The 262,646-nt window shown below is 41.6% G+C and overlaps 2 long non-coding RNA genes and 1 gene segment (V, D, J or C); 2 read left to right on the forward strand and 1 right to left on the reverse strand.

Annotated features, from left to right (window-relative positions):
• The first annotated feature begins 84,739 nt into the window (after positions 1-84,739).
• Positions 84,740-239,308, forward strand: LOC147365089 (T cell receptor delta constant-like). The segment is given in 5 exon segments: positions 84,740-84,921; positions 235,516-235,794; positions 236,384-236,458; positions 236,866-236,979; positions 238,390-239,308. Coding segments are annotated over 4 exon segments (513 nt in total).
• On the reverse strand, positions 86,849-123,174 carry LOC147365090 (uncharacterized). Of its 2 annotated transcripts, none has more exons than XR_015135135.1 (2): positions 123,088-123,172; positions 86,849-87,064 (listed from the first exon to the last, which is right to left on the reverse strand). It is a non-coding gene; the product is annotated as an uncharacterized LOC147365090 (long non-coding RNA). The 2 variants fall into 2 exon arrangements; XR_015135134.1 differs by lacking the exon at positions 86,849-87,064 and adding an exon at positions 113,079-113,476 and having other exon boundaries at positions 123,088-123,174.
• Positions 111,624-112,318, forward strand: LOC147365091 (uncharacterized). Its single transcript, XR_015135133.1, has 2 exons — positions 111,624-111,743; positions 111,886-112,318. It is a non-coding gene; the product is annotated as an uncharacterized LOC147365091 (long non-coding RNA).
• Positions 239,309-262,646: the final 23,338 nt, after the last annotated feature.

The following is a 262,646-nucleotide window of genomic DNA, read 5'->3' on the forward strand; positions in this document are numbered from 1 at the left end:
GTCTAGGGCTCTGGAATCCACATTTTTTAAGCCTTCCTATTTATTCTAATGTGCACCCACACTTGAGAACTATGAGGCTGGAAAGTACAAATGTTAGTCGCTCGGTGGTGTCCAACTCTTTGAGACCCAATGGATCTGCTAGGCTTCTCTGTCCAGGGGATGCTCCAGGCAAGAATACTGCAGTGGATAGCTATTTCCTTCTTCAGGGAATCTTCCCAAACCAGGGATGGAACCTGGTTCTCCTGCATCGCAGGCAGATTCTTTATCAGCTGAGCCACCAGGGGAGCCCGAGAACTATGAGGCTAGAATGTTTTTAAAAGGCTGCTTCTCCATGTGGCCTCCAGGGGACAATCTTGCCCATTAACACGATTCTGAAAACAATGAGACCATGCTAACACTACATGGGGACTGATGAGAGGCCTGAACTTGGGAGAGTAAAGGATACCATTGATAATTAGACACTTGAACATTGTTGAGGTCCTTGGCAGCAGATTTTTCTTTAAAATTCTTTGGAACTTCAGGAAACTTTGGGACCACATGTTTCCTACTATACGTGCAATTTTCCCAAGCCCTGTCTTATTCCTTAATCCAGACTTGAAAGGAAGTCTGAGGACTTTCCCATTCCATGATCATTTCTTTGGATAGGATTTCCTTTATAACAGATTTACCCTTTGTAACAAACCACTGTCCAAAAAATGATTTGGCCAGAACGAATTCCTTTTTCTAAACAGGTCTCTCGAGCCTTTATGTGTACCTTTCATTACTCATGTCATTATCACTTCTGGAATGACAATTTCAGCAGCCAGGATCTCAATGGTGAGTTCTGGAGTAGAAATGAACCAGAAACATGGTTAGTTCAAGGAGCTCAGTATAGTAAATATTATATAATATTTATATACTACGAATATATAATACATATTCAGCTGCATATCTATCTGGTTAAGACACAGTAGTGAACTCCGGGACAAGGTCTTTTGTAAACAAACCTGTTTAATAGCCTTAAAAATAAAATATCATTACAAAGAAATTAGAGAAAAATTACACCAATTTAAAAAAATAGATATGAACAAATAATTTTCAACTAAGAAACCAACAACAAAAATATGAAAAGAATTCAACCTCAGTGACAAACAAAAGCACGTCAAATAAAACATTTTTTTCTCTATGAATTGTTTATTTTTTTAATATTAGACTCTCTGGTGCTTCTAAGGATGTCACGAAACAAAAACTTGTAGTAATGTTGCAGAAATTTCCATGTGTAAACTCATTCTAAGGGTAATTTGTTAACATATATATAACTAATCCACTCAACAGTTCTCCATCCAGCAATTTGCCCTTAAAAAATATTCAGAAAAGTTGAGCACAAATTGACCAAAGCAAGTAGTAAAGAATCAATATCACACAGGTTATATTCTTTTGCTACCATAAACAAAGTTAGATCTGTCAATTAAAAGTCAATGTTAAAGGCAAAAAGAAATGCACTTCTGAATAAAGTCAGAGATAGACAAATATCATATGATATTACTTTAATGTAGAATCTTTACAAAATTATACAAATGAAATTATTTACAAAACAGAAACAGACTCACAGACTACAAAAACAAACATATGGTTACCAAAGGGGAAGGAGAGGGGATAAATTAAATATTTGATATTAACATGTACACACTACTATATATAAAATAGATAAGCAAAAAGGACCTACTGTTCAGCACAGGGAACTCTATTCTGTAGTAAATTTCAGTGGGAGAATTTGAAAAACGTATATATAAATGTATAACTGAATTACATCGCTGTGTACCTGAAACTAATACAACATTCTAAATCAACTATATTCCAATATAAAGTGAAACTTAAAAAAGAAAAAAATGCACTTCTAAATAATTTGTGAACCAAAGATATAATGAAATTGTTAAAGTATTTACAACTGAACTATAATGAAAGGTCTATATTTTAGCACTTCAGAGATAAACCTAAAGCGATAGAGAGTAACTTTACAGCCTTAAAAATATATTAAAAACAAAAAACTGAACATGATGAGCTAAACATTCAATCAAAAAGTCTTAAGACACAATAAGAGTAAACAACAAAGATAGGATAAAGAAAATAGTAAGTTGAGAGCCAAAATTAAGGAAATAGAGAGAAACAAACAATGAAAAGGATCAATTTAAAATGGTCCTTTGCAGCAAAAGAGACACTGATGTATAGAACAGTCTTATGGACTCTGTGGGAGAGGGAGAGGGTGGGGAGATCTGGGAGAATGGCATTGAAACATGTAAAATATCATGTATGAAACGAGATGCCAGTCCAGCTTCAATGCACGATACTGGATGCTTGGGGCTAGTGCACTGGGACGACCCAGAGGGATGGTATGGGGAGGGAGGAGGGAGGAGGGTTCAGGATGGGGAGCACATGTATACCTGTGATGGATTCATTTTGATATTTGGCAAAACTAATACAATTATATACAGTTTAAAAACAAAATAAAATTTAAAATTTGAAATTTAAAAAAATAAATAAATAAATAAAATAGTCCTTCGAAAAGAATTACAAAATGGACAAATCCCTAGTAAATTTTCTCAAGGAAATTAAGACACAAAAATATTGTGTAAAATAAGATTATAGCTACAGGCACAGTAAAAATTTAAATAATTACAAGAAAATGCAGAGGTAGATTCATACAAATAAATTTGAAAACTTGGACAAAATATAAAACTTTCTAAAAATTGTAATAGAGCAAAACTGATAAGAAAATTAGAAATTTTGAATTTACATATAAATTTAAAACACTATACATACATATGGTTTTTTAGGCAAGTTATTTCAAACCCAAGACCAATAATTTCCATATAATACAAACCATATCTGAGTACTGAGAATAATAAAAAACAGGAAGCAAGTCAACGCCTTATTCTGAGCCTAAGAGAGAACCATAATGACAAAAACAAGAATAGATTACAAACAAAAATTATAGACCAACAGTATTTATAAAAAGCAATGACAACTCTTAAAAATATTATCCATCTAGTACTGAATATTTAAAATAATATTGGTACACTTATAAGTATGTGTGTGGTGTTAGTCACTGAGACCCCATGGACTGTAGCCCGCCAGGCTCTTCTGTCCATGGAATTCTCCAGACAAGAATACTGGAGTGGGTTGCCATTCCCGTCTCCAGGAGATCTTCCCAATTCTGGGACTGAACCTGGGTCTCCCATACTGCAAACAGATTCTTTACTGTCTGGGCCACCAAGAAGACCCAGAAGTATGAGGAAGGCTTGATATTTGAACAACACACCACCTAAATATATTAATTATAAAATTCTCTCACTAAATGCTGAAAGTAACTTGGTCAAATTTAATATTAGTATGTATTTTTAACTAATCTCTTAGCTATAAAATCTCTTAGTAAACTAGGAAGTAAAGGGAACTTCCTTAACCTGACAAATGGAGTCTTAATTTGTTTTTAAAGTGAAATGTTAAAAACATTCCCTTAAAAACACAAGACTTCCAGTATTATCCTTTCTACTCTACATTAACGGTCTTGGGAATCTTCCCAATCCAGGGATGGAACCCAGGTCTCCTGCATTGCAAGCAGATTCTTTACATCTGAGCCACCAGGGAAGCCCAAGAACACTGGAGTGGGTAGTGTACCCTTTCTCCAGGGGAATTCCCAACCCAGTAATTGAACTGGGGTTTCTGCATTGCAAGCAGATTCTTTACCAGCTGAGCTACCAGAGAAGCCTATCTTAACCAGTAGAGTAAAATAATAAAAACATTAGGACTAAAAAGGAAAAACCACAATTATCATTAATCATAGATGGCCGATTCTATTTTGCAGGGAGGAAATGTACAAAATAAGTTTAGAAGACCTTGTCATCCCGGAAAACTAGGAAGTTATCAATGACTACAGAGTCCATGTTAAAAGACTTGAGAGCAAACCTGAAAAGATTTTCACTGGCTAAAGATTCAATGATTCTCAAATCAATAATAAAATGAATCCAATGGATTACAACACATCAAGTATATTTAAATTCATGGGGTCACAAAAACATCCTCCTCAGTTCCTTTTGGGGATTTGTCCTGATTTGCACCAGGTTTGCCTGGGACTGTTCAGGTGTGACACAAAAACCCTCATGTCCTGAGAAACACCTTCATCTCTGGCAAACAGGGATGACTATTCATGTTACAGGGAATCAACTCATTATCTAAAGACTGATAAATAATCATACACTTGATCTCAGAGAGTAATTGAAATATTGACAAGGAAAATATCTTTATAGAAATATTATAAAGATATAATATATAGCAATAACAATAAGTGTATATAGAAATATCATAAAGTTAATACGTGAAGTAGAAATTATATAATTAGAATATCATTTTGCCAACCAAGTCCCAGCCAAACAATGCTGTGCTTAGTTACTCAGTCGTGTCCGACTCTTTGCGACCCCATGGACTGTAGCCTGCCAGGATCCTCTATCCATGGGGATTCTCCAGGCAAGAGTGGGTTACCATGCTCTCCTCCATGGGATCTTGCCAACCCAGGGATCAAACCCAGGTCTCCCACATTGCAAGGGGATTTTTACCATCTGAGCTACCAGGATAGCCCAAGAATACTGGAGTGGGTTGTTGTTGCTGTTCAATAGCCCAGTCGTGTCCAACTCTTTGCAACCTCATGGACTGCAGCACACCAGGCCTCCCTGTCCCTCACCATCTCCCGGAGTTTGCCCAAGTTCCTGTTCATTGCATCAGTGATGCTGTCCAGCTAATTCATCCTGTGAAGCCCTCTTCTCCTTCTGCCCTCAGTCTTTCCCAGCATCAGGGACTTTCCAAGTGAGTCATCTGTTCACATCAGATGACCAAACTACTGGAGCTTCAGCTTCAGCATCAATCCTTCCAGTGAATATTCAAGGTTGATCTCCCTTAAGATTGACTGGTTTGAAGTGGGTAGCCTATCCTTTCTCCGGGGCATAGCCGAAGAATAGATCTTATCATTGCTTATTAAAGTCACTAGCAACACATACACAGTCAAGCTGACATTATGTATCTGCCCAGGAAAGTACACAATACCATGATGTCTGGCATTTACTTTAAATTAATCAGAATTGGGGAAGGTACATAGATATGTAGGATGATGGGCAAGCAGATTAGTTAACTGGCCATGAGTCGATAATTGTGGAAGCAAGGTAATGGACATAGGCTGTTTTATCACACTATTCTCTCTTCTTTTGTAGATGTTTGAATTCTCCATAATAAAATACTTCAAAAAAAAAACCTGGTTAACATAAAAACAAGTCATCAGAAATGCATAGACTCATATTTACAACGTTCACTACATTGTATTTAAATGGTATGGGGAGGTTGGGAAGGAGGAGGGTTCAGGATGGGGAGCATGTGATTTTTTTTTTTAAAATAAAATTAAAAAAAAAAAAAAAAGAAAAAATAGGTACTTAAGATTTCATATAGATGAGTCCACAATGTATTTAAAATGTTTTTATTGGTGGACATTTATATTGTCTCCTGGCTTTTGCTTTACAAATAATGCTACCATTAAATCTACCATTTAAATCATATTTCACTCTTGCCTTGTAACTGGTAATGCTTTCTTACACATAAAATTTATAAAAAGCTTAAGGTTGTGCAGGCTGTTAAAGCAGTCATTCTTGTTATTTGCTCCCTGTGCTTGTTAATATGCATTGATTACCTGTTTTTGCTTCAAGATGTCTTATTACCAAACACATTATCTATGTTAATAAATTCATTTCATTGTGGAAAAAAAAAATAAAATAAAATAAATTAAGCAAAACAAATATACAATATACAATATAATATACATACAATATAATGATACCAATGATATTTAAACAAACTAAAGTACACTTACACAACAGAGTAGTACAAAGCTATAAAAATCACATTTTAACGTACAATTGAATGACGTGATGGTATATTCATAAACAAAATGATAAACAAATGAGGGTTTCAACATGATCTCAGTTCCTTTAAAGTATGCACATTTGCAAAGACACTAAAGAAATATAATGAAATGTTAACAATATATATCCCTGCGAAGTGAAATTATAGTTGAATTTTATTATCTCTGTTACACTTTTTATACTTGTTGGTTCTGTCTATGTTGATCTTTTTCCTTATAACAAAAAATATACTATATGTTATATATTTATTAAAGAAAAGTAGCAAGCCTGGAGGAAGACAGGTGGGAGGGTAAGCTCAGACAGCAGGTGACATGACTAAGCCTGCACAGGCAGAAACCCCATTTCCGGCTCTGCAGCAGCAAGGCCACAGGACCGCCCAGCTCCAGTGACACTGACAGGGCCTGGCAGGTGGCAGGCAGAATAAGAGCCACTTCACTAGTGCGAAGAACCCCAAGGATGCAGTCTGGACCGCCTGCTGTCCTGTGCGCAGTCGTGGCCCTCATCTGCCTTGGTAGGGAGCTCCCCAACCCTGCAACTGGGGCTTGAGGAAGGAGATTTGGGAAAGAAGTTAGAATAGAATCCTACAATGCTTTTCTCCGCTTTATTTCCTGGGTCAAAACTTGGCTACTGTGGCAGCTTTCTTGTGAGCATCACCAACAAATAAGTCATTTTTCCCTTCTTTTCCACAGGTTCCAACAATGTTGAGAGCGCCGATGTACCTACAGTGTATAAAAAAGAGGGGGAATCCGTGACCGTGGAATGCAAGTTCTCAGTCAGCTATACTTACTATATGATGTACTGGTATCGACAGCCTTCCAGCGGAGAGATGATTTACATGATTAATATTGATTCTCAAAACAAGCACTCAAGGGAAGGACGATATTCTGTGGAATTTTACAAACCCAACCAAATGCTGAAACTCACCATCTCAGCCTTGACGCTGAGTGACTCGGCCGCCTATTTCTGTGCTGTCAGAGAGTTCCACGGTGAGCGTAGTGACAGGAAGCGCCTTACAAAAACCCCCAGGGCTCAGCACGAGACAGCCACCTGCTCCAGGAGAAGACAACCCACAGAACAGGAAGAGGGAACACACAGGCACGATGGGTGGTTCTGCTGGATCTAGCGAGAGGCTAATGAATGTTCTCAAAACAACCTTCCCACATTTGGTATCAGAGAAAGAGTCGTGGTTACAAGACCCCAGCCTCCAGAGCATTTTGATCTCTGTGTCTAGTGTCTAACTATAGCCCATCAAGGTATGCCTCTGTCATTTCTGCTTGCCCAACATCCACACCCCTTTTCTGGTGACAGCACCTTGATCTTCTCTGGATAAACAAGCTTCCCCTCCTCCTAGGCCTCCCAGCTGGTGTAGTGGTTAAGAATCCGCCTACCAGTGCAGGAGTCACTAGAGATGTGGGTTGGATCCCTGGGTCGGGAAGATCTTCTGGAGCAGGAAATGGCAACCCATGCCAGTATTCTTGCCTGGAAAATCCCATGGACAGAGGAGCCCTGTGAGCTACAGTCCACGAGGCCACAAAGAGTCAGACACAACTGAACACAAGCAAACACACACCCCTCCTTCTACCCCATGTGTGGGTTTGGATGAAGCTGACCACATCTTTGGATGCCCTGACCAATTAGCACAGTTCATCTCATTGACCACAATGATTGGTTCAAGGATGCATACAGGATCCAAGCCCACATCCCAAATTTAATACGGAACCTTTGGGAATGCTGCTGGAGATTAAGAGGTTAGGATGTTGTTAAAAAGCAATAACAAGCCCCAAGTGGAATCATTTGCCCCATCTCCCACAAAAGCAAATCAAGACTCAATTGTAGTTTCCACCTATTCCAGAAACATGACCTTTAAAACAGTCAATCTGAAATGTCCTGATTAACACCAGTGAGGTTATCTGTGATAAAACCCTGCTATTCCCTTTCCCCTTGAGAAAATGGTCCTGGCCTGGAACCATCTTTTTTTTTTTTTTTTCCTTTTGCTAATACCTTCTTGTCCTTCCTTCTTTCTGCCAATAAAACCTTTTACTTTGTACAACCCCATGTTTTGCTACATGGGATGCTTCCTGATTCATGAACCATTGAAAAAAGCCGATTAGATCTTCAGATTTATCCAGGTGAATTTTTTTTTTTAACAATGTAAACGTAGAGCTGCCAGCAACACTCTTGCCATCACAAGAGAAGAGCATGATTTTGAAAAGAGTGAAACTGAGCTACTAGAATATTGTTTGAGGCCCTGGACTCTGCTGTGATGAGAGCAGATCTACCTGGAATTTTCAGTTGAACAATTCAGCTACCTGAGCTTGGGTTCCACCAGAAGCAGACAAGGATTCAAGTGCAAGTAGTTTAGTTAGGATGTGATCCCAGGATGCATGGCAAGAGCTCTAGGGAGGGTGACAGGAAGGGAGGGAGCCAATAAAGAGTGTGTGTTGTCAGGCCATCTGCCATTGGGCACCAGATGTTTAACCTTGCCAGGGAATCTCCTGGGAACCAGCGCAAAGCACTATCTCCACTTATCTCAACTGGGGCCAAAGGAGCTAGGATACTGATACCCCAATCCTGTGTGTCTTTGACAGAGGACAGCTCCAGCGGATGAGGGTGTTAACTCCCCAGCACCGAGATTTGCCAAACTCAAGTGCTGGCAGAAGGAAGTGGGCAGTGTGCACTTTGAAACAATAAACATGAGGGAGTGAAGGTGGGATGTCAACAATGTGACACAATTAATCTCTTTTTTTTTTTGTAAGCTATTATGAGTTGAGTTGGATGCAATCTCAAAAACAACAAAATGATCTCTATTCATTTCCAAGGCAAACCATTCAGTATCACAGTAATCCGAGTCTATGCCCCAACCAGTAACGCTGAAGAAGCTGAAGTTGAACGGTTCTATGAAGACCTACAAGACCTTTTAGAACTAACACCCAAAAAAAGATGTTCTTTTCATTATAGGGGACTGGAATGCAAAAGTAGGAATTCAAGAAACACCTGGAGTAACAGGCAAATTTGGCCTTGGAATACAGAATGAAGCAGGGCAAAGACTAATAGAGTTTTGCCAAGAAAATGCACTGGTCATAACAAACACCCTCTTCCAACAACACAAGAGAAGAATCTATACATGGACATCACCAGATGGTCAACACCAAAATCAGATTGATTATATTCTTTGCAGCCAAAGATGGAGAAGCTCTATACAGTCCCCAAAAACAAGACCAAGAGCTGACTGTGGCTCACCCATGAACTCCTTATTGCCAAATTCAGACTTAAATTGAAGAAAGGAGGGAAAACCACTAGACCATTCAGGTATGACCTAAATCAAATCCCTTATGATTCTACATTGGAAGTAGGAAATAGATTTAAGGGCCTAGATCTGATAGATAGAGTGCCTTATGAACTATGGAATGAGGTTCGTGACATTGTACAGGAGACAGGGATCAAGACCACTCCCATAGAAAAGAAATGCAAAAAAGCCAAATGGCTGTCTGGGGAGGTCTTACAAATAGCTGTGAAAAGAAGAGAAGTGAAAAGCAAAGGAGAAAAGGAAAGATATAAACATCTGAATGCAGAGTTCCAAAGAATAGCAAGAAGAGATAAGAAAGCCTTCTTCAGCGATCAATGCAAAGAAATAGAGGAAAACAACAGAATGGGAAAGACTAGGGATCTCTTCAAGAAAATCAGAGATACCAAAGGAACATTTCATGCAAAGATGAGCTCGATAAAGGACAGAAATGGTATGGACCTAACAGAAGCAGAAGATATTAAGAAGAGATGGCAAGAATACACAGAAGAACTATACAAAAAACATCTTCACGACCCAGATAATCACGATGGTGTGATCACTGACCTAGAGCCAGACATCCTGGAATGTGAAGTCAAGTGGGCCTTAGAAAGCATCACTACGAACAAAGCTAGTGGAGGTGATGGAATTCCAGTTGAGCTATTTCAAATCTTGAAAGATGATGCTGTGAAAGTGCTGCACTCAATATGCCAGCAATTTTGGAAAACTCAGCAGTGGCCACAGGACTGGAAAAGGTCAGTTTTCATTCCAATCCAAAGAAAGGCAATGCCAAAGAATGCTCAAACTACCGCACAATTGCACTCATCTCACACGCTAGTAAAGTAATGCTCAAAATTCTCCAAGCCAGGCTTCAGCAGTATGTGAACCGTGAACTTCCAGATGTTCAAGCTGGTTTTAGAAAAGGCAGAGGAACCAGAGGTCAAATTGCCAACATCTGCTGGATCATGGAAAAAGCAAGAGAGTTCCAGAAAAACATCTATTTCTGCTTTATTGACTATGCCAAAGCCTTTGACTGTGTGGATCACAAGAAACTGTGGAAAATTCTGAAAGAGATGGAAATACCAGACCACCTGATCTGCCTCTTGAGAAGTTTGTATGCAGGTCAAGAAGCAACAGTTAGAACTGGACATGGAACAACAGACTGGTTCCAAATAGGAAAAGGAGTTCGTCAAGGCTGTATATTGTCACCCTGTTTATTTAACTTATATGCAGAGTACATCATGAGAAACGCTGGACTGGAAGAAACACAAGCTGGAATCAAGATTGCTGGGAGAAATATCAATAACCTCAGATATGCAGATGACACCACCCTTATGGTAGAAAGTGAAGAGGAACTGAAAAGCCTCTTGATGAAAGTGAAAGTGGAGTGTGAAAAAGTTGGCTTAAAGCTCAGCATTCAGAAAATGAAGATCATGGCATCCGGTGCCACCACTTCATGGGAAATAGATGGGGAAACAGTGTCAGACTTTATTTTTCTGGGCTCCAAAATCACAGCAGATGGTGACTGCAGCCGTGAAATTAAAAGACGCTTACTCCTTGGAAGGAAAGTTATGACCAACCTAGATAGCCTATTCAAAAGCAGAGACATTACTTTGCCAACAAAGTTTCATCTAGTCAAGGGTATGGTTTTTCCTATGGTCATGTATGGATGTGAGAGTTGGACTGTGAAGAAGGCTGAGCGCCGAAGAATTGATGCTTTTGAACTGTGGTGTTGGAGAAGACTCTTGAGAGTCCCTTGGACTGCAAGGAGATTCAATCAGTCCATTCTGAAGGAGATCAGCCCTGGGATTTCTTTGGAAGGAATGATGCTAAAGCTGAAACTCCAGTACTTTGGCCCTCATGCGAAGAGTTGACTCATTGGAAAAGACTCTGATGCTGGGAGGGATGGGAGGCAGGAGGAGAAGGGGACGACAGAGGACGAGATGGCTGGATGGCATCACCGACTCTATGGACCTGAGTCTGAGTGAACTCTGGGAGTTGGTGATGGACAGGGAGGCCTGATGTGCTGCGATTCATGGGGTCGCAAAGAGTCCGACACGACTGAGCAACTGATCTGATCTGATCTGATGAGGTGAGTTTTCCATTATTAATATTTTCAACCAAAAGAGACAACGAAAAACACTAATAAAGACAGTCATGAGGTAAAATGAACTAAGCATCAAAATACTTCAAAATAACTTTTTTAAACTTTTGATGTGCTGCAGTTCAGAAAGGATTCTGTCAAGGAGTGGAAATTTCCCCCTCTACCCTCCTTGAGTTCCTATGATTGAAGTAGTAACAAAATTGACGCAAGAAAAACTAACAGGAAAAAAAAAAGAAATATATTTTAATTTGTGCATACAGAGTTCTCATGGAAAGGGTACCTAAGAAGTGGCCAAAACAGGCAGTTTTATACTTTTCATTCAGTTCAGTCACTCAGTCGTATCCGACTCATTGCAACCCCATGAATCGCAGCACGCCAGGCCTCCCTATCAATCACCAACTCCCAGAGTTCACTCAGACTCATGTCCATCAAGTCAGTGATACCAGCCAGCCATCTCATCTTCTGTCGTCCCCTTCTCCTCCTGCCCCCAATCCCTCCCAGCATCAGAGTCTTTTCCAATGAGTCAACTCTGCCCATGAGGTAGCCAAAGTACTGGAGTTTCAGCCTCAGTATCAGTCCTTCCAAAGAAATCCCAGGGCTGGTCTCCTTCAGAATGGACTGGTTGGATTTCCTTGTAGTCCAAGGGACTCTCAAGAATCTTCTCCAACACCACACTTCAAAAGCATCAATTCTTCGGCACTCAGCTTTCTTCACAGTCCAGCTCTCACATCCATACATGACCACTGGAAAAACCATAGCCTTGACTGGTAATTGTCAAATGCTCAATTAGTGAAGAATCTAAACAGAGTCTGGGCATGGGGTAGTGAGGTAAAGAAGTAACAAGCTTTGTTTATACAGATTTTTCTTCCAGATTCCTTATCTCTGGTGATAAGATGCAGGAAGGACACTTTTCACATAGAGGTTTATTTCCTACTTTCAGGGAGACAGAGGAGGGTCAGAATTTCCTTATTGCACCAGCTATTTCTCAAACAGCTTCAATTCAAAAGAATCAGGATGCCACTACAGCATACTTTGGGGCAGCAGCCATGAGCCCCAACTCTTCAGATCTTCAAACTGTTCCAATTAGATGGGTTGGACATCAACTGACATCACCCAGGGTGCTAAGGAAGAGGGACAGACTTAACACCTGTACCTGCATTACTACACTGTACACTTGATTGTTCTCTCACCTCCAGATCCTTTCTGTGCAGGGTCACCTTGCTTAGCGCTGCTCCATTCATCTCCCTACAGCATCCCTCCCAAGAATCCTGCCTGCTCAAAGAGCTTGGATCCCCTGTAAGACTGTGCTTTCCCCAGCTCCCAAATTCTGTCCATGCTGTTTGCTTTCCCAACAATACACTTCCTCCCCATTTCTACCTTTTGAGGATCACCATCCTTCAAAACCGAATTCACATCTCTTCTCTGACATTCTTGAAAATGCTCCAGTACCAAGGAGCAGGCCTGAATCCCATATCTTGCTTTCAAATATCATTTGTAATAAAAGGAATCAGAGTTCCTTGGAGAAATGTCTAAGTCTGAGGCTGGAGCACGGAATATGCAGGGTAATCCTGGAGTATGCCATCATGCTAAACACATACTCAAACCACAAAAACCAATGCTAAGGCAATGTCAAAAGGACATAAGAGCCAACTGAAGAATATCCCAGTGCCCAAAGCTGGGCACTCTGCATAGCTGAGGTTATTGATATTTCTACCACCAATCTTCATTCCAGCTTGTGCTTCTTCCAGGCCAGCGTTTCTCATGATGTACTCTGCATAGAAGTTTCCTATTTGGAACCAGTTTGTTGTTCCATGTCCAGTTCTAACTGTTGCTTTCTGACATGCATACAAATTTCTCAAGAGGCAGATCAGGTGGTCTGGTATTCCCATCTCTTAAAGAATTTTCCACAGTTTCTTGTGATCCACACAGTCAAAGGCTTTGGCATAGTCAATAAAGCAGAAATAGATGTTTTTCTGGAACTCTCTTGCTTTTTTGATGATCCAGTGGATGTTGGAAATTTGATCTCTGGTTCCTCTGCCTTTTCTAAAACCAGCTTGAATATCAGGAAGTTCACCGTTCACATATTGCTGAAGCCTGGTTTGGAGAATTTTGAGCATTACTTTACTAGCGTGTGAGATGAGTGCAATTGTGCGGTAGTTTGAGCATTCTTTGGCATTGCCTTTCTTTGGATTGGAATGAAAACTGACCTTTTCCAGTCCTGTGGCCACTGCTGAGTTTTCCAAAATTGCTGGCATATTGAGTGCAGCACTTTCACAGCATCATCTTTCAAGATTTGAAATAGCTCAACTGGAATTCCATCACCTCCACTAGCTTTGTTCGTAGTGATGCTTTCTAAGGCCCACTTGACTTCACATTCCAGGATGTCTGGCTCTAGGTCAGTGATCACACCATCGTGATTATCTGGGTCGTGAAGATGTTTTTTGTATAGTTCTTCTGTGTATTCTTGCCATCTCTTCTTAATATCTTCTGCTTCTGTTAGATCCATACCATTTCTGTCCTTTATTGAGCCCATCTTTGCATGAAATGTTCCTTTGGTATCTCTAATTTTCTTGAAGAGATATCTAGTCTTTCCCATTCTGTTGTTTTAAGCAAATAAAAAGCTTTAAAATGGGAGAAATCCTGGTATTTTCCAGGACTAGGAATGAGGTGAGCAGAGTGAATGAGAAAGAAGTTGGTGCGAGATGTTTCCTTGAGGTGTCACATAGATGCTTACAAAAGCCATGGTGAGTAAGACTGGGATATCTACTAATAAGTATAATGTGAAGCTGCTGGAAAATGTAAATAGGCCAGTAACTTGGTTTCATTTACCTTCTTCATAAACATTACTTGGTTCTGGTATGGAAAGTAGATAAAGAGAGGCAGGGAGGCAGAAGTAGCAGAGGGTAGGGGGGAGGAGACCATTTAGTAGACTGTTGAAATATTGAAATAATCCTTGTAAAAAGATAGTGATTTGGACTAGGATGAAAAAAAAGGAGATGAAAAGAAATATGCAAATATGAGACATATTTGACAGTGAAATTAACAGAACTAATTTATGGTTTAAGTGAGTGAGAAGGCAAAGAAAAAGGAGGAGAACTAAGAATGATTACTTGATGTGTGTCCTAAGCAATCAGGTACATTTTGATGTGACCTCCAGACATAGGTAAGACTCAGTTCAGTTCAGTTCAGTTGCTCAGTCATGTCCAATTCTTTGCAAATCCATGGAATGCAGCACACCAGGCCTCCCTGTCCATCACCAATTCCCAGAGTTTACTCAAACTCATGTCCATTGAGTCAGTGATGCCATCCAAACACCTCATCCTCTGTCGTCCCCTTCTTTTCCCGCCTTCAATCTTTCCCAGCCTCAGGGTCTTTTCCAGTGAGTCAGCTTTTCAAATCAGGTGGCCAAAGTATTGGAGTTTCAGCTTCAACATCAGTCCTTACAATGAATATTCAGGACGATTTCCTTTAGGATGGACTGCTTGGATCTCCTTGCAGTCCAAGGGACTCTCAAGAGTCTTCACCAACACCACAGTTTAAAAGCATCAGTTCTTCAGTGCTCAGCTTTCTTTTTAGTCCAACTTTCACATCCATACATGACTACTGGAAAAACCATAGCCTTGAATAGACAGACCTTTGTTGGCAAAGTAATGTCTCTTCTTTTTAACATGTTGTCTAGGTTGGTCATAACTTTTCTTCCAAGGAGCAAGTGTCTTTTAGTTTCATGGCTGCAGTAACCATCTGCAGTGGTTTTGGAGCCCAAAAAACTGGAACAGGTTTGAAGGGAAATTACGATTTATATTTTAGCCATACTGGGTTTATGATACCCATTAGAAATCTAAATGAAGATGCCATAGAGAATGTTCAATAAATGAGTCTGGAACTTAAAAAGAGATCAGGGATAGATCTAAAACTTCAGCTGTCATTGACATGTAGACAGCATGTAAAGCCAAGGGACATGGGGAGATAGATTTTCTGGGAATAAATAGAGTTACTGAAGAGATGAGAACTTGAATCAGATTTGGGTACTATGACACAAAGGTGAGCAGAAAAGGGAAAAAACGCAGCAAAGAGGACCAAGAGGTAGTGACCATATGGCAGGGGAAAATCAAAAGAGCCAAGAGAGGGACGTGTATAACTGAAAGAGGGGACTGCCGAGAGGTTGAGCAAGATAATAACAAAGGTGACCACTGGATTTGCAGCAAGGGAGTTCTAGTGCATTCGGCAGAAACAGTATCCCGAGTTGGGAGGATGGACAATGAATTGAAATTGGTTAAACAAAAATAATGTGGCACAATTGGTAAAGAATCCACCTGCCGATGCAGGAGACACCAGAAACACAGGTTCAATCCCTGGGTCAGGAAGATCTCCTGGAGTAAGAAATGGCAACCCACTCTGGTATTCTTACCTGGAAACTTCCATGGACAGAGGAACCTGGTGGGCTACAGTTCATGGGGTCGCAAAGAGTCGGACACAGCTGAGTACACAAGAAATAAGGAGTTAATGGGAAGTAAAGCTATAGAAGCAGAGAAGATAGTTCATTTGAGAAATTGTGTTGGGAAAGAAAGCAGGTAAGTGATAGTTGAGAACGAAACAGGTGAGGGAGCAGTTTGTTGTTCTTTTGGTTGGTTTGTTCGTAGAACAGTAGACAACAGGGAACATTTTCAAAAGGGAAAACTGTTTTAAGGTGTTCCTTTACTGTTACTATTGATAGAAACTCATATCTAATTTATAAAACTAAAGATGTTCATGGATTAAATCACTAAATAAATGTAAATGATTCACTTGCAAAAGAGTGACCTCTGGGGGATTGCCTACATTCTTACTTGTAATTTAACTGTGTTTTCTGCATTAGCCCTGAAGTTTGAGTAGCTCAAGTTTACATTTTTTTAGCTGAATTAGCGTATGTCTTGGTTACATACCTTAAGGCAACACCTAAATCTCTCCTAGTGCAACAAATGTTTGAAAAATTAATGATGACTATGGGAAGACTAACATTGTATCAGCCAAAGTGAAGTTCTGGGCGAAAGGAGACATTTTCAGTCATTCTCCAATAAAGGTCATGAAGTTTCTCTTTTTCTAAATAAATTCAAGGTAGCACTTCAGAATTATATTTACCCTCATTGAAGTCACTGCAGTTGAAAGGAAAGATGCAAAAGAAGTATAGACCAAGCAATCACTGCTCCCCCAGTGTCTGTCACACAGGATGAGACAAGAACCCCAGAGACCCCAGGCCCCACAAGCAGTGCCTGCCCATGGCACTACTCCAGAGAGCGCCAATAATATTTTATTCTGTGTCATGGCAGCTTCTGGAATTTTGCAACAGAAAGGCCAAGTCATCCAGACACTGTTGACCCTAAGACTGTAGCCCACAATCCTAGAAAAGACCTTAAAATCCACAGCTGCTGTGTACTCACTCGTTGCAGCTTGTGTCTTTCTTCCCACTGACTCCTGTCCAGGTTTGGATTCACTACTGCTGAACTAGATGTTTCTTTTCTTTGAAGTATTATTTCAGAGCAGAGCTTTGTGATGACTTGAAGTGTGTCTGTGTACGTGTGTGTAACCTTCATTAATATTTCATAACGAATTCCCACTCTATTCTGACTTTTTTTAAAAGGTTCAGATCAGGAAATAGATTTTATGAATTAAATATCTTTGTTTTGTCTTTCTGCTAGAAGTCACAGTGTACTCTTGGACAGAAAGATCAGACTATCAGAGGATATAAAAATTTACCTATCAGATTGCCTTATCAGTCTGGAGAAGGAAATGGCAACCCACTCCAGTATTCTTGCCCAGAGAATCCTGTGGACAGGGGAGCCTGGTGGGCTGCTGTCCATGGGTTTGTACAGAGTCGGACACGACTCAAGCAACTTAGCATGCAACATGCATAGCATATCACTATAATGCTTAGAAACACCACTGATTAGAAGTCCATTCTAAAGGAGGTCAGCCCTGGGTGTTCTTTGGAAGGAATGATGCTAAAGCTGAAACTCCAGTACTTTGGCCACCTCATGCGAAGGGTTGACTCACTGGAAAAGACTCTGATGCTGGGAGGGATTGGGGAGGAGAAGGGGACGATAGAGGAAGAAATGGCTGGATGGCATCACTGACTCGATGGACATGAGTTTGAGTGAACTCTGGGAGATGGCGATGGACAGGGAGGCCTGGCGTGCTCTGATTCATGGGGTCGCAAAGAGTCAGACACGACTGAGCAACTGAACTGAACTGAACTGAGAAGCTACATAATGGACAGCATGACTTAAATTTGTCTGGTAGTCATGAGTCAGACACTTCATACATCACACATGCACTCCAACAGTACAGTCTGTAATACAGAGGGAAATTCTAGATGATCCCTAACAACCTCGCCCAGCCTGAGAGATCTACATTTGGCCTCAAGCGTTAGCTATTTGAAAATAAATCAAGGATTCTGTGGCCACTGAATTTTGGGATAAAAATCAAAGCACATTTGAGGAAGCAATGTTTTTCATTTAGGCAAGGAAGATTATAACATTTGTAAAAACATAGATTGTTTGGGTCTCTTTTTTAAAAAAATGTCATTTGCTCAAGATATACAGTCAGGAGACAAGGAAAAAGAATGAACAAGTGTTGAAAGTCCATTTATTCAGACTATACTTCAGATAAATGGGTCCTGTCAGATAGTAAATAAAAGCATCTTGCAAAGAGGTGTAGGATATTGGAATAAAGTCGCAGGACACTATTTCATACTAGCCTCCTGGATATCACAGTCATATTCTGCTATTAGGGAAGACAATATATATTTTCTTAGTTGTGTGTTCTTTTCTTTGTGGAGGCCTTATTAACCAAACTGATCTTTCCAAGCACACGACTCAGTGAAGGAAGACAGAAACAGTCAGCCAGAGCCAGCAGGACCAGCTAAAAGATACTCCCTTCCATCAGGCCGAAGAATTGTATGACTCTGTGTGTCCCTGACTCTCCCTTGGTTGCTCTGAACTCAAATATGAGAGCTTGAAACCTTTATGTTTCAAGGGATTGGATGCTGAGGGAATTAGAGGCTAAATTACATTGACTGCATCCCAGTTCCATCCACAGGCACACGCTAATCCAGCTGAGCTGGATGCTCAGCTCAAAGGTTTCATTCTGCCTCACCTACCACTTAGAGAGGCCATATGATTTCTAGCCATTATATTATTTTCATGCTTCTGCGAATCATTTTAGCTATTTATCCTTTCTACTCTGGCACATTAAATTATGTTCTTTGGCTCTCCACTTCCTCTTCAAACTTCCTATGTTTTCTCAAGTCCTGAAACATTGCTCCCTTCTCCAGTTAAAGAAAGGGGTTGGACTCCTAAACCCCATTTCCACGTCAAGGACAGACACTCATCAGTCATTCATCAGTCTTTTTCATTTCATTTGTTGAAGTCTTCCAACATTTCAGCTATTAACAAAAGTTTAAATCTCTTCATTGAAGTCCTAAGATAATGAATCTTATCAATACATGAATTTCTTCTGATGAAGAGCCAATTTTAGAGCAAGTTGTTCACACACAAAGCAGTAAGGCACAAAGCCAGCCCTGAGACCATGCTCTATGGATTCCGTCTAGGGGAAAGACGCAGAAGAGGATCAACTCTAAATACGCCAATGACTTCCATAACAGGATCACAGTGGGAGTGAGAGGGTCAGTGGTGACCGGGAATTAACAAAGGCCAATGACCACCCACCAGCACACCTCCATAACCTTTTCTCTCTTTCTTGTCTTTTTCTTGTCTCTTCTGTTTGTCCTTGAGACCCAACAGAGTTCTCCAAAAACCTAACAACCTCTGCTAACCTCAGACATGGTTCTGTTTCCAAAGCCTTATCAAGTCAATTCTAATTTCAAGCCCCATTTCCAGATGAGAAACCAGTGTTGAAATTTCACAAAGTATAAATGAACTTTTAGAATATCTTTCATTTTATGGACAGTTGGAATGACAGCAAGCAGAAGCAGTAAGATGTAGCCAATGATGTCTTGGTGGGAGGATAATCCTAGCTCAGGCTGGAGTTGAAGCTGAAGATGAAGCTGTCTCTGTGGGTTTTTTCTGTGTCAAAAATGGTTCTGAAACCTAAGCTGTAAGAAAACAAATAACAACTAGGGCCTATGATTTGGGGCCAAATAGAAGCAACCACTTTTGAAAAAGGGGGAAAGACCAAAAATGTTAAGAATCAAGAAGGAGAAACCGGAATGTCTACCAATAGAGAAAGTGATTTTTAAAATGTTGGCTCATCTGTACAATGGATACAACCACTACAAATCGTATGATCTGGAATTCTGCTTCCAGCCAACATAGAAAAAAGAAGACCAGATTACCCTTCATCTGAAACAACCAAAAAAAAAAACAATTCCCTAGACAAATTACATAAAACAACAGTGTCCAAGTCATGGTACACAGGGCAACAGATGACAGCTATCCCTGAGAGATGGGAAACAAATGAGGGGAGCCCAAACATTGCCCCCAGATTCTCACCCTGAGAGGGTATCCAGTCTATGGCACAGGGAGGGGAAACTGAGTGAGAACCCCGTCACTTTCCTGAGTCAAGGAGACAGGAGCTGAGATTGGAGGAGCTAGAGCCCACAGGACAGAATACTAGACAAAAGAGAAGTACACAAAGAGAGAACCCTGGAGATCTGCGGCAAATACCCTCAAATACTCAGCAGAATGAGTCTCAGCCAAGTGTAAACGGCAGGCCATGGAAAGATCCATCCAGAAGGATTAGAGGAAACAGTGTTTCTTCAAGTGTACCTAGAATTTAAAAGGAGTTCATTGCTTGATCATACATTCCTTAATTCTTTAATAATTTCATACATTTCATTTTTTAAATTCTCATCACTAGCTCCCATCACTAAACAAAAAATTGCTTCATATAAATATTTAAGAAACAATTGCATCTGATGGAGTTAAATAGTAAGGACAAAAATAAACATCACCCATCTATAGCACCAGGAAACAGTTACTAATAAACCTAATTTGTTTCTGATATCAATCATACAATTTTCTTTAAAATTACTTTTTATCTCTTACCTTTAATTTATGCATAATGTTGAGTTGAGATAAACTCAAACCATGCAGACACTTGTAGAAATGTGGCTTTGTATGATTTAAAGTTTTTATACTTAAATCAACCTCAAAACTCAGTTTTACTCGTGATAATGATTGAGTTCATTACACTATATATTGTGACATCTATAATTATTAAATACTTTCCATATTTCCCCTCATGCTTCATCTTCTTAGATTGAGGATCTATAATTCTTTGGACTCTGCCAGTTATTCTTCCAATCATCTTTGCTGTTGTATTTCTCTGGGCATTATTTTTTACTTTAAAGAACAACCATCATTAACGGCTTCTGAGAAGTATTAGACATGATGTCCACACTGACAGTTTCTCATGCTGTGAACCTTGCCTTCCCAAGGTAGGAAAACTTTTTAACCTACTTCCCAGACTCCATTGCCTTAAATTGGGAGGTGAAGCACATAAAGAGGAGTCTAGACAAGGACATTACTTTCCTTGCTGGGAGACAGCAGAGGTTGCATTGTTCTCAGGTTGGCAGCAACAGCATCATCTTCATTGCTTCAGGAGCAGTAACTTCCTGGTTGGGCCAGCCTGGCTTCAGGTTCTGTGGCTGGTGGCACTGGAGGCCACTTCCAGTCCAAAAGATTCACCACCATGAAGTGGTCCTGTGACTGGCACAGAGACAGCCACCTCCTTACTAGGCCAGTTGAATGGGTGGCTCTGGTCTTTGCTCTTAGAAGTCAGGCCCAGAGTCTGTTTCTCTAGACTGACTAATGATTCTTCTAGTCATCTAATACTGCTTCCAAAATTCCTATCTGCTTAGACCAAGTAATGCTGATTACTCTTTCTTTCTTGTTATGTATCACACTGACATTTCACAGTGTTTACTCTGAAGCCCACCTTGGCTTTCATTTCAATATACTTTAAGCTGGGTATTAGTGCTGCCTAACCTTTTCATCGCAGCACATTGATTCGTCTTAACAAAGAATACTAGTGATGTTTTACTATGATTTCTGGTTCATTGGCTGGGGAAAACAGTGGAAACAGTGTCAGACTTTATGTTTTGGCGCCAAAATCACTGCAGATAGTGACTGCAGCCATGAAATTAAAAGATGCTTACTCCTTGGAAGAAAAGTTATGACCAACCTAGATAGCATATTCAAAAGCAGAGACATTACTTTGCCAACAAAGGTCTGTCTAGTCAAGGCTATGGTTTTTCCTGTGGTCATGTATGGATGTGAGAGTTGGACTGTGAAGAAAGCTGAGCGCCGAAGAATTGATGCTTTTGAACTGTGGTGTTGGAGAAGACTCTTGAGAGTCCCTTGGACTGCAAGGAGATCCAACCAGTCCATTCTGAAGGATATCAGCCCTGGGATTTCTTTGGAAGGAATGATGCTAAAGCTGAAACTCCAGTACTTTGGCCACCTCATGTGAAGAGTTGACTCATTGGAAAAGACTCTGATGCTGGGAAGGATTGGGGGCAGGAGAAGAAGGGGATGACAGAGGATGAGATGGCTGGATGGTATCACTGACTCGATGGATGTGAGTGTGAGTGAACTCCGGGAGTTGGTGTTGGACAGGGGGGCCTGGCGTGCTGCGATTCATGGGTCGCAAAGAGTCGGACATGACTGAGCAACTGAATTGAACTGAACTGAACTTGCCTGCCAAAACAGTAACTACGAAAAAGAACAAAGTCTATTCTGATTACCAGCCCAAGATATATCACGGAATGAAAGCACAGTGAATCTCATAAGCTAGATTCCATTAGCATAACCTCCTGAAAGATTTTTTAAAAGCTTTCAATTGTTATGCACATGGGAATGAGACAACCTGAAAACTTTCCAAAGGCTCCTCCTCTTGGAATGTTTTCACAACTTCACTAATTATCTTCACTAGATTTCTTTTTGACTCCAGAGCCAGTTAGAGCCTTAAATACAAAGGCCTTTGACTTTCAAGTTTCATTAAAGATTATTTTCCTCATTTTGCGGGGGTGGGGAGACAATACAAAGACTAAATTTAGGGCTTACATCAATGCCATTCTTACCATCTCATAGCAAATGAGAGTTCCAGTCACTAAGCTAAGCCTTATCCATTCTTTAAATGTGCAGTTAAATGTCACTTCCTCAATGAACAATTTCCTGCCCCCCCTCCACATCTAAATTTTCTTCTCTGTATTATTGTTTCAAAGAAACCTATAATTTTTTTTTGAAACAGTAAAACAAGTTTTGCTTTGTTGACTTTATCACAATTGCTATGCATTTTTCAGTACAATAAATATCTGCCTTTCCCATTAACCTCTAAGCATCACTGAATATGCTGTGTTCAGAATAGTGCCTGGCACAGAAAAAAGATGTGATAAATAGTTGATAAATGAATGAATCTCAGCCATCAGGCATCTATCTTACTTTGCGTTGGACTGTTCCTTCATGTGAATGCTTCCAGTGACACATCCATTAACTCAAATTTTGATGGAAGAGAATTAGAAGCACAGGAAGCAGTGTCGCAGGAGTGAGGCTGTAGCTCAATACGAGTGGAGACAAAAAATAAAGACCTTAAAGAGAATTCACACAAAGGCAGGTCCTATCATGGAAAACTGCAGAGAATATGTTTGTATGCAGAGTAGACACAGAAACAATGTTAGACTGATCATCTCCTAAATTGAATGATCTGAGGTGAGAGATTGTAGTGAGCTGGACCCTAAGAGTAAGGGGAAATTTTTGATTATGGGTAATAAAATTTGCTTATTCTATTAATGTATGGTAAGGAATTTAGCCTTGACCAAAGACAGGCCTTTGTCCCAGCTCCTGGAAGGGAATCTCTAAGTCTTTGGATGCTCCAGAATCATAGGAGCATCCTTGTTAAAGACAGTGGACCCCTTGGATCACATTTGACAGTTGCTGTTAACAAGATGACTCAGCTTGAGCCTGGCCTCACCTGATAGTATTAGCATCGGGGGCTGGTCATGCCAGAAAGACCAACCATATCAATTGTGGTGGGGACTTGGGGTTACACGATATTGATCAAACCTGAGACTAAATTCAACCTCGTGGGCAATTAATCAATTGTGTCTACATAATGAAGTCCCAAGAAAAACTCTGGACACCAAAGCACAGGTGTGCTTCCTGAGCTGACATTACTCTGTGAGTATTGTCACACATTGATGCTGAGAAGATAAGCCATCTCTGAGGACAATGGGAGCTTCAAGTTTGGAATCTTCCCAACTCTTCTAGGCATCTCTTACATTGGCTGATTTTAATGTATTCTTTTCCTATAATAAATATAGCTATGAGTATAATAGGTTTCAAAGAGTTCTTCGAGTCTTTCTAGCATATAACGAAACCTAAGGGTGGTTTCTGAAATCCCCTAAATTTGAAGTTGTCAGAAGTAAGGACATTGTTGTGTAGACTCTTCCCTTTAACTTTGTTCAGTTCAGTTCAGTTCAGAGACTTAGTCGTGCCTGACTCTTTGTGACCCCATGAATCTCAGCATGCCAGGCTTCCCTGTCCATCACCAACTCCCAGAGTTCACTCAGACTCACGTCCATAGAGTCAGTGATTCCATCCAGCCATCTCATCCTCTGTCGTCCCCTTCTTCTCCTGCCCCCAATCCCTCCCAGCATCAGAGTCTTTTCCAATGAGTCAACTCTTCCATGAGGTGGCCAAAGTACTAGAGTTTCAGCTTTAGCATCATTCCTTCCAAAGAAATCCCAGGGCTGATCTCCTTCAGAATGGACTGGTTGGATCTCCTTGCAGTCCAAGGGACTCTCAAGAGTATTCTCCAACACCACACTTCAAAAGCATCAATTTTTAGGTGCTCAGTCTTCTTCACAGTCCAACTCTCACATCCATACATAACCACAGGAAAAACCATAGCCTTGACTAGACGGACCTTTGTTGGCAAGTAATGTCTCTGATTTTGAATATGCTATCTAGGTTGGTCATAACTTTCCTTCCAAGGAGTAAGCGTCTTTTAATTTCATGGCTGCAGTCACCATCTGCAGTTATTTTGGAGCTCAAAAAAATAAAGTCTGACACTGTTTCCACTGTTAACTTTGTAGTTGGCTCCTAATCCTTGAAACTGGGGTCCTAAGTTTTGGATAGACTTGGCAGTCTGGAGGACTATGCCCTTAACCTCATAGTTTGACCAATTCTGGTAGGTACATTTTGTATTGAGCAAGTCCATGTGGATAAAAAAGTTTTATCAGTGCAAACTAATCAGTTTTATGAAGAGAGCGAAAAAAAAAGTTAAAAGTAGATAACATGGGCAAAACAACTGGAAAGGGAACAAAATATCTAAATTTGGATGCTATGTGCATTATTTGGAACATGTATATATGAGACAATCACTTTTAAATGCTTTCAGCACATAAGCTGGCAATATCTAATAACGATATTTGTTAAGTGCTTACTGTTGAACAGTTTCTGTTCTGAGTATTGTACATTATTAACTTACTTAATTCTTATAACAACTCCAGTTATTTGCCCAGTTATAGAAACCAGGCACGAGGAGTTTAAATAATGTACTCTGTGTTACACACTCCCAGGATTTGAATCCAAATCATCTGACTCCATGGTTAATGCACTTATCCAGTTTCTTATATGATATCTCAGAAGGTAATCACTTATATTTTCTCTGATATCATAAAAAGGTGTTATTAATAGTAACCTGGTTATCTTAATACCCAATCCCAATCATCTCAGTGACAAAGAACCATTTTTATATAGGCAGATGTGTATTTTATTTCATTCTGTCATCCTTCTCACATTAGGCAGGAAGTCCTGATTTCCTGTATTGGAGGAGGAAGAGCACAAATAACATAGAAGAAAAAATAAATAAATATAAATATATAAATAAAAAGTAACTAAAATTAAAAAATAAATTCTTTGCTTTCAAGCTTCAAAATAAATTTAGACACTTTCTCGAGAATCAATAAAAGAAAAAGTGTTTGAGCTTGGGTTATAATCTTTGAGTTTAAAAAAAAAACCTATGCCTTACTAAAAGATCTCTGAGAATATGGGTTGACACAAACTCTAGATGTAATACAAATTTCGAGGTCTGTGGGAACTCCTAGGGGTGATGGAAACGAAAGCAGCACAGGTAAGACATTGAAGAAGACCTCCGTGCCCAACCTTCATACCCCTTCCCACCAGTGGAGCCCAAACAGGTGTGTAGGAATCTGAGACTAGGAGACTTACCCAATCCCTATCAGAAAGACAATAGACTTGCAAGTTTCCACCAGGGCAGAGATAGCTGTGCTGTAGTCAGAGTGGGCCCAGAGAGCCCAAGACAGCCCCATTCTATCCATTCTGTATAAGTGATGTTAGAGCAGCTGAGTTGTCACAGACACACCAAACAACATGGAAATGTATTGAGAGAGCTTTAGTGAATCTGGACAGATTTCAATTTCAAGGGACACGGAACATGCACATCAACAACTAGAAACCCAGAGGGACTCAGACATCTAGAGACACAGAAACAGGAAATGTGGCAGGCCAGACCCAAAGCACTGCAGCCCAGCAGGTGCCAACAGGGGCCAGGTGCCCCCCAACCAGCATCAGGACACACTAAGGCCTCTAGAGCTCAGACATCAACCCAAGGATGGAGCGAGGGAAACCCGAACGGTCAGAGGAAATCCTGAATTGACTTTAAAAATTATGGTTTAACTAAGAAAACCCTATATTTGCTTAAAATAAGTTTTCTGATACCAGATGAAATGGTTACTGGAGTTAGAAATTAAGTTGTTACAGACAATAAAGCTGTTGTGGTGTGTACATCTGAGTAAACTCCGAAATGTTTACCTGCTAGGTTTCTAGTCTCCGGATCAGCCATGATCAATGTCTTCCTGCTCCTACAAAAACGACAAATCACTTTCACACGTATCACATGCCCCCTCAGGCCAGCCAAGGGTATGTGCTATTTCAAAAATTAGGAAACCAAAACACCCAGTTGAAAACCACTACCTGGATAATTATAGTATGAAATTTGGGGTAACCCTGAAAGACGGAATTTGTTACTAGAGGCACCAGAGGAACACATAGTCTCTGTTAGGAGACCCTGCCGACCCTGGGTCAGAATGAAAGCTGGGACGGGCAAACAGTGCTTTCAAACAGGCACATACCCAAGCATCGAGACACAGTAAACACATAAGATAATTCATCTGGACACTTTTATATGCAGCATGTATAGGATTTAAAATAACATTCCCATGTTAAACTGAAAACATTACCATGTAAATGCTTCAACTAAGCTGCATGAAAGAGTAAATACCAGCCTTGCAAATTGGCCTCCCTTAAGGGCACTCAAAGGCATAGGACTGCATGCTGTTCTCTAAAGAAATGTCCTCCTCTCTATCAATCTCTTCTATTTTGACAGCAAACCCATTGACCAGCATATGTTTCAGAATTTCTGAACAATTGACATTCAAGGCCTAACAGACATTTGTTCTCTACCTTCTCAGAAACCTCATAGGAGTCACTGTTGCCAATAAAATATACCATAAATCTAACCCCCAAGCGCCATCGCTTCAGGAGGAGAATGGACACCCCCATTCTCCACACTGTTTGTGTACATCTGTGTCAGTTCTCTCCCTGAATCGGCCACGCCAGCGGGAGGTCATCAGTCAGCAGGTGACAGCAAGCACACGTTCAGAATGGCTTAAGAGAAAATGGAGTCTTTTTTTATTCCCTATTGTCACCTCCTAAAATGTAAGTTGCTTGTTGATCTCATCACATTGAGTTATGTTTGTGTGAAGTGTTGAAAAGACCCAGCCTGCACATATTCTTGAAGTCTTGAAATAATGGCTCAGTGAACAGATGTATACTTTCACCCAGTAGCTCTTTGTGGAAACGAATTTTTAGGAGCCTCAAATATCCACGATTCGACCCTGATGAAAAGTCAAGTTAAAACTAAATGCTATTATTTTGGAGAGGAATTTTAAGTAACTGATACAAGGACTTTTGAGACTGAAAAACACTGGGTTAATAATGAGCCTTTGTTTAGTGAAACAAATTAAGAGTACAAGACAGAGATTAAAAGCACAGGCTCTATTGTAAACCAATCATCAATCAATTAAAAATAAATAAATAAATATTTTTTTAAAAAAAAGTGCACAGGCTCCAGGTACAGACTGCCTACATGCAGATCCTTCAGATTTTAGCTCCGTGACTTAAAATTACTTCATTTCTCCACTCTTCAGTCTTTTTGAAAATTTGCGATAGTTAATTACATACACCTCATAGAGAGGCCAGTGCCTGACACATGATAATTGTTCAATTAATGCTTGTTTTAACTCCATATAGGTAGTTAAGAGAAGCAGTGAATGCATAATTACATGCCATGGAAAAGACTCTGATGCTGGGAGGGATTGGGGGCAAGAGGAGAACGGGACAACAGAGGATGAGATGGCTGGATGGCATCACTGACTCGATGGACGTGAGTCTGAGTGAACTCCGGGAGTTGGTGATGGACAGGGAGGCCTGGCGTGCTGCGATTCATGGGGTCGCAAAGAGTCAGACATGACTGAGCAACTGATCTGATCTGATCTGACTATAAAAATAAGCTAAATCATGTTTCCTATCTTATAACTATATAAAGTTTCTGCTTATCTCTGTTAACTAAAAAGAGCAAGGACTTTTCTTATAATAATGAAAATACTAGCCTATTGGTTCCAAGAACTGTTAACTAGGAATGCTTGTTACAGAAACTTCACTTGTTGGATATTTGTTAATGAACACTAATTACTGTGCTTATAAGCTGTGCCTACCGTGAGGCCTGCTCTGACTCACCAACCTTTTGATTAGTAAACAGCTAAATGGCTTCCCTGGTGGCTCAGATGGTAAAGAATCTGCAGGAGCCCTGGGTTCAGTCTCTGGGTGGAGAAGATTCCCCAGAGAAGAGAATGGCTAACCTCTCCAGTATTCTTGCCTGGAGAATTCCATGGACAGAGGAGCCTAGTGAGCTATACAGTCCATGGGGTTGTAAAGAGTCAGACACTTTTAGTTAATTGAGAGACTAACAGTCACTCAAATGTAGCACTGCCCATTTAGGTCTAATTTATTCAATCAATATAAAAGGACCATGCAGATTCTCCTAGACTGAGAGGAAAGGCATTCTTCATTGTGAAAATGAATTTTTTAAAAATGAGATGATTCTAACATTTACTTTACATAGCAATGCAATATCTCTAATTGAAACAATATCTTCTGTCTGATGACATAGCATTCAACTGTCTTTCAGATTTGTTCAGTGTTTTCTCAATTTTGAAAGCACTTGAAAATCCATAAGGGGACAGGATGTCCTTCTTCATTTTCAACATTTACATCAGGGATATTTTTCAGATGTCTTTCATATTTATCATATCTTCAACAGGTAACTCTTATAGCACTCTTACAACAAGTTCAAACTGACCCTATCCTGTTTCTAACCAGACACTGAGGTGTTTTTCAGAAAAAAAAAAAAAAAAAAAAAGGCAAGTCATGCAGCTAAGACATGTGCAAAAGAAAAAATTTTGACTTCAAATAACACCAGGTACAGAATGTCCCCCTCCTAACCTCCTCGCAAGGGACCAAAGGACTGGGACGTGACAAGCAGAAGATACTGACTTTTCCTTTACCCATCTCTGTATTACTTGATCATGACAGTCAGCATGAACAATATTTTTTATTTAGAGATATAGGTTTTTAAGAAAAGTTATAATGACAATGCCCAAGTAAAGAGCTAAGGAATGCTTTGAAATCCCTGAAAGCTTCTAACTGAAGACAAGTTCTAGTGGTGGAAAAAACATATACTTTGGATTCTGAGCTTTGCTACCATAGGGAGGTAGGGAGAGAGAGTAAGAGAGAGAAAGAGATAGAAAGTTTATATGAGCTTCCCCATTAATTTAATCCCTACTAATTTAATTCATAGGAAATAACCATAAACATGCATATATAATTCTATAGAAGTACAGTGTTTCATTGTAATACTTTTTATTATGTCAAAATTGGGAGAAATATAAATGTCTACCAGTAGTAGAATAGTTAGATAAATCATGACAATGTCTATACAAATGCAGCCATTATAACTATACTAATGATCTAGAAATACTCTTGCTGTTAAGGGAAATAAATAAATAAATAAAACTGAATATACCACATTGTTACACTTTTGTAAACATATATATATAAAGCTAAAATGCTAAGCTGTTAACAAAGCTTCTCTGCATAATTGATTTTAAAGGTGATCTTTATTTTCTTCTTCACATTTTGTTTTCCCATTATATGTGATTAATGTCCATCCCTTTGAAATTAGAATTTTTCAAAATAGAATTTTTTCCTATAAATATTGTAAAGAAATCCCAGGAGAGGGAGAGAGGCACATAGCAGAGAAATCAGTGGGCAAATACAAGAAAACCCACACTTCCCTTCCTCCCCGTGATGCTGAAATTAAAATTGCCGAGCAAGGGGTATTTTATCAGGGGCATGAGACAGCATACAGGATAGTATAGAATATTTATACACAGTGACTGAAATGATCCAGCCAAGAGATAGACACTGATAATGCAGAGAACAGAACCTAGCAATACGAATAATTTTCCTTATTTTCTGCCTGATTTTCCTTATTCTCACCTCCATCTGCAAGGCCATGAAATATTCCATATTCAGGAAACATTTTCTAAACACTCGTAATGATTATCTAATCCTTTTTTAAAAAAATGAAGAAATGAGGGGGGTGGTTAGAACAAGAGCTCCTGGCCATAATGAGCTTAGATAACACTTCTGGGAAGGCTTCTGTGGAAGAGATCTTCTCATGTGACTATCTACTTATCATACCAGATTTAAGCTATGTGAGATATTTAAGCCTCTCATTTATAGTGTTACCAAACCAAACTTGGGTCCACTCACCCAGTGCATAATGAAGCCAATCTACTGACACCAGGTTGCGGTGAAGGAAAGTACAGTGTTTATTGTAAGGTAGCAAGCCAGGAGAAAGTGTAGTTGATGCTCAAAAGACCCGAATTTCCCAAAGGCTTTTAGAAGCGTTTTGAAAGACAGTGTGAGGGACAGGGTCTCAGGGTGGTTGATCAGCTCGTGCACAATTCTTCTGATTCGTTGGTAGTGAGGTAACCAGGTGATGTTTTGGGAATCTATCATCAGCCTTCTGGTTCCAATCCATCTGGGTTCTACTTGCTTGTAGTTAGCACATGGTTAACTTTTTCCACCTTATTATTTTGCGTAACCAGAAATCAACAAATGGATGCTATTCAGAGAACTTCTAAGAAGAGGCTAAATTAATTGGTCTCATCAGCTCACAATGACAGTCAGGAATCTGTGTCATTGTGTTCTCAGAACACATGGCAATGATGGCAGAAGAAGAAAGAAAAAGGAGTCTGCCAAAAACACCCCAGGCTGCAGAAGCCTGCGTATACACACACACACTCAGAAAGACACTGGGAAACAGGAATTGTGAGTGATCCTCTGGGGTCCTGGAAGGAAACTGCTGATTGTTTTTGGAAAAACATTCGCACCCACCCCTGGGCTCAGAGAATAGAAAAATGGTATCCAGACCTCCTTCTCAGAAACATTCCCCTCCCTGAATCTAGTACCTGAGGAATTTGAGCAGCAGATAAAAATAGCATTTGCTCAAAACAAAGCAAATAATTTTTAACTAGCTTGCTGCCTGAACTTTGTCTCCTAGAGATCTCAGACATCAGGCCAACTCCTCTACCTGTACACACTGGTATCTGTCTCATATGGAACATTTCTGACTTCTTCCCTCCTCTTCCCACTTCAGGCAGTAAGGAAGCCATAGGTGGGCCAGGACCAGGATCGAAGACAGCTGTTCCCACAGATGGTTTTACCACAATGCCCCAGGCCCCTAACACCCACCCACAGGCTCTGACTGCCTATGCTGATCCGCACTGCCGAGTGCAGCCAGACCAGCCTTCCACTGTCTCTCTCCCACAGAGAACCTTCTCAGATTCCTCTTGAGACAATGCTTTCCATGAAAACACAGCATGCTTCACCACTTCACAGTCTTGTTCAGGCCATTCCACTTGCCTAGAAGACTCTCTAATCCTCATTTTCAGTACTGAAATCCTGCCCTCGATTCACACTTAGCTGTAGCATTCGCCCTCACCCTTGGCAACTGTAAAACTTTATAGCAGTAAAAGACAAATATTATAGGCTGTCACTTGAATGTGGACTCTAAAAAAATAATACAAATGAACAAATGAATCTATTTACAAAACAGAAACAGAGACACAGACACACAAAACAAAATTATGGCTACTAAAGGGGAACAGGATCGGAGGGAGAGAAAAATTCAGAGTTGGGATTAACAGATACACACTACTATATATAAACTAGATCAGCAATAAGGATTTCCTGTATAACACAGGGAACAAAATTCAATATCTTAAAATAACCTAGAGTGGAAAACAATCTGGAAAATAAATATATATATATAACTGAATCACTTTGCTGTATACCTGGAACTAACACAATAGTGTAATTCAACTATACTCCCATCAATCAATCAATAATAAAATCTTACACTATATGGGAAAAGAATCTGAAAAAGAATGGATATATGTATATGCATAACTGAATCACTTTGCTATACATCTGAGACTAGCATAAAGTTGTAAATCAACTATACACAAAATAAAATAAAAATTAAATTTAAAAAAATTTTAAGAAACTTTATAGCAGTCATGTTGCTTTAGATCTCATTTATTTGTGGGTAGGTCACAGACACTGTGTTAGATGCCAAAGATATGATGCTGAAGAAAAATATGCCCAACAACAGATTCCTTAATATCTAATGAGAAAGATAGGATAAACAGATATATAAACAATATACAAGCAAATTAGGATGCATGTTATAGAAGCAATAAATACAAGGCTGAGAGAGAGATTGAAGGGTACAATTTAACAGGGTGGTCAAGAAATGCTTTTCCCTCCTCTAGGAGAAGTGACTGAGGGGGCAGAGAGAGTCAAAATTGTTACACTACATTCTACTCCTTGGAAACAGGGAGATTCTACCCAACAGAGATGTATAAACACATTGATCACCTTCAGCCTTGCTGATGCTGCTTCACGGGGACTTTAATTTGGATTTGCACTAATATGGGTCTCCCATGGATTCAATGAAGTTTGTGTCTTTAGAAAAAGACACAGCCACAAATCTTTTCCACATAACCTCTATTTCGGCCCCTGCTCAGTTGGCGGACAAACCATATTCTCAAGCTTCCTACGGGTCCTTTGGTTTGATTGAGAGGATATATAAGGCTTATCTTAATCTCTAGAAAGAACCGTTTGTGTGATTGAATACTCCCAACATTGATTTTTTCTGATGTTTTAATGAAAAGTTGTACAGTCTCACTCAGAGTTTTCTCTATGCTGCACTGTCTTAATTTTAGTATCTTTTCAAATTGAGGATTTTCAGATTTATACAGTCCTGGTTCCTTTTTGTTTAACAATTCTTTCCTCAGTTTACCTCTTTCCCCTTGCATTTCACTATAAGCAGCAAGAAGAAACCCAGTGGTACATGCATGCTTTGCTTAGAAATCTCCTTAGCTCTGCAACCAAGTTCAGCCTTCCGCATAACCACCAGAAAACAATTGCACAGTTTCTGCCACTACCGAACAAGGGTTCCCCTTCCTTCAGTTCTCCGTAACAGTTCCTTAATTCCTTCTGCAGCTTCCCTAGTAGTGTCCTTAAAGTCCAGACTTCTATTAAAACTAACAATCTGTTCAAAGGAATTTAGATTTTTTTCTATCATACTTCTCAAACTTCCTTCAGCCTTTTTAGATATTTGGTACAAAAGCACCCACTATGAGGTGCCAAAATCTGTATTCATTTTCTATGGCCACAAGACAACTTACCACAAACTCGTGGCTTAGCACAGCACACACTTGTATCTCACGGCTTCTGCAGGAAAGTATGCTCTAGAGACTCTCTGAAGAAGTAAGCAGTCATGTTAGAGAAATCCATATGTAAAGGAAGAGCAGGTGGCAATTCTCTCCCTCCTTACTGACACAGGAAAATATAGAAGTCATGAAGACTGACAATATCGCTGAGAAGTAACACTGACTGATAACCTAATAGCAGAATCTGAGAGCCATCTCCCCTCAACAGAAAGCAGATAGAGCTTTATTTAGAAACACATTGCCAGGTTTCCCTTCCAACCCACCAGGTTTTATCTCAGGAAGCCAGAACCACCCAGAAAGTCACTTTATAAACTTAGAGACTGGCTGATGGGAATTCCACCTCCACATCCATCATGTTTCTACACCCAGAAATGAAAACTAGAGAAAGTCACCTACAGAAAAGTTGGTAGAAACCACCTAGAGAAAGTCAGTAGGACCACTAGCAGTGCTTGGCCTCTTTTAGGTAGAGACGGTGCAAGGAAAAGTTCACATATGTACATGGCTTCTTTGTACCCTATCAGGTACCCTATGAGGCACCTGGGATAGAGAAGAAGATATTGAAATGGTAACTATCTTTTATGTTTGTTTGATTCTCAAAATTAACATGACTTTTTCATATTTTTATAAGGAGGAAGTTAGTCTGGGTAGCTTCAAAAAGCCCTTCAGTTTGAATTATTTTGTGATTCTATGACTCCAGATGAAATTTTTAATTAATGTTGGTTTAGGAGTTTAAATCTCAAAATGCTAGTCTTGACCCTGATGCCAAGTCCTGGATGAGGTTCTAGAGTTGCTGACCCCTGGTAATACTGCAGCCACCCAGAGCCCAGTGAAAGCTGAGTGAAGAGCAAAGGTTTGAGAACTAGGAGTACAAACTTAGATAATCAGCAGTGAGCTTATATACACAAAAATGAGAACCTTCATGGGACCATCACAGATATACACTCCAAAACTGGCCCATTCAAATTTCAAGTCTTAATGTTTTGTAAAACTGGCTCCCTCCCAAAGTGGGAAACCTGCAGATAAAGTGTCTCCTTTTTTCCTCTCTCAATATCTTCTTTAGTTCATCTTCCTGCTATTAGTAATTCTGGTTCTGTTCATGTTTAGGTTTATTGCAGAGCAGTAGCTTTCATTTCTATCTTATTTTTTTACTTAAGTATAAACTTTAATAGGTGATTCTGGAGTGTGTCCCCACATTGGTCTAGGGCTCTGGAATCCACATTTTTTAAGCCTTCCTATTTATTCTAATGTGCACCCACACTTGAGAACTATGAGGCTGGAAAGTACAAATGTTAGTCGCTCGGTGGTGTCCAACTCTTTGAGACCCAATGGATCTGCTAGGCTTCTCTGTCCAGGGGATGCTCCAGGCAAGAATACTGCAGTGGATAGCTATTTCCTTCTTCAGGGAATCTTCCCAAACCAGGGATGGAACCTGGTTCTCCTGCATCGCAGGCAGATTCTTTATCAGCTGAGCCACCAGGGGAGCCCGAGAACTATGAGGCTAGAATGTTTTTAAAAGGCTGCTTCTCCATGTGGCCTCCAGGGGACAATCTTGCCCATTAACAAGATTCTGAAAACAATGAGACCATGCTAACTCTACATGGAGACTGATGAGAGGCCTGAACTTGGGAAAGTAAAGGATACCATTGATAATGAGACACTTGAACATTGTTGAGGTCCTTGGCAGCAGATTTTTCTTTAAAATTCTTTGGAACTTCAGGAAACTTTGGGACCACCTATTTCCTTCTATACGTGCAATTTTCCCAAGCCCTGTCTTATTCCTTAATCCAGGCTTGTAAGGAAGTCTGAGGACTTTCCCATTCCATGATCATTTCTTTGGATAGGATTTCCTTTATAACAGATTTACCCTTTATAACAAACCACTGTCCAAAAAATGATTTGGCCAGAAGGTATTCCTTTTTCTAAACAGGTCTCTCGAGCCTATGTGTACCTTTCATTACTCATGTCATTATCACTTCTGGAATGACAATTTCAGCAGCCAGGATCGCAATGGTGAGTTCTGGGGTAGAAATGAACCAGAAACATGGTTAGTTCAAGGAGCTCAGTATAGTAAATATTATATAATATTTATATACTATGAATATATAATACATATTCAGCTGCATATCTATCTGGTTAAGAAACAGTAGTGAACTCCGGGACAAGGTCTTTTGTAAACAAGCCTGTTTAATAGCCTTAAAAATAAAATATCATTACAAAGAAATTAGAGAAAAATTACACCAATTTAAAAAAATAGATATGAACAAATAATTTTCAACTAAGAAACCAACAACAAAAATATGAAAAGAATTCAACCTCAGTGACAAACAAAAGCACGTCAAATAAAACATTGTTTCTCTATGAATTGTTAATTTTTTTAATATTAGACTCTCTGGTGCTTCTAAGGATGTCACGAAACAAAAACTTGTAGTAATGTTGTAGAAATTTCCATATGTAAACTCATTCTAAGGGTAATTTGTTAATATATATATAACTAATCCACTCAACAGTTCTCCATCCAGCAATTTGCCCTTAAAAAATATTCAGAAAAGTTGAGCACAAATTGACCAAAGCAAGTAGTAAAGAATCAATATCATACAGGTTATATTCTTTTGCTACCAAAAACAAAGTTAGATCTGTCAAATAAAAGTCAACATTAAAGGCAAAAAGAAATGCACTTCTGAACTAAGTCAGAGATAGACAAATATCATATGATATTACTTTTATGTAGAATCTTTACAAAATTATACAAACGAAATTATTTACAAAACAGAAACAGACTCACAGACTACAAAAAAAAAAATATGGTTACCAAAAGGGAAGGAGAGGGAATAAATTAAATGTTTGGTATTAACATGTACACACTACTGTATATAAAATAGATAAGCAAAAAGGACCTACGGTTCAGCACAGGGAACTCTATTCTATAGTAATTTCAGTGGGAGAATTTGAAAAACATATATATAAATGTATAACTGAATCACATCGCTGTGTACCTGAAACTAATCTAAATCAACTATTTCCAATATAAAATAAAAATTAAAAAAAGAAAAAATGCACTTTCAAATAATTTGTGAACCAAAGACATAATGAAATTGTTAAAATATTTACAACTGAACTATAATGAAATGTTTATATTTTAACACTTCAGAGATAAACCTAAAGCAATACAGAGTAACTTTACAGCCTTAAAAATATATTAAAAACAAAAAACTGAACATGATGAGCTAAACATTCAATCAAAAAGTCTTAAGACACAATAAGAGTAAACAACAAAGATAGGATAAAGAAAATAGTAAGAATGAGAGCTAAAATTAAGGAAATAGAAACAAACAATGAAAAGGATCAATTTAAAATGGTCCTTTGAGCGTGTTCTACATAACTTCTTAATTTCTATATTCCCTCCCTTACTCTTCTTCAGAGATTTCCTTTCAGTGAGCAACTTTTCCATCCTCTTAATGTATTCCTTTTTAGTAGGAATCCAGAAGTATTAGATTGAATGGAAAAGCATTCAACATTTTGGGGCTGGGGTAATCACAGATTAAATGCTTCCTGTATCATATGTGATGGAGGTCTTGTGTATCTGTGACAACAGGGAGTTTCCTTATTCACTCTTCCCAATAAAAACTCACTTACACCTCCTGCCTTTGTAGTTCTGGTATTCACTTTACTATGTAATAGAAGTAGCATGTTGCTGCCAGAATACAACCATTGCTTTTAGCAAATTAAAGTGCATGTCATTTCTTAATACACTGGAAAGGGGGGGGAAAGCACACAGTCCAGTCTAAAACATTAGTACTTTTCCATGCAGATTTGTGCACATGTGAGAGGGTGTCCAGTTTGTCTAGTGATTGTTATTTAGAGAGTTGGACCACTATTGTATGTTGCTAATCATTGACTGTAGTCCCAAAAAAGCCTTGTGAAAATGTTATGCCCTATGTAACAGCAGAGTAACATAAAATAAACTTACATTTTATAAACCAAAAAATAAAATAAAATAAAATGGTCCTTTGAAAAGAATTACAAAATGGACAAATCCCTAATAAATTTTCTCAAGGACATTAAGACACAAAAATATTGTGTAAAATAAGATTATAGCTATAGGCACAGTAAAAATTCAAATAATTACAAGAAAATGCAGAGGTAGATTCATACAAATAAATTTGAAAACTTGGACAAAATATAAAACTTTCTAAAAATTATAGTAGAGCAAAACTGATAAGAAAATTAGAAATTTTGAATTTACATATAAATTTAAAACACTACACATACATATGGTTTTTTAGGCAAGTTATTTCAAACCCAAGACCAATGATTTCCACATAATACAAACCATATCTGAGTACTGAGAATAATAAAAAACAGGAAGCTAGTCAATGCATTATTCTGAGCCTAAGAGAGAACCATAATGACAAAAACAAGAATAGATTACAAACAAAAATTATAGACCAACAGTATTTATAAAAAGCAATGACAACTCCTAAAAATATTATCCATCTAGTACTGAATATTTAAAATAATACTGGTACACCCAGAAGTATGTGTGTGGTGTTAGTCACTCAGTCATGTCCAACTCTTTGAGACCCCATGGACTGTAGCCCGCCAGGCTCCTCTGTCCATGGAATTCTCCAGACAAGAATACTGGAGTGGGTTGCCATTCCTGTCTCCAGGAGATCTTCCCAATTCTGGGACTGAACCTGGGTCTCCCATACTGCAAACAGATTCTTTACTGTCTGGGCCACCAAGAAGACCCAGAAGTATGAGGAAGGCTTGATATTTGAACAACACACCACCTAAATATATTAATTATAAAATTCTCTCACTAAATGCTGAAAGTAACTTGGTCAAATTTAATATTAGTATGTATTTTTAACTAATCTCTTAACTATAAAATCTCTTAGTAAACTAGGAAATAAAGGGAACTTCCTTAACCTGACAAATGGAGTCTTAATTTACTTTTAAAGTGAAATGTTAAAAACATTCCCTTAAAAACACAAGACTTCCAGTATTATCCTTTCTACTCTACATTAACAGTCTTGGAAATCTTCCCAGTCCAGGGAGCAAACCCAGGTCTCCTGCACTGCAAGCAGATTCTTTATATCTGAGCCACCAGGGAAGCCCAAGAACACTGGAGTGGGTAATGTAACCCTTCTCCAGGGGAACTTCCCAACCCAGTAATTGAACTGGGGTCTCCTGAATTGCAAGCAGATTCTTTACCAGCTGAGCTACCAGAGAAGCCTATCTTAACCAGTGCAGGAAAATAATAAAAACATTAGGATTAAAAAGGAAAAAACACAATTATCATTAATCATAGATGGCCGATTCTATTTTGCAGGGAGGAAATGTACAAAATAAGCTTAGAAGACCTTGTCATCCCAGAAAACTAGGAAGTTATCAATGACTACAGAGTCCATGTTAAAAGACTTGAGAGCAAACCTGAAAAGATTTTCACTGGCTAAAGATTCAATGATTCTTGAATCAATAATAAAATGAATCCAGTGGATTACAACACATCAAGTATATTTAAATTCATGGGGTCACAAAAACATCCTCCTCAGTTCCTTTTGGGGATTTGTCCTGATTTGCACCAGGTTTGCCTGGGACTGTTCAGGTTTGACACAAAAAGCCTCATGGCCTGAGAAACACCTTCATCTCAGTCAAACAGGGATGACTGGTCACGTTACAGGGAATCAACTCATTATCCTAAAGACTGATAAATAATCATACACTTGATCTCAGAGAGTAATTGAAATATTGACAAGGAAAATATCTTTATAGAAATATTATAAAGATATAATATATAGCAATAACAATAAGTGTATATAGAAATATCATAAAGTTAATACGTGAAGTAGAAATTATATAATTAGAATATCATTTTGCCAACCAAGTCCCAGCCAGACAATGCTGTGCTTAGTTACTCAGTCGTGTCTGACTCTTTGCGACCCCATGGACTGTAGCCTGCCAGGATCCTCTATCCATGGGGATTCTCCAGGCAAGAGTGGGTTACCATGCTCTCCTCCATGGGATCTTGCCAACCCAGGGATCAAACCCAGGTCTCCCACATTGCAAGGGGATTTTTACCATCTGAGCTACCAGGATAGCCCAAGAGTACTGGAGTGGGTTGTTGTTGCTGTTCAATAGCCCAGTCGTGTCCAACTCTTTGCAACCTCATGGACTGCAGCACACCAGGCCTCCCTGTCCCTCACCATCTCCTGGAGTTTGCCCAAGTTCCTGTTCATTGCATCAGTGATACTGTCCAGCCATTTCATCCTGTGAAGCCCTCTTCTCCTTCTGCCCTCAGCCTTTCCCAGCATCAGGGACTTTCCCAATGAGTCATCTGTTCACATCAGATGACCAAACTACTGGAGCTTCAGCTTCAGCATCAATCCTTCCAGTGAATATTCAAGGTTGATCTCCCTTAAGATTGACTGGTTTGAAGTGGGTAGCCTATCCTTTCTCTGGGGCATAGCCGAAGAATAGATCTTATCATCGCTTATTAAAGTCACTAGCAACACATACACAGTCAAGCTGACAGTATGTATCTGCCCAGGAAAGTACACAATACCATGATGTCTGGCATTTACTTTAAATTAATCAGAATTGGGGAAGGTACATAGATATGTAGGATGATGGGCAAGCAGATTAGTTAACTGGCCATGAGTCGATAATTGTGGAAGCAAGGTAATGGACATAGGCTGCTTTATCACACTATTCTCTCTTCTTTTGTAGATGTTTGAATTCTCCATAATAAAATACTTCAAAAAAAACCTGGTTAACATAAAAACAAGTCATCAGAAATGCATAGACTCATATTTACAATGTTCACTACATTGTATTTAAATTAGGCAAAACAAATATAATGATATAATATAATGATACCAATGATATTTAAACAAACTAAAGTACACTTACACAACAGAGTAGTACAAAGCTATACAAATCACATTTTGACGTATAATTGAATGACATGATGGTATATTCATAAACACAATGATAAACAAGTGAGGCTTTCAACATGATCTCAGTTCCTTTAAAGTATGCACATTTGCAAAGACACTAAAGAAATATAATGAAATGTTAACAATATATATCCCTGCGAAGTGAAATTATAGTTGAATTTTATTATCTCTGTTACACTTTTTATACTTGTTGGTTCTGTCTATGTTGATCTTTTTCCTTATAACAAAAAATATACTATATGTTATATATTTATTAAAGAAAAGTAGCAAGCCTGGAGGAAGACAGGTGGGAGGGTAAGCTCAGACAGCAGGTGACATGACTAAGCCTGCACAGGCAGAAACCCCATTTCCGGCTCTGCAGCAGCAAGGCCACAGGACCGCCCAGCTCCAGTGACACTGACAGGGCCTGGCAGGTGGCAGGCAGAATAAGAGCCACTTCACTAGTGCGAAGAACCCCAAGGATGCAGTCTGGACCGCCTGCTCTCCTGTGCGCAGTCGTGGCCCTCATCTGCCTTGGTAGGGAGCTCCCCAACCCTGCAGCTGGGACCTGAGGAAAGAGATTTGGGAAAGGAGTTAGAGTAGAATGCTTTTTGCCACTTTATTTTCTGGTGAAATCTTGGCCACTGTGGCAGCTTTCTTGTGAGCATCACCAACAAATAAGTCATTTTTCCTTTCTTTTCCACAGGTTCCAACAATGTTGAGAGCGCCGATGTACCTACAGTGTTTAAAAAAGAGGGGGAATCCGTGACCGTGGAATGCAAGTTCTCAGTCAGCTATACTTACTATATGATGTACTGGTATCGACAGCCTTCCAGCGGAGAGATGATTTACATGATTAATATTTATTCTCAAAATAAGCATTCAAGGGAAGGACGATATTCTGTGGAATTTAACAAACCCAACCAAATGCTGAAACTCACCATCTCAGCCTTGACGCTGAATGACTCGGCCGTCTATTTCTGTGCTGTCAGAGAGTTCCACGGTGAGGGTAGTGAAAGGAAGCGCCTTACAAAAACCCCCAGGGCTCAGCACGAGACAGCCACCTGCTCCAGGAGAAGACAACCCACAGAACAGGAAGAGGGAACACACAGGCACGATGGGTGGTTCTGCTGGATCTAGCGAGAGGCTAATGAATGTTCTCAAAACAACCTTCCCACATTTGGTATCAGAGAAAGAGCTATGGTTACGAGACCCCAGCCTCCAGAGCATTTTGATCTCTGTGTCTGGTGTCTAAGTATAGCCCATCAAGGTATGCCTCTGTCATTTCTGCTTGCCCAACATCCACACCCCTTTTCTGGTGACAGCACCTTCATCTTCTCTGGATAAACAAGCTTCCCCTCCTCCTAGGCCTCCCAGCTGGTGTAGTGGTTAAGAATCCGCCTGCCAATGCAGGAGTCACAAGAGATGCAATTTGGATCCCTGGGTCGGGAAGATCTTCTGGAGCAGGAAATGGCAACCCATGCCAGTATTCTTGCCTGGAAAATCCCATGGACAGAGGAGCCCTGTGAGCTACAGTCCATGGGGCCACAAAGAGTCAGACACAGCGGAACACAAGCAAACACACACCCCTCCTTCTACCCCGTGTGTGGGTTTGGATGAAGCTGACCCCATCCTTGGATGCCCTGACCAATTAGCATAGTTCATCTCGTTGACCACAATGATTGATTCAAGGATGCATACATGATCCAAGCCCACATCCCAAATTTAATATGGAACTTTTGGGAATGCTGCTGGAGATTAAGAGGTTAGGATGTTGTTAAAAAGCAATAACAAGCCCCAAGTGGAATCATTTGCCCCATCTCCCACAAAAGCAAATCAAGACTCAATTGTAGTTTCCACCTATTCCAGAAACATGACCTTTAAAACAGTCAATCTGAAATTTCCTGATTAACACCAGTGAGGTTATCTGTGATAAAACCCTGCTATTCCCTTTCCCCTTGAGAAAATGGTCCTGGCCTGAAACCATCTTTTTTTTTTTTTTTTTCCTTTTGCTAATACCTTCTTGTCCCTCCTTCCTTCTGCCTATAAAAACCTTTTACTTTGTACAACCCCATGTTTTGCTACATGGGATGCTGCCTGATTCATGAATCATTGAAAAAAGCCAATTAGATCTTCAGATTTACCCAGGTGAACTTTTCTTTTTTTTGACAATGTAAAAGTAGAGCTGCCAGCAACACTCTTGCCATCACAAGAGAAGACCATGATTTTGAAAAGAGTGAAACTGAGCTACTAGAACATTGTTTGAGGCTCTGGACTGTGCTGTGATGAGAGAAGATCTACCTGGAATTTTCAGTTGAACAATTCAGCTACCTGAGCTTGGGTTCCACAGAAGCGGACAAGGATTCAAGTGCAAGTGGTTTAGTTGGGAAGTGATCCCAGGATGCATGGCAAGAGCTCTAGGGAGGGTGACAGGAAGGGAGTGAGCCAGTGAAGAGTGTGTGTTGTCAGGCCATCTGCCATTGGGTACCACATGTTCAATCTTGCCAAGGAATCTTCTGGGAACCAGCACAAGGCACTGTCTCCACTTATCTCAACTGGGGCCAAAGGAGCTAGGATACTGATACCCCAATCCTGTGTGTCTTTGACAGAGGACAGCTCCAGCGGATGAGGGTGTTAACTCCCCAGCACTGAGGTCTGCCAAACTCAAGTGTTGGCAGAAGGAAGTGGGCACTGTGCACTTCGAAATGATAAACATGAGGAAGTGAAGGTGGGATGTCAACAATGTGACACAATTAATCTTTTTTTTTGTAAGCTATTATGAGTTGAGTTTTCCATTATTAATATTTTTAACCAAAAGAGACAATGAAAAACACTAATAAAGACAGTCATGAGCTAAAATGAACTAAGCAATCAAAATACTTCAAAATAACTTTTTAAAACTTTTGATGTGCTACAGTTCAAAAAGGATCCTATCAAGGAGGAGAAATTTACCCCTCTACCCTCCTTGAGTTCCTATGGTTGGACTAGTAACAAAATTGACACAAGAAAGACTAACAGGGAAAAAAAAAGAAATATATTTTAATTTGTGCATACAGAGTTCTCATGGAAAGGGTACCTAAGAAGTGGCCAAAGCAGGCAGTTTTATACTTTTCATTCAGTTCAGTTCATTCAGTCGCTCAGTTGTGTCCGACTCTTTTAGACCCCATGAATCGCAGCACGCCAGGCCTCCCTGTCCATCACCAACTCCCGGAGTTCACTCAGACTCACGTCCATCGATTTGGTGATATCATCCAGCCATCTCATCCTCTGTCGTCCCCTTCTCCTCCTGCCCTCAATCCCTCCCAGCATCAGAATCTTTTCCAATGAGTTAACTCTTCGCATGAGGTGGCCAAAGTACTGGAGTTTCAGCTTTAGCATCATTCCTTCCAAAGAATTCCCAGGGCTGATCCCCTTTAGAATGGACTGGTTGGATCTCCTTGCAGTCCCAGGAACTCTCAAGAGTCTTCTCCAATACCACAGTTCAAAAGCATCAATTCTTCGGCATTCAGCTTTCTTCACAGTCCAGCTCTCACATCCATACATGACCACTGGAAAAACCATAGCCTTGACTGGTAATTGTCAAATGCTCAATTAGTGAAGAATCTAAACAGAGTCTGGTCTTGGGGTAGTGAGGTAAAGAAGTAGCAAGGTTTGTTTATACAGATTTTTCTTCCAGATTCCTTATCTCTGGTGATAAGATGCAGGAAGGACACTTTCCACATAGACGTTTATTTCCTACTTTCAGGGGGCAGAGGAGGGTCAGAATTTCCTTATTGCATCAGCTATTTCTCAAACAGCTTCAATTCAAAGAATCAGGATGCCACTACAGGATATGGTGGGGCAGCAGCCATGAGCCCCAACACTTCAGTTCTTCAAACTGTTTCAATTAGATGGGTTGGACATCAACTGACATCACCCAGGGTGCTAAGGAAGAGGGACAGACTTAACACCTGTACCTGCATTACTACACTGTACACTTGATTGTTCTCTCACCTCCGGATCTTTTCTGTGCAGGGTCACCTTGCTTAGCGCTGCTCCATTCATCTCCCTACAGCATCCCTCCCAAGAATCCTGCCTGCTCAAAGAGCTTGGATCCCCTGTAAGACTGTGCTTTCCCCAGCTCCCAAATTCTGCCCCTGCTGTTTGCTTTCCCAACAATACACTTCCTCCCCATTTCTACCTTTTGAGGATCACCATCCTTCAAAACCAACTTCACATCTCTTCTCTGACATTCTTGAAAATGCTCCAGTACCAAGGAGCAGGCCTGGATCCTATATCTTGCTTTCAAATATCATTTCTAATAAAAAGAATCAGAGATCCTTGGAGAAATGTCTAATTCTGAGGCTGGAGCAGGGAATATGCAGGGTAATCCTGGAGTATGCCATCATGCTAAACACATACTCAAATCACAAAAACCAGTGCTAAGGCAACGTCAAAAGGACATAAGAGCCAACTGAAGAATCTCCCTGTGCCCATTGCTGGAACACTTCGAGCAATGAAATAAATTAAGCAGTATTAAGTAGCAACCTAAAATAGAAAATAAATATCTAGAGTCATTGATATAAATAAATTATTTCAAAAGTAAATGAGGGAAAATAGACCAATATCCCAAGCTGAAGAATTTCAAATGGTTTATGTAGACACTCCACACTCCAGAAAGTGGAGCATAACTCCCCATTCCTTACGTGTGAGCTGCACACAGTGACTTCCCTCCAAAGAGGACAGTAGAAAAGGCAGGAAAAGAGTAACTGTGTAGACGAGAAAACTTGACAAACACTATGTCAGCCAGGTAATCATGTTCAACATCAACAGAAAGAAGTCATGACCACAGCAGGTCCCCTTGATATGAAATGATAAGAAGTGGCATTTACCTCTGTGGTCTTCCTTCCCAAAACCCATAACCCCAGTCTAATCATGAGGAAATTATCAAAGAACTCCTAAGTGAGGTAATTCTATGCAATACCTGGTTAATACTCCTCAAAACTCTTGTTGTTGCTGTTCAGTCATTAAGTCATGTCTGCTCTTTGCAATCCCATGGACTGCAGCACACCAGGCTTCCTTGTCCTCCACTAAAAACTCAAAACTACCCAGGACATCAAAAATAAGAAAAGTCTGGGAAATTGTCACAAACAAGATGAACCTGAGGAGATATGATGACTAAATGTAATGTGGCAGCCTCGATGGGATTTTGCAAACAGAAAAAGGACATTAGGTATAATCTAAGTGAATCTGATAAAGTATGAACTTAACAAAGTCAGCATTGGTTTATTATTTACAATACAGTTACCATTGGAAGATGTTATTGAGAAGGGAGGGTGTGGACTGTGTGGAAACTGTGTGTACTATCTCTACAACTTTTCTGTAAATCCAAACTCCTCTAAAATTTAAACTTCACTTTGCTGCTACTGCTAAGTCACTTCAGTCGTGTCTGACTCTGTGCAACCCCATAGACGGCAGCCCACCCGGCTCCCCTGTGCCTGGGATTCTCCAGGCAAGAACACTGGAGTGGGTTGCCATTTCCTTCTCCAATGCACAAAATTGAAAAGTGAAAGTGAAGTCGCTCAGTCATGTCCGACTCTTAGTGACCCCATGGACCGCAGCCCACCAGGCTCCTCTGTCCATGGGATTTTCCAGGCGAGAGTACTGGAGTGGGTTGCCATTGGCTTCTCCGAAAGTTCACTTTAAAAACCTATAAAACTGTAGGTTTCATTTGACCTGATTTTTGTGGAGGGAAAATTATAATTTCATGTATAGTTGCATCATTATATATACATCAAAAAGTCTTGAAGTGGACTGTTGAGTACATATCCACCACCTACATGTGGCTGTGGAACACTTGGATTATAGCTAGTTCAAACTGAGATGTGCTGTAAATGTGAAATATACAGCAGGCTTCAAAGATTTAGTATGAAAAAAAAATCAGTGATTTTTTTTTACATTGACTCCTTATCGAAATGATATTTTGGATTTACTGGGTTAAATAAAATATATTATCAAAATTAATTTTATTTCTTCATGCTCTCTTTTAATATGGCTACTAAAACATTTTAAGCTGTGTGCGTGGCTCACATTGCATTTCTGCTGATAGCAGTGGTCTAAAAGGATAGACATGAAATGTTAACAACAGTTACTCCTGGTAATAAGATTAAAAGTAACTTTCTTAGCTTTCCTTTTTTCTAAATTTTTCTTCAATAAATATGCATTCTTTGTATAATAAAAATAGTGATAAAATGAAAAGATATGAAGAACTACTACACTGAAATGTCACACTAAATGATGGAAGCACCAACTAGAAATGTCAAACCATAGAGTCCTTCCATTAATTAATTATTCATTCATTCATTTAAATGTACATATATTAAGTATATATGTGCAAGGCGCTGGGACAGTTGGAATAGAAGCACAGAAAAGATGAGCTATAATTATTTCCTTCAAGGAGTTCACAGTCTACTTGGGAAGTTAGGCTCATAAATATTTAAAATATAGCAACATAATGTGGTCAGTGATACACCTATGATGATTTCTATAGAGTCAACTCTCCTCTCCTTCCTGCTTTAAATGCCACTATTTTTCTGGTTCCAACATTAGTTTACTTCTCTGCCCACCCCATGATTGTAACTAATACTTATATACTTGTGACTAATATACCTCTGACCTTGATGAAGCCATAGGTACAAGCTGAAAAAAAAAAATGACTAGTGTATCAGAATTGGGATCCATAAAAATCTGAGCCACTTGCTAATGCGATTTACCTGTACCTTCAAGAAATGCTCAAGCCCAATCTATGTATACCACTCTCACTCCTATGCATGCCCAACTTTTTGGTTTTGTGGGTCAAACTTTATAGTTTTGTGTGTCTTGTGGGATAAGGAGGCAATCAATTCTCTGTGGAATAGAGTCAGAATGGGTTGGAGAGTTGATATATTTCTGAGGTGAAACATTGAAAATATATTGCTGGCCCTCCCATATTTAAAGACTTATAAGATAAAATTAAATTAAATTACATTTGAAAGCTTCAGGCAGGTGGGTATAGAGAGAGAAAAAATAATTTTTCGTTGTTTTTCAGTCGCTAAGTCATGTCCTCCTCATTGCAAACCTATGGACTGCAGCATGCCTGGCTTCCCTGTCCTTCACTAGCTCCTGGAGTTTGCTCAAACTCATGTCCATTAAGTCAGTGATGCTATCTAACCATCTCATCCTCTGTCACGCCCTTTTCCTCCTGCCCTCAATCTTTTCCAGCATCAGGGTATTTTCCAGTGAGTCGACTCTTCACGTCAGGTGGCCAAACTATTGGAGCTTCAGCTTCAGCATCAGTCCTTCCAATGAACATTCAGGGTTTATTTCCTTTAGGATTGACTGGTTTGATCTCCTTGCTGTCCAAATCAGATATCAAGGGATTTGTTGATTTACTCCACCAATGAAACCACATTTGGAACAGCAGCTACAGTTGTATTCACCATCTGATAAAATTTACAGTAATCCTTTGTCATTCTTCAAGAGTCATTTATCTTCTGCTCAGGCCAGTTAGTTGAGTTGAATGGAAATGTGATGGAAATTATCAACCCTGAATCTTTTAAGTCCTTTATAGAGGCACTAATTTTTGTAGTTTCTCCAGGAATGCAGGATTACTTTGGATTTACTAGCTGGGAATTTAGAGGCAGTTCTAGCATCTTCTAAGTTGTCCTCACTTATCAAATAACCAATACAGTGACTCTGCCATTTGCTGAATGTGTCTTTTTCAATCAGACATTTTAGAACTTGGGAAGTAATCATGGGGTGAGTTCAGAGCCCAGCTACCTAGACTGTGAGATGGACCTGAACCAAAAGACCATAACCATTCAACCTCAATAAAATCCTACTCTGACAAGCAGAAAAGAGTGGCAGATTGGGTTTTCAAGATTTAGTGTCGTTTCAGAGCCAGTGTCTAGGTATCCCCAAAAGTCTGGTTATTTCCCTGCTCCAATGCACTATAACCTTGGCAAATGGTTGCAAGTCTTTGATGGGAAAGGAAAGAGAAAAAACTTGCAGTATAAACTTCTGGTCATGTAAATATCAATTGGAAAAACTATAATTCTTTATACATGTATGATATCTCATTATGTTGTACCTGTCAAATCTTGAATCTAGTTACAGGTATAGAAGCAATGAAAGGTGCTGAAGGTGAGTCTTGAGGAGTTTCAGCATTTCCCCACAGGAGAGGAAGGTCATCATAGGTTCTCCAAGCAAAGGGGTACCAAACTCCTCGCACAGGGGAGGAAAGTCTGCTTCCTCTAGCAAAGGAGATTGAGGACTTCCCAGGGCCTTGGTTTGATCAGAATCTGCCCACATGTTGCCATCTCAATACTCAGGGTCCTATCTCTATGCCAATCAAGGCCCTAATTTTAACTATAGTAAGAGGCCCCTACATGCGAACCTTCAAGTTGTAAACTTTCAAAGATATGAACATGCCTTCGCATATCCAATCATGTAAGTTAGTTCCTGTCTGGCATACACTGTCACGTGCCTACATCCTCTACAAGTGGTTGTGCTTTTGTGTACTTTACTGTACAGTACTGTACAGAGTACTGTATTTCAAGCTCAGGATATATGGGAGCAAGCGTAAAAGCAGAGGTGATGTAACTGGTACTACCAGACTTTTCAAGGTACTCTACTGTTATATTAAAATGTTTATTTCTGTGTTTGTTTATGTATTTTTTGTGTGCAAAGTATTATAAACCTATAACAATACAGTTACAGTCAATTACGTTACTTGGGTACCTAGGCTAACTTTGCTGGACTCATGAGCTAATTAGACTTATGAGCATGCTCTCAGAATGGAGCATGTTTGTATGTAGGGGGCTTACTGTATAAGAGACTTTGAGTTAACTTGGTACTGTAATCCACCTGCTTATGACATTAGTCTTGAGTTTGGTTTCCAGAAATGTCAGACACTACAATAGCAAGAAATAAGGATTTCTTTCACAGCAGTCACAGAAACTTGCTAGTTCTTTGCCTAGACCTTAGGCTGAAATGTGTTGATATTACCCCAAATTCATTATTTTCTTTCTCAAATTTCTTTATGGCACCTAGAAGCAACTCACATTCCTTACACTCTTTATTTCTGCTAAAGTGTTCAGTGAAAGCAGCTACCTGGTAACTCGGCACTTCCTTCTGTAAGCACCTGATGGCAGGGATACTAGCATCCCATTTACCAGTGGCAGTGGGATCACCCACCTAGCAAAGTCAGAGAATCGATACCAACTCCCCATCTGGAAGGTTCTATTTAACAGAATCAGTTTCAGACCAGTAACTGTACCATTTAGGGTCAGCCAGGTTATGATACAGAATATAGGAGTAAGGATTCATTATAGACCTTACAAACACAGGAGGAGCTGGAGAAGGGAAGGTCTGGAAAAAGGGAGTCAGAGGATCAAAAAGGGGTCATTAAGTTACTTGCATGAAGCAGTAGGACAAAGGCATGGGCTGGGGCTTGAAAGAAAATCTAAGGACCTAAGCACTTTCAAAGGAAATCAGTCCTGAATATTCATTGGAAGGACTGATGCTGACACTGAAGCTCCAACACTTTGGCCACCTGATGCGAAGAAGTGACTCATTGGAAAAGACCCAGATGCTGGGAAAGATTGAAGGCACGAGGATAAGAGGATGACCGAGGATGAGATGGTTGGATGGCATTACCAACTTGATAGACATGAGTTTGAGCAAGCTCTGGGAGTTGGTGATGGACAGGAAAGTCTGGTGCACTGCAGTCCATGGAGTCACAAAGAGTCGGTCATGACTGAGCAACTGAACTGACTGAAGCACTTTCAGCCACCAAAATGGGACTGTGAAGAGGAACTCATTGAGAGGTGTACAGTAAGCTGCTATCTCTTGGGTGGATCCACAGTCAGGCATCTGGTGATGGGCCTGGGGTAACTGTTGGTAGGCAGAGCCAAGAGTCAGAAACATTAGCTGGCATAGAATGGAGGAGAAGAAGGACAAAGTGGGACCCACCTAGCGCCCCGGCATCTGTCCCTGTACCTGACCACAGTGACCTTCTAAGAGTGTAATAGGGAAGAACAAACCTGACTCCTTACTGTTTTTCACTGGATCTTTTACATTCTATTGTTTTTGCCACAAGTTAAAAATGTTGCCTATAACCTAAAACATACAGGATGGCCCATTCTCAAGTCTCTGACCTTTAAAGTGTAACACTTTTCCATTCAAAAAAAAAGATAAAAATCTGTAGAACTCAGAATAACGTTTGTCTTGTTGGAGGCTTATAGGAACATTGTGACTGGACATCTGTGGACACTTACAAGAACAAAGGACTCTGCCATGAAGAAGCTTGCAGGAACCAACCACACCACCACCACCACCACCACCCCTTTAGTATAAATGAAGCCCAAACTCTAACGTGGGGAAGGTGTTTCTTTGGGACACAAGTCCACCATCTTTGAAGCCTGCTGGCTTTCTGAATAAAGTCACTATTACTTGCCCCAACAAATTATCTCTTGATTTACTGGCCTGTCATGTGGTGAGCAGTATGAGCTTGGACTCAGTAACAAGAGGAATTGTCACGGCTTCCCTTCTGCCTTCCAAATCTCATGCAACTTCGTCATACGCCCATCTCTAATGCAGAACTCCACACAGAAGAGGATTCTGGGAAACACAGTTGTAAGAGTAGTTGTCCAGTACAAACCTGCACTCCTTATCTCAGATATCAGAAGACAGTCAGTATGGGCAGAAAGAAACATAGAGAAGCCCCTGGGAGCTCTTTGGTGACCTTGTGACTGTGGATCACCTGTGATTTGGGAAATTCCTGAAGATCGCAGTCCAGGCCCCACAGAGAACTTTCCTCTCAGAGATGCAAATGTCAGTGTGGATATACTGGGAGTCCTTCTGAAGACAGTGAAACTAAAAGAAACACTATAAGATATGATGAACAAAAGGCTCATTTCCTCTATGTGACCTGGTCTTCCAGAAAGGGGATGAACATAAAAGGAGAATGAACACAATTCCAGGGCCCTATAAATTCTAAAATGCAGAGAACTTTATTCTGAATTATTTATACAAACAGTGCTTGCCTTTTATCAATTCAGGCTGGATCTCTGCAAATGAGAGAGTAAGAGATGGAGTAGAAGATTCATAATGCAGCTCAATGAAGATGCTTTCTTCCTTTTGCACATCCTGGTTCCCCTCTCAAAGTTCCAGCTGCCCACAGTTACACAACAGTCACACAGCAATCCCCCCATCACCTGCCTCCTGTACCTACATTCTATGACCCGGACTCCACCTCACTACCTGCCATGGACACTGGCCACAGTAGTAGAACCAGAGAACAGACACACAAAAAAATATGCAAAAGGAAACAGAGTTTCCAACATCATGGCAATGTTCCTCAACTAGAGTCCATCAGTTCAGTTTAGTCGCTCAGTCGAGTCCGACTCTTTGTGACCCCATGAACTACAGCACACCAGGCCTCCCTGTCCATCACCAACTCCTGGAGGTCACTCAGACTCATGTCCATCAAGTCGATGATGCCATCCAGCCATGTCACCCTCTGTCGTCCCCTTCTCCTCCTGCCCCCAATCCCTCCCAGCATCAGAGTCTTTTCCAATGAGTCAACTCTTCATATGAGGTGGCCAAAGTATTGGAGTTTCAGCTTTAGCATCAGTCCTTCCAAAGAACACCCAGAACTGATCTCCTTTAGAATGGACTGGTTGGATCTCCTTGCAGTCCAAGGGACTCTCAAGAGTCTTCTCCAACACCACAGTTCAAAAGCATCAATTCTTCGGCGCTCAGCTTTCTTCACAGTCTAACTTTCACATCCATACATGACCACTGGAAAAACCATAGCCTTGACTAGATGGACCTTTGTTGGCAAAGTAATGTCTCTGCTTTTGAATATGCTATCTAGGTTGGTCATAACTTTCCTTCCAAGGAGTAAGCGTCTTTTAATTTCATGGCTGAAATCACCATCTGTGATGGGACCAGATGCCATGATCTTGGTTTTCTGAATGTTGAGCTTTAAGCCAACTTTTTTACCCTCCTCTTTCACTTTCATCAAGAGGCTTTTTAGTTCCTCTTCACTTTCTGCCATAATGTTCTTTAAACATGTAGAAAAATAAACTGGTATTTAAACTCCATGTGCTTATTATTGCTCTTATACCAACTACAAAAAATGCAAGTTAAACATGCACAAAATTTTAAAACCAGTAAAACTTTAGTGATTTTAAATTATGATGTTTTGCTAAAACTAAATAATCAATTTGGAGCTGTATATACATATATATATATATAAATCCCTGGAGGAGAGCATGACACCCCACTCCAGTACTCTTGCCTGGAGAATCCCACGGACAAAGGAGCCTGGCAGGTTACAGTCCATAGGGTCGCACAGAGTCAAACATGACTGAAGTGACATATAAACCCCTGGAGGAGGGCATGGCAACCCAATGCAATAGTCTTTCTTAGAAAATCCCAAGGACAGAGGAGTCTGGCAGGCTATAGTCCATAGGGTAGCAAAGAGTCAGATACAACAAGTGACTTAGCATGTGTGCGCGTACACACACACACACACACACACACACACGTGTGTGTTGGATTTTACTTATCAGTTTGATTCTTCTCATTTTCAGCACTGTTATTTTTCCTTTATTCAAAATTAAATTCATGGACTCCCTGGTCCAGTGGTTAAGAATCTGCCTTGCAATGCAGGGGGATATCAGTTTGATCTCTGGTCCGGGAAGATGCCACATGCCATGGGGCAACTAAGCCCATGTGCCACACACAACCACTGAGGCCACGCACTGCAACTACTGAAGCCCACATGCCCAAAAGTCTGGGCTCTGCAACAAGAGAAGCCACCACAGCCAGCAGCCCACACACCACAACTAGACAGTAGCCCTCATGCAGCAACAACGACCCAGCGCAGCCTAAATAAATAAATCCATATTGAATTGTTAATCTTCACTTGATGGGTTGATGAATTACTGTGCACCAACAGTACAATTCATGGCAAATAGATGGGGAAACAGTGGAAACAGTGGCTGACTTTATTTGAGGGGGCTCCAAAATGACTGCAGATGGTGATTACAGTCATGAAATTAAAAGACACTTACTCCTTGGAAGGAAAGTTATGAACAACCTAGACAGCCTAGACAGACATATTCGGAGAAGGCAACGGCACCCTATGTCTACGAACAACCTAGACAGACATATTCGGAGAAGGCAACGGCACCCCACTCCAGTACTCTTACCTGGAAAATCCCACGGACAGAGGAGCCTAGAAGGCAGTCCATGGGGTCTCTGAGGGTCGGACACAACTGAGCGACTTCACTTTTACTTTTCACTTTCATGCATTGGAGAAGGAAATGGCAACCCACTCCAGTGTTCTTGCCTGGAGAATCCCAGGGACGGGGGAGCCTGGTGGGCTGCCGTCTATGGGGTCGCACAGAGTCAGACATGACTGAAGTGAAAGCAGAGACATTACTTTGCCAACAAAGGTCTGTCTAGTCAAAGCTATGGTTTTTCCAGTAGTCATGTATGAACGTGAGAGTTGGACTATAAAGAAAGCTGAGCACCGAAGAATTGATGCTTTTGAACTGTGGTGTTGGAGAAGACTGTTGAGAGTCCCTTGGACTGCAAGGAGATCCAACCAGTCCATTCTAAAGGAGATCAGTCTGGGTGTTCATTGGAAGGACTGATGTTGAAGCTGAAACTCCAATACTTTGGCCACCTGATGTAAACAGCTGACTCATTTGAAAAGACCCTGATGCTGGGAAAGATTGAGGGCAGGAGGAGAGGGGACGACAGAGGATGAGATGGTTGGATGGCATCACCAACACAATGGACATGGGTTTGAGTGGACTCCAGGAGTTGGTGATGGACAGGGAGGCCTGGTGTGCTGTGGTTCACAGGGTTGCAAAGAGTTGGACACGACTGAGCGACTGAAATGAACTGAACTGAACAGTACAATATTGAAAAGAATGTTTTCAACTTTTAATGAAACATTCTTTACTACATGACTAGCCATCTATGGGGTCGCACAGCGTCGGACACGACTGAAGTGACTTAGCAGCAGCAGTAGCAGCAGCATACCTATTACTGAGCAACTGTAGCTAAATTGTTTATATAAAAGATGAACTCTACACAATATAGTCATGCAAATGGTGAATATGGAACCAATCATACATTGAGTTTTACATGTTTATAGCATTCAACTTGTGATAATTCCATTTCCATAACTGTTTTCTATTCAAATTACCTGACATCACTTGCCCTTCATTTAGTGCTAACATTACTGAAAAAACAAAAGAGGGCTTTGGAGTCTTGAGGCAGTATTTGCTTGTACTATCACCGTAAGATAAGGCCCAATATGATTCAGTTGCATTTTATAAGAAATATGTATTTCTTACAATCTTGCATATAATTCAAGGCTGATTTTCCCACAAGAAAAAAAATGGGGAATTAATTTATAAAACTAATATATCTACAACTTTGTAACATACTTCTGTTTTGATGATGCTCTTTATTTCCTTAGTACTATATATAATATTTAGCAATTACTCTTCTTTAAATTAATGATAAAGTATACTAAGGCATTGTTGGGCTTTCTTAATGGCACCAAATTACAGCTAACATCTGTCTAAAACATATGCATTTTCAACATGAGTTTTCACACCAGCATGAGTTTTTGTACCAACTCTTAGTGAATGCTAATATAAAAGGACATAAAACAATTTAAAAATTTTAGTGACTGTTAAAAATAGTAACATTAAAGAAGCCAATATCTCTTCCAGCTATTTCATGAAGCAAAAAGTAGAACATAACATGCTGTTAATAACAGTGACTGTCTGGTTACTTCCCTTATAATCTAAAGTGGCGCCACCATGTGGCAGGAGTAAAAAAAAAAAGCTTAAACTGTTTTAGTTCAACTGAAAGTTACACAAATCTTAATTTATGTTTAGTGAGAACTACAATATTATAAGTTTTGCTCATAGTATATATTGGTTAATTAATTTTTATATCACACCACTTAAATTTCACATAGTTTATGAAGCCCAAATGCGTGTTTTAGACTATCATTCTGTTGAAACACATTTTTAATTCTCATAAAAATATGAAGACCCATAAAAATTCCAGAGATACATGTATTTCAAATATGATAAATAAAAAGTATAAATAAATGTTTAAAGCAATTTTTAAATAATCCCTGTTACTATCACAATTTCCATACAGATCTTGGAAATGTCTTAAAATCAATAATTTTGTCTCTGTACAAAGAACATTATTCAAAAAAAGGACAATAACTTAATAAAATGTGGAATACTATTTTTGTCACTACCATATAAAATTGATAAGTTATTTTCTTCCTAAATTTTTCAATCAGGAATTTAGATAGTCTAAATGTTTGCTGTATTTAAGATATAATTTATTGCTTTGTTCATTTCTTTGCTAAACCAGCATAATGTAACCTGATTGTCACATTAGTTGTTCCTGGTTAGTCACTCAGTCATGTCTGACTCTTTGCGACCGCATGGACTGTAGCCCACCAAGCTCCTCTGTCTGTGAGATTTTTCAGTCTATGAGAATATTAGAGTGGGTTGCCAGTTCCTTCTCCAGGGGATCTTTCTGACCCAGGAATCGAACTGGGGTCTCCTGTATTGCAGGCAGATTCTTTACCAGCTGAGCTACCAGGGAAGCTCCCCCCAAATTAGTTGTTAACCATATTATAATTTTTTTAAATTCCATAGGAAATAATCTCATTATTAAGTACTCAATATCACAGCTCATAGGAATAGGGTGATTATTGTTTTCCTTCAACTCTTTTGTATTTTACAAATTTTCCATATAAGAAATATGCTAATTTTATGATAAAAATTGAAACTTCTAAAAGAATAAATGTTCATGTTAGAAAAGAAATAACAAAATTAGTTATTTAGAGTATAACATACAATAAAGAAAAATTGACATACTATTTTACCCCGGTAGTGAGAAGAATAGGAGAGGCTGAGGTATCTTTCCTACCACAACACAAAAGCCTGTGTTGATAAATATTAATACTGGAAATGAACATATTCTGTGACTCAGCAACTACTGGGTCCCAGTCTTAGTATTACCCTCATTGCAAAAGACAGCATGTACAAGACTGCAGCAATTTGGGGTCATAAGAAGCTGCAAATAACATAATCATATGGCAACAACAATATAATAAATTATGTTGTCTAATTTATTGTGTTGTCTAATTTACTCCATACAGTTAAAAAGAATAAAGTGAGTCTATACAAAATAGCAGCTTCATTACTACTGAGTGGGAACAGCAAGTTGTAGAACAATGTATAGAGATTGATGCCATTTATGTTAGTAAAAATACTTGTACAATATAAACCCTGAATATCTCACAGTAAAAGGACAAAGTACACGACAAATTCCCTATTAATAGCAACCTTGGGAATGGAAATTACACTTGAGGGAGGGAGACAGTCAATGAACATTTGGGGTTTCATTGCAATGCTTTAATTTTTATAACAAGAATATTTGAGGAGATTCCCTGATGGTCCAGTGGTTAAGACTCTGTGCTCCCAGTGTAGGGGCCTGGGTTAGATTCCTAATTGGGGAACAAATATAATTAGCAGATATAATCACATGTTGCAACTAAAACCTGGCACAGTTAAATAAATAAAATAATTTTTTAAAAGAATATTTTAGTATATTACTTGAATCATCACATTTAAATTTTTAGAGTTTTCTTCTCTGTCTCCATAGATGAACATTTCTATCCCTGCTGCGGCTGCTGCTGCTAAGTCGCTTCAATCGTGTCTGACTCTGTGCGACCCCAGAGACGGCAGCCCACCAGGCTCCTCTGTCCCTGGGATTCTCCAGGCAAGAACACTGGAGTGGGTTGCCATTTCCTTCTCCAATGCATGAAAGTGAAAAGTGAAAGTGGAGTCTCTCAGTCGTGCCCGACTCTTAGCGACCCCATGGACCACAGCCCACAAGGTTCCTCTGTCCATGGGATTTTCCAAGCAAGAGTACTGGAGTGGGGTGCCATTGCCTTCTCCGACATTTCTATACATAGCAAATAAAATCTACCTTTATTAGTGATTTTTAATGTGACTGACACTTTGCTAAACATTTTACATGCTTTACATTTAAACTTATCATTAACCTTATGATGCCAATTTTATTACGATAAATAAACATGATAAATATGATAAAACCAAGCCTCAAAGGGAATAGGTAAATTGTCCAAATTCACCAAATCCATAAGTGTTACAATCAGAATTTGAACTCATGTACCTGGCTCAGCGGAGAAAGCAATGGCAACCCACTCCAGTACTCTGGCCTGGAAAATCCCATGGACAGAGGAGCCTGGAAGGCTGCAGTCCATGGGGTCGTGAAGAGTCGGACACGACTGAATGACATCACTTTCACTTTTCACATTCATGCATTGGAGAAGGAAATGGCAACCCACTCCAGTGTTCTTGCCTGGAGAATCCCAGGGACGGGGGAACCTGGTGGGTTGCCATCTCTGGGGTCGCACAGAGTCGGACACGACTGAAGCGACTTAGCAGCAGCAGCAGCAGCAGCTGGCTCAGAGCTATAGTCTTAATGAAATTGCTGTTTTGCACTTACTTGTAGAAGTGAGTATACACATATGCATGTGCAAACACGCACAATACATACACACCTCTGCTATCCAGCTTCTTCTATATCTAGCTCTCTGAAATGCACAGGTCATTAGCATTTTCTCTCTATAACTTTCCACAGAAATGTCCTTGCTCAAGCGTTGAGTTGAGGTGATAACCTTGCAACATTGGTTGTTTCATATTTTGTTTTCCTGGTTACACTTCTCCCTTTAAAGTTTGCAAGGTAGCACCAGATTTATTTCTTCCCTAACTGCTCCATTTGTTGTCTTCATTAGGATGAGCATATTCTACTCAATCTTTTACCAATTTATTAAAATATTTTCCCTTCGCTTAAAAAGTTACAGAAAACATGTGTTTTCCAGGTGTCTTTGGGTAGCAGTAGGTTTGCTGATGGCTAGAGGAAGCTCGAAGTTGAGTCACTGGTTCTCTATAGAACCAAGCAAGTGCATGCTCTTCATGAACCCAGAGGTGATCAGCACATCAGTGTCAAGCTTAAAATATCTAAACTGGGATGAGATTTAGACTTAAAACCAAATGCCAGTGTATTTACTCTTTTAGTCCCTGTCCAAGGCACTTCTTCTCTTGCTTATTATCATACTTTGGAAGCCAAATTATTGATAATAAACTTGTTTGCTGTAAATACGGGAAGTTAAACAGCTTGGGAGGGGGTTATTATATTTCTCCTTGTTGTTGTTTAGTCGTTAAGTGGTGTCTGACTCTTAGCGACCCCGTGGGCTGTAGCCTGCCAGGTTCCTCTGTCCATGGGATTTCCCAGAGAATACTGGAGTGGGTTGCCATTTCCTTCTTCAAGGAATCTTCCCGATTCAGGTATAGAACCCATGTGTCCGGCATTGGCAAGTGGATTCTTTACTGCAGAACCACCAGGGAAGCCCTGTATTTCCTTTCAGCTCTAACAACACACCATGAAGAATGTACCTCCCAACAAAAACACCTGGCAACTGGGTTTTATATGCATTCAGAGTTTTAACATCTCTTCCACAGGATAGTGCTGGCTACTGTCCTCCTGTCGATTATTATTTCCTTAGGGACATAATGCTAGAGTCAGTTTGGAACCTAAATCATTTTTCCTGTGGCACTGGGAAGCATTGTGTCACCTCCCTTTATACATTAATTTAATTAGACAAATTTTCAGTCTCTCACTATCAGCCTACAGTCCATCTACCTTCTCAACCCTGTGATAAGCCTTATCACACTAAGAAAAAATGGTACCATATGTTATATCCAGAGCTCCTACAGCACGTTAGCAGTGAGGAGACACCTGACTTGCAAAGCTGCTAATAAAACCAACCCTAGTCCAAGCCCCAAATCAAGTCTTCTTCCCAACATAGAACTATTCCTCCTATATACAAATTGTGCCCGCTCCCTCTGAAACAGGAAAGAAAAGAAATTTCTTTTTTTTTAATTTAAATTTGTTTATTTTAATTAGAGGCTAATTACAATATTGTATTGGTTTTGCCATAAAATTTTCTTATGTAAAGGCAGTAAGCAAAACTATCAGGGATACGCACAAATTCATAAATTTGAGTATATAAAGTGAAGAGATTTCTAAATATCCAAAATGCTTTTAAAGATTGATAATACATTCATAAAAAAGATCAACAATAAATATATTCATATGAGTTGTATAAGTTAAATTTTAATGCACTTAATGTATAAAGAGTTCATATAAATGAATAAGAAGAACACTGGCTTGATTGATATATAGGCAAAAATGAGATACAAAAATAATACATAAATTGCTAATGAATATTTGAAAAACCCTAACATACTTAAATGGCACCCCACTCCAGTACTCTTGCCTGGAAAACCCCATGGATGAAGGAGCCTGGGAGGCTGCAGTCCATGGGGTCGCTAAGAGTCGGACATGACTGAGCGACTTCACTTTCACTTTTCACTTTCACGCATTGGGGAAGGAAATGGCAACCCACTCCAGTGTTCTTGCCTGGAGAATCCCAGGGACGGGGAGCCTGGTGGGCTGCCATCTATGGGGTCACACACAGTCGGATGCGACTGAATCGACTTAGCAGCAGCAACATACTTAAAATTTTTAAATGCAAATGAAAACAACTATTACTCATAGAAAAGCTTATCGATTTTAAAAAGAAGCAATCACAACTCAATGTTGATGAAATTCAGCACATTAAGAGCACTTACATTTATTGCTGCTATGACTACAAACTGAATCCATGTAACAGTAGCTTATCACAGTATTAGGTATCAAGACCTTTTAAAATGGTCATCCCTCTTGTCTGAATAATTGGTAATCTATCTTTAAAAGAGTTATCTGAGCAGACTTTTAATAAGCCACGATGTCCATTTAATGTTACTCATGGTCCAAATAATTGCAAATAACCTAAAAATCCAACATCAGACGAATGTTTAAGCAAATTAAGAAACATCTGCCCAATAAAATACTATGCCTCCATCAAAAATTGGATTTTTAAGAGTTTTCAATCACACAGGGAAAAACGTATCACTCTAATATAAATGAAAAACAGAAAATTGAAAATATAATGTGGCTTCAACATGTAAGAAAATAAACTGAAGGGTAAAGACTAAAGGGAAAGATGACAAAATTAGAGTTACTGTCTCTGGTAGTGAGATTATGGATGATGTCCCTTTTCTTCTTCCTTATAATTATATGTAATTTACAATTTTCCCTTCAGTGAACACATTTAGTGATAAAAAGCATCTAATAAAAGCATCTGCTAAATACTAGGTTATATGTCTTTAAAATATTTGTAGTTTCCCTTAAAGTGAGTTGCCTAGCCTCTAGATCCTGATCTCTCTAGAACTCACATTCCTATATTCCAGCCCAAATTTCTAAAATTTACTCCCTCTATGTAAATTAGAATGGTCTTTTTTTTTTTCTGAACTTAACTATTTCAAACTTCAAGTAAAGCTCTCTATAGTTTTTGTTCAACAATACAAGCAATAAACATACTCTGATGAACCATTTTTATTCCCAACTAAAAATAAGGCTTTCTTTCTAAACAAAAGGCAAGGGGAAGAGGACGTCTAACACTGGCAGTCAGTGAGCAATCTAAACTCAAAGAATCACTATTTGGCCACTGTTCTCAAAATACTGAACTAAATGCAGTCATTCTGAATGCTTCTCTATACCAAGCACTCTACTAGGTTGTGAGGATTTGGGGAGTTGAAAATGAGCAAGACTTAGAGTCATAAACACTCATCCTGGGTTCCTGACCCTGGGGGAAAAAAAAAAAAGACCAATAAAAAAAGGTTGCTTTACCAATAATTTCAGAACAAAATGGAATGACTGCAGACATTTCCAGAAGCAAACATCCACTGGAAAAAATTTACTGGTAGTAAACACTATATATACCTTAAAATCAGGAAAAACAGGAACAGATCATCCTAAAAACTTTAAAAAAAAAAAACAAACCCTCCTGCTCTGATAGTCCAGGAATCACTGTCCTTTCCCTAAGCAAGAGGGAGAAAGAGAGGAAGACCAGACTGGCGAGCAGCAAACTGGGGTTCTAATCATGACCCACCGAGCTAATGATGAGGTCTCGGTTTCCCACACATGAAATGAGGGGTTGGACTAAAAGACTAAGGTTGCCCAGCTTTAACATCCTCTGAGCCTGGGAGGAGTTCCCTCCTGGCAGGCCCCTGGAGACACTCAGAAATGTTTGTTTTAGGAAACCCAGGGATCTCAGCACTGAATGAGAACATAGCTCCTCCATGTACAATTTCGGATAATCTGCAAGCATTTGGGGTCTTTAACATAATTAGTTGGCCCCTGAGCTCTTTAAACTTTAATATTTACACTATGATAATTGGAAAGTTCTCATTAGTGTTTGAGCCAAAGCAATTCTAGTCTCTTTATTCATTCCAATGAGCTTCTTCTCCATTAGCAAGAGAGGTAAAGGCCCAGAGGTTATCTGCCTAGCCAAAGTGGTTCTCAGGTGGAAATAAATTTGAAAAGCATTAATGTGGACACTGTGAGAAATTTGTTCTTACAGCTAATGTCCAGAGGGCAAGGTCCAAATAAATAACTTCTGACAAGCCCTCCCCTGGCTCAGCCCAGAGCTTCCCTCAACTCCCAGGGGTGCCCAGTCAACTCATTCTCCAAATGCCAGAAAAAGAGAATGGGGAGTGACAGGAGAAAAGGTGGGGTGAACAACAGCAGCAAAGATCTGCCTCAAATTCTACATCCTCAAAAGTTCATTTCAGGACCTCCCTGACTGTCCAGTGGTTACAGCTTCACCTTCCACTGTAGAGGGTGTAGGTTTGATCCCTGATTGGGAAGCTAAAATCCCACATGCCTCACAGCCAAATAAATCAGAAGGTAAAACAGAAGCAATATGGTAGCCAATTCAATAAAGACTTTAAAAACAGTCCACATCAAAAAAAAAAAAAAAAATCTTAGAAAAGTCCAAGTCTACCTTAAGACTGCACTTTCTTAGCTACTTTCTAACTGTGATGAGTGTCCCCAAAAGGAATACCCAACCTCTCATGCAAGCTTGTGATATTTTCCAGTTCCTTCCCAGTAAAGTTTGTCAAGGTTCCACACAGAATTCACCCAGGCTGGTGTGAGCTCTCACCTCCCTGCATCCGCTGTGATCCTAAGGAGGGCTGGGGGCACACTGAGCTGCTGAGCTTGACATAAGTTCTGTCACCAAAAGGGGCATCTTCATGTATTGGGGGGAGGGAGGTTTCATCTCTCCTGCATGTTCTATCCGAGGCCTCAGGCACCTTCTGAAATATATGCCAGGGAACAAGCTGGTAAAGTCCAGCAAAGATTTCTGAGGGTTCATTCATTCTATAAGAAGGTCTTACATGGAAGGGAATTCTGCTGTGTACGCTGAGCTCTGCCACAGAGCTATCACCAGGGCCTACAGTGGAGTGCTCACCAGCACCCTGAGATGAGGGGGAAGTTGCTCCTCTGAAATCCCCAGAAATGGCCAGACGGACAGCACAGCTGGTCCTCTTTGACATTTTCGCTAACATCAAAAACTGAGCATGAGTTGCATTTGCAATTTTCCAGAATTCCTCATTTTAGGTTAAGACTGGCCTTACCTATAGATTTGTCACTTACATGGTAGGATTTGACACACACAGAAAACTTCTCCACTAAAAGGATTATATCCCCACTAACCTTCTGTGATTCTGCAGTCTATCCATTAGTCACCCTCTGGAGTTCAGCTACTGACAGTGCAGGTTAAATACAAATTTGTTACTTGGAGAAAAGGCATATGAAGGCGTCCTCAACTATTAATGCCCCAACACTGCTGGAATGTCAGACTAAGACATGTGCGTTAAAATCAACATACCAATAAGTGAAGACTGACTTTATGTAATGTATGTTTAATTTATGAAAATGGTAACACTATTTTGGATCAATAAACGCATGACAGATCCTTGATATTCTATTAACGAAAATTAGTCTGAGGCTATAGTTTAACCTTTGAGATTAGTGTCAGGAGAGAGGGTTATCTCCCTGCTGCCCTTGTTAGCAGCAGCACATTAGCACAGATTCCACATGGATCAGATTCAGTTTGTAATTCAGTATAAACGGTATGTGTGGTCGAGAGAGCAGAAAGCTCTGGCTTTGACTCTGTCTCTGTTACAAGATGCATGACCTGGATAAAACCATGATAAGTAATGTGAGCCTCAGTTTCCTCTGCATAAACTTGGGATATGGAAAAGAAACCTTGCTGTAAAATTCTGATTCAGTGATTCTCTATTAAACAATCTTTCTCTTTCTGCTACTCATACTCACAAGAAGAAGAAGAGGCTGACGGTGCTGGCCCAGCACCCTCAACAGACCTACACCTGAGCCACTGTGAGCCCTGAATTTGGGGCAGGCATGTCACTTCTGGGTCTAATTGCTGCTTGCCTGTCTGCAGGTGCTTACTCACAGTATCAATGATGTAATTACTTCCTGGGTAGAAAGGAATAAATCTCTGATGCTTTTGCACTGGTCCTTATGTCTGTCTGCTTTCAGTAGAAGAACCATCTTGATTCAGACTGGACGCTTCGAGAGAGCAATTGCTTTCCATTCAATTGCCTGAAGATGGTGCCTAATAGAGAATCATACTCAAATGGATATGGGCTAAATCATCAATATCATGATTGCAATGCCATGGTATTAAAGGAAAATTCTCAGAAAAGAGACACATCCCTCTCTCACTGACTCACTAACTCCCATGTCCTATAAACACAAAACCAAACTGCAAACATCACCACAAAGGAGCGTGAGCACAGGGGACTGGTGACTAAATCCCACTTGTCAGTCGGGATGATAATACCAGTGGCCTTTGGAACCAGGAATTTCCAATCCTGTGCTTGTGGGGAAATTTCTGGCTCCAAAGGCTCCTGTGATTGTAGGGATTCCTACAACAGCAAGAACCAGCTCAGAGAAGCCCACTTGAGGCTGGCCTGGAACAAGTGGGACCACCCGGCCCATGCGGGAAAGTAAAGGGAAGAAGGGCCTGGTAGGGGTCCCTCTGCGGTAGATTTTCCTCACCCAGGTCCCGCCTGTCAGAGTCAAGGGCAGCCATAGGTCTGGGTATCTGGTTCTCCCCCATCGTCCTCCTCCAGAGTTTAGTGGTCCCCAGGACAGAGACCAGTTAAGGAATGACTGTGATACTGGCTGGTTCTGACCTCAGGACACTCACAGAGACAGCTGGCTTCTGAGGACTGGAATAGTGATTCTGTTATTCCCGCACTCCATCCTGCCCAGGGTGCAGCCCCAGGCCCCAGGTCCCAGTGCCTATGGAATGTGAAACTGTCAACCTGTGGTGGAGGTCCTGGGGTCTTGGGAGCAGGGCTCTAGGGCCAGGGGACACACCTGAGGCATCATTCACCTCCAAACAGTTCCTCAGCTGTTCAGAAAAGACAGAGGTGAGTAGAGGGGGAGGGAGGCTCAGCCTACCGTTTCCTCTTCTGTGTGTGGTCATCAAAATCGCCAGGACTTAGACCTAGATGCAAATTCTGTCTCTGGCACTTATTAGTGCTAAAGATTTGAGAAAGTTATTTAACCTCTGAGGGCCTGCTCGCTCACAAAAGACTATGATGCATGCCTCAGCGAACTGTGAAATCCAAGTGAGTGGGCTTTCAAGTAGACTCTCAGTGACCACGAAGTTCCCTTCCCTTTGGCTGATTGGCGAGACTGGGGTTCAACTCACTGAATCCCAGAGAAGGTGTGATGGGGACGAAGGGAGGAGGCTGTTGTGGTTCCCACAGCTCCGCATCAGGCTTCAGAGGACGTGACACCTCACAACCACATAAAACTCAGCCAAACTTTCTCGTCTGTGATATTTTCAGAGATGAAAAGAGGCTCCACTGTAGTTCCAAGACCAGGAGCTGATGGAATTAGGAGGGTTGTTTTTGCAGACAGTGTGGATAACACCAAGGTGGCCTGGCCAAGCGGAGAAGGCAATGGCACCCCACTCCAGTACTCTGGCCTGGAAAATCCCATGGATGGAGAAGTCTGGTGGGCTGTAGTCCATGGGGTCGCTAAGAGTTGGACACGACTGAGCGACTTCCCTTTCACTTTTCACTTTCATGCATTGGAGAAGGAAATGGCAACCCACTCCTGTGTTCTTGCCTGGAGAATCCCAGGGACGGGGGAGCCTGGTGGGCTGCCGTCTCTGGGGTCGCACAGAGTCGGACATGACTGAAGCGACTTAGCAGCAGCAGCAGCCTGGCCAAGAGCAGCTGGGTCTGGGTCTCAGTACCTATGGAAATACATACATTACCTGGCACCTAGGTTTCCTAGAAACCTCTGTCTCCAGAATATAAAACCCCAACCCATAGACCTGGCGAAGAAATGAGGCCCAGAAGGCATCTCCTGCAACGCTTTATTTCATGTGGTTTATTGAAAGAAAAGCAGAGACAACACCAAAAGAAATACAGAGAAGGTGATGAGTTAAAGTAATCAAAGCGTTGTGTGTTTACTTACAACTCAACTAAACAAATTCTAGTTCTTACACAAATATTCTGAGGATTAAATGAGCAATACAATACTTTTTTGAGCTCTTTGTGATCAAATGCTTTGCTGTTAGAAGTTATATTCCTGGGGAGTCAATATCAGAGATGCTTGTTCCTTGTCAGTAAACTTAAGAAGACGCCAAAGCTGTGTACGTTTAAATCACACAAAACCTTCCCCTGAGCTGTCTAGTCTCTTGACAGCCCCCTTTCACTGAGCTCCATGGTCATGGAATATAAATATCTTTATCTTATCAGCACAGGCTTTTGAAAATTTGACATAATAGGATTTCTTCCTCACAGGACATATCAAACATCATTGCAAACTAAGTCTATTTTACTTTTAATCAAGACTGAATCAAAGGGTCTTTTCTTCAGTCTTTTAGACTTTCTATTTCCACTTGATCTCTCTGACCATCCTGCCAACCGGAAGCCCTGAGAACTGGTCCAGTTACTCCAAAACGCAGCATCTCTCTCTGAAGTGTTCTTGGAGGAAAGGTGAGAGGACCATGTGGACAGATAAAGCAATTAAAAATTAACAGATACTTAACAAGTGAAGGGACTGAAATGGAGACAAAAGTGACAGTAATGCTATTAGTAGTTTGTTCTATGAAGCTCTAGTTCAATGTCAAGCTAGCGTGAAAGCTTCTCCATTTTTGTGGTTTTCTCTCTCGATCCCCAGTGCTAGAACAGTATGCTTCTTGAATGAGTAAATGAATGACACATTAATTCATGAATGAACAGTAATATTGAGAAGGGGAAGAAATCTATTATAGTCAATAAATGGGCCCTGGAAGACACCCCTTTGCCTCCTGACCCAGGGAGTGTAGCCCACAGTTGAAGCAGAGTCCTTAGGCCATGGGTACCTGGGGTGGCCACACATCTTAGAAGGCATTTCAGCATCAACAGCAATTCCTTCGGCAGCTTGAATCATTTGCTTCCATAATATGCTACTCAGCTGTTGTGATCTCTGGGGATGCTTTCTTCTTAGAATCTCTGCTTCCTACGTCAGCTGTTCTTCTCATTTGGAGAATTAACCCACATTGTCTTGACCGTCGGGTTCATCCTTACTTCCTTCTCTAGATAACAAGATCCTCAAAGGTTGAGACTGTGTTGTATGCTGATTTTTGTGTCTAGTTCACTGTATATTCTACAGCTGAGTACATAAGAGAACAACGACTCAATTAATGAAATTGATGAACATGTACCAAGGCTTGAAGAGAAGGACATGAGTTGCTGGGTTGGATGACAAAAGCCACATCACTCTGTTTTTCAAGCCCTAGCCCAGAGGTGCAGAGGCCCGCCTCCCTCCAGTGTCGGGGCCCACAGCAGTACGCAGGCACCTGCAGCCCCATCCTAAACCCTGCAGTCGCTGTGCTCTGTCTGCTCTGCTTTCACTGCTCTCGTTAGCTCTAAGGACAAGCTGGCTTGTGTTGCATTAGGTCTTCCATCCTGGGAAGTGTTTCACAGCTTTGCACACATCCCCAGGCCCCAGGCTAATGAGTAAGGGTTGAAAATACATTCAGGTGTCATCATGGGCAATGGAGCAGGTGTCAAACACGGTCTGCAGGTCAGGCTGGAGCAAGCTTCCACTTGCTTGCTCTGTACGGATATAGGTGGGCGGTTGGCTGAAGACACCAACGAATTTCCCTTTGGCTCTGTGTTTTCTCCATCTCTGCCTCTGGGGATTCTTGAAGATATAGTGGGAAATGTCAGCATGAGATGCAGGACTCTATCTCTCTCCAGGATTCACCTGAGATTTTGGCAAGACATGCCAGGTCTCCACGGTTTACTTTTAGAGTCTGAAAGGTGGATAGATTTGTAAGAAAGTGGACAGACAATCTCTCTCCAGAAGAGAAAGGGCCCTCTCGGGCTCCAAGATGCAGTCCCAGCGTTGCTCAGGCAGATGTCAGGAGATGGGTCCTGACCCTCCGTTGCGACAAGGACTCTGAGGAAAGCCATGACTGTGTGTTTCTGTACCCGTCTTCCTCCTGCTTCACGGGTGCTGAGACTTCAGCCCTGTTAGGAAAAGGACAACGCAGAGGAGGAAAGTGGCCACTAGATGGCAGCAGAGGGTAAGAAAAGGGAGTTGAAGGCAGCACAGGGAGAGGCTTGCCGCCCCTCCATTTTGCTTTACATCTTTAATGAGATATGTGAAGAAAATGAGTCCCTTACATGCCACACACAGATGCTACAACATATGGAGAGATGCCGCACAGCAATATTTCTCTGGTTATTAAACAGGAGGCACCTAACCAGTCATTCACGGCATCATCATGCCGAGCTGTCCTTTGTGCCCTGGATACTGCTGTTGACAAGGTAATAACAGGAGAAAGCAGTTGAGAAGACTGATGTGCAGACCCGGGCCTCTGGGCTTGCAGCTTCGCCAAGCCAGACTGCTGGCTGGATTGCCAGGAAGCAGGAGCTGCCCAGCCCAGTAGGGGCTACCTTGCCAAGGGGCAGAAGCCATATGGCTTCTGCTGCGACTCAGCCCAGGCAGGGCACAGACTGCTCTCTGGTCTCCCTGGCAGTCCCTGAGGGCTCGTTTATTAAGAACCTGATTACCACGAGACAGCTCTTGAGGCTGACCTTCCAACCACAAACCCCAAGAGGGAACGGGTGCTCTAGACATTTTAAAGAGCAAGACATGCTTTTCTGGCAGCTCTGAAGGCATACAGGGTAATGAAAATGCATTCAGGGGCTTCCATGGTCGCACAGACGCTAAGACGCCACACTCCCAATGCAAGGGGCCCAGGTTCAATCCCTGGCCAGGGAACTAGATCCCACATGCCACAACTAAGACTCGGAGCAGCCAAACAGATTTTAAAAAAGAAAAATGCATTCAACTGCACACAGATGGGGAGTCCATTTCCCATGCCTCCCCAAGCAAAGGTCAGGAATCTGGTCCTAGTAACCAAGAATGTTTTCCCTTGGCAGGCACATCTCACAAATTCTCCTGGGAGACTGCTACACAGGGCTGGGGGCAGGCAGGTATTGCTGTATTTTTTTTTTACTATATCCCACCCCCATACCAACTCCCATGTCCTATGTCCAACCACCCGGGCTGGTCATTTCACACTAATTTCCCCACTCTCCCAAACCCAGGGGCTCCTTGAAGCCTCAGTGGTGACTGAGGAACTGAGAACAGGTGAGTCAGCCCAGGCAAGCAGAACTCCACTCCAGAGCCCAAAAAGAGACTTGTCATCCACCCCAAAGTCCAAGCTCCCAGGACTTCTCAGAGTCACTCATGAAGCCCCTCAACAGTCCTGAAATGAAGGTAAATAATACATTCATTTTTCATACAGAGAAACTGAGATGCACAGCTGAGGCATGGCTTTGGCTCTTCTAGTTCCCATCCCTTTCCTATAGGTCTGAGCCTCTGAAGCTGACCTCCAATGGGAATGTAATAGCAAGGCTTACACTGCCACGATTCTCCTCCATCTTTCAGAAAAAGATTCTATGTGCTAGAAATCCTCACAGGTCTGTGTGACCTTACACAAGTCACTTAACCTCTCTGTGCCTCAATTTGCTCATCTGTAATTTGAAGGGCTAGCACTGGATGGGGACTAGGGCCTCTTCCGGCTCTGCGATCCTGGGGCTTCAATTTCTCCAGTCTCAGCCAGCCCTTTCCAACAATAGCCAGACTCCACAGGAGGGAGCAGAATTCCTCCTCCAGCTGACAAGAAATGTGGTCATGGTTGGAGTCTTGTCGACCTCCTTTGTCCTCAGCACGAAGGAGACAGGGAGGTTTCAGATGTTATTGACACTAACAGCGGGGCCTGGAGGCGACCACACTCTTAGGGAAGGACCACACAGAGTTGTCCCCGTGGGTGGTGCAGATCCAGAGTCAAGACCCCAGGATGTTTTAATAACTATTTCTCAGTGGAAAAAAAAAAAGACTCATTTTATTCTGCACAAGGGTCTAGGGACAAGTCCAAGTCTCCCAGGAGGCAACTCCTCTCGCCTATAATGGGGGGATTGGCTTCGGCTCAGCTGCACTGACAAAGGCTGAATACAGCATGCAGCAGTGCGGGCGGCTCCCTGTAGTTCCATGTGAACATGACTCACAGCGGTTATGAATATCAAACCTCCTTTGATGTGTTCCCGGACATGAGGAGCAGCCACAGCGGGGAGGAGGTGGACCCTGGATGCCGGCTCTGCGGGGCGGTGTGCGGAGGGCCTGGACACGTCTGGCAGCATCCTGAAGCTCCAGGAGACCTTGGAGCGGGTAATTACCCTAGGACTCCCTGGGACAGCAGCACTGCCTTCCATCCGTCTCTCTCCCTCTCTCTCCCGCTCTTCTTCTTCCTGTCTCCAGCTACAGAAGAATGAGATCCTCCAAGAATTATGACCTGTTTTTATACCTTCACCCTTCCCAGGGGGGATAACAATTCACTTCCCTGAATAAAACTGGTTTTATTGAGCACAAAATGAAAGCACCCCCTCACTCAACATCTGCGCCAATTGCTTTAAAGCCACAGTCCTGGCCCCAGTCAGCCAAGCAGGATTTTCCTCTGTTATGGCCCTTTCTAGACACTCAGCCTTTCCAGTGGCTGCATGGTACCTTGTTCTCCTAGTAGGCTCCCAGTGATGACTGAACACCAAGCTTCCCAGTCTCTCTCGTTTTGGTAGCTCCCGAGACTGGGTCAGTTACGACCATCCAGAGCAAGAGACTGAGCCCAGCCAACTACAAGGTGAATGCCCAGACTGGATCAAGAAGAAAGGATCAACCACCTCGTGTCTGTTTCCGCTGAAAGCTTTTCCACGTGTGGACGATGCTCCCATTTCTAGACAGGGTTCAAGAACAGGTTTGGTCCCTGGAAATTTGGACAAAGACCTTACAGTTATAGAAGGAGGTGGCAAAGGGTAAACAGGAAAGGAATCTGTTCATCTCCATGCCTGCATGCTTTTGGTTTTCTGAAATGGGGCTGATTTATTTTGCAGCTAAGTTGGACTTTGAAAAATTCTCATGTGCCCAGAGATCTCATGCATATATACACATGGAAATAATAAAATAACTACTCTTTACTGAACACTGACCTCGTGCCATCCACAATGCTCAGGGCTGCACAGGCACCAGCTCTCCAAATCTTCACAGATGCTCTGCCTGGGAGCAGAGAGTGGGGAGCAGGTATTACTATCCCTGTTTTACAGCACCAAGCCTCCGAGAGGCTAGGAATTTTTCCCAAAATTGAAAAATTAAAGTAAAAGGGCTTGGAATCCAAAGCATCATCTCTTAACCACTGTGCTATGGCGCGATATGCTTATCACCAAGTGCCCTGCATTATGAAGGAGGGCAGGGAAGGCACAGTTCTTGACTTTAGAAAGCTTCCGTTTAACTACATGGCAGTGCACACAGAGCTACACACATGCACAGAGTTACTACGACTCATCTTGTCTTCTAAGAGCCCTGTAACTAAAATATTCATGTTCCATCTTCATTATCTTGCTCTCAGACTCCTGCCCTGGATTCACAGATTGAACCTTGTTCTTATAGTAAAGACCGGAGTCTTCTGCAGTAGGGCTGTGGATACTCGGGTTCTAGAGGCAACAGTGTGAGCAATCCGACCACCAAGATGCATTATGCTACAGTTACTCAGCTCCTGAGCTGTAACTGTTTGTCTGGTATTGCCTTTTCCATTTGATCAGGAAGTTTCTCTAACCCGTTTCTCTCTTCAGGGGAGCAGGCGAAGATACCAACACGGGCAGGGGCAGGGAAGATTTCAGGCTTGAAGATTCAGGAAGCCAAGTCATAGATCAACTAGAAGAAATAAAGCAGGGGGAGATTCAGGGCACAGTGAAATTCCATTGCTTCCACGACCTTGAAAGGTAAGCGATGATATCTCTAGAGGACACCGTGTGCTAAGATGTGCGAACATAAAAGGAAGGAAACCGTGCACCAGTTGCAGACTTTGCCAAGCACACACTGGCTGCCAAGACTACTTCAGCCTTGACTCTTAGATCCGTGATCTGGGACACAGGACAGTGTTCTACTGTGCTGGACATCTTCCAGTGACATTGACCCAACTGAGGGCTGGGAGGAAGACTTCTTGCTTCTAAGAGACAGAAATTCCCCTCCAAAGTAGAGTTATTGAACTGCCCATATGTAGGATGTGGGGAGACTGAGAATGCTTGAGTCCCAGGAGAAATGCTGAGAACAGATTTGTCTCCCTGTGGGCTAGATCCCTTTGTAAATCTAATGTTTGGAGAATTTGCCTCTGATTTCATTTCAGGAGATTTGTGCTTGTTCCCTGACTGCCCATCAACCTGAAAAATAACAATTCTTGATCAAAGCCTTCTGAGAACCTACACCAGGGAGGATTGAGAGGACTGGGGTTGCGTCTCTGGGTGATCACTGCCCCTCCAGTATCACAGCACTTTCTACACCCCAAGGCAGCCTGGTCATCTTGTCAGCCAAAATTCAAATTGGGAGACTGACATAGTTTTGTTTCTAGTTCTCTCTACATATACATCTCCAGGTGCCTGCTTATTAATCAGTCTTAATTCTCGCTTTAATTTCTCAACTGTGGCTTCCAATTCCTGCTTCCCCAACCTCCTCCAAAGGAGTCATTCCTCGTCCCCTGATGAATGGGCAGGAACCTCAGAACCTCGCTCTAGGAATCCGTGGTTCCCGCACTCCTCCATTTGACCACTGGAGGGCAGTGCTGGACCGCCCAAATCTCTAGGTGCTCTGCTCCGTCTTCGGCCCCACCTGGGCCGTCATTGTAGGCTATAGCCTCTGGTTGGAAGCCAAAACCAAGGACCACTTGGAGCACCCTGAGAGTACAGCACGGTCAAGCCTATTACAGCAGCTCCTCCAAACCTGGGTCATAGAAATAAAAGGCAGTTCACCAGAAAGCAGATTTGGCTCCAATCCCCTGGGAAAGATTGAGACGACAATCTGCCTCATGGTGTCATTAATCAGGAACCATCTGTCTCTCTGAATGGGGATGCAGAGTGCTACCTATCTCTACCCACTCAGGTGTAAGCTCCTTGAGGGTAATGTCTTAATAAGCTCTATATTCCTGGCAGTAAACACAGTGTTTGACAATAAATGTTTGTTCAATGAATGGGTAGATGAAGCACACATACATATATATGCATAAATTGGAATTGGCCGTTTTCAGATTTGTTGCTATTTTCCAGCTCTTATAACACCTAAACTTTAAGCCATCAATTAGTTGCTGCGCATTTTTAGTCCTGAAGACAGCCAAGGATAATTAGGTTATTAATTAAAGCAGTGGTTGTCATTGTACAAACGTTATTTCAAACACCACTTCAAGAGTTTCAGATCTCTTACTTTCAGAAGTCCTTCGTTATATCACCCGTGTGTCCTCAGATCTCATCAGCCTGTGGATTACAAAATACTGACATCGTTTCATGAATATTCAGTTTATAACTAGCAGGCTCTATCATGGTAATGTGGAGCATCCATTCTGTCCCCAGGGGACTTAGGGTCATTTCATCCCACCATGGGTCCCCATGGGGCTCCGCAACCTCACTGAACCAGAGCTTTCCTTCAGGCCCCCTTCTGTCATCCCACAAGACCCTTCTCCAGGCTGCTGTCCCCTCTGCCTACTGCCAATGGATTCCACCTGGCGATGGACACAGCCTGCTCTCTTCATCATTCAAAGCACAGCTTACTGCTAGAGGAGAGAAGGAAATGCACGTTTTAAGATCCCAAACCCAACCTCTTCCTGTCTCCCTGCAGACTTCCACATAGCAGGGACCAGTCAGTGCCCCCAGTAAAAATCTGCAGGCCTCCCACATATCCATGTGCAGAGTCCAAAACCAGCTCTTTTGCTGCCCTGGGATAACTGACAGTGAGACAAACTACTCCTTCCAGGGAAGCTCTTCACCAACCCTCCACCATCTCAGGTAGAGGCTGTTCTTCATGGCCCAAGAAGGCAAAAACTGTGTTACTAGGTCTTAAAATATGATGTATGAGACACCAAGAGCTTCGACTATATTCATATTTAGGGGGAAATATGCCCTCCACTTCTAACTAAAGATACAAATTAATTTTTCTTAACAGAATACTTTCTTTTTTTAAATTGATTTATTTTTAATTGAAGGATAATTGCCTTAGGGAATTTTGTTGGTTTCTGCCAAAGAACAGAATATTTTCTATCTTAGTGTACATCTGAATTCAGTTGTATGAGGACTTCATAATTTTCCCCAACGAGTGGATATTTGTTTTAGATGTGAATAAGCTCATTCTCAGCCTTACTCTAGTTCTCTCAACAACAGTGCTGTAAGTTCATCTAGCGTCTCTAATCTACCAACAAAACCCTCTCAGCCTCAACAATCTTCAAGGATCAGTTCTATTGAAAGAAAAGAAAACATAGAAAGGAAGGAAGAAAGAAGGAACACATCACTATAAAGCAGTTATCCTCTGGTTTTAAAAAAAAATGCAAAATGAAAGAAAGAAGAGAAAAAAGGAATGAAGGAGTAAAGAAAAGAAATACCCCTTTATAAAAACACCTAACTTAAATTTCTCCCTACGGTTCAAATTTAGGTCTTGAGGGTCTTCATTGTTCTCATAAAAATGTTGTAAATCAAAGCAAACTTTCCTTAGAGCAATTGGGGGGAAAAAATTCTTTCTAAAATAACATTTTCCTGTAACTGTTCATGGGAGTTGAGTTCATCATATGTTAAGCATGTCCCATGCTATGTTATTTTTCAAGATGTCTTCAATAGGATCAAGGGACAGGCCTCTAGGGCATCATCTCTGTTCTATACCTGGAAAAAACAATGTACAGAAATTTCCATAAGAGAGATTGACAGTCAATACATAAGACTCAAGAGGCAAGGAAAGCCCGTAGGGTTAATGCACTGCATTCAAATACAGACCTGCCTCGGGGCTCTGAATATCCAGGTCCAGATCTTTGTAGGGTGGATAATGCCTGAGGCTTGATACCAGGTCTGATGTCCAGGTTTGACATCTATGGCAGACCTTACACCCTCCTGCCTTGTGATTTTGAAAAACTCGAAATCTCTCCTGAGTCCTCACCTACTAACACTGTGACCCACATGAGAAGTGTCTGAGATTATTTTCCTTGAAACTATAATTCCTTCTGACAACTCCAACACCAGGCAACCCTGGTTACTAACTGGTGGATTTAATTTTTCACACTGTGGCAGCAGTGTAGGAAATCTTAATCAGTCCCTCCAAACCGCACACACTGGCTTACTCCCTGAAAAAGACAGTGACACTATAGGAACTTGTTGAACACAGAGGACCTCAAAAAGGACCATGGACCCCAAATGTTGCCAGTGTCAGAGCCAATCCTTCAGTACATTCACCAAAAGTGATCCAGCTGGAATTGTTCTTTCAAGTTCCCATTAGAAACTAGCAGATTGCCTTCCTGGCAGACATTGTTGCATAACAGCTGTACTTCGGACAGAGCACACTGGTGGCCCTGGGAAAACCCATTGGAAATCTACCTTTTTCCTCAAGCATATGGACCTTCCTGAAACCTGTAAGAGAATGGGGTAGGGTAGGGTGTGTTTTCCATAGGAGACACAGACCCTCCTAGCACTCATTTCTAACATCAGAACATGATAAATGTTGGCCAGAGTACAATGCACAGTTGTCCAGAGGAGGGAGAGATTAGTTTGGTTAAGGAGGATGGGGAAAGTCTCCCCGGTGGAAGTTATAGTTGAACTGACTTAAAGGATGAAGGATCTTGACCAATGGAGGGATTGGAGAAAGACATGACAAGAAGAGGGTCAGCAGCTTAGGCAATTCAGGAAGGTGGATGGGACTGTGTTTGGAGAAGAGCATCCACTCTGCGGGAATGAGTCAGCACTGGCGGCCAGGTCAGAGCAGTGGCTGCCATGGTGTGGTGTGGCCTGATGGGGTAAGGTCTTGCAAACCAGGAAAAAGGATTTGGATTTTTGTCTTGTGAGAAGTCATAAGAAATCAGAGATACATAAGAGGCAGTGTGCTTGAAAAGTGTTTTGGAAAGATCACTGTGGATGAGAGGATTGGTTTGGAGACCCAAAGCAGTGAGCTCAGATATAAAGTTTGTGTGAAAGCTGAGATGGACAATGCAAAGGTCAGGAATAAGCACCTGGAAAGAGAAAACAGATTCAAGAGACGTCAAAAGCAGATGAATGATAAGTGGGAGTGAAGGGGGAGAGAGATGGCCTCTTAATGGCATCCTGCTTGTATGCTGAAAGACTCTCAAGTTTGTATGTTTCAAGACTTTGTCGTCAGAAATTAATTCTTTCTATTTTTACTGTATTAAGACTTAAAGTGTTGATCTTCCTAAGAATACTTTTATTATGTTTCTATGGTCCAAACGACTAATCTCCAATGACAGAATTTCAGAATTTGAGGGTAGGGAGTTTCTGGGCCCTCAAAACTCATTCTATAATTGGCTGCCCACCCTTCTTATTTATGAATTCAGCATGTGAAGGAGCACCCAGCTACTGGACTGAAATCACTTGATTACTGTTATCTTTTCTTCTCTCTATTCAGTTTGGTGTAAGGAGAGCTAGATCCAGAGAAAGTCTGTCATAAGTTCTTGGCCTCCCCGGCCAGTCAATCAAAGCCCTCTTCCTAATAAAATGGTTTGGCTATTACATACCTCCCAGCACCAGGGGCAATCTTCCCCAGGAGTCTTTGATGAGTCAGTCTAGGGCCATCATACTACTCACATGCATCTTCTCAACGAGCTTCACTGTCCCAAATATCATCAGCACCGCTGTGGTCAGGCCTCTGGAGGATGCCTGGCCACCCTGTCACACCACCTGTTTTGCTGCAGGCACAGGCACAGCCACACCACCAGCCTTCCACCTCTGCGTGTCTGTGGCATGGCACTTCTGTGTAACCTTAAGACCAGGCAGCCTGGGATGACTCTCCCCTTATTTCGTTGTGCATTCTCCTATAATCCCTTTAAAATTCTTCAAAAGAGTATCTTGCAGAAAGAGGAATAGTCTTAGGAAAGAGAGAGGGAAAGAGATGAGGGAAGACAGAAGCAAAGATATGAGTCAAGGCTTTGAGGAAAGCAATAAAAGAGAAAGAATCCATGACTTCCATTAGCCCTGGCTCTCAAATAAAGATTGGCCCCAAATTAAAATTTCCTAGCTCTGCAGTCACTGTATACACAGTGAAAAGAAAACCATCACACAAAAGATGCCGTTATCCTCACAGCAGGAACAATTGCAACCAAGATGATTCTACTCCAAGAATAGAAAGATAACAGTGCAAAGACAGGAACTTCAAAACTGTGAATTGTCAACAAACAGAACTGTTTCTTGAAGGAAGAATGGTTATAAAGGAAGGTAGACAGAAAAGGAACCCTCCAGCTCTAAGATGGGGCATGAATTGCCAGGGAAATTTCTAGTTTATGTTCCTCCAGGGTGAACCTACAAGCAGCTGTATTGACTGGGAACAAACCCTGCCTGGATCTGTGCAGACCCCAGAAGCCCCTCACCCACCCCTGCCCAGCTTCGTGTATATTTCTGAAGTTAAACATCACCACCAGACTTTAAACTCGATGGTGGCAGAAATTTCAACTGGTTTTCATTTCCACCACATCCTCAGCACTCAGCAGAAAGCTTGTATACAGCTGGCATTCAATATATATTTATTGAATAGATGGTTACCTGATGAATGGATTCCTTTAAAATGAACAAATTACTTCTTCCCTATCTGGCTTCTAAAAAGCAAGTCCCAGAACCAGAACCAGTCAGGTGGGCAGTGCTGCCATCCTTGCTTCAGGAAAAGGACTGTTCCTACCTTTCCTCCTCTTCAGGTTCCTGAAGCTCAGAAACAAGGACCCCAGGGATCACGACCCACTGAATGTCTTTCAACAAAAGATTCTCTCCCGGGTTGTTTCCTTTCAGAGAATGAGCCCCCTGGGGGCTGATAAGGAAATGACCCCATATGCGAAAACACAGGCCCCTAGTGGCAGAGGGGCACCGAGCCTCCTCCAAAGGGGCCCATTGGATGGTTGCCTTTGAACAAATCTCAGTGTGTCTTTCGATAGCACACGCACCAACCACCCCTGAGGACCTCTTTCCTTTATGGCTGCAGCAACGAAGCAGCCACATGGTTGTTACAGATAAGGTGGCCTGAGTGCCTGGTGCGTGCAAAGTAGGCTTCATGGTAAACAGCACTGGGAGGAACTGCAGCCCTGCCACGTACCGGCTGCTCTGCGTTGTGCCGCCCTTCCTCTGTAACTGGCTCCCAGGTAAACGGCTGCAATCTCCCACCACTTCTCAATTCTCATTTGCTATCCTTTTTCTCTTTGCCAGCTGGTTCCTATGGGACCTGAAATTACACAACTTCCAACAGAGCTGCCATGATTGGGAGGCATGTGACGTGCCAATGCCTATATAATATTCCTGGTGGGAAATATAACTCTGATATCTGCTGAGACTAACAAAGGCTCACTCATACCTACCATGCCTTTCAAGGCACCCTGGAATTGGAGCCTTACCAGCTGTTTGTGGACAGAGAGCTATCCTCCAGGACCTTAACCGTTAGGCACGAGGAGCCAAGAGACAAAGCCATTTACTGCCCGCACTACAGGCACCATGAGACATGCTTAACATCACACAGGACAAGGCTGTATGCCTCAAGCAAGCTCAACGCAGAAAATTCAGAGGGCATCCACCAGGACAGAGGGTGTTCAGTGTCATCTTAAACTCCCTCCACTCGTTCATCGGTTCATTCATTCAAAACCAAAGGACCCTCATGGTTTAGAAATCAATATCCTAAGTGCTATGGGAATACTAAGATACAAAACAAGCACTTCTCAAATAATAAAATGTATTCAGCAGTTAACACTTCCTCACGTTTATCTTGCTACATCAGCAGTGAAAATTAAATCCTGTTGAATTACTTGCATCTTTGACCTGACCCATAAAAGCACAGTCCCTGATACCCAGAGCGACAAACGAATTGGACGCACTGAAAAAAATCAAACCCAGGAATTAACATCTTCATCACAGACCCGTGCAAACCTAACATTTCTAACAGCCTGAAAGATTTTAAGCACCTACATATACATATGTAAAATACTAGTAAATTAAATAAATAATCAATAGATAATAGATAGATAGATACGTGTGAAAAGTAGGTAGCACAGTAGCAATGATTGAGCTCCCCTTCAGACTTGGAAGCCAGACTTGTTGAATTTTGGATCCCAATCTTCCACTTAGTGAGTCACTAGCTATATGACCTTGGGCAAGTTACTTTATGCCTTGCTTCTCTCAGTTATAAAACAATTATAATAATAATACTTACCTTAGAGGACTGTTGCAAGAGTTAAGTGAATTATTACATGTAATGCACTTACAGTGTCACTTGGCACAGAGGAAACACAGGAAGTTTTAGCTGCTGTTGCTGTGGATGGTGATGAGATCATGATGGGTGATTATCACTACATATCTGCATCCCTGTATTGGGCTGGCCTAGGCCCTTAGCAACTTGATAAAGAATAAGTCAATCTCTTGGACAATTAAGCATTTTTTTAAATATTAGTGTCTCATCTAGTAAGAGCTAAATATCAATGGGAATTCACAGAAATACAATTCAAAAGACTTTCAGGACCTTTGTTGCTGGATGCTGATAAATTATTACAGGCTTCCTACATAGAAAAAAGTAAAATCAGTGGAAAATAAGACATTATGAGATATTCAAATAAAACAGTAGCCTGACCCATTAAATGGATAGTGGAATAATTTATACATGTAGAACCAGAAAAAAAGTTAAAGTTGTTTATGAACATAATCATAAATAAGGAATTAGTTCTTTCAACATCGTAAGGCATACTACATTACCTGAAAATTTTCCTATGTCCAAAGAAATTATAAATTAAGTCAAAGTACACCTGACTTTATGGCATCCTAAAAAAAACTGTCAAGTGAAGATCATACCATGATTCCAGAAGTGCATAATCTCTACAAAGACACTCGCACATTGGCCTCTGTTTATTCATGGAACCACCCATGAAAACTCCTGGGTGTGAACTGCTGAGCTGAGAACTCGAAATAAGCAGGCCTGTCTTCTCTATTTTCTTTTCTGAAGATGCAGGATCTCCTGCGGCTTCAGATCTTGCTTTTATTCATCAGTGGAAACACTAATCCCCTGCTGTTTTGCTGGCTTTCTCATTTGCAGCCAGCATATGGGCTCATCAGCACTAGTGCCCCCGAGAGCAGTCCTCCAAGTGCACAGAATCGCACAAAACAAGAGGCTTTTCTTGGGATAAAAGAACTAGAGAAGGACCCTTTGCAAAGTTTGGCTGTGGAAATCTGATTTCAAAGTCTTAACCCTGATGGGACAGGCCCAGACTGACACAGTGGTGAGCGAGTGAGTCACTTTCTTTCCAGGTTTTCTCTTCCCTAGGGATACCTTGGGGTTATTTTTAACACAGCCCCCAAATTGCTGAATGCTTACTCAGAAAACTCTGGTTTCCCAAAGGACACTGACAACTCTAGGAAACCTCCTGTATTTTCAAACAGTAAAAATCAGTTCAGTCAACCCTCCCTGGAGCAACCAAAATGCAAAGGCCAATGCCACATCACATGCAATGATGAAACAGATTCTTTGTGACTCTGTCACCCAGATCTCTGATTCTACCATGCTAACAGTCTCAGTAAGAGAAATAATCGTTCCTTTTCCACTACCATCAGAGGGAGAGGAAGTTTGGATAAAGTAGAAGAAAGTTATTAGAGAACAAGGCATTGACTGGAGAACACTGCCCAAGACTGGGTTTCCTGGTCACTTCCTGTAGGGACCAAATGAAGACTGTGACGGAGATGATGATATACTTGGGAGCATCTGTCCCAACCAGCTCATCATCTCACTGGAAGCCCTCTAATCTCCCTATTTGATCCTGGAAGAAAAGGTGAACAAGAAGATTAAAGCCATTTAATAAATGCTCATCAAGTATCCATAAGTCTCAGACTATAGAATTGGAAAGGTTCATTTTTTTTTATTCAACAATATATATCGAGAGTCTACTCAATATGCCAGACGCCATCTCAAGAGCTGAGGATACCAAGGCAGGTAACATAAGCTTTCTACCATTCTGGAGTTCACGCTGCAGTGGGGCTTGTAACCTAACAGAGGAACGGAGTCAGACGCATGTGAAAATAAGACAAGTACCTGGTTGTGATGATTATGGGAGGGTTCCAGAAGGAAGGCACAGACTGGAATTAAGACCTCTAGATTTCAGGATGAGCTGGGTGATGGGAGCCTGGAAAACATCTTAAAGGAGCTGAGCTGAGACTAGATACGGAAAAGTTTATTTATTTACACCACAAGGTCCCAAGTCAGCGACAGAAGCAGAATTAAAACTCTAAAACGTCCCCACTTGCCTCCATGCTGTTTTGCTTCACAGCTGCTTCATTCAGTGCCATGCAGCTGGGTAACTGAGTCGCAGATGGAATACTGGCAGCCAAAATTTTTTTAGAGACAAATGACACTGTGATTTTCCTTGACACCCATTGAAATTCCTCACTAATTTCCAAAAATATCTTATGTTTGCTTTAAAACAACTAGTGGGGCCCAGACATTTCAGGAAAAACAAATCCGAGAAACAGAGTAATTCCAGCCATCTGAGCATTCTGAGCCCAGATCAGTCAGACGGGCGAAAGCCACTTAACTTACTGAAGGCTGTCCTGAGATACCAGGCAGCTGAGATCCAAACTAAGAGAGAGAAATGCAGCTTCCACTCCCTTCATTCACCTCCATTTCTATTCTTCGGTTGCTTGTCCAACCACCCTAAGCCAGAGCAGAGAAACAGCAGCCAGAAACTGGGCAAATAGCAGTTAATTGCCATACCTAGATGAAGACAAATCGTGGGCAAACATCAGAGTCTGACTTCACTGTTAAAAATGCTTAACATGAGATGTCTGAGACTAATGAGAAAGAGGAAGAAAAGGGATTTCCTTCACTAAACTTATCTCCTTTTTAACCCAAAGAACTCAAAGCGGGTGAGAGTAGATGAGTTCTCAAATCAAAGGTAAAGTAGGTCTTAAAACTTCCAATTATAGAGAAAATCAGAAGTTCTGGCACTCTCCCACTGATATTCAAGTGACCCAGTGGATATTTGATACTGAAGACTCAGAGGGGCAGATACCATCAGAGAGAATGGTGCTAGTAGCCAGTATGGGTAGATTTGATCTGACCCTGGGGTCTTTTTGCTTCTTCAGTCCGCCTATTGTTTCTTCATCCCAACTGGACGAAGAAAAATGGGACTCTACCTCATATGTGGCTTCCATCCTTAGCTGCAAGAGATGATCCTTTGCCTACGGACACAGAAGTTATTGATTGTGCTCCTTCAATTCTGTGTGTGTTAGTTGCTCAGTCGTGTCTAATTCTTTGCGATTTCATGGACTGAAGTTCACCAGGCTCCTCTGTCCATGGCATTTTCCAGGCAAGAATACTGGAGTGGGCTGCCATTCCTTTCTCCAGGGTATCTTCCCAACCCAGGGATTGAACCTGGGTCTCCTGCATTGCAGACAGATTCTTTACCATCTGAGCCACCTGAGAAACCTTCAACTCTGATGTACTGCAACTCTGATGTGGCTCTATTCATTTCATCCATTTAACCTGTTCAACTTACCTGATCACAGACCTAAGGGCATAGCTCAGCTTCCCTCCTTCTCCCACAGGAATATTCTGTCAGGCTTGGAATGAGAAGCTCTATATCTCTCCTGGTGACTGTGACTCAGGAAAGGAGCTCTGACTACATCACTAACCCAACCATGACAAAGCAGAAGAGATGAGGCAAAGAAACCAACATCTGTGGTGGCCTACCAATGTGTGCCAGGTGTGGGAATGAGTGTCTCATGTGTGTTCTCTCATTCCAACCTACAACATCCCTCCAAGCTAGTTACTCTACTTGCAGATGATGAAATCAAGATTTAGAGATGTAGCTTGTCCACCTACTGACAAGTTGCAAAGCAAGACTCAAAACTCAGGTCTCTAAGACCTGCCAAGCTAGTGCTCTTTTTATGGGTAATGATATCACCTAAGCACCAATGGTGATGTCAGAATATTCAGTTCAATTCAGTTCAGTCGCTCAGTCGTGTCCGACTCTTTGCGACCTCATGAATCACAGCACGCTAGGCCTCCCTGTCCATCACCAACTCCTGGAGTTCACTCAAACTCATGTCTATCGAGTCGGTGATGCCATCCAGCCATTTCATCCTCTGTCGTCCCCTTCTCCTCCTGCCCCCAATCCCTCCCAGCATCAGAGTCTTTCCCATTGAGTCAACTCTTCGCATGAGGTGGACAAAGTACTGGAGTTTCAGCTTTAGCATTAGTCCTTCGTAAGAACACCCAGGACGATCTCCTTCAGAATGGACTGGTTGGATCTCCTTGCAGTCCAAGGGACTCTCAAGAGTCTTCTCCAACACCACAGTTCAAAAGCATCCATTCTTCGGCGCTCAGCTTTCTTCACAGTCCAACTCTCACATCCATACATGACCACTGGAAAAACCATAGCCTTGACTAGATGAACCTTTGTTGGCAAAGTAATGTCTCTGCTTTTGAATATGCTATCTAGATTGGTCATAACTTTCCTTCCAAGGAGAAAGCATTTTTTAATTTCATGGCTGCAATCACCATCTGCAGTGATTTTAGAGCCCAAAAAATAAATCCGACACTTTTTCCACTGTTTCCACATCTATTTCCCATGAAGTGATGGGACCAGATGCCATGATGTTAGCCACAAGCAATTCCAAGGAGACTCTAGTTGATAGGAGCTATCCTGCTGCTGCAGAGTACCCTGCTACTCCCCTCACCTACAACATGGGCAGAAGACATAGCTTCCCCAGCTTTGGGCTTGGGTTGTTGGCAAATCCTTTCCTGATCTCAGACATCACTAGATGAGCAACCCACCAGTCTCCTTGAGAGAGGAGGACCCACAGAGAATCTCTGATTGGATCAGCAGGTATGTTAAGTTTCTCATATTGATAAGCTCTCTGCTGGACACTGAGAATGCAAATACAAAGATGCTATCTTTGTCCAAAAGAATCTTAAAGTCCAATGCAGAAAACAAATTATCAGATAGTTATAATAAAGGTAATAAGTGCCATGACCCAAGAAGTTCAAGGAGCCCTGGGGAACACCTACCCTGGGTGAAATGGGAGTGGACAAGAAGGAAGGTACAGTTTTTTCAGGAAGAAAGAGCAGCCACTGCAAAAACTGGGCATATGAGGACTATAATACATTTTCAAACCTGCAAGTCCTTTTTGTCAGCAGAAGTACAGAGTTCAAGTGGACGAGTGGTCAAAAGTGAGACTGGAGAGAGATTAGGAGATCATGTGGCGATGACATTCCCCTAAAAGCCAAGGGCAGTGAATAGGAGTTTCAGCAGAGGTGTGACCTGGTCCCCTTTGGTCTGAACAAAAAATGAGTGTGAAGCCTGCATGGAGAATGGATGAAACAGGAAGCAGGAAGGCCTTTTGGATAGTAGAGTAATTGCTGGCAACCAGGGAAGAAAGCTCCACCTGAGGCAGGGGTGGCTGTGAGCAGAGGGGAAATTGGGAGCTGCACAGATTCTGAGTGCAGGCAGAAGGACAACTGGCTGGCCGGCTAGCTCCTGCCTGCCCCACCCTTTCCCCCTACAGCTCCTGGAAATGCTCTCCTGACAGAGCCTCCTCCCAACTCTCCAGGCTCAGTTCACAGTTACCCCTTCTGAGTATCCCAAGCAGAAGCAGCTCTTTTTCTGTGCTCCTGGAGTGCTTTGGATCTACCTTTAAAAAAAAAAAAAAAGCATTTCACACTCTTTTGCAATTGCTCTGTGTCTGTCTCCCCAAAAAGCTGAGCGCTCTCAAGGCAGAACTTTACATCCTATGTCAGAAGTTTCCTCTTACGTCTCCCAAATAGCACCTGACCTGTGATGTCATTAGCCCATGTTTGTTGAATAAACAGCCTAATCTGTGGCCTTGCAAGCCTGTCGCTCTCTCTCTGAGGAAGTGGCTAACCCCCAGCCACCCTTACAACGGACAAAACGTCCCATGGCTAGACAGCAGCTAATCTGGGCAGGGACAGGCAGGAGACCAGCACACCGCAGAGTCATCCCCATAAAGCCATGCTGTGGACCTGTGCCCTCTTCCACCTGGCCATCTGCTGGGCAGGTAAGGACAAGCTGATGGGCCTTTTACTCTTCAGGAAAGTCAGGAACAGTTTGCTGGGGTCAAAGGGAGCGCATTGCTGAGTATGGCTCTGACACTCCTCCCCGTGGGACGGAGGAACTTCTCTGAGGCCTCTCTAACTTGGGGCTTTCCCTTTCAGGGGTCTCTTTGGATGTAATTTTGGAATCAGAGACCAAAACTCTAACTGTCCTCCTTGGGGAGCCTGCCACCTTCCGTTGCAACGTAACTGGAGGGAACTGGAAGAACTATCAGATGAGTTGGTATAAGAGGAATGAGAATAATGTCTTAACTTTGGTATACAGACTAAGCAATAATTCTAATGAAAATGTAAGGGGTGGTTTCAAAGGGAAAATTGATACTTCAAAAAATCAATACGTACTCAACATTCAAAAAACAACAATAAAAGATGTTGGAACTTACTACTGTGGATCCGACACCCACAGTGCTACAGTCCTGATTCTGATCGCCTCAAATCTCCCTGAGTCAAACCAAGGCAGCAGATCCAACAAGAGACCATCTTTGCTAAAATAAGTACCACCCCTGAGGTGAGACCACTTTTTAACCTCAACAGGAACATCTGATAAGAGAGTCAGGAGTTGAGTTGGGGCCTTATCTTTGTAGTTGGTGGAGAGGGACTTTCTTTATCAGCCAAAGTGGTCAGAAAGGTCTGTTAGGGTTTGTACAGGGAGACCAAGGGGACCCTGCTTCTCTCTCACAGACTCCTGAGAAAAGACTAGGGGGAAAAAAACAGCTTTCAATACTGAGAAGTTCCTCTCATTGTGGAGAGGCTGAGATGAACATATTTCTACTCTAGGGAGTGCTTGCTGTAGCTCATCCCAGAGTCTTTATCATGAAAGCCTTTGTGTGCATAAACCAGATAAAGCAGTGATGGTTTTCCATTACCATCCTAATCAAAATTTCCAAAGCTATTAGAGATAGCTTTAACTCCTAGTCTGTGATGAAGGATGACTACAGTCATTTTCTGAGATGCTCCCTAACTATTTCAGGTATTGAATGTTTTATATCTTCCCTTAGCAACAGAGGAGCCCAGGGGACTCATGGGGAATTCAGGGAGGGATAACACATGGCCTTCTGTTATGTGGGTTGCCAAGAGAGATTTTGGAGACAAATATTTGTGGCAATGTGGGATTTCTGAGGTGGTCATAAATCAACTGAATTAAAAAAAAAAAAAAAAATAGACCCCTGAGTCACAAGTTGAAATGGAGGAGACTGAAGTATCTGGAACTAGAGGAAGTCAAGGCCTGGAGGCACCACTGAGCAAACTGAAGGGCAGGAGGGATTAAAGACACAAACATTTCATAATCATCAAGGGAGTGCTTTCATCCTATTGGCCTTAATAGCCATCTCTTTGTTTTTCTGCTCAAGTATCTATCTGTCTGGAATCCTCTGTATACATAAGGTTAAAAGTTAGGCATTAGGATACAGAGTAGATGTGAATGTGAAAACTACAGCTTTCCTCATGCCTTCTTCCCAATATTCTTTCCAATGTTATCTTCATCGCACATTTAGTTACAGGGCACTTACTGTGTTTATAATATTGGTATAGGTCATGGGAATAGAAAGAGTTCTGTGTTAACTTCTATTTTAAATTGTATTCTCATTAATGGATTTATAATTTATTTTAGAAGACAGAGCATTAGAAATTACAACTAGAGATATGAATAAATGATTAAAAAAATACTAGCAAGTACAATCTAACAGTGAGTGCTGTGACTTCACATGCAGTGTTCCAGGAGTTCATGAAAGGACAATCAGTATGAGGAAAGTTTCCTAGGATAGCTAAGGTTTGCAAAAGTTGGGACTTGGATAAGTGGGAAGGAAGAAGAAGGATATTTCAAGGTGAGTGTACTAGGTATCTATCTTTATATAATGAATTACCACAACACGGAAAGGTTCAAAGCATTTAATATCTCACAGATTCTATGGGTCCAGAATCCAGGCGTGTCTTAGCTGGGTCCTCCAGGGTCTCCCATCAGGCTGCAGTCATCTCAAGCATCTGCTGGATGAGAATCGACTTTCAAGTTCACTCATGTGGATGTTGGCAGAATTTGAGTCCTCACGTAGACTTCTCCACAGGTTCCATCATAGCATGGTACTTACTTCCCTACAGCAAAGGAGAGAGAGCATCCAAGGTGGAAGGCACAGTCTTTTGGAAACAATCTTAGCCGCGACATTCCATTGCATCTGCCACATACCACTTCGTAGAAATGAGTCAGTAAGTGCAGCCCATACTCGAAGGAAGGAGATTATATGAGAGCATGAATGAATACCAGGAGGTAGGGCTCATTGAGGGCCGCATCAGAGGCTTCCTACCACCAGGGATTAATGCAGCAGAGCAGGGAAAGAGAGAGCAAAAGCTCTGCTTGAGACCAAATTGTTTAAACCCTCCTGGCTACACGACCAATACTAAGAGAGATTGTTTCCAATCCAATTATGAACCCAGTCTACAAAGATTCTAATTCGGCATATCTGGGGGCAGGCCTAGGTACATGTATTTATAACAAGGACCCTGGGTGATTATGATGCAGGTAGTCCAAGGACATGTCTGAGAAATTCTGCTATAAGCAGAAAAAGAACTGTTGGATATATCCAAGTTCTTCTGCCCCGATGACAGAGAAATGGGCATTAGATATGATCAAAGAATCTCTTGAACAATGGTTTTTAATTCCAACTGCATATTTGACTTACTTGGGAAACTCTTTGAATATACCAATGTCTGGAATGTATCTGGAGATTTTGATTGCACTGGTGTGGGCATAGAGCTCTAGCTTCCAGGTACTTCGGCCTCCCCTCCCTGTCCCCTTCTCTTCCCCTTTCTGGTCTAAGACCTCCTGTTCCAAATGTGGTCTCTGACTAACATCATCACATCACCTAGAGGTGTCAGAATGTAGAATCTCAGGTCCATCCTAGGTCTACTGAATCAGAATCTGCATTTTCTCAAGATTCCCTAGATGAATTATATGCATATTAAGGTTTGAGAACCACTGGTCTAAGGACCCCCTCTTTATTGAAAAATTTCATGGAGACATGTAAATCAATTTTTCACAAATGTCACCCAAGAATCTATTTTTGTAAAAAGTTCCTGAAGGGACTCTGATGTGCAGCCAGGTGTGAGACTCACAATAAGCAATCAGTCATCCTCAAATCAGGTTACAGATTATATGTGTTACTAATATAATAAATGGTCTCATTGAGGTGCTATTGTGTCCTTGTATGCTCCTTGGAAGAAGGCATTACATAAATTCTATGTATGACCATTTCTCATTTATCCACAAGCAGATTAGAAAATGAATTAATATTTATTGAGTCAGTGTACTCTTTAACACACCATGTGACCTTCCTGGATTATCTATTGCAACCCGGGACCTTGTGTTACGCACCTTCACCTCAAAATCTAATCAGAAAAATAAATAAATTTAAAAAAAAACATGAATCATTAGTGTCTGATTAAGTCTGATGGGGAAGAAAAGGGATGGAAGATAAGACCATGTGTCTCTAGTTGTCCGTTCCTCTTGCAGGATGGATGAAAACATGAAGTTCTGGCCCATATTGGGCTGAGACAACTCAGAACCTGAGACGGGAATGGGGTGAGCATGAAAAACAGAGCCTGGAGCCAAGGAAAAGGGACATTTGAGGGGAAAGCAAGCAGACTGCCCAGTAACAATCTGAGAGAGTCTGGGCACAAAACAATGAAAAAAGAAACCAGACAAGAATTGAAAGTAAAGACCTAGAGAAATCCCTGAACTTACCAGGAGGCAGATAAGAAAGGCTTTTACATAATACTTTAAGCCTCGGACGTGGTGGAGATCGGGCCACCAAAAGCTCTAGTATAGTATGAGCATGACCAAGTGTTTCTGCAGAAATCCAAGAGCCAAATGAGTGATATGAATGTCAGCAAATATTTTTGTATTGTCCTAGTTCTTCCCTACTGCACTGGTAGAGGTGATTGAGGGTTGAATAAATTTATTTTATTGTTATCCCTATTATCCTGCTTTCTGTGATTTTTATCTAGCATGAAAATGGATCACTTGAAAGAGTTCAGAACAGTAAAGAGAAATCCCAGAGTGTCTGAAAAAGTCTCTGAAGTCAACTGTCAGGGAATGACAATAAGCATGCCACTTCCACCAGGCTCCCAAGCAAAAGAGTCCCTGGGTATCCATCCTGTGTGGCTAGAAATGAAGGATATGATGGTTCAAAAGGTGCAAGAAGTTACCATGTAAAAAAGAGAAAAAATAAAAAAATTAAAAAAAGAAGGTACCTTATGTCCAAGAACAGTGGCATCCATTGGCTGCACTTACAAAAACAAGTCATTCAATATCTGGAAACCACAGTGTGGAGTAAGAGGCAAAAGGGAAAAAAAGAGAGAAATCAGAGTACACTTCTTCCTCTGCATCAAACCAAGGAAGAAAATGTCATTTCAATCATGAGGTGTCACAACCTTAAAGAAATGACTCATTACAGAATCCTGAAAGTGCCCAGGGAAGATACAGAAAGGGGCTGAGTGAGGAAATGGACTCATGGAAATCCAAGCTGTGACCTTCAGCCTAAACAATTAAGAGTTTAAACAGAAAATTAGAATCGTTGAATTTGAAAGCCGGAAGGGATCTTAAAGGTCAAGTAGGAATCTCTCCATTCAATTTACATGTTCATTAAATATTGATTGAGTAAATGATCATTCAGTCTCAAGTATTTTCGATGATAGTCCTTACATTAAAAAATCCCTTCTTATTGCAGATCAAAGTCTGCCTCCCTGTAACTTTATTATGTTGGTCTTTGTTACACATTGTGAACCATAACACACTAAGTTCAACCCTCATATTTTCAATTATTTGAAGACAGCTATCATATCCAACCTCCAAATCCTCATTTCTTGATACCAAATTCTCAACCATTCCTCCTTACTCTCTCATACATTTTGAACTCTTTCAAGGAAAGAATACAAGTTCAATATATTTTTCTTTTCCATACAATTCTCAATACAATGACTACCATATAGTGGGTAGTTAATAAATATGACTTGACTATGAATAGATGAAGTATGTATTCACCTGGTATGTATTCATTCGATGTATCCTGGTTGTTTAGCATATCCATGTAGATGCTTCAAAATTCCCTCAGCAGAACTCCAAGGCTTAAGTCAAGAACTTTGCTTTAAACATGATCCTTTCCCAAGGTTTCCTACCTTACATCTCATCTCAAATCCATGCACTTCTCTTCATCCTCCACCACTAACACCTGGATCCAAACTACCATTTTCTCATGAAATGTTTCATCAGCCTTTTGAACAAGCTACCTGGTCTCTGGGACCTTTCCATATATCCTCCCTACAGTAGCCAATGTGATCCATTCAAAATACAATCACAGTCATGTCAGATCCCTGATTTAAAATCTTGTAAATTACTTCCCATTGCTTATAAGCAAAATACCAAAATCCTTAAAGAAACCTCTAATACTCTGCACAATTTGACCTCTTCTCACCTCCACTTCCAGTACCTCTCACCTTCTCTCCTTCCATTTTCCATGCTCCTGTTAAACAGGTCTCCTCCAGTTACTTAAATGCACCAGGTATCCTTCCACCCCAGGACCTTTGCACATAGTGTTCCCTCCCTATGGAATGCATCTTCTGTTTCTTCATCACTTATTTAACTCCTATTTATCTTTTGGATCAAAGTTTACACATCAGTTCTTCATATGTGTCAAGATATCCCAGCAAGTTCAGATTTGGGGTTCTAAATATGCATTCATATTTCTGTCTGTAATATATTTCACTAATAGAATTAATGTTTAGTTTCTCATTAGTTTGAAAGCTCTGAGACACCCAGGAATCTGTCTGCTCTTGCTTATCTTAAACCTGATAAATTGCAAAAATAAATTTCTATGAATAATTAGATGACTGTCCTAGATTCCAGAATTTCCCAGAATTTGGTGATTATCACTGACTCTGGGCTGCAGGCAGGTCCCCAAGCCTTGCTATATTCTCACTTTGCAGTGGTCTTGAAGTCTCCAGAGTCACCCTGTGCTACAGACCAATTGTTCTCAGAGACCAGTGATTTCCATCCTTTCTCTAGTTGTCTGATATACTCAAGAGCCTATTTCAGGGTACACTGGACAACTGAGATGGTCATAGGATCTACCCTCTGTAGATTTGAGCCAGTTCCCACACAGGGACCTGGGACAGGGAAGCAAAACCTGCCCAGAGAAACTGGCCAGCTATAAGAAATCAGAAGGGCCAATATGATGATACTCTTCTCAGTGACTCCTGACTGGGCTTCTGATGAGCCTTTTTGGTGTTTTGGATTTGGGATGGGTATTTTCAGTAGCTATATTATTAAAATGCACAAGTCTGTAATTATGGGGATGGATACCCTCATCCCTCAAATATGTACTGAGCACGCACAATATTCCTGGTGCTGTGCCACATGCTGAGCCATAGAAACTGTCAAGGCTCAATTCCTGTCCTCAAGGTGCTCTTCCTAGTGGGAGAAACAGACAAGAAATTAAAGACATTAACAGAGGAAGGAGCACACAGTTGTGAGAACATAGAGCGGGAAGTGATGGCCTAGAGCTGGGGATGGCTTCTCATAGGAAGTGAGGTGAGCTCCTAACAGAGAAAACACTACTTCCTTGAAGAAATATATGCTTGGAAGATGACCAAGATGACCCGAAGATGACCCAGGAAGGAAGATGAAAACCCTTGATAGCTAAGTATATACATGCGCATGCACACACACACACACACACCTTTAAACTGATATCTACAGTTTAAACAAACAAACATACTCAAAACAGATGGAAATTTACTGAACTTAGGCTAGACACAGTCTCTTTTTGTGGGGAAGCTAATGTCTATCAGAGTTTTCACAGGGGCTCTTTAACCACAGATGCAGCAAATTCCCTGCCAAGCAAAGCTTAGAGATTTCCAAAGTACCACTGCTGTGCACAGCACAAAACAGACCAGCTAGATGGGAATGGCATGGATTGAGGAGATAAAGATTTAAGAAAAGCAAACAGGAAAGGGGGAGGGAAAGAACATTTCCTTGGATAATGGTCACTCCTTCCAACTTTTTGTTCTTATTGAAGAGCCTTCCCAAACCTCAGAGATTTCCCAGAATTTAGTGACATGGGGCACACCCATCCCGCTAATGGGAACTATGAGGAAATGTGGAGAGACTATTAGGAAAGCAATGTAGAAGCTTGATATTACTTCTGGATTTACATGGATGTAGTAAATAAAATTGTCCTTATTATTAGTTCAGTTTCGGTTATTTCAACTTTGAACCAGTTTTTGTAAATTAGTGAAATGCTAAGAATAATAAATTTGTGCACTTTTGCTTTGCATATCCACCTGATTTTATTTAATTTATAATAATTTAATGCAAAACTATCAATTATCTTTATTCACCTTAACAATGTAATTGAAATGTCAAAGGAAAAAAAGAAAGTAGCTGAGACACCAGGGAAGCCCAGCGCACTCTACAGGGAGGCAGGCAGTGCCAGTGGGACTAGTTATGAGCGTTCGCTTCTGTGTGTCCTTTGACTTCCTTCATTCAGTTTGAAATATTGAGATTTCCTCTCAGATATGTCAGCATCTGTAGTCTACACTAAGTCTACAAATCTCTATCTAAGCTGATGGAGTCGTCTCATTTTATAGAGTTGTTTCTCGCCAGAGCAAAGGTCTAACTTTTCTCCAGTGAAGTATAAAAAAATTCAGCTACAAACTGAGCCACTGTGTTTTCTGCTTCTTCCCCAGGATTGTCTCTCTTTTGGGAGCTCTGGAAAGAAACTCATATTTATAGCAGCCTTCCATATTTCCCTCTTTGTATTTGTCAACTCTGCTGCTGTAACAAACAGCACCAATACGTCAATAGCTTAAACATTTTTTTGTTGTTATTCCTACTTTTACTACAAGTTGGTGGCTTCAAGGTGCCTGCTAAGCTCTGCTCCCTGCATCTTCTTATTCCAGCATCCAAACTGAAAGATGGCTCACTATTTGGGACACACTGTTTTCATGACAGAGGAAGAAGAACAAAAGAGTCACTGGCAGAAACTCAGAGTGCTCCTCAGAGCATCTGCTTGGACATGACATACATTATGTCCACCCATGTTCATTGACCAAAGCCTTTGGGCCACACTCAAACTCAGCTGGGCGGAACTCATACCCCTCCCTCAGAAGGTGCCATAGGAAATGAAGCAACGCAGGGATTGATCATCTTTTTCAAATAAAAGGGAGGATCAAATACTTGTGAATATAATTGAATATAATAATAATGATACAACCTACCACACCCTTTGACTCCATTCATGTCATTTGTATCCAACATGCAGAATTTTTCCCCACATCAATTAAAAAGGAATTTGGCATATATATACCTATGGCTGATTCATGTTGATGTTTGGCAGTAACCAACAAAATTCTGTAAAGCAATTATCCTTCAATTAAAAAATAATTTTTTAAATGAATTTGATATTTTTTTTCTTCTTAGAAAAACTCGGAGACCACACTTGCCAAATTGTTCTTCAGAATGTCACTATCCTTCAAGATGTTAATGGTTATTAAGCAATTAAAAAGGATCCCATAGTCAAATAAGTTTGGCAAATGCTCTACCTTAATAGATCTCTATTAGCATTCACAATTCTTTCTTAGCATATTATGTGCTCTGAGAACTCCTACTGTAAAGATGCCTACTTAGCCAGAACCAGATTCAGAGAATCCTTTCTATTAATGGCATAACCATTAATATCTCATGAGATTCTAGTGGGCTTCCTGATAGCTCATTTGGTAAAGAATCTGCCTGCAATGCAGGAGACCCCGGTTCATCTCCTAGGATGGGAACATCAGCTGGAGAAGGGATAGGCTACCCACTCCAGTACTCTTGGGCTTCCCTTGTGGTTCAACTGGTAAAGAATCTGCCTGCAATGCGGGAGACCTGGGTTTGATCCCTGGGTTGGGAAGATCACCTGGAGAAGGGAAAGGCTAGTGGCTACACTGCTCTCAAGGATTATGAGAGAATCGCCCAGTGGATTCTTACTGTTTTCTTATTCCTGGGCATCCAGGTTGAAGGACTAATGATGATGAGAGGGGTTATGCCTGAAGTCAGTGGGTCTGTACAGGCCTCCAAAAGGAGGCCTGCATTCTTGTTAAAATCTTACTCGATGTTAGGAATATGAAGATGCTATTCGGATACTATTTTTTTGCCTGCTTAAGCACACACACCTTGGACTGGCTTTAATTCTTCCTTTATGCATCAAATATATCTTGAGTCCTTTCTGTGCCAAATGCCACACCAGATATGTTTGAGTACATGTTTGAGCTAAACAGAGGCCTTGCCCTCCTTAAGATAAGAGGAGACAGACATAAAGCAGATCCGTTGGATTTTCCAGGTAAGAATTGCCATTTCCTTGGGTTGCCAAGGATTGCCATTTCCTTCTCCAGAAGATCTTCCCGACCCAGGGATTGAACCCAGGTCTCCCACATCGTAGGCAGATGCTTTACTGTCTGAGCCACCAGGGAAGTCAGGAATAAATAGCCAACAACTATACAACCTCTCAACTATGTACTTTACCACCGGCCATCCATTTTTCCTTTTTTATTTTTATTGGAATATAATTGCTTTACAATGTTGTGTTAGTTTCCGCTGTACAAAGGAGTCAACCATACATATATTCCCTCCTTCTTGGACCTCCCTCCCACCACCACCCCCATCCCTCATCTAGGTCATCACAGAGCACTAAACTGAGCTCCCTGTCTTATAGGGTAGCTTTCCACTAGTATTCACACATGGCAGTGAATATATGTCAGTACTACTCTCTCAGTTCATCCCTCCCTTCCCTTCCCTCCCCTTATCCATAAGTCTGTTCTGTCTGCGTCTCTATTCTTGAGCTGCAGTGCTTTCCATGCTTAGCTTCTGAGATGTTGTACTTTGCTGATTTTCCTCTATATCACTGGCCTCTCCTTCTCAGTCCCCTTGCTGACTCTTCTTTTACCCAGCTTATGAATATGGAGCACCAGGGGCCCTTGTCTAGGTCCCTCTTCCTTTCTGTATCTTCCCCTAGGTGATCTCATTCACACTCACAGAGTTGAATTCCACAGACGTGGTCAAGGCTCCCAAATTAATATCTCCAATGCAAAACTCCCCTCTGAGGATAAGATCTCCCCCCAGTTGAACCACCTTAGCACTTAACACCTCTCTCTCTTTTTTAAATTCATTTTTTTTCTCTGCACCTAACTCTCTTGAGTCATTTCATGTTTTCTCTCTTTTTCCATGATTGTTTAGAAACTTCCTTTATGCTCCTCCTAATTTATAAACCCCTTGAGGGTAGGAATTCTTAGTCTGTTTCATCTCCAGTTTCTACGGGGTGTTGCATACTAAGTGTTTAATATATGATTATTGAATTTAATGTGTGAGCTGAATTTCTGCTTTAGGGATCTCTGACACACAGCCAGTAATGAAAAGGAATATTTTATTTAAAGAAATAATGCCTCATCCTTTCTGTATTTCCAAATGAACAACCTCAGATGAGAGAACACAGCTACATACTTTGACATGAGGTGAATACTTAAATTTAAAAATGCTAAATGCAGCCAATATCATCCCTTGTGGTCACCGGAGCTGCCACAAAGGTTTTATATTAATAAACTGCCTATATGCCACAGCCCATCTGGCAAGGCTGGTGTGTCAGTGCCCATTCGTATCTGCTCCCTCCTTTGAAATGAAAAGATAAAAGAAAAGGACAAGGGTTTGCCTAAAACTCTCCTATCCAACTAGAGCAAGGGTTCAACCACATAATGCTGATTCCTTGATTTAGATTCAGAACCAGAGGAGGACAAAAGAGGCAGACCCCCTGGATTCCAGGAAGATGCTTCACCAGCTGCTCTAATAGCTTGTGGCAACTGCACCTCTGCTCCTTCATCTGAATTTTGATCCTGTTCTTTTCCAAGCTCTCCCCAAGGCCTCTTCCACCCATCAAAATCAGCTCATCTCATATGCCTTTAGAAGAAAAGAGGACTGATGGAAGCTAAGGGTTGTCTAGAGAAAATCCAAGAGCCTGTGTGCACTTGATGATCTGCTAAAGTAGGTTGGGGGTCAGGATGACCATACAGAGAGGCCCTGATTATAATGTAGACATGACCCCACAGCGCCTTGGTATGTGTACACAGAAGCTGTTTTTACTAATTGTGGTTGCCCTGAAAAAATTTGTCCTTGGCCTCCACATGCTTGAAGCTTAGGGTTTAGTCTTTCAAAATGAGAGGAAAATCGTCTGGATTACCTTTCTTCCATAAAAATAAATATTTTTCAACTACCGTGGCATTTTAAACTCTATTTTCTTTTCTTGCTAGTTTCCTTTCCCTATCACACTTCCCTGAATAAACACAGATTGTGCTGTAATATTTATTAACAAAGGGTTCTCTGGGCCGACAGTGGTTTTAGGAATTCTACCGGGCATTCAGTATGCTGTCCAGCTGAGTCCCCAGCCACGTGGTAAGTCAACACAAACACAGCAGATTGTGAGCAGAGGCAACAGTTCTCCTCCGAGCACACCGCAGTCTCTGGGTCACCAATCTGGAACTTGAGCTGGCATGTCTAAAAATAAGGTCTTCTGACAGAGACAGACGATTGTCTGTCAGTTGAGTCTTGCAAAAACATCCCCTTTCCCTGTGCTCTTCCAGCCCATCTTCTTGGCGTGCGCCCTTCCCTCTGCATCTTTTGTTTTCCTGTATCCCTGGTTTCTCCCTGCAGCCTGGACACTGAGGTCGGTTTAGATTGATGTTGTGTGCTCTGTCACGGGCCGCGATTTCACTCACAGTTCTGCTTCCGTCTGACGGATGCTGAGGTTCTTCCTCACGCGGGACTGTCTCACTGCATGGTTCTTCCTTCACTCTCCTTTGGTAACATCCCAGTCCACAGTCACTTCTCAGTCACACATGTGTGCAAACTCTCAGACTCCCCGGCAATTAAAGCCCTGCCAACTTGAGTAGCTTGTATTTCTATTCAGTATTCTTTTCATTCACTCATACCAAGTGTTCATTATGCAGCTCAGTGTTAACAGCCCTTTAACTTGTCACTTCCATGATTAATATAACAGCACTTGCATTCTAAACTAGACTTGAACACAGCGACACCGTGGTCGTCATTAAACAACCACTTGTAACTATTGTGTCCCCAGCCGTGGTGAATATGATATATGGGTAACAGTGTATTTACCCCAGTCCTTGGCCCTATACCCACGCCCACTTTCTCCCAGAGACTCGTCACAAACCCCACATAACCAACGAGAATGTTAGAGTTACAGAGGGTATGGCAACAGGGCAGAAGCAAATGCAGAGTGGGTGCCGTTCCTGGGACATGGCAAGCGTTATGGTAACCCAAGCTCCTATCAGACCAACATCCACTCACATACTAACTTTCCCACTTCATTGGTTTCAGAGTCTCTTTTTCCAGCCCCCAGAGCTACCTCCTGGCCACTTGTTTTAATCTACCCAGCTACCTTCCCCAAAGCACCTCAGAGTGTCAGGTTTTCCTTCCATTGTTTCCTCAGCTCTGTATCTTTAGAGCTGACAGCGTGTTTGAGCATTCTTTCAGACTCATTCCCTTTTCCCATCCAACCTGTGATAAAACTAAGCAAAAGATGCATTAGTTCAGAGCCCAAGAGGTAGGAGATACCCTGGAGCTGTTTTGGGGCTGGAAGAGCAATCAGAAAAAGCATGGATGACACAAGCGTTTGCTGGTGGCTGTGGGAGCCACAGGCTGTTCTGGCAGCTGGGCCACCACACCCTTCTCCCAAGGAAGAGAAAGTGAGGCCTCTCCATCTTGGCATTTCGCCTCCTCTGGCAGCACAGCCCCAACCCAGAGAAGAGGGGCATCTCAGTGTCTCTTGCTTGAAGTAGAGTGGGAAGCGTTCACCCTCAGGGGAGGCCTCAGCTATTTCCTCTCCCTTTGACTGGAGGATAAAGGGTTTGGTTTGCTTCCCTGTGGAAGGTAAGGCAGGGATTTCCCTGGGGTTCTGGGAGCGCCCAGTACTGTCACCGCCCTCTGCCTTGGGTCCCTTGGCAGGTTAGAGGATGTAAGATGTATAAGACCTTAATTCTACATGGCACCCAAGTTACAGAATTTGAGCTCCTTAAAGGCATGGAAACACAGACATTCTACTCATAAGCTCTCATCTCCAAAGGAGAAAAAAAAAATGTATCTTCTCCCTCTCTCTGACTTGTTCCCCAGTTCTACTGCCAAATAAGAACCTTGAGCAAAATATTTTTCTCCCTTTTAGGGGAGGAGAGTCGGGGTGCTTTTTCTTATGTGCAGAGAAATATTGCAGAGGGGAGGGCTTCTATTCCAAGCCTGTAAAACAAATAACCTCTGGGCCCAATCCAGGTTTTTCCAGCTTTTTCCTCTCTATTGGATATTGTTGGATGGAAGTACAAAATTACCATTGTTTTGGGTTTGCTATTTTATAAATAGACAAAGGCATAGGATTAGCCTCTTATCAGCATGAACAGCTCTGTTCTGGCCTCTCCATGTTCCACCTGAGGACCACCAGACCCCCACGGTGATCCAGCAGGCAGGGGAAAAGAAAGAGGAGTTCCAGAGACAGCAATAAATTTACATTCTACCCACAGCTCTCGCTGTGGCAGCAATCTTCACTGTGAAATCAGCAGTTTCAGGAGAGCAGAAGGTAATTCACCCCCTCCAAAACCACGTGGCCACTTCAGGGCACTGCACACATTTTCACTCTTTATGGCAGGTCTCCTTGGATGACTGTGCTCTGTTGTGAGCCTGGGAATTACAGGACAGAATCAAGGAAAGAAAGAGGGAGGGAGAGTGGGAGGAAGAAAGGGAAGAAAAAGAGAACACACAATGAAACACATCAAGAACCCATTACCCTGTGGGTCTGGTGAGCTGCGGGCTGCGTTCCACCTCAAACACACAGAGATGTGCTGTCCGCAGCCAGCACACTCTCCTGGCTGAATTCATTCTCTCAGGAGGAGGTCAAGTAGGGTATAATTCAGATCTTGACAGTCAGGGCAGAATTAAGAGGAAGAACCAAGAATCATAGACTTCGCTCATTTTAATCGGCAGAGAAGGACCCAGAAGGACACGGACAAAAGCGCTTAACAACTGTTTACTAAACACCTACTTAGTGCCCAGCACTGCTGTAAGGGTTCAGGGCAACCGGGAGACAGCTGAAGCTGACCTCAACAGGCCCTCATGCCCTCTGATTCATAGGAGGTGGGCAGTGAGCCATCACCAGAGAGGAGAGTTATTGAGGGCCCTCTCTTGGTCCTGGAGAAAAGGATAAGACTGACAGACTGTCCCAGTCATAGGTGACATATGGCCACAGGTTTTGGCTTGTCCCTGAGGCCAACACTATAATAAGCCTTCACTGCACTATAAGGTCTATTCTTTGTTTTACTAAATGATCCTCTAACACAGTGGTTTTCAACCCTAGCTGTACATCAGAATTAACTAGGGAGTTTTCTTTACATCCTGATGCCTGGACCTCATCCCAAACCAATTAAATCTGACTCTCTGTGGGTAGCACCCAGGCTTCAGTATTTTTCAGAACTTCCCAGAGGATGCCAATGTGAGGCCAAGATGGAGAACCACTCATCAAGGTGGAGGTGATTGTGCTACTTACCTTTCCAGTTTTCCTCTGCCTCTATACTCCTCTTGTCTAAGCTGTTATATTTCCTCTTTATTTTTAGTTTGTTCTACTTTGTCCTTTCAATAGCTAATTCTACAATACCCCATTAAACCTTTTTTCATGCTTTAACTTTGCTTTCTCTCATTTAATTTTCATTGCCTGCTCCACTTACTCCATCTTCCCATTATGCTTATTTTGTGCTGTGCTGTCTCTAGTATAGCATAGCATCGACACTTACAGGGCCCTTGACATGAGCAGAATACTACAGGAGACACTTAACTGCTACTAGAAATTAAATCCAATGCAATCATATTTTCCATTAAATCCTGTGTGACAGTTATGGGCCCTGGTCCTGCGGAAGATGGGCATTTTGGCAAAGTCTATCTCCCTTTCTAGGAAGCAGCTCCCCGGGTACATAAATAAAAGATCCAAAATAAATATACTGCAACAAAAAATAAAAGGAACATCCACAACTAGGGGCGAAGGAAGATTAAAAGCTGTCTGAATCTAAACAGTACATGTGGCCTGCCAAAATATTGGCCTCACTCTACGAGGGAGATGCTGCCATTTGCAGCAGAAAGAAAAAGCCCCCAGATTGTCTGTAAAACTGGTGAAGCTGTTCTCTGGGGGAAGAACATCTGCTGATTCGAGCTCATTTGTTCGTTGTCCATAGGCAAGCCCAAGAGCACACAGGCGAGTGGCAGAGGCACTGAGGGCGAGATGAGGAAGAAAGGGCAGGGAGACAGTCCCAGAAGCAGACTCTTCAGAACTCAGGGGAAGCCACGCAGCACATCTCCTGCCACTCGGGTAGGAGCCACCTTGGAGCCTCAGGACTGCAGAACCTGCAGCTTCTTCTTGGGCCAGGTGAGCCCTGAAAAGCCCGAAATGTTGTCACCCTCAAGGAGCCTAGCCTGGCACTGAGCCCACCATAGAAGCCAGTGGATGTTTGCCCAATAAGTGGGTGAATGGAAAAATGACTTCCCTGATGAAATGACTCCTGGGAGAGACGATGAGAAGACGAAACTGGAAGGTGGCTCTGTCATCCCACTCAGATACTTCAGTCCCTTGATGCTCTGCTGGGGCTCCTCTCTCTTCTTTTCCTTTGATTTTGTTTTTCAAGAATCAAGTCAGATGTCTTGTTGGAGCAAGAAGAGATGTTTGTTTCTTTTAGAGAAAGCGATGTTTTGCACTGCCAAATGACAGGGGCAGGGAAATTAATAATTTCATGATATACTGGTGTCAGAGGAACCAAGATGCTCCCTGAACTTTATATACCAATGAGGAGACTTCTATGGCCCCAGTATCCAGAACAACTTTACTTGCAGAGGCCAGTTCTCCATGGAGATTCTTGAAACTACAGTGAGAGAGGAGGGACTTACTATTGGATGCCCTCCTCACGGTGCAACTCCTCTGGCTCTGCATGTGTGAGTGCGTGTTAGGTCACTTCAGTCAGTCAGTCAGTTCAGTCACTCAGTTGTGTCCAACTCTTTGCGACCCCATGAATCGCAGCATGCCAGGCCTCCCTGTCCATCACCAACTCCCGGAGTTCACTCAGACTCACATCCATCAAGTCAGTGATGCCATCCAGCCATCTCATCCTCTGTCGTCCCCTTCTCCTCCTGCCCCCAATCCCTCCCAGCATCAGGGTCTTTGCCAATGAGTCAACTCTTCACATGAGGTGGCCAAAGTATTGGAGTTTCAGCTTTAGCATCATTCCTTCCAAAGAAATCCCAGGACTGATCTCCTTCAGAATGGACTGGTTGGATCTCCTTGCAGTCCAAGGGACTCTCAAGAGTCTTCTCCAGCACCACAGTTCAAAAGCATCAATTCTTTGGCGCTCAGCCTTCTTCACAGTCCAACTCTCACATCCATACATGACCACAGGAAAAACCATAGCCTGGACCAGACGGACCTTTGTTGGCAAAGTAATGTCTCTGTTTTTTAATATGCTATCTAAGTTGGTCATAACTTTCCTTCCAAGGAGTAAGCGTTTTTTAATTTCATGGCTGCAGTCACCATCTGCAGTGATTTTGGAGCCCCAAAAAATTAAGTCTGACACTGTTTCCACTGTTTCCCCATCTATTTCCCATGAAGTGATGGGACCAGATGCCATGATCTTCATTTTCTGAATGTTGAGCTTTAAGCCAACTTTTTCACTCTCCACTTTCACTTTCATCAAGAGGCTTTTTAGTTCCTCTTCACTTTCTGCCATAAGTCACTTCAGTTGTGTCCAATTCTGTGCAGCCCTATGGACTGTAATCTGCCAGGATCTTTTGTCCGTGGGATTCTCCAGGCAAGAATACTGGAGTGAGTTGCCACGCTCTCCTCCAGGGGATCTTCCCAGCCCAGGGATAAAACCTTCGCCTCTTACGTCTCCTGCATTGGCAGGTGGGTTCTTTACCACTAGGACCACCTGGGAAGCCCCTGGCTCCGCACAGGTTACAGCAAAGCCTACTCTTCCCATCTTCCACAATGATCTAAGGGTAGGTCTCCCTGTAGATCAGTCACAAGGTGTACCCATGCATATTATTTTAAGACTGAATGAGGCAGCATTATCCCCATTTTACTGTCTAGAAAACTGAGGCTTAGCAAAGTTAAGTGACTTACAAGTAAGTGGTGATGTCAGGAGCAAACCCAGATTCTCCAAGTCTAAATCCAGTGGTCTCTCCACTACAGAACAACTGCCCCTTGAGACTAGAGCAGGCTGTGGAAAACAAGGGCTCCCAAGGACCCTGCCCAGCCTGCTGTGTAGATGGTGTTTGGTCTGAGGGTCGTACGAGCAAAGGTAGGCTTACCCAGCTGCTTGCTCACAGCAGTCTGTGCAAATTCAAAGAAATGAAGTATGAGTTTAAAGAACTCAACTTGAAGAACAGGAAAAGCAGCTCTCTGCTTGAGGTTATGGGGAAGGGAAGGCTGAAATGTGATGAGAAGGCTTGCAAAGGTCCCTACTCATTACCCTCAAGTCTTTCCTTCTTCCTTCTATTTTCACTGAGGCCAATAAACAGATCTTTCTCCATTGCTATGTCATCTGTGTTCATTTGCTTGGGACTCCTCAGGCAGCACTCTGGCCCTGAAAATATTTAATGAAATATTGACTACCTCAGCCTCACAGCACTCTCCAGCCTCTGTGCACTAAAGGAAAAGCCAGAAGCACAGTTTGTGTATTAAGGTCAGTAGTGCCTTTCTTAACCTTCCTCTGTCTGGTAAGTCTGAAGGAAGCAGATTTTTCTGTAATGATATGGCTTATCTTTAGAGCCACAATGCCAAGGCCTGAGATCCTTCCTGTGGCCATGATCTTGAGAATGTTCTCTTTACTAATGTTCCTGTGTGCCCCTGGTGTGTTGTAGACAGCGACTCACTTTCAAGTCAGACATCCTGTGAACAGAAGAAATCATTTCATTTCAGTCAGCATTTTTGAGGACCAGTGTGGGTTCCACTGTTTCCATTATTTCCCCATCTATTTGCCATGAAGTAATGGGACTGATGCCATAATCTTAGTTTTCTGAATGTTCAGTTTTCGGCCAACTTTTTCATTCTCCTCTCACTTTCATCAAGAGGCTTTTTAGTTCTTTGCTTTCTGCAAGGCTTTCATCAAGAGGCTTTCAAGAGGCTTTTTAGTTCTTTGTTTTCTGGGTGGTGTCACCTGCGTATCTGAGGTTATTGATATTTGTCCCAGCAATCTTGACTCTAGCTTGTGCTTCATCCAGCCTAGCATTTCTCATGATGTACTCTGCATATAAGTTTAATAAGCAGGGTGACAATATAGCCTTGATGTATATTCATAAAACTAAGATCATGGCATCCAGTCTGATCATTTCATGGAAATAGATGGGGAAATAATGGAAACAGTGACAGACTTTATTTTGGGGTACTCCAAAATCACTGAAAATGGTAACTGCAGCCATAAAATTAAAAGATGCTTGCTCCTTGGAAGAAAAGCTATGACAAACCTAGGCAGCATATTAAAAAGCAGAGACATTACTTTGCCAACAAAGGTCCATCTAGTCAAAGCTATGGTTTTTCCAGTAGTCATGTATGAATGTGAGAGTTGGACTATAAAGAAAGCTGAGGGCAAAGAACTGATGCTTTTGAACCATGGTCTTGGAGAAGACTCTTGAGAGTCTCCTGGACTGCAAGGAGAGCAAACCAGTCAATCCGAAAAGAAGTCAGCCCTGAATATTCATTGGAAGTACTGATGCTGAAGCCGAAACTCCAATACTTTGGCCACCTGATGCAAAAAACTGACTCACTGGAAAAGACCCTCATGCTGGGAAAGATTGAAGGCAGGGGAAGAAGGGGTCAATGGAGGAAGAGATGGTTGGATGGCATCATCGACTCAATGGACACAAGTTTGAGCAGGCTCCAGGAGTTGGTGATGGGCAGGAAGCCTGTCATGTTGCAGTCCGTGGGATCACAAAGAGTTGGACATGACTGAGTGTGAACTGAACTGATGGGTCCCACAGGTGTTTTGGAGGGATTACATGGGAGATAAAGACCAGACTAAGCAAGAATGAGGCCACACTTATACATCGTAAAGAACTGCGCATGCCTGCATGCAAAGTCCCTTCAGTCATGTCCAACTCTTTGTGACCCTGTGAACTGTAGCCCACCAGCCTCCTCTGTCCATGGGATTCTCCAGGCAAGAATACTGGAGTGGGTTGCCATGCCCTCCTCCAGGGGATCTTCCCGACCCAGGGATCAAAACTGCGTCTCTTAGGTCTCCTGCATTGGCAGGTGAGTTCTTTACCACTAGCGCCACCCAAAGTACTGTATACAAAGGCAAAAATGTGGGGCTGAGGGGCTGTGATCTGGTAGAAAGATGCCTCAGGAGTGTGCCTTGAAGTGGTGTTTTCATAGCACATAAGACTGAGAAAGATGGTAAGGATGGGGGGCCGATGGAGATTATGGGGAAGAATGGATAAAGCATCCCATCATAGTCTTGTCTCTCCTACTAACTGTCCAAGTCTCAGATGTCCTGGTTTTTATATAAATGTCAAAAAAGAAGGAAACTAACAAATAGCCAAGCAATGAGCCAAGTGTTCGCAAATATAATTTCATTTATTCCTCACAGATTGTGAAGAAACATAAGTTCTTCCTGAGAGCTCTCTCCTGTCACATGAATGGCCAGACATCCCCCAGGGACTGGAAAGTTGTGAACTAATTGCTGAGCAGGAGACAGAAAGAATGACTGAGCACCAGAAACAGAGCCTGCTCAAAGCCTGAGGAAGGGGGCATCCAAGGGTGGGGCCATGGCACACTTTTCTACCTTCTACCTAGGCAACCTGCATAAGCTGTTTCTGCTTAAGTTCCATCCTGCTCCCGCCATGGGCCCAGGCCAAGCTGCTGTAGCAGATCCTGACTCTTCCTGACCAAGTAGTCTCCTAGCCACCCTGCCCCATTTTCTTTCTCCAGGGGATCTTCCTGACCCAGGGATCAAACCAGGGTCTCCTGCATTTGGGGCAGATTCTTTACAGTCTCAGTTCAGTTCAGTCACTCAGTCGAGTCCGACTCTTTGCGACCCCATGAATAGCAGCACGCCAGGTCTCCCTGTCCATCACCAACTCCCGGAGTTCACTCAGACTCACGTCCATCGAGTCAGTGATGCCATCCAGCCATCTCATCCTCTGTCGTCCCCTTCTCCTCCTGCCCCCAATCCCTCCCAGCATCAGAGTCTTTGCCAATGAGTCAACTCTTCGCATGAGGTGGCCAAAGTATTGGAGTTTCAGTTTTAGCATCAGTCCTTCCAAAGAACACCCAGGACTGATCTCCTTTAGGATGGACTGGTTGGATCTCCTTGCAGTCCAAGGGACTCTCAAGAGTCTTCTGCAACACCACAGTTCAAAAGCATCAATTCTTCAGCACCCAGCTTTCTTCACAGTCCAACTCTCACATGCATACATGACCACAGGAAAAACCATAGCCTTGACTAGACGGACCTTTGTTGGCAAAGTAATGTCTCTGCTTTTCAATATGCTGTCTAGGTTGGTCATAACTTTCCTTCCAAGGAGTAAGCGTCTTTTAATTTCATGGCTGCAGTCACCATCTGCAGTGATTTTGGAGCCCAGAAAAATAAAGTCTGACACTGTTTCCACTGTTTCCCCATCTATTTCCCATGAAGTGATGGGACCAGATGCCATGATCTTCATTTTCTGAATGTTGAGCTTTAAGCCAACTTTTTCACTCTCCACTTTCACTTTCATCAAGAGGCTTTTGAGTTCCTCTTCACTTTCTGCCATAAGGGTGGTATCATCTGCATATCTGAGGTTATTGATATTTCTCCTGGCAATCTTGATTCCAGCTTGTGCTTCTTCCAGCCCAGTATTTCTCATAATGTACTCTGCATATAAGCTGAATAAGCAGGGTGACAATATACAGCCTTGACATACTTCTTTTCCTATTTGGAACCAGTCTGTTGTTCTATGTCCAGTCTGTTGTTCCATGTCCAGTTGCTTCCTGATCTGCATATAGGTTTCTCAAGAGGCAAGTCAGGTGGTCTGGTATTCCCATCTCTTTCAGAATTTTCCACAGTTTATTGTGATCCATACAGTCAAAGGCTTTGGCATAGTCAATAAAGCAGAAATAGATGTTTTTCTGGAACTCTTTTGCTTTTTCCATGATCCAGTGGATGTTGGCAATTTGATCTCTGGTTCCTCTGCCTTTTCTAAAACCAGCTTGAACATCTGGAAGTTCACGGTTCACGTATTGCTAAAGCCTGGTTTGGAGAATTTTGAGCATTACTTCACTAGTGTGTGAGATGAGTGCAATTGTGCAATAGTTTGAGCATTCTTTGGCAATGCCTTTCTTTGGGACTGGAATGAAAACTGACCTTTTCCAGTCCTGTGGCCACTGCTGAGTTTTCCAAATTTGCTGGCATACTGAGTGCAGCACTTTCACAGCATCATCTTTCAGGATTTGAAATAGCTCAACTGGAATTCCATCACCTCCACTAGCTTTGTTCGTAGTAATGCTTTCTAAGGCCCACTTGACTTCACATTCCAGGATGTCTGGCTCTAGGTGAGTGATCACACCACCATGATTATCTTGGTAGTAAAGATCTTTTTTGTACAGTTCTCCCATGTGTTCTTGCCACCTCTTCTTAATATCTTCTGCTTCTGTTAGGTCCATATCATTTCTGTCCTTTATCGAGCCCATCTTTGCATGGAATATTCCCTTGGTATCTCTGATTTTCTTGAAGAGATCTCTAGTCTTTCCCATTCTGTTGTTTTCCTCTATATCTTTGCATTGATCACTGAGGAAGGCTTTCTTATCTCTTCTTGCTATTCTTTGGAACTCTGCATTCAGATGCTTATGTCTTTCCTTTTCTCCTTTGCTTTTCACTTCTCTTCTTTTCACAGCTATTTGTAAGGCCTCCCCAGACAGCCATTTTGCTTTTTTGCATTTCTTTTCCATGGGGATGGTCTTGATCCCTGTCTCCTGTACAATGTCACGAACCTCATTCCATAGTTCATCAGGCACTCTATCTATCAGATCTAGTCTCTTAAATCTATTTCTCACTTTCACTGCATAATCATAAAGAATTTGATTTAGGTCTTACCTGAATGGTCTAGTGGTTTTCCCCACTTTCTTCAATTTAAGTCTGAATTTGGCAAAAAGGAGTTTATGATCGGAGCCACAGTCAGCTCCCAGTCTTGTTTTTGCTGACTGTATAGAGCTTCTCCATCTTTGGCTGCAAAGAATATAATCAATCTGATTTCAGTGTTGACTATGTGATGATGTCCATGTGTAGAGTCTTCTTTTTTTTTTTTTTTTTTTTTAATTTTTTTTTCTGCGCGGAGATGGGGCCCCACCAAGGGGGACCAAACCCCGCCCTTCCACTCCGGCCAGTGACGTACTCAGGGAATCCCTCTAGAGTCTTCTCTTGTGTTGTTGGAAGAGGGTGTTTGCTATGACCAGTGCGTTCTCTTGGCAAAACTCTATTAGCCTTTGCCCTGCTTCATTCCATATTCCAAGGCCAACCAGGAAAGCCCCTACACTCTGCCCCAACTCCCACAAAACCTGCTCCGTCCCCACTGCTGTCTTCTACCTCTGGCTTTGATTTATTGTTCAGGCAGACTCTATCTTCATCAGGCCCAGAAGAAGGTTGTCTTTGTCCATCAGCATAAAACTCTTAAAATTACCTCTAACCTGTGGCAGATAGAAATCACAGTCATAAACATAAGCACTATCTTGGAATTGTTCAGAATGACTTCCTGAATGATTTGGGAGAATTCAACAATAATTATCTAAGAAGATAGGCTTATTTGAGTCCTGCTAACTGTTCTTTTGATGTTAATACAACTTTAAGCCTACAGCACTTCCTCCTGCCTCAGGGCCTTTTAAAAATATGTCCTTTTCCTACAGAAAGTTCTTCCCCTTCACAGGCCCCCTGTACTTGGTGTATCAAGCAGAGTCCCAGCAGGAGAGAGAGGGCACTGTCAAAGTGGTGATTAGGGAGACTCTAATGAAAAGGACATTTGTGGGCCGGTGTTAAGAATGGAATTGTGTCCCTCAACAAAAATATGTTCAAGTCCTAACCCCCAATAGCATAGAAAGTGACCTTATATGGAAATAGCATTTTTGCAACTGATGTAATTAGTTAAGATGAGGTCAGACTGGAGTAGGGTGGGCCTCTAATCCAACATGACTGATGAATTTGTAAGAAAGCCCTGTAAAGACAGAGACGCTAAGCAAACACCACACGACAGCAAAGGCCAGCCAAGCCAAAGAACACCCAGGACTGCCAGCAAACCAGAAGCCTCTAGGAAGAAGCAAGGAAGGATCCTGCTAAAAGTTTCAGAGTGGGCATGGCCCTGCTAAAACCTTGATTCAGACTTCTAGCCCCAAGAACTGTGAGACAATAAACCTGCTGTTTTAAGCCACCCAGTTTGTGGTACTTTGTTAAGACAGCCATAAGAGATTAATACTGCTGGGTTATGGGAAACCCAGAAAAGATAGTGAAACATCTGGGTTTGGCGACAGAAAAACAACTGCCACCCTAGGCCTAAAGTATGAAGCACAAGAGCCTTTACCAAAACCTGCAGCCTCCGGTGGAGGAAAGCAGAGACTAGCAAGGCACAGCCAACAGGAAGTAGCCTGGAGTAAAAACACCCCACCTCACCTTTCTCCTTCTCTCCAATCTCCTGATGGTGCCTCCCATTGGCCAAAATGAACAAGATGTCAGCGAGCAAGGGACCCAGGTGGATGTTTCCATTGAGGTCAGCCTCCTGGAGCAATGGTCCCCAAACTTTTTTGCACCAGGGTCCGGTTTTGTGGAAGACGATTTTTCCATGGACCCGGAGGTGGGGCATGGTGTCAGGATGATTCAAGCACATTCTATCTATTGTGCCCTTTATTTCTAATCTAAAGCTGCAGCTGATCTGACAGGAGGTACTGGTCTGCAGCCTGGAGGTTGGGGGCCTCTGTCCTAAGGGAGGACATAGAGTGATCTGGAGGGACAAACAGACACTATCCAGCACTCCTGGGTAACTTCTGCTTTTGAGTCTCAACTGCAAAGTCACTTCTTCAAGAAAGCCTTCCCTGACCTCCTGACCAGATCCTGGCCCCTGTAACATGCTCTCAAAACCCTGCATCTGCAAGGTCCTTGTCAGTCTGCAGCACTGGAGAAATTCATTATGCAAATCAGTAAGCAGTGACTGGCACTCATGCTAGAAACTAAACTCCATGAGGGAAGAGACCATATCTGTTGTTCATCACTGAATCCTCAAGGTCTGGCTCATAGTAACAATGACTAGATTTATAGGATGTGCCAAGAGCCAAGCAACCTGATATAAAAAGATCAGGTATGTAAGCCCAGAAAGTTGCCCTTGGCAACAAACTGTAGAGAACACGTACACATCCTATGGGTACAGATATTGCCGTTTGTAGTGTCAGAGAACGTGACCACCTTGAGTACTTGCTCATGGTCCTCTAGAAATGCTGGGTGAGATGGGCTGTTGGATAAATGAGATGACAAGAGGAAGAAGAGCAACTGCCATGAGGTCAAGCAAATTTGAGCTTGCTTCCACCTGAATCCTCAGGGCAATCTGGTCCCAGTTACACTGGGGAAAACAAGAAACCTCAGGTGGGTCTCTGCTCCACTTGCACCCATCCTCAGATATTAGACACCTTTTTGTAGACCAAGTGATCCTCTTCCCAGATTCAGCTGCACTTTCTAGTTTCCATTACTAATTTGCCTGTTTAATTTCAATATCTCATAGATTCAGTTCAGTTCAGTTGAGTTCAGTCGCTCAGTCGTGTCCGACTCTTTGCGACCCCATGAATCGCAGCACACCAGGCCTCCCTGTCCATCACCAACTCCCGGAGTTCACTCAGACTCACGTCCATCGAGTCAGTGATGCCATCCAGCCATCTCATCCTTTGTCGTCCCTTTCTCCTCCTGCCCCCAATCCCTCTCAGCATCAGAGTCTTTTCCAATGAGTCAACTCTTCACATGAGGTGGCCAAACTATTGGAGTTTCAGCTTTAGCATCATTCCTTCCAAAGAAATCCCAGGGCTGATCTCCTTCAGAATGGACTGGTTGGATCTCCTTGCAGTCCAAGGGACTCTCAAGGCTCTTCTGCAACACCACAGTTCAAAAGCATCAATTCTTCGGCGCTCAGCTTTCTTCACAGTCCAATTTTCACATCCATACATGACCACTGGAAAAAACATAGCCTTGACTAGATGGACCTTTGTTGGCAAAGTAATGTCTCTGCTTTTGAATATGCTATCTAGGTTGGTCATGACTTTTCTTCCAAGGAGTAAGCGTTTTTTAATTTCACGGCTGCAGTCACCATCTGCAGTGATTTTGGAGCCCCAAAAAATGAAGTCTGACACTGTTTCCACTGTTTCCCCATCTATTTCCCATGAAGTGATGGGACCAGATGCCATGATCTTCGTTTTCTGAATGTTGAGCTTTAAACCAACTTTTTCACTTTCCACTTTCACTTTCATCAAGAGGCTTTTGAGTTCCTCTTCACTTTCTGCCATAAGGGTGGTGTCATCTGCATATCTGAGGTTATTGATATTTCTCCCGGCAATCTTGATTCCAGCTTGTGTTTCTTCCAGTCCAGTGTTTCTCATGATGTACTCTGTATATAAGTTAAATAAGCAGGGTGACAATATACAGCCTTGACGTACTCCTTTTCCTATTTGGAACTAGTCTGTTGTTCCATGTCCAGTTCTAACTGTTGCTTCCTGACCTGCATACAGGTTTCTCAAGAGGCAAGTCAGGTGGTCTGGTATTCCCATCTCTTTCAGAATTTTCCACAGTTTACTGTGATCCATACAGTCAAAGGCTTTGGCATAGTCAATAAAGCAGAAATAGATATTTTTCTGGAACTCTCTTGCTTTTTCCATGATCCAGCAGATGTTAGCAATTTGATCTCTGGTTCCTCTGCCTTTTCTAAAACCAGCTTGAACATCTGGAAGTTCACGGTTCACGTATTGCTGAAGCCTGGCTTGGAGAATTTTGAGCATTACTTTACTAGCGTGTGAGATGAGCGGTAGTTAGAGCATTAACCTTGAAACCCAAAGTGCAGGTCCCAAGCATTCAAATACACCTCTCTTCTGAAGTACATCTAAATTTAGCTGTCATAAACAGGGAGGTAGTGGTGGTTTCTAAGTTTTTTAGATTGGATTGCTCTTTTATACTTGGGTGAGTCACCCTTATCCAACTTTGCCTGGAGGGAGTTGGCAGTAAACACAACAATCATTACAACACCCACAGTCCTTGTGAACACACTATCAACCTCCTTATTTGATAGTTCTTATGATTATGACTGTACATGTCAATAATTCTTATTGCTCCTAACTCTTAGCAGCACCACAGAGCACACAACATACACCTCTAACATGAAAATGGAGCGACAACGTCAAACTTAATTTCTAGGGTGGGTAGCGTTGAAGGGCATTGTCATCTCATTAACAGGCAGCAGGCTCCACATGCTTTCTGTGATTGGCAAAATCTCTCTTACGTAACAGAACAGCTGCCAGGGGCTGGTTTCCTCAGGCAGAAACGTGTCACAGAGAAGGTGTTGACTCAGAGGAGGGACCAGGCAAGGACGAGTCAGGAGGCAGAGCTGTCCCCAAGCGAGACATGCAGAGGGTCTGCTCCTTCATCCACCTCACCCTCTTCTGGGCAGGTAAGGCAGATCCTGGAAACTTAACTGAGCAAGACTCAGTGAGGCATCAAGGCTGCCAGGGCCAGGCCCTCGAACATATCACCCCTTACTCAATGATCTTAGCCCCAGTCTTCACTGAGCCTATCTTGTGTCTTTTCTCCAGGAGTCATGTCAGCTGTCGTGTTGGTGCCTCAAGACCAAGAAAAGACTGTGGTTGTGGGGAAATCTGCCACCCTCAGCTGCTCCATGAAAGGAGCAGCTTTCATCAGTAAATACTATATTTTCTGGTACAGAAAGACCCTGGGTAACACAATGACTTTCATATACCAAGAACGGGGTGTATATGGCCCCGGGTTTGAGGACAACTTCCGAGGTAAAATTGTTAATTTAACCAACCAGGCTGTGCTGGAGGTCCTGAAGGCATCAGAGAGAGATGAAGGATTTTACTACTGTGCCACTGATTACCACCCTGCTGCAGGCTCACTTCTAAGCAACTCAAAAAACACAGAGATCTAAGTGGAACAGCATCTTCAACAAGATCATGACTTTCTCTTGAAGAAATAGATTAATAAACGGAGGCCAGAGAAGGCTGACATCCATGCCTTTCCTTCAGGTTCAGTGGGTCATATCCTGCCCACGAGCTCCCGTGGTGCTCAGACAGGCAATCCCTAGTAGGGTGTGGAGGAGGAAATAGCAACCCATTCCAGTGTTCTTGCCTGGAGAATCCCAGGGACGGGGGAGCCTGATGGGCTGCCGTCTTTGGGGTCACACAGAGTCAGACACGACTGAAGCAACTTAGCAGCAGCAGCAGCAGCAGTGATAAAGAACCTGCCTGCCAATGCAGGAAACATAAGTGACATGGGTTCAATCCCTGGGTCAGGACGATCCCCTGTAGGAGAACTTGGCAATCCACTCCAGTGTTCTTGCCTGGAGCATCCCATGGACAGAGGAGCCTGGCAGGCTGCAGTCCATGGGATCGCAAAGAGTAGGACACAACTGAGTGACTGAGCACACACACACACACACACATATACATACATATACACACACACACTCACACATATATTATACATGTACATATATAGAGATGACATTTGGAAGCTAGTTATGTAGATATTGTCAAAGTTTGAGAGCGATGGTTTTATAAGACCTGCAAGATGTATTTCTATCAAGAGAACCAGTGGGTCCTTCTGAAAGAGACTGGAAGAATGTGTTTGATGAGAAGGAGGAAAGAAAATATGTGTACAAATTTGTAGAACTGTGTGTTCTCTGTGATAATGATTAATATCTATTCTGTGCTTACTGTACTGTTCCAAACACTTTACATGAGTTACGTGAGTTAATTCTCTCAACAATCCTATGATGCATTTTCTATTATTATCCCCGTTTCACCAATGAGGACACTAAGGCACAGAATAGCTAAAACACTTGCTCAGGATACTCCTGCCAGTAAGGAAGGGTGACAATTTCAGGCTCTGGAGCTGGAGGACACAGTACGTGATTCTGGAGGTTGGGAGGAGGTAGTCCATGGAGGATGCCGCCCCCAGGATGTGTCAGAAATAAGGAACAACAGGGCTGTGCCCTTGCCACCAGACCCGTTCCAACCAACGCTTCGTGACCATCTGTCAAGAAACTAGGACAACGCAGCAGGGGTCCCAGATGACTTCTCAATGTTTTCTAACTCTGAGGTTTTGTGATCCTGACACAAGCTTCAATGTCTTCTAAAATCGTCTGTACCTCTTCATCTTTGAAACCTAGTAAGAAAAGTCACATTTTCAGAAATTATGAGTTCCATCTTCACAGTGTTATAAAAAACAAATAATAAGAAGTAAATTGCATTGAATGTTAGTAGTTATTCCCTAAATTTACTTAACATAAGAAAAAAGGCTTCCCTGGTGACCCAGACAGCACAGACTCTGCCTGCAATGTGGGAGACCTGTATTCGATCCCTGAGTCAGGAAGATCCCCTGGAGAAGGGAATCACACACTCTTGTATTCTTGCCTGGAGAATTCCATGGACAGAGGAGCCTGACGGGATATAGTTTATGGGGTCACAAAGAGTTGGACACGACTGAGCGACTAACATAAGAAAGCCCCAACGATAAAGTGGAATAACTGAGAAGAAATAAACTAAATTATGGAGTGCCAAGATGCAACCACTTTCAAGTGTGAACTCACTTAATCCTTATAACAGCCCCACAGGTCTTTATTGTCAGCTTTGTGTCACAGATGGAGATACTGATCCTCAGAGAGCCTGGGTAGCTTACCTAAGTTTCCTGAAGCAGAGCAGGGATCTGGGTCCGAGTAAAGGCAAGTGGCCCAGGCACTAGGCTAGGAGCCACGGGATACACTAAAGAAATCCATCACCTATAATACAGTCTGAATTAGAGAACAACTGGGAACAAGTGTGTGAAGTCTAGTCATCTGTGTGATGCAGAGGTTGTCCTTGACTCCTTGGCCAGTCCTGGGGAGAGGGCATGGAAGTGGGCTCCTTCTCCTTCCTCCTCCTGACTCCTTCCTCCTCCACTTTTCCCTCCCTTGCTTGAAAACACCAGTTGCAATTTCAGCTTCCACATTGTTCTCACAAAATGCCTCACTCCCGTGACTGAGAGGACAACTGCTACCCAGCCCCCTCCCACTTTCACTCCTGAGCCCACCCCTAGGTCAACAGCTTGTTTCCCAGGCCACAGCATGGAAAACAGACCCACATTTTCCTCCTTTCTGATGCCTAGCAGCGGCAGTGTCTTATAGAATTCCCTGAGAGTCAAATTCCCTGAGAACTGAGCGCTGAAGAATTGATGCTTTTGAACTGTGGTCTTGGAAAAGACTCTTGAGAGTCCTTTGAAGTACAAGGAGATCAAGCCAGTCAATCCTAAATGAAATCAGTCCTGAATATTCATTGGAAGGACTGATGCTGAAGCTGAAACTCCAATACTTTGGCCACCTGATGAGAAGAACTGACTCACTGGAAAACACCCTGATGCTGGGAAAGATTGAAGGCAGTAGAAGGGGACGACAGAGGATGAGATGGTTGGATGGCATAACCAACTCTATGGACATGAGTTTGAGCAAGCTCCGGTAGTTGGTGATGGACAGGGAGGCCTGGCATGCTGCAGTCCATGGGATCACAAAGAGTCAGACACAACTGAGCGGCTGAACTAAACTGAGAGTCTCTCCGGTGCTGATGCATTCACTGCCTTCTCCTTGCCTTCAAAGAGACTGTCTGGTATGGCAGCTACAGGAGTCTAGGGCCAATGTGATGAGAGCTAGAGAAATTCTGTGGGTCCCTGGCAGATCGATAGACTTGTTAACTTTACCATCCATGTACATCTGCACCCTGAGACAGAGTGTCTGAGTTCATCTCTTCCATTTTCACTGACTTATTGTCACTTACATAGCAGTAGCAAAAGGGCTCAAGATCTATCATCCACAACTCCCTGCATTCAAAATGAGCAAACTGACACCAGAAAGCGCTGCAGTGAATTAAGGTGAGGGAGCCACCGTGCAAAGAAGAGAACTGAGTTCAAACCAAACTTCACTCTAGGTAGGGTCTTAGCCCCCTGCAGCACCTCAGACAGAAAGTGCTGACTAATAAACTCTCCATATCAACAAGGTGAAAGAAACTGGAATTGAGGCTGCTTTCCTACTTCTCAATTCAACATCTTGCCTCCAAGTATAAATTGAAATCATGGGGTAATAACATCTCTAATATTTTGGGGTCAGAGTGCTTTATTCTTCCTCTAGCAAATACCGTCTCTCCTCTCTGCCTAATTTTTCTCCATAGTATTTATTACTATTTGATGTGCTGTATATTTTACTTGCTTATTTATTTGTTGTTTAGCTCTACGCTGGAACACAGGGATTTTGCCTGTTTTGCTCACTGTGTCTAGCACTTGGAATAAATCTGGCACGAAATGGGCATGCAGTACATGTGTTGAATGAATGAGTGAGTGAAATATGCAATGAATGAGCAGCGTGTATCCTGCACTGCTGCATGTTGGGAATGCAATAGTGCACAAGACTGGTGATAACTTTGCCCTCAGAAATGCTTTATCCAACCCTCATCTATCTGCTAACAAGATTTTCTAAAGAGTAGATAATAGAGCACTCTAGAACACCAAATAACTGACTCTTGGAGAGCAGACATCAATGCTCCTACATTCCTTGAACATCCCACCATGATCTGAATCAAATGGGAGGGTGAGGACAGGGAATGGCAGGCTTTCTCCTTTCACCATGTTTTCTCTCTTTTTAGTCCTAAGGCCCCAAGCCCCAAGTCTTGAACTGCTGGGGAGAAGCTTGAACATTTCTACATTATTTCCCAGAGGAATTTTGCAGACTTTCTCTCTAAACAGACTGCTGGAGCATGCCACCTCTGAACCAAAAGACACTGGAAAGAACAACTCCTAACTCCCTCTCCCCCTACCACCACCACCATCAAATGATTTTGGAATTCTTCAGGAATGCAGAATCCCTCAGGGTCTGTGTTTTTTGCAACTCACACATGCACAGACGCATACACTATGAGTGGTAACAGTGCACGACTGTGTAGATCAGACACTGGAGAAACTCTCTGAAGGCAGGTAGCCTGGATGCTTGAGGCCCCCAGGCGCAGCTGGTCTGGAGCAGTGCTCCACCCAGCATCCAGGCTCCATAGGAAGAGGACCTGCTAAAGGAAGTCAAGCCACCATGCGAGAGCTCCTATTCATTTCAATAGGGCAGGCTCTCCAACTCTGTGTTTAAATAAGAAATCTAGAGACTTCCCCAGTAGCCCAGTGTTTAAGAACACACCTTGCAGTGCAGAGGACGCAGTTTCGATCCCTGATCAGAGAACTAAGATCCCACATGGGCAACTAAACCCAAGTGCCACAACTAGAGAGCCTGTGCACCACAAACCCGGTGCAGCCAAATAAATAAATAAATAAAAAAACTAGTAGCTGTAAGCTTTCCATTGCCTGCATACATGTGAGAGAATAGGGAAGCTTTAATGATCATTTTCTGGCTTAAGGACAAAGCCCCAGGAGAATTTATAACTTTCAGAAAAAGAACTGTCAGTATAAATACATTACTAGGACAACAAATTATTAAGAAAGGAAACCAGTCCAAAGTGTAGACTTTTGGAGATTAAAGCTATTTTCATAAAATGTAACATTATTTATTCAACAAATATTTATTAAGTAGCTACTATATGCTAGGTACTTTTCTAGACACACTGGGAATACAGAAGGTTGGGAGTTTATTTTAGTGAAAATAAATACAAAATAAGTAAAATATGTGTTAAATTGTGATGATTACCATGGAGAAGACTTGCAGGGAGGTAGAGAGAGTAGGAAATCAGGGGTCTGATGGAGGCAAATTTTTTAAATCAGCTGATCAAGAAAGGCTACAAGAAGAAGCTTACATTTCAGCAAAGGTCTGGGATGAGCAGTAAGATATATTTAGAGTCTGGGTGTTTTCCAGAATTTTCTGTTAGAAATAACATTTTAACGGCCAGTTTTATGATGCATAATAGTACCAGTTTTTCTGTAACTTGGAGGAACAGGCAACAGTTTTTTGGGTTTTGTTTGTTTGTTTGTTTTTTCTTCTCTTGCTGTAAGCTCTGTCACCAAGCATTCAGACTTCCATTTTTTAAAACCAATGTGCTGTATTTCCATGAATTAGTACCAGTGGGGAGGAAGCTGTGCTGAAAGGTCAAAACATAGAATACGAAAAGCAAGATGATAGAATTGCATTATTAACAAATGGAATCTGGAGCAGGTAATATTTTTCCCCCTCCTTAGGTGACCTAAGAAATGGAGAAATTGACTTTCTCTACAGCCCACAGCCAGCTGGTAGAAAAGTCAAAAGACAGCAGGGCTTCCAACCCCTGATCATGAACGCCTCCCACCACTCCCTTACCTGGTTGTCACAGGAAAGCACCCTATCACCACTGTATTTTCAGCCCACATCCCTGCTATGCTATTCTCCACTCTGGTCAGCTGGAAAATCTCCTCCTAGCCAAGTTGATCTGGAAGAATAAGATGTCTCATGGGTGTTGTGGGAGTCCAGAGCCTCAAAGAACTCCAGAGGGTCCACTACACTTCCACTCTCACTTTCTACCCCTTTCTAAAGAGACTCCATGAAATCTCAAACGCTGTCCTAGGCATTTTGCATTCCTTGGGGAGCTTAGTGCCATTCCAAGTTCATAACATGTATTCAGTATAAATATGAAAGGCTGGTCTCCCACTCTATCTTCTCCGCCTAAGTAAACCCCACTCATCAGGGACCCTTCTCCTCACTTCCTGATCTTTGTCCCCACGGCAGTGCCTCTGATCCTGTCTACTGAGGAATGGGTGGATCAATGGCCTGAGCCCGCCTTCCATTCAGAGACAAAAATTTCCCCTTCTTTCTTTTTCAAAACAAACACAAGTCCACCATAAGACAATGCTGTTAAGAAAAAGAAAGCTAATGAGGTGCTATAAGATTATAAGAATGGCAGTGTTATTATACTCAGCAGTGATCAGCTCTTCTCACAGGTCACTGGCCTGACAGGTTTCTGAATTAGCCTGACTGCTGGGAGAAATATCAATAACCTCAGATATGCAGATGACAACACTCTTATGGCAGAAAGTGAAGAAGAACTAAAAAGCCTCTTGATGAAAGTGAAAGTGGAGAGTGAAAAAGTTGGCTTAAAGCTCAACATTCAGAAAACGAAGATCATGGCATCCGGTCCCATCACTTCATGGGAAATAGATGGGGAAACAGTGGAAACAGTGGCAGACTTTATTTTTCTGGGCTCCAAAATCACTGCAGATGGTGACTGCAGCCATGAAATTAAAAGACGCTTACTCCTTGGAAGAAAAGTCATGACCAACCTAGATAGCATATTGAAAAGCAGAGACATTACTTTGCCAACAAAGGTCCATCTAGTCAAGGCTATGGTTTTTCCAGTGGTCATGTATGGATGTGAGAATTGGACTGTGAAGAAAGCTGAGTACTGAAGAATTGATGCTTTTGAACTGTGGTGTTGCAGAAGACTCTTGAGAGTCCCTTGGACTGCAAGGAGATCCAACCAGTCCATTCTGAAGGAGATCAGCCTTGGGATTTCTTTGGAAGGAATGATGCTAAGGCTGAAACTCCAATACTTTGGCTACCTCATGTGAAGAGTTGACTCATTGGAAAAGACCCTGATGCTGGGAGGGATTGGGGGCAGGAGGAGAAGGGGATGGCAGAGGATGAGATGGCTGGATGGCATCACTGACTCAATGGACGTGAGTCTGAGTGAACTCCGGGAATTGGTGATGGACAGGGAGGCCTGGCATGCTGCGATTCATGGGGTCACAAAGAGTCGGACACGACTGAGCAACTGAACTGAACTGAAGTCTTGGAGAAATTAAACAGCATTGAATTGAAGCCTTTGAAGAGTTATTACACAATGGAAAAGAAACCCACCAGAGTGGAATGTGTGTTCAAAGTCTACTTTTGCCCTGTGAGAACCTACACCCGTCCCCAGGCTCATGCACAAGGCAAGGAAGCCGGAACGGAGACAACCTGAGGTCCCTTCCCCTTCTCACCCTCTATGCTGCTGTGATCAGTCTTCCTATGAGCCAAGAAAAAGAGAAAACATTTGGAAATTTCAGCAAAAAGAAGTTAAAAAAGAAAAATCTCCTTAAAATGAAAATCATCAATAGTTGTAAAGAGGTACCAATAACAATATTCATTGATGGCCTACAGTCAAGGAGTACTTTTCTATGTGTAAGTAGGGGAAAACATGGAAGCAAGGCCAGAGTAAGGCATTGCCCAACATCAGCTGGTGAGTGGCTGAGCTTGGACGCAAGCCCAAGTAGCTGCCTCCAAAGATATTGTGCCATGCAACCCAAGAGGCTCCATTTTCTGGAGCTTATTAAACCTTTTAAATCATGTCTGTGGGCAAAAGCGTGGGTCCAATCCCTTCCCAAAGTCGTTTCTGACTGTATTAGGCTCTATTCTATAAAAGGAAGCTGTGCAAGGAGGGAAGAACTATTTCCTTTGGGTTCCCCATGATACTATCCTTACATTCTGCAACCAAGAAGACTGATAGCCTCAGTGGTATGTTTGAAAGCACTTTTCCACCCTCAGTTTCCAGCATGTGGTATCTATCTGGACTGACCCTCTTTGTGATATTCCGCCATGATAATGCATGAATCATCCTTTTGCAGAGAGTATCACGTCTGTCTCTCACAATTCTTATCAGGGTTCCCTCGTTTCCAGAGGTCCAGTCACTGAATCATCTGCGGGGACCAAAAGAAGCGCTGGGGACTCCCTAAGGACCGTCCGCAATGCCTCTGGATTGAACTTCCCAGTAGGTCACTCACAGCAGTTCACTCTTCTGGGTGAACTACTACCATCAAGTTCTAGAAAGACTGCATGAATTTTCTTTCTAAAATTAGTCCCTCCGGACTAAGGTTAAGCATTTCAAATTTTCCATGGAGGGAAGATTTATTCTCACTAGGAATAACATCAACAATCATTTATATATACAAATGAAAAAACTGAAACCAGAGGCTGAGTATTATTGTGCTTTCACCACTACGAACCACAGAGAAACTGAAGGGGGTTGAAATCTCTCTTGTAAGCAGAATAAAAGGAGAATCTGCATCTAAGATCAGTGATCTTTCTCCAGCTAGCTCTCACTGTCCCAGACCTACACCTCCATCTTAATCATACTTGGTCCTCTGTTATTTCATTTGAAATGGTTTCTTTGCTTTGCTATTTTGAACTTTCCCAATCTTTTCATCTTCCAACTTACTGCATCCAGAGGTGGCTGGGCCAAAGTGTGAGAAGAGATGTGTTGGTACCCTAAGGAACCAGCCCTGAATGACCCTTTCAGAAGTCCTGTTGGCCAGAGGGCTGTTCTGAATGGTGACAGGTGGCCAGAAAGTTAAATTCATATCTGCCTCTCACGTGAAGCTGACCATGCGGCATGGCTGCTTTTATTAGCCCTTGACTTCTAGAACATTGGAGGAAAGAGACAGAAAGAGCAAAACATATAATTATACCAAAGGGAAAGAAAGATGAGAGTGGGATTTTCTGAGTTTCAGATAAACACATTCTATAATCCTTCCCACATTTCAGATCTGTGAAAACATCCTTATCGTGTTAACAGAAAGTTTCCTGGCACAGTTTAAGTAGGCGTATTTTCCTCTCTTAAATAGGTGGCAATATAGTGCAGATAACAAAAGTGATTATACAAGAATAAATATGCTCATCGTTCACAAAAATATTAAAATGTGTTGAACTTAAAAGCAATCACCTGAAAATGGTCCCTCACGTTGCTAAGGTCTTTTTACCTATCTTGATATGACCAAGTTTAAATATTTGGTCTAAAAAATTTAGTCTATAAGCTGCATATGTGTTTTTATACATGAGTTCTTTGAATTGTAAAAAGAGCATGGATGGTGGAATCAGACAAAAGTAAGGAAGAATCATAGCTCCTCATTTACTGTGGGACCTTGAACAAGGTTGCCCAACTTCTTAAACCTCTGTTTCCTCACAGATAAAACAGAGATAATAATACCTATTTCACAGAGTTATTACAAAGATTAAATAAAATAATTGCTAGAAGTCACCTGGCACTCCTGGGTGATTAGCACATCAAATGTGCTCAATTATGCTAATATTCTATACCCTTGACTCCTATTCTCTCTCTTTTTTTTAATGTGGACCATTTTTAAAGTTTTTGTTGAATTTGTGACAATATTGCTTCTGTTTTATGTTTTGGTTTTTTGGTCACAAGGCATGTGGGATCTTACCTCCCCCACCCGGGATTGAATCCGCATCCCCTGCGTTGAAGGGCAAGGTCTTAACCACTGAACCACCAGGGAAGTCCCAATACCCTCCGCTCTTAGTGGTCTGAAGGAGGGTGGTTTTTACTCAGAAGAGAGAATAAAGATCTAAAATGGGAAGAAACGTTGATAATAATCAGTAAGACTTTTTCAAACCAAAAAGTCCAAAGGTGCTGCCAGCGTGTTTTTCATAAAAATATCTCATCGGGAATGTTCTTTCCACACAACCTCTACATTCTTGCACTGATGAACACTGTCATCACTGATGATAGTGAAAGTCTCAAAGATGAGTCCTGTACTGGAAGGTCTAGGTTCCCAGTAACATACTGTGTCTTCATTGCCCTCTGTCTGAACCAGATGAAGGTGGCCCAGGCCAGTCCCAGATTTAGCAAAAGTAACAAGGAGAATGAATTTTTGATGTCAAACTCTTCCAATAGACATGGTTCACATGTCTAGGAAAATAGCTGGACCAGGGAATCTCAACTTTCAGAAAGCTCAGCCTTCGAGCTTTGAGGATATTTCCTGCAGGGCCTTCCCAGTCTTAGGATATTTGATTGACGTACCTTATTTGGAATGCAGAGATCTTTCTTCATCCTTATAAAAGAACCTGTTACGTTTAGTTACTAACCTGTGAGGGGTGACATTTGTCCATCCTCATGTTACTCATGCCTTCTTCCTAGGCTTAGTTCACCATAGCACTTGGCCAAGAAACTCAAGTTCCCTAAATAAATCCCATAGGTAAATCCCAAAGGAAAATCCTCATTTCAGTACTTTGGCTTTGTCCATTTAAAAAAAAAAAAACCTAGAGACCTTATGCAGGCGAATTAGGAAGAAAAGTCAGGGAATCAGAGCTACTGTTTTGCCAGAAATGCTTGTTCTGTGGGTAGAAGACAGTGAAGGGTATTATCTGTGCCAAATCCCTTGAGGGAAAGAAGCTGAGATCTGAGGAAACTTCCACCTGCTAAGAGGAACTGGCAGCCTGTTGACAAAAGTATGGGAGAGGGGGAGTCAGAACTTCACTTCTTATTCTGTGACTTGACATAAGTCACTCAAACTCTTTGAGTCTTAGATTGTCATCTGTACAATAGGTTATATTAGCTGATCGCTACGCTTCCTTAGGGTTTCCCTGGTGGCTCAGAGGTAAAGAATCCACCTGCCAGTGCAGGAGACTCGAGTTCGATCCCTAGGTTGGGAAGATTCCCCGGAGAAGAAATAGCTACCCACTCCAGAATTCTTGCCTGGAGAATTCCATGGACAAAGGAGCCTGGCAGGCTGCAGTACAAAGGGTCACAAAGAGTCAGACACGACTTCGCGACCAAACAACAACATGCCTGCTTCAGCACTAACAAGCTGTGGGTCTCAGTCCAACAAGAAAGAGAAGGAAGCAGCTGTGGGACAAAGGGAATCACATTTCATAGATTCCCAAGATTGTGATGCCCAGATTCCTGCCTGGCTGATTCCTTTATATGACTCGATAAGGATAAAATCAGAAAAAGAACTAAACAAAATACACTCATGGTTAATCAAAGGGGATTGAAAGTCAGTGCTAACCTCAGACCTACCTTACTTTGCCTCCAGCTCACCTCCCTTGGGACACTCCTCCTCCTCTTTAATGCCTCATCGGGATTTTTCAAAAACTGTGATCACTCAAGGTTGAAGCTTTTAATCTCCCATGTATAAAAGGATATGCAAATAGAGTTCAGTTTCCTGTTGGGTCTCTGCCAAGGTCTTAGCCTGGCAGTTCTGGGAAAAGAGCCAAAGACCTCATATTTCTTGGCCATTAACATTCTCCCATCTGTGCTCAAGTCAGCAGCCTGGGCTTTGGGCTGTGGCTTCTCTGTAGTCTTACACTCCCCTAGGTTTTAAAAATGGTTAAAGAATGGCTAAGAATGGTTCTGCAAAAAAGCAACTTGGCCCTCAAGAAACCAGACAGAGAATTATCTGGTTATATTGGGAGCCAGTAAGAAAAAGACCGAAAGTCTATATTCCTAAATTATAGCCTCAGAATCCAATCTTTATAAACTACTTCAGGTACTGATATTAATTAGACTTAGGTAATGCTTGTAAATTAGTCATCTGTGTCAGTACAGGGTGTCTGACATCGTACGTACACAAGGTGAGAAAAGTAATATCTTCAGGTGTAATAACAGCCCTGAACAGCATTTGAAAACAAAAGACCTGAAGAACGCAAGACATTTCAATGTGTTTCTGAGCCAGAAGCCCTGCTAAACAGCAGAACCAGGGATCAGACCAGTCGTCCCCTGTGTCTCCCTATTGAACTCACACAAAAGAGCAGCTGCCACTTTTATTCCACATGAGGCATCCAGATCCAAGTTCACTGAAATGTTGTTATCAACTTTCTGATGGAAAATAGCAAGTTCCAAACTATATAAAATCTGACCATTCGATAAGCACGGAATTTCCTCTTTTTCTATAAATATTCTGGCTTATTTTTATTTTCTAGTATTTCTTTTCTGAAGCCAACAGCCAAAAGGCTGTCCTGTGCTTTTGTATTTCCATTATAAGGTCAACATACAAGTGAAATTATTAATTTTTGTCACACACCTCTATGGAGGGACTTCCTCTTCCATCCTTCTGTTATCCCGGGCACCTTCCAGGAGCAAGGAGCTCAAGCTTGGAAATCTCTGGACAAATAGTCACCATAAACATCCCCTCCATGTCATTTGTTCATGGTCAATTTCTCGCAGTGTCTTCTGTGGCATTTACTTCTCAGTATCTTTCTCTAATATTGACCATTGGGCTTCCACTTGATAAATTCAAACTTTCCTCTTTGAAATCCTCCCAGTCTCCTTCATCCTGAGCTTTACACCTTCCAGCATTGATGGTTCCCAGATCGTTTACATCTCAACAGGGAAGCGATGCAACATGGTCCCTTCCTACTCTGGTTTTTTGCATCTCAATCCTACCCCTACCCCTCCAAGTCTAGACAGCACCACCTTGTGCCACTGATGGGCATTTTCCCAGAGATCTGTTTCCAGAGCAGCATTTTGCATGTTCTGAAGGGAGAAGACATGTGAAGCATATCTTTTGGGGATCAAGCTTGAATTCCACTGATACTGTGACTATTAAAGAAATAGTCTGATTCAGAGAGATTGGAAGTTTCTACCTAAATCCAGGTCCACCTACTTCATCACTGTAATTTGCTATTGGAAGACGGATGTGAAGTGAGTGAAAGTCGCTCAGTCATGTCTGACTCTTTGGGATCCCATGGACTGTCCATGGAATTCTCTAGGCCAGAACACTGGAGTGGGTAGCCTTTCTCTTCTCCAGGGGATCTTCCCAACCCAGGGATAGAACCCAGGTCTCCCGCATTGCAGGTGGATTCTTTACCAGCTGAGCCACAAGGGAAGCCCAAGGAAAGCCCAAGGAAGCCCAGGGGAAGCCAAACAGGAAGCACAAGGGAAGAAGGATGGGCTCTACACATACCACTGTTTTAAAGTTGCAGTGCTGAATCTTAAATTCTACCTGAGGTTTGGGTTACGAAGCTCCAGGACAAAGGTTGGGATGCACCAGTTCTGTGGACTATGATGGGAGCTGTCCAGATTATACACCTTCAATGGAAGAAAGAAAGAAGAGTTGTCACCTTCAAAACTCCAACTCTCTGCTCTACTTGTGTTCTCTGATACCACACCTCATTCTACCATGTATTTATGACAGATCTGGTTTACACAAAAATAGCCTAGACCAAGTCAACAGTCTTTGTTAGTCTTCAGACTCAAAGTGAAAGAAGTGAAACTGACTCCAGAGTAAAATCTTCCCATCTCTTCAGTACAGACTCCAAGGGCTACATATAAAGCAAGTTTCTACCCACCTTGTTTTTACATTTGGATATATTTCTCCCACTTCCTGTACATAGTTTCTGCATACACAGAATTCTATGATGAAAATTGAGACTCCATCCAACATATGCTAATTAACTCAACTGTCAGTGCAGATTGAGTGTATGGAGGGAGGATAATTTTGCACCAAGATTTACTAATCTCTAGTTTCAGGAGAAAATTCTCTCTAACAGAAGTTTTGCGACAAGGGATTAGGATGTTTCTGCCATTGCCTTTTGGCTTCCACACCCCAAGCCATCTGGTCTCCACCACATCTGAAGGAGGATCTCCTTATTCAGCATAGTTGATGCCATCACACTGATCCCAGAAGTCACACCTGACTACACAGATTGTCCAATAAACCAGGGAAAGCCTATGTTCTAAGAGAGAGGTGGAAAGTGGTGGGATGGATGGGAGCCGGGTGTTGGGAAACTGCTCAAGTCCACTGCTGACTCAGGCTTCTCACCACCTGCTTATTACAACAGATGTGACTTCCTTATGAGGTACCAGAGACCCAGAATATCCACATCCTGTGGTTCTTGCACCCCTTGACACCCCACATTTGAGTTACTTTCCTATTCAGAAAACAAAAGCTGCTGGCTTTCAGCCAGTTTATAACAGATGTGGGGCACAACCACCAACTACCCAGGAAGCATCCCCCAGGGCAGGGCATGAGAATCTGCTTCTCAGAAATTCCCATACTTCTGATCCCATCTGACACCTGCCCAAAGAGAGCACCTGGGAGACTCACTCCTTTGCATCTTCAAAGATTTAATGCTGCCTGTTGGGAATTGAGGAACCTGAGTGATGGCTAAGTTTAAGAGGCTGGGAGTTCAGGGAATTATTGGAAAACAGGTATCACAAGTATCACAACTTTACATGTACTTTAGGCATGCCTGCCAATCTATATAAGACTTGGACAGAATGCCTTCTTAAATCACTGACCTTGTCCAGCTCACTCTCTGAATCCACGTGGTGATCACACACAGGACAGACTTTCAGAGCTGTGAGCAGCAGGACCTTCCTTTTCTCCACATGTAGGACAATGGGGCTGGGGAGTCTGCTCATGAGAAAGTTATTGTTATTTGTGCCAGGCTTTGCAAGGATGTCCTTGTACTTCAACTATCTGTAAGAGATTGTATCTTGACTTTTCCTAAGTCTGTATATTTCTTTTGCTACCTTTGTGACCCAACAAAATGGTCCCTTCTGTCCACTGCCTACTTGGTAAAACAAAGGAAAATAGGAAGCATGGGTACAAAGTACAAGGAAAGAAACAAAGACATTAGATCCAGGGAAAACACTGAGTATTTATTTGTAAAGACGCAGAGTGTTTATCACTAGAATTGATTGTGACCCAATACTTCCTAGAAAATAAAAACATCAGTATTAGGATGTGTATTTTCTTAACATCTCTGAGAGATAATATGTGCTTTCAAGGAGTACACAATCCTTGAATCTTGCAGACTTCACCAAAAGAAGTGCTTAGCTATAGCTGGAATGATCCAAAGTCTCGGCAGTAGCTAAGGGAGGCTGCCAGCCCTTTGCAAACTATAAAGTAGATCATCTATGGCTCCTCATCCACGTCTTGCTGGGCCCTTTCCTTGGGTCCTCCTCACTATCGCATCCCTCATATGCTTTTATTCTGTTTCCATCAAAACCTGGTATTAAAAAATGACCTGAAATCAGGTAATAGTAATTTAGTGGACAATGGAAACTGATGGAGGCTTTAGGTTTTCTAAGGCTGGGGTGAGAGGGAGGGAATGTTGTATTTAATAGAGACAATAGTGAAGTCGTTCAGTAGTGCCCAACTCTTTGCGACCCCATGGACAATAGCCTGCACCAAGCTCCTCCATGGGATTTTCAAGGCAAGAGTACTGGAGTGGGTTGCCATTTCCTTCTCCAGGGAATCTTCCCAACCCAGGGATCGAACCCAGGTCTCTCGCATTGTAGACAGACACTTTACCATCTGAGCCACCAAGGAAGTCGCCATGAGCTAAGACTAAAGCAACCATGGCAGAATTTTCAAAGCTTTAGGACCCTGCCTTGAATGAAAGATAGAAGCACATTCTCCCTTTGTTTGGAGGCTCAGTGTGGATCAGACAAGAAGGAGAGTCTGGAGTCTCCCAGAGTGGGTAGTTCTTTCCCTGTGTCTAGTAAGATAGAGAACATTAACCTGTCTGCAGCAGAGGGAGGGACTGGGACCAAAAAGGGAAAAATGAAGATGATAGATAGATGGAGACAGAGATTTCCAGATATAGATCTAGATGTAGATATAGATATGAAAAAAAAATTCAAATTCAATACCAGGAATTTCTTTTTACAGTTGACAGCCATTTGACAGTGAAGCAAATACATTTGTGAGAGAGTAAGTTCGGGGGGATGAATACACTAGAAAGTTTGTCCTCATCGTTGAGTGCGAGAACTCAATGACCTGACTTCTTTTCCTCTGGAGAATTCATTATAGCATCTATGCTGAAAGACAATCAGGACTGTCACCAAAAAGGAAAGACAGTTGCTATTTTGGTATATCCTTTCCCACTTTCTTTCTCAATGTATAATTTATTACACACTCTGTATATGTAATTATATCCCATATACATATTTGTATCTATTTCAACATTATGAAGGCTTCCTGATAGCTCAGTTGGTAAAGAATCTGCCTGCAATTCAGGAGACCCCAGTTCAATTCCTGGTTCGGTAGATCCTCCGGAGAAGGGATGGGCTACGCACTCCAGTATTCTTGGGCTTCCCTTGTGGCTCAGCTTGTAAAGAATCTGCCCCACAATGCAGGAAACCTGGGTTCAATCCCCTGGAGAAGGGAAAGGCTACCCACTCCAGTATTCTGGCCTGGAGAAGTCCAGGGACTGTATAGTCCATGGGGTCACAAAGAGTCAGACATGACTGAGCAACTTTCACAACATTATGAAATCAATTCTCTACTTTATTAGGTGCTTTTTATTAACAGTACTTTTAATAAGCTACATTAATATTGTATCCAAGAATAAGGTATGGTATAATCAGTACTGTTACAATGGAAAATTTAGGCAGCTTCTACATTTCTATTATAAAAATTGCTGTGATGAACACATCTGTATATAACTTTTCATTATTTAAAATTATCCTATTGTATGTGAGCAAAGTTTCATATATATATATATACATATATGAAGTTTGTATATATGTAAGTCACACTTTCTCTCAAATAAAGGATTCAAAATAAAGGTTCTTAGCCAACTTGATTGTATAAACCCTAAGAAGGATAGATAAATTGTCAAATGTTTCTTTAAATCTTTAATGTATTATTTTGTTACACATGCATATTTAAAATCACATTTCATATAAAATAGCATCAATATATTAATTTTGATATACTTGTTTTTGTTTTTTCTCATAGTTCACAGAATTTTTTTCAATTCCTCTCAATCATCTCAAAGCAAAGTATTTATCACTAGTAGAGCTGCATTTTTAAATATTCAAACATTTCTTGAGAGCATATCAAACTCACTTGATTGAATTATAGCACATTAGTAATCCATATATGAAGCTAAAATATTTTGAACCACAATGTCTATTCACAAAATGTTCATTGTCATGTCTCCTATAAGTGAATATTCATAATTTCCACAAAAATTACTTGCTAAGATTTGTTTAAGCAATTTGAATACTTGTAATTTCAAAGCCTTACTCCCAAGAATAGTTACTAAGAATAGTGACTAAGTGGTTGTTAAACTTATTAGTCATCTTTTTCACTAAGCTCATCAGCTGACTTCCAGAGGTATCCGTGAACTAGCATTCATTAACATCATTAGAGGTGGATGTGCCTTCACTAAGCTAGACTTAACTGTGCAAAATCAAAGAATTACATAAAAGTATTGTAATGTTGTTTTCTGTACTTTTGTAAGGAATCAAATATAAGGGAGCCGTCTCTTCTCTGAGGATTATAAGCTTCACCTCATATTCAAACACATATAGTGTTTTCTCACTGTAAATTCCCCCAAATGGAAATATTTACTCAAGCAAGTATGAATATTTCACCCTCTTGATATTGCCTAATTGGCTTGCAATAAAAATAAAGCAATATAAATTGCTACCAATATCTTGCCAGTATAGGAAACATCACATTTTCTAACAAAAGTATTACTTAAACATCTGCCCCAAAACTAGTTTATTATTTCTTTATTTACATTTTTTATTACTAGAGGATTAAAACACTTTTCTAAGTGACTGATTTAACCAATGAGTAAGTTTTTTCATTTATCCTTTGCCCATTTATCTTTTAAGATCTTATTGACTTGTGTAATTGTAGTAATGTTGTGCCTCTGAGTTCCACTGCCTTTAACCACAATAACAGCACTGGCAAGACGAGATAGCTGAGACAATCTAGATGGCAGAGGGTGGTGATGGCAAAGTGCCAAGGAAGAAAAAAAAGCAGAAGAGGAAGGTTATTGTACTACTGTGTTTCACTGTGACAGCGTACCACAGAGGTTTAAGTGTATTAAGCCTTTGTTCAAAATCCGTGCTATGATCTACTGTGTATGTCTCAGAATTGGGAGGAGTCCTCTGAATCTCATGGGGAGATAATGTATGAGTTTGCTGCCCACTTGCCCCTTGACTCCTTTCTTTAGGGATTTAGTCCATATTATCTTTCGCTACAGGGCTTCCCAGATGGATCAGTGGTAAAGAATCTGCCTGCCCATGCAGAAGATGCAGGTTCAATCCCTGGGTAGGGAAGATCCCCTGGAGTAGGAATGGGCAACCTGCTCCAGTATTCTTGCCTGGAAAATTCCACAGACAGAGGAGTCTGGTGGGCTACAGTCCATAGGGTCAGAAAGAGTCAGACACAACTGAGTACATACATACACACGAATCTACTGCAATAGTTTCAAATATGAATGACTACCACGAAGTAATCAGTTATAAGTAATCCCACCACATTTTAACAACATTTATCAAATACACTAACAACTTATTTAACTTCTATGCAGAGTACATCATGAGAAACTCTGGGCTGGAAGAAGCACAAGATGGAATCAAGATTCCCGGAAGAAATATCAATAACCTCAGATATGCAGATGACACCATCCTTAGGGCAGAAAGTGAAGAGGAACTCAAAAGCCTCTTGATGAAAGTGAAAGAGGAGAGTGAAAAAATTGGCTTAAAGCTCAACATTCAGAAAACGAAGATCATGGCATCTGGTCCCATCACTTCATGGGAAATAGATGGGGAAACAGTGGAAACAGTGGCAGACTTTATTTTTCTGGGCTCCAAAATCACTGCAGATGGTGACTGCAGCCATGAAATTAAAATACGCTTACTCCTTGGAAGGAAAGTTATGACCAACCTAGATAGCATATTAAAAAGCTGAGACATTACTTTGCCAACAAAGGTCCGTCTACTCAAGGCTATGGTTTTTCCAGTGGTCATGTATGGATGTGAGAGTTGGACTGTGAAGAAAGCTGAGCGCCGAAGAATTGATGCTTTTGAACTGTGATGTTGGAGAAGACTCTTGAGAGTCCCTTGGACTGCAAGGAGATCCAACCCATCCATTCTGAAGGAGATCAGCCTTGGGATTTCTTTGGAAGGAATGATGTTAAGGCTGAAACTCCAATACTTTGGCCACCTCATGTGAAGAGTTGACTCATTGGCAAAGACTCTGATGCTGGGAGGGATTGGGGGCAGGAGGAGAAGGGGACAACAGAGGATGAGATGGCTGGATGGCATCACTAACTTGATGGACGTGAGTCTGAGTGAACTCTGGGGGTTGGTGATGGACAGGGAGGCCTGGTGTGCTGCGATTCATGGGGTCGCAAAGAGTCGGACACGACTAAGCGACTGAACTAAACTGAACTGAACAGCATTCATTAAATACAAATTAAAATTAATTGGCAAATTAAAAGAAAATATCATAGAAGAACTAGATGGAACTAACAATGGGAAGACCGTGTGGTGGGTCACATATTCATATATGATAGGGTAAGAAGTTGAACTCACTTCTGTCTAATTTAAATAATTACTCCTATGTGGCAACCTGGATGGAAGAGTGGCTTGGGAGAGAATGGATACATATATACGTATGGCTGAGTCTCTTTGCTGTTCACCTGAAACTATCACAACATTGTTAACTGGCTATGTGCCAATTAACTCTGCTGTGCTCTGCTGTGCTCTGCTGTGCTTAGTCACTCAGTCGTATTCGACTCTTTTCAACCCCAAGGACTATAGCCAGCCAGGCTCCTCTGTCCATGGGGATTCTCCAGGCAAGAATACTTGAGTGGGTTGCCATGCCCTCCTCCAGGGGATCTTCCCAACCCAGGGATCAGATCAAACCCAGGTCTCCTGCATTGCAGGCAGATTCTTTACTGTCTAAGCCACCAAGAAAGCCCAAGGATACTGGAGTAGGTAGCCTATCTCTTCTCCAGGGGAACTTCCCAATCCAGGAATTGAACCAGAGTCTCCTGCATTGCAGGTGCGTTCTTTACCAGCTGACCTACGCAGGAAGTCCCTAATCAGCTATACCCCAATACAAAATGAAAAATTTTGAAAAATAAATAATTACTCCTTTAAACAACTCAATGCCTGATATAAAACAAGTGCTTGGAAAGTGCTTGTTATCAACTGAATTCCATCATATACAGACCATTTTTTAAAATACTGTATTTATAAATTCCATACCTACAAGCATATCCATAAGGTGAAATTCAGACACTGAATCCCCAAATACTAACAGTTCATACCTTGTTCTGATAAAAAAAAAAAAAAAGAAAATGTCAAATGAGAGAGTAGAAATGGCAAGAAGGCCATTACTAGGTACCACTGGACAAATGACCCAGTGATGTCACGAAAAGAACAGATCCTTTACCAGTAAAACCGGAGTTATCACAAAGTAAGTAAACAGGTGGTGGCAAGGAAATATTCATTGGGTAGAGTTAGCTGGGAAGAGCTCCTGGAGAGACATTGAGAAGGTCCTTGAAGATTCACAAGACCTACCCCGACTGGGAATGTTATTTCAGAGTCAGAAGTCTTCTCTCCGACCTAATGCCACTAAGCTCTCTCCTCATCCCACAGCAAAGGCACCAACAGTCCCCACCCACTTACACTACATGTTTTTGAAAGATATTTCCTAGGAACTCAGAAAAATATCTGTTCAATCAGAGGCTCAAACAGTGTGAATCCCACAGGCCTGAGAGCTGACCAGTCTTGGACTCCCCTTCACTCTTCTCCTGATCTTGCGTGTGTTTGATCCTAGAGCCCAAGGATCATCCTTTCGTCTTGGGGTTACAATCACCAGTTAGCACATCAGTTACAATTGGTCTTTTCAAGTCCACAGGAGAAAAAGCAACCGATACAGGACGAAAACTACCTAGGCTTCTACCTAGATTGTCCAAAATAGCTGGACAGGTGGCTTAAAGCAAGGGTTCCCAACCGTCAGGCTACAGAGCAGTACCAGTCTGAGGCCTGTTAGACAATGGGCCACACAGCAGATGGTGAGAAGCAGGTGACTGAGTGAAGCTTCATCTGTATTTACAGCTGCTCCCCAGCACTTGCATTACTGACTGAGCTTTGCCTCCTGTCAGCTCAGCCATGGCATAATAAACGTACTGCATTTGAATCATCCTGAAACCATCCTCCAACCCACCCCTGGTCTGTGGAAAGACTGTCTTCCTTTTTGGTCCCTGGTACCAAAAAGGTTGGGGACCACCAGCTTAAAAGAATAAAAGACATCAGCTCAATAAAATAAAATCAGAAGAGCCCACTTCAAGAAATATAAACAATTCACAAATAAAACACTTTTGATGAAATTCTCATTTTTAGAGCAGAAACGGAGCATGTCTTCCCTGGGTTATATATTTTTTAAAAAGAAGATTCTTTTAGCAGTTAATTTTCCAGCACCTAGTGATGAGCTTATAGCATTCATTTCTGGTACAGCAGACTGAGGGCTTCCCATGTGGCCCTAGTGGTAAAGAACTCACCTGCCAATGCAGGTAGACATAAGAGACTTGGGTTCAATCTCTGGGTCAGGAAGATCCCCTGGAGGAGGAAACGGCACCCCACTCCAGTATTCTTGCCTGGAAAATCCCATGGACAGAGGAGCTTGGTGGGCTACAGTCCACACGGTCGCACGGAGTTGGACACGACTTAGCTCACAAGCACATCATAGCAGACTGGAGGCATTTACATTTACAGGAAGAAGAAATGTTACTATTTGGGTTTCACATAAGAAAAATCATACAGAAAAAAATGCTCTAAGTTAAAATGAAGTTTTAAAACATTGCAAAATTTCAGATACCTCGCTGATTGCAATGGGAATACAAAACTTTACAAAAGATAGGTTTTTCTCACCTAACTTTATTCTAGTGATGGATCTTAGCCTCATCAAGTCATTATGTCTATCCTGACGTGATTGATGTCATACACAGGATACAACTTCTCATACACAGTATTCCCAAGAAAAATAAACAAATAAATGAAGCCTACTGCAACCTTTGGCTTCCCAGGTGGCCCACTAGTAAAAAAATCTATCTGCCAATGCAGAAGATGCAGGTTCAATCCCTGGGTTGGGAGGATCTCCTGGAGAAGGAAATGGCAACCCACTCCAGTATTCTTGCCTGGGAAATCCCATGGACAGAGGCGCCTGGTGGGCTACAGTCTATGGAGTCACAAAGAGTTGGACACAGCTTAGCAACTAAACAACAACAATCCAAGCTTTAGTTCCAGCAGGAGACAAAGGAGCTAGACTAACAATTAAAGGATTACTCAAAGAAACAACTAGACAAATCCAGAAGGTGAGACATTCTACAGGATGATAGGTCCAGCCCCTTCAATAATCAATGTAATGAAAGAAAACACAGTACAGTGGAGGGAAAGCAGTAGAAGAACTCTTACAGATTAAAGAAACTTCTAGGATTTAGCAATGTCATTGAGTGCATAGTATTTGATTGTATTCTTGTTTTTAAAAACCTCTGTAAAAGGTATTTGGAAAGAAGTAGAGAAATTTTAAAAAGACTGGTTGTTCAAAAGAGACACAGATGTATAGAACAGTCTTTTGGACTCTATGGGAAAAGGCGAGGGTGGGATGATTTGAGAGAATAGCATTGAAACATGTATATTATGTGAAACAGATCACCAGTCCAGGTTTGATGCATGAGACAGGGTGCTCAGGGCTGGTGCACTGGGATGACCCAGATGGATGGGATGGAATGGGGAATGAGGTGGGAGGCGGGGTTCAGGATGGGGAACACATGTACACCCATGGCTGATTCATGTCAATGTATGGCAAAAACCACTACAATATTGTAAAGTAATTAGCATCCAATTAAAATAAATTAATTTAAAAAAAGACTGGCTATTATCAACAAATGGTTTTAAGGAGTTGACTTTAAGTGGAAAGTGGTATTATAGATACATAGAATAATATTCTTCTATTTAAACACTACATGCTAAAATGCTTAGAAGTAAATTGTCATGCTACTTGTAATTTATTTTTAAATATTTAACCAAAAGAAACAGCAAAAATGATGAAAATTTGTTGTCGTTCAGTCGCTAAATCATGTCCAACTCTTTGCAGCCCCATGGACTGTAGCACTCTGGGCTTCCCTGCCCTTCACTATCTCCCAGAGTTTGCTCAAACTCATGTCTATTGAGTCAATGATGCCATCCAGGCACCTCATCCTCTATCAACTTCTTCTCCCACTCTCAATCTTTCCCAGCATCAGGGTTTTATTCCAGTGAGTCGGCTCTTTGCATCAGGTGGCCAAAGTATTGAAGCTTCAGCTTCAGTCCTTCCAATGAATATTCAGGGTTGATTTTCTTGAGGATTGACTTGTTTGATCTCCTTGCTGACCAAGGGACTCTCAATAGTTTTCTCTAGCACAATTTGAAAGCATCAATTCTTCGGTGCTTAACCTTTTTTATGGTCATTAATGATTGTTAAATCTAGGTGGAGATTATAAAGATACTGATTCTTTATGTTCACTTCTCTTTCTTTATGTTCACATTCTTTGGCGTTTATTTTTTTTAATTTTTTAATTAAATAGTTGCTTTACCATATAGTGTTGGTTTCTGTCATACAAGTCAAATCAGCCATAATTATATATATATATCCCCTCCCTCTTGAGCCTCCATCCCCCTCCATCAAATTTTTGTAAAAAATGTTTTTAAAGTTTTCATTCTAAGTGATCAAGAAGTCTGCATCAACTTCAAGCAGTGAAAAAGTGGAGTACAATATGTTTCTTGAAAATTAGCATACTTTTTAAAGAATATTGCTCTGCTCAAAGAAACCCTGAATCTGTAGGTGTTTAAACACATTAAAACTGTATGTTCCTATGACATGTTTTTACAACAAAATGAATCTGTTGCAGAATGTTTAGGTAATATAAATAACAAAATCCTAGTGACGATGTGGCACATTTTGGATTATTCTTATTCAATAAATAGGCATAAATACTGTATCTTAAAATCACTGTCTTCCAAGATCTGAGATAATGACTATAGTTTAGGATCCAGTCATCCACTTGTGTGGGATTGGGGCAGTGCCAGATTTCTACAGATGCACCAAGGGCTCCAGTCAGTGGATTGTCAACCTCACTACTCCGTCAGCAAAACGGGCATCACAGAGAAGGTAGGAGAAGGTTTGACAAAAGCCAAAGTGTGTTGGGAGCCCCTTAACTGAGAGGAACTTGACCAGGTTTATCTAATCTTGGGGCTTCATATGGATGTCACTTTAAAACCTTGACCCCTTGTATTTCCTGTCCAGTTACTAAGTGCATTGCTTGATCCCTTAACCATGAAAGCCAAGTCAGTCTATTACTTATATTTATGGTTTTGTCAAAAATTCAAGTCACAATCCTAACTACTTGATCTTAAGCAAGTAAACATTATTTTTAAATAATGTTTTTAAATAATGAAAAGTTTAAAGTTTTGCTGCAGAAATATGGTGTGGGTACTGAACATAAAGTAATCAGACTCTGGACCTTCCCTGAGCCCTCCCACTGTCCCCAAAGCACCATCACCACAGATCCAGCACCTGAGACACTGGGTACCACCAAGGAGAACAAACCACAGGCAGGTGACATGCAGATCCGTGGTCCTTGACTCTAGAGAGTCCACCAAAGTATTCAAGGCAATTTCACCTTTTTTAAGGAATTGGAAAATCACTGCACACAATGGCTTCTGACCACTTATTCTTCCGTCAGTCAAAGCATATGATACAATTGTCCTACTGCTGCTGCTGCTGCTGCTGCAGCTGCTGCTAAGTCGCTTCAGTCGTGTCCAACTCTTTGGGACCCCATAAACGGCAAGCAAAGAAGTAAAGAGTTCATCGCAGCACTGTTTATAATAGCCAGGACATGGAAGCAACCTAGATGTCCATCAACAGATGAATGGATAAGAAAGCTGTGGTACATATACACAATGGAGTATTACTCAGCCGTTAAAAAGAATACATTTGAATCAGTTCTAATGAGGTGGATGAAACTGGAGCCTATTATACAGAGTGAAGTAAGCCAGAAAGAAAAACACCAATACAGTATACTAAAGCATATATATGGAATTTAGAAAGATGGTAACAATAACCGTGTATACGAGACAGCAAAAGAAACACTGATGTATAGAACAGTCTTTTGGACTCTGTGGGAGAGGGAGAGGGTGGGATGATTTGGGAGAATGGCATTGAAATACGTATAATATCATATATGGAACGAGTCGCCAGTCCAGGTTCGATGCACGATACTGGATGCTTGGGGCTAGTGCATTGGGATGACCCAGAGGGATGGTATGGGGAGGGAGGAGGGAGGAGGGTTCAGGATAGGGAACACATGTATACCTGTGGCGGATTCATTTCGATATTTGGCAAAACCAATACAATATTGTAAAGTTTAAAAATAAAATAAAATTAAAAAATAAAAAAAAAATTTTGTTTTCTGATCCAAAAAAAAATAAAATAAAATAAAATAAACCTGATGTGAAAAAAATAAAAATTTTAAAAAATTTTTTAAAAAGAGTGGTGAAACAGCAGAGAAAACTTGGATTGACTGCTGCCATTTCAGCTTTGGCAACACAAACTACATAAATTAGGAAAAAAGTTCTCAAAGTAGAGCTCCATGAACATCTAGGGGCCCAAAGATCTTTTCAGGGAGTCCATGAGGTCAGAATTATTTTCATAATAATATCAAAGCAATATTTGCCTTCATCCTAGTGTTGACATTTGCCTTAATATTGCAAAAGCATTGGTGAGTAAAACTGATGGTTCCTTAGCATAAGTGAAGTCAGTAGCCTCAATTCTGTATTAGTGGTCATTGTATTCTTCATTGCTATATATTTGCAGGGCAAACAAAGCCAGTTTCACATAAAAAATATGAGACTAGCTGGCTAGGGCTGCCATAAGAAAATACTACAGATTAGGAGACTTAACAGAAATTTATTTTCTCACAGTTCTGAGGCTAGAAATTCAAGACCAAGTTTCCCACAGAGCCGGTATGTCTTTGAGCCCTCCCTCCTTGGCTTGGATTTGGTCATCGACTCACTGTGCCCTTATATGGACTTTTCTCCATACATGCCTATCCCTGTATCTCTTCTCTTTGTGTATACAAATTTCCTCTTCTCTTAAGACATTAGTCAGACTGGCATAGAGTTCATTTTAATGCAAATCAAATGGCCTCTTTTAACTAAATTATCTATTTAACAGTCATATCTCCAAATGCAATTACATCCTGAGATATGAGGCTTAAGGATAAGTAACATATTAATTTGGAGAGGACACAGTTCAATTCATAGCCTTGAAAAACAAATGAAACTATTAATTTTATGAAATCTCTAACCTTGAGTGTATGTCTTTTTAGCATTCTGTGAGACAAAAGTGGAAGTGTACATACAGCACTTCTGCTGCATTTCAAATTATTATATTATCTCAAGGGAAAATCTTTGTGCGATTGTTTGAGTTGTGAACTGAGCTAGCCATTTTGTCCATACTTTGAAAGAATGTCTGACAACCTATGGGTATTCAGACTTGGGTAGCTGTCAGGCATTTTCTTGAAAATGAGTGAACTGGGCCTGTCACATCAAGAAAAGCAATGGATCATTGCTGCTGATGATAAAAATCTAAGATTTAGGCAAAAAATAGGTTTTAGGGAAACTTGTCAGAGAAGGCAATGGCACCCAACTCCAGTACTCTTGCCTGGAAAATCCCATCGGAGGAGCCTGGTAGGCTGCAGTCCATGGGGTCACTAGGAGTCGGACACGACTGAGCGACTTCACTTTCACTTTTCACTTTCATGCATTGGAGAAGGAAATGGCAACCCACTCCAGTGTTCTTCCTGGAGAATCCCAGGGACGGGGGAGCCTGGTGGGCTGCCATCTATGGGGTCACACAGAGTCAGACACGACTGAAGCGACTTAGCAGCAGCAGGAAAACTTGTATCTGCCACCATGAGCTGTATGGTTCCCCAATTTTAAATAATATTCTGATTTTTAAATACTGGTGGTCACATTAACTACTGTGATATTTTGATATCATATAAAGTTTGTTAGGACTTCCCTGGTAGGTCAGCTGGTAAAGAACCCATCTGCAATGCAGGAGACCCTGTTTAGATTCCTGGCTTGGTATAGGCTACCCACTCCAGCATTCTTGGATTTCCCTGGTGCTCAGATGGTAAAGAATCCACCTGAAATGCAGGTGACCTGAGTTTGATCCCTGGGTTGGGAAGATCCCCTGAAGAAGGGAATAGCTACCTACTCCAGTATTCTGGCCTGGAGAATTCCATGGACGGAAGAGCCCCCATCCATGGGATTGCAAAGAGTTGGACACAACTGAGCGACTTTCACTTTCACTTTTCTTTCAAAGTTTGTTATATGGAAGTTGCCTGGCTCAGATGAAACAATTATTTCCCAGAAGACCAATGGATAATCATATAAAACCCTGCTTGGATGAAAATTTCCTCCAAAATGCAAGCTAGAGCAATGGACTTTAATGGGAAAGAACAGGAAAGTTCATTAACATGATTTCTGATTTCACATTGTAACTAACCTAACTTTTTGTACTACATATATGTGTAAGTCCAGAGTTTGCTCATATATTTCATCAAACCAATGTATTTCAATAATAGAATACATAAAAATGGACATGTAAATCCAACTATCTTTGAATAAGCCCGCTGTACCCTGATGGCTATCCACAGACTACACACACCTACAGGATCTTACTTTCTCAGTCTATAGTCTCTAAATTTTTCCAGCTGTTTGTCCATGTATGTGGCTTGAGGTCTTTTCAACAACCTTTGAATATACTACAGTTGATTTAGTATTCTCCTTTGAATATACTACAGTTTATCTATAACCTTCAAAGATTACGTCAATATTAGAGTGGGGAGTGGAGATAAATAAAGCAAGTTCAAAGTCCTCAGTCGCCAGATTAAGAGCTCTAAGATGCCCTTGACCAATCCTCATTTTTCTTGGCCTGGCATCCCATAAATTTTCTCGAAGTGTTCTGAATCTCCAAACAGGACGCCTGATCTCACCCAGGACTGGACAATGCCATGGTAAACTCAATCCCCTCACCCCATCCCTGTCCCCTGAGCACTTCTGAGAATCCCTTCTGAGAATAGGACCCAGCCTCTTGCTAGGAAGAGGTGAATTTCAGAATACAACAATCCTGTGCCTGATCCTCACTTTTCCCATAGAAGAGTGTTTCCTATAATAATGCAAAGAAAAAGAAAATGCCAGGCTGTCCAAGTTATTCTAAGGTCATTCCAGGGAAGGAGATCAGCTGGAGAAATGAGAAGATAGCCAAACACTTTCAAATTACATGGTCAAAATTAAAGACCAAAAACTGGGTACTTGTTTAGTGTATCAAAAATATCACTGGATGAGGAATTGGAATACTTGATTTCTTGTACGTTTTTTTGAAGCTAAGTGCCTGGGCCAGGTGTGAAATCACTCTGGATCTTTCTGGACTCTTTCATCTGAACACATAGAAGAGTAAATAAATGATCCTTGAAAGCTCTCCCAGCTGTGACATCCTAGGATGCTTCTTTAGAGGCCCAGTTCATCCTTGATTACTCATGTTAGTGGAAAGACAGTGATTTTTTTTCTTTTTGCCTTTATTTGTTTATACAGTCATTCATTTATTTATATTTTGGCTGCTCTGGGTTTTCACTGTTGCACACAGGTTTTCTCTAGTTGCAGAGAGTAAGGCTTTCTCTAGTTGCTGTGCAAGGGCTTCTCATTCCTTGCACACTGCTGTGCAGTGGCTTGTCTTGTTACAGAACACGAGCTTGAGAGCATGTGGGCTCAGTAGTTGCTGTTCGTGGGCTCTAGAATGAGGGCTCAGTAGTTGTGGCACATGGGCTTAGCTGATCTGAGGTATGCGGAATTTTCCTGGATCAGGGATCAAACCTGTAATCCCTGCATTGGTAGGTCCTTAAACTGGATCACCAGGGAAGTCCAAGACTGATATGAATACTTCAAACATGTAGACAACATAGAATTCATTCACCGTTGGCTTTGGAATATATTTCATGGTATGGCTGCTGCTGCTGCTGCTAAGTTGCTTCAGTCGTGTACGACTCTGTGTGACCCCATAGATGGCAGCCCACCAGGCTCCTCCGTTCCCGGGATTCTCCAGACAAGAACACTGGGATGGGTTGCCATTTCCCTCTCCAATGCATGCATGCATGTTAAGTCACTTCAGTCATGTCCAACTCTGTACGACCCCATGGACAGCATCCCACCAAGCTCCCTTGTCCATGGTATGGAGCAAACCACACACAAAAAAATGTCCTTAATCCAGTTATGCTTAACTCAGGTTGATGCAATTAACTGGCAGAAGAACCCTTGACCAAGGGGACAGGTAGAGCTAAAACTCACTCTAAGCTCTGCTGGCTGAGCCAAGTTCCTGGTGTGGAGTTGCATCAGTTGGAGAAAGAGAAGCCTTTATGAAAAAAACTCACAAATGTGCCCTCTGTTTGCCAACTTGAACTCTAGAAGCTGCCTCTGCATTTGCCCAGCAAGTTGCCTTTTCCAAGTCTCACAAAGCAGCATATGGGCTCCTGGCCCTGAATTCAGTCTCAAGCTAGTCAATGGAGAGGATGAAACTCTGAAGTTTAGGTGAAAGCCCTTTCAACTACATAATACCTTCCATATGCAAACTGTAGCCAGCAGAGGTGATTTGGGAGCTTAGCAGGTGAAAGCAGAAATTACATTGAGCACAAGCATCTTCTGCCTACCTACACTTTGTAGGACCCAGTTGAGACATTCAGGTCTGACAGACTCCTCTGTGGGAAACCATCTGAGAGCAGACTGGCCAGAAAGCACAGATGGGAGAAGACATGATGATTTCTGAAAGTCCATTCTAGTCGCAAACTCCAGGGAAGATCCCGGCAACAGGTGAGAAGGGCCTCAGACTGAAGCATCCAGGTTAGCCTGCCGTGACCTACAGCCAAGAGTCTGATCTTGTTATATCGCGAATTAGAGAAATCTCTGGCAGAGGGCCTTCTCAGAGGCCAGATAGGATAAAACCAAGGGGAGGTTTTTGTAAAGCTCTGTAGCACTGTGGTTGGACTGGGGGCACAGTATTACAAACCTCAAAGAGACCTCTACAGAAACTGTAAGAGCAAAAGTGAAATTGCCCTGGGAAATTCTCAGCATGGCTACCATGACTTCAGACTTCTTGCCCCTGTATCTCCCTACTGAACCCTCACCAAAAAAGCAGCTGCCGTTTTTACTCCACTCAAGGCAGCCAGACCCAAGTTCACTGAAATTTTGTTACCGATGTTGAGGTTCAGTCACTCAGTCATGTCCAGCTCTGTGTGACCCCATGGACTGCAGCTGGCCAGGATTCCTTGTTCTTCAACTATCTCCCAGAGTTTGCTCAAACTCATGTTCAATATTCTGATGGAAAATTATATGCTCCAAGCTGTTTAAATCTGACCATTCACCAGGCATGGCATTTCATCTTTTTCTGTAAATGTTCTAGATTATTTTCCAGTGTTTCCTTCTGAAACTAACTCACAAAGGGCTCTCTCATTTCCATTACAAAGTCAACATACAAATTAAAATTTTTCATTTATTTAGACAACTCTATGGAGAGATTCCTCTTCCATTTCTGTGTTATCCCAGGCATCAAATGGGAGCAAAGAGCTCAAGCTTGGAAACCTTGGAACAAACAGCAACCATAAAACACGCCCTTCGTGTCATTGTTCCACAACAAACTATTGATTCGGTGTCCATTGCTGCATTTATTTCTCAATGTATTTCTCTAATCTTGATCCTGAGCCTCCATTTTATACTCTTATAATCTATACTTTACTCACAAAGAGTTATCATCTACTCACAGTACTGAGACTCTGCAAACTTCCACCAATCAGTTCTTTCTCCCAGGATTCCTCACCCTGAGTTTTACAACTTGCAACAGTGACATTTCCCAGACCATTTGCATCTCAACCAGGAAATGATACAGAACAGGGGCCTTCCTATTCCTGCTTTTTACTTCTCAGTCCTACCCCTACCTGTGCAGGCTGGAAGGTTAGGAATACCTTGCACCGTTAGTTGGCATTTTCTCAGAGATCTGTTTCCAGAGAATCAGTTTGCACATTCTGATGGGATAAGATAGTGAAAGATCTTTTCAGCACTGAGCCTGAACTCCATAAATATTATGATATTTGTTGGCACCTAACCCAGAAAAACTTGGAAGTTCCTACCTAAATCCAGGTCCAGTTGCTACATCACTGGAATCTGCCGTTGAAAAAGAGTGGGCTATCTATATATATCACTTTTCTAAAAGCTCAGAACTGAGTCTCAGACTCACACAATTTATAGGTTTATGAAGCTCCAGAGCAAGGCTTGGAAGCAGGAGTTCTGTGGACCGTAATGGGAGCTGTTCAGATCATATGCTTTCAATGGAAGAAAGAAGCATTGTCACCTTAAAGAACTCCAAAGCTCTGGTTTGCTTGTTTTCTGATACAACACGTCATTCTATCATGTATGTATATGGCAGATTTGGCCTACTCAAAAATAGCCTGGACCAAGTCAACATAGTCTTCGTTAACCTTCAGACTCAAAGTGAAGAAAATGAATCTGACTGCAGAGTAAAATCTCCTCCTCTCTCCAAAGCAAAGGCTCCAAGTCTAGGTATGCAGCAGGTCTCTAAACACTGTATTTTTACATTTGGTTGTATTTCTCCCACCTCTTGTATACTGTTCTGCTTATGGAAAATTCAGTGATGGAAACTGAGATTCCATCTTATCTATTCTAGTTAACTCAACTATCAGTGCAGAATGAGTGTATGGAAGGAAAATAGTTTTGCACCAAAATTTATTAACCTCTATTTTCAGAAGGAAATAATAGAGTAACTTCTTTCCTAAATGGCTTTCTTTCTGATAGAGTGTTCGCTAGGATAGTTCTACCATTGCTCTTGGCTTCCACTTTCCAAACCATCTTGTCTCCACCACATCTGAAGGAGGATCTCCTTGTTCAGCAGTGTTGATGTCATCACACTGATCCATGAAGTCAGATCTGACTATACACATTGGCTAATATCCCTGGAAAAGCCCATGTGCTAAGAAAGTGAAAGTGAAGTCGCTCAGTTGTGTCCGACTCTTTGCGACCCCATGGACTGTAGCCCACCAGGTTCCTCTGTCCATGGGATTTTCCAGGCAAGAGTACTGGAGTGGGTTGCCATTTCCTTCTCCAGAGGATCTTCCTGAACCAGGGATCGAAGCCGGGTCTCCCGCATTGTAGGCAGACGCTTTACCGTCTGAGCCACCAGGGAATCCATGTGCTAAGAGAGAGGTGGAAAATGGTGGGATGCATGGGACCTGGGTGCTGGGAAACTTCTTAAATTCCCTGCTGACTCAGGCTTCTCACCACCCACCTAACCCAGCAGATAGGTTTTCCTAAGGAGGCACCAGAGACCCAGAGTGTCCACATCCTGTGGTTGCTGTACCCCCTGACACCCCACATCTGAGTTCCTTTCTTATTCAGAAAACAAAAGCTTTTGGCTTCGGGCCAGTTCCCAACAGATGGGGGACACAACCACCAACTACCCAGGAAACATCCACCAGGGCAAGGGCATGAGAACCTGCTTCTCAGAAATTCCCACACTCTGTTCCCATCCATCATCTGACACCTGACCAAAGACAGCCTAAGAGACTTATTCTTGAGCATCTCCAGGGATTTAATGCATCCTGTTGGGACTTGAGAAACTTAAGTTACAGTTAAATTTAAGAGGTTGGAAGTTAAGGAAATTATTGGAAAGCAAGTATTACAACTTTACATATACTTCAGGCATACCTATAAATCTCTCCAAAACTTGGACAGAATGCCTTCCTAAATCACTGACCTTGCCCATCTCATTATCTGAATCTATGTGGCAATCACACACAGGATGGGCTTTCAAAGCCGTGAGCAGCAGGACCTTCTTTCTCCACGTGCAAAACAGTGGGGCTGGGGATTCTGCTCATGAGAATTTTATTCCTTCTTTGTACCAGGCTTTGCAAAGTGGTCTTTGTACTGTAACTGTCTGGAAGAGATTGTACTGTCTGGAAAGATTGCTTTCCCTAAGTCTGTAGATTTCTTTCTGTTTTTTTTTTTTTTAATTGAAGTGTAGTTGATTTACAATCTTTGGTGTACAGCAAAATTATTCAGTTATACATACACATATGTAGATTTCTTTCATTACCTTTGTGACCCAAGCAAATGAGTTTTTCCACGCACTATCTGTTTAGTAAAGCTGAAAAGAATAGGAAGCACAGGAACAAAGTACAAGGGAAAATACAAAGGCATTAGTACCAGAGAAAATACTGTTGTGAACTCAGACTATTTATCATTTAAATTGATATTAACTTGATATTCCTAGAAAATAAAAAGGTCAATATCAAGATGTGTATTTTCTTAGCATTTCTGAAAGAAAATATGAGCATTCAAGGGTACAAAATTCTTTAACCCTGCAGTTTCCACCCCCCAAATAAGGTGTTTCACTCTGGCTGGAATGATCAAAAATCTGGGCAGTGGTAGCTAAGGGAGGCTGCCAGCTGCCAGCCCTTTGCAAACTGCAAAGTAGGTCAACCATGGCTCCTCCTTCTCATCTTTCTGCACCCTTTCCTTGGACTGTCCTCCCCAACACATGCCTCATATGCTTTTATTCTAGTCTCATCAAAACCTGGTATCAAAAAATGACCTGAAACCAGCTTGTTCTGGTTTAAGAAACAATGGAAATCAATGGTAACTTTAGGTTTTCTGAGGTTGGGGTGGGAGGGAGGGAACATCGTATTTAATAGAGATAATAGCCATGAGTTAAAGACTAAACCAACCATGGCAGAATTTTCAAAGCTTGATGACACTGCCTATAATGAAAGATAGAAGTTCATTCTATCTTTGTTTGGAGGCTCAGTGTGGATCAGACAAGGAGAGTCTGGAATCGCTCAGAGCAGACAATATACTCCCTGTGTCCTGGAAGACAGAGAACATTAACCTCTCTGCAGCAGATGGCTGAACTGGGACCAAAAGGGAAAAAATGATAGATAGACAGATAGATGACAGGAAGATAGATGATTGATTTTAAATGTTTTCATTCCAATAGCAGGAATTGCTTTGTAACAGTTGATAGCCATTCAGCAGTGAAAGATACATTCTTATCAGGGAATGAGTTCAGGTGGGTGATTACACCATGCAGATTGTCTGCATGGTTGGGAGCTAGAACTCAATGGCCTGAGCATTTTCCTCCCTATAATTTAATACACTATTCTACATCAAGAGAAAATCTGGACTACCACCAAAAAAGCAACTACTATATATCAAAAGTTACTCTTTTGATATGTTTCATTCAAGTTTAATATATAGATTATTTAATAGTCTGTACATGTAATCGTATTCCACATACACACCTGTATCTTTTAAACATTATACAATCAATTTTCTGTGTTATTAGACACTTTTCATAATCAGTATTTAACGAAGTACATTAACATCATATCTGGAAACACACTGTTTTATCAATTTCCTTGTAATTTAGAATTCAATCAGTTTTTACATTGTCTTATAATAAAGAATGCTATAATGAATGTGTATATATAGAGAGCTTTACATTATTTAAAATTATCGTATGTATGTATATAGGAAAAGCCATGTGTATATACATATGTGTGTGTGTGTCTGCGTGTGTGTGTGTGTGTGTGTGCTCAGTTATTCCAGTCATGTCTGACTCTTTGCAACCCCATGGACTGTATAGCCCAGACAGGCTCCTCTGTCCATGGGATTCTCCAGGCAAGAATACTGAAGTGGGTTGCCATGCCCTCCTCCAGGGGATCTTTCTGACCCTGGGATAGAACTTGTGTCTCCTGTGTCTCCTGAATTGCAGGCAGATTCTTTACTGCTGAGCCACCAGGGAAGCCATGTATGTATTTATTATATGTACTGAAGTAAGTCCCCCACTTTCTCTCAGAAGATTCAAAATAAAGATTTTGAGCCAACTTGACTCTCTATATGCCCTTATAAATCAGCACTAGTTTGTCCAATTCTACCTTAAAATTTTTAACATATTGCTTTAGTATTATTTACATTTTAAACCCTTATATATGACATTAGTCCTGAAATACAGCTTTTTTCCCACTCTGTTTATACAATTTTATTTAAATTCTCACGGATACCTCAAATCCATGTATTGTCATCAGCAGAGCTGTTCTTTTAATCTTCAAACATTTTTTAAAAGGATATCACATTCACCTATAACTAAGTTGTTTGAAATATAGCCCATTAGGAATCCATATATGAAGGTTTCACTAAAACATATTTGAACCCCAATGTCTATTCACAAAACAGAACTTTTGATTGCCATTTAGACTGTAAGTGAATATTCATGATTTCCACAGCAAAAGATCTACTTTAAAAGATTTATTTAAACAATATTGAACACTTGTAATTTCTAAGCATACCCCAAGAATAGCTACTAAATTGTCTAGTCATCTTTATCACTAAGCTCATCAGCTGACCTCCAGTAGTATCCATGAACTAACCTTGATTAAGATCATTAAAGGTGAATATGTCTTCACTAAACCGTACTTAACAGTGTAAAACCAAAGAATTCCATTAAAGTATCATAATATTGCTTTTTGTATAATATTTTTGAATTTGAATCAAATATAAGGGGACTCTGTCTTCTCTGAGGATAATAAACCTCACTTTAAACTCAAACACATATGTATTTTCTCACAGTAAATTCCCCAAAGTGGAAATATTTGCTCAACCTAGTAAGAATATTTTCACTTTTTAAATATTATTTAATTGGTTTCCAAAAAATATATAACAATTTATATTATTACCATCATCTTACCACCACTGGGAACATCAACTTTTCTAACAACACATTGCTTAAAAACCCAGTTATTTCTTAATGGTTTGCTAATGTTTCATTTACATTTTTTATTTCTGGAGGGTTAAAATGTTTTTCTAAATCTGTTAACCAATGAATGACTTTCTTCATTTGTCCTTTGTACATTTACCCTTTGGGTACTTCGTGTTTTACTTATTAATTTGTGTAATGTAATAATTTTTGCAACTAAGTTTTATTTCATTAACCACAATAAGAGCATTAGAGAAAGGAGATTTCTGAGGTATTCTAGATGACAAGGTGTGATGATGGTGAACTTCCAAGGAAAGGATAAAAGAAGAAGACTGTTTTTGTACTACTGTGTTTCACTGTGACTACGTATCAGAGGTCAAAATGTACTAAGCATTTGTTTAAAAATCCCAAGTGTTATCCACTGCATATGTCTCAGCATCAAGAGCCAACATCTGAGCATCATGAGGAAACAATACACAAACTACCTTCCCACTGACTCCTTTATTGAAAGAGATTTACCTGTGTGTCTACTCTAATAGTCTCAGAATGAACAGGCATCACCAAAGTCAGCAAAATAAATAATCTCGCCACAATTTAACAACATTTATTACATATACCAATGGCAAAATTAAAGAGAACATCATGGAAGAAATAAAGGGCTGGAAATAAAGATGACCATAGCCTGTGCACTGGGTCATACACCAACATGTTCTAAAGACCATAACCAGAAGCAGATCTACAAGAAGAAAAATCTGACACTGAATCCCCAAATCCTGACAGTTCTTGTGTCTCTTTCTGATGAGAAAACTAACAAGTGAGGGAGTAGAGATGGCCAGAAGGACATTATGAGGCAGCACTGGACAAATGACCCAGTGATGTAACAAAGAGCACAGACCTTTCACAAGAAAAATCTGAGTTATCACAAAGCAAGCAAAGAGAGGGTAGCTGAGAAATTCTTGTTGGGTAGAGTTAGCTGGGAAGAGCTCTTGGAGATGAATCTTGAGCTGGTCCTTGAAGATGCCACAAAACCTACCCCCACTGGGAATGTTATTTCAGAGTCAGGAATCATCTCTCTGACCTAATGCCACTAAGCTCCCTCCTCATCCCAGAGTAGAGGCGCCACCAGTCTCTACCCACTGACATTATGTATTTTTGAAAGATATTTCCTGGGAATTAAGAAAAATTTCTGTCAATCAGAGCATCAATCAATGTGAATCCCACAGGTCTAACAGCTGACCAGTCCTGGCCTCTCCTTCACTCTTCTGACCCTGCTTGTGTCTGATCCTAGAGCATAGGGATTAACCCCTTCTTACTGGGATTACAGTCACCAGTTACCACACCAGCTCCAGTTGCTCTTTGTGAGCCTATAAGAGAAAAAGCAGTGCACAGAGAAAGAAAACTCTACCTAGGCTTCCTCCCAGGTTGCTCAAAATAATGGAGCTTATGATTTAGAAGATAGAATACAGCAGCTTGATCAAAATAAAAACTGAAGATCCCATTTCAGGGAATATAAACAATTCACAAATACAACACTTTTTATGAAATTCTCATTTGTAGAGCAGAAATGTCATGTATCTTCCTTAGGTTACTTATCTTTTTTAAAAAAAAGCAGATTCTTTTAGATATTAATATTTCAGCATCTAATGATGAGTTTATAACATTCATTTTGTGTATAGCAGACTGGAGGCATTCGCAGTTACAGGAGGAAGAAATGTGACTAGCTTCTGGTTGCATGCAAAACATCAGGCAGAAAAATATACCCCAAGCCAAAAGAAAAAGTTTTAAAACATTGCAAAATCTCAGATTACCTGCTGATTACAATGGGAATATGTAATTTTACAAAAGATAGATTTTTCTGTCCCCATCTTATCCTAGGGCTGGATCAGCCTCATCAAGTCATTATGGCTCTCCTAGCATGACACAGGACACTACCTCCCTTCACAGTATTCCTGCCAAAAACAAACAAACAAATGAAGCCTATAGTCATTAGTTCTAGCAGAAGACAAAGGAGCTAGAAGTACAAGTTAAAGGATTCCACAAAAAAAAAACTGCTAGACAATTCCAGACAGTGAGACATTCTACAAGACAACAGTTCCAGTCCCTTCAATAATCAATGTGATGAAAGAAAACACAAGTATAATGAAGGGAATGCTGTAGAATGAGAACTATTACAGGTTAAAGAAAGTTAAAATACTTAGAAACCAAATTAAATACATAGTATTTGACTGGTTTCTGGTTTCCAAAAACCATCTGTAAAGGACATTTTGTTGGAAAATTTAACATGGACTAGTTATTAAATGATTTTAGGGAATTGTTAACTTTGTTAGATGTGAAGTAGTAGTATTAGGGTTATATAGAAAATATTTTTGTTTTTAAAAAATGTATGCTTAAGGGTTTAGAAATGAATTGTCATGGTGCTTATTATTTATTTTTAAACACTTCACCAAAATAGCCAATAAAGCAAACATTAATGATTACTAGAAGTAAGTGATGAGTCTAAAAATACTGATTTTACTCCCCCTTTTTTATATATCAAAAACTTTATAAAAACGTTTTTATGTTTTCATCCCTAAGAAATCTGCAGCAAGTTTAAGCAGTGAAAAGTATAACATGTTTCTTGAAAATTAGCATATTTTTTAAGAATACTGCTCTGCTCAAAGAAACCCTGATTCTGTAAGTGTTTTAACAAACTAGAACTGTATGTCCATGTGACATATTTGTAAGTCAACAATGAACTCTGTCACTGACTACACAGGTAGAATTAGTGAGAAAACCACCAGTGATGATCTTGCACGATTTGGATTATTCTTATTCAAGAAATAGGCATAAGCAGTGTACCTTAAAAGCACTGCCTTTCTAGATCTGAGATAATGACTGCAGCTTAAAATCCAGTCTTCCATTTATGTGGGGCTGGGTCAGTGCCAGACTTCTACAGATGCACCAAGAACTCCAAGCAGTGGATTGACAAACTCACTTCTCCTTCAGCAGGGTGGACATCACAGAGAAGGTAGAAGAAGGTTTTGATGAAAGTCAAAGTGTGTTGGGGGCCCCTTGACTGAGAGGAACTTGACCAGGTTTATCCATTCTTGGGGCTTCCTATGGGTCTCCATTCAAAAGCCTGGCTCCTTTTATTTTCTGTCCAGTTACTAAGTGCATTGCTTGATCCATCAGCCATGAAAGCCAAGTCAGTCTATTACTTATATTTATGGTTTTGCCAAAAATTCAAGTCACAATCCTAACTACCTGTCGCTTAAGCAAGTAAACATTATTTATAATGGCAAGGGTGAAGTTTTGCTGCAGAAATATAGTATGGGTACTGAACATAAAATAATCAGACTCTGGACCTTCCCCGAGCCCTCCCACTGTCCCCAAAGCATCATCACTATGGACCCAGCATCTGAGACACTGGGTACCACCAAGGAGAACAAACCACAGGCAAATGACATACAGATCTGTGGTCCTTGACTCTTGAGATTCCACCAAAGTATTCAAGGCAATTTCATCTTTTTCAAGGAATTGGAAAGTCACTTTTCACAATGGCTTGACCACTTATTCATCCAAGAGTCAAAGCATATGATACAATTGATCTGCCAATCACCAGCAAACAAGTAGAAACTGGTCAAAGTAAAAAAAGCCTGGGTTGACTGCTGCCATTGCAGCTCTAGCAGGACAAACCACATAGATTAGGAAACTGGTTCTCAAAGTATGGTCCATGGACATCCAGGAGCCCAAAGACATTTTCAGGGAGTCCATGAGGTCAGAACTATATTCATGATAATGGCACAATAATATTCGCCATTTTCTTTGTTTTGGCATTTGCCTTCATGTTGCGAAAGCATTGGTGGGTAAAACTGCTGGTCACTTAGCATGAATCAAGGCAGAAGCCTCAGTAGCGTATTAGCAGTCACTGTATTCTACATTCCCATGTATTTGCAGGTGGGAAAATAAAAAAGGCTAGTTTCCATTAACAATGTAATTGACTGTATTAGTTAGCTAAGCTGACATAACAAAATAACACAGACTATGTGGTTTAAACAACAGAAACTTATTTTCTCACAGTTCTGAGACTAAAAATCTAGGATGAAAGTGCCCACAGGTTTGATCTCTCCCGAGTCCTCCTCCTTGGCTTGGAGACGGCCACCTTCTTGCTTTGTCCTCACGTGGACTTTCCCCTATACGTGTATAAAATATCCCGTATGTATCTTCTGTGTACAAATTTCCTCTTCTCATAAGGACGCCAGTCTAAGGTAAAATGGCCTCTTTTACCTTATCTTTAAGGGTCTTATCTCCAAAGAAGGATACATTTTGAGTTACCAAGGGTAAGGACTTCAACATATGGATTTGAGAGGGACACAGTTCAGCCCATAACACTGAAAAAGCAGTAAAACTATTAATTTTATTAAATCTCCACTCAAGTTTATGTCTTTTTAGTATTCAGTGTAACAACAGTGGAAGTACACGTAAGTACTTCTGCTGCATTCCAAATTAGTTTATTATCTCAAGCGAAAAGTCTTTTGTAGTCATTTAAGTTGCAAACTGAACTAGCCTTTTTTCTTTCATGAAACACCATTTTTCGTGAAAGAATAACTGACAGGCAAACTACGGTTATTCAGACTTGGGTAGTTATCATACATTTTCTTGAAAATGAATAAACTGAGCCTGCACATCAAGAAAACAATGGACCATTGTTGCTAATGATAAAAATCCAAGCTTTCAGGGAAAAACTAGAGTTCAGGGAAATTGTATCTGCCATTATGAGCTGGGAGGCTCCCCAGTATTTAAGTACTGTTCTGAATTAAAGATATTAGTGGCTGTATTACCTCCTGTGATATATTTGATGTTGTATAATGAAATATGTCAACACATAAAAGTTTCTTAACTCAGTGAACCAATTATTTCCCAAAAGACCCATGAATAATGCTATAAAACCACACATGGGTGGAAGTTCCATCCAAAATGCAAGCTAGACCGATGGACTTTGATGGAAAAGAACAGAAAAAGTCCATTAACACAGCTTCTGATTTCACATTGCAAAATATCTACCTTTTTGTACCACATATCTGTGTAGTTTATGTTGTCCTCATACATTTCATTAAACAAATATACTGCATGCAATACGCAGGGGGCATACATAAGCAGACATGCAAATGCAGTTGTTTTCCATAAGCCAGCTCTACCCTGATAGTTATTTCAAGACTATGATCAAACACCTTTAGTATAGCCCATCCATTGGTCTATATTCTCCAAAGTGTTCTAGTTGTTCCTCCATCTCTGTGGTTTGAAGTCTTATCAAGAGTCTGTCCCACAATTTTTTTTAAAAAGCCTTGTATTCTCCTTTGATATACACTGTGGTTTGTCTATAACCCTCAAGGAGTACACATCAATATCAAAGGCAGAGAGTGGAGATGAGAAAAGCAAGTTCAAAGTCCATGGTCACAAAATTAAAAGCTCTAGGATGCCCCAGTGCAATCCTCATTTCTTTTCTTGGCCTGGCATCCCATAAATTTTCTTTAGGTGCCTTGAGTCTCCAAACCTCCTCCCACCCAGGACTGGACAATATCATGGTAAACTCAGTCCCCTGTCCTCTGATCCTCTCTCAGAATGCACTCATTTGGCAGCAAGAATGACCCAGCCTTCTTCCAGAAAGAGGTGAACTTCAGGATGAACCCACCCTGTGCCTGCCCCTCCCCTTTCCCACAAAAGAGCATCTCATACAACAATGAAAAGCCACATACAGAAAGAAAATGCCAGGCTGCCCAGGTCACTCTAAGGTCACTCCAGGGAAAAAGATCAGCTGGAGGACTGAAAAGATACTCAGACACTTTCAAATGATAAATATCAAAGTAAATGATCAGAAAACTGGATATTTGCCAAGTGAACCAAAAATATCACTGGACTAGGAATTGGAATAATTTATTTCTTTTAGGTTTCTTTGATGTTGGCCTTGGCCAGTTGTGAAACCACTCTGGATCACTCTAGACTCTTTGATCTGAACACATAGTGGAGCGAATATATCATCCTTGAAGGCTCTCCCAGCTGTGACATCTTAGATGTTTCTCTGGAGGCACAGTTCATCCTTGATTACTCATGTTAGTGGAAAGACTGTGATTTGAATACTCCAAATATGTAGACAACAAGGAATTCATTTCTCTTTGGCTTTGGAATATATTTCATAGTATGAAGCAAATCACAACAAATTTAACTTCCCAGTGATGCTTAACTCAGACTAATGTTCAAATTGAATTGTTTACAGCTAATGGTGCTATGCTAAACAAATGCACAGAGCAGGGTGAGAGAGAGCAAGGACTAGGAATTGGGAAGATGTGGGTTCTAGTCATGACTCTGTCACTTCCTAGCTTATCCTCTCTGAATATGAGACATTATATCATTATAATAGTTTCAGAAGGCACTTTATGAGCCTTGCTTAATGAGGTAATGTCCTGCACAGAGGGCACAGAGATGAACAAGACAAATCTCTCCTCTCAAAGATCTTTACCTAAAGAAGATGAGAGGAAATGAGTTTTGACAGCAGTGATAGGGATAAGCACTGGATGCCACAAAAATTAAGGGGAAGGGGGTGCATCCAATGCAGTTGTCTTGAGCAATCGTTTAGGACTTCCCAGAAGGTCAACAGCGAAGCTAAGCTCACATCATACTTTACCAGTGGATCTAAGGAGGTGGGCTAGAGACCAAACTGGGGAACTGAAGAAGGTAAGGGCATTTCAAGCAAAAGCAATCACAGGGCAAAGGCAAAGAGACATGAAAGAACATGGAGCTTTCAGGAAGCGAGTAGTTCAGCACAGCTGAATTTAAGGGGGTATGTGGAAAAGAATAAGACGAAGGCCCAGGAAGGTAAACAAAAGCCTGTGCTCAAACCATCTTACCCTAAAGATAACAGGGAGCTACCATAAATTTCAGCATGTAATTTCATAGGTCAAGTCACCCTAGGTTTAGCATCTGTATTAAACAGTCATTTCTACTATGATTGTTGCCTATTATTAAAAAAGTTGTGGTTGCTTTACAACTGGGGCTTCCCTGGTAGTTCAGACAGGAAAGAATCTGCCTGCAATTCAGGAGACCTAGGTTCAATCCCTGGGATGGAAAGATCCCCTGGAGAAGCAAATGGCAACCCACTCCAGTATTCTTGCCTGGAGAATTCCATAGACAGAGGAGCCTGGCGAGATCAGAGTTGAACACAACTAGAGACTAACACTTCTACAATAACAAACATATATTGCATTTGCTCATTGGTCTGCAGACCAGCTGGACTTGCCCTCAGATTGTGGGCTGCATTCAGGACTGTGTCTTTGTTCTGGGACCCAGGCCAAAGCAACAATGACCCCCTGAGCATACCCTTCTCATCTCACAGGACAAAGGCTCAAGAGTGCTGGCCATGAGGCCATGCCGTGTGGATCCTCAGCACGGACGAGGCACTGTCACCTCCACCCACAACTATGGATCCGTGCATGGCCACGTCCCAAAGTCAGTGGAGTGGGATGTACACCCACCTGGAATGGGGACCCTGCAAAGTCCTGTGTCAAAGACCCGGGAGGATACTCCTGGTACAGGGAGGAGTGAAGCACTAGGAAAGACAATACCTGCATTCTCCTTAGGACTCAGTACCCCAAACCTTTCTGCCACGGCCACAGGATTGCAAGATCCACTGCCCCAAAACCACTAGGTTGCCGAGTTTAAGTTTCCGTCTCCTCAAGATTTAATTACCTTTTCATTCCCAACTTTTTGTTTTCTATAGCTGATTCTGTTCAAACCTGTTTCTGATGGCTGCCTGGGGAAGTCTGTGAATCAGCGCTAAGAGGGAGTCAGGGAGCCTCACAGGGGTTCAGCAGAAGCCAAATTTATTTTTCAACGTGCTAACCACCCACCTCTTGCCATTTCAAAAATTAGTACCTACACCAGCTATGCTCAACCATCCAAGTTCAGTGCTTTAGCCCAGCTGGCCTCCTGCCATGAGGTACACATTCTCCTGCTCTCTGCTCAAGCCAGCCCCTGTTACATTGTCTGTTACTGAGAAAATAACATTTCTTCTCCTCTTTTCCTGTTTGTTCTTTGAGGTTTTAATCAGGAAAAAGGTGTTAGACTGTGTGTATGGAGATGAAGTTGCTAGGCATGCAGTTGAATGGAGGGTAGTAAGGCATTGTCACAAGATTATAAGGAATATTGTGATGCTTAAATTAGGCCATGGATTTGGATAGGATCCTCCAAAGAAAGTATGAAGATCAAAGTTTTTTCAACCCTGCTCTCTCTTGTTAACAACAGCAAGAAAATTCAAACTATCCTTTTATTATATATATATATATATATATATATATATATATATCTCCTTTCATATATATATATATTGCTGCTAAGTCGCTTCAGTCGTGTCCGACTCTGTGCGACCCCATAGATGGCAGCCCACCAGGCTCCCCCGTCCCTGGGATTCTCCAGGCAAGAACACTGGAGTGGGTTGCCATTTCCTTCTCCAACACATGAAAGTGAAAAGTGAAAGTGAAGTTGCTCAGTCGTGTCCGACTCTTAGCGACCCCATGGACTGCAGCCCACCAGGCTCCTCCGTCCATGGGATTTTCCAGGCAAGAGTACTGGAGTGGGGTGCCATGGCCGTCTCCTATATATATGTGTGTGTATATATATATATATATATATATATATATATATCTTGGCTGTGCTGGGTCTTCATTGTTGCTCCAGCTTTCTCTAGATGCGGTGAGAGAGGGCTACTCTGTAGTTGCAGTGCATGGGCTTCTCATTGCAGTGGCTTCTCTTGTTGCAGAGCACCAGACTCTAGGGTGCCCGGTCTTCAGGAGCTGCAACATGTGGGCTCAGTAGTTGTGGCACATGGGCTTAGTTGCTCTGTGGCATGTGGGATCTTCCCGGATCAGAGATCTACCTGTCTCTCCTATGTTGACAGGGGAATTCTTTACCACTGGGCCACCAGGGAAACCCCACACTATCCTTTAATGGTTAACATTCAGTAAAGACATTTTCGATGATCCTTATGTATTGCTTTATTTTCACAGTGACGGGCACAGAGATCTAAAGAAAATGAAGACTGCTGTGGTGAGAGCAGCAAAGTTTTCAAAAAGGGTATGATGGTGTTAAAAATCAAAAGTCCAACAAGACTGTAAATTTAAAAGCATGGATTGCTCGGGGCTGGTGCACTGGGATGACCCAGAGGGATGGGATGGAGAGGCAGGTGGGAGGGGGGTTCAGGATGGGGAACACATGTACACCCGTGGCTGATTCACGGCAATGTATGCCAAAACCACTACAACACTGTACAGTAATTAGCCTCCAATTAAAATGAATAAATTTATTAAAAAACAAAAAAAGCATGGACTGAATTTGGCCAGAGCCACCACCCCTAGGTTTTGTCTGACACAAGGACTCTCAGCCAAGGGAGCAAAAATTCATCTAAATGGACTAAAATTCAGCCTGAGCTCTGCTGTCTGAGCCAAGGCCCTGGTGTGGGGCTGCATCAGCTGGAAAAAGGGAAGACTTTATGAATAAAGCTCAAAAAGTTGCCCTCTGTTTTCCAACTAAAACCCAAAGGGGCTGCCTCTGCATTTGCCCAGCATGTTGCCTTTTCCAGTTCACACAAAGCAGCAGATGGACTACTGGCCCTGAATTTAGCCAGATGTGATCAATGGAAAGGATAAAATTCTATGTGGAAGCACTTTCCACTCCATAACATCCTCCATGGGTAAGTAGGGCAGGCAGAGGTGATTCAGAAGATTAGCAGGTGAAAGCAGAAATTAGATTGACCGTGAATCTTTTCTGCCTACCTACAGCGTGTAGAACCCAGTTGAGACATTCAGGTCTGACAGATTCTCCTGTAAGAAACCATCTGAAAGTGGACTGGTCAGAAAGAACAGGTAGGAGAAGATGTCATGATTTCTGAAGTCCATTCTAGTTGCAAACTCCAGGGCAGATCCCAGCAGCAGGGCAGAAGAGCCTGAGAAAGGAACACCTGCAAGCCTGCCCTGACCTCAAGCCAAGACTCTGATCTGGATGGAGCTTGACTTGGAGAAAATACCTATGATGGATGTTCTAAGACAGATGGGACAAAATCAAGGGGAGGTTTTTGTAAAGCTCTGCAGCACTGTGGGTGGGATTTACGAGCACATAGCTACAATACCCAAAGAGACCTGTACAGAAATTGTAGAGGCAAAAGTGGAATTTCCCAGTGAATTGCTCAGCCTGGCTACCATGACTATCAGACTGACTTTATCTTGACTCCTTGACTGAATTCCCACAAAATACCAGCTGCCACATATCATCAAGTCCCAGTTCAGGAAAATGCTGTTACCAATATTCTGATGAAAAATTATATGTTCTAAACTGTGTTAAGTATAATCATTCACTAAGCAGGGGATTTCTTTTCCTGCAAACGTTTTAAATTATTTGTATTTTCTAGTGTTTTCTTTCTACTGCTAACACCCAAAAGGCTTTGTTATGCTTTTTCACTTCATTATAAGGTCAATATACAAGTTAAATATTTTAATTTCTTCAGACACCTCTATGGAGAGATGTCGTCTTCCATTTCTCTGTTTTTCTAAGCACCTATTGAGAGCAAAAAGCTCAAACTTGGAAATCCTGGGACCTACAACAACCAATAAAACCTACTTTCTCTGTCACTGTTCTATAACCAGTTACTCAGTGTCTTCTGCAGCATTCACTCCTCAATATCTTTTTCTAATCTTGATCCTGAGCCTCCACTTTATAAATTCATGATTTCTCCTTTGACATGTACTCACAGGGTCCATAATCTACAAAATTTCCATATCTCAGTTCTTCTTCCCAGCCTCCCTCACCCTGAGCCTGATACTTTCCAACAATGAACTTTCCCAGAACATTTGTGTCTCAACTAAATAATGATGCAAAGCAGGTCTTTTCCTATTCCTGCCTTTTGCTTCTCAGTGCTACCCCTTTCCATGTAGGACTGGAACGTAAGGACCACTTTCCACAACTTGTGGACATTTTCCCTGAGGTCTTTCCCCAAAGCAGCATTTTGGGCCTGAGTCTGAAATTGATGACACTAACTCTTTAAGATGCTTGACTCAGAAAGACTCCTAAGTTTCTACCTAAATCCAGGTCCAGCTACTATATCACTGGAATTCACTATTGGGAAAAGGTGACCAATCTACTTATCACTTCTTGAAAGTCTCAGAACTGAATCTCAAATTCTAGAGGATATATGGATGTATGAAGCTCCAGGACAAAGGTTGGGATGCACGAGTTCTGTGGACTGTGATGGAAACTGTCCAGATCATACACCATCAGGGGAAGAAGGAATAACTGTCACCTTAGAAACTCCAACTTTTTTGTCAACTTGTGTTCTCTGATACCACACTTCATTCTGCCATCGCTTTATGGTTGATCAAATCTTCTCAAAAATAAACTGGACCAAGTCAACATAGTCTTTGTTATATTCTTCAGATTCAATGTAAAGTAAATGAATCTGACTCCAGAATAAAATGTCTTCCTCCAAAGCAGACACTACGAGCTAGGTATAAGGCAGATTTCTAACCACCCTATTTTTACACTCATGTATATCTCCTGGACTTCCCTGGTGGCTCAGACGGTAAAGCGTCTTGCTTACAATGTGGGAGACCTGGGTTCCATCCCTGGGTCAAGAAGATCCTCTGGAGAAGGAAAAGGCCACCACTCCAGTACTCTTGCCTGGAAAATCCCATGGACGGAGGAGGGTGGTAGGCTATAGTCCATGGCACCACAAAGAGTTGGACATGACTGAGTGACTTCACTTTTATATCTCCTACTTTCTGTACATTGTTTCTGCATACCAAAAAGTCAATGATGAAAATAGAAACTCCAACTTACACACACTAATTTACTCAACTGTCAGTGCAGAATGAGTGTTTGAAAAAGACAATCTTTTTAGGCTGCCTATTTAGGTTTTTAACTGTTAGTATGTTTTTTTAATTCTTTTTAAATTTATTTTTAACTGGAGGACAATTGCTTTACAATGTTTGTTAGTTTCTGTCACACAAAATTGTGAATCAGCCATATATACATATATATAACATATATATCTCCCCTCCCTCTTGAGCCTACATCCCACCCCACCATTCCACCCCTCTACATTGTCACAGAATAACAGATTGAGCTCCTGTGTTATATAGCAACATGGAGGGATGACAGTTTTATACTGAGATTATTTAACCTCTATTTACAGAAGAAAAAACACTAGACATTTTCTTCCTAAAATAGCTTTCTCTCTGGATAGAGGTTTTGCCACAAGTGGTTAAGATATTTCTGCCATTGCTTTTTGGCTCCACACCCCAAGCCATCTGGTCCCCATCACATCTGGAGAAAGATCTTGTTCAGCATTTTGACACCATCACATTGATCCCAGAAGTCAGACTATATACATTCACTAATAATCCTGGAAAAATCCGTATTCTAAGAGAGAAGTAGAAAGTGGTGGGATGCATGGATCCGGGTGCTGGGAAGCTAGTCCACTGCTGAGTCAGACTTCTCACTACCCACCTAACCCAACAGATGAGTCTTCCTTATGAGGCACCAGAGACCCAGACTGTCCAAACTCTGTGGTTCTTGTACCCGCTAACACCCCACATTTGAGTTCCTTTCCTATTCAGAGAAGAAAAGCTGCTGGCTTTCAGCCAGTTCACAACAGATGTGGGGCACAACTGCCAGCTATCCAGGAAGCATCCACCAGGGCAGGGCATGAGAATCTACTTCTCAGAAATTCCCATACTTCCGATCCCATCCATCGTCTGACACCTGCTCAAAGACAGCACCTGGGAAACTCGCTCCTGAGCATCTTCAGGGATTTAATGCTTCCTGTTGGGAATTGAGACACTTGAATTTCAGCTGTTATGAGTCTGAGAGTTCAGGGCAAGTAAATATTACAATCTTACATGTACTTTAAGCATGCCTGCACATCTATTCAAACTTGGACAGAAAGTGAAAGTGAAGTCGCTCAGTCGTGTCCGACTCTTAGCGACCCCGTGGACTACAGCCCACCAGGCCCTCCGTCCATGGGATTTTCCAGGCAAGAGTACTGGAGTGGGGTGCCATTGCCTTCTCCGTTAACAGCGGCTAGGCCTATTATATTTACTTGGAGCTGGTATACTTGGTGACAGCCTTAGTGCCCTCGAACACGGCGTGCTTGGCCAGCTCCCCAGGTAGCAGCAAGCGCACAGAGGTCTGGATCTCCCTGGATGTGATAGTCCAGCACTTGTAATGCGCCAGGCGCGATGCCTTGCCAACGATGCGCTCGAAAATGTCGTTGACGAAGGAGTTCATGATTCCCATGGCCTTGGACAAGATGCCGGTGTCCGGATGGAATGGCTTCCTAAATCACTGACCGTGCTCATCTCCCTAAGTCTGTAGATTTCTTTTTTGTTTGTTTTTGTTCCTTTGTTTTCCTTTATTTCTTTTTTAAGTGTATCTATTTTTAATTGAAGGATAATTTCTTTCTTTTTTTAATTAAAGTATAGTTGATTTACAATGTTTGGTATACAGCAAAGTGATTCAGTTATACATATACATAGGTACATTTCTCTTAGTACCTTTGTGACTGAAGAAAATAGTCCTTTCTATGCACTGCCTATTTAGTAGTTGAGAATAGGAAGCACAGGGACGAAGTCAGTGAAAGACACAAAGACATTAGCAGCAGGGAAACTACGGTTGTAGACTCAGAATGCTTATCAATTGGTATTGATAAGCTGATATTAACCTGACCTTCTCAGAAAATAAAAAGATCAGTATTAGGATGTATATTCTCTCAGCATCTCTAAAAGAAAATACAAGAATTTATGGAATACAGACTGTTTGAATCCTGAAGTTTTCACCAAAAAAAAAAAAAAGGAAGAGGAGACGGCTTCACTGTGGCTGGAATAATCCGAAGTCTGGGCAGGAGTTAAGGGAGGCTGCCAGCTGCCAGCCCTATGCAGACTATAAAGTAGGTCATCCATGGCTCCTCATCCACATCTTGCTGGGCCATTTCCTTGGACCGTCCTCACCATCACATCCCTCATATGCTTTTATTCTGTTTTTATCAAAACCTGATATCAAAAAATGACCTGAAACAAGCTCATATTAGTGAATGGTGGAAATTGATGGAGGCTTTTGGTTTTCTGAGGTTGGGGTGGGAGGGAGGGGAACACTGTATTTAATAAAGATAACAGCCATGAACTAAAGACTAGAGCAACCATGGCAGAATTTTCAAAGCTTGAAGACACTGCCTAGAAGGAAAGATAGAAGTTCTTTCTCTGGAAGCTCAGTGTGGATCAGATTAGGAGAGCCTGGAATCACTCAGAGCAGGTACATGACTCTTTCTGCCTGGAAGACAGACAACATTAACCTTAACATTAACATTAACATTAACCAATTATGCAGCAGACTGCAGAATTGAGGCCAAAAGGAAAAAAAAAATGATAGATTTATTTGTAGGTAGATAGATGACGGATAGATAAATAGAAAGATAGATAGATAGATGCACTTCCCTGGTGGCTCAGATGGTAAAGAATCTGACTGCAATGTGGGAAACCTGAGTTCAATCCCTGAGTTGGGAAGATCCCCTGGAGAAGGGCATGGCAACCCACTCCAGTATTCTTGCCTGGAAAATCCCATGGACAGAGGAGCCTGGCAGGCTACTGTCCATGGAGTCACAAAGAGTGACTAAGTGCAGAATAGAGAAACAGAAAGATAGGCTTCCCAAGTGGCACTAGTGGTAAAGTCGGGGATAGATAGATAGATAGATTTAAAGTGACTTGATTTCAATAGCAAAAATTGCTTAGTAATAGTTGACAGTAGTGAAAGATACATTCTTATTGAGGAGTGAGTTCGGGTGGATGATTACACCATGCAGACTGTCTGCATGGTTAGGAGCTAGAACTCAATGACCTGAGTATTTAAACCCCTAGAATTCATTACTGTATTCTATATTAAGAGAAAATCTAAACTGCCACCAAAGAGCAATTATGGTTACTCTTTTGATCTATTTCATCCCAGTTTTCTTTTTCAATGTATAGGTTAGTCAATAGTGTGTATATGTAATAATACTCCATATACACATCTGTGTATTTTTTAACATTGTGCAATCAATTTTCCATGTTGTTAGACACTCTTCATAATCTGTATTTAATGAACTACATTAATATTGTATTCAGTTCAGTCATTCAGTCGTGTCTGACTCTTTGAGACCCCATGAATCTCAGCACTCCAGGCCTCAGTTCACCTAAACTCATGTCCATTGGGTCGGTGATGCCACCCAGCCATTTCATCCTCTGTCATCCCCTTCTCCTCCTGGCCCCAATCCCTCCCAGCATTAGGGTCTTTTCCAATGAGTCAACTCTTTGCATGAGGTGGCCAAAGTATTGGAGTTTCAGCTTCAACATCAGTCCTTCCAATGAACACCCAGGACTGATCTCCTTTAGGATGGACTGGTTGGATCTCCTTGCAGTCCAAGGGACTCTCAAGAGTCTTCTCCAACACCACAGTTCAAAAGCATCAATTCTTCGGCGCTCAGCTTTCTTCACAGCCCAACTCTCACATCCATATATGACTACTGGAAAAACAATAGCCTTGACCAGACAGACCTTTGTTGGCAAAGTGATGTCTCTGTTTTTTAATATGCTGTCTAGGTTGGTCATAACTTTCCTTCCAAGGAGTAAGTGTCTTTTAATTTCATGACTGCAGTCACCATCTGCAGTGATTTTGGAGCCCAGAAAAATAAAGTCTGCCACTGTTTCCACTGTTTCCCCATCTATTTCCCATGAAGTGATAGGACCAGATGCCATGATCTTCGTTTTCTGAATGTTGAGCTTTAAGCCAATTTTTTCACTCTCCTCTTTCACTTTCATCAAGAGGCTTTTGAGTTCCTCTTCACTTTCTGCCATAAGGGTGGTGTCATCTGCATATCTGAGGTTATTGATATTTCTCCTGGCAATCTTGATTCCAGCTTGTGCTTCTTCCAGTCCAGCGTTTCTCATGATGTACTCTGCATATAAGTTAAATAAGCAGGGTGACAATATACAGCCTTGACGTACTCCTTTTCCTATTTGTATTAGGAACACACTAACGTTTAATCAGTCTGCTTACTTCTAAAGTAAGTCCCTACTTTTTCTCAGAAGATTCAAAGTAAAGGTTTTGAGTCAACTCAACTCTATAAATTCTTGTAATTCAGGGTTGATTTGTCAAATTCTACTTTAAATTTTTTAACATATTGGTTTAATGATATTACACCCCATATTATATAAAATATTGTATTAATTTTGAAATACTGTTTTTTCCATTCTCAGTTCATAAAATTTTATTCAAATTCTTCACTAGCACCTCAAATCAATATATTGCCATCAGCGGAGCTTTTTTTTTTTAATCTTTAAACTTTTTTTACCTTTTTATTTTGAATTGGGGCACAGCAGATTAACAATGCTGTGATAGTTTCAGGTGAACAGTGAAGGGACTCAGCCCTATATATGCATGTATCCATTCTCCATCAAACTCCTCTCCAATCCAGGCTGCCACATAGCATTGAGCAGAGTTCCATGTGCTATACAGTAGGGCCTTGTTGGTTATCCATTTTAAATATAGCAGTGTGTACGTGTCCATCCCAAACTTCCTAACTATTCCTTCCCTTCATTCTTTCCCCAGGCAATCATAAATTCATTTCAAATATTTTTTAAAAGGATCTCACACTCACTTGTGTCTAAGTTGTTCGAATTAAAGCACATTCAGAATCCACATATGAATCTATCAGTAAAACATTTTTGAGCCACAATATCTGTTCACGAAACATTAGGGCTCCTGTTCACCATTTATTCGATAAGTGAATATTCATAATTTCTACAACAAAACATTTACTTTAAAATATTTCTTTAAACAATAGTGAACACTTGGTAAATTCTAAGCACGCACCCAAGAATACTTACTAAGTGGTTGTTAATAAGTTAATAGCCATCAATTTTACTAATCTTATCAGCTAACTTTCAGAAGAATCCATGAACCAGCATTGACTAGGATCATTAGAGGTGGAAAAAAATGATCATTGGGGTGAAAGTGTCTTCACTAAACTGTATTTAACTGTGCAATATCAAAGAAATGTGTAAGAGAATTGTAATATTGCTTTTTATATTTTTTTTAAGCAACCAACTGTAAGGGGACTCTATCTTTTCTGAGGATAATAAAGTTCACGTTAAATTCAAGCATATATATCAGTAGTATTTTCTCAGTGTAAATTCTCTAAAGTGGAAATATATGCTCAAACTAGTATAAATATTTTCACACTCTTGATATTACCTACTTGGCTTCCAATAAATATATAACAATTTATATTGTTACCAATATCTTATCAGCATTGGGAACATCAACTTTTCTAACAAAGCATGGCTGAAGTATCTGGATTTTTTTTTAATGGTGAGGTAATGTTTCATTTACATTTTTTATTCCTAGAAGGTTAAGATATTTTTCTAAGTCTGTTAACAAGTGAGTGACTTTCTTCACTTTTGTGACTTTTGTCCTTTGTCCACTTATCTTTTATGGTCTTACCATTGTACTTACTGATTTATGTGCTGGTAGTAATTTTGTTCTTGCCTGGAGAATCCCAGGGATGGGGGAGCCTGATGGGCTGCCGTCTATGGGGTCACACAGAGTCAGACACAACTGAAGCCACTTAGCAGCAGCAGTAATTTTGTGCCTCTGAGTTTTATTGCATTTAACCACAATAACAGCATTGAAGAAAGGAGATTTCTGAGATATTCTAGATGACAGAAGGTGGTGATGGCAAAATGCCAAGGAAAAGATAAAAGGAAGAGAAGGGTTATTGTAAAACTGTGCTTCACTGTGAGTATATACCACGGAGGTTGAAGTGTATTAAACCCTTGTTAAAAAACCCCAGCTATGCTCCACTACGTATGACTCAGCATCAGGAGCCAACCTCTGAGCATCAGGGGAAAATAATATACAAGCTTCCTACCTACTTGCCCCTGACTCCTTTTTTTAGAGATTTATCCCATATGTCTACTGCAATAGTTCAGAATGTGAACGAGGATCACCAAAGTCATCAAAATAAATTATCTCTCCCACATTTTAACACTCTTTATTCAATATATACTCATGGCCATTTAAAAGAGAATAACACACAAGAAGTAAAAGGAGTGGAACTAGCAATGATCATGAGCTTGTGTACTGGGTCACACACCTGTATATGATGAGGCAAGAAGTTGAGGCTACTTCTGTCTAATCTACACCCAGTTTCTCCTTTCAAAGAGCTCAATGACCAGCACAAAGCAAAAGAAGTTCTTGGAAGGTGGTTGTTGTGGGTTGAATATAATCGAACTGGAATGGACATATGTACAGATTACAAATTTCTTTAAAAAATATATTCTAAAAGCTGTAACAGTGACAGTACTTTGGCCACCTTATGCGAAGAGTTGACTCATTGGAAAAGACTCTGATGCTGGGAGGGATTGAGGGCAGGAGCAGAAAGGGACGACAGAGGATGAGATGGCTGGATGGCATCACTGACTCGATGGACGTGAGTTTCAGTGAACTCCAGGAGTTGGTGATGGACAGGGAGGCCTGGCGTGCTGCAGTTCATGGAGTCGCAAAGAGTCGGACACGACTGAGTGACTGAACTGAACTGAACTGAAAAGCTGTAACTAGAAGCATGTCCAAAGGTGAAAGCCTGACTAAATTCCCAAATCTTGACAGTACTCATGTCTTATTCTGAATGAGAAAACTGTCAAATGAGGGAGTAGTGATGGCAAGAAGGTCATTATAAGGCAGCACTGGACAAATGGCCCAGGGATGTGATGAAGAGTACAGATCTTTCATAAGTAAAACTTGAGTTATCATGAAGTCACAGTGGTAGCAGGGAAATTCTTGTTGGTAGAGCTAGCTGGGAAGAGCTCTTGGAGATGAGTCTTGAGCTGGTCCTTGAGGATTCCACAAGACCCACTCTGACTGGGATTGTTATTTCAGAGTCAAGGAATTTCTCTCTGACATAAGGCCACTAAGCTCTCTCCTTCTTCCAGAGCAGAAGTACCACCTGTGCCCACCCACTTAAATACTATATGTTTTTGAAAGATATTTCCTGGAAATTCAGAAAAAATTCTGTTCAATCAGAAGATCAATCAGTGTGAATCCCCCAAGAGCTAACCAGTCCTGGCTTGTCCTTCACTCTTCTGATCCTGCTTATGTTTGATCCTAGAGCACAGGGATTAACCCTTTCATCCTGGGATTACAATCACCAGTTAGCACACCAGCTCCAATTGCCCTTTCTGAGTCTGTAAGAAAAAATCGATGCACACAGGAAGAAAACTTTACCTAAGCTTCCTCCCAGGTTCAAAATAACTGAACTTACAGCTTAAAGGATAGAATACATTGGCTCAATCAAAATAAAATCAGAAGAGCCCATGTTCAGGAAATATAAACAATTCACAGACATAATACTTTTTTTCAGACATAATACTTTTAAGGAAATTATCATTTTTAGAGCATAAATGCAATATATCTTCCTTGGGGTACTGATTTCTAAAAGAACAGATTATTTTAGATATTAATGTTTCAGCACCTAGTTATAAGTCTTTTTTTTTAAAAAAGACCTAGCATATCCAACGGAGAAGGCAATGGCACCCCACTCCAGTACTCTTGCTTGGAAAATCCCATGGACAGAGAAGCCTGGTAGGCTGCAGTCCATGGGGTCGCTAAGAGTTGGATACAACTGAGTGACTTCACTTTCACTTTTCACTTTCATGCATTGGAGAAATAAATGGCAAACCCACTCCAGTGTTCTTGCCTGGAGAATCCCAGGGATGGGGGAGCCTGGTGGGCTGCCATCTATGGGGTTTCACAGAGTCGGACACGACTGAAGTGACTTAGCAGCAGCAGCAGCAGCAGCATATCCAAATAAGTCTTTTTTTTAGTATTTATTTATTTGGATGTGCTAGGTCTTAACTGCAACATACAGGATTTCTAGTTGTGGCATGTGAACTCTTAGTTTTGGCATGTGGAATCTAGTTCCCTGCTTAGGAGTCAAACTTGGGTCCCTTGCTTTGGGAGTGCAGAGTCATAGCCACCGGACCACCAGGGAAGCCTCTAGTGATATAACATTCCTTTCTGGGATAGCAGGCTGGATGCAGTCACAGTTATAAGAAGAAGAAATGTGACTAGCTTTGGGCTTCATGTTTAAAACACACACACACAGAAAAAATAATACCTCAAGCCAAAAAAAAAAAAGAAAAGGTCAAATTTCTTACTGGTTGCAATGGGAATATGAAACTTTTTTACAAAAGATAGATTTTTTTTTCTCTGTCACCATCTTATCCTAGTGATGGATCTTAGCTTCATCAAATCATTATGTCTATCCTGACATGATGCCATGCATAGGACATGACCTCCCCTACACAGTATTCCTGCCAAAACTAAACAAATCAACAAAGCCTAATCCAGCCTTTCATTCTATCAGGAGAAAAGGAAGCCAGAAGAACAAGTTAGATTCAAAAAAAAACGACTAGACAAATCCAGATATTAAGGCATTCAATAATCAATGTGATAAAACAAGACACATGGAAAGTGGAGGGAAAGCAGAGGAAGGAGAATTATTACAGACCAAAGAAACTTCAAATAGTTAGCAACCTAGTTAAATGCATAGTCTTTGATTGGACTCTTTTGTTGCTGTTGTTCAATAAACAAAAAACTTTGGGGATCTTAGTTCCCCAATCAGGAATCAAACTCAGGCCCCAGAACTCAGTACAGAATCCTAACCACTGGACAGACTGCCCTGGATTCTTCTTTTTTTAAACCATCTGTAAAATATACTTGGGAAGAATTGGGAAATTTTAGCCTAGACTGGCTATTAAGTGATTTTCAGGAATTGTTAACTTTAAATGGGAAGTGGTATTATGGTTATGTAAGAAATATTTTTATTTTTAAAAATGCACGCTAAAGTGCTTAAAAATAAATTATCATGATGCTTGTAATTTATTTAGAAGTACTTGATCAAAATAATAGCAAATGTGGTGAACACTGATTACTAGAACTAGGTGATGAGTCTAAAGATACAAAATCTATCCAACTTTTTCAAATACAACAAGAGCTTTATAATAAAATGTTTTTAAATTTTCATTTCTAAGTGGCCAGGAAGTCTGCAGCAAGTTTAAGCAGTGAAAAAGTGAAATACTATTTTGCTCAAAGTATCCCTTGAATCTCAAGTATTTAAACAAATTAAAACTGTATGTTTGTATGACATAATTCTGCAACAAAAATGAATGATACTGAATATTTAGGTAATATAAATAAGAAAACGCTACTTATGATGTTGTACATTTTGGATAATTCTTATTCAAGAAAAAGGCATAAGTCATGTGTCTTAAAATCACTGCCTTTCAAGATCTGAAATAATGATAATAGCTCAAAATCCAGTCTGCCACTTATGTGGGGGTGGGGCAGTTTCAAAAATTTTTACAGATGTACCAGTGACTCCAAACAGTGGATTGTTAAGTTCATTTCTTCTGCAATAAGGTGGGCATCACAGAGAAGTTAGAAGAAGGTTTTGACAAAAGCCAAAGTGTTGTGGGGGGCGCCCAGGACTGAGGGGAACTTGGAGCAAGTTTATCCTTTCTTGTGGCTTCATATGGATCTCAATTCAAAAACCTGGCCTCTTTTATTTCCAGTCCATTTGCTAAGTATATTGTTTGACCCATTAACCATGAAAGCCAAGTTGGTCTATTCCTTCTCTTTACGGTTTTGCTAAACACTCACATAACCATCCACACCTGTTGTTTAAATAAGGAAACTTTATTTTTAATAAGGTTGAAGTTTTGCTGCAGAAATATATTATGGGTACTGAACATAAAGTAGTCAGACTCTGGACCTTCCCTGAGCCCTCCCACTGTCCCCAAGGCACCATCATCATGGATCCAACATCTGAGACACTGAGTACCACCAGGGAGAACAAACCACAGGCAGGTGACATGCAGATCAGTGGTCCTTGACTCTAGAGAGTCCACAGAAGTAATTGAGTCCATTTCCTCATTTTTACATAATTGGAAAGTTACTGCTCACAATGGCTTCTGACCACTTATTCATCCATCCATCAAAGCATATGATACAATTTATCTGCTAATCACAAGCAAACAAGTAGAAAGTAGTGAAACTTCAGAGAAAACCTGGATTGACAGTTGCCATTGCAACTTTGGCAGCACAAACCACATGGATTAGGACAGTGTTTCTCAAAGTATGGTCCATGGCTCTCTAAGGGCCCAAAGACATTTTCAGGGATTCCTTGAGGTCAGAACTATTTTCGTAATAATATAAAAACAACATGTGTCTTTATCCTTGTGTTGACATTTTCCAGCAATGATGGGTAAAACTACTGGTCCCTTAGCATGAATCAAGGCAGAGGCCTCAAATCTGTATTAGTGGTCATAGCATTCTGCACTTCTGTATTTCCAAGGGGAAAAATGTTAAGGTTGGTACAAAAGTAATTGTAGTTTCGGACCATGAGTTTTAAATCATTATAACTAGGCTCAAACACATCTTTATTAATCAAAATAAGAACCATTACAATCAACACATTTTTGACAACAAAAAATAAGTTTGTTTATTCCTGTAGTGTAAAACTCCATGCTTCAGGATTCAACAAACTATTGCCTCTTGCTGATTGTGGAAGTATTTTCCCTGCAAAAAGTTGTCAAGATGCTTGACGAAGTGGTAGTCGGTTGGCAGGAGATCAGGTGAATGACAGATGAGGCAAAACTTCGTAGTCCAATTTGTTCAACTTTTGAAGCACTGATTTTGTGCGATGTGTGGTCAAACATTGTTGTGAAGAATAATTGGGCCCTCTCTGTTGACCAATGTTGGCTGCAGGCATTGCGGTTTTTGGTGCATCTCATCAACTTACTGAGCATACTTTTCAGATGTAATGGTTTCACCAGGATTTAGAAACTTGTAGTGGGTCTGACTGGTGCAAGTTTGGCTTTGGTAAATGCTTTGAAGCTTCTTCTCAGTCCAACCACTGAGCTGGTCGTCACCAATTGTCATATAAAATCCACTTTTCATCACACGGCACGATCCAATTGAGAAATGGTTCACTGTTTTTGTGTAGAATAAGAGAAGATGACACTTCAAAACAACAATTTTTTTGATTTGTGGTCAGCTCATGAGACACCCACTTCTAGAGCTTTTTCACCTTTCTGATTTGCTTCGAATGCTGAATGAGCATAGAATGGCTGACTTTTGAGTTCTTTGGCAACTTCTCTTGTAGTTGTAAAGAGGATCAGCGTTGATGATGGCTCTCAGTTGGTCATTGTCAACTTCTGATGGCCAGCCACTATGCTCCTCATCTTCAAGGCTCTGGTCTCCTTTACAAAACTTCTTGAACCACCACTGCACTGTCTGTTCAATAGCGGTTCCTGGGCCAAATGTGTTGTTGACATTGCGAGTTGTCTCTGCTGCTTTATGAACCATTTTGAACTTGAATAAAAAAAAAAATACTTGAATTTGCTTTTTGTCTAACATAATTTCTATAGTCTAAAATAAATATAAAATAAACAGCAAGTAATGTTATTAGCAAAAAGAAAACAAAGCTAGAAATGCCCATTAAAATGATACGTAACATAACCACATTTATTTGAGAATGTATTCCAATATCAAATGACAAAGTTCAACAATGCAAAAATGCAATTACTTTTGCATCAACCTAATAACTTCACTTTAAAAGGATATTAAATGTATTAGTTGGCTAGGCTGCTATAACAAAACTCCACAGACTTAGAGGCTTAAACAATGCAAACTTATCTTCTCACAGTTTTGAAGTTAGAACTTCAAGATCAAGGTACACATAGAATCAATTTCCTGTGCCCTCCCTCCTTGGCTTGGAGATGGCCACCTTATTGCTGTTTCCTCATATGGATTTTCCTCTATACATGCAAATCCCTTGTGTCTCTTCTCCATGTGTGCCCAAATTTCCCCTTCTTAAAGGAAACTAGTCACTGGATTAGGATCCATTCTAATCCAATTCAATTTCAATTTGATTATATATTTAACAGCCATATCTTCAAATACAGTGACATCCTGATCCATGAGATAAGAATGTTAATATATGGATTAAGGAGGACACAATGCAGTCTATAACATTTTAAAAGTTTACTAATTTTATTAAATCTCAACCCTTGAGTATGTCTTTTTAGCCTGTCACATCAAGAAAAACAATAGATCATTATTGCTAATGATAAAAATCTAAGCTTTGAAGTAAAGATTAGAGGTTAGGAATACTTGTTTCTGCCACCATGAGTTGGATGGTTCCCCAGTATTTAATTACTATTCTGAATTAAAGATATTGGTAGCCATATTATCTATTTTTGTATTTTTGATCTTGTAAATGAAATACATCAACATGTGGAAGTCATGTTGTTCACTAACTCAGTGAACCAAATATTTCCCTAAAGACTACCAACAGATAATGCTGCAAAACCATGCATTAGTGAAAGTTCTATTCAAAATACAAACTAGGCCAATGGATTTTAATGGAAAATAATATGAAAATTTTATTAAAATGGTTTACAATTCAACAGAACAACTAATCTATCTTTTCAAACTACATACCTGTATAAGGTCCAGTTTTTCTCTTATATTCACCCAAACCAATGTATTGCAATAGGTAGAATGCATAAGTACACATAGGAACCTGCCTGTCTTCTACTAAGCCAGCTCTTCCCTGATGGTCTCTAAAGACTGATCAAACATTCCCCTTAACTCCCTTCCTTTGGTCTACTCTCCCCAAAGTTTTCAGCCTCTTCCTCCATGTACATGGTTTGACGCCTTTTCTATAGCCTGATATTTTTCTTTGCAATTTGTCTATAATCTTCAGATACTATATGTTCATACTGGTGCAAGACATAGAGATCAACAAAGAAAGTTCAACATCCACAATCCCAAATCTTCCAAGATGGAGAATGTCCCTGTTTAATGTAAATTTCCTTTCTCTTCCTGATATCCCGTAAATTTTCTCCAGGTGCTCTGAATCTCCAAGAGGAAGCCAGGTCACAGCCATGACTTGACATTAAAATGGCAAACCCAGACCCCATATGTTGTCTGTGTCTGTTTCTGCCAAGAGTGACAATTTCTGGCCCCAAGAACATGCCCCAGGCTCCTTCCAGGAAAAGGTGAATTTCAGGACAAACCTACACTGTGCTTGCCTCTGCTCTTAACCACAGAAGAACATCTACAGCAGTGGAATGCCACATAGAGAAAGAAAATGCCAGGCTGCCCAGGCCATTCTAAGACCATTCCAGGGAAGGAGATCACCTGGAGGACTGAGACATCACCTAGACACTTTCAAACAACAAATGTCGGAATAAAGGACCAAAGACCAGATATTTGCAAGTGTACCAAAAGTTATCACTGGACTAGGAATTGGGACATTTGATTTCTTTTATGTTTATTTGAATTTGGGTGCCTTGACCAGTTGTGAAACCTCTCTGGATCTTTCTAAATTCTTTTATCTGAACACATAGGGAATTGAATAGATTATCCTTGAAGTCTCTTTCAGCTCTAATTAGAATTCTTCTTAGAGGCATAGTTCATCTTAGATTACTCACATTAGTGACAATAATATGATTTGAATACTCCAAATATGTAGACAATGTGGAACTCATTTCTATTTGGCTTTGAAACATATTTTATGGTATAGAGCAAAGAACATTTATCTTCCCAATGATGCTTATCTCAGACTAATGATAAAAAATGAATTGTTTACAACTAATGGTGTTGTGCTCTGTTATACAAATAATATAGTTGTATATATAAAACTATAGTTTTCCATAGGGTAGCTTAGGGCCAGAGGCAGAAGGGAATAAGAATCAGAAAGATGTGGGTTTTAGCCATGGCTTTGTCACCTCAAGCTTATCCTCTCTCAATATGAGATACCTCATCCTTCAGATGGATTCAGAAGGCACTGTCTGAGCACTTCAAAGAGGCATTGTGCTGGCAGAGGAGACAGATTAAAAAAATTAATCTGGTTTCTCAAAGATCCTTATCCAATGAAGATGAGGGAAAAGGGGTTTGGCTGCAAAGATAGGGATAAGCACCAGATGCAAGAAGATTCAGGGAAAGGGATATCTCTAACACAGTCCACTTTTGAGCGGTCACTTAGGACTTCCCAGGGAAATCCACAGCTAAACTCAGGCCAATAAATCAATAGGATCTCAACAGAGGATTGGGCGGGGGTGATGGGGTGGAGGTTAGGGACCAAATGGGGAAGCCACAAGAGGAAAGCAAAGAGGTAGAAAGACTATGGAGGTTTCAGGTAGCAAGTAGTTCAACACAGCCATGTTTCGGGAAGTAAGTAGAAAAGTACAAGATATAAGCTTAGAAAGGTAAGCAAAAATCAGTGTCCAAACTACCTTATCCTGAGGATAATGGAGAAGCTACTACGTATTTAAGCACATGTTTCATAACTGGGGTCTCCCCAAGGCTTAACATTTGTAATAATCAACTTCTTATGCTATGATTATTATCTATTACAAACATTTCCATAATTGCAGCTGCTTTAAAACAACAAACATATATTGCTTCTGCTCACTGGGCCACAGGCAAACTGGACTTTCCCTCAGATTGTGGGCTGCATTCAGGGCTGTGTCTTTGTTCTGGAACCCAGGATGAAGCAGCAGTGACCCCTTCTCATCTCAGTGGACAAAGGCCAAAAAGTGTTGGCAGATATCAATGAAGTCACGCCAAGAAGACCCTCAGTCTGGAACTGGCTCTGTCACCTCCACCCACAATTACAGATCCATGCCTGCCCTTGTTTCAAAGTCAGTGGTGTGAGATGTACACCCACCTGGAATGAGGACCCTGCAATGTCCAGTGTCCAAGAGCCTGGAGGATACCCTTGGTACAGGAAGGAGTGGAGAGCTGGGAAACCCAACAGTTGTATTCTCCTCAAGATGCAGCACCCCAAAGCTTTCTTCACAGCCAAAGGATTGCAAGAGTCACAAGGTTGCAGAGTTTAAGTTTCAGTCTCCTCAAAATGTAATTGCCTTTTCATTCCCAGCTTTTTGTTTCCTATACTAGTTCCATTCAACCCAGTCTCTTATGGCTGCCTGGGAAACTCTGTGCACCAGCGCTAGGAGGGAGTCAGTGAGCCTCACAGGGGGTCATCAGAAGCTGAATTTACTGTTCAACATGCCAACATACCTCTTGTCATTTCAAAGACTAGTGCCTAAACCAGCTATACTCAACAGTCCAAGTTCAATGCTTTATTCCCAACTGACCTCCACCATGAGATGCACATTCTTCTGCTCTCTACTCAAGCCAGCCTCTGTTATATTATCTGTTACTGAGAAAATAATATTTCTTCTTCTCCTCTTTTCCTATTTCTTTTGTTTTTTTAGTTTCTTAAAAAATAATTTCATTTATTTGTTTTTGACGGTGCTAGGTCTTTGTTGCTGTGCACAGGCTTTCTCTAGTTGTGGGGAGTGGGGACTACTCTCTAGTTGCAGTGCAAGGGCTTTTCATTGTAGTAGCTTCTCTTGTTGTGGAGCATAGGCTCTAGGGCATATGGGCCTCAGTAGCTGTGGTACATGGCCTCAGTAGTTGCAACTCCCAGGTTCTAGAGCACAGGCTCAATAGTTGTGGTGCACGGGCTCTGCAGCATGTAGGATCTTCCCAGATCAGGGGTAGAATCCATGTCTATGGTACTGGCAGGTGGATTCTTTACTACTGAGTCACCAGGGAAGCTTTTTTGAATTTTTTAATCTGTAGGAGTGTTAGACCCTGTGTATGGAGATGAAATCAATTTGGTTCATGGGGCAGGTGTGCAGTTGTATGGAGGTTGGGAAGGAGTTGTCACAAGACTATATAGAAAATTGTGACACTTAAATTAGGCCATGGATAAGATCGTCCAAAGAAAGGTGAAGGTTAAACTTTTTTCATTTGTGCTCCCTCTTCCTAACAGCAGTAACAGAATTCACACTCTCCGTTAATGGTTAACATTCCATGAGGTCACTTTTGATGACCCTAGTGTATCACTTTATTTTCACAGTGATGGACATGGAGATCAAAGGCAAAATAAAACCAGTATATTGAGACCACCAGATGAAATTTTTCAAAAAGGGCATAATGATATTAAAAATCAGAAGTACAACAAGAATATAAATAAAAATAGTGGATTGAATTTGGCCAGAGCCACTGCATTTAGGTTCATAGGCTGTATGGCACAAGTGCTTTCAGCCAAGGACAAATGGGAATAAGCTCCACTGGTAGAGCCAAGGCCCTGTGTGGTGCTGCATCAGCTAAAGAAAGAGAAGTCTTTCAGAAACCTCACAAAAGTGCCCTCTGTTTGGCAACTTGAGCCCTAGGAGCTGCCTCTGCATTTGCCCAGCAGGTCCTTTTTCCAGGTCACACAAAGCAGCATGTGGGCTCCTGGACCTGAATTTAACAACCAAGGAGTCAATTGAAAGGATAAAATGCTAAGTTTATGTGAAAGCCCTTTGTAGACTGTATAACACTCTCCATGTGTAAAGTAGGCAGACAGAGGTGATACAGAAACTTAGCAGGCAAAAGCAGAAATTACATTGACCACAAACATTTTCTGCCTACTTACAGCTTGTAGGATCCAGTTGAGACATTCAAGATCAATAAATTCCTCTGTGAGAAACCATCCAAACATCACAATTTCTAAAGTCCATTCTAGTTGCAAACTCCAGGGCAGTTCTAGCCACCAGGGCAGAAAAATTGAGAAAGGATCATCCAAGTGAGCCTGTCCTGACCTGAGAGCAAGACTATTTGATGTTATTGTAGCTCGAAATAGAGAAAAATGCAGGGTTGTGGGTTCTCAGGGGCCAGATAGGTCAAAACCAAAGGGAGGTTTTTGTAAAGCTCTGTAGCACTGTGGGGGGGTGGTATGCCCACATTGCTACAAAACCCACAGGGAACCATACATTAACTATAGGGGCAGAAGTGGAATTTCCTGGTGAATTCACCAGCCTGACTACTGTAACTATCAAATCAATTCTCCCATGGCTCCATGACTGAACTCTGATAAAATACGGCTGCCATTTTTACCTTAGACAAGGCATGCAGACCCAAGTTCACTAAAATATTGTTACCAGCATTCTGATGGAGAATTGTATGTCCCAAACTGTGTTAAATCTGACCATTCACTAGGCAGGGAATTTCCTCTTTTCCTGTAAACATGTTATCCTACTTGTATTTTCCAGTATTTCCTTTCTAAAGCTAACTCCAAAGGGGCTTTGCTATACTTTCTCACTTCATTACAAGGTCATTGTACAAGTTAAATTTATTAAATTCACCACATACCTCTATGGAGAGATTCCTCTTCCATTTCCCTGTTATCCCAGGCACCCCTTGGGAGCAAGGAGCTCAGGCTTGGAAACCTTGGGACATACAGCAACCATAAACATGACTTCCATGTCATTGTTCCATGGCCAATTATTCACTCATTGTCTTATGAAGCATTTATTATTCATCAATATCTTTCTCTAATCTTGATTTTGAGCCTCCACTGTATAAATTCATACTTTCTTCTTTGACACCTACTCACAGGGTTGTTAGTCTACAAACTTTCCATCATTTAATTCTTCCTTCCAGCCTCCATCACCCTGAGCTTAAACATTCCAACAATGAGCTTTCCCACAACATTTGTATCTCAGCTGAAAAATGATGCAAAGCAGTTGCCTTCCCATTCCATTTTTTTGCTTCTTAGTCCTACCCATACCCATGTCCAGTTGGAAAGTTAGAACTACTTCACATCATTTGTGAACGTTTTCCTCATAAATCTGTTCCCAGAGTAATCACCATTACTTGTCTCCTGAGAAACCTTTATTCACATCAAGAAGCAACATTTAGAATCAGACATGGAACAACTGACTAGTTCAAAAATGGGAAAGGAGTATAACAAGGTTGTATATTGTCACCCTGCTTATGTAACTTATATGTAGAGTCAAAGTCAAAGTGTTAGTCAGTCATGTCCAACTCTTTGCCACACCATGGACTGTAGTCCATGAGGCTCCTCTGTTCGTGAAATTTCCCAGGCAAGAATACTGGAGTGGGTTGCCATTCCCTTCTCCAAGGGATCTTCCCAACCCAGATCAAAACCAGTCCTCCTACATTGCAGGTGGATTTTTTACCGGTTGAGCTACCAGGGAGGCCCAAACTTAGTGAGGTCATCACAGAGCACCAGGCTGAGCCCCCTGTGTTAGAGCATCTTCCCATTGTGTGCTGAGTCCTTCAGTCATGTCCAACTCTTTGTGGTCCCATGGACTGTAGCCCACCAGGCTCCTCTGTCCATGCAGATTCTCCAGGCAAGAATACTGGAGTGGGTTGCCTTGTCCTCCTCCAGGGGATCTTCCCAACCGAGGGATAGAACCCAGGTCTCCCATATTGCAGGCAGATTCTTTACCAGCTGAGCTACCAAGGAAACCCATCTTCAAATTGCCAGGCAGGATGAATCACAAGCTGCAATCAAGATTGCCAGGAAAAATATTAACAGCCTCAGATTTGCAGATGATACTACCCTAATGGCAGAAAGTGAAGAGGAACTAAAGAGCCTATTGTTAAGGGTGAAAGGAGAGAGAGAAAAAGCTGGCTTGAAAGTCAACATTCAAAAAAAGAAAAGAAAGAAAGAAACTAAGATTATGGTGTACAGTCCCATTACTTCATGGCAAACAGATGGGAAAACAATAGAAACAGTGACACTTTATTTTCTTGGGCTCCAAAATCACTGCAGTTACTGTAGCCACGAAATTAAAAGATGCTTGCTCCTTGGAAAGAAAGCTATGACAAACCTAGACAGCATATTTAAAAGCAGAGACATCACTTTGCTGACAAAGGTCCATATAGTCAAAGCTATGGTTTTACCAGTAGTCATCTATGAACCTGTGAGTTGGACTGTAAAAAAGGCTGAGCACCGAAGAATTGATGCTTTCAAACTGCAGTGCTGGAAAAGACTCTTGAGTGTCCCTTGGACTGCAAGGAGATCAAACCAGTCAATCCTAAAGGAAATCAACCTGAATATTCATTTGAAGGATTGATGCTGAAGCTGAAGTTCCAATACTTTGGCAATCTGATACAAAGAGCAGACTCGTTGAAAGAGACCCTGATGCTGGGAAAAATTGAAGGCAAATGGGAAAGGGGCAGCAGAGGATGAGTTGGTTAGATAGCATCACCAACTCAATGGACACGAATTTGAGCAAACTTCAGGAGAAAATGTAGGATACAGAAGCCTAGCGTGCTACAGTCCATGGGGTCACAAAGAGTCAGACACAACTTTGTGACTGAACAACAATGAACTCCATGATATGCAACTCTTGTTGAAGAAGTCTGACTCATAAAGGCTCACAACTTTCTACCTAAATCCAGGTCCAGGTACTACATCACTGAAATTTGCTGTTGGGAAGATATTACCTATCTACTTATCACTCCTTGAAAGTCTCAGAACTGAATCTCAGGTTCTATAGGACATATGGATGTATGAAGCTCCAGGACAAAGGTTGGAATGCATGAGTTCTGGGGGCTGTAATGGGAACTGTCCAGATCATAGACCTTCAGTGGAAGAAGGAAGCATTGACACTCTAAAAAACTCCAGTTCTCTTCAAGAGAATGAGGAGTGAGGTGATATCATACCTCATTCTACCATTTATGGTAGATTAAATCTGCTCAGAAATAAACTGGACCAAGTCAACATAGTCTTTGTTAATCTTCAGACTCAGAGTAAAGTAAATGAATCTGACTCCAGAGTTAAATATTTCCCTCTCTTCAATGCAGACTCCAAGAGCTGGCCTGATTAAGGCAGGCCTCTAATCATCCCATTTTTACATTTGGATGTATTTCTCCCACTTCCTGTACATTGTTTCTCCATACAGAGAATTCCATGATAAAAATAGAAATTCTCTCCTACATACACTAATTTACCTAGCTATCATGGCAGGCTTAATGTGTGGAGGGAAGATGATTTTGTACTTATATTATTTAACCTCTATTTACAGAATAAAAGCAATCAGCACTTTCTTCTTACAATGTCATTCTTTCTGGATAAATTACTTGCCACAGGAGGTTACAATGGTTCTACCATTGTTTTTGGCTTCCACACCCCAAGCCATCTGGTCTTCATTACATCTGGAGGAGACCAAAAAAAGGATCTCTTTTTTGTTTTTCTAAACTTTTTATTTTATATTGGGATATAGCTGGTTAACAATGTTGTGATAGTTTCAGGTGGACTGCAAAGGGACTCAGCCCTGTATATACATGTATCCATTCTCCCCAAACTCTCCTCCAAGCCAGGCTGCTATGTAACATTGAGCAGAGTTCCCTGTGCTATACAGTAGGACTTTGTTGGTTATCCATTTTAAATAGAGCAGTGTGTTGATCCCAAACTTCCTAACTACCCCTACCCTCCATTGGAGTGGGATCTTTTGTTCAATATTTTTGATGTAATCACAATGATCCCAGAAGTCAAACCTGACAATACATATTGACTAATAAACTTGTAAAAGCCCATATTCTAATAGAAAGGTGGAATGAGGCTGCGTGGGAGTGAGTGCTAGGAAACTGCTCACGTCCACTGCTGACTCAGGCTTCTCACCACCTGCCTAATACAACAGATGGGTCTTCTTTATGAGGCACCAGAGACCCAGAATGTCCACATGCTGTGGTTCCTGTACCCCCTGACACCTCACATTTGAGTTCCTTTTCTAATTAGAAAACAAAAGCTGCTGGCTTTGGGCCAGTTCACAACAGATGTGGGGCACAACAGCCAACTACCCAGGAAGCATCCCCCAGGGCAGGGCATGAGAATCTGCTTTTCAGAAATTCCCATACTTCTGATCCCATTTGACACCTGCCCAAAGAGAGAGCCTGGGAGACTTGCTCCTGAGCATCTTCAGGGATGCTTCCTGTTGGGAACTGAGACGTCTGAGTTATGGCTAAGTTTAAAAGACTGAGAGCTAAAGGAATTATTGGAAAACAAATATTATAACTTTATATGTACTTTAGGCATATCTAGGAGAAGGCAATGGCACCCCACTCCAGTACTCTTGCCTGGAAACTCCCATGGACGGAGGAGCCTGATAGGCTGCAGTCCATGGGGTCGTGAAGAGTCGGACACGACTGAGCGACTTCCCTTTCACTTTTCACTTTCATGCACTGGAGAAGGAAATGGCAACCCACTCCAGTGTTCTTGCCTGGAGAATCCCAGGGACGGGGGAGCCTGGTGGGCTGCCATCTATGGGGTCACACAGAGTCGGACACGACTGAAGCGACTTAGCTTAGGCATATCTATTAATACCAACCTCTCCAAAACTTGGACAGAATGCCTTCCTAAATCATTGACTTTGCCCATCTCACTCTCTGAATCCATGAGGTGATCACACAGAAGATAGGCTTTCAAAACCATGAGCAGCAGGACCTTTCCTTTCTCCACATGCAGGACAATGGAGCTGGGGATGGATTCTGCTCTTGAGAATGTTATTGCTAGCTTGTGTCAGCATTTACAAAGATGTCCTTGTTCTGTAACTGTCTGTAAGAGATCGTACCTTGACTTTCCCTAAGTCCACAGATTTCTTTCAGTACATTTGTAACCCAAGATTGTGGTCCCTTCTGTATACTTCTGTAAAACTAAAGAAGATAGGAATTGAAGGGAGAATGTATGAGAAAAGACACAAATACATTAGTACCAAGGAAAATGCTAATATGGACTCAGAGTATTTATAACTTAAATTGATATTAAATTTATTTTCCCCCAAAATATAAAGGTCAGTATTAGAATGTATATTTTCTTAGTGTCCCTGAAAGAAAATATGAGCATTCAAAGAGTACAGAATTCTTAAACAGTTTCCATCCTGCAGTTTAATTCCTGCAGTTTCCATCCCTTACCAAAAAAAAAAATGTTTCACTGTGGCTCGAATAATTCTTGGCAGTAGCTAAGGGAAGCTGCCAGCTGCCAACCCTCTACAAAATTAATGTAGGTCATCTATGGCTCCTTATTTTCTTATTTCTGGGCCATTTCCTTGGACCCTCCTCCCCACCACATCCCTCATACGCTTTTATTCTATTCCCATCAAAACTTGATATTAAGAAATGACTTGAAACCAGTTCACACTAATTTAGTGAACAATGAATATAGTTGAAGGCTTCAGGTTTTCTGAAGTGGAGTGTGAGGGAAGGAATATCGTACTTAATGCATTTAATAGAGATAATAGCCATGAATTAAAGACTAAAGCAACCTGCCTAACATAATGCTGCAATAAAATAATAGAAGTTTCCAAAAAAAAGACTAAAGCAATCAGGGAAGAATTTTTAAAGGCTTTGGACATGGCCCAAAATAAAAGATGAAAGTTTGTTCTCTCTTGTTAGGAGACTTGTTGTGGATCAGACAAGGAGAGTCTGGAATCTCCAAGCAGGCACTTCTTATGTTCAGGAGGAAGACCAGAATTGAGGCCAATAAAGATATAAAATTTAAATGTGTGTCATTTAATTTAATAACAGGGATGGCTTTGCACAGTTGACTTTTTTCAGCTATGAAACAAATATCCTTATCAGAGAGTGAGTTCAGTTGGATGACTACACTGGGCAGATTGTCTCCTTTGTTGAGAGCTAGAGCTCAGTGACCTGAGCTCCATCCTCACTAAAATTCCTTGCAGTATCCATGTCAGAAAAACTCAACTGACACCCAAAAGTGACTACAGTTACTATTTAAAGAATTTAAATTTGTAATATGTATACATAAGGAACAGATAATACACTTAGTATCACAATTCTGGTCTTCCTCCTGAACACAAGAAGTGCCTGTTTGGAGACTCCAGACTCTCCTTGTATTATCCACATCTCCTAACATGAGAGAACAAACTTTCATCTTTTATTTTTGGCCATGTCCAAAGCCTTGAAAAATTCTTCCCTGGTTTCTTAAGTCTTTTTTTTTTTTTTTTTGGAAATTTCTATTATTTTATTTCAACATTATGTTAGGCAGGTTGCTTTAGTCTTCAACTCATGGCTATCACCTCTGTTAAATGCATTAAATACAATATTCCCTCCCTCCCACTCCACCATTGCACTCATCTCACACACTAGCAAATTAATGCTCAAAATTCTCCAAGCCAGTTTTCAGTAGCATGTGAACCATAAACTTCCAGATGTTCAAGCTGGATTTAGAAAAGGCAGAGGAACCAGAGATCAAATTGTCAACATCCACTGGATCACGGAAAAAGCAAGAGAATACTGATTACACCAAAGCCTTTGACTGTGTAGATCACAGCAAACTGTGGAAAATTCTTCAAGAGATGGGAATACCAGACCACCTTATCTGCCTCCTGAGAAATCTGTATGCAGGTCAAGGAGCAACAGTTAGAACTGGACATGGAACAACAGACTGGTTCCAAACTAGCGAAGGAGTACATCAAGGCTGTATATTGTCACCCTGCTTATTTAACTTATATGCAGGGTACATCATGCAACATGCTGTACTGAATTAAGCTCAAGATGGAATCAAGATTGCCAGGAGAAATATCAATAACATCAGATATGCAGATAATACCACCCTCATGGCAGAAAGTGAAGAGGAACTAAAGAGCCTCTTGATGAAAGTGAAAGAGGAGAGTGAAAAGGCTGGCTTAAAACTCAACATTTAAAAAACTAAGATCATGGCATCCAGTCCCATCACTTCATGGCAAATAGATGGGGAAACAGTAGAAATAGTGGCAGACTTAAATTTGGAGGCTCCAAAATCACTGCAGATGGTGACTGCAACCGTGAAATTAAAAGACACTTGCTCCTTGGAAGAAAAGCTATAACCAACCTAGACAGCATATTAAAAAGCAGAGACATTACTTTGCCAACAAAGGTCTGTCTAGTCAAAGCTATGGTTTTTCCAGTAGTCATGTATGGATGTGAGTTGGACTACAAAGAAAGCTGAGCACTGAAGAATTGATGCTTTTGAACTGTGGTGTTGGAGAAGACTCTTGAGGGTCCCTTGGACTGCAAGGAAATCCAACCAGTCCATCCTAAAGGAAATCAGTCCTGAATATTCATTGGAAGGACTGATGTTGAAGCTGGGACTCCAATACTTTAGCCACCTGATGCAAAGAACTGACTCATTGGAAAAGACCCTGATGCTGGGAAAGATTGAAGGCAAGAGGAGAAGGGGACAAGAAGAGGATGAGATGGTTGGATGGCACCACCAACTCAATGGACATGAGTTTGAGCAAGCTCTGGGAGATGGTGAAAGACAGGGAAGCCTGGCGTGCTGCAGTCCATGGAGTCACAAAGAGTCGGACATGACTGAGTAACTGAACTGAAATTAACTGATATATAAGGAAAACTTTACATATATACATAAAACTACACACACACACACACACATATATATATATATAAAATCTGAAGTAAGTCCCCATTTTCCCTCAATTAGGTTTAAGGGTTTTAGCCAAATTGAATATATAAATATAATACGGCTTTAGATGAAGTGGTCAAATTCTACTTTCTTTTTATTGGCCACACTGTGCTTCATGTGGAATCTCAGTTCCCTTTCCAGGGATTAAACTAGTGACTAGTTTATAGCATTCCTTTCTGGTATAGCAGACTGGATGCAGTCACAGTTACAGGAAGAAGAAATGTGACTAGCTTCAAGTTTCTCACTAAAGAAAAAGCATGCAGAAAAAAAAAAATATTCCAAGGGCCCCCCCCAGAATATGTCCCATTGCAAAGTTGCAATGGGAATATGAAACTTTACAAATAATAGATTTTTCTGTCATCGTAGTGATTGGTCTTAGCCTCATCAAATCATTATGTCCATCCTGACATGATGCCATGCACAGGACACAATCTCCCTTACACAATATTCCAGCCAAAAATAAACAAATAGGACTTCCCTGGTGGTACAGTAAGAATCTGCCTGCCAATGCCAGGGACACCAATTCGATCCCTGGTCCAGGAAGATTCCTCATGTCACAGAACAACTAAGCCTACATCCCACAACTATTGAGCCCACACTCTAGAGCCCACAATCTGCAACAAGAGAAAAGCCCCTGCTCAATGCAACCAGAGAAACTCCGAGCATCATTGAAGACCCAGCACAGCCAAAAATAATATAAATAATTAACTAATTTAAAAATAAATAAATATGCAAAGCCTAATCCAACCATTAGTCCTACCAGGAGACAAAGTAGCTAGAAGAGCAAGTTCGAGGACTCCACAAAGAAAGAACTAGACAAATCCAGACGGTGAAACGTTCTACAGGACAATAGGCCCAGCCCTTTCAATAATCAATTTGATGAAAGAAAACACAAGGACAGTGGAAGGAAAGCTGTGGAATGAAAACTATTACAGGCCAAAGAAACTTCAAGGATTTAACAGCCAAATTAAATTCAGAATATTTGACTGAACCCATTTCTAAAAATCATCTATAAAAAACATGTGGGGAAGAACTAAGAAATCTGACCATTGACTGGATACTAAAAGATTTTATAAAATTGTTAACTTTGGTAGATGGAAAGAGGCATTAGGTTTCTGCAGAAAAATATTTTTATTTTCAAAAACTGCATGCTGAAGTTTTTAAAAGGAATTGTCATGATATTTGTAATTTATTTTTAAGTACTTGAACAAAATAAATAACAAGCATGACAACATCAATTACTAGAAGTAGGTGATGAGTCTAAAGATATTGTTTCTAGTCACTTCATTTTTCAATATTTCAAAAGCTTTATAAAAAATGCATTTAATGTTTTTATTTCTAAGTGGCCAAGAAGCCTGCAGCAAGTTTAAACATTACAAAGGTGAAATACAATGTTTCTTGAAAATTAGCATACATTTTTAAGAATACTTCTCTGCTCAAAGAAACCCTGGATCTCTAGGTGTTTCTGTTCAGTTCAGTCACTCAGTCGTGTCCAGCTCTTTGTGACCTTATGAACACCAGGCCTCCCTGTCCATCACTAACTCCCAGAGTTTACCCAAACTCATGTCCATTGAGTCCATGATGCCATCGAGGTGTTTAGATAAACTGAAACTGTATATTCATGTGACACATTTCTAAGACAACAGTGGACTCTGTCACTGTCTACACAGGTAAAATTAAAGAGAAAACTGACAGTGATGATCTTCCGCATTTGGGAGTATTCTTATTTAAGAAATAGGCATAAGTGCTGTACCTTAAAATCATGGCCTTTCTAGATTTGAGAGAATGTTGAGAGCTCAGAATCCAATCATTCACTTGTGTGGAGGTGGGGCAGTGCCAGACTTCCACAGATGTACCAATGACTCCAGTCAGTGGATTGCCAACCTCACTTCTCGTTCAGCAGGGTGGGCATCACAGAGAAGATAGGAGAAGGTTTGACTAAAGCCAAAAAGTGTTAAGGGCCTCTGACTGAGAGGAACTTGACAAGGTTTATCCAATCTTGGACCTTCATATGGGTCTCAGTTCAAAACCCTGGCCTCCTTAATTTCTTCTTTTTTATTTACCAGACCACTTTACCTGCCTCCTGAGACACCAGTGTGCAGGTCAAGAAGCAGCAGTTAGAACTGGATATGGAACAATGGACTGGTTGCAAGTTGGGAAAGGAATATGTCAAGGCTATGTATTGTCACCCTGCTTATTTAACTTACATGCAAAGTACATCATGTGACATGCCGGGCTGGGTGAAGCACAAGATGGAATCAAGATTGCCAGAAGAAACATCAACAACCTCAGATATGCTGATGACACCACCCTTTTTTCAGAAAGCAAAGAAGAACTAAAGAGCCTCTTGATGAAAGTGAAAGAGGAGGAAAAAAGCTGGCTTAAAACTCAACTTTCAAAAAACTAAAATCATGGCATCCAGTCCCATCACCTCATGGCAAATAGATGGGGAAACAATGGAAACAGTGACAGACTTTATTTCCTTGGGCTCCAAAATCACTGCAGATGACTGCAGCCATGAAATTAAAAGATGCTTTCTCTTTAGAAGAAAAGCTATGACAAACATAGACAGCATATTTAAAATTGTAGACATTAGTCAAAGCTATGGTTTTTCCAGTAATCATGCTTGGGTGTGACAGTTGGACCATAAAGAAGGCTGAGCATTGAAGGATTGATGCTTTTGAAATGCATTGTTGGAGAAGACTCTTGAGAGACCCTTGGACGGCAAGGAGATCAAATCAGTCAATCCTAAAGGAAATCAATCCTGAATATTCATTGAAAGGACTGATGCTGAAGCTGAAGTTCCAATACTTTGCCCACCTGATGAGAAGAGCTGACTCATTAGAAGAGACCCTGATGCTGAGAAAGATTGAGGGCAAGATGAGAAGAGGATACCAGAGGATGAAATGGTTGGATGGCATCACTGACTCAATGGACATGAGTTGGAGCAAGCTCTGGGAGATGGTGAAGGATAGGGAAGCCTGGAGTGCTGCAGTCATGGAGTCGCAAAGAGTTGTACACAACTGAGGACTGAACAACAACAAAATTTTTTTAATTGAAGGACAATAGCTTTACAGAATTTTGTTGGTTTCTGCCATACAGCAACATGAATCAGCCATAGGTATACATATATCCCCTCCCTTTTGAACCTCCTCCCTCCCGTCTCCCTCCCCATCCCACCCGTCTAGATTGTTACAGAGCCCCTGTTTGAGTTCCCTAAGTCATACAGCAAATTCTCACTGGCTATCTATTTTACATATGCTAATGTAAGTTTCCATGTTACTCTCTCCATGCATTTCACCCTCTCCTTCCTCCTCCTACCTTGTGTCCATAAGTCTGTTCTCTATGTCTGTATCTCCATTGCTGCCCTGCAAATAATTTCATTGGTACCATCTTTCTAGATTTCATATATTTGCATTAGTATATGATATTAATCTTTCTCCTTCTGGGCTCTAGGTTCATTCACCTCATTAGAGCTAACTCAAATGCATTCCTTTTTATGGCTGAGTAATGTTCCATTGTGTACATGTACCACAGCTTCTTTATCCATTCATCCGTTGATGGACATCTAGGTTGCTTCCATGTTCTAGCTGCTGTAAATAGTGCTGCAGTGAACACTGGGGTACATGTGTCTTTTTCAATTCTTGTTTCCTCAGGGTATATGCCTAGTACTGTGTCAAATGGTGGTTTTATTCCTAGTTTTTCAAGGAATCTCCATACTGTCTTCCATAGTAGCCATATCAATTTACATTCCCATCAACAGTGCAAGAGGGTTCCCTTTTCTACACCCTCCCCAGCATTTATTGTTCATAGACTTTTAGATGATGGCCATTCTGACTGGTGGGAGGTTATATCTCATTGTAGTTTTGATTTGCATTTCTTTAATAATGAGCCATGTTGAGCATCTTTTCATGTGTTTTTTAGCCATCTATATGTCTTCTTTGGAGAAATATCTGTTTAGGTCTTTTTCCCACCTTTGGATTGGTCTGTTTGTTTTTCTGGTATTGCCTTGTATGAGCTGCTGGTATATTTTGGAAATTAATCCTTTGTCAGTTGTTTCATTTGCTATTATTTTCTCCCATTCTGAGGGTTGTCTTTTCACCTTGTTTATAGTTTCCTTTGCTGTACAAAAGCTTTTAAGTCTAATTAGGTCCCATTTTTTTATTTTTGTTTTTATTTCCATTATTCTAGGAAGTGGGTCATAGAGGATCTTACTTTGATTTATGTCATCAAGTGTTCTGCCTATGTTTTCCTCTAAGAGTTTTATAGTTTCTGGTCTTACATATAAGTCTTTAATCCATTTTGAGTTTATCATTGTGAATGGTGTTAGCAAGTTTTCTATTTCATTATTTCATTCTTTTAAAACATAGCTCTCCAGTTTTCCCAGCACCACTTATTGAAGAGGCTTTCTTTGTCCCATTGCATATTCTTGCCTCCTTTGTGAAAAATAAGGTACCCATAGGTGCATGGGTTTATCCCTGGGCTTTCTATCTTGTTCCACTGATCTATATTTCTGTTTTTGTGAAAACCCTGGCCTCTTTTAATTCCTGTCTGTTGCTAAGTGGTTGATCCATTAACCATGAAAGTCAAGTTAGTTTATTCCTCCTCTTTATGGTCTTTCCAAATGTTCAAGTCATTATCCTAACTACCTATCACTTAAGCAAGAAAATCTTATTTTTAATGGAAATGTTGAGATTTTGCTGCAGAAATATAGGTTGGATACTGAACACAATATAATCAGACTATGGGTCTTTCCTCAGCCCTCCCACTGTCCCCAAAGCCCCATCATCATAGATTCAGCATCTGAGACAGAGTACCATCAAGGAGAACAAACCACAGGAAGATGACATACATATTCATCATCCTTGACTCTAGAGATTTCAACAAGGTAACTGGGTCCATTTCAACATTTTGACAGAACTAGAAAGTCACTGCTCACAATGGTTTTTGACCAGTTATTCTTCAATGAAAGCATATGATACAATTGATAGGCTAATCATCAGCAAGCAAGTAGAGAGTGGTGAAGCTGTAGAGAAAGACTGGATTGACTGTTGAAATTGCAGCTTCGGCACAACAAAGAGCATAGATTAGAATGGTGGTTCTCAAAGGATAGTCCACAGACATCTAGGGGCCCGAGACCTCTTCAGAGAGTTCATGAAGCCAGAACTATTTTCATAATTATATAAAAACAGTACTTGCTTTTTTCTTTGTGTTGACATTTTCCCTGATGCTGCAAAAACTGCTGGTCCCTTGATGTACCTTATGGCAGAGGCCTTGATTCTGTATTAATGACCATTGTATCCTTCATTTCTATATTTGCAGGGGGAAAAAGCCAGTTTCCCTCAATATACTTATTGACTATATTAGTTGGCTAGGGCTGCTATAAAAAATTTTCACAGACTTTTGGCTTAAACAAGACAAACTTATTTTCTCAAATTCTGAGGCTAGAAATCCAAGATCATGCTACCCTCAGAGCTAATATTGCCTGAGCCCTCTCTCCTTGACTTGTAGATGGTGTCTCCTTTCTTTGTGTGACCAGATTTCCTCTTCTCATAGGGACACCAGTCAGAATGGATTAGGTCCACCCTAAACCAATCCAAATGGCCCCATTTTAACTTAACTATTTAATAGCCATATCTCCAAGTACATTATCATCCTCCAATACTGAAGGATAGGACTGTAACATATGGATTTGAGAAGAGCACCATTCCGTCCATAACACTGAGAGTAGTAAAACCATTAATTTTATTAAGTCTCAACTCTTGAGTATGTGTCTTTTTAGTATTCTGTGTGACAAAAACAGAAGTACCCAAAAAGCACTTCTGCTACAACCCAAATTATTATATTATCTCAAAGGAAAATCTTCGTGCAATCATTTGAGTTGCAAATTGAACTAGCTACTTTTTCCATGAAACACCATTTTGCTTGAAAAAAATATGTGTTTAGACTTGAGTAATTGTCAGACTTTTTTTAATGAAGGAACTGAGTATGTCACAATAAGAAAAACAACAGATCCTTGTTGCTAATGGTAAAAAGCTAATCTTTCAGGCAAAAACTAGGGCTTAGGGAAACTTGTTACTGCCCATCATGAATTGTATGGATCTCCAGTATTTAAATACTGTTCTGATTTAAAGATATTGGAGGTCGTATTATCTATTGTGACATTTTTTATATTGTATAATGAGATATGGGCTTCCCTAATAGCTAGTTGGTAAAGAATCTGCCTGCATTGTGGGAGACCCTGGGTTGATTACTGAGTCAGGAAGATCTGCTGGAAAAAGGGTAAACTACCCATTCAGGTATTCTGGCCTGGAAAATTCCATGGACTGTATAGTCTATGGGGTCACAAAGAGTCAGACACGATGAAGTTACTTTCTCTTTCACTTTCACTTTCAATGAGATATATCAACACGAGTAAGTTGTTTAAGTCAATGATCTGATAATTTCCCAAAGACCAATAGGCAATGTAATAAAACCATGCATGGGTGAAACTTCCATTCAAACTCCAAGCTAGACCAATGAACTTTAATGGAAAGAATATCAGAAGTCCATTATCACAGTTTCTGATTTTACATTGCAACTAACCTACATTTTTCTACAACATATCTGTATAAGATCAGGTTTTTCTGGTATATTCAACCAAACCATTGAATTGCAATAGATAGAATGCATGAGCAGATATAAGACTCTGCCTGTCTTCTACTAAGCCAGCTCTTCCCTGATGGATCACTAGACTATGATCAAATATCCCCATTAACCTCCTTCCTTTGGTCTACTTTCCCTAATGTTTTCTGCCTTTTCCTCCATGTACATGGTTTGAATACTTTTTAATACACTGATTTTTTTTAATACACTGCAGTTTGTCTATAACCCTCAAAGAGTACATGTTGATATCAGGAGCAGAGGTGGAAATCAACAAAGCAAGTTCAACATCCACAATCCTAAATCTTCCAAGATGGAGAATGCCCCCATCTGATCCCAATTCCACAGAGAGATGAATGAGACAAGTCCTTTTTTCAAGGGCTTTACCTAATAGGAATGAGGTTTGAGAGAGATAATAAGGATAAATATGGAATGCCACGACAATTCAGGGCAAGTGGGTGCATCTAAACCAGGCCAGTCTCAAGTAGTCGTTTCGGACTGACCAGGAGGCCAACAGCTATGCTAAGCTCAGATCATAATCCACTGGATCAAAGAAGGTGGGTAAATGACCAAATTGTGGAAGAGAAGGGGGAAAGGGCATTTCAGGCAAAACCAATCACAGGGCAAAGGCAAAGAATTATGAAAGACCATGGAGCCTTCAGGAAACAAGCAGTTTGACACAGTTGAGTTTAAGGAAGCAAGCGAGAAAGTACAAGATGTAAACCTAGGAAGATAGGGAAAACTCTGTGTTCCAAACTTTCTTATCTGGGGATAATGAGGAGCCACCAAAATTTTAGCATATAATTTCATAGGTCATTCCCTCTCTATTTCAGTTCAGTTCAGTTCAGTCGCTCAGTCGTGTCCGACTCTTTGCGACCCCATGAATGGCAGCACGTCAGGCCTCCCTGTCCATCACCAACTCCCGGAGTTCACCCAGACTCATGTCCATCAAGTCAGTGATGCCATCCAGCCATCTCATCCTCTGTCATCCCCTTCTCCTCCTGCCCCCAATCCCTCCCAGCATCAGAGTCTTTTCCAATGAGTCAACTCTTCGCATGAGGTGGCCAAAGTACTGGAGTTTCAGCTTCAGCATCATTTCCTCCAAAGAAATCCCAGGGCTGATCTCCTTCAAAATGGACTGGTTGGATCTCCTTGCAGTCCAAGGGACTTTCAAGAGTCTTCTCTAACACCACAGTTCAAAAGCATCAATTCTTTGGTGCTCAGCCTTCTTCACAGTCCAACTCTCACATTCATGCATGACCACAGGAAAAACCATAGCCTTGATTAGACAAACCTTTGTTGGCAAAGTAATGTCTCTGCTTTTGAATATGCTCTCTATTTAGCATCTGTGTTAAATAGCTATTTATACTATAAATACTCATTTGAAGGACTCATGCTAAGGCTGAAGTTCCAATACTTTGGCCACCTGATGGGAAGAGCTGACTTACTAGAAAAGACTCTGATGCTGGAAAAGATTGAAGGCAGGAGGAGAAGGGGATGACAGAGGATGAGATGGTTGGATGGTATCACTGACTCACTGGACATGATTTGAGTAAACTCCAGAAGATAGTGAAGGACAGGGGAGCCTGGTGTGCTGCAGTCCATGGGGTCACAAAGAGTCAGACACGAATTAGCAAAATGACAACTGTCTATTATCAGTTCAGTTCAGTTCAGTCACTGAGTCATCTCTGACTCTGCAACATCATGGACTGCAGCACACCAGGCCTCCCTGTTCATCACCAACACCTGGAGTTTACTCAAACTCATGTCCATTGAGTCAGTGATGCCATCCAACCATCTCATCCTCTGTCATTCCCTTCTCCTCCCACCTTCAGCCTTTCCCAGCATGAGGGTCTTTTCTAATGAGTCAGCTCTTCACATCAGATGGCCAAAGTATTAGAGTTTCAGCTTCAACATCAGTCCTTCCAATGAACACCCAGGACTGATTTCCTTTAGGATGGACTGGTTGAATCTCCTTGCAGTCCAAGGGACTCTCAAGAGTCTTCTCCAACACCACAGTTCAAAAGCATCAATTCTTCGGCACTCAGCTTCCTTTATAGTCCAACTCTCACATCCATACATGATTCTTGGAAAAACCATAGCCTTAACTAGACGGACCTTTGTTGGCAAAGTAATGTCTCTGCTTTTGAATATGCTGTCCAGGTTGGTCATGACTTTTCTTCCAAGGAGTGAGCATCTTTTAATTTCATGACTGTAGTCACCATCTGCAGTGATTTTGGAGCCCAAAAAAATAAAGTCTGACACTGTTTCCACTGCTTCCCCATCTATTTGCCATGAAGTGATGGGACCGGATGCCATGCTCTTAGTTTTCTGAATGTTGAGCTTTAAACCAACTTTTTCACTCTCCTCTTTCACTTTCATCAAGAGGCTTTTTAGTTTCTCTTCACTTTCTGCCATAAGGGTAGTGTCATCTGCATATCTGAGGTTATTGATATTTCTCCCGGCAATCTTGATTCCAGCTTGTGCTTCTTCCAGCCCAGCGTTTCTCATGATGTACTCTGCATAGAAGTTAAATAAGCAGGGTAACAGTAGACAGCCTTGACAGCACTGGAGTGGCCATGAGGAGATACACCACGTCCAGGGTGCTGGAGCGGTGAGTTGCCGAGAGGGTATACCCCATGTCCAATGTCAGAGAAACCCCAGTAAGACTGTAGGCACTGGAGCAACTGTGAGGAGATACCCAACATCCAAGGACAAAGGAAGAAGCCCCAGCAAGATGGTAGGAGGGGTGAATTCGCATTTAGAATTAAACCCCACTCCCACCAGAGACGCATTTGCTCATTGGTCTGCAGACCATCTGGACTTGCCCTCAGATTGTGGGCTGCACTCAGGGCTGTGTCTTTGTTCTGGGACCCAGGCTAAAGCAACACCACTGAGCACACCCTTCTCACTTTAGAGGACAAAGGCTCAGGAATGCTGGCTCAAATCCATGATGTCATGCCACATGGAACCTCAGCCTGGAATAGGCACTGTCACCTCCACCCACAACTGTGGCCATGTCCCAAAGTCAGTGGAGTGGGATGCACACCCATCTGGAGAGGGGATCCTGCAAAGACCCACAGCAAAGACCCTGGAAGACCCTTCTGGTACAATGAGGAGTGAAGCACTGGGTCACAACAGCTGCATTCCTCTCAGGATTCAAATCCCAGACCTTTCTGCCATGGCCACAGGATTGCAAGATTCACAGCCCCATAACCACAGAGTTGCAGAATTTTAGTATACCTGAGATTGTAATTGCTTTACATCTCCTACTTTTTGTTTCTTAAAGCTAATTCCATGCAAACCAGTTTCTGATGGCTGCTTGGGAAAGCCTATGCACCAGCACTCGGAGAGACTCAGTGAGCCTCACAGGGGTTTGTGAGAAGCCAAATTTACTGTTCAGCATACCAACAATATACCTCTTGCCACTTCAAAGACTAGCAACTAAACCAGGTATACTTAACAGTCCAAATTCAATGCTTTCTTCCCTACTGGCCTCCCTCTATGAGGTTCACAACCTCCATTCTCTGCCCAAGCCAACCCCTGCTACATTATCTGTTACTAAGAAAATAACATTTGTTCTCTTTTCTTGTTTTTTGAGTTAAAAAACAAGTTGCCATCACTTCATGGCAAATAGATGGGGAAGCATTGGAAACAGTGTCAGACTTTATTTTTCTGGGCTCCAAAATCACTGCAGATAGTGATTGCAGCCATGAAATTAAAAGACATTTACTCCTTGGAAGGAAAGTTATGTCCAACCTAGACAGCAGATTAAAAAGCATAGACATTACTTTGCCAACAAAGGTCCATTTAGTTAAGGCTATGGTTTTCCCAAGAATCATGTATGGATGTGAGAGTTGGACTATAAAGAAAGCTGAGGGGTGAAGAACTGATGCTTTTGAACTGAGGTGTTGAACAAGACTCTCAAGAGTCCCTTGGACTGCAAGGAGATTCAACCAGTCCATCCTAAAGGAGATCAGTTCTGGGTTTCATGGACAGACTGATGTTGAAGCTGATACTCCAATACTTTGGCCACCTGATGTGAAGAGCTGACTCACTAGAAAAGACCCTGATGCTGGGAAAGATTGAGGGCAGGAGGAGAAGGGGACGACAGAAGATGAGATGGCTGGATGGCATCACTGGCTCAAGGGACATGGGTTTGGAAGGACTCCGGGAGTTGGTGATGGACAGGGAGGCCTGGCGTGCTGCAATTCATGGGGTCGCAAAGAGTCGGACACGACTGAGAGACTGAACTGAACTGAATCAGCAAAAGGGTGTCAGGTTTTGCTTGGAGGTGCTTGGAGTTCATGGGGCAGGGATGCAGTTATATGAAGGGTGGGAAGAAGTCACAAGTTTATACCTAAAATTGAAATTCAAATTAATTATTTAACTTGAATTTGGGTAAGATCTTCCAGTGAAAGTGAGAAGGTCAACCTTTTTCAATCCTGTTCCCTCTTGATAGCAACAGCAATAAAATTCAGTCTTCTTTGATGGCTAATATTTAATGAGGTCTCTTTTGATGACCCGGTATATCCCTTTATTTTCACAGTGATGGACACAAATATCAAAGTAAACCAAAACCAGGGTCTTGAGAGCACCAGACAAAAGATTTCAAAAGGAGTATGATGATGAAGTTCAACAAGAATATAAATAAAAAGCATGGGCTGAATTTGGTTAGAGCCAAGGCATCCAGGTACACAGGTTGTGTCTGGCACAAGCACTCTCAGCCAAGGGGCTAAGTGGGGCTAAAATTCAACTTGAGGTATGCTGGCTGAGCCAAGGCCTTGGTGTGGAGTTTCATCAGCTGGAGAAAGGGACGCCTTTCAGAAAAGCTCACAAAGTTGCCCTCTGTTTGCATAAACATAAACCCTAGAAGCTGCCTCTGCATTTACCGGCAGGTCCCTTTTTTCAAGTCACACACAGTAGCATTCCTGGTCCTGAATTTAGCCAGAATATAATCAATGAAGAGGATAACATTCTAAGTTTATATGGAAGCCCTTTCTACTGTATAATACCCTTCAAGTATAAAATGGGGCAGACAGAGGTGATTGGGAAGCTTAGTGAGTTAAAGGAGAAAATACATTGAAGACAAATATTTTCTGCCTACCTACAGCTTGTAAAACCCAGTTGAGACATTCAGGTCTGACAGACTCTTCTATGGAAAACCATCTGAGAGTAGACTGGCCAGAAAACACAGATGGGAGAAGATGTCATGATTTCTGAAGTCCATTCTAATCGCAGACTCCTGGGCAGATCTTGGCAGCAGGGCAGAAAGGTCTGAGAAAGAAGCACCCGGGAGAGGCTGCCCCGGACCTATACCAAGACCCTTTGATCTTACTATAGCTCAATTAGAAAAAAAATGCTGGGATGCAGGTTCTCAGAGGCCAGATAGGTCAAAACCAAGGGAGGTTTTTGTAAAGCTCTGTGGTACTGTGGGTGGGGTACTACCACCGCAATACAAACATCACACAGACCTGTACAGGAACTGTAGGGCTAAAAGAGGAATTTCCGTGTGAATTCTTCAACCTGGCTACCTTGATATCAGAGTAATTTTCCCATGACTCCCTGAATGAATTCCCACAAAATATCAGCTGTCATTTTTTTTTTTTTTACTTTCTTTTTTTTTCTTTTTTTTTTTAATTTTATTTTATTTTTAAACTTTACATAATTGTATTAGTTTTGCCAAATATCAAAATGAATCCACCACAGGTATACATGTGTTCCCCATCCTGAACCCTCCTCCCTCCTCCCTCCCCATACCATCCCTCTGGGTCGTCCCAGTGCTCTAGCCCCAAGCATCCGGTATCGTGCATTGAACCTGGACTGGCATCTCGTTTCATACATGATATTTTACATGTTTCAATGCCATTCTCCCAAATCTTCCCACCCTCTCCCTCTCCCACAGAGTCCGTAAGACTGTTCTATACATCAGTGTCTCTTTTGCTGTCTCGTCCAAAGGGTTATTGTTACCATCCTTCTAAATTCCATATGTATGCATTAGTATACTGTATTGGTGTTTTTCTTTCTGGCTTACTTCACTCTGTATAATAGGCTCCAGTTTCATCCACCTCATTAGAACTGATTCAAATGTATTCTTTTTAATGGCTGAGTAATACTCCATTGTGTATATGTACCACAGCTTTCTTATCCATTCATCTGCTGATGGACATCTAGGTTGCTTCCATGTCCTGGCTATTATAAACAGTGCTGTGATGAACATTGGGGTACATGTGTCTCTTTCCCTTCTGGTTTCCTCAGTGTGTATGCCCAGCAGTGGGATTGCTGGATCATAAGGCAGTTCTATTTCCAGTTTTTTAAGGAATCTCCACACTGTTCTCCATAGTGGCTGTACTAGTTTGCATTCCCACCAACAGTGTAAGAGAGTTCCCTTTTCTCCACACCCTCTCCAGCATTTATTATTTGTAGACTTTTGGATCACAGCCATTCTGACTGGTGTGAAATGGTACCTCATAGTGGTTTTGATTTGCATTTCTCTGATAATGAGTGATGTTGAGCATCTTTTCATGTGTTTGTTAGCCATCTATATGTCTTCTTTGGAGAAATGTCTGTTTAGTTCTTTGGCCCATTTTTTGATTGGGTCATTTATTTTTCTGGAGTTGAGCTGTAGGAGTTGCTTGTATATTTTTGAGATTAGTTGTTAACAAGTGGTGCTGGGAAATCTGGTCAACCACTTGTAAAAGAATGAAACTAGAACACTTTCAAACACCATACACAAAAATAAACTCAAAGTGGATTAAAGATCTCAACTTAAGACCAGAAACTATAAAACTCCTAGAGGAGAACATAGGCAAAACACTCTCTGACATACATCACAGCTGTCATTTTTAATTTATACAAGGCACTCAGATCCAAATTCATTAAAAAGTTGTTCAAGGTTCTGATGGAAAATTACATGTTACAAACTGTGTTAAATCTGCCCATTCACTAAGCATGGAATTTTCTCATTTCCTGTAAATGCTCTATCCTGTTTATGTTTTCCAGTATTTCCTTCCTAAAGCTAACTCCCATAGGGCTTTGCTACACTTGCTCATTTTATTACAAAGTCAATGTGCGAGTTAAATTTTTTAATTTCTTCAGACACCTCTATGGAGAGATTTCCTCCTCCACTTCTCTGTTATCCCAGGCATCTATTGGGAGCAAAAAGCTCAAGCTTGGGACATACAGCAACCATTAACACGCCCTCTGTGTCAACTGGCCGTGTTCACTTAGTGTTTCCTGCTGAATTTATTCCTCAATATCTTTATCTAACCCTGCATCTCTACTTTATAAATTCTTACTTTCTTCTTTGACATCTACTCACAGAGTAGATGGATTTCCCTGGTGGCTCAATGGTAGCAAATCAGCCTGCTAATGCAGGAGACATGGGTTCAACCCCTGGATAGTCAAGTCCCCTGGAGAAGGAAATGGCAACCCACTCCAGTATTCTCACCTAGGAAATCCCATGGACAGAGGAGCTTAGTGGGCTGTAATCCATGGGATCCCAAAAGAGTCAGACACAGCTGAGGAACTAAACAATAAAAACACAGGGTTGATAATCCAGAAACTTTCCACCTCGCAGTTCTTATTCCCTGCCTCCCTCACCCTGAGCTTGACATTTTCCAACAATGAACTCTTCCAGAACATTTGTATCTCAACTTAAAAATGGTACAAAACAGATCCCTTACTATTCCTGCTTTTGCTTCTCAATCCTACCTCTGCCCATGTAGGACTGGAAAATAAGGACCACCTTGCAGCATTTGAGGACTTTTTTTTTTAATTTTTTTATTTTTTAATTGAAGGATAATTGCTTTAAGGAATTTTTCTGTCAATTGAGGACATTTTTCTCAGAGATCTGTCCCCAGAGCAGCATTTTTTGGCTGAGTCTGAACTCCGTGATATTCCCTGAACATGCCTGACTCAGAAACACAGGACACAAGTTTCTACCTAAATCCAGGTTCAGCTACTACATAACTGGAATTTGCCACTGGATAAAGGTGGGCTATCTACATATTATTTCTCTAAAGTCTCAAAAAAGAATCTCAGGTTCTACAGGATAATGAATATATGAAGCTCCAAGACAAAGGCTGGGATACATGAGTTCTGTGGACTGTGATGGGAACTGTCCAGGTCATAGGTCTTCAGTGGTGGAAGGAAGCATTGTCTCCTGAGAAACTTCAACTCTCTTATCTACTTGTGTTCTCTGATACCACAACTCATTCTACCATCTGTTTATGATCGAATCTACCCAAAAATAGCCTGCACCAAGTCGACATAGTCTTCATTACTCTTCAGACTCAAAGTGAAGTAAATGAATCTGACTGCAGAGTAAAATCTTTCCCTCTCTGCAATGCAGACTCAAGAGCTAAGTATAAGGCAGGTCTCTAATCATCCCATTTTTACATTTGGATATATTTCTCCTGCTTCCTGTACATAGTTTCTGCATATAGATAATTCTGTGATGAAAATTGAGACTCCATCCTACATACACTAATTAACTCAATTATCAGTGCAGATCGAGTGTATGGAGGGAGGACAATATTCTACTGAAATTATTTAACCTGTATTTACAGAATAAAAATCATACACACCTTCTTCTTACAATGACTTTCTCTCTGATAGAGGTTTTGCCATACGGAGTTAAGATGGTTCTCCCATTGTTTTTTGGCTCCACACCCCAAACCATCTGGTCTCCACCACATCTGGAGGAAGATCTCCTTGTTCAGCATTTTTGATGCCATCACAATGATCCCAGAAGTCAGACTATACACACTGGCTAATAATCCTGGAAAAACCTATATTCTAAGAGAGATGTGGAAAGTGATGGGATGCATGGGACCTGGATGCTGAGAAATTCCTCGAGTCCCCTGATGACTCAGGCTTCTAACCACCCACCTAACCCAACAGATGTCTTCCTTATGAGGCACCAGAGACCCAGACTGTCCGCATTCTGCGATTCTTGTAACCCTTAACACTCCACATTTGACTTCCTTTCCTATTCAAAGAAGAAAAGCTGCTGGATTTCAGCCAGTTCACAGCAGATGTGGGGCACAACTGCCAACTACCCAGGAAGCATCCCCCAGGGCAGGGCATGAGAATCTACTTCTCAGAAATTCCCATACTTCTGATCCCATCCGTCATCTGACACCTGCCCAAAGAGAGAGCCTGGGAAACTTGCTGCTGAGCATCTTCGGGGATTTAATGCTTCTTGTTGGGAACTGAGACATCTGAGTTATGGCTAAGTTTTTAAGAGAATGGGAGTTAAAGGAATTATTAAAAAGCAAGTGTTACAACTTCACATGTACTTCAGGCATGCCTGCAAATCTATCCAAAACTTGGACAGAATGCCTTCCTAAATCACTGACCTTGCCCATCTCACTCTCTAAATCCAAGTAGTCATCACACACTGGACAGGCTTTCAAAGCCATGAGCAGCAGGACCTTTTCTTTCTCCACATGGAGGACAGTGGGGCTGGGGATTCTGCTCATCAGAATGTTACTACTAGTTTGTGTCAGATCTTGCAAGGCTGTCCTTGAACCCCAACTGTCTGTGATAGATTGTTCACTGGATCTCCCTAAGTCTACAGATTCCTTTTGCTACCTTTGTGACCTAAGAAAGTGGTCCCTTCTGTGCACTGCCTACTTAGTAGAGCTAAGGAAAATAGGAAGCACAGGGACAAATTACAAAGCAGGACACAAAGACATTAGTTCCAAGGAAAATTTTGATGTGAACTCAGAGTGCTCATCACTTGAATTGATATTAACCTGAGCTTCCTAGAAAATATTGTCAATATTACAATGCATATTTTCTTAGTGTCTCTGAAAGAAAGTATGAGAATTCAAGGAATCCTTGAATCCTCAAATCCTGCAGATATTACAAAAGAAGTGCTTAGCTGTGGCTGGAATAATTCAAAGTCTTGGCAGTAGCTAAGGGAGGTTGCCAGTTGCTGTCCCTGTGGACTGTAAAGTAGGTCATCCATGGCTCTTCATTCTCATCTTTCTGGGCCCTTTGGACCCTCCCTACCACATCCTTCATATGATTTTATTCTGTTCCCATCAAAACCTGGTATCGTGAAATTACCAGTTCACACTAATTTAATGAACAATGGAAACAGCTGGAGGCTTTAGGTTTTCTGGGGTTGGGATGAGAGAGAGGGAGCATTCTATTTAATAGAGATAAGAGCCATGAAAGTGAAAGTCGCATCCAACTCTTTGCAACCCCATGAACTATACAGTCCATAGAATTCTCCAGGCCAGAATACTGGAGTGGGTAGCCTTTCCCTTCTCCTGGGCATCTTCCCAATCCAGGGATCGAACCCTGGTCTCCCACATTGCAGGCAGATTCTCTACCGGCTGAGCCACTGGCAAAGCCCAGGAATACTGGAGTGGGTAGCCTATCCCTTCTCCAGTGGATCTTCTCTATTCTCTATCTCAGGAGTCGAATTGGGGTCTCTGCACTGCAGATGGATTCTTTACCAGCTGAGCCCTAAGAGCCATGAGCTAAAGACTAAAGCAACCATGGCAGAATTTTCAAAGCTTTGATGCCCAAAATGAAAGATTGAAGTTTGTTCCCTCTTATTTGGAGACAGCATGGATCAGACAAAGAGGGTCTAAAGTCTTCAAGCAGGCACTTCTCTTCTTACGTTCAGGATGAAGCCCGGAATTGAGACCAGTTAAAAAAAATAAAATTTAAATGTGTGTTATTTAGTTTAATAACAGGAATATGTTTGCATAGTTGCCATTTTTCAGCTGTGAAAGAAACATCCATTTCAGAAAGCGAGTTCAGGTGGGCAGATTGTCTGTGTGGTTGGGAGCTAGAACTCAATGACCTGAGTTCTTCCTTTCCTAAAATTCATTACAGTGTCCCTATTGAAAAAAAACTCAACTGACACCAAAAAACAACTACAGTTACTATTTGGGTATATTCCTTCCCAGTTTTCTTTTTTGATGTATAGATTATTACGTACTGTGTATATGAAATCATACTTCATATACACATTTCATCATTTTTTACATTATAAAACCAACTCCATGTTATTAGATACTTATACTGATCATTATCTTTAATGATCTACATTAATACTATACTTAGAAACTTGCTATGTATCAATCAGTTCCTGTTTGATGGAAAATTTGGGCAACTCCTACATTTCTCCTATAGTAAAAATTGTTTTAAGGAATATATCCATATGTAACATTTCCATTACTTAAAATTGTGATATGTAATATGAGGTAAAATTTATATATATGTAACTACATACACATAACTATATTATTTACATAAGCATACATATACTGCACAATTGCACTCATCTCACACGCTAGTAAAGTAGTGCTCAAAATTCTCCAAGCCAGGCTTCAGCAATACCTGAACCGTGAATTTCCTGATGTTCAAGCTGGTTTTAGAAAAGACAGAGGAACCAGAGATCAAATTGCCAACATCCGTTGGATCATGGAAAAAGCAAGAGAATTCCAAAAAAACATTTATTTCTGCTTTATTGACTATGCCAAAGCCTTTGACTGTGTGGATCACAATAAACTGTGGAAAATTCTGAAAGAGATGGGAATACCAGACCACCTGACCTGCCTCTTGAGAAACCTGTATGCAGGTCAGGAAGCAACAGTTAGAACTGGACATGGAACAACAGACTAGTTCCAAATAAGAAAAGGAGTATGTCAAGGCTGTATATTTTCACCCTGCTTATTTTACTTATATGCAGAGTACATCATGAGAAACGCTGGACTGGAAGAAGCACCAGCTGGAATCAAGATTGCCGGAAGAAATATCAATAACCTCAAATATGCAGATGACACCACCCTTATGGCAGAAAGTGAAGAGGAACTCAAAAGCCTCTTGATGAAAGTGAAAGAGGAGAGTGAAAAAGTTGGCTTAAAGCTCAACATTCAGAAAACGAAGATCATGGCATCTGGTCCCATCACTTCATGGGAAATAGATGGGGAAACAGTGGAAACAGTGTCAGACTTTATTTTTGGGGGCTCCAAAATCACTGCAGATGGTGACTGCAGCCATGAAATAAAAGACACTTACTCCTTGGAAGGAAAGTTATGACCAACCTAGATAGCATATTCAAAAGCAGAGACATTACTTTGCCAACAAAGGTCTGTCTAGTCAAGGCTATGGTTTTTCCTGTGGTCATGTATGGATGTGAGAGTTGGACTGTGAAGAAGGCTGAGCACCGAAGAATTGATGTTTCTGAACTGTGGTGTTGGAGAAGACTCTTGAGAGTCCCTTGGACTGCAAGGAGATCCAACCAGTCCATTATGAAGGAGATCAGCCCTGGGATTTCTTTGGAAGGACTGATGCTAAAGCTGAAACTCCAGTACTTTGGCCACCTCATGCGAAGAGTTGACTCATTGGAAAAGACTCTGATGCTGGGAGGGATTGGGGGCAGGAGGAGAAGGGGATGACAGAGGATGAGATGGCTGGATGGCATCACTGACTCGATGGACATGAGTCTGAGTGAACTCCGGGAGTTTGTGATAGACAGGGAGGCTTGGCGTGCTGCCATTCATGGGGTCACAAAGAGTCGGACACGACTGAGCGACTGAACTGACTGAACTGAACTGACATATATAGTATATATATATCTATATCTATATAGATATAGATATGAAGTAAGTTCCCACTTTTCCTCCATTAAAAGATTTAAATAAAATTTAAAATAAACCTGAATATATAAATATATTAAGGTTGTAAATAAAATTGTGAAATTTTACTTTAAATGTTTAATATGTCAATTCAGTTACACATACTTAATTTAAATCACATATTACATAGTTTATTGATTTTGAAATAAACTTTTTTCCATTCTTAGTTCATAAAATTTATTTTAATTTCTTTAGTAGCAACTTAAGCTGATGTATTTATCATCACTAGAACTGTTTTTTATCTTCAAACATTTTCCAAGCATATCATGTGTCTACATGTGTCTACAATGTGCCTACATTATTTAAATTAAGTACATTGGGAATCCATGTATGAAGTCATCACTAAAACATTTCTAAACCACCAAGCTAATTCACAAAATATTACAACTACTGCTTTTCCACTTAGCCTGTACTTGAGTATTCATGATCTCAGCAACAAAACATTCATTTTAAAAGATTTGTTTAAACAATATTGAACACATAATTTTAAAAGCATAATCCCAAGAAAAGCAGTTAAGTTTTGCTAAATTATACCTATCTTTTTCACTAATCTCTTCAGCTGACTTCCAGAGTATTGTAGAACCTGACTTGATGAAGATCGTTCCTGGTAAAAGGATCTTCACTAAATTATACTTAACTGTGCAAAATCAAACAATTGTGTGAAAGCATTATAATATTGCTTTTTGTAATTTATGCAAAGAATCAAATATAAGGGGACTCTCCCTTCTCTGAGAATAATGAGTTTGACTTTTCATTTAAACATATATGGTATTTTCTCACAAGGAATTTCCCAAAGTGAAAATATTTGTTCAAACTAGTATTAGTATCTTCACCCTTTTAATATTAACTAATTGGCTTCCAATAAATATATAGCAATTTCTAGTGTTACCAACATCTTACCAGCATTGGGAACATAACTTTTTCCAACAAAAAATTGCTTAAATTAAAATTTTAATTGTTTTTAAAAATTGTTCAATTGATACTTTATTTACCCAATGAGTAATTTTCTTCATTTGTTCTTTGCCAATTTATCTTTTAGGTCCATACTGTACTACTTATGAATTTGTATGATTATAATAGTTTTTACATAAGTTTCATAGCATTCAACACAATAACAGCACTGAAGAAAGGATATTTCTGAGGTATTCTAGATGGCAGAGGGTGGTGATGGCAAGATGCCAAGGAAAAGATAAAAGGAAGAGGAGGGTTATTGTAAAGCTGTGCTTCACTGTGACAACGTACCACGGAGGTTGAAGTGAATTAAATCCTTGTTCAAAAACCACAGTTATGCTCCGCTACATATGTCTCAGCATCAGGAACCAATATCCAAGTGTCAGGGGAAAATAATATAGGAGCTTAATACCCACTTGCCCCCGACTCCTTTCTTTAGAGATTTACCCCACATGTCTACTTGCAATAGCTCAGAATGTGAACGAGTATCACCAAAGTCATCAAAATAAAAAATTTCCCCACATTTTAGCAAAATGTATTAAACACATACTCATGGCCATGTAAAAGAGAACATAATGGAGGAAGTAGAGAAAGTGGAATTAATAAAGACTGTGAGTCTGTGTGGGCTCCCCAGGTGGCACGAGTGGTAAGGAGCCAGCCTCCCAGTGCAGGAGACATAAGAGCCGCAGGTTCGATCCCTGGGTTAGGAAGATCTCCTGGAGGATATGACAACCAACTGCAATATTCTTGCCTGGAGAATCCCATGGACAGAAGAGCCTGGAGGGCTACCGTCCATAGGGTCTCAAAAAGTCAGACATGACTGAAGCGACTGAGTAGCATGCATGCACACACATTAGCCTGAGTACTGGGTCATTCAGGAGTATATGATGAGGCAGGAAGTTGAACTCATGTCTGTCTGATTTACATAATTCCTCTTTTCATAAGCTCAGTATGAAACAAAACGAATTTTTGGAAAGTGGTTGTTGTGAACTGAATTCTACTGATTGAAGTAGACAGCTTTTGTAACACATTTCTAAAGTCCATAACTAAAAGCATATTTGCAAGGTGAAAATATAACACTAAATCCTCAAACCCTGACAGTTCATGTGTCTTGTTCTATGAGAAAACTGTCAAATGAGGGAGTAGAGATAGCAAGAAGGTAGTTATTATATAACATTAGACAAATAAAGAGTACAGACCCTTCAAAGGAAAACCTGAGTTACCACAAGGTAAGTAAAGACATGTGGCAGGTAAATTCTTATTTTGGGTAGAGTTAGCTGGGAAGAGATCTTGGAGATGAGACTTAAGTGGGTCCTTGAAGATTCCACAAGACCTACCCCGACTGGGAATGTTATTTCAGAGTGAAGGAATCTTCTTTCTTCTCATCCCAGAACAAATGCATTACTTATCCCCACCCACTTACGCTATGTGTTTTTGAAAGATATTTCTTGGGAACTCAGAAAAATTTCTGATCAATCAATGTGAATACCACAGGTCTAAGAGCTGACTAGTCCTGGCCTGTCCATCACTCTTCTGACCCTGCTAGTGTTTGATCCTAGAGCACAGGGATTAACCCCTTCATCCTGGGATTATAATACCTGTTACCATACCACATTGCTCTTTGTGAGTTTATAACAGAAAAATATATTCATGGAGGAAGAAAATTATACCTAGGCTTCCTCCTAGGTTGTTCAAAATGACTGAGCTCATGGCTTGCAGGGGTCCCCATCTTCCAGGATCTAATGCCTGATGATCTGAGGTAGAGCTGATATAATAATAACAGAAATTAAGCATGCAATAAATATAATGTGCTTTAATCATCCCTTAAACCATCTGCTCTTGTCCATAGAATGAAACCAATCTCAGGTGCCAAAAAGGCTGGGGACCCCTGCCTCAAAAAATATAATACATCAGCTCAATAAAATTTTTAAAAAAGAACTCATTTGCAGTTCACAGATATCACACTTTTAATTAAATTCTCATTTATAAAGCAGATATGGAACATTTCATCCTTGGGTTACAATTTCTGAAAGAGAGAACTCTTTTAGATATTAATGTTTCAGCATTTAGTGATGAGTGTATAACATCTCTTTCTGGTGTTATAGGGATTCACAGTTGTAGGAAGAAAAAATGTGAACTAACACCCTGCTTCAGGCAAACAATCATGCAGGAAAATTTATTTCAAGCCCAATAAAGAAAAAGCTTTAAAACCTTGAGATGTCTCAAATTATTTGCTGGTTGCAATAGGAATATAAAATTTTACAAAAGAGATTTTTCTGCCACCATCTTATCCTAGTGATGGCTCTTAGCCTCGTCAAGTCATTATGTCTATCCTGACATGATATCATACTCAGGACATGACCTCCCTAACACAGTATTCCTGCCAAAATAAGAAAATAAACAAAGCCTAATCCAGCCTTTAGTTCTATCAGGAGGCAAGGGAGCCAGGAGAACAACAAGTCAGATTCCAAAAAAACAACTAGACAAGTCCAGGAAGTGAGATATTCTTCAGGACAAAAGGCCCAGTTCCTTCAAAAATCAATATGATGGAACAAAACACAAGTACATTGGAGGGAAAGCAATGGAAGGAGAATTATTACATATTGAAGAAACTTACTTTGGCCACCTCATGCAAAGAGTTGACTCATTGGAAAAGACCCTGATGCTGGGAGGGATTGGGGGCAGGAGGAGAAGGGGACAACAGAGGATGAGATGGCTGGATGGCATCACTGACTCGATGGACATGAGTCTGAGTGAACTCTGGGAGTTGGTGATGGACAGGGAGGCCTGGCGTGCTGCGATTCATGGGGTCGCAAAGAGTCGGACACGACTGAGCGACTGAACTGAACTGAACTGAAGAAACTTAAGTTAGTAACCTAATTACATGCATAGTATTTGACTGAACTCTTGTTTCTAAAAACCATCTATAAAAGACAGAATCTGCCTTCCAATGCAGGGGTTGCAGTTTTGATCCTTGGTCTGGCTAAGATACCACATAGCTGTTTTCGCAACTCCATGGTCTGTATAGCCCGCCAGGTTCCTCTGTCCATAGGATTTCTCAGGCAAGAATACAAGAATTCCACCTTGCAAATAAGTTCATTTGTACCCTTTTTTTTTTTAGCATCCACAAATGAAGTTTTATTGAAACACATGTGTATGTATTTATTATTCATTGCTAATTTTATTTTACACATACTTCACCAAGGCAGAGCTGAACAGTTGTGAAAGAGAACATAAGGAACACAAAACCTAAAATATTTCCATTTTTTAAAAAGAAAACTCATGCCTTCAGTTAATATCTTAGCCTCTTTGGTCAAATTACTAATAAATTACAAAACTCCTATGAGGAAAATAATTAACTTGTAATGCAAATAATTCGGAGAAGGCAACGACAACCCACTCCAGTAAAGCATGCTTTCTTAAAGAATACTGCTTGGCTCAATGAAACCCTGAATCCAATGATGTTTCAAGAAACTGAAACTGTATGTTCATGTGACAACAAGGACTCTGTCAGTGAATACACAGGTAAAATTAATGAGAAAACTGCCAGGGATGATGTTGCAGATCTTGAATTATTCTAATTCAAGAAATAGGCATAAATGGTATGTCTTAAAATCACTGTCTTTCAAGATCTGAGATAATAACTATAGCTCAAATCCAGTCTTCCACTTGCGTGCGGGTGGGGCAGTGCCAGGCCTCTACAGATGCCCCAAGAACGCCAAGCAGTGGACTCTCAAGCCTACTTCTCTGCACAAGGTGGGCGTCACAGAGAAGGTAGGCAAAGGTTTTAACAAAAGATAAAGTGTGTTGGGGGCTCCCTGACTGAGGAGAACTTGACCAGGTTTATCCATTCTTCAGACTTCCTATGGGTCTCAGTTCAAAACCCTGGTCCTTTTTATTTCCTGTCCAGCTGCTAAGTGTATTGCTTGATCCATTAACCATGAAAGCCAATTCAGTCTATTCCTCCCCTTTAAGGTTTTGCCAAAAATTCAAGTTGCCATCCCAACTACCTGTCATTTAAAGATATAAATAACATTTTTAATTGAAAGCTTGAAATATTGCTGCAGAAATATAGTGTGGGTACTGAAAACATATGTTACAGTTGATAGGCTAATTGCCAGTAAACAAGTTAGAGAGCGGTGAAGTAGTAGAGAAAGCCTGGGTTGACTGCAGCCATTGCAGCTTTGGCAGCACAAACCACATTGACTAGGACAGTGGTTCTCAAAGGATATTCCATGAACCACAAAGAACCCAAAGACCTTTTCAGGGATTCCATGAGATCAGACCAAGTTTCATAGTAATATCAAAACAATATTTGCCTTTTTTCTCTGTGTTGACATTTGCCCTAATTGTGCAAAAGCAGTAGTGGATAAAACTCCTGGTCCCTCAACATGAACAAGACAGAAGTCTTAATTCTATATTAGAGGTCATTGTATCCTTCATTTCTATATTTGCAAGAGGGTAAAAAGCCAGTTTCACTTAAAAATGTTATTGACTGTATTAATTGACTAGGCTGCCATAACAAAATTCCACAGACTTGGTGGTTTAAACAATAGAAACTCATTTTCTTACAGTTCTGAGGCTAGAAATCCAGGATCAAGGTGCCCACATAGTTGGTTTCTCCTGAATCTTCCTTTCTTAACTTGGAGATGGCCACCTTCTCCCTGTGTCCCCATATGGACTTTCCTCTGTGCATGCAAATCCCTCGTGTCTCTTTGTTTGCTCAAATTTCCTCATTGTACACCAGTCAGACTGGTTTAGGGTCCACTCTAATCCAGTGTAAATGGCCCATTTTACCTTATCTTTAAAGGCCTTATCTCCAAAGAAGGATACATTCTGAGGTACGAGGGATAAGGACTTCAATATGTGAATTTGGGAAGGATACAGTTCAGGCTGTAACATTGAAAAAGCAGTAAAACTATTTTATTAAATCTCCACTATTGAGTATATGTCTTTTTATTTTTTTAATATAAATTTATTTATTTTAATTGGAGGCTAATTACTTTACAATATTGTAGTGATTTTGCCATACATTGACATGAATCTGCCACAGGTGTACGTGTGTTCCCCATCCTGAACCCCCCTCCCACCACCCTCCCCCTCCCATCCCTCTGGGTCATCCCAGTGCACCAGCCCCAAGCACCCTGTCTCAAGCATTGAACCTGGACTGTTGATTCATTTCACATATGATAATATACATGTTTCAATGCCATTCTCCCAAATCATCCCACCCTCGCCCTCTCCCAGAGTCCAAAAGACTGTTCTATACATCTGTGTCTATTTTGCTGTCTCGCATACAGGGTTATCGTTACCATCTTTCTAAATTCCATATATATGTGTTCGTACACAGTAGTGGTGTTTTTCTTTCTGACTTACTTCACTCTGTATAATAGGCTCCAGTTTCATCCACCTCATTAGAACTGATTCAAATGTATTCTTTTTAATGGCTGAGTAATATTCTATTGTGTTTATGTACCACAGCTTTCTTCTCCATTCGTCTGCTGGTGGACATCTAGGTTGCTTCCATGTCCTGGCTATTATAAACAGTGCTGTGATGAACACTGGGGTACATGTGTCTTTCAATTCTGGTTTCCTCGGTGTGTATGCCCAGCAGTGGGATTGCTGGGTCATATGGCAGTTCTATTTCCAGTTTTTTAAGGAATCTCCACACTGTTCTCCATAGTGGCTGTACTAGTTTGCATTCCCACCAACAGTGTAAGAGGATTCCCTTTTCTCCACACCCTCTCCAGCATTTATTGCTTGTAGATTTTTGGATAGCAGCCATTCTGACTGGCATGAAATGGTACCTCATTGTGGTTTTGATTTGCATTTCTCTGATAATGAGTGATGTTGAGCATCTTTTCATGTGTTTGTTAGCCCTCTGTATGTCTTCTTTGGAGAAATGTCTGTTTAGTTCTTTGGCCCATTTTTTGATTGGGTCATTTATTTTTCTGGAATTGAGCTGTAGGAGTTGCTTGCATATTTTGAGATTAATTCTTTGTTTCTTTGTAATTCTTAGTTGCTTCATTTGCTATTATTTTCTCCCATTCTGAAGGCTGTCTTTTCACCTTGTTTATAGTTTCCTTTGTTGTGCAAAAGCTTTTAAGTTTAATTAGGTCCCATTTGTTTGTTTTTGCTTTTATTTCCGTTACTCTGGAAGGTGGGTCATAGAGGATCCTGCTGTAATTTATGTCGGAGAGAGTTTTGTCTATGTTTTCCTCTAGGAGTTTTATAGTTTCGGGTCTTACGTTGAGATCTTTAATCCATTTTGAGTTTATTTTTGTGTATGGTGTTAGAAAGTGTTCTAGTTTCATTCTTTTACAAGTCGTTGACCAGTTTTCCCAGCACCACTTGTTAAACAGATTGTCTTTTCTCCACTGTATATTCTTGCCTCCTTTGTCAAAGATAAGGTGCCCATAGGTGTGTGGATTTATCTCTGGGCTTTCTATTTTGTTCCATTGATCTATATTTCTGTGTTTGTGCCAGTACCATACAGTCTTGATGACTGTGGCTTTGTAGTAGAGCCTGAAGTCAGGCAGATTGATTCCTCCAGTTCCATTCTTCTTTCTCAAGATTGCTTTGGCTATTCAAGGTTTTTTGTATTTCCATACAAACTGTGAAATTATTTGTTTTAGTTCTGTGAAAAATACCATTGGTAGCTTGATAGGGATTGCATTGAATCTATAGATTGCTTTGGGTAGTATACTCATTTTCACTATATTGATTCTTCCAATCCATGAACATGGTATGTTTCTCCATCTTTTAGTGTCCTCTTTGATTTCTTTCACCAGTGTTTTATAGTTTTTTATATGAAATTAAAAGACGCTTACTCCTTGGAAGGAAAGCTATGACCAATCTAGATAGCATATTGAAAAGCAGAGACATTACTTTGCCAACAAAAGTCCGTCCAGTCAAGGCTATGGTTTTTCCAGTGGTCATATATGGATGTGAGAGTTGGACGGTGAAGAAAGCTGAGCACTGAAGAATTGATGCTTTTGAAGTATGGTGTGGGAGAAGACTCTTGAGAGTCCCTTAGACTGCAAGAAGATCCAACCAGTCCATTCTAAAGGAGATCAGTCCTGGGTGTTCATTGGAAGGACTAATGTTGAAGCTGAAACTCCAACACTTTGGCCACCTCATGCAAAGAGTTGGCTCATTGGAAAAGACCCTAATGCTGGGAAGGATTAGGGGCAGGAGGAGAAGGGGATGACAGAAGATGAGATGGATGGATGGCATCACTGACTCGATGGACATGGGTTTGGGTAGACTCTGGGAATTGGTGATGGACAGGGGGGCCTGGTGTGCTGCAATTCATGGGGTCACAGAGTCAGACACGACTGAGCGACTGAAATGAACTGACCTGAACTGATATATAGGCCTTTTGTTTCTTTAGGTAGATATATTCCTAAGTATTTTATTCTTTTCATTGCAATGGTGAATGGAATTGTTTCCTTAATTTCTCCTTCTGTTTTCTCATTATTAGTGTATAGGAATGCAAGGGATTTCTGCACATTAATTTTATATCCTGCAACTTTACTATATTCATTGATTAGCTTTAGTAATTTTCTGGTGGAAATTTAGTAAATTTCTATGTAGAGGATCACATCATCTGCAAACAGTGACAGTTCTAATTCTTCTTTTCCAATTTGGATTCCTTTTATTTCTTTTTCTGCTCTGATTGCTGTGGCCAAAACTATGTTGAATGGTAGTGGTGAGAGTGGCACCCTTGTCTTGTTCCTGACTTTAGGGGAAATGTTTTCAATTTTTCACCATTGAGGATGATGTTTGCTGTGGGTTTGTCATATATAGTTTTTATTATGTTGAGGTATATTCCTTCTATTCCTGCTTTCTGGAGGGTTTTTATCATAAATGGATGTTGAATTTTGTCAAAGGCTTTCTCTGCATCTATTGAGATAATCATATGGTTTTTATCTTGCAATTTGTTAATGTAGTGTAGTATGTTGATTGATTTGCGGATATTGAAGAATCCTTGCATCCCTGGGATAAAGCCCACTTGGTCATGATGTAGGATCTTTTTAATATGTTGTTGGATTCTGTTTGCTAGAATTTTGTTAAGGATTTTTGCATCTATGTTCATCAGTGATATTGGCCTGTAGTTTTCTTTTTTTGTGGCATCTTTGTCTGATTTTGGTATTAGGGTGATGGTGGCCTCATAGAATGAGTTTGGAAGTTTACCTTCCTCTGCCATATTCTGGAAGAGTTTAAGTAGGATAGGTGTTAGCTCTTCTCTAAATTTTTGGTAGAATTCAACTGTGAAGCCATCTAGTCCTGGACCTTTGTTTGCTGGAAGATTTCTGATTATAGTTTCAATTTCCGTGCTTGTGATGGCTCTGTTAAGATTTTCTATTTCTTCCTGGTTCAGTTTTGGAAAGTTTTACTTTTCTAAGAATTTGTCCATTTCTTCCAAGTTGTCCATTTTATTGGCATATAGTTGCTGATAGTAGTAGTCTCTTACGATCCTTTGTATTTCTGTGTTGTCTGTTGTGATCTCTCCATTTTCATTTCTAATTTTGTTGATTTGATTCCTCTCCCTTTGTTTCTTGATGAGTCTAGCTAATATTTTGTCAATTTTATTTATCCTTTCAAAGAACCATCTTTTGGCTTTGTTAATTTTTGCTATGGTCTCTTTTGTTTCTTTTGCATTTATTTCTGCCCTAATTTTAAAGATTTATTTTCTTCTACTAACCCTAGAGTTCTTCATCTCTTCCTTTTCTAGTTGCTTTAGGTGTAGAGTTAGGTTATTTATTTGATTTTTTTCTTGTTTCGTGAGGTAAGCCTGGATTGCTATGAACCTTCCCCTTAGCACTGCTTTTACAGTGTCCCACAGGTTTTGGGTTGTTGTGTTTTCATTTTCATTCATTTCTATGCATATTTTGATTTCTTTTTTGACTTCTCCTGTGATTTGTTGGTTATTCAGCAGAGTGTTGTTCAGCCTCCATATGTTGAAATTTTTAATAGTTTTTCTCCTGTAATTGACATCTGATCATACTGCATTGTGGTCAGAAAAGATGCTTGGAATGATTTCAATTTTTTTGAATTTACCAAGGCTAGATTTATGGCCCAGGATGTGATCTATCCTGGAGAGGATTCCTTGTACACTTGAGAAAAAGGTGAAATTCATTGTTTTGGGGTGAAATGTCCTATAGATATCAATTAGGTCTAACTAGTCTATTGTATCATTTAAAGTTTGTGTTTCCTTGTTAATTTTCTGTTTAGTTGATCTACATCAGTGTGAGTGGAGTATTAAAGTCTCCCACTATTATTGTGTTTTTGTTAATTTCCCCTTTCATACTTGTTAGCGTTTGTCTTACATATTGTTGTGCTCCTATGTTGGGTGCACATATATTTATAATTGTTATATCTTCTTCTTGGATTGATCCTTTGATCATTATATAGTGTCCTTCTTTGTCTCTTTTCACAGCCTTTGTTTTAAAGTCTATTTTATCTGATATGAGTATTGCTACTCCTGCTTTCTTTTGGTCTCTGTATGTGTGGAATATCTATTTCCAGCCTTTCACTTTCAGTCTGTATGTGTCCCTTGTTTTGAGGTGGGTCTCTTGTAGACAATATATATAGGGGTCTCTTTTTTTGTATCCATTGAGCCAGTCTTTGTCTTTTGGTTGGGGCATTCAACCCATTTACATTTAAGGTAATTATTGATAAGTATGATCCCGTTACCATTTACTTTATTGTTTGGGGTTTGAGTTTATACACCCTTTCTGTGTTTCCTGTCTAGAGAAGATCCTTTAGCATTTGTTGGAGAGCTGGTTTGGTGGTGCTGAATTCTCTCAGCTTTTGCTTGTCTGTAAAACTTTTGATTTCTCCTTCATATTTGTTTTATTTTATTTTATTTTTAAACTTTACAATATTGTATTAGTTTTGCCAAATATCGAAATGAATCCGCCACAGGTATACCTGTGTTCCCCATCCTGAACCCTCCTCCCTCCTCCCTCCCTATACCCTCCCTCTGGGTCGTCCCAGTGCACCAGCTCCAAGCATCCAGCATCGTGCATCGAACCTAGACTTGCAACTCGTTTCATACATGATATTATACATGTTTCAATGCCATTCTCCCAAATCTCCCCACCCTCTCCCTCTCCCACAGAGTCCATAAGACTGATCTATACATCAGTGTCTCTTTTGCTGTCTCGTACACAGGGTTATCGTTACCATCCTTCTAAATTCCATATATATGCATTAGTATACTGTATTGGTGTTTTTCTTTCTGGCTTACTTCACTCTGTATAATAGGCTCCAGTTTCATCCATCTCATTAGAACTGATTCAAATGTATTCTTTTTTAATGGCTGAGTAATACTCCATTGTGTATATGTACCACAGCTTTCTTATCCATTCATCTGCTGATGGGCATCTAGGTTGCTTCCATGTCCTGGCTATTATAAACAGTGCTGTGATGAACACTGGGGTACATGTGTCTCTTTCCCTTCTGGTTTCCTCAGTGTGTATGCCCAGCAGTGGGATTGCTGGATCATAAGGCAGTTCTATTTCCAGTTTTTTAAGGAATCTCCACACTGTTCTCCATAGTGGCTGTACTAGTTTGCATTCCCACCAACAGTGTAAGAGGATTCCCTTTTCTCCACACCCTCTCCAGCATTTATTGCTTGTAGACTTTTGGATCGCAGCCATTCTGACTGGCGTGAAATGGTACCTCATTGTGGTTTTGATTTGCATTTCTCTGATAATGAGTGATGTTGAGCATCTTTTCATGTGTTTGTTAGCCCTCTGTATGTCTTCTTTGGAGAAATGTCTATTTAGTCCTTTGGCCCATTTTTTGATTGGGTCATTTATTTTTCTGGAGTTGAGCTGTAGGAGTTGCTTGTATATTTTTGAGATTAGTTGTTTGTCAGTTGCTTCATTTGCTATTATTTTCTCCCATTCTGAAGGCTGCCTTTTCACCTTGCTAATAGTTTCCTTTGATGTGCAGAAGCTTTTAAGTTTAATTAGGCCCCATTTGTTTATTTTTGCTTTTATTTCCAATATTCTGGGAGGTGGGTCATAGAGGATCCTGCTGTGATGTATGTCGGAGAGTGTTTTGCCTATGTTCTCCTCTAGGAGTTTTATAGTTTCTGGTCTTACGTTTAGATCTTTAATCCATTTTGAGTTTATTTTTATGTATGGTGTTAGAAAGTGTTCTAGTTTCATTCTTTTACAAGTGGTTGACCAGTTTTCCCAGCACCACTTGTTAAAGAGATGGTCTTTAAACCATTGTATATTCTTGCCTCCTTTGTCAAAGATAAGGTGTCCATATGTGTGTGGATTTATCTCTGGGCTTTCTATTTTGTTCCATTGATCAATATTTCTGTCTTTGTGCCAGTACCATACTGTCTTGATAACTGTGGCTTTGTAATAGAGCCTGAAGTCAGGTAAGTTGATTCCTCCAGTTCCATTCTTCTTTCTCAAGATAGCTTTGGCTATTCGAGGTTTTTTGTATTTCCATACAAATGATTTCTCCTTCATATGTGAATGAGATCCTCGCTGGGTACAGTAATCTGGGCTGTAGGTTTTTCTGTTTCATCACTTCAAGTATGTCCTGACATTCCCTCCTAGCCTGAAGAGTTTCTATTGAAGATCAGCTGCTATCCTTATGGAAATCCCCTCGTGTGTTTTTTGTTGTTTTTCCCTTGCTGCCTTTAATATTTGTTCTTTGTGTTTGATCTTTGTTTTGATTAATATGTGTCTTGGGATGTTTTGCCTTGGGTTTATCCTGTTTGGGACTTTCTGGGTTTCTTGGACTTGGGTGACTATTTCCTTCCCCATTTTAGGGAAGTTTTCAACTATTATCTCCTCAAGTATTTTCTCATGGTCTTTATTTTTGTCTTATTCTTCTGGGACTCCTATGATTTGAATGTTGGGGCATTTAACATTGTCCCAGAGGTCTCAGGTTGTCCTCATTTAATTCTTTTTTTCTTTTTTCCTCTCTGCTTCATTTATTTCTACAATTCTATCTTCTACCTCACTTATCCTGTCTTCTGCCTCCATTATTCTACTGTTGGTTCCCTCCAGAGTGTTTTTGATCTTATTTATTGCATTATTCATTATATATTGACTTTTTTTTTTGGCTTTATCTACTTTTTTTTAATTTTATTTTTAACTTTACAATATTGTATTGGTTTTGACATATATCAACATGAATCCGCCACAGGTATACATGTGTTCCCCATCCTGAACCCTCCTCCCACGTCCCTCCCCATACCATCCCTCTGGGTCGTCCCAGTACACCAGCCCCAAGCATCCAATATCGTGCATCAAACCTGGACTGGCGACTCGTTTCATATATGATATTATACATGTTTCAATGCCATTCTCCCAAATCATCCCACCCTCTCCCTCTCCCACAGAGTCCAAAAGACTGTTCTATACATCAGTGTCTCTTTTGCTGTCTCGTATACAGGGTTATTGTTACCATCTTTCTAAATTCCATATATATGTGTTAGTATACTGTATTGGTGTTTTTCTTTCTGGCTTACTTCACTCTGTATAATAGGCTCCAGTTTCATCCACCTCATTAGAACTGATTCAAATGTATTCTTTTTAATGGCTGAGTAATACTCCATTGTGTATATGTACCACAGCTTTCTTCTCCATTCATCTGCTGATGGACATCTAGGTTGCTTCCATGTCCTGGCTATTATAAACAGTAACTAGGTCCTTGTTAAACCTTTCTTGCATCTTCTCGATCCTTGCCTCCAGGCTATATATCTGTAACTCCATTTTGTTTTCAAGATTTTGGATCATTTTCACTATCATTATTTGGGATTTTTTTATCAGGTAGATTCCCTATCTCTTCCTCTTTTGTTTGGTTTGATGGGCATATATCTTGTTCCTTTACCTGCTGGGTATTTCTCTGCCTTTTCATCTTGTTTATATTGTTGTGTTTGGGATGGCCTTTCTGTATTCTGGCAGTTTGTGGTTCCTCTTTATTGTGGAGGTTCCTCACTGTGGGTGGGGTTGGACGGGTGACTTGTCAAGGTTTCCTGGTTAGGGAAGCTTGTGTCGGCGTTCTGGTGGGTGGAGCTGGATTTCTTCTCTCTGGAGTGCAATGAAGTGTCTGGTAGTGAGTTTTGAGATGTCAGTGGGTTTGTGTGACTTTGAGCAGCCTGTATATTGAAGCTCAGGGTTATATTCCTGTGTTGCTGGAGAATTTGCGTGGTATGTCTTGCTCTGGAGCTTGTTTGCCCTTGGGTGGTGCTTGGTTTCAGTGTAGGTATGGAGGCTTTTAATGAGCTCCTATCTATTAATGTTCCCTGCAGTCAGGAGTTCTCTGGTGTTCTCAGGATTTGCACTGAAGCCTCCTGCCTCTGTTATTCAGTCTTATTCTTACAGTAGCCTCAAGACTTCTCCATTTCCTTTTGAAGACCATGGGCTGTCTTTCTGGGTGCCTGATGTCCTCTGTTAGCATTCAGAAGTTGTTTTGTGGAATTTGCTCAGCGTTCAAATGTTCTTTCAATGAATTTGTGGGGGAGAAAGTGGTCTCCCCATCCTATTCCTCTGCCATCTTAGAATCGCCCCCCGAGTATATGTCTTTTTAGTGTTATGTGGGACAAAAGTGGAAGTACACACAGAGCACTTCTGCTGCATTCCAAATTATTAGATTATCTCAAGGGAAAACATGTGAGCAATTGTTTTAGTCAGAAGCCGAACTAGCCACTTTTTCATGGCTGAACAAGCTATTTTGTTTGACAGAATAACTGGCAGAGAAACCATGGTTAATCAGATCTTGGTCGTTGTCAGGTATTTTCTTGGAAATGAATTGAGCCTGCACATCAAGAAAAACAATGGACCATTGTTTCTGATGATAAAAATCTAAGTGTTCAGGCAAAACTTAGAATTTGGGGGCTTCCCTGGTGGCTCAGTGGTAAAGAATCTGCTTGCCAATGCAGGAGACACGGGTTCTATCCCTGATCTGGGAGCTCCCACATGCTGCAGAGCAACTAAGCCCAGAGTGCTACAACTATTGAGCCTGTGCTCAAGAGCAGGAGCCGCAACTACTGTAGCTGGAGCACCTAGAACCCATGCTTTGCAACAAAAGAAGCCACTGAAATGAGAAGTCCATGCACCACAACTAGACGCTAACCCCCACTCTCCACAACTAACAGAAAGTTGGTGCAATAACAAAGATCCAGCACAGCCAAAACAAATAAATAAATAAATGATTTTAAATATATATATGAAAAACAGAATTTGGGAAACTTGTATCTGCCATATAAGCTGTATGGTTCCCTAGTGCTAAACACTGTTCTGATTTTAAAATATTGGTGGTCATATTAACTACTGTGATACATTTGATATTGTATAGTGAAATATGCCAACATACAGAAATCGCCTAACTCAGTGAACCAATTATTTTGCAAAAAGACAAATGGATAATATTACAAAACCATGCATGGGTGAAAGTTCCAACCAAAATGCAGGCTAAACCAGAGGATTTCAATGGAAAAGAATAAGAAAAGTTCATTAGCACATTTTCAGATTTCAAATTGCAACTAACCTACTTTTTTGGACTATAGGTTTGTCTGTATAAGGTCAAATTTTGCTCGTATATTTCAACCATACTGAAATATTGCAATAGATAGAAGGCATACATTTATGAGTAAACCCAGCTGTCTTCTAATAAGCCAGCTCTACCCTGATGGTTATCTGAAGACTATGATCAAACAAACACCTCCAGTATCTCCCAAGCTGTTCCTGCCTGTATGTGGTTGAAAGTCTTTTCAATAGCCTAGTATTCAGCTTTGAATACACTGCAGTTTGTCTATAACCTTCAAAGAGTACATGTCAATATCAGGAGCAGGGGGTGGAGATAAATAAAGCAAGTTCAGAGTCCACAATTACAAAATTAAAAGCTCTAGGATGCCCCAGTTTAATCCCCATTTCTTTTCTTGGCCTGGCACCTCATAAATTTTTTCCAAGTGCTCTGAGTCTCCAGTAGGAAACCTGATCCCACCCAGGACTGAAGAAACCATGATAAACTCAGTACCCTCAGACCATCCCTGATCTTTGATCCCCTCTGAGAATGCACTTCTCTGACAGTGAAAATGACCCAGCCTCCTACCAGGAAGAGATGAACTTCAGGATGAACCCACCCTGGGCCTGCCCCTCCCCTTTCCCACAAAAGAGCATCTCCTACAACAGTGAAAAGCTACATAAAGAAAGAAAATGCCAGGCTGCCCAGGCCATTCTAAGGGCACTCCTGGGGAAAAGATCAGCTGGAAGACTGAGCAGATCTAAGACACTTTCAAATAACAAATGTCAGAATAAAAGACCAAAGTTTAAGTGTACCAAAAACTATCACTGGACTAGGAATTGGGATACTTCATTTCTTGTATGTTCTTTTCAAGTTGAGTGCCTTGGCCAGTTGTGAAACCTCTCTGGATCTTTCTAGATTCTTTCCTCTGAACACATAGGGAAGTGAACATATGATCCTTGAAGACTGTCTTATCTATGACATTCTAGGATGCTTCTCCAGGGGCACAGTTCATCCTTGATTACTCATGTTAGTGGAAAGAAAGCAATTTGAACACTCTAAATATGTAGACAACACAGAACTCGTTTCTCTTTGGCTTTGGAATATATTTCATGACATGGAGCAAAGCACAACAAATTTATCTTCTCAGTGATGCCTGTGCTGTGCTGTGCTGTGCTTAGTCACTCAGTTGTGTCTGACTTATTGCAACCCCATGGACTGTAGCCTGCCAGGCTCTTCTGTCCATGGAATTCTCCAGGCAACAAAACTGGAGTGGGTTGCTGTGCCCTCCTCTAGAGCATCTTCCCAGCCCAGGGACTGAATCCAGGTCTACTGCATTGCAAGTGGATTCTTTACTGTCTGAGCCACCAGAGAAGCCAATGATGCTTAACTCAAGCTAATGTTAAAAACCCAGTTATTTACAACTAGTGGTGCAAATAACTGGGCACAGTTATTTTCAGATAACTGTGCTCAGATAGACAAATGTAAGATAGTATTTCATCGGGCACCAAGGGTCAGAGAGAGCAGGGGACCAGGAATGGGTGCTGGACCAGGATAAACCTAAAGTTTATCCTTTCTCAATATGAGATACCACATCTCTAAAATAGCTTCTGAAGGCAGTGTCAGAGCACTCAATCAGTGAGGCACTGTGCTGGAACAGAGGACACAGAGATGAGCAAGAGAAATCTCTTCTCTCAAGGGTCTTTACCTAATGAAGACAAAAGGAATGGGGTTTTGAGAGCAATGATAAGGATCAGCACTGGATGCAAGAAGATTCAGGGAAAGGGGTACATCTAACACAGTCCAGTCTTAAGCAGTCATTTAGGACTTTCCAGGGACATCCACAGCTAAGCTCAGACCAGCAACTCAATAGAATCTAAGGAAGTGAGTAAGGGGCCAAACTGAAGAACTAAAAAAAGAAAGTGCATTTCAGACAAAAGCAATCACAGGGCAAAACAAGGAAGAATGAAAGAACATGGCCCTTTCAGGAAGCAAGTAGTCTGAGGCAGCTGAGTTTAAGGGAGCATGTGGTGAGGTATAAGATATAGGACTAGAAAGGCAAGCAAAAGCCTGTGTTCCAAACTATCTTATTCTGAACTAAGTGGGGAGCTACCATAAATTCTGGAAGGTAATTTCAGAGTTGGGGTCCCTCCAAGGCTTAGCATCTATATTAATCAGCTCTTGGCCTAAGGGACAAGTAGGGTTAAAATTCAGCTTGAGTTCTTCTGGCTGAGCCAAGATCCTGATGTGGAGCTGCATCAGCTGGAGAAAAGGAAGCCTTTAAGAAAGCTCATAAAGCAGCCCCTCTGTTCACCACATTGAACCCAAGGGGCTACCTCTGCATTCGCCCAGCAGGTCACCTTTTCCAAGTCACACTAAGTAGTATATGGGTTACTGGCCCTGAATTTAGAACCAGAGAGTCAATGGAGAAAATGAAATTCTAAGTTTATGTGAAAGTCCTTTGTCGGTTGCATGATCCTCCCCATGTGCAAAGTGGAATAAAGAGAATTAATTTGAGAGCTGAGCAAGATAAATAAGAAATTATATTAGCCACAGACATTTTTTGCCTACTTACATCTTGTAATATCAAGTTGAGACATTCAGGTCTGGCAAACTCTTCTGGGGAAACCATCTAGAGTAGACTACCCAGAAGGCATAGTGTGAGTAGACATCATGATTTGGTCTGTTCTAGTCACAAACTCCAAGACAGATCTAGCCAGGGGTTCAGAAGAGCTTCAGACAGAAACAACTGGGGAGCCGGCCCTGACCTAAGCCAAATCCTTTTGATCTTGCTGGAGCATGACTTGGAGAAAACACCTGGCCCTGTAGTTCTAAGAGGCCACGTTGGGCAAAACCATAGGGGAGGTTTTTGTAAAGGACTGTAGCATTGTGGGTGGGATACGCACGGTGATACAAAACCCACAGAGACCTGTACAAAAACTTCAGGAGCCCAAAAGACATTTCCCTGGGAAATCCATAGCCTGGCTACCCTGCCCTAGGGAACTAACAGCAAATAGCTGTCCTTCCTTCCTCTGTGACCCAGAAGGGATGCCAGAAAACTGTCCAAACCAGGAGAGGTGACACCCTAACTCTCACCCCCACCCCCCAACTGCCCCTGCCAGCTGCTACTGCTAGCCTCTCTCTCACTGCTGTTTTCTCTTGGATTTTCTCTTGGTATTTCACCCATATTTGAGGAATACAAAAAAGGTGATCCTTGAAAACTATCCTTGTCTTGGTTTCTACTGCAAAAGAGTCATATGGAATTTCTGAACCCAAATTCCTAGAGACATTTGCCTATGTGCTTTGCTATGCAGTTTGGGAAGATGAATTTAAAGATAGGGATTTGGTTTTAGGTCATCACCAGTAGTAGCTGCTCATTCTAACACTGAATACACTATAAATCCCCAGTACAGGACTGGTGTTTCATGCTGTCACTGTGGATATGCCACATGTTATCGGACTTAAAGCAGCTCTGGTGTCTGTGAAGCCCTTGACTCTGGAATAGCTGTGGATCCAAGACCCATCCCCTGGGCAACACTCATCTTCTAAGACTGAGAGTTAAGTGTGTATCTAGGAAATGAGAAAAAATTTAAATAACAGAAAGCAACCATTCCAAGAACTTCACAAAATGTCCAGTACAGGAAATGTCCACCATAAGGAGTGTGTGCTCTTACCTTCTCTTCAGACAGCAACCTTCCAAAAGCAAACCCAAAAGCAATTGCAATTCTGCAATTGACTAAATGAGCATGAACCAGTTGAATGAGCATCAAGTGCCATCTTTCAAAGAGCCAAACCCTTAAGATCCTCCCATCCTCAAGTTGATAGGAAGAAGAAAGGTGGGAGCACTGCTGAGGTTTTTGGAAAGCCCTCAAGCTCTGTGATGAGACTGACAAGCTCATCTTTGGAAAAGGGACCCGCCTCATCGTGGAACCAAGTAAGTAATTCATTTATCTGTTCTTTGAAAAGTAATCCTCCATCTCAGGGGGTGGAAATATTAGGGAATGTGAAATGGGTAGTAATAGCACCAATATTGTGTCAAGGAGGGGTTTGGGGAAGATATGAACTACCGTTAAGCTCCTCCATAGGAACTGGGAGCGGGTTGTTTTTTTAAAAAGTAGATTTGGGGGTTGTAAAAGACCCCCACACAGCTCAGGGAGACTGAAAAAGCTTCTGTCCAATGCCTGAGCTTTGGGTCAGGCTGTAGAAACCACACAATCACTGGCTCAACTCCTCCAGGAGAGTCGTAACTGACCAGATGCAAGGTTAGGCTGAGTCTGGGTGACTCTATCAAGCTGGCTCCAGATAACTCGCTCTTAGGAGAGCCCAGAACTGTATCAGCTTCCTGGGCACAGAGGCTTAGGCCAGGGTAAGTGGGCTGGTGCAGCTCCATTTTTCTTCAGAAAAAGGGAACCGGTTCCAGAGATCTGTTTCTAATTGTTTGCAAATGGAAGTTAGGTGACTAGTGAGGAAGAAAATGGATGTGCTATGCTTTCTTTAAAGCCTATAGGACATAGCCAGGTGTAGCTCCCTAAGGGCTCATGGCGTCCATCTTCCTCACTAAGGGTACGCAGTGTCACTCACTAATTAACTGTTATAAAGGAATCGATGCTAATGTTGTCAAAGGTCTGTGCTCAACTCAGAAGGCATCTTCTCGTGTCATTTAAGTGACATTTTAATTCAATTGTGTCTTGTTTAGAAAAAAAAAAAGACTGTTATCTCCAGTGGGCAGCAGCTTCCAATTAGAACGTGAAGATTAATATTAATCTAGAAAATGTAATAAACAACACAAAACCCCATTTCAGAGATCCTAGGGGAGTCTGGCAAGGGGATCTTAAATTTGTTGGGGCCCCCTTGTCTGCTGGAGCTGTCTGCTGGAAAAGTAACAGCACAACCTGGCCTGACGCCCTGGTGTTCAGATTGTGTTTTCTAAGGTAAAAGAAAACTATAGAGAAGTGGGGTGAAAGTGTGATGGAGTGGGCTCCTCTCATAGAATGGCTGAGGACAGGACTGTCCTGGATGTATGAATTGAAGGAGGCATAGAACTGAGATCAGATGAAGGGAAGGGGAGAAGTGCAAGCTGGGCACCCGCACCCTCACACACAAAAGGGAGAAGTGGGGCAGGGGCTTTGTATCCAGAAAAAGATGGAGAGCCAAAGTCGGCTAGCAGAATCAGAGCAAAGAAAATCATATATCTATTTTTTTAATCATAGTAAGATTTGAAAATTCAACTAATTAAGGTTCTTCCCTTTAGAGCTTGTTGGCTCTAATTTTTCTCACTAAAATAAGTTTATCCACCTTCCTGACAAACCTAGTGACTGAGTTCCTTTATCTCCCTTTGTTCACTGAGTTCTTCCTAATGAATTAAGTTCTTCTGTTTACTGACTTACTTGAGCCAATGTTGCCCTAAGTGTAGAATGCATAAAATGTGATTTTCGGTGGTACATAGACAGACGTTCTTTTCATTTGAATTGCACTATCTTTTAATGGTATCAGCATAGTACAACTAGGTTGTCAAACCTATGTGATTTAGTTTCCTCTTAATTGTATTTTAAGTTCAAATGTGAGTAAATTTCAAGAAAATTATTAAGCAAATCTTATGACTAATGGAAATGACCCAAAATAAAAGCCCCAAAAGAGATGTGATTAATTGAAGTTTAGGAAACACTGAGCTGGTGCCTTCCATTGTCCTTTGAGATGAAAAGATAGCAGGCATCCAGAGAAGGCATATCTTTCAGTGTAGCCCAGATCCAGAATATCTTTACACAGTGACTTCTTTTTAGCCAACACATATTGGATAAAAAAGGATCACTGCAAATCCAGATCCTTTATCTTCCCAGAAGCCTACTTGCTTTTCATGGTCTCTTTCCTCAGGAGCTTCTGTCAAGTTCTTACTTGCAGGGCTCCCCGACTGCACCAAACTAACAGGTCTACACAGACCCACCATCACAGGCTCACCATAGCTTTTAACCCTCCAGATGGAAAAAACCTAGGGTTGCCACTTAACTTCATAAAATAGAACCAGAGTAAGGACCAAATGGCAAGGAATGAAGTACCACAATGTAAATAGGTGCTACTGACCATGACAATGACAGGAGCTTAGAAAGGGTAGTCAGGAGCATTTCATGCCAGTGGGCCACTGGATGGACTTAGAATTATATATACTGTTATATGATATTCACATATCCTCATCATATCAACTGGTGCTTTTTGAGAGCCTACCATGTATTGGGCCTCTGGACCAGGCACTTTATTCATGAATGTCATTCTACTTGGTTCTCACATGAATATGTAAAAATTAAGTACTACTACTTGCATTTTTATAGATCAGGAGAGGTTCCCCAAGATCACACAGCTTAGCAAAGTTAAAATTAGTATCAACTGTCAATTCCAAACCCTGCGCACTTAAAACACTCTGCTCTTCTAGGGACTTCAGTTGGACTGGGGCATCTGTGGAGGTTTTTCCTGCCTGGCTTTCCCACTCAGGCTCCTAATGAGCTTCTTTCCAAGCTGCCTACCAAGTCAGAAGCAACGGTTAAGCTATTTCCCTTCCAGCTGCCACCCCCACCACAATCCTTCACCAAGGCAGAACTCCTGCCCCCAACCAAAACCAGTTACCCAAAGAGGCATTCTCCAGGCAAGGCCCATCCCCCACATTACACCCCTCAGGCTCAAGGGTCCCTAAACTCAGAAAGGTTCAATGATCAGAGCATCACCTTTTCCTTCAAGAAAGAGAAGTCCACAAAATCCTGGGCTCATCAGCAGGTTTCTAAAATGCCAAGAGACAGCTTTCCCACTCCCGTCTTTGGCATTCGTCCCCTCTCACTCAGGAGGAGCATCTCCCAGAACAGAGCCTTGACCTGCTGTACTTTCTGCCGGGACCCATTTTCTCTCATGAACTCACCCTAGCTTTCTTGCTCACCTTCTCCAGGTCTTACTCAAACGTCACATCTAGTGAGGCCTTCCTCAACCACCCCCTGTCTGCTGCAGTCCTTGCTTTATTTTTTTTTTATTATTATTTAATTTTTGGTTGCACTGGGTCTCCATTGCTGCCTGCAGGCTTTCTCGAGTTGTGGCAATCAGGGATGCTCTCTAGTTGTGGTGTGTGGGCTCCTCATTGCAATTGCTTCTCATTTCAGAGCATGGGCTCTACACACCTGGGCTCAGTACTTGCGGTGCACAGGTTAGTTGCCCTGTGGCAGATGGAATCTTCCTGGACCAGGGATTGTACCCATGCCCCCTGCATTTTCAGGCTGAGTCTTAACCACTGGACCACCAGGGAAGTCCACTTTGCTTTTTTTTTTTTAAGTGGCATTATTCATGTTTTACGGGAGACCTTAACTGTCTATGTTAGAGACTCTAGGATAACCATTATTTAAGGTAAATGTTCCATGGGGTCACAAAGTCAGACACAACTGAGCGACTGAACACATACACGCATAGCTTCACAGGGCTGTCCAAACAAAGGCCCACAGCCTGGGCGGCTTAAGCCAGAAGCTCATCCTCTTGCAGTCTGGAGTCCAGCTTGCTTTATTTCGTATAGCCTTCATCTTCACCCGAAACTTTGAATGCTTATTTATCAGCTATCTCCCTTGTTCCATGAGGACAAGGGCTACATTGAAAGCAGTAAATAAATATTTGTTGAATGAATGAATAGACAAATGAAGGAATGGATGAGAGGACAAGTCAGCAGTGGTATAAGGCAAAAGGAAACAGAAATGTAAGCAAGCTAGGCACTTTCAGAACCAAGCCCGATCCCAGCTCACAACCTGTGACAAGTCACTGGTACTATACACAGGGCACTCTTCTAGGTGCCAGGGAATCAGCATGAACAAAAAGACAGAAATCCATGCCTTGTTGGAGTTTACAGTGTACTGTAAAAGACAGATGATAAACTCACCAAATAAAATATATAATGTTTTAGGTGGTGATAAGCCCTGTGAAGGAAAATAAACCACAGAAGAGAAATAAAGTGTATCAATAGAAGGGGACAATGTGCAGTTTTAAACAAAGAAGTTATAGAAGGCCTCATTGGAAAATTGACATTTGGGCAGAGACGCGAGGGGGTGATGGAGTGAGTTGTGCAGATTTCTGAAGGATGAGCACTTCTGGGCAGAGGGAACACAAGCCCTGCCCAGGGTACGTTAAGGACAGCAAGGAAGCCTGGGTGGCTGGAGGAGAATGAGTGACCGGGAGAGAGTTTACAAATCAAGTCAGGTTGATAATGTAGAAAAGATGGCTTGTAAGTCACTGTAAGGACCTGTACTTTTGTTTTTTTGTTTTTTGTTTTTTTGTTTTGTTTTGTTTTTCATGAATTTTTATTTTTTTATTTTTTTAATTTATTTTATTTTTTAACTTTACAATATTGTATTGGTTTTGACATATATCAACATGAATCCACCATAGGTATACACATGTTCCCCATCCTGAACCCTCCTCCCTCCCCCCTCCCCATACCATCCCTCTGGGTCGTCCCAGTGCACCAGCCTAGAGCATCCAGTATCGTGCATCAAACCTGGACTGGCGACTCGTTTCATATATGATATTATACATGTTTCAATGCCGTTCTCCCAAATCATCCCACCCTCTCTCTCTCCCACAGAGTCTAAAAGACTGTTCTACACATCTGTGTCTCTTTTGCTGTCTCATGTACAGGATTATTGTTACCATCTTTCTAAATTCTATATATATGTGTTAGTATACTGTATTGGTGTTTTTCTTTCTGGCTTACTTCACTCTGTATAATAGGCTCCAGTTTCATCCACCTCATTAGAACTGATTCAAATGTATTCTTTTTAATGGCTGAGTAATACTCCATTGTGTATATGTACCACAGCTTTCTGGACCTGTGCTTTTGGATTTAAGAGGGAAGGTTAGAGAAGGAAATGGTGGTCACACCTGACCCTGGTAAGAGACCAGAGGAGACAGAAACCTGGATTCCAGTCCTCACTTTTATCCCAAACACCAAAGAAACAGGATCCTCTCCTGTCTCAGCAACCTCTCCCTACACCTTGCCCTGGGGAGCTCTGAGCTTAGTGTAATTACCTTCTCCTGCTTCAAGTAAAATTTTTACTCTGAGTCTGACCCTAATAAACATTCTAATACTTACACTGAACATTTACAGAATGCTTTATATATACACCCTTTCGCTTAATCTTATAACCTCTCAATACAGAAGACAGCATCCTCATTTTACAAAAGAGGCAAATGAAGCTCAGTGACCTTAAGGAACTTGGCCAAGATTACACACTTAGTAAGTAAGAAACTGAGTGGAATTTGATTTCAGGTTCTCTGATTCCTTTCTACTTCACACAACTGAGAACCACTCTCCATTTTAGTGATTCTCAAAGTATGATATGCAATACTGTATGGGCTGTAAACTGATCTGAAAAATCTGCATATTTTCTCCCTGGATTTTTGTAACATACAGCAATTTTATAGACTCTGGTTTTTACATATGACAGAAGCTATTTTAACTGTCATATCTAAGTGTAAGTACGCCATTAAAGTTTGCTCAAATTTGAAACTCATGAATATATTATTAAAATGTTATTAAAATAGACTTTAGTTCTATTTTATACCAACTCTGGCTGCTGCACAATGCTTGTCAATGATACAAAGCTCTGATTGGATAGGAAATGGAATTCTCCTGAAAGGTTCTGAGTGGGGCTCATAACTTACTAGATCTTGCCCCATGTAAGTATAGCCCAAGGGTTGAGAATCACCATTCTATGACCAACAGGATTCCCCAGTGGCTCAGTGGTAAAGAATCCACCTGCAATGCAGGAGCCACTGAGACGCTGGTTCATTCTCAGGGTCAGGAAGATCCCCTGGAGGAAGGCATAGCAACCCACTCCAGTATTCTTGCCTGGAGAATCCCATGGACAGAGGAACTTAGCGGGCTACAGTTCATGGGGTCGCAAAGAGTTGGACACGACTGAAGCAACTTAGTATACCTTCATGCACTCTATGGCCAATAGCCCACCTTTTTTGCTCCAGACTGGAAATTGTTTTTCAATATCTCTTATTCAGACTGCAAATCAGACTATAACATGGCAAAAGTCTAGATTTCTATTTGACACAGGAATCACTTCCTGCTTTGTCCTGAAGGGTAGCTCCCAAGACAGAAGAAGAAAGAGGTTAAGCAGATGAGACAGAAAATCTCATCCAATGACTGTCACATGACTTGGGGCCAGGGTTGCGGTACGGAAAAGGCAGGCAGTTTTTAGACTGGGTTTATCAGCTGTGCAGAATCCACTAATATTTGGCAAAGGAACCTATCTGAACGTGGAACCAGGTAAGTGACTTGGTTTTATTCTTCTTCTTCTTCTTCTTTTGACCACTGTATCTGTCAATTATCTTTGTTAAATATTTTCCCAATTCATCAGTTTAGGAAACACTTCTCAGGTTGTTGAAAGTCCCTCCAGCAAGTGATTTAGCAAGGGATGGTGGAGGAGCAGGGACTGAGTTTCTGACAAAATCCAGGGTGGGAATGCATTGTAGTAATCTTCTTGGTCCGCTCTCCATCCCAGAGTGTCTGTAAATGGCATTCGCCATTTACAGATCTGGGCCATGACCAGACCTGTGCTACAGCACATCTAATAAATGTGAGGAGCACTGGCAAGCATGTTAGGCCAAGAATTGAAAGACTGAGTTCTAATCCTCCTTTTTGACCAGCTCTGTGACTTAACTTCACAGTACTTGAGTTTCCCTCTAGCTGATTCAAATGATTTCCAGTGTCTTCCAGCTTAGCACACTATGATCCTGAGTGTCAGCCAGACCAATTCTAAGGGACAATGTATTAGGAAAAAAAAAGAAAGCCCAATGATGTGAATGTCTTATGATCCAGTGGAAATTCTGAGATTTAATGAAAAATGACGCTGAAAATGGAGTCCAAACTCTGTCTATATGCCCATTACTTAGCCTTTGTGTGGCCAAGGAATTTTGACAAGTGGCAGCTGAAGCTCCTCTCAGTCCTGTCATCTATTACTCTGGTTCAATGGATGGGAACTGGGGTCTGGAGACCTAAGAGTCAGACACAGCTCAGTCACTATCTTAACTGCTCTTTAGCTCCAGTGACTTCATCTGTAAGACGGATCTAATAATATCAGCTCATGGAGCTTGTTATGATGGTGTCTGTTGAGGTAGTGTAAGCACAAGCCATCTGGAAGTAGTAAAATACTTATAGAAATGGCAGACTTCTGAGAGTATTGGGATCTTTTTAAAAGACTCCCAGTCTTTTGCAGAAATGACTTTTGGTCCAGCCATCCTGTCCTTCCAACTCTAACTGAGGCATAGTCCTTTCTGATTGACTTGAACCTTACAGCTGTGTTTCTGCTGAAAAGAGCCATTTGACATTCTCAGCAAAACCAAATTAATTCCTTTCTCTCTGTGAAAATATGACTGTGAAGCAAGATCTTGGGGTAAGAGATGACAGGTTGAGGAGATAATAGCAGTAAACCCTGGGACTTCCCTAAATGCGAACACTCAGAAGATAACACACATCAAAGAAGCTGCCAAAATGAAAGGCTTAGATCTCAGAAACCCTTGTAGAGCTCTTTTTGTATCCAGGTAGCCCATCCACTTCCAAACAGATGGACTAGGCAGGGAGAAGATAGGTAGTGAGGTTTTGGGTCATGATGTCTGAAATGGTGTGCTGATAACAAAACTTGTCTTTGGAAATGAGACTCAACTCATCATGGAACCGAGTGAGTTATGCATTTTATTTAGTGTGTATATTCCCTTGGACTCATGGTACAGTCCTGAATAAGCAGAGCTTCTTGAGAAGTTAAAAGGTTCTAAATGGGAAATCCGTTGTCATTGCTGTTGTTGCTGTAAAGAGTCAACATAAAATTGGAGAATAAAATCATTAGATCTCTCTTAAGAAAATATTCTATGCATACTTAGAAACTCTCTTCTGAGGATTAGTATTGATAAGTCTTCTGCAACTGCTTAAATAAAGCCCTGGTCAGGGACTGGGACTAGGGAAAAGGCAAGCTCTGGATCTTTAGTCTTTCCACTGTTTATGAGGGAAAAGAGTCATAGTCACAGCATAGGGAGAGGGAAGGTTAGAAAAAGAAAAATATTATTAAAGAAGGAGTTACTGCAAAAGCACCTTCTCTGCCTCAGATGTCAATAACCAATCTGCCCTTGTCTCTTTTCTTGCTGAGAACTTGCATTAAATCATCATGCCTGGCTCACACTAAATTATTTCCAAGGTCCCATCCTTGTTTGGGTCTGCTGAGAACTGTTTTGTGCTCACCTCCCTTGTTGGCCCTGAATCTGAGGATTCTGTAAAAGGTCAGGAGTCTACACCAAAAGTACAAACACAGCCCCCAACTTCAGGACAATAGGGAAGTAGTGGGCTCCCCTAGGGATACTATCCATGGGCAGTCTGTTCCAGTGTTTGGAAATCCAGGGGCCATATTCAGGTAGTTTGGCTAGCTGCCAACCGTCAGTCACTGGAACCAGTCCAGAAAACAACAGTCTCAGAAGCTTTCCAAAATGCCAAGGCCGATGGGGCATTGGTTAGATTCTGCTTTTACTTATTTCAGAGGCAATAAAAAAGTGGAGAAATGTACATGAATGTGAGGAGGCAATCTGACAGTCCTGAGAGGGACTGGTAGTGTCAACGTGGTCTCTGCCTCTCAGAGGGTAATATAAACTTAGAGGCGTTCTTGATTGCCTCGGGCTTCCAGGGAAATAGTGGAATTTGGTGAGTTTTCTTATCTTTGAGGAGAGGGAGACTAGAGCAATGAAAAGGAGGGAAAACAGAATCACATTGTAACTGATTGCAGTCTGATTGATGCTGGGCAAATTGCATCTGAGCAAAAAGTATTGTGTTTCATTTTCCCTTTAAATCATTTCCACTTGAAATTCAGAGTTATCTGCAGTGTTAGAATCAAATCTCTGAGGCTATGCCTTTGGGACTCCTAAGGAAGAAGGAAAGAGATGAAACCAAAGCTTAGACCCTCTGTTGAGATGCTGACCTGCGCTCTTCAATGATATCCCAATTGCTTCTCCAGTTTTCTCTTCCTGCAGCAATTGAGTATAATATGATGATATGAGGCTCAGGTAGGGGGTTTAAGAATTTCAAATCAAGCCCCCAATCCTTAAAGTTTTGACAGCAAAGAATGGTCCTTCCCTTTCGCCTTGCTCTAACCCTGGACTCTTGATTTTTTTGGTGATAAGACCAAGTAATCTATAGGGTTTTAAGTTCTATTTCACATGATTACTCTGTCCTCTTGAGGCTTGTATCTGGATCCAGAGTCAAGAGAAATTATAAAACAAAAATAAGCAATCCAAAGCAAGCTCTGCTTTCCCTGACCTGTGTCCATGACACGCAGCACCACTGGGTTCCTTTGTCAGCTACCAATTTCTTGTTCAACCCTCGGGTCCTTAGAAAGTCTTTCCACGGGCTCAGGGAATTAGAAAGTAGATTTGTTGTTACTGTGAGACTCAGTCTGAGTGATGGGGGAGAAATTAGTTTCTAATCAAAAAGCAGGATTGTGACCCAAGAGAAGGGAAATAGAATATGAGAAAAAGAGCTGGGCCTAAAACTCTCCTCAGCCTAACATTCATTACAAGAAATATCAATGTCCAGTCCCCCATTCCTACTCCCAAGCTGGTGTGTGCTTAGCGAGTCCTTCCAATGGATGGGTGTTAAAGCTTCCATCTTGGAGGCAGCTACTGGCCTGCTGACACCCTCTTCTGCTGCTCTGTCTCAGCCCTGTCCCCTGTCCCAGTGCTCCTGGGCTGGGGATTTCATGCTCACCTCCTTACCCAGCAGTTACACTATTCTTAGCTTCAAAGGGAACTGGGACTCTGTGTGCTCAGCCCCCTGATATCATCAAGTACAGCTTTGTAGCTCTCTGAGCCATGGGCTCTCTGGGCTGGAACCCGAGCTGCAGAGGCAGGACACAGATGCTCTAGCTCAGGCCCCAGAGCTGGCCCCAGGCTGGTTACTTGTCAGGTAGTGTCACAATGTGCTCCTGGGACACCCGACAGATATTTTTTGGAGCTGGCACCAAACTCTTCGTGGAGCCCCGTAAGTTGATTTTTTTTTCCCATACATTTCTAGGGATAAGTTGACTCCTGGGACTAGGCTTGCCATCCAGTTTGTGGTACATGAGAAAGTATAACTAGGAGATGGAGTGGTACAGATGTGGACCGGGCACGGTAAAGACACTAGGCTGAGTAGCGAAGTAGCTCTGTAACTATTATTACTAAAAAAAAAAAAAAATTATTTCTGAAAAAAGAGCAGCCCAGAAAACCCAGAGAAATCTAGCAGAAGAATTATACAGATATGTTGGAATATCAGATGCAGGAGGGGCAGAGGCCCAAATTCTCCAGGTGGTTGCTTCTCCTTGCGCATCGCTTTGGCTAAGCTGACTACTGTGTATGTCTTTGTGCCACCCGAAAAATGTCCTGCAGCTGGAAGACTTAGGAGAGAGATGGTTAACCTGGTGAGAATAATCAAGTAAAGCAAACTTATTTTCAGTGTTCAAGTTAAAGGCCATCTTGGCAGAAACCTTTGAAATTGTGACTGACATCTGTTGTCAATGTTTCAATGCTTAGGGAACCTGTAAGGGGCTCTATAAGAATCTAGAACATAGATGATTTCTAAGTTTATAAATTAAGGAAGACTGTTCAGGGAAGGTATACACTTCTTTTTGTATGTTTACCAGCACATAGCCTTAGCATTAAATAGTACTCATAAAAAAAGAAAGTGCCAAAATGTAGTTAGTTATATTTGTGGACCAAGAAGAAAGATTGGAAATTCTCAAAAGACAAGCAATTACATCTTTAAATTATAGACTACAATGTAGTGCAAATTTTACACAACTTCAAATTTTGGTTTAGGTCTAATATAAAATAGACTGGGTTACATGTAACAACTATATTGAATGCATTCTATTTTTTAAAAAAGGTTCGGTTCAGTCATATAGCCTTTTATTTTAGTTACCATGATACTAAAGAATGAGTTAAACCCTTTACCTTCAAACAACTGTTTTGAACAGATAGACATTAATTTAGAAAGAGGATCTGAGAAAAATGTTTTTTCAAACCAATGCATCATGCTCTATCTGAAATACTAACAGCTTCAGAGCTCAATATCCTGAGTGTATGACCTTCTTCGGACATCTGTCTTGTTGGTTATATCAAATTGTTCAAATTATTCAAGCCAGGTCTCTCCATCCCAGAGTGATTATTAACAACTGCCTTTGAATTTAAATTTTTAAATCCCAAGAAAGGCTTAATTTTCCAACTAAATCAGACTAGGATTGGATCATATTTTTAAGTAATGAAAAAAATAGGAATGTTTGGGCTTTGGTTTTTAATGGACTAGTTTCCTTTCTCTATAACTCATAGCTCCCTTGAAAATCAACCGGATTCATCTCACCAAATCAGTATTGTGAGCGAGAAATGCCACAGTTCTGAAGGGAGATGACTGAGCAGAATGTGCGGTTTCCAAGCCGTTACTGCTGGGCTTATCAGTGTCGGTTATCAGCGGCTTCAGCTATGCCGGGAAACAAAACAATGAAGCTTTTCTCCTTTTAGGTTCCAGAAGAGCTCTTTGAAAAATCCCCAACACCCCCCCCCCCCCCCGCCCACACACACACACACACCTCTGATTTTAAGGAAAGAAAAAGATGCAAACAGAGAGTAGCAGATAAATGATTGTCCAAGGTGAGGCATGAAAGGAAAGAAGCCCAGGAGGAGACCCAACTATTGTAACCCATTTTCCACAGCTCTGCTTAGAACAAAACAAGAAGAAATGGGCTTAAACTGGTTTCATGCTCGTAAGGACTTCTGAGAATGATAGTTATTATTCTCTGATTAAAGTCTCAAAAGAAACTATAGGGTAGTCCTTTACAAGAGAACAAGAGTTCACCTGAAGACAGAGAGATGGACCACTTAACTTTAGCAGATCCCTTCCAGTCCGAAAAACAGGAATGACACCCTGAAGTGATGTCAACACTAATATCTGCAGAGTGTTGAACCACTATGGACCCCTTTTAAGACTCTGCTTTGATCTCACTCCAAGGGTTCATGCATTTAAAATAAACCAACTACAGCACAACTTAAGCTTGGTGCTCTGTGATGACCTGGAGGGGTGGGATGGTGGGCGGGTGGGGGTAGGGGGGTTGAGAGGGAAGCTAAGAGGGAAGGGGATATATGTATACTTATAGCTAGTTCAAATTGTTGTACAGTAGAGACTAACACAAATTTGCAAAGCAATTATACTCCAATTTTTTAAAAATTTAAAATAAATGAAAATGGTGGATATTCAGAAATTAAATAAATGTACTGATTCAGATAGATATTCAGCCTAACTCAACCGTCCAGAGGATCGACTAATAAAACATAGATAATTGAAACTCAGTTGACCAAGACACTTCTTTGTATTTGTCATTGTCTATCTCTACTCCCAGTCATATCTCTTCGCATCTCCTAACTAGGAGTCAAACTGCCTGCCTTTCATTTCTGCTTCCCTTGGTCATCCTTTCATGGAGATGCTAACAGGTCAGGTCACTAACAGGATGCAGGAAAGTCTGGATTGCGGTGTTTGGCCCCAGGGAAACTGAGGAAAAGAGCTTTGTTCAACTCCTACACGTGGATAATCATCTCACAAAATAAACTGATTATATTTGCAGAAAGTCAACCTGCTGCCAGCCCATCTGTTTTTGTCATGAAAAATGGGACAAACGTCGCTTGTTTGGTGAAGGAGTTCTACCCCAAAGATGTAACTATAAGTCTGCAATCATCCAAGAAAATAATAGAATATGACCCGGCTATTGCCATCTCACCTGGGGGGAAGTACAGTGCTGTCAAGCTTGGTCAATATGGAGACCCCGATTCAGTGACATGTTCGGTTGAACACAACAAGCAAACCTGGCACTCTACTGACTTTGAACCAAAGAAAACTATTCCAGGTAGGTCCTATCTGGCCTCAAGGGGCTAGGGTTGTGGGGAAGAAAAACTGAGGGCAAGAGAAGTTGGAGATGTAAACTCTTGACAGGTCACATTCAATATGGCATCATGCTGGAAATAAGACTTAGGTTCAGATTTAAGGATTAGGCTTAATTCCTATCCCTAAACAGGAATTAAACTTGTTGCATCTCTGAGCTGGAATCTAGGATAAAATCCATCTTATTTCATCCCCATCTCTCCTCTTCACCAAACTCTGTTTCCTTCATACTAAAGACTCTAGGATTGAACATTCATGTGGGATCTGATCTAGTGTGAGTGCCCCAACCAAAGGCAGCCCAGCTTATCTTGGTGTTCATTATCTCAATTCTTCCTACAAATTAGAGGCATACCTGGATGTTGGTTTCATGGCCTAATGGGAAAAAAACCTCAAGACAGGAAGCATGTTGACTGTGTCAATAGCTGTAGGACCTTAACCAAGTCATTCCTCTGGTCCTTAGTTTACTTACTTAAAGTCACCTCCAGTTCTAAAACCTGAAAGCCCTTGAGCCTCTCAGTTGTCATTGTAACCCTGACCATTGCTGTTTGTTCCAGAAACAACTCCAAAACCGATGGCATATGAAAACAGCACAAAAGCTGAAGCTCCAGTGACCTGCCAAGAGCCCCAAGGTTAGTTGAAGCCAAAGGGCCAGCTTCAGAATTGAGGTTAAAGCAAACTCTGTCATTGTCAGATGGGGCCCCAAATCATTCTATTTCAAAAGAAAACAAAAACCATACTTGAGTCCAGTTGGCTCCCTCTAACTCTTCAAGCAGAGTCTTCCTGACTATCAGATCAGATCAGATCAGTCACTCAGTCGTGTCCAACTATAGGAATGGGTTTTTCCAAAGCTTGCTTTGCTGACTGTGAACAGCAGCTTCAGGTCTGTGAAGGCTGTCTGGCACCACGCAGGGCTTCAGGCCAGGAAGAATGATGATGATGCGGGGCAGGCTGGTGTCGGTGCTGTAAGCCAATATCTGGCAGGAAATTTAGTCTCTTGCTAAGTGAATGAACCATCTTCACTCTCATTCATCCACAGTGCAACCCGGGAAGGTGAACATGATGTCCCTCTCGGTGCTGGGGCTCCGAATGCTGTTTGCCAAGAGTGTCGCCATCAATTTTCTCTTGACTGCCAAGTTATTTTTCTTTTAAGGTAAGAACTAGCTGCTTCTTATTCCTAACTCCACCCAAACTATGCTACACGTGAAAGAAAGGCGTTTAGGACTGATAAGAAGCATTGGGAAAGGAAAAAACACATAGAAACCTATTACGATTCAATAAGGTGGGCCTTTCTAGATACTTAGCATTACACTCTGCCTCCTGTTGGCCTTTTATTTCAAGCCAGATTCAAAATTCAGGTAATATAATGTAATACCAGTCAATAATCCTCACTTCCAACTGAGGAGCTAGAAAAACTGGACCTAAACAGGAAAAATCTTTTTCTTTATTGTTATTTTTGTGTATATGGCCAAAGGACCATGGGCTTTTTGAGAGACCATCAGTAAAGGCTCACTTGAAGAATATTCAGGGAAGCAGAACTTGTCTTTGCCAGACAAAGGTGATGCCAGTTCTTGATCCTTAGTCATAGGACTCGATGTGTCGACCAGCCTATCTCTGGGATGAACCTACACTCCTATTCTTAGTGAACAGCTCACTAGTAACCTCTCAGGATGCATACAAATTGAGGATGAGATGTGAATTATTTGCCTGTCACTTGCATTCCCTCTTCTGGTTACCTTGTTATTGTTCAGTCGCTAAGTCATGTCCGATTCTTTGAGACTCCAAGGACTGCAGCACGCTCCGCTTCCCTGTCCTTCACTATCTCCCAGAGTTTGCTCAAACTTATGTCCATTGAGTCAATAATGTTATCTAACCATCTCATCCTCTGCCGCCACTTTCTTCTCTTGCCCTCAATCTTTCCCAACATCAGGGTCTTTTCCAGTGAATTGGCTCTTCGCATCAGGTGGCCTAAGTATCTTAGACATGAAATTTGAACCAGAACTTAGGTTTGCCTATAAAGCTCCTTCTCCAGTCCCCCCAGACACCCCTCAGTCCCAGCTCCTGATCTAAGGACAATCCTAGACTTAGTGTGTTGGACTTACCCAACCTGGCCTGCAAGCATCCTCAGTCATTCCCCAACAGGTGAGTGTTTTACCAGCCGTCCCCAGGACACAGGCCAAATGGCTACATGAAAAGGACCTTCTGACCTCAGTTGGAATCAGAAGCACTAGATTTTCGTCCCAACTTTGTCACTAACTCACTGCAATACCTGAGCCAGTTTTCTTCACTCTGTTGGACCTGGGTTATCACATCTGTAACGCAAAGGAGTGAAAAATAACTAAAGGAGAGCAGATAGGTTTTGTGACTGGTGTCAACACTGATAAACTGATAGTGACTAGCTGAACTATCTCCATGTGTAGAAGGGAAATGTGCCAGGATAGGTTAGCGATGTCTGCAATGGTACAACCATAGGAAGTACGGACCATCCTCATGACTACTACGATTCCTTCCAGCACCGAAGGTCTATGATTCTATAGCTCTGACAGTTTTCCTTCATTTGCAGGCTGACTGGCATGAGAAGGCTGCATTCCCTGACAGAAACCAAAAGCCTACAGAGAAGCTATCTCCTAGGCTTTCAACCTTTTCGTGATTCAAGTTGACCCGTCCCAGCCTTGCTTAAATGGCTGCTCCCCAAACGGTTTTCCTTTAAAGACAACAAACCCAGCTTATCCTTCAGCCTGATGAAAGACAGAAGTCCTGGGGAGTGGGGGCCCAACTGTTTTATATGCTGCTTTATAAAGGGATAAGAGATATGAAGGTATATAGGACTCATTTTTTTCCCTATGACTGACATACTTTGAAAGTGGTGTTTTGTTCCTTTGACTTTCTTTGCCTCCAGAACTAGCAAGTGGGACCCATCCGGTTCCCAGCTCCATCCTCCAAGAGGAAAAATAGATCCTGGGGAAAGGACAGCGGGTGTCCTTCTACCTAAATGTAAAAGCCTCTGCTCAACCCAGCACTAGATTTGCCCAAACTAGCGTTCTCATCCACAAAAGCACTTTCTGCTTTCCCTAGTACTTGAGAAACAAAGCAACACTTGACTCCCTAATACTCTCTGTGTAGGCAATGGGGGTCTCATCTAAATACTCTCAGAGCTATTAGCAGAGAAAAGAGTAAAATGCAGAGGAGATGTGCTTTCCTCAACTTAACAAACGTGAATTATTGCAAGTTCCAGGCACTGTGCTGAGAGTGCAAAAATAAGTAAGACATGGGTCTTGCTTTCAAGCAGCTTACTGTGCAAGTATTTTTGGAGGGAGGGATAGGAATGAGTCCCCAATATTTCCCTGTAAAACCAGAGTCTTCCTGAACCCTTGCCTGCCCATCTGTATATGGGGATTTTGAGGGCATTGGATCTTTGGTGTTGATGGTTTTCTGCCGTTTTTCTTTGTCTCTGTTGCGTTTATTAAAGTGCATTGTATGTACCTTGCTTCTGGCTTTATTTATTGCAGACTACTGCAGGAGGAAAGGTGGGGGGCTGTGAATTCACTAGTAGTCAGACAAAAACCAAACTGAGCTCATAGGTCACACCACAGCTTCTGGGGCCCCTAGCCCAGCCCCTGGGTTTCCTGCTGTTGTTGCCGCAGCTGCTACAAGAGCAGTGCCCCTACCTGCATGTGGCCACTGACCTCTGCTCCTCTCACCTCGGCAAGGCCAGCTTTATCCCTTTGCAGGAACACGGGTAGCAGAGGCTTAGAAACCCAGCACTGTGGGTGCCTCAGCACCTATGTGGGGTGTCAGCTGGGGACTCATGAGGTGACAAGTGAAAGAACAAGGCTTACCCACAACTCCCCCGCCTTTGCCATCTGCAGACTGCCGCATCAGGTCCTCACACCCCAAACCAAAGAAAACAGGCAGCTGCATTCTGAGTCAGTGAGTTTAGGACAATCCAGATGGATAAGCCAGGTCTATCCTGGGAAAAACCACTAGAAGATTCCACACATCTTCACCTCATGGGCATCTAGAATGCTCATTTCCAAAACATGTACATCTGTTACCTTGGGCCATTCTTAGAATATTTCTCTGAAGTTGCTAAAAACTAAAAGATCATAGACTCATTTTGCAGATGAAAAAAAAATGCCCCCCAAAAAGTTGTGTACCTTGTCCGAAGTCATTCAGTGAGGCAGGGATATTTCTGGGAGCAGAACCAAGTTGTCAGGGGTGCCAACTCCAAGTTCAAACAGTCCTGCACTTAGCATATGAATGAGCCACCCACTGGCCCACTTTGATCATCAGCAAAATGCAACCAGCATTTTATAGGACTATGAATTTCTTCCACAAAAGGGACCCTCCAGAAAAGATTTAAGGCTGGGGCCAGAGGGACTGTGACTGCCTTCAGGTGTGGGGATCTTGCTACCATGGATTATAGGTTTCCAGAGCTTTCACATGAAGAATCTCAAGTCCTACAAGGACCCAAAAAAAGTTTACAGAATAGTATTAGTAGGTGGCAGAACAGAAGCCCCAGAAGCTGAGTCATTTGCCTGAAACTTTGGCTCCCTTACCCATATTCTTTCCTTCCCTCTCTATAGTGACTACTCTCCACTTGCCTGTGCTCAAGCCCAGACAAATTGCTGCCCAAGCTACTTACTGCTACAGCCTCCTAGGGCACAGCTGCATGGGAGCACCCAGATATGCTCCCTTGGCTCAGTCATTAACCAGCTCAGTGATCTTCTGATTGTTCCTCACTTCTCTGGGCTTTTCCTATAAAATAACGTCTAACGCTTCTACTAGGGCTTCCCTAGTGGCTCAGCCATAAACAATCCGCCTGCAATGCAGGAGACTGGTTCAATTCCTGGGTCAGGAAGATCCCCTGGAGAAGAAATGGCAACCCACTCCAGTATTCTTGCCTAGAGAATTCCAAGGATGAAGGAGTCTGGTGGGCCACAGTCCATGGGGTCACAAAAGAGTCCGACACGACTTAGCAACTCAACCACCACCATCAAGACTTCTATTTCTAAGATTACACATAATAACTCCAATAGTTGTATTAAGGCAGAAACATCAGTAGTAGAGGAAGGAGGGGTGCAATCCCAGGGCTGAGGGTGTATCTATTTTTGACATCACATCTTGGTTTTGCCTGGAGGTAATTCTCTCCCCTGGGGATACCACTGGGCTCCAAACTCAGGAACTTTGAAGCTGGGATTCTGGTTTTCACAGACAGCTTTCTGGGAATAGCGCAATGCTCTTTGGTGAAAGGAAAATATTCTCCAGACAAAGTAAAAAGGAGGTACCAAAGAACATCCCAGAGAAATAAGATGACTGCTCAAGAAGATGTGCATGAAAGGTAAACTGCAGAAATTTTTTAAAGTAAATAACTTTGTGTCCAATTTGAATCTTAAAAGGGAAACAGGCCAATTCCAACAATGGGTAAATGATGGAGATAAAATAAACACACTTCCAATGGGCTCTCTTTAGATTGGTCCCCCACCCACCCCATCTGGCTGTCTACCCAGGGCACACAGCACATCCCTGTCAAGCCCTTCTCTGTATCAGGCACAACCCAGGCACCAGGGTTCCTCAGACAGGCACCAGGGCATCAAGGGCCCTCTATGAAGTGGAGCGACATCTCCTCCATTGGAAGTCGGGGTGCTCCCTTGCAAGTGACCAGGCTTTTTCGTATTTGGCAGGCACGTTAGGGCACCTCCCAAGGCCAGACTGGACCACAGAATGATGGGGAAGAAGGATGCCATGTTCAAGGACATGAGCTGCCCAGAGAAGCAGCTCTGCCAGGCTGTGCCCAGGGGTTTGTGTGCAGACTTCCTGGGTGCCTGCATCACCGTGGGAGCCTCAAAGCACAGTAGTAAGTGGCAGTGTCTTCAGGCCTCACGGAGGAGATCACCAAGTGGAAGGTTTTTTGGCTCATGCTATGCAGCACGGTAAATCTACCCCGAGCAAAATCTGCATCACGGGATCTAGTGTTGTCCCTGTACAGGACAAACTGGAAGACACCATCTGGACTTTTTCGGTACCAGTATAAGTCTGGATCTGAATATATGGTTTGGAAGGTGCAGAGCAGTGTCACCTTACTGCCACTCGCCACTCTCTGCTCCGGGGGACTCTGGGTCACTTGGTTACACAGCACGCCCTTGTCTGTGAAGAGAAAAATAAGGAAACAGTGAAGTGCTACGTTCTGCAGGTCCTGAGTCCAGCACAGCCCCACCCAGGGGAACTCAATGGGCAGAGGCAGGGGAAGAACACAGAGAGGAAAATTAAAGGCAGAAAATAACTAGAAAATCTAGTGTGAATGGGAAAGAGCCCAAGCCTTGCAAAATCAGAAACAGGGAAACGGATGATAGAATAAGTGGGACAGACAGTGAGTACACTTACAGAAAAGCAAAAGGCTGAAGCCCACAGGGAGAAACATCTTCTTTTTATATCAGGGAGGAGGATACATAGAAACCCAGGCTCCTTAAACCTCTGAGACCGTCTCTGGGGCTTCTGAAGAGAAGGAGATGGGAGGGACACGAAGGGAGTGGAACAGCCCTGACGGTCACGTGCCTGAATTAGCTGTAACTCTCTGAGGCACGTGCTTCCAACCCAGGAAATGTCGTTGTTGTTGTTTTTGTAGTCCTCAACCCTCTTGAACTAATCCTTTTGTAAAACACAATGAAAATGAATTAGTTTTTGAAAAAGGAAATAAATAGAAATTACAAGCCTAATGATCACATACATCCATACCAAATCGCCCTGCATGCTGCGTGCTCAGTTGCTTCAGTCATGTCCAACTCTCTGCGACCCTATGGACTGTAGTCCCCCAGGCTCCTCTGTCCTTGGGATTCTCCAGGAAAGAATACTGGAGTGGGTTGCTATGCCTTCCTCCAAGGGATCTTCCTGACCCAGGATTCGAACACACATCTCCTATCTGTCCTACATTGCAGGCAGATTCTTTACCCACTGAGCCATCGAGGAAGCCCTAAAACTGGCTTATGGTCCATTTCCACATCCTCTGGTCACAGACTGGGTACCAGTCACACAGCACGAGCACAGCTGACCATACCTGTGGCACTCGGTCCACGGAATAAATGAACGGGGACCTAGTATTACATCTTTGTGTAATGAGAAAAGGAAGAGGGTTGGATAAGGTCATTTCTAAAATCTGCTCTAGGGACTTCCCCGGTGGTCCGGTGGCTAAGACCCCATGCTTCCAATAGAGGAGCTTGGGTTTGACCGCTGGTTCAGGGAACTAGACCCCACATGCCACAACTAGAGAACCTGCATGCTGCAATGAAGACAGAAGATTCCGCATGCTGCAACTAAGACCCAATGCAGCCAAAGAAATAAATATTTTTTAATAAATAGAATCTGCTCTAACCCTGAATTCTAGAACTCTTATTTCTTTTGTTGTTGTTGTTATTTATTTTTATACAAGTTTTTAATGTTACACTCTGTTCACGATTATTACAAAATATTTGAACTCCTCTATTTCTTTTTTACCCCAGCTTTATTTATTTTTTCTTTCTTTTTAACTTTTTAAATTCTGAAAGTATGATAAAGTTACTAGAGACTTGGAAAATACAGAACAAAATAGCATATAATTCCACTCTACATTACAATTATTTTCTTAAGTAGCTAAATTAAGATTTTTAGTTGGAGTTTCAGTATCAAACTCTCAAAAAATGAATAGAATGAATATACAGAAAAGCAGAAGGGTCGATTTCTGATGGATCAGGAGGGCTGCGATTCTGAGATCATTCTTTCATTTCCCGCAGTCTGATTTCCATCTCTCCTGCAGTGCACACTTGGCCCCAGCTGGAAAATTCTCCCCTGAAGCAATGCTTCCCAGAGGGTGAGCTGCAGTGAGTAGGTTACAAGGCTGCTGAGACAGTGCTCACAGTGGACAATGGGACCTGGGGTAGCTGGAGCCTCCTGGGTCAGCCCTTCCTGGCCACACTCAAGTACAAATATTATCTTCTGTATAAGCCAAGACATGACAACGGCTGGGAGGCACTGCCCTAAAAGAACAGATGACCAACTTGCTCCCCAAACCTGGGAGTGTTTCTAGGAGTACTCTGGAGTCCCTCTGTTTCCCTGTCCCCCACCTTCAATTCATCAGGAAGGGCTGTCAGCTCCACCAAGAAGTATGTCTCCAAGTGCCTCCACTTCTCTCCACCCCCACCCCCTCCTGCCAATACCACCCTCTCTTGTCAGGCCCAAGGCAGTAACCCCCCAACTTGTCCCCTTGCCTCTGCTCTTCCCCTGGGCAATCACTCTCCAGGTCTTCATAAACTGTAAATCTAATGATGTCAGGGAGGCCTCCGATCCTGGCCTGTGACCCACTGCACATGGTGGGACCTCTGCTGTCTGCCAGCCTCCTCACGTGCCCTCTCCTACACCCATCACTGCCCTTCAGCTGCTGTGGCTTTCCTTCTGCTCCCTCCCTGCCTCCCTCTTCTAGGTGCCTGAAACTCTGCTTCCAGTTTTTTACCAGTCTCAGCTCTGAGAGTCTCTCTCTGGCAAATAAATTAGTCACTCACTTGGGTACCCAGTTCAATTCAGTTCAGTTCAGTCGCTCAGTCATATCTGACTCTTTGCAACCCCATGAACCACAGCACGCCAGACCTCCCTGTCCATCACCAACTCCCAGAGTCCACCCAAACCCATGTCCATTGAGTCGGTGATGCCATCCAACCATCTCATCCTCTGTCATCCCCTTCTCCTCCTGCCCTCAATCTTTTCCAGCATCAGGGGCTTTTCAAATGAGTCAGCTCTTTGCATCAGGTGGCCAAAGTATTGGAGTTTCAGCTTCAACATTAGTCCTTCCAATGAACACCTAGGACTGATCTCCTTTAGAATGGACTGGTTGGATCTCCTTGCAGTCCAAGAGACTCTCAAGAGTCTTCTCCAACATCACACTTCAAAAGCATCAATTCTTAGGCACTCAGCCTTCTTTATAGTCCAACTCTCACATCCATACATGACGACTGGAAAAACCATAGCCTTGACTAGACGGACCTTTGTTGGCAAAGTAATGTCTCTGCTTTTTAATATGCTGTCCAGGTTGGTCATAACTTTCCTTCCAACGAGTAAGCGTCTTTTAATTTCATGGCTGCAGTCACCATCTACAGTGATTTTGGAGCCCAGAAAAATAAAGTCAGCCACTATTTCCACTGTTTCCCCATCTATTTGCCATGAAGTGATGGGACCAGATGCCATGATCTTAGTTTTCAGAATGTTGAGCTTTAAGCCAACTTTTTCACTCTCCTCTTTCCCAGAGTCACCCTCCTCTTTCCCAGAGTCATCCTCTATTTCATCTCTGTCTTATTTTCACATTTCATCAATCATTATATTTGACATCACTGGGCTTATACATGCTTATTATTTGTCTTTCCCTTCTCACCCTGTATGGGCTTCCCTGATAGCTCAGTTGGTAAAGAATCCACCTGCAAAGCAGGAGACCCCAGTTTTATTCCTGGGTCAGGAAGATCCTCTGGAGAACGGATAGGCTACCCACTCCAGGATTCTTGGGCTTTCCTGGTGGCTCAGCTGGTGACGAATCTGCCTACAATGCAGGAGACCAGGCTTTGATCTCTGGGTTGGGAAGATCCCCTAGAGAAGGGAAACGCTACCCACTCCATTACTCTGGCCTGGAAAATTCCATGGATTGTATAGATGGGGTCACAAAGAGTCAGACACGACTGAGTGACTTTCACTTTCACTTTGTCCCGCTGTGTATATAGGACATGGTGAGTCCTAGCCCCTGGGACTGTGTCTGCCTTGTATCTGGCAATCAACAAATATTTGCGAACAACAGAATATAACTTTCTCCACTTAAAAACTCACCATTGGGATGGATAAGTTTGCCAGATTCTTTTTATTGAAGTATAGTTGATTTACAGTGTTGTATTCGTTTCTGGTATACAATATAGTGATTGTTATTTATATGTATATATATATATTCTTACCATATTCTTTCCATCATGGATTATTACAGGATATTGAACATAGTTCCCTGTGGTATACAGTAAGACCTTGTTGTTTATCTATTTTATATGTAGTACTTTACATAGTATTTGTCTTTCTCTTTCTAACTTACTTCACTCAGTATGATAATCCATAGATCCATCTATGTTGCTGAAAATGGTACTATTTCATTCTTTTTTCTGGCTGAGTAGTATTCTATTGTGTATATATACCACATTTTCACTATCCATTTATCTGTTGATGAACATTTAGGTTACCTCCATATCTTGACTATTTTACATAGTAAAGGTGCCAGGTTTAACAAATAAAAATACAGGACACTCAGTTAAGTTTACATTTCAAATGAACAACAACAAAAAATGTTTAGTAACAATTGGGGCTTCTGTGGTAGCTCAGCTGATAAAGAATCCACCTGCAATGCAGGAGATCCCAGTTCAATTCCTGGGTCGGGAAGATCCACTGGAGAAGGGATAGGCTACCCATTCCAGTATTCTTAGGCTTCCCTGGTGGCTCAGCTGGTAAAGAATCCACCTGCAATGTGGGAGACCTGGGTTTGATCCCTGAGTTGGGATGATCTCCTGGAGAAGGAAAAGGCTACCCACTCCAGTATTCTGGCCTGGGGAATTCCATGGACTGGGGTTGCAAAGAGTAGGACACGACTGAGCAACTTTCACTAGTAATAACTGGGACATTCCATATTTGGGATGTATTTATTCTAAAAAGATAGTCATTGTTTTTCTGAAATTCAAATTTCACTGGACATTTTGCATTTTATCTGGCAATCCTAGTCATGAAGACCACCAAAAGCATATCCCAGAAAGTCTGAAACCCCAGTGTGAGCATCCCCAGGCCTCTGGATGTGGAAGAGGGAGGTTCAGCTACCGGGTTGCTTTGTTTGATCAGCTGACGCCAGGCCTGCACTGCCCCCTGCAGGTAGGGGTCCCCTCTCAAAGGCACCAGCCCCTCTGAGAGGGAAGGTCACTTCCAGCTTCTGGCTCTGAGATATTCACAGGCTCTGGCGGCCCCCACTCAATTTTTGGGAGTCTGTCCCAGTTCTAAAGGTGGTGCCAAGCATGATATTTGTGAGAACTGAGTGTTCCCTTCCTGACCTAGGCCTGTTTACAAATTAAATTGCTGCTCCTCTTCTGACAGCCCAACCTCAGTTACATCTGCCCACACACGAGAACAGAGGAGAGGGCTTCAGAGACCCTCAGTCAAAGGCACCTGCCCTCTCTCTAAGCCTTCACCTTGAGACCTTCTCAGGGTGGCACAATCATAAAACAACCCCTTCCCCACCATGGTGTCCTTCCATCACTCCTTAAAAGGCATCGCTTCAACCAGGGCACTTCTCAGAACAGCAGTGCAGTATCATGGTTAAGGAGTGGGGCTCTGGATCCACACTACTTGGGTTCCTATCAACTCCAGCATCTACTTGCTGTGAGACCTTAAACACAACCTAACTCCTCCTCAAGCCTCAGTTTCTCCATCTATAAAATGGAGATGAAAATAATAATAGCTTTTTCACAGGACTGCTGGTAAATTAAATGAAATAACAGCAATACACCCAGCAAGTGATTTAAGAATGCTAGTCATTGCTGTTGCTATTGTCGTTTTTGTGAAATAGACTGATGAATAAACTCCTGAGAGCTTGAGTCTCATCAAAGACGTTCAGAGATAAGATGCTGAGTAAATCTAAAAAATAAAGTTGTGAAATCATGCCAAAAAAAATTTAAAAACCATGTTGTACCAATCGATGGCAAATAAAAAAGAGACTCTCATCTTTCATTTCTGTCACTGCTGTAAGTATGTCATAGAGCTCTGTGCTCCCCTGAGACCTGAGCCAGCTATGCTTATCCCAAACCCCTAAGAGCACTGGAAGTATGAAATGAATCTCCTAGCTCACTGTCCTATGTCTTCCGAAGGTTTCAAGAGGCTTGTTCATAGGAGATCACAATGTACACAAGAGAGTGACCCCCAAAGTTTAGAGCTAAGAGAGACTCAAGATTTAATGACCTACTATGGACACATTGCCCTTGAACGTTCCTGCCCCATCTCCCTTAAACCTGCGGGTGTCTGCATCTGAGTCCAGGCAGGGAGCGCCCTGGACTGCCTTTCTTTAACCCAAAAGCACCACTCAACAGAGGCCTTCGGACCTGACGGGGCCCCAGGGATTTGATAAACAAGCCACTCTTGTCCTAAGCTTGGATTTGATCACTGCTGCTGCTACTGCTGCTGCTAAGTCGCTTCAGTCGTGTCCGACTCTGTGCGACCCCATAGATGGCAGCCCACCAGGCTCCCCCGTCCCTGGGATTCTCTAGGCAAGAACACTGGAGTGGGTTGCCATTTCCTTCTCCAATGCATGAAAGTGAGAAGTGAAAGTGAAGTCGCTCAGTCGTGTCTGACTCTTAGCAACCCCACGGACTGCAGCCCACCAGGCTCCTCCGTCCATGGGATTTTCCAGGCAAGAGTACTGGAGTGGGGTACAATCGCCACACTAGCTCAAAAAAAGGGGGAGATTTTCCTCCCAGCTTCCTCCGAGGAGGGCAGCTTTGTTTTTGACCTTATAGCGCCCTCTGCTGTTCTAATTAGCCCATCTCCATAAGTAGGTCACACTGGAGGTTGGCAGAAAAGAGGTCAGGGGAGGAAAATATTCTTTGTTCAGAACTTAGTCAAAGTTGCAACTTCTGTTCCCCTTGATCCCCTTTCAACCCTGACACTGGCAGCTGCTTCTCTGTTGGGCCAAAGGGCCCATCCTCCCCCAGTCACTCAGAGCACTGTCTTCAAGGACATGAGACAGCACCCCACAAGGGTACATGGGACATTTTCCTACCAAACAAAAGCCTAGTGCAACAGCAAGGACACAGGGAAATGTCTTTGGATGGACATGGACAAACACATCGCTTTTTTAATGAAAGAACAGAAATGTGATTGAAAGGAAAAGCTTAGAAACATCTGACTGTGTGATGATGGGAGTGAGTGGTCTAGCGGAAGGGTTTCTGCATCACTTTCTTCCTGTGGCCCATTCCATTCCAGGGCCCCCAGGACAGACCTGGGTGGATGGATAAGAGGAAGCATGCCAGGAAGGGATTGAAGTCCAGCAGACGTCCTCTACCCCCAGGACCTCTGTTTGGGGGGAAGATCTTGCTGAAAGCTCTTTGGGCCAGGGCAAGCACGAAGAATGCTACCATGGTTTGCTGCCCAAGGCCTGTGTTTGAAGGAAAGCTGTGAGGGGTAAGCGATACTCCATGGTATTACTGTCGTCACCTCTGCAGCAGCCTGTGGAAGGACAGTCTTGGTCCAACCAGGTCAGTGATATCTTTTGTGATGGGGCTGTGTGGGACCTGGCCTGACCCTGACCCAAGCACATCTCTCAAGCCATTTGTAGGATCTTCTTTCCAATTATCCCCCAGGCATGGAGGGCAAGCAGGTGATATTTCAATTACCAAGGGTTAGCAATTGGTAATAGTTATCTGGAACACAGTTTTAAGAAGGATTGTGAGCTATATGTAAAATAGATAAGCAACAAGGATTTATTGTATAGCAGAGGGGAATATATTCAATATCTTAGAATAACCTATGATGAAAAATAAGAAATACATCATATATATATATATATTTATATATTAATAAATATATATAACTGAATCACTTTGTCATACACCTGAAACTAACATAATATTTTGAATCAACTACACTTCAATTTTTTTAAAAAAGGACTGAGGCTACATCTAGACCCCGAGGAGCAGAGTGATGTGTCTATTAGCAATACCTGCCACGGGAGCAGGAACAGGAGGTAACACCACGTAGCTTTGTGTTTGCCACCATCCCTGCTTAGATGTCAGTCCTGGTAATGAGTCCCGCAGAGAAGGACTAATCAGAGGCAACTCTCTGTTGGATTATCCTTTTGGTAAAGGGCAAATTTCTAAATCTCTGTCTTTCCCTTGGCTTCCCTGAGACCTCACGGGCCATTTCCCCCACTATCAACTGCTGTTGCCTGCAGCCTAAGAAATAAAATTTTAAAAATGAATTAAGATGCTGTATATCTCTCTTTAAAATTTTAAACCCTGTGCCAAAGCCAAACATCTCCCTTGAGTCACTTATCCACTGCTTAGCAGAGATAATCATACCCAGGCTAGCCAGGAAAGCCCCAGGGATGGGGACTGCCAAGGGAAGGTCCCTGTTCTCTTGAGTCACAGGAAGGAAGAAGGCAGGAATGGGACTTAGGTGTTCTGATTTCTAGCCCCATCTCTGTCTCTATCTACTGATGTGGCCTTAAGCAACTTTATCCCTCAGGGCTTGGGCTTCTTCATCCTCTGCTTGGCTCCAACAGCTGCTAAGTTCCCTTCCAGGTCTTGCATTTTGGGATGCTAATGTATGAAGCTGAGAGCTGAACTAAGAGAATTATCGGTTTATATTCTCCTGTGTGTGTGCTTAAACTCTGCCATGCCCAGCAAGGGAGGAAAGCAAAGCATGCTTCTTCACTGAGGGGTAGCATCATTTCTTGATCAGTATGTGTGTGACTCATCAGAACCTGGAGGTTTGTGCCCTTATGCCAACTTGAAATCCAGTTATTATTGCATCTGGGAGAAAGAAAGTGCTGAAAACAGCCTTTGCCGGAGGGGGGAGGGGGGAAGCATTAATTTGGCAAGAAAAAAGAAGTCTCTGCATTGTGTGATAACATTTTGATATCTTATTTATCATCTTCATCCCTGAAATCTACTCAGCCACCTACTATCTCTGTCCTAACAGAGGGAAGAGGGCAGACCTTTCCCAGGAAAGAGGGGGCCCCTGGGGAGGACAGACAGCTCTCTCTGTCTAGTGAGGAAGGGGAACAGAGGCGATGCCACATCCCTTTCAACCACGCTGATGCTTCTAGTTTTTGTAAAGGTGTTCACTCCTGTGGGAATGGGGTTAATAGGAAACTGACATTTTGGAACCAAGACTAGAGGAATCTTGAAACTCAGTATGTACTATCTGGCAGGATTAATTTTTTTTCATCTGAAAATTGTCAGAGAGATATTCAAGTGTTCTTTGAGGAAGAGGAACAAAAGATGAATGATTAATACAATTCAATTTACCAAATATTTATTAAGTGCCCACAGTTTTCCCCAGGGATCACCTGGGCCAGTTTTGGAGGAAGCAGTTTCATTGCTCAAAGGGAAGAAGGGTTTTGTCAGTGGATGAACAATGACAACGGATTTGCCTTTGAGACCCAGATATGGTTAACTGTGGCCCTGGGTAAGTAGCTTATCTTCAGGGGGGATAAAATATGTACACAACAGCATGGGTAATCTAAAACACAAGATATCAAAAATGGCATTTTATAATTGGCTTTTAGCACATATTTCATCATTTTGTAGGGCCAGTTTCTCTCCCCAACTGTAGGTTTTCTTGATCTATTAAATATATGGCGGGAAAGCTTTCCAAGAATAATAGGTTTCTGAAATTAGGCTCACAGTCAACATAGGAAGAAGTGGTACCTTTTGTCTTTCCAACAATGAAAAAGGGGACCTGACATCCCTCATATACTTGATGCCCACAGGGGTCTCCTTTCCTGTTGTAGGTCAGAACCAATGGTGAACCACCAGGCAGTTATGATTTTTATAGATCTGTACAAGATGGGAATAAGAAATAGCCTACAAGATGTTCAGGATACAGGAGTCTCAGCTGCCCAGGAGGCCAGAGAATTCTGGACCCCAACATGATTGGTCCTGGTGTCCTCCTGTCCTGAGTCCTGGGCTGCAGGACAACCCTAAGTGACCTTGCTCACCAAGGGGGCCCCCTAATCACCCCAGAGACAGGCTACATCTGAGAAGAGGAAGTCACAGCCCGGCACTAAGAGGAACTTTTGGTAAAGGGCCCAGGCACTGTGTAAAGAGCACTGAGAAATTCACCTTTGGGAAAGGGACTCAGTTAATTGTAAGCCTGGGTGAGTACCTTTAGTGTTAGCAAAACCCCCCTCAGCATCTAACACCTAGCAACCAGAGAGCTGGCACTGGTGGCTAGATGATGAACTTCCTTATCCATTGGGAAAAGACTATAAATATCGAATCACCTTTCCTGTGGATAAGCAAGAGCCTGTAGTTTATGTAAAGGTGTCTGCTCCTGTGGGAAGCAAGGCAATTTACATTCGGAACCGGGACTCAAGTGAGAGTGAAACTTAGTAAGTACTAGCTTTAAACCAAAGGTGTCAGTTTATTTGGTTTGGTTTTTGAATTATCTGAAAGCTCCAAAGAAAGAACAGTTTTCCCTGAGGATTTGGTTCCAAAATTCTGACTTCAAACTTCTAAAGAGATCTAATGTTAAGGCAGATGGTAGGCTCGAAAAACTCTATTTCCCTGTGTGATAAGCAGAGACCTACTTTTCTTTTCTCTGCTTATTTGTTTTGTTTTGTTTAGGAAATGGGGAGGAGGACTAGACACTCTGGGAGGTTGGGGGGAATAGATTTGCACAGTATTTTGGGATAGATTAGGTCCAGAGAATCAAATCAAAGAGTAACAGCTCAGAAAGTCCTGAAAGACTACCTAACTCACTTCTTTAATTTTGCAAATGAGGACAGTGAAACTCAGAGAGGTTTGTGAACTTGCTCAAGGTCACACAGCTGAGCCTGGCCTGGGACTAAGCCAAGATACCTCACAGCTGTGACCAGGCCAGACCCAAGAAAAAGAAAACATCATGGTTCTTGACTAAGCAAGTTTATTTGCACCCCAAACATTCTTTTTCCAAGATTTAGTGAGCTCAGAACAGAACCCCAGGGTTCTAAGAAGAGATAAAATCATCACATGCCTGTTTTGTGGGGGAAAGTTGACTAAAGTTGAAACAGCTAAACTTGATCTTAGGGGAAATGTTCAGCCATCTGCAAATGGAGGCAGGGATGCAAAAAAGTGCAAATGAAAATGCTGGTCTTGTCTTCAGACAATTGACTGTGACCATCAAACACTATCTATAAATTCTGCAGCACTAATTTCTCTCCCAGTGGGATTTTATATTCTATGATAAATTGCATCAGCTATGCAATTACTCTGGACCACAGATGTGTATAGAGAATCGGCTTGCTGAGCCTTCCTGTGTCTTAAAGTAGCAATCATATCTCTGGACATATCTCTCAGCCCTGAAGCTCTGGCCTACCACCAAGAAAGATACCATCACTTATCCTGTCTGAAAAGCTTGGAGGTTGAAGGAAAATTTTAATTCTTGGGAAGCTCAGCAAAGTTGGGCTCCCTGAGTTGACCCCTCTGGTTTTTGCAAAGCCTCGGAGCATTGTGTTCAACAAACCAGTGGCTCTAAGATGATATTTGGGAAAGGGACTCAGCTCACAGTGCAACTTGGTAAGTGGAGAAAGCACTGAACCCTCTTCTTGAAAATGGTATGAGACCCTTTTACAGCAATTCATGGGTATGTGACTTCTTGGCCAATCTCTGCTCATATGCAAGTTCTGCCTGGCTAAATGATAGCCTCGCCATATCCTCCAAGATGGTCCAGTTATGAAGGTGCACCCATGCAGCTAAATACAGCTTTTGCTAAATTCTCACAAAATCCCTTACCCTCCTCATCAAACTGCTGAGTAGTTCTTCTGTTACCCTTATAGCCCTGCTGGTTTACAAATTAGAAGAGAAGTACTCAAGGACTTGGAGATTTTTAGGGCATTGTGAAAAGAGCATCACTGCCGGTGTGTTTGGCTTCTGGGGAGGAAAATAATGATGATTTTTAATTGCTTACTATGTGCTAGGCAATGGGCTGCATGTTTTCTATCCATTATCATAGCCAATCTTTATACCGGCTATGTGGGTTAAGTGTTATTATTATCGTCATTTCATAGAAGAGAACTTCTTTCATTTTTATATTTTATATTCTTTTGGAAGCTCAGAGAGAGGTTGAATAACGTGTTCAAATTGATTGAGTGAGAAAGAGGGCCTAGAGTTTAATTCTTGGAACTCAGATTTCAGAATTTAGTGTTTACTAGTGGGGGAGTGGATTATGTTTTGGGGGAAAATCACTGATGCTTTGGTCTCTAAAGTTGCTAAAACAATCCCTAGAGAATTGTGCTCTCAGCTAAGCAAGCCAGAGATTGAGCAGCAGGGCCAGTGCAACCCACATACAGATCCTAGTCCTTATAACAACATCACCATGCCGCACCATTCTCCCCACTTTTCTCCCCACTTTACAGACAGGGAAAGTGGGGTGCAGCAGGTTAAGGAACTTGCCCTTGATTCCAAACCCAAGTCTCTCTGACCCCAAAACTGAGCTATTTCAAAATCATTACAACTGCTAACCAGCTAGGTTAATTAATTCATTAATGGCAACAATCTAATGTTAGGTAAAGATGGATTAAAGTGTTTCCTTAGCTCCTCCCCCTTCTCAGGAACAACTATACAGTTTCGTGGTCACACAACATTGTGTTTCCACCTTTGTGCTTCCTTTGGGAGAGACGGAGGAGCCCCGGCCCCCAGCACCTGGTGGAAGGGTCTTGGCGGTATTTGTAAAGCAGTCTATGGGGGTGTAACTCAGGGCGGATCTGAAAGACTCCTCTTTGGAAAGGGAACGAAACTGACAGTAAACCCACGTAAGTTTGAGTAACTAATGCTTCCAGATTTCTCTCTGGAACCCTGATTCTTAAATTTCCCACTCTGTTTTATACTCAAGTCCAAATCATGGCAGCCCCATTGATGGATTCCAATTGAAACAACCGATGGTATATACCTGCCTTATGTGATACTCTGCTGTTTACCCTCACTTGCTATTTTATCTAATAGACCAGAGTGAGACTGCTAGTGGAGCATTTAAACTAAGGAGTCAGACTGTTAGAAAGTTTAATTTCGTATTATAACTGGTGGAATTTTCCATGAGACTAAGAGAAAATCAGTTAACTCGCAGGGCCTCTATTCTCTCCCTCTGTAAAATGTGGGAGGCAGTTCCTACTCCTGTTTTACCAGAGCAGGCAGGCTGTGGGGGGATGTTGGCACATTTCCAACTAAGTGACAATAACGCAAGGAAAAAGAAGGGCCCAGACAGTCCATAAACTCTACCACCAGACCCTCATCATAAAGCTGGTTTTATCAAGAGAATTCTTGGGTGATAAGTGAACATTTAGATAGGTAGTAAAGGGAGTTTGAGCAACTGAGTTTTTGTAGAGTCTCGTGTCATTGTGTGATACTCCAATAATAAGCTGACATTTGGAAAAGGAACAATCCTGAGTGTTAGACCAGGTATGTTTAAAAGATGATTTGTTTCTAAACATAAGCCTTCACTCTTAGAAATTCTGTGAAAGATCACGGAGTTACTCACTGAGCTATTAGCATCTTTGGGGACCTGGTGTCACCAGTCTTTCTGGCAAGATGCTAATGAGGGCAGCCTCATATGGAGACTCTTTAGGGCTGTTTCTTCTATACCTTTAAGCCCTTGGACGTGTTATGCTGGTTTTGGTTGTTATTGGAGATGTGTCTCTGACAAATGAAATCTGAACTAAAGTTGTAGTGTGTAGGGCAGAAAGCAGTTAGGAAGAAAGGATCTATTAGACGAAAGCAGTGTAGGGTATGCAATGCAACCTGACTCAAAAGAAGACAGTGAGATGCGCCTGTTGATATAAATGGCTGAATGACCACTCTCATTCTCATATCTCAGGTGCGATACTTGCCTTCCTAAGGCCTCCATGTTGGAGAAATTAGGAAAGAAATTGCTTAATCCCGATTATTCTCAAATTCTTGGAGCCACACCAGTTGGGTAAAACCATGTAGGATTTTCTGGTGCTGACATAAATCTCAAGCTGATATTTAGGGAAGTGCTAAGATTGAAAGCAAATACTCAAAACAGATCACGAACTTCTGAAAACATGCCCCAGGATGCTGTTAACCACAATGCTTCTAACTGGAACTTTTTCATTCTCGCCTTGGCTGAGCTCAGCAGAGAAGCCCCTTTGAATACCCACTCATTTCTGTGCCCTTCGAAGTGTGAGGGAAGGAGTTCCTAACCCAACATAACAACTCCCTTGCAATATTCAGAGGGAGATTTTTGAGTGCTACTTACCACTCTCAAAACAAATCTAATTAATTAACTTGACTGTAGCTGAAATTTTGCTCCATGAGGGAATTTCTATCTACTGCAATAGAAGCTCATTCCAGACAATTGTTTGGGTTTTAACTTTTGCTTACAATTCATAAGAGATGCCAACTACCCAATGGATATCTCAAAGTAAAACTTCCACTTTCATGACCAAATTAGTGTCCACATTAGAAAGGCTAGAATCAGGAGGTCCTAGTGAGCATTATGTTAGTTCCAGATGACCTTCCTGAAGTCCCTTATGCCTAAAACAGCATAAGAATAAAAAATATTTCCATGCTGACCTGTGTGTCCAACTGCTAACTAGAGCTCAAAATGTGGACCAGTTGGCTGCCATGTTTCCAAATTGGGTTGGATATTTAGAGTCCCCCAGACACTGGAAATGATAATCAGAAAAAGCACATGCTAGTCCATTTTTATTTATAATTCTCATCTCTCCCAGAGAACTGTTATAAATTTTCTCCCAGAGGTGTTATATTCATCCTTCTTTTGGTTCTTTATTTGTAATACGTACAGAGATGAAATATTGGTTGAGATTCAGAAAACATCTATGAGATTTACCTTAAGCTTTGCCTGTCACAGAGATTCTAAGAGCTAAAAAGATGGGAAGCTGACATTTGGGAACTAGATTAAGAAGAAAACTCAAATTAATCCCAAGGAGCAACGTTCAGTAGATGGTTATTTAGACATCAGCCCCACAAGCTGAGTTGCTCAGATGGCTGCACTGCCCCTATCTTGGGCTTGCCTAGAAGAGTAATAATAACGTGTTCACCCCCAGACCTGTTTTCAGAAGAGAGAAATGTCAGCCTCCGGCCCTAAAAACTCCTGAATTGGTTCATTTCAATAGAGTTTATCACTGCACATGGTGTTCTGGAAGTAATAGAAAAAGTGCATTAGAAGATTCAGCAAATGGAAATGAAATGCAAATTTAGATTGTAAATATAGGACTGCAGTAAATAGATAGCAAGAAGAAAAGATGATGAGATTAGAAACTTACCACATTTCTCTAACCCTAAAGGGGTTGTATCTATGAATAGTTTAAAACTACTGAAGAGGAGGGGGGTGGAGAAAGAAAACAGAAGCAAACAGATTTTCTCCTAATCCTTTTCACTTTGCAAAATCAGAAATTGTTTTTCAATCAAATTTCCCCAAGCAGAAGAAAGAAATGATGTCTGTTTTCAGAGTTCAGGGTGTGTGGGTGGGAGCCTTCTAGAACTGATGCTGAGCAGGGCTCCCTGTTGGTGACAAAAGATAGCAATGTCCCGGTTGGAGAGGAGAAGAGAATAAGCCCAAAAATAAGTGCAAATAAGGGTGTGAAGACAAGAAGGGCTCACAGGCCAGGATTTCCCTTGGATTTTTCTACCTTGACTTCTAACCTTTCCTGTCTTAGCCTATGGATCAGGTCCCAGATGAGCAGACCCTAGGATTCAAACTACCAGTTTCAAGGGGGAAGCCAGCTTAACTTCACTCAGGAGACCTTGTTTATTCTGACTTGAAAGATTCTTTTAATCCAGCTGATTTTAGGGAGAGCTCTGTAAAGGCTGAAGGATTTTTTTTTTTAAGTTAAAATTCTATGAAGTGGAAATAAAGGTGTTAAATATTTGACTGACAGGGAGAACAAAACTCTGGTACATGCCTGTAACTGCTAAAGGGGACATTGACAAGGAGGCAAAGGACAGCAAAGAGACACTGTCCTAAAGCTCTCTGGTTTGTGAGACTCCGGGCCCAGCAGGCTGAGGCACTGAGGGCCCAGCAGGCTCCTCTTCAGGGGAGAGAGAGGGCTCTTGTGGGGAGACAGGGGCCTTGCATACAGTTTGTGTAAAGCTCTTTGCTGGGGTGTGACTCAGAGGTGCAGGCCAGAAGCTGGTATTCGGGCGAGGAACCAGGCTGACCATCAACCCCAGTGAGTATGGAAGGATGAAGCCACATGGGGCCCCTGACAGTTTTGTCCTCTCTAGACCACATCCTGCAGGCTCTCCTGGACAGGCACTGGTCCATTATAAGGAAGCAGATCAGGAAAGACCAAAAAGCCCTCAAACTCCTACCTTTGAACACGTCCCTGTAAAATTCCTTCACTCTCTTCCCCTTCTGCCATGTGTTTCCAGTAAACCAGAATCTGGGGCTCTGATGTGAACAATTTCCAAAAAACAGAGAAACAGTTAGCCTTGAAGTATAATAAAATAGAGACTGTGTGAGTGCCAACCGGGGTAGACAATGGGGGAAGAAGAAAAAAAGATTGGTTTATCCAAACTAAGGTGGCAGCTCAGACAAAAAATGAAAAAAATTTTTAATTTTTAATAAATAACATATATATTTATCAAGCCTCCATTGCCTTCTGGAAGCCCAGCTCCCACCTGCAGCAACCAATTTGGGAGCATGTTGTTAAATAACCCACAAGTCATGTTGTAGGATCGAGACTACATTGACCCCCAGGGCCCTGCTGCAAAGAGCTGGTCCTGTTAGTGTTTTTGTAAAGCCTCCCCTGACTGTGAGACTAGTGGAACTAGCAGCTATAAACAGACATTTGGAAAAGGCACTCTCTTAATTGTGAATCCAAGTAAGTTTGAAGGGCCCGGTGGGGAGTGGGAGAGTTTCAAAACATGTCTTTCTTCTGATTTAAATTACTTGTCCCCCCCGCCCAAAACATTCCAGGTTAGTTTCTAAATCTGATGCTTGTGTTGGGAAGATATGGGCCCCATCAGAGAGATTAAAACTCCATTGTACAAAGACTAAATTACCTTCGGCCAAAAACATTCCTATCATCCATCTTCAATGAGATTGCTGGTACAGGGAGAAAAATTGAATACAGGATCCTGAGGGATTCAGCTAAAGCCAGGAAATGTTTGCCAAAAAGATAGAGAGGAAATTGGCATATTGTGACTATGCAAATTCAGTAGACCAAATATAAATCTTCCTGATGTAGATACTAAAACTCCCCTAAATTTATCTCCTGAAATAATGAGACCCAGAGATTTCATTAATGAATACTGGAAATTCTACAGACAGATTTCTTTTCTTCTTTTATCTTCATTTTCTCTCTCTTAAAGAACTATACTCCATCTCCAGTCCAGTAACTGAGGTCTCTGTGAGTGGAACTGTCAGATTAACTCAGCTTTTAACCGCTCTTTTCCCTCTGTTACCAAAATTATTGATTAAATCACCATTTGACTTAGCTCAACCCATGAGGGGGGCAAAAATTCATTTGTCCTCTGAATCATGAGAATACAGCAGTACATTCTCTCCTTCATATATGCACCCACATGTTCATAAGGGTAATAACATATGTTAAATACTTGGGAAAGTTTTAAATGCTATATATATAAAATACTAAGCAACTGCAGTAGCTCTTGGCATTCCTTGAGAATCTATGTTTCTGGTGGCTTCAGCGAGTGGTGCTTATAAACTAATGCCGGGAAGACTGACTTGTTATAAAATTTGGGTAAATAGGAAAAACATGTTGAAAGCACTCCCAGTCTCCTTTTGACATAAGCTAAGCTCCCTGATTGCTGAGTTTTGTTTATTCAGTTCTGCTTTCTATGATTAGGAGAGGATACAGCACTGGGAGAGGCATACTACAAAATACAGCCCAGGTGAAGCTCTTGCAAAACTGGCTGGGGAGGGTTGGGGGGGTAAAAATGCCTAAGTGATGCAGTGCATGCAGTGCTAAAGGAGTTATTGCGGCCCTGATAACAGCCAGCTTGGAATGTTCTGGGCTAGGTCCTGCCTGAAAAACAGTCAGTGTGGTTAGCTCAGTGGTGAAGCTGTCACAGGCAGAAGTGCCTTGCTCAGCAGGGGCAAAACCAGCACACGTCTGCAACAACAGAAACAGTGAATAAGGTGGAATCCCATGCACTCAGTAGTCTCTGAGATCCTAGCTAATTAAAGCTTCAAGGGGATTCACTGGGAGATTCAAGGACATCACTTTTCAGAGGGTGGGCAGCCAAAACTGGGGACCAGACTGGTTTCATCTTTGGGGTCTCGCTGGAAACACTAGGGAGAGCTCTATAGTGGGTGTTCTAGAATGCACAGAGAAGCTGAGAGTTCCTCTCAGTACTTGGTGGGCCACTTCAGGGAAATGAGAGCCGTAACCCCTACACAGTAAAATGTAGAAGCAGACAGCCTCACCTTGCAAAGAAAATACCTGTGCAGGGCGAGCATTTTTCCAGAGCTCCAGACAGTAATTGTAGGCCAAATTTTCCATACAATGGACTCATCTTCTACAAGGGCTACCAAGGCAAGGCTGGAGTCCAAGGGACCTTAAAGACTATTTTCCTTCAATCAGCAGAGGACAGAGATTATTGCTATAGCGACACTTTGGCACCGTCTGCTGGAGAACTTTCGCTGAGAGTAGGCATCTAATTTTGCTTAGGTTCTGAAATTTCAGCAGCTGAAGTATTGGTGTGGGGAGCTCTGTAAACTGTGATGCTAGGAAGCAGGAAGAGATGAGAGGGTCATTTGAATCCCTGACTGCTGTCCTTAAAGCAGATGTCACTTCTTCTTTGCTAAATAATAGCCTTTTTTCCTCTCTCCCAATTCATGCTTCATGTTGACACTTTGTTAATAAGTGGTTGCTTGAAGAGATGACTAGAGAGAGTAGCACAAATTCAGTCAAACAGTTGAAGAGTTTAAAAGTTGAATGCAGATAAGGAGCTAAAATATTTGTGTTTCATCTTCGTTGGGGACAGGGCTTGATCACAATGTGCCAAATAATGAGGTTGCCTGAATTTGGCTCCTCACATGGTCTGTGGCATCCACCAGACACAGCCAAGGAGACCCCAGGGCTTTCTATGGTTGTGACTGTCAGCAGTGGAAGCTGTGTTTGATCAAAGGATGCAATTTACAGCAACTCCAAGTAAACACAGAGTAACTCCAAGTAAACTCTGAGCAACCCTAAGAGAGGCCTCAACTAATTCTCCCATTATGGCTACTGGGCTGCTCAGAGGTCAGGACACCGCAGATGAGCCTACAGGGTGACCAGTTGTCCCGGTTTGTCTCTGATTGTGGATTTCCCAAGACAAAGGTCTTTCTTTTCTAAATTCAAAAGAGCCCCCGGGATGCTTGATCACATAACAAAGCTCAGATGTAAACTTCCTGTGAGATATTGCTCTCAGTAATGAGTAATTCAGGTTCAAGACCAATTGAAGTTCAGTCAAATGTGCCCATTATTTTCATTCCTTATGCTGGGGCATGAAGGGAAGCTCAGGAGATGGTGTTTCCTGAGGCTGGAGCCTAAACCTCATCAAATTCTAGTCAGCCTCCAGAAAGCTGAACACTCTCCTCCTGTCTCCTTGCAATCAATTCATTGTCATCAGAAATGTGTGACACCTCGAAGGGAGGGGAGGACATGTCTTGAAAACTGATCAGAGGAATTGTCCTGAAAATGATGCTGTAAAATGGAAATGAGACCTTTAGAAAGAGAAATGCTGAACATGAGAAATCAGTAAGCCTCAGGATGGAAACCAGAGGAAATGGACAGAGACAAAACACAGCCCCACCAGGGGGTGGGAGGGATACAGGAGGTCAGCGTCCCAGGACCAGACGTGCAAATGGTTCTCTGAGCTTAGGTGGGAAGAATCTCAGCCTCACAGGTTCGGACCCCTTTGGGTGAGTCTCTTCTGACCCAAAGGAGTTAAAGAGGAAGTTGTCTGTGAGCCGTGGGGGTGCCCCCGGGGTTCTTGTAAAGGCTTCCATTGCAGTGTAAATACTGGTGGTAGTGCCTATGGAAAGCTGATGTTCGGACAAGGAACCACTTTGACTGTCCATCCAAGTAAGTGTAACAGGACACAGAAACATACTGGGAATTCTGGGATTTCAGTCCTGGTGTTAGTTTTGAGAGAAATGTGTGTTGCCTAGAAACCAGATCTTGCTTGTCGTTGACCAGTAGCCTCCAGGGTCCTGTCTCTTCTTTAATCTCAGCATTCATAGATTTCATTTTGGACCTTGAGTCTTTGGGTCTAACCCTTTGAGACTCTGGGTCTATCCCACTGCTGTGGAATAAAGCTGACCTTGACCTTGGAAAGATAGAAAATAGTCTGCTGCTTTCAGAGCCTTCTCTAGACATGATGCCCAACTTTGGGGGTGAGGGTGTCCCTTTTCCAATCGATTCCCCTGAGTAACCCATTCTAACCATTAGTACCATTCCTCATCAGAAAGTTCTTCCTTATATCAACCTTAAATTCTTCTTGATGCAGCCGAGGCCATTTTCGCTGGTATCATCTACAGTGGAGAGGGATAATTGAGAGCAGAGGTTGAATAAGTCCGAGGCATTCAGTTCAGAATGAGTTTCAAATGAAAGCAGAGAGGGAAAAAATGAAAACTGAATGGGAATCTAGGGTCTTATTTCAAATCCCTCTATGTTCCCTGCATGTCTCCTATGGCTTCTCTAGATGCAAAACTACAAAAAAAGAGGGGGGGGGGTGGAAAGGGGTGGGAAAACACACATATCCACTGTTCCTATCACTGAAACCACCAGGCAAGGGATTACAATTAATTCCAAAGAGTTTCAGATACCAGGCTTAATACCTTTCTCCTCGTGGTGACTTGTATCCTTGCTGATAATTAGAGCAGATAGGAAGATTTGGCTTTGGTGTGTTTGCTGCTGTTCCCCGCTGGGAAGAGTGAGAAGCTCTGTTTTTTCAAGATTCATAAAGTTCCTTCTGTCAGTCGTTGTAAAACTCTCCACTGCAGGGAGTAGCCCGGCAGCTCTGAGTTAGAAAAAGAAAGAACTTGACTAACCGTGAAGCCAAGAAGCCAGAAAGACCCAAACTCACAGTGTCCCCAGGTAGT

This window comes from Bos grunniens, chromosome 10 (genome assembly GCF_055505025.1).
Source record: "Bos grunniens cultivar Pamir isolate PY7600 chromosome 10, Bosgru_T2T1.0, whole genome shotgun sequence".
Lineage (NCBI taxonomy): Eukaryota > Metazoa > Chordata > Mammalia > Artiodactyla > Bovidae > Bos > Bos grunniens.